The sequence below is a fragment of the Delphinus delphis genome, chromosome 3 (genome assembly GCF_949987515.2).
Source record: "Delphinus delphis chromosome 3, mDelDel1.2, whole genome shotgun sequence".
Taxonomy (NCBI): domain Eukaryota; kingdom Metazoa; phylum Chordata; class Mammalia; order Artiodactyla; family Delphinidae; genus Delphinus; species Delphinus delphis.
This window is the reverse complement of record NC_082685.1, coordinates 90,429,774-90,718,131: the sequence shown is the minus strand read 5'-3', so window position 1 is coordinate 90,718,131 and position 288,358 is coordinate 90,429,774. Positions and strand designations below refer to the sequence as shown.

Here is a 288,358-nt window from a genome sequence, read left to right as displayed (position 1 = left end):
GAAGATGTGGCATATATATACAATGGCATATTACTCAGCCATAAAAAGAAATGAAATTGAGTTATTTGTAGTGAGGGGGATGGACCTGGAGTCTGTCATACAGAGTGAAGTAAGTCAGAAAGAGAAAAACAAATACTGTATGCTAACACATATATATGGAGTCTAAAAAAAAAAAAAAAACAATGGTCATGAGGAGCTTAGGGGCAAGATGGGAAAAAAGACACAGACCTACTAGAGAATGGACTTGAGGATACGGGGAGGGGGAAGGGTAAGCTGGGACAAAGCGAGAGAGTGGCATGGACATAGATATACTACCAAACGTTAAATAGATAGCTAGTGGGAAGCAGCCACATAGCACAGGGAGATCAGCTTGGTGCTTTGTGACAGCCTGGAGGGGTGGGAGGGAGGGAGACGCAAGAGGGAAGAGATATGGTGACATATGTATAACTGGTTCACTTTGTTGTAAAGCAGAAACTAACACACCATTTTAAATCGATTATACTCCAATAAAGATGTTTAAAAAAAAAAACAAAACACATAGACAAGACTATCAGACTCACTTATTGTGCTTTCTCTTGGCCTAGTTGCTAAGCTGCTGCTTCTCGGTCTATATTAACGTGGCAGTATTGTTGGAAAGTTTTCATTTTGATCATCACTGGTAGTGTCAGTGACTTTTTTCCATGGCAGCTAAGCAGTGTTCTGGAGTGCCTTTTACTCAGTTATAATCAAAGAGGTCAAGTGACTTGGGGATTTTGTATAGTCCAATTTACCAAGATGTTTTTAGTTTGGCAGATCCTTAATGATACAACCACTTACAGTGTTGAAAGACATTCGTTATACAATTTTAAACTGTGTCTCAGTATTGGATCACAATGCCTATAACGGCTTTAATTAATAATACTCATAATTATGTTGCAACTAATATAACTCTACTAGATTGTATTATATGCAAGATAATTTTAAGATAATGTGTGTATTAAAGAATATTGGTCTATTGAAGGCATTTAGATCAATGTAAATAAAACTATCACAATTTTGTAATAGTGATTAGCATTTCTTCATTTTTAAAAAATAAATTTATTTAGGGCTGTGTTGGGTCTTCGTCACTGCACGCGGGCTTTCTCTAGTTGCAGTGAGTGGGGGCTACTCTTCGTTGTGGTGCGCAGGCTTCTCATTGCAGTGGCTTCTCTTGCTGTGGAGCACGGGCTCTAGGTGCGGGGGCTTCAGTAATTGTGGCTCCCGGGCTCTAGAGCACAGGCTCAGTAGTTGTGGTGCACGGGCTTTGTTACTCCACAGCATGTGGGATCTTCCTGGACCAGGGATCAAACCCATGTCCCCTGCATTGGGAGGCAGATTCTTAACCACTGCACCACCAGGGAAGTCCTCTTCAATTTTAATAACCTTTATTTTTTAATAATTTAAGATTTCAGAAAGTTGCAGAGTAGGGAGAGTTCACATATGTACTCAGGCAGTTTCGTGACTTTCTCCTGTAGGCTAGGGCTCAGAGCTGGAGAGTTTGATACAGACCTACATGATGGGGATGAAAGGACCCTGAAATAATAGAGACCAGATGGTGCCTCTCAATCCTCAGAAGCCAGGTGCATTCAATTTTACAATGAGTGGCAAGGTCAGAAGTAGTGAAAGGACCTGGAAAGAAGTAATGGAATCTGATGTCCACAAATATATGGGGAATCAACAAGGGTACAAATCTATATGCATCAAGAAATCAAAGATGATGGTCAGGAGGCTGAAGGTAGTTACTCCAATAAAAGACCTTGTCCAGTTTCCACACCAGAGTCAGTTTTCAGACTTAGACCCATTGACTAAAGAGGTGGCCAGTTCCTTGGGAGGAGGAGACTAACAAAACTATGGTAAAAGTGTACTATAATAATTTCCCCTGTCCTTCCTCAAAGAGACCTATGGTCATTTACATAAGGAAGTGTGCACTTAGGGAAGATAAATACCCTAACATTTTGAGGATTGTTGGATACAGGTTTCAAACCAGTATTTACATATGGATGCACACTGTGCTCACATCTGAAGCCAGGCAGCCTTGCTCCAGAAGGCCTCTGCTCTTAACCATTACCCTATAGGGTCCCCTGCCAAATGAGAAAAGAAACCTCCCTTTTTTTCTGCCCTTTTTTCTCCCTCTTGTTTTCTCTGCTTCCCAAGAAATACCTTCTTTTTCAGCATCTTGCTGTCATTCTGTTGGATCCTTGATATTCAGAGAGGTAGGAAAACTAGCAGTCTTGAGGGGTGATCTTAGTTTAAGCACTGTGCTGGGTCTTTTGCATACATTTTATTATTTAAACTTCCTGTCAACTTACTGAGGTATAGATTTTTCTCCACTGCATGAAGAGACTGTATATAATGGTGGTTAAGGGTCGAGACGTTCTACAGCTAGGCTGCCTGGGCTCAAATCTCAGCACCATACCTTCTTGTCCTCATGTGAAATAGCCCCAAGGATTGGATGCCTGTGGATTCATTACCCACATTTTGTAAGCATTCTTCCTTAAAATAAGTTTTAAAATCAGAAACATCAAGGTTAGTTTTTAAACTAACTTAAACAGCTGCTTACCAATTATATAAAGTTATTTGAAATACACTAATGATACCAGCCAGAACTTGGTATGCATGAAGACATTTATTAGCCATTTACCGTTATTCTAGTTTGCACTAAACTCTAATCCTTCAGGTTTAATAGCCTTCTGATGTCCTGATAGGCACGTATCCGACTGTACATACACAGACTACGTCTCAGGTCATTAAAGGGAGAAGCATTATTCTAGCAAATTTTAGTGTGCTCTGCACTCCATTTCAAATAAAGCTAAAGAATATGCATAAACACAATTTTGTCCTTTATGGGAGTTTTTTATTATCATTATTAAGGTCTCTAGTTATAACCTCCTTAGGCTCTGTAGTCTCTTAAAAATTTCTCTTCTGAAATTTGTGCGTGTTATTGTTATAACAACTTGAAAATAAATCGTGACACTTAATGTATAATCTCTCTTCTGTTAATTAAAAACCAAACCAGTTTCATGAAAACAGCTATTCTCTGAAAAAAACAAACCAAAAAAACCTCGTCCAATATTTATACTAATTATCCCTTCTTTTAAAACTAGAGAAAAATCACATAAAAGACAAAAAAGTTTATATTTTCCATTTTTCCTTTTTATGTTTATGTTTGTAAATTATTTCAAAATGTTAGAACAAATTTTGATTTACAGCAGGGAAATCTTGGAGGAAGAAGTAATTTTAAAATTTAGGTCTTGAAGATGAAGTAGGATTTCAATAGATGGAGATGAGAAAATTGCAGAAAACCACTTAAAAATACATCTATTCTGAAACAACTTGCTTCAGAACAACTTGTTCTGAAACAAGTTGCTGTTTACTGATTACCTACTTTGTTCCAGTATTGCTATTTGCTTTTGTCCTATAATTTCATTATACTTATTTTTTTAGAACACTAAAATTAGGTAAAATTATATCATTTTACAAATTAGGAAACTGAAGTTATAAGAGACTACCCAAGATCACCAATCAGGTATTTGAAATAGACATGTAAGATGCAAAGATTTAATCCAGACCTACCTGATAGCAAAGACAATGCTCTTTTCTCTGTGAAACATGAGATCATCTGTTACCAGTTTATATTACGGTTGTTTTCTATTTGGGGGCAAGAGACGGACATTGTGCAATAGTGATACAAAGTCTCCCTTTTAAATAAATATTTTTTAAAGTCTATTTAAAAAAAAATATATATATATATGGAGTAAACATGAGATGATATGTAGATATCAGGTGATACGCAGATATGGTGAAAATTTGGTGGCGCTGCAAGAGGTTTGGGTTATACTTCAATACATCATGCCATTCAGAGCATCCCAGACCACTTGACACTCTGCATTTACAGTAACCATAGTTATGTTAAAGCTTAAGATCCTGCCTGGCCTCTGAGAATGAGGCACTTCAGCATCATAGTCAACTTACCTACAAAATTAACTCCTGACTCTCCCTGACAGAAGTCTATGAAAAAGTGAATGTGTCCGAAGTTTATAAACCACTGTTCAGGCTACTACCACAGATATTCAAAGAGATCAAACTCTGTCCTACCATTTGGTATTTCTATGGACTCCAAAATTTTAAGGAGTTTTTGGAGACCCAGAATTCAGGGAAAAACACACTACATTACTCTGGTTTCCAATCGTGTTCTGAATCATGGAATCAACAGAGATCAATGGACTTCAGATCATGGGACTTCATCATGAGAAACCTAAAGAAAAATAGATGATTTTTTTCTTGATGAGTAGGAGGGTATGAGCTGTTTTGCTAAGTATGATACTGAAATATTAACTGACCTCAACATACTACTTAGGATAAAGTGTTACAATGTATATCATCTACTCAAAAAGTCATGTAAGTCTTCCTAGGGTTACTCAGTTTCTAGAAAAGCTTTTTCACAAAATCCAAAAACTGCTGGGCCTTTCATTGCCCACTGGGGACTATACTCTATGACTCTGAATGCCACCAATGTGAGGCACTTTCTAAACTGTAAAATAAAAGTGGCTCTGAGTGTAAAGTTGCTCATGTCAAGCACAAAGACTCAGCTACTACCTATGCGGCATGATTGTTGAGTACCTAAGGAATCACCTGTGCAAATCAGGTCTCTAAGCCTGGATATTTGCAACTGAATGTCACCTCAAAGTGTTCCTTGGTCACAAATTGGTCTGAGATATTGATAATTCAATCTTATATTACACACTTAAATTCTGAGTCCAGGAATCTTAGATTGTTTAAAAAGAACTCTTACCAACTCCCAATGGACACTATAAACAGAAACAACTTACTATCCAACTCACTCTCTCCCCTCCTCCATCTCTTTCTCTCATGCACGCACACGCATATAGACATGGTCCTGGAAGAAACAGCTTCTAATGAACCCTGGGCAACCAGGGAGCAAATGGCTTATTTTCTAGAGGTTAAGCACTTGACACCACTTAGTAGACTGTTATGTCCACGTTTTAAATGGTGCCTTCAAAGAGAAATTGACAAAATATGGTATTTCTCCCACAGATTCACTGAGTACCCTTACCTAATGGCGAAGGAGTACAAATGTGTCATCCCTGAGGCTACTTGTAACACACGAGTTTCTGAAACCTCTGAAAAGATCATAGGGAAACAGGAGAGGTAATCGAGGAAAACAAAATAATTTGTCTCTACGCGACGATTTTTTAATAACTTGGAAAGAGTACTATTAAGTACTATTGAGATCTTAAATGGATTAGATAACCTTTCTATCTTGTTTGCCTTATTTCACCCCAAATCTTCTGTGATTAAATTTTACTAACAGTTGGAGATGTGTATACCATTGGTATTTAGTAAACCCTAAAAAATAAAGATATTCCTCAATCAAAAACTAAACTTGTCATTTATAGTAATAATCTTAAAATGAAAAAAAAAATTCATATCAAATTTTTAATCAATTTCCCATAGTCCCACTGTTGTCATAAAATATTTTAATTACTCTAGAATGTAATATGAATGTAATGTAGTGTGTTATGAATTCTGGGAACTTACTACCTTGAATCTCAGTTTGGTGTGTAAAATCTATTTTTTTCTCCTTAACTGATCTCTGAAAAGTCTTTAACCAAAATTAAGAATTTAATTGGCCTAACAGGACACACCAATCTCTTTACTACAGCAAGAATAACAAGATATGAAATGCAAATTGCAATTAAGACTCTCAAAACCATTTCGTTTCTAAAAAAAAATCTCAAATTCAACAGAAAATTTGTAAGAAAACCTCAAAAAACTGATTATGGGTGTGAGTTGTTGACATGATGCTACTCTTCCCCAAATACTTTAGTGTGTTCCTTACAAATGAAGACAGCCTTCTACATAATCCAATATGAAAACTGAAAATAAGGAAATTAGTATTTATATATTACTGATGCTGTTCCTTTACTATGCATCCTATCAGGAGTCTCAGGATTTAAACTTGTCCCATTACTGATAATGTTCACTCTTTGCTCTCTTGATTAAAGTAGTGTTTGCCAGGACTCATCACTAAAAAGTCACCCTTTTCCCCTTTGTAACGAATACATGTTTTGTTGGACGTTATTCTGAGACTCTATAAAAATACCATTCCTCATCAAAATTGAATTTATTGGTTTGCTTATATCAATAAGAACATAAGGATAACTATTTTATTCAATGAGTCATGATCCATTACTAATATTATTCAAGTTTCAAATGTTTCCAGATTTGACCCTTGGAAACCCCATCATAGCTGGCTCCTATGTACTTTCAACATATCCCCATTGTTTTGGAACACTTCCTTACTTTATGTTCCAAAAAGAAGTTCCAGGCTCATCTGGTACATTCCCTATCCCAGCCCTGGCATTTCTTCATGGAACCCTGGTTCCTTTTATTGAAGAAATGTCCAGAGATCAAGGGCACTATGTTGCTACTGTGGTGAAGCTGCATCCAGTTATTCTCAGGGGAGAGAGCTAGGGAACATATGTAAGTGAAAACACATATATATTCATATATGTTAACAAATATATGTTTATATCTACTTATTTCCATATCCCATCTTTTGTGCTATTGCTGTCATTACTTTTACATATACTATAAAACCAAAGTGCATTGATACTTTTTTGGTTTTTAGGTTTTTACTTACCTTTTAGAGCAATTAAAAACAAAATTACTTATTCTTGTTTTTCTGCATCATTGCCAGCAGTCATTATTGGCAGATTTGGGAGTTTTGCCATACAAGTAAGTGCATAATGGTGTTTTATGCACTTATTTATGTACTCACTGCTGTTTTAATTTGAACTTCTGTAATGATACATAATGTTGAGTATCTTTTAATGTACATACTTGCCATACATATTTCTTCTTTGAAGTGTGTGCTCAAATCTTTTACCCATTTTTTAAATTGTGTTATTTTCTTATTTTTGAGTTTTAAGAGTTCTTTATATATTCTGGTTATGAATCCTTTAACAGATAAGTGGATTGCAAATATTTTCTTATAGTCTGTTGTTAGTCTTTTTCAGAACAAATGTGTTTAATTTTGATAAAATCCAATTACCTTTTCTTTCTTTCTCAGGGATAACACATTTTGGTTTTGTGTCTAAAATGGATCTTCACTTGTGCCCTGGGGGCCAAAGGATTTAGCTGCCTTTCTCTCAGAGACTAGGGCTTTCATTTCCTAAGGGAGTGGTGCCCCTAAAGCCATCCACCAGTGTGGCTACCCCTCCCCTCAGAACTCCATCATGCAGTGGGGCCTTCCCTGGTCTCCCACCCTCCCCACGACCTTTCTTGTGAGGACCCCTTGGAGGTCCAAGGAGAAGAGCCTGGGAATGGATGCCTTCTGTTTGTGGCAGGAGATGGGGGTTATCTTCTCACTGTAATCCATGCTCAGACTCTGGGAGCTTGTTACAAACTTTAACTGGATTCTTACATGCTTGTGAGGTGCCAGTGTCTCATCCTCCCATACCCTGCATAGTTGAGACTCTTCTTGTGCCCTATACCCTTAGAGGGACTTGTTTTTCTTTAGAAATCAAGTAACTTTATTTGTCCTGTGACTTCAGCTCTCTGGTGGGTACAAAAAATGTTATAATTTTTTTAGTGTACTTAGCTTGGGAGCGACACACTTTTTCCAACTTTCTATATACCAGGCAGAAGCAGAACTCTGGATAATCTTTTAAACTGTTTTGTATTAAAAACTCAGTAATAGTAAATTCCTCAAATAATGAACCAAACGTACTATGTATGCATTTGTGTACATATATGTTTGAAAGTGAAGAGAGGAAAGTTTCCATTTTATTCTAATTAGTAAAGTTACAAAGAGGTTAATGAATATTTTCTAAAACACTAAAGTATGACACAATTTATTACACAATTTAGGCCAATTTCACAGTTGATTTATATACTGGCATTTTATATTAGATGGCAGTGAGCATGAGATATAAAATTATGGGACCACATGAAGCTTGTAAAGAGGACAGGAATATATATCAAATGTAAATTACTGTTGGAAGAAATTGCTGATTACCTGTCCTTTACCCTGTGTTATTAAAGATTAACGTTTTGCAAGCATAATCTGAGAAAAGTATAGTCTGGGAATCCCATCTCTGCTCTCTTCATACTCTAAATGAGCAAATACCAATACCCTATGAATTTTTCTCTTCAAATAGCTCAGAGTGCTTTGGGTATTTTGCATACCAAAAAGCATACGTTTTATGGCTTTGCCCAAGCCAACTACTGAAATATTAAATAATGTCTCCCTCCAAAAACAAATTTTTTAAAAAAACGTCAAAATCCCCATAGGAAACCAAAAGGAACCATCAAAATTATGGCATCATCACACCGAAAATGCAGCCAATGATACCATCAACATAACATGGTCTGTGGACAGCAGGCCAGGAACAGGATAACTGTAAACTACTAAGCTGCCAATTGGAAAACCTGCTGAGAAAGACTGAACCATCAGAATAGGGGGAACAGAAAAGATCAAGAGTAGTGTGAGGTTTCCTGTGTGGAGGATGCAATGGGGAAAGGCACACTAACGGTGCCTGGAATCATTCATCACTGTGGTGACTGGGATTCAAGCCCTGCTTACAGTGATAGCCTGGTGTAATACATTCCTCTGGCTTAAAATAAGGTTTTCATCAGATCTATTCTAGGAGCTTACAACTCTTTACTATGAACACCTCCGTATTTTGGAGGAAGTCCTCAGTTTGAATCATTGAGACCAAGCTCCCTAAAACCGAATCTCCTTACCGAGTTTATGATTAATCTCTCTATTCAAAACTTTATTCCCTTGCTTGACCCCTGCAAACAAACCCTTACTTTGCTGCAAACACCTGCTGGCAGAGTTTGGCTTTCTGTGCTGTGGGCACAGGAACCCTTGTTTGGTAACATCATGAGAGAAAAATAAGCATCCTGCCTAATCACCAAGAACTTGAAACTTAAAATGACATAAACAGCACAGAAAGTATTTTGACTGATTCGGATCATGCAGCAATTTATCCAGGATGATGTAGACCCATGCACAAAATTCAAACTCACAAAAAAAAAATGGAACTTCATTTTTTACCCTCTTAAGTTACATATACAGAATTTATGAGATTTGTCCTTTCTTGTTTGTTTTTCCACTTTGGTTCCTATTGATCCTGTTTCTCTCTCTCTCCCCCTCAGTCCACCCACCCATCTCTCTCTCTCTCTCTCTCTCTCTCTCTCTCTCTCTCTCTATTAAAAACTTCCCCATGATGAAAAACTCCTCTTTTTGTCTAACTCTATTATCTTTTCTAAACTCTCCCACATTTCAAACCCTCTTTACAGTCTATCAGTAAATTCATCATTAACCACTGAGTTAACCTTTCTTTGTCAGATGCACCCACACTCCTTTCCACTGCTGGCTTCTTCAGTTGTCCTTCCTTTTTCAGTATGAAGCTTTCCTTTTGTTTTTTTTCCTCCCAACTCCATAGATTCTCAACGGTCTGCCTCTTTCGCATGTCTAATTCAATAGATGCTGATGTTTAAAACTGGAATGAAGTGTTGCCTGTATTATTGCTGAGTCAGTCTTAGTGAAAACTTCCCTAGAAGTTAAAGAGCTAAGCACCAGAAAGCAAAAGTAGCAGTTGTGGAGACCAAGACTCAGTGACTCAGTTTACTCTGGTTGAACAACGAATACGATATATATTTTGCTCAATCCAAATGATTTCAACCTTTCCACCATATCGTTAGAGAAATAAAATTATTCAGAAAGTGTAGCATTGACTACGCTACTGGGGCTTCAAATTCAACACACAGAAGGTCCTATGATACTATTATAACTGGTTTACAGAGACCAGGGAGTAGCTTTATTTTTCTACAAACACTGTCTTTAAACACACTCTGCTCAATCTCTGCTCCCATTTTATGCATATCACATGACTTTGGAGTCATTTTAAGGGATCAAAATCCACGTTCAGCAAGTAAGATTCACCTTCAGGTACTGAAAAACTTCATTCTAAGTCAAAACTGTCATTTCCATTTCAATCCAGAGCTTTCCCTCCTTCAATACAAGCCTGAACCATGGACCTACAGAGGGAAGGGAACATCTGTTCTTTCACTTTCCACTTGACTTCTTCAGCCCTGCTATTTTCTGGCTTTTCTAGAGCCCATGAGAAGTTCAGAGAAAGTGGGTAAAATTTTACATTTGCATTTCTCTCTTCCTGACTCACACTCGATGACCTCCGACAACCCTCTGTATGGCAGGTATGTGGGCTTTCTGTGCAGCACAGGTGGAGTTCCTAGGAGGTCCTGTGAGAACTCTGGCCTTTCACATTGTCCAGAATGGACTATTACACGTGGGCTGCAGTCTTGAAATCCACCCCTGCTCAATTCACACTCCCTGAAGCACACAATACAATCTTTTATTTTTGGATTCTCCTTGCCAGAGCAAGGTGAGACCAAGTTGAAAGAAACATCACAGACAGTCTCGAAAAGGTAAACACATGCACACACAGGTAGAGGAAAGCATGGGAGTTTCCTGGCATTCTCTATAACTTTTGTTTGCTCGTCCCACTTAATTCTCCAAAATTCTGTACTGCCTTTTTGCTCCATGAGAAGGACCCAAATAGAAAACATCATAGACCCCCATGCCTTTTGCCCTTCTTTTTGGTTGGGCCAGCTGAAAGCCCAGCAGGATACTGGAGGGAAGGATAGAGCAGGATGATAAAAGGATAGGCAGGATATCTGTTCTCCAGCTCCCTCTTTGAAAGTCACCTTGGATTGGCAGTACCTTCCACCCCAACTGAAGATCACAGCTTCTCCCAAGGTGGGTCCTCTCCACAAGGCTGTCGTATTCCAGATTATGAAAAGCCACTCCCTTCCCTTGTTTCTTCGGGTCAAGGGTTCTAACAGCTGTTACTGGCCCCAGGCTACCACCTTCTACCTCTTTAAAAAATATTCCCTTTAATAACCCATTCTTGAATTATGCAATTTGGAGTATGTCACCATTTCCTGCTAGAACCCTTGCTGGCAGAAATAAGGGTAGACAATATACCTGCTACATTCCCCACCATAACTATGTAGCTTGAATAATGCATTACAAGAGCACATAAACATTTAACTCCTGAATGAATGAAAGGAAGGAGGGAGGAAAGAAATCTGCTTATGGGACTTATATTTAAAATTAACAATGGAAAGCCCTTCTGCTTTTGTGGTTACATGGAAGGGGCATTTAGACTAACCGTACTGAGTCTCTGTCTTAGGTCTCCCCTCCAGTATCTCATCTAGACTCTTTAAATAGCTTTAACTGCTCTCTCTCTCTTTTGATTTTAGATCTCATACAATTCATTCTCTGTACAGCAGTCAGGTTGATTCTCTAAAAATGCCTACCTTAACTCTGTAGCTCCCAAGCTCCTCACAGTCTGTAGATGAAGGCCAAGCTCGAACGTGGCACACAAAGTTTTCCATCTCTAGCTCCTACCATCCTTTTTCGACTCATCAAATCCTTAATGTCAACCCTCAAACCCTGCTCACAGGGAACCACTTCCTTTTTCCAAATGCACCATGCTTTCCTTCTTGGATCTTGCCCACAGGCTATTGGTTCTTTTTCCCTTCCCTCATTCTTTGCCAGAATACTTCCTCCACATTATTCCAGACCCAAAACAAGCATCACATAGTTTGAGAATTCGATGGCCCTTTCAGGATCCTCCTGAGCTCCACAGCACCCCATGCTTTCACTGCTCAGGGCACTGCAATTGACTGTTTATTTCATTATCTCCATTATTTGTCTGGCATAAAGTACACAATACCTGTCTAATGGAGGAATGAATGAATCAATCAATATGATCAATATGGACCTAATTGTTGCTTGATTCAAATCCTCTTCCCCAATCCTGATAACTCAAATATCCTAAAGACTCTTCACTCTGACAATACTCTGCCATATCCTCTCCAAAATAAAGAACTTTCAACAAGTGGAAACATGTTCTTGGGTCAAATACATTATGAAAGCATATGAAGAGACAATATTCTAAAAGATTAGTGATCATGGAGGAAAATGAGTAAGATAGGTATTCAATAATAAAGTTGAAAACTCCTTGTCTTTACAACACTTTAGATGCATTAGTTCCCTATTTTATATTCCCTATACAAAACTGAAACTTGACATTTTTTAGGTACTTTGAAAGTTCTGAACTAGAGATTTTGTTTTTATTGCTTCAACAAAAGTGGTTGGCTAACATGATTGAAAAAGAGATTTATTAGAAAATTATCAGGTTCCTCAGACCATCAGCGAGAATAACCAAAGACCCCAACTGGGTAAAAGGGTGAAGGCAGGGATGCACCTAAGGTCAAGGGTGCTGTTGCTGCTGACCCGTCTCATGCTGGCCATCACCACTGGAGTCAAGAACTCCAACTGTTTTCTCTTCTCTGTCCATTAACTGTGTGCGGAGCATCTGGATATACACTAAGATTCTGACAATGGGGGAGGCATACTTCTCTAAAAGGCAATTAAAAGCCATTACCAACAGCATAAAAACTAGAGATGCTGAGGTAAAAACACAAAGCCACTATGTGAAACAGCAAATATCTACTGAAGTTCGATTTAGTCATTTTTTTAAACTTAAGAAATGTTTTACAGTACATGCATTAGTGAATAAGAGAGGTTAATGATGGATGTAGGGACTTTAAAATGTAGGCCATAGAAATAAGTATGATGAAGGAGTCAAAGAGAGTAACTTTAAAATGTGTCTTGGATCACAAAATTCCATTAATCCAGATCTAAGTTATTATACAAAAACTAAAAGTAAAAACTCCATTGGATATTTAAATTTATTATTTAATGGTTTGTTTGAATATAAAATAGTTTAACTTTTAAAGGAATTTTCTTCTACTGAAATATCTTCTACTGACTATTTTCTTTTCCCTTTTTCCCTATTTCAGGGGAGGAACACGGCTAATCCAATGGGAAGTTCAATGGCATAAAGAGATTTGACACGACAAAGAAATATTGTGTTACAGGAACTGTTCAGAAAAGCAATCAATCAATAGAGTAGGATGTATTTATTGTGTTGTTCCATTCATGATGTGCAAACTGGACACGGCACTTTTTGTTGTTGCTGCCATTTCCCATAGCTTGCAGAACATAATTACAGAATTATAGGCTGTCTACCCAGGATGGATGTCTAATCTCAAAATAAGCCCATCACACGCAGCCTGTCCCATTTGTTTTGGTCCCCTTTAATATCAATTACAATGACTGTCAGTTTGACACAATTTTAGCACAAAGATTATGAGATTATACCTAGTTATAATCACCCATGGAAGGAAAATTCAATGTTTCTCAGCTCTATTATACTATCCTTTTTCCATCTGCCTTCAACATTTACCGTCTTCTAGATGCATCAAAGGAGGCATCAAAGGAGGCATCAAAGTGATGAGGCCCTGACAGTGAGCTACAATAAAACAGCGACAGCCTTTCATGCACCTGTTCCTCTTCTACTGGTTACCTTTAGGACTCTCATGATTGTAAACCAACTCCCATCAACAGAGTCAAAAGGCAATTGTTTAGGCAACAGAATGTTGAGTGTGACTCTGTATTTTGCCAAGAAAGGTGATTAGGACCCCAAATGAAAACCAGAAGCTTTAAACAGTCCCCATTTTAATAAGATTACCCCAATTGTTAGTGAAAGCTACAGGTTCTGTTTTCCTGAAAGCAGACTCTGAGACAGAGTTCACAGAAAGAGATGCTGATAAGGGAGCAGCGTTAAAATCAACAGTGGTGGAAAGGCAGGGGAGGAGTGAAAACTGAGCAGAAGAAGAGGCCATCTTGCTGTGAAGTCAGGCAGCCTCTCCAGACCTCAGGAGTCATCTGGAGCTAAAGTGGCCCTTCAGAGCTGTCCTGCTTTGGAACAGAACAGATGAGCCTTCATACCTCTGCCTCCATTTGTCACTGGATGTGAAATCAGCCTGGAAGGATGTGCCTCGAGGTGAGGCAGTCATTCAACAGGCAAGGACTATTTGCTGCAGCAAATAGTCCTGAAGAGAGATCTCTTCTTCAGGGTAACAAGCCCTTCCCTGAAGAGAGATCTCGTGGCATGTATTCCTGCCCATACAGACCCTCTTCATACCACTGACAGTCATATCTGCATATATGCTCAGGGAACAGGCATCTTCAGGAACCTAGTAAGCCTCACTTCTTGAGAGGAATGAGGAAGAAAGGTAGCAAAGACAAACAGCTATCCAATCCACAACTGACACTGACTTTCACCTTCCTCCACTGCCCATGCTAGATTCCCCCAACTCTCAGCTACCATCCCTGCTGGTCTCAGCAGCTTATTGGTTGACAGGACCCAAACTCTCAACCCAGAGGGGACTAGGTCCCCAGTATGCTGTTTTCAGGCTGGAGTTGCTATAACTGTCCATTTACAGTAAAAAGTGGGCAACAGGAAGGTATTAGTCTGTTTGGGCTGCCATAATAGAAGACCACAGACTAAGTGGTCTAAACCACAGAAACTTATCTTCTCACACTTCTGGAAGCTAGAAGTCCAAGATCATGTCCAACAGGGTTGATTTATGATGAGGCCTCTTTTCCTGGCTTTGCAGGTGGTCACCTTCCACCTTCACCTACCATGCCCTCGCATGGCCTTTCCTCTTTACACATGCAGAGAGAGCTCTGCTATCTCTTCCTCTTCTTATAAATATACCAGTCTTATTGAAGTAGGGCTCTTCATTTTATCTTAATTACTTCTTTAAGTGCCCTATCTCCAAATGTAGTCACATTGGGGGTTAGGGCTTCCACCTACAAATTTGGAGGGGGGGAGGACACAATTCAATCCATAAGAAAGAGCATCAATGGGTACCTAAATAGTCCACCTTGGTTCCTTAAGTATCGTCCCACCCCAACTGTGTATCAGAAGTCTTAGTCCTCCTGATGATCAGGATCAATGACTCCTGCCAAGACGGTATCTCTACTCCTTGCCTGTTAGTCTCTGGACGCAAGGAATTCAAAGTGCCCAGTTGGCTGATGTAGACTGTGGATCCTGGCAAAAGTGTGCTCACTTTGCGGACCAAGACATCTAACTGTCAGAGTCTAGAGTTGCAGAGGCAAGAAGCATCCAGCCCCACTCAGGTCATTATGAGTGACAGTAACTGAGATCACCACTGCTTCCACTCTACAGTTCTGTCAGAGATAAACACCGCTGGGCAGTGGTCCAAGTGGAAACATTTTATTCAGTAACTACTGAGAGTAGGGCAAACAGCTGAGCTTCATTCCCATTTATGAGGACGTGATCTGAGCATGTAAAAGGGAGAATGAAGGAGGAGGGAGAAATTATGCATATAAAGCATACATTTCAAAGTTTTAGTCAACATGAATTACCTACTAATATTATCCTCTTTGCATTTCCAAAACAGATAATTGGGTAAAAAAATTTATCTGTGGCTTTGTGACAGAGTTAAGCTAACAGGTTCCCATGAATAATCGCCCATGTAACATCAACTATGAACACTACAACAAGAAGTAATAATCATATCACAATAACTAACATTCGTTGTATATCTATGTGCCAAAGACTATACTATTTTACATGTATTATTTCTTTAACATCCACAAACTTTCTATTAGGTAGTTACTATATATTTTAAAATTCTAAGTCCTAAAGAAAGAAACATGGCCTAGACTTATTTTAAAAATAAACATGGGGGCTTCCCTGGTGGCACAGTGGTTGAGAGTCCGCCTGCCAATGCAGGGGATGCAGGTTCGTGCCCCGGTCCAGGAGGATCCCACATGCCGCTGAGCGGCTGGGCCCGTGAGCCATGGCCGCTGGGCATGCGCGTCCGGAGCCTGTGCTCCTCAACGGGAAAGGCCACAACAGTGAGAGGCCCGCGTACCGCAAAAAATAAATAAATAAATAAACAAACATGTTACCTGCATACTTCAAACCACATAGTCCCAAAATACATGAAACAGTTCTCTATAATGAATCAAGTACCTAAATAATAAATTTTTCGTAAAGTAAAAGCTCACCATATACTCTCTCACTGAGAAAAACAATGAGATTTGGAGGAATTGTTAAATGACTTGGCTATAAAAGAATAGGATTTATTGTCCTACAAAAGCTAACTTTTTGACGGAATTTACTCTGTTCATCTCACAAGAAGAAAAATAAAATCAAAGCAAAGTGTCTGCTCTTGTCCTCCAGTGCCAGTCAATGTCATCTGAAACCTTCTCATTACTCTGTAAAGGCCGAATCCATGGACTTGCACCAACCACTATACTTGAGTACATTAGAGGAGAAAAGGAGAAGGCAAGACGTGTGGTTATGGACGTGTGGTTATATATTGTCCCAGCTGACATCACTGTGACTGGGGTTCACCCATCTCCTGAACCACAGCACAAACATTAATACATTGTGGGATATAATTCCTGGTCCAACTTAAGTAGCTGCTTAAAGTGGATTCTACAGTCTTTAAAATTCTCTGACCTAAATAAAACAAAGCTCAATAACTTTTGATTTTATTTAAATTGTCACATTGCCATCTTGTGGCTGCAGTTGGTAGAAGAGGCAACTGATGATCACTGATGCCTCTCCCTCTGCATTAACCTTGGGTTTGAACTTTGAACTTGAGTTATAAGGGCATGATCTCATCTCAACTGCCTGAGTGAACCACTGAAGGCTAAAAATGCTCTGTTGCTCTGACTGGGAGCTCTTGGATCTGATAGAGGACAGCAGACCTTCTACATAATATGGGGATGTGACTGCTGAGAAGGAAAGTCTTCTCCTAAATTAAGTATAAAATAAATAGAAACGAAGTTAAAATCTGAAAAGGACTTGGTATGAAGCATCGTGAGGTCAGATGTGCCCAGGAGCATCTACTACTTTCTCTAACTCAGACAGTTACAGAATGAGTGCTTTTCAACAGCACTAACAGATTGACATCCAACTCATGGAGCTGCAGATAAGTTTAAAGTAGAAGCCACTCTAAGCAAAGTCTCCCTGATTAGCTGATTTGAGAGCTCCACTAAAACAAATATAATTCCCATGCCCGCTTTATTGCCTTAAATTCCCAACCCTATTTTGAGGGGGTTTTAAAAAATCTTTATCTGAAACAAAAATGGTATGCCCTAGTATGGCTGCATATTAACGTCTAATTATACTTTCCTGTGGATTCATTAATTCACCAAAATTTGTCAACTTTCGTATCGGCTCTAATTGGAAAAGTGTGAATTTTATAAAGTAGAGGTTGTCTTTCTAGTATACTCCTGAGCAGAGAAATTTTCAAGAGAAAGAAAATGCATCTGCACGACCAAATAGGCAGTTTCTGCTAAGTTAGCTGGAGAAGAGCAGCGTAAATAACGGTCTAGGGAGCCTGGGAGGAGGGAAAGAAGAACAAAAGTCAGGGCACGGCATTTCCAGAAAAGTTACAGGATCTGGAATACTTCATTTTAGACTGCCTTACTTGGGGTCTGCTTTATAATCTAGGACTCATAACTATCTCTATGATACTCCAAGAAAACCTGGTAGAGAACAAGAGGCAGTTCCCAAGAATCTGGCATCATGGCCAAAGTGAGTAATCACAAGGCTGAAGAGATTCAAAGACCTTCACCTTACCTGGTAGAGCTCTTCTGCAAGGGAATGCTCCAGAAACACAGCTTAGCTGCTCTACAGATATGTTATTATTTCCAAAACCTTATTCAACATGGAAGAATTCTGCTGATTAATAACTTCAAGGCAAGAAAGAGTTCTTGCTATTTTTCAACTTGCCTTGGCTAGTCATCAAACTGTGGGGAAGATGTAAACTGTTTATTAGGTTTAAAGTGCCATTCTCCATTTCCTTTAAATCCCTAAATTTCCACTAATCTTAAAAATATTTTATGTTCTTACTACAGTCCTCTATTCACTCAAAAGATGATGATTTTTCTTTTTTTTTTTTTGCGGTACGTGGGCCTCTCACTGTTGTGGCCTCTCCCATTGCGGACCACAGGCTCCGGACGCGCAGGCTCAGGGGCCATGGCTCACGGGCCTAGCCGCTCCGCGGCACGTGAGATCTTCCCGGACCGGGGCACGAACCCGTGTCCCCTGCATCGACAGGCAGACTCTCAACCACTGCGCCACCAGGGAAGCCCAGAGATGATAATTTTTATCATCAGTAGAAATATATCTTTCTATCTCCACTTCAGTAAGTGATTTCTACCCCTATATTTATTGCCTACTGTTAAAAGATACGTAGTCAAGATTATAATGTGGAGAACATTTGCTGTCCTTAAATGCATGGATGCTCACTTTAGAAGTCAGCAGAGCTATCACTCCGTCTCAGATAATGGCCTACACTTTGATCATTATGGTAATTGCTTGACAATGGTCAGCAGATCACTAGAGGCATTTGGAAATAAAATTACAAAATTGACTTGCTCTTGAAATAGAAGGAAACAATGAAGAGAAATCATTTTAATAGAAATAGGAATTCTACTTATCTCAAATATGAATCCTCTGAGGATATTCATATTAGGGATTTAGACAAATATCATCACAAGGCATTTTTGACTTAAGGAAACTGAATATAACCTATAAAGAGGAGACAGTCTGAGAAACTGGAGCACTGGCTTCAGTCTTAATAGACATCTTTATTTGCATCTAGTAGTTGCTCAAAGGAATGAACTCCAGAAAGTGAGACCACTGAGTCAATTATAATTTATAATTTTTACATTGCAAAATTTATAAAATACCAACTTAGGTGAAACTTAAAATGTACTTGTGCATATTTCTGTTACTGTGTTGCAGAGGCCTCAGCTTAAGCCTACCTTGTGTCTTTTGCTAGGAGTCAGAGTTGGCCAGGCATGACAGATATCTGAGGAACGAGGTGGGCAGTCAGGTAAGTTTTGTGACCTGAGCTGCTCCTCATGAGAGAGATGGATGTACCAAGTCTTAGCCCACCCCCACAATGGAATCTGAGCCACGTGGTAAGGGGGGCTGGAGGCATATATAACTGAGCTATATTCATGACATTCTAGGTTTGGCTCTAGTCTTTCAGTAAGAAAATATAAGCTTGAATCAGAAAATCAACATTCTCCCCAGTTCTGATAAATACTCAGCATAGTTCCAGGGACTGTAGGACCCACCACTTTGGGTCCCAACTGTGTGAGTATCAAAATCTAGGTTCTGGGGGCTTCCCTGGTGGCGCAGTGGTTGAGAGTCTGCTCGCCGATGCAGGGGACACGGGCTCGTGCCCCGGTCCGGGAAGATCCCGCGTGCCGCGGAGCAGCTGGGTCCGTGAGCCATGGCCGCTGAGTCTGCGCATCCGGAGCCTGTGCTCCGCAATGGGAGAGGCCACAGCAGTGAGAGGCCCGCGTGCCGCAAAAAAAAAAAAAAAAAAAAAAAAAAAAAAATCTAGGTTCTGGCACTGAAACTGGCATTATCAAGGTGGCCATCAGCTAAAGTGACAGACACATACCTATGCTTTTCACAGCCAACAGCCATCATGGAGACAGCCGGAGCTGCAGAGGAAGGATTATGGCCAGTGTTCACCAGGTAACTGAAGAGAGACAAGCTGATCACCTCTTCTGCCCTCTCCTCCTCTTCTGGGGGCTTGGCATGAGTGGCATTATTAAGAGCAAGGCTTGGGCTTCCCTGGTAGCGCAGTGGCTAAGAATCCGCCTGCCAATGCAGTGGACATGGGTTTGAGCCCTGGTCCGGGAAGATCCCACATGCCACGGAGCAACTAAGCCCGTGTGCCATAACTACTGAGCCTGTGCTCTAGAGTCTGTGAGCCACAACTACTGAGCCCACGTGCCACAACTAATGAAGCCCGGGCACCTAGAGCCCATGCTCTACAACAAGAGAAGCCACCACAATGAGCAGCCCGCACATCGCAATGAAGAGTAGCCCCTGCTCGCAGCAACCAGAGGAAGCCCACGCACAGCAATGAAGACCCAACGCAGCCAAAAATAAATAAATAAATTTATGAAAAAAAAGAACAAGGCTTCTAATGTATAGCAGCAGCCTTTAATTAAGCTGACATCTGATAAAGTAATTTCTCTAGCCTGGAATTTTACCTTGTCACAAAGCTATAGCCTAGCTCCTCCTAACTGCTTCATCAATATGTAGAGCAGTATAGGTGCAGTGACTCCCCCAAGCCTTTATCAAGAGAAAAATGAGTATTGCAAAGCAAGACTAGCCCTTTGTGTGCTAATCTTCCTTATGTATCTGCATAATTGCCAACTTATTCAGACCCCAGTTTTTATTATTGGTGGTGTATTAATTTGAAAAGCATGCAATCTAATTTTGTGATTATCAGTTGAGTTCACTATGTAAGCTCTGAAAAAATTACACATTTGGTCTGACAGTACAACTGATATGAATATCATAATTGGTTAATGAATATAGAACAATTGGATAACATTCATTTTTCTGATTACTTTCACACGTTTTCTTCAATTGGTTTTACTATTATCACATATTCCTTTTTAACTTCCATTTACCAAAACAGGAAAGATATGGACACTAACTTGAATAAGGCTCAGAATAACATGAGTATATACATCTACAGTTGCCCTGAACAACAACGAGCAGGAAGCTGCTGGTGTTCTGGCTCCATCTGGGGCCTTGTTACTGATGACTAACACTCTTCAAGTCACAAGATACACAGATCTGAAAAAACAGTTTGTAAACTCTCAGCTACCCAAGAAAATTCTCAAAGTACATGAAAGTCTAGTTTTAATCCGGGTGTCTTGCTTGTCTTCTCATGTTGCCTTTCCCTCAGCAGAAGCCTGAATTGGGTGGGTGAGAAAAGCACTAAGTATAGGATGAAGAATAGAGTTAAAACTGTAAGACACTGATGAAAGAAACTGATGACACAAACAGAAAGATACACTGTGCTCATAGATTGGAAGAATTAATATCGTTAAAATGACCATACTACCCAAAGTAACCTACAGCTTCAACGCAATCCCTACTTAAATACCAACGGCATTGTTCACAGAACTAAAACAAATAATTTTAAAATTTGTATGGAAACACAAAAGACCCCAAATAGCCAAACCAATCTTAAGAAGAACAAAGCTGGAGGTATCACGCTCCCTGATTTCAAACTGTGCTACAGAGCTACAGTCATCAAAAAGTATGGTACTGGCACAGAAACAGACACATGAATCAATAGAACAGAATAGAGAACCCAGAGGTGAATCCACCTTTACTTGGGCAATTAATCTATGACAAAGAAGGCAAGAATATTCAATAGAGAAAAGGCAATCTCTTCAATAAACGGTGACAGGAAAGCTGGACAGCTACATGCAAAACAATCAAAATGGACTACTTTCTCACACCATATACAAAAATACATTCAAAATGAATTAAAGACTTAAATATAAGACTTGAAATTATAAAACTTCTAGAAGAAAACATAGGCAGTATGCTCTTTGACATCTTAATAATTTTTTTTTTTTTGGATATGTCTCCTCAGGCAAGGGAAACAAAGCAAAAATAAAAAAACGGAACTACATCAAACTAAAAAGCTTTTGTAGTGTGAAGGAAACTATCAACAAAACAAGAAGGCCACCCACTGAATGAGAGAAGACATTTGCCAATGATATATCCAATAACGGTTAATATCCAAAATATACAAAGGACTCATAAAACTCAACATCAAACAACCCAATTAAAAAACAGACAGAGGAACTGAAGAGACATTTTTCCAAAGAAGACAGATGGCCAGCAGGCACATGAAAAGATGTTCAACATCACTAATCATCAGGGAAATGGAAATCAAAACCACAAGGTATCTCCTTACACCAGTCAGAATGGCTATTATCAGAAAGACAAGAAATAACAAGTGTTGGAGAAGGATGTGGAGAAAAGGGAACCCTCATGTACCACTGGTGGGAATGTCAATTGGTGCAGCCAGTATGGAAAACAATACAGAAGTTCCTCAAATAACTGAAGGTAAAACTACCATACAATCCAGTAATTTCACTCCTGGGTATTTATCCAAAGAAAATGAAAACACTAATTAGAAAAGATATGTGCACCCTGATGTCCATTGCAGCATTATTTACAATAGCCAAAATATGGAAGCAACATAAGTGCCCGTTAATAGATGAATAAAGATGTTGTGTATATATACAATGAAATAATTCTCAGCCATAAAAAAGAATGAAATATTGTATTTGTGACAACATGGATGGATCTAGAGGATATTATGCTTAGTGAAATCAGTCAGACAAAGACAAATACTGTATGATTTCATTTACATGTGGAATCTAAAAAACAAAAATAATGAACAAACATAACAAAACAGAAACGAAGTCACAAATACAGAGGACAAACAGATGGCTGCCAGAGGGGAGGGAAGTAGGGGGAGGAGAGAAATAGGTGAGGGAGATTAAGAGGTACAAACTTCTAGTTGAAATAAAAAAGTGTCACAGGTACAAAATGTATAGTGTGGAGAATATAGTCAATAATTATGTAATATCTTTGCATGGAGACATCGCTAAATAGACTTATTGCTCTTTTTGAAATGTATAGAAATATCAAATCACTATATTGTGTAACAGGAACTAACGTATGTTGCAGGTCAATTATACCTCAAAAACAAGCAAACGAATGCCTAGAAAAAGACATCAGCTTTATGGTTACCAAAGACAGTGAGTGGGGGAGGAGGAATTGGATGAAGGCAGTAAAAAGGTACAAACTTCTGGTTATAGGATAAGTATACTAGGGATGTAAAGTACAACATGATAAATATAATTAACACTCCTGTATGTTACATATGAGAGTTGTTAAGAATAAATCTTGAGTTCTCATCACAAGGAAAAAAATTTTTTCTTCTACATCTTTAATTTTTATATATATGAGATGATGGATGTTCACTACATGTACTGTGGTAATCATTTCATGATATATTTAAGTCTAATAATTATGCTGTACACCTTAAACTTATACAGTGATGTATGTCAATTACATCTCAATAAAACTGAAAGAAAAAAAAAGAATAAAGCCAAGACTGGGCAGGATGACAACCTAAGCAAGTTGGAGAAATTTGACTTTGACCACAGATAACCACTAAAATGACATGCAAAGGCAGGTATGATTGAAGGTTAAGAGTGAATTTACCTACCCCAGTAGGAAACTACAGAAACCTATCTTGCTATGATTCTCAACTCCTGACTGAAACAACAGTCTGCTTCTCACCTCTCCCCTCTCCCCCACCCAAGCTCAAAAGGCCATCCCAGTTTTGCAAATTCCACATAGACTAGGCAACCACTTTTTCAAATTTTACTCAAGACATATTATATTTAAATATGAACCATTCAACCAAATAATTCAGGGAAGTCAGAAAAAAAATATAAGCTCTAAATTGTCTTATGCTATGTCTAAATGCATAGACTAAAATAAGTCAAAATTGTATTCCACGATTATGAAAAAAACAGAAAAATTCTCATCCCCACCTAATATTAGAAACTATTCCTTTTCCAATTAGACTTTTCTGATCTTTTTAATAATACATTTCCCCTTGTTATTGATAATCGACCTCACAATCATAGTCATTTGTAGTTTAGGAGACATAGAGTCACTGAAATTGATTAAAACTACATGTTTCTTTTCATTCTATGGCAGTATCCCTCCTCATCGCTGCTTTGTCTAAGATTTTCTTTGTAAAAATCACAATTTCACTTCCCACCTGCAAAAGTGTACTTAACTGAGCTCTAAAGACACAAATTTGTTTTTGCTTTTTATTGTGTTTCATTAAAAAATTAGAGATTTTATATAAATTTCCATCAAAAAATCTTCATTGCAGTTTAGTTTCTTTAATTATTAGTGATGGAAAGTGGTGCCTTCACACTATTATCAAAAATATATTTTGATTAATGCTGGCCATCTGGAATGATCTTGGAAAATATTAAAGTAAGGAATAGGATTCCTTTAATCAGCTCCATCATCTTTCCCCATGTGTTTACGAGAGTTTCTTAATTTTTCTGGTTCATATTTTACTTCAATATTTCCTAATCATTTATTGAACTTTTCTTTGAGGCCTAGTATGTAACATTTGGCATTTAGGGAAAATATTCCATGAATACATGAAATTTGTATTGATTACACCACATAAAATACAACATACAACTAGTGGTTCTGCTTATTTACTGAATTATTTATATCAAATTAATTACATAAAGATTATTTTGGTGCTTATTATATGGCAGTTTCTCATTTAAATTTTATCTACATGACCAGTCACAGATTCAATTTTTTTAGTCTCCAAATACAATTATATACCTGTATAAATTCTTTGTTTCCTTATAGAAATTTTCATCTTCTATATTTTTATTTTATATTATTCCACATTAGTACTTCTATTTGTTATTACATAATGATTATTGTTATTGTACTTTATTATTTCTTTAATTTTAGTCCAATTGAATTCAGTTCACTATATCTTTCATTGGTATTTAATGTTTTTGTCAAGATCCCTGGCTTGCAAATGCCATGCTGTTGAAATACACTGGTTTTAAACAGTCAAATCTGAGATTCTCTACCATCAAGGAAAAAAGTCTGGACCACTTATACTCTCATTACTATAATAATTACATTAAAATTGATTCCAGTTTTCCCATTTGATGCTTTTCCCTTCCATGCTGACACTTTAAAAATTTTGTTCTCATTGTATGCACTAGAATATATATTTGTTTTTACTTTTCACAAATATTCTAGATTTCTTTACTAGTGATAATTTCAAAACACATAATTCACAAATATTTTAATAAGTTGTATATTTGTGAAAATCTAATAAGAAAAATGACTTTAAATTTACTTTTATAAGGGGCCACTATAAAGAAATGTCTTGACTAAACGTGAAGATGGTGGAGTAGAAGGATGTGCTCTCACTCCCTCTTGCGAGAGCACTGGAATCACAACTAACTGCTGAACAATCATCGACAGGAAGACATTGGAACTGACCAAAAAAGAAACCCCACATCCAAAGACAAAGGAGAAGCCACAGTGAGACGGTAAGAGGGGCACAATCACAATAAAATCAAATCCCATAACTGCTGGGTGGGTGACTCACAAACTGGAGAACACTTATACCACAGAAGTCCACCCACTGGAGTGAAGGTTCTGAGCCCCACGTCAGGCTTCCCAACCTGGGGGTCTGGCAACGGGAGGGGGAATTCCCAGAGAATCAGACTTTGAAGGCTAGCGGGATATGATTGCAGGACTTCGACAGGACTGGGGGAAACAGAGACTCCGCTCTTGCAGGGCACACACAAAGTAGTGTGCATATTGGGACACAGGGAAAGGAGCAGTGACCCTGTAGGAGACTAAACCAGACCTACCTGCTAGTGTTGGAGGGTCTCCTGCAGAGGTGGGGGGTAGCTGTGTCTCACCATGAGGACAAGGACACTGGCAGCAGAAGTTCTGGGAAGTACTCCTTGGCGTGACGCCTCCCAGAGTCTGCCATTAGCCCCAACAAAGAGCCCGGACAGGATCCAGTGTTGGGTTGCCTCAGGCTAAACAACCAATAGGGAGGAAACCCAGCCCCAACCAACAGAAGACAAGTGGATTAAAGTCTTACTGAGCTCTGCCCACCAGAGCAACATCCAGCTCTACCCACCACCAGTCCCCTCCCATCAGGAAACAAGCCTCTTAGATAGCCACATCCACCAGAGGGCAGACAGCAGAAGCGAGAAGAACTACAATACTGCAGCCTGTGGAACAAAAACCACAATCACAGAAAGACAGACAAGATGAAAACGCACAGAGGTATGTACCAGATGTAGGAACAAGATAAAACACCAGGAAAAAAACTAAATGAAGTACAGATAGGCAATCTTCCAGAAAAAGAATTCAGAATAAAGATAGTGAAGATGATCCAGGACCGCAGAAAAAGAATGGAGAGAAAGATCAAGAACATGCAAGAAATGTTTAACAAAGACCTAGAAGAATTAAAGAACAAACAAACAGAGATGAATAATACAAAAACTGAAACGAAAAATACACTACAAGGAATCAATAGCAGAATAACTGAGGCAGAAGAATGGATAAGTGACCTGGAGGACAGAATGGTGCAATTCACTTCTGCGGAACAGAATAAAGAAAAAAGAATGAAAAGAAATGAAGACAGCCTAAGAGACATCTGGGACAACATTAAACGCAACAACATTCGCATTTTAGGGGTCCAAGAAGGAGGAGAGAGAGAGAGAAAGGACCCGAGAAAATAGTTGAATAGATTATAGTCAAAAATTTCCCTAACATGGGAAAGGAAACAGTCACCCAAGTCCAGGAAGCACAGAGAGTCCCATACAGGATAAATCCAAGGAGAAACATGCCAAGACACATAGTAATCAAATGGGCAAAAATTAAAGACAAAGAAAAATTATTGAAAGCAGCAAGGGAAAAATGACAAATAACATAGAAGGGAACTCCCATAAGGTTAACAGCTGATTTCTCAGCAGGAACTCTACAAGCCAGAAGGGAGTGGCATGACATATTTAAAGGGATGAAAGGGAAGAACCTACAACCAAGATTACTCTACCCAAGGATCTCATTCAGATTCGATGGAGAAATCAAAAGCTTTACAGACAAGCAAAAGCTAAGAGAATTCAGCACCACCAAGCCAGCTCTACAACAAATGCTAAAGGAACTGCTCTAAGTGGGAAACACAAGAGAAGAAAAGGACCTATAAAAACAAACCCAAAACAATTAAGAAAATGGTAATAGGAACATACATATCAAAAATTACCTTAAACATGAATGGATTAAATGCTCCAACTAAAAGACACAGGCTCGGTGAATGGATACAAAAACAAGACCCATCTATATGCTGTCTACAAGAGACCCACTTCAGACCTAGGGACACATATAGACTGAAAGTGAGGGGATAGAAAAAGATATTCTATGCAAATGGAAATCAAAAGAAAGCTGGAGTAGCTATACTCATACCAGATAAAATAGATGTGAAAATAAAGAATGCTACAAGAGACAAGGAAGGACACTACATAATGATCAAGGGATCAATCCAAGAAGAAGATATAACAATTATAAATATTTATGCACCCAACATAGGAACACCTCAATACATAAGGCAACTACTAATAGCTATAAAAGAGGAAATCGACAGTAACACAATAATAATGGGGGACTTTAAAACCTCACTTACACCAATGGACAGATCATCCAAACAGAAAATTAATAGGGAAACACAAGCTTTAAATGACACAATAGACCAGATAGATTTGATATTTATAGGAAATTCCATCCAAAAACAGCAGATTATACTTTCTTCTCAAGTGCGCATGGAATATTCTCCAGGATAGATCACATCTTGGGTCACAAATCAAGCCTCAGTAAATTTAAGAAAGTTGAAATCATATGAAGCATCTTTTCTGACCACAATGCTATGAGATTAGAAATCAATGACAGGGAAAAAAACGTAAAAACAGAAACACATGGAGGCTAAACAATACATTAAATAACCAAGAGATCACTGAAGAAATCAAACAGGAAATCAAAAAATACCTAGACACAAATGACAGTGAAAACATGATGATCCAAAACCTATGAGATGCAGCAAAAGCAGTTCTAGTAGGAAGTTTATAGCAATACAATCCTACCTCAAGAAACAACAAAAATCTCAAATAAACAATCTAAACTTACACCTAAAGGAACTAGAGAAAGATAAACAAACACAACCCAAAGTTAGCAGAAGGAAAGAAATAAAGATCAGAGCAAAATAAATGAAATAGAAACAAAGAAAACAAGAGCAAAGATCAATAAAACTAAAAGCTGGTTCTTTGAGAAGATAAACAAAATTAATAAACCATTAGCCAGACTCATCAAGAAAAAGAGGGAGAAGACTCAAATCAATAAAAGTAGAAATTAAAAAGGAGAGGTTACAACAGACACCACAGAAATACAAAGCATCCTAAGAGACTACTACAAGCAACTCTATGCCAATAAAATGGACAACCTGGAAGAAGTGGACAAATTCTTAGAAAGGTATAACCTTCCATGACTGAACCAGGAAGAAACAGAAAATATGAACAGACCAATCACAAGTAATGAAATTGAAACTGTGATTAAAAATCTTCCAATAAACAAAAGTCCAGGACCAGATGGCTTCACAGGTGAATTCTATCAAACATTTAGAGAAGAGCTAACACCCATCTTTCTCAAACTCTTCCAAAAACTTGCAGAGGAAGGAAAACTCACAAACTCATGCTATGAGGCCACCATCACCCTGATACCAAAACCAGACAAAGATACTACAAAGAAAATTACAGGCCAATATCACTGATAAATATAGATGCACAAATCCTCAACAAAATATTAACAAACTAAATCCAACAACACATTAAAAGGATCATACACCATGATCAAGTGGGATTTATTCCAGGAATGCAAGGATTCTTCAATATATGCAAATCAATCAACATGACACACCATGTTAATAAACTGAAGAATAAAAAGCAAATGATCATCTCAATAGATGCAGAAAAACCTTTTGACAAAATTCAACACCCATTTACGACCAAAACTCTCCAGAAAGTGAGCACAGAGGGAAACTACCTCAACATAATAAAGGCCATATACGACAAACCCACAGCCAACATCATTCACAATGGTGAAAAACTGAAAGCATTTCCTCCAAGATTAGGAACAAGACAAGGATGCCCACTCTCATGACTATTATTCAACATAGTATTGGAAGTCCTAGCTGCGGCAATCAGAGAAGAAAAAGAAATAAAAGGAATACAAATTTGAAAAGAAGAAGTAAAACTGTCACTGTTTGCAGATGACATGACACTATAGATAGAGAATCCTAAAGATGCCACCAGAAAACTACTAGAGCTAATCAATGAATCTGGTAAAGTTGCAGGATACAACATTAATGCACAGAAATCTCTTGCATTCCTATACACTAATGATGAAAAATCTGCAAGAGAAATTAAGAAAACACTTCCATTTACCGTTGCAACAAAAAGAATAAAATACCTAGGAATAAACCTACCTAAGGAGACAAAAGACCTGTATGCAGAAAACTATAAGACACTGATGAAAGAAATTAAAGATGATATCAACAGATGGAGAGATATACCATGTTCTTGGATTGGAAGAATCAACATTGTGAAAATGACTCTATTACCCAAAGCAATCGACAGATTCAATGCAATCCCTATCAAACTACCACTGGCATTTTTCACAGAACTAGAACAAAAAATTTCACAATTTGTATGGAAACACAAAAGACCCTGAATAGCCAAAGCAGTCTTGAGAGAAAAAAGCGGAGTGGAGGAATCAGACTCCCTGACTTCAGACTATAGTACAAAGGTACAGTAATTAAGACAATATGGTACTGGCACAAAACAGAAACGTAGATCAATGGAACAGGATAGGAAGCCCAGAGATAAACCCACACACCTACGGTCAACTGCTCTATGACAAAGGAGGCAAGGATATACAATGGAGAAATGACAGTCTCTTCAATAAGTGGTGCTGGGAAAACTGGACAGCTACATGTAAAGGAGTGAAATTAGAACACTCCCTAACACCATACACAAAAATAAACTCAAAATGGATTAGAGACCTAAATGTAAGACTGGACGCTATAAAGCTGTTAGAGGAAAACATAGGAAGAACACTCTTTGACATAAATCACAGCAACATCTTTTTTGATCCACCACCTAGAATAATGGAAATTTAAAAAAAAAAAACAATGAAACTTAAAAGCTTTTGCAAAGCAAAGGAAACTACAAACAAGACAAAAAGCAAGCCTCAGAATGGGAGAAAATATTTGCAAACTAATCAAGGGACAAAGGATTAATCTCCAAAATATATAAACAGCTCATGCAGCTCAATATTAAAAAAGCAAACAACCCAATCCAAGAATGGGCAGAAGACCTAAATAGACATTTCTCCAAAGAAGACATACAGATGGCCAAGAAGCACATGAAAAGCTGCTCAACATCACTAATTATTAGAGAAATGCAAATCAAAACTACAGTGAGGTGTCACCTCACACCAGTTAGAATGGGCATCATCAGAAAATCTACAAACAACAAATGCTGGAGAGGGTGTGGAGAAAAGGGAACCCTCTTGCACTGTTGGTGGGAATGTAAATTGATACAGCCACTATGGAGAACAGTATGGAGGTTCCTTAAAAAACTAAAAATAGAATTACCATATGACCCAGCAATCCCACTACTGGGCATATACCCAGAGAAAACCATAATTCAAAAAGACACATGCACCCCAATGTTCATTGCAGCACTATTTACAATAGCCAGGACCTGGAAGCAACCTAAATGCCCATTGACAGGTGAATGGATAAAGAAGATGTGGTATATATATACAATGGAATATTACTCAGCCATAAAAAGGAACGAAATTGGGTCATTTGTAGAGACATGGATGGATCTAGAGACTGTCATACAGAGTGAACTAAGTCAGAAAGAGAAAAACAAATATTATATATTAACGCATATATGTGGATCCTAGAAAAATGGTACAGATGAACCGGTTTGCGGGGCAGAAATTGAGACACAGAACAAACATATGGACACCAAGAGGGGAAGCGGCGAGGGGCAGTGGTAGTGGTGGGATGAACTGGGAGATTGGGATTGACATATATACACTAATATGTATAAAATGGATATCTAATAAGAACCTGCTATATAAAAAAATAAAATAAAATTCAAAAATTCAAAAAAACAACTGTTTTGTCACATATAACAAAAATGTCATCAGAAATATAGTGTTGAATTCAGGCTGACTAAATTTAAGACTGTGTGATATGCATTGTCATTGATCTTTACCCTTAGAAAACAATTCCATTTCAATAGCAAAAAACATGTGCATTAGCATTACAAAGAACTCTACCTCCCCCTTGTGTTTATCATGTTTTTTGATGGGTAAGTTTATTTACTTAGTCATGATGCTGGACACAGATCTATGGCTTCATCGTGATTCCCCATGTATACTTATTTCTCTTTCACAACAATGGTTGCCACATCCTTGTTACTTCTATTTCTATCTTGATTAGGCAGCTGTTGCTAAATTATCTTAATTCTCACTGTCATCTTACACAAAGGAAATCAACAGTGCTCTGAACTTCACTTCAAGCAGTTTATATCATTTACAGTCTTATGATGTAGATGGCTACCTTTTCCACAAGTGCAAATAATCTTTCCACTGTTAAAATCAAAAACAAATGAGACCAGCCTCGAAAATTCCCTGAGCAGACAAAACGAGTTTAGTCATATAAACAGCTTAATTTAGCTTATTTTGCAAGACTACCTTGAACTGAGTCATTACTTGTTTGTCCCTCTGGAAATCATAAGCAAAACTTTAAACAGTTTCCCAAGATTGATATGAGGTAACCACTAACCAATTCCCTGTCATTTAAGATTCTATTATCATAACCAATCACTGTGAATAATCAAAGTCACGGCCTTCTCACTGTGCTGCTTTATAACAATATACCCTTCAGCCTCATTCCAGTTTTTAGTTTACTCCTGATTCACAAACTGCCTTTCGGTGTGTGCAAAATAAGCTTTGATTAATTACTACTTCGTTGATTCGCTGGTTTTACTGTTGTTTTTTCTGAACTTTTGACACCACCTCCTCCAAAATTCATGCTTTAAAAATATCGTTGTAGGACTTCCACCTCTAACTACAGAGGATTAAGTTGTATCAGGTCAACCTTCCTATGAGTAAAACATTTCTGACAACATCAAGGACCTACAATTGCGGGCAAGACGGCGTTCTAAGATATTTGTGGCAGACCGATGTCAAAAATGCCCCCAGTTTTCCACTCTTCCCGTGTGCACCCACTCCCTTTGCATTTGGACTTTGCAGACCCTCCCATTAAAGGTGGAATCGTGTCCCACACCCTTGGGTACAGAGGTGGATTTGGGACTTGCTTTTGGCCAAGAGAATGCAACTGAAGACGTGCTGTGCCAGTTCCAAGGCTGATCCTCCAGAAGCTTTTGAAATTTTCTCATGGGTGCCCACCACTGCCACGTTAACGTCTTTAATGAATGACACACACGTAAGATGAGACACGCGGAGAACAGCCAAAGCGCCCAGGCTCTCAGCCAACCAACCTTCAGAAGCACAACTGTCTAGTTACTTGTAACTGTTTAAGATAAACGAGGAAACCCAGCTCAAAGAAAAGAAGTCCTCGGCAGAGTCCAGCCTAAACTGCAAGCCTACAGAATCATCGTTAAATAAATGTTTGGTATTTTAAGCTGCTAATTTGTGGTGTGGCTTGTTTCACAGCAGTTGCTACTAGTGTGATCCTGGAAGAAAGGAAATTACAAAAAAGGAGGTCTAGTGAAACTATCCTTCAACCAGAAAGGAGAAATAAAGATATTCTCAGACAAAGGAAAATTAAAAGAATTTATCACTAGAAGACCGACCACTGAAGAACGGCGAGGCCTCCCAGGCGCCCAGGAGCGACCCTGAGCCCCGCGCCCCGCGCCCCGCGCTCCCGCCCCAGCGCCGCCACCCGCCTCGCCCATCTCCCACCTGTCCTTGCGCCTCTCCGGGGCCAACGGCGTGGTCGCAGTCGCTGTGCCGCTGCAACGTGGCCTCGTCTTTCGGCCTGGCCCGGCCTGCCGCCGGCGTCCATCAGGCTGGATCTGAGCTCTCCATGCCGTGCGCCGACGGGAACAAGACCATCCACCGCAACAAGGAACAGCTGCGGGGCCTCCGCCTCCCTTCGCCCGGAGAAGCTGCACCACCTGGAGATGCTGAACGTTAAAAGTTGCCTCTGAGAAAACCTCCCAGAAAAGCGGAAAGTTTTGAAGACGTATGTACTTAGTACATCTTAGTGTGTACTAAGAAAACCGAGAAATCAAATATAGAAGAAAGCACCATTTCAAGTCAAAAAAAAAAAAAAATAGAATTCTCTTGCTTAAAACAAGTTAATGCTTGAGATGGAATGATAGGCATTTGACTTGTTAAACAGCCTGTTCCTGAACGAAAACACCTGTCACCACTATGTCTTAAAAGTTTCAAAGTTAGCATTGAATACTTACTTTCTCTAGTAAGAAAACCACACCTTAGATTGGAGCAAACTGCAGTTCTCGGGCAATCAGAGAAGTTACCTAAGGATTCAGCTCTCTCCTCTAAAGCTCAGCTTCCTATCAATAGATGATTCAGGTACAGGGGAAGTGCGAACTAAGGTGCTTAATCTGTGCTGATCATCATTTGCTGTGAATTAAAATTAAAATCTATATTCATGCACTAGACCCAACCCTTACTCAGCTGTATAATCTCACAACCGAGGATAAACCAATCATCCACGACTGAAGCTGTTACTGACCAGGGTTCTTGGCCTCCTTAATCAATAGAAATTGACCGAGGCTGGGCAAGAAATTCAGGCAAAGCTTTATTGGGGCCCCTGCTGCAGCAGGGGGGAGCAGAATAAGAAAAAGTTTCCCTTGCTGCCTGGCTCCCCTGGGGAGTGGGGGAGCTTATTCCTTATATGGGGTGAGGGTTGGGGTGTGTCTAGGGGGTCAGCCGGAAGGGTGGCTTAGGTGGTCTGCCCACCCCTTAAGTGGTGTTGTGTGCAGGGGGCATGCGCAGTACCCACAGGGGGCATGTCACTTTCAGTCAGTCAACATCACCAGAAAATATAAAAAAGAAATCTTTCTTTTTAATATCCTGTAATAAACCATAATGGAAAAGAATATAAAAAAGAATATATATGTGTATATGTATAACTGAATCACTTTTCTGTACACCAGAAACTAACACAACGTTGTAAATCAACTATACTTCAATACAAAATAAGAAATCTTTCTCTTTTCTAAGAGTCTAGCCCAACAGTTTTCTCATTGCTACAAAGTTGGTGGAGTGTCTCTTTTCTGCTGGAGAGGAAGAGATACACATGCTCCTACTTGCATGCTAGGAAGTAGATTCTGGACAGCTGACTTTTCCTCTGCCCAGCTGTGTAGCAGCTGCAGTGCCCAGTGTTCCAAGTATGCCAAGTTGACGCAGGATTAATTCTGTCAGAGTCACTTCTACCTGAACTAAAGAGTTGCCATGTCTCTGTTGCACATCTCTATTAAAAGCTCTGTGGTGATAAGGTCGTGATGCTTTCATTGAACTTTCTTACCCTAGCACATGCTTCAATAGTTCAAGGAACTTGAAAGATACTTTTCACTTCTTCCTTTCCCTTACTCCATTCCCATCTTTACTCCCCACACTTATGTAAAACATTAGTATAATAAGAATTAAAAGTCACAAGAATCCCACACACACACAAAAGAATGGCTATAACAGTTCTTCAAAGACAAAGCAAATGATAAAAGAAAGAATCTTGGAGCATCAGGAAAGAAAGAAGAGTGGAAAGTGCAGAAAAATGGGTAAATGCAATAGACTATCTTTCTTCTCATGAGTTTTCTAAATCATATGTGATGACTAAGATACAAATTTTAACACCAACTGATACTCAGGACAGTGATGCTTAAAAATGGAAAGAGTAAACATCCTCAGTGGAAGTAAGTTTTCCACCCTTCACTTGAAATGGTAGAGCGTTGATACTGGTAAACTCTGATAAGTCAGACATGCATACTGTAACACTCAGCATAACCCCTAAGAAAACTATACAAACTATACACTCAAAAACACTATAAATTAATCAAGATGGAATCCTAAAAAATGTTCAGTTAACTCACAAGAAGGAATGAAAAGAGTAATAGAAGAATGGGAAAAGGAAAACAAATAAATAAATGGCAAACTTAAACCCTAACATATCAATAATTATCTTAAGTGTAAATGACTTAAATACACCATTTAAAAGATAGAGATTAGCAGAGTGCATTAAAAATAAAACAAAGAGAAATGTGACAAATAACATTAAGGTAACATCAACTGTAATGTTATCTTGAGAAGATGTGAAGTAAATGTCACATTACTTCAGTGGTATTTCTCCCCCAAACCCATAACCCCAGTCTTATCTTGATTTAAAAAAAATAAACATACCCCAACTGAGAGACATTCTACAAAATATTTGGTCACTAATTCTCAAACCTGTCAAAGTCATCAAAGGAAGGAAATTCTGAAAAATTCTGAGAAAATATCACAATCAAGAGGATCCTGCCAACAAACACATGAAAGAATGCTCAACGTCATTAATCATTAGAGAAATGCAAATCAAAACTACAATGAGATATCATCTCACACCAGTCAGAATGGCCATCATCAAAAAATCTACAAACAATAAATGCTGGAGAGGGTGTGGAGAAAAGGGAACCCTCTTGCACTGTTGGTGGGAATGTAAATTGATACAGCCACTGTGGAGAACAGTATGAAGTTTCTTTAAAAAACTAAAAATAGAACTACCATAAAAGCCAGCAATCCCACTACTGGGCATATGCCCTGAGAAAACCATAATTCAAAAAGAGTCATGTACTGCAATATTCATTGCAACTCTATTTACAATAGCCAGGACATGGAAGCAACCTAAGTGTCCATCGACAGATGAATGGATAAAGAAGATGTGGCACATATATACAATGGAATATTACTCAGCCATAAAAAGAAATGAAATTGAGTTATTTGTAGTGAGGTGGAAGGACCTAGAGTCTGTCATAAACAGTGAAGTAAGTCAGACAGAAAAACAAATACTGTATGCTAACACATATATATGGAATCTAAAAAAAAAAAATGGTCATGAAGAACCTAGGGGCAAGACAGGAATAAAGAGGCAGACCTACTAGAGAATGGACTTGAGGACACGGGGAGGGGGAGGGGTAAGCTGGGACAAAGTGAGAGAGTGGTAGTGTATATATGGACATATATACACTACCAAATGTAAAATAGATAGCTAGTGGGAAGTAGTCGTATAGCACAGGGAGATCAGCTAGGTGCTTTGTGACCAGCTAAAAGGGTGGGATAGGTAGGGTGGGAGGGAGATGAAAGGGGGAGGAGATATGGGGATATATGTGTATGTATAACTGGTTCACTTTGTTATAAAGCAGAAACTAACACACCATTGTAAAGCAATTATACTCCAATAAAAATGTTAAAAAAAAAAAAAAGAGGATCCTCAGGAAACATGACTACTGGACCTGGTAAAGAAAACAACATTAGGAGAAAACTGAGGAATTCTGAGTAAAATATAGATTTTAGTAAATAATAATGTCACAATATTAGTTCATTAATTTTGACAAATGTACCTTAATAGTTTCAAATACTAATAGGAAAGAGTGAATGGAGGATCCATGGGAGCCCTCTGGTTTACTTGTAAATTTTTTGTACAAAATACTGTAAATCTAAAACTGTCCTGAAATTTAAAAATTTTAATAATTGAATGATCAAATGATAATCTATTGAAATGACTGTATTATATGCTTTCTCCTTCACATCCTAGATGTGACTGTTTTATAGCCGTCCTAAACTAAGCAGTGCTCATGTGTCACAGCAGAATGTTGTAATGCAAACTTCATTGTAAGCTTCAGCCTGATATTTAGAAAGGAACACTCTGCCAAAAATCTTACTGCAATATGTTTCACAGTACATTTGTACATCATATGTCATTGTCAATATGTCAATAAAGCCAAATACCACACAACTCCCAGACTCCCTTCTATGAGGCAACACATGTACAGTTATCGAAACTGAGTTCATATTAACCACCAGATAAGTATGTGTCTACTAGCTTCTCAAAGAACCCACTTATAGGTGGAATGAAGTCAATTAAGTGATGCCTGGCCTCAACCCCTTTGAATGGTTTTGTTGATTTTACAGTTGGGTTAAATTTGAGCGGGATAATTGATTTATATGTTGTCATGTCATATGTATCAGATCTGCAGACCATTTCTTCCTCTTTCTTTGTGGTTTTAAAACCAACAGCACAAAGTGCACTTGGGGCTTTGCTTTTCATAGCTAAGAGAGGTATAAGACTGAGCTGAAGGGGTGGAGTTCATGGCTCATTTCACTACACATTATGAAACACTCATAGGATAATAACCATTTTCAATTACACCCAGTCAAGCAGCAATATTCAAAAATGATTTTAGTAAAATCTCATTCCTATTCTTCCAAATAAACAATGCTTTTAATCTAAAGTCATATTTTTCAAAATAGAATCAAAACTTCCAGGGACATCTAAGTTTTTGCCAAGGTACAGAGCTCTGAGGCAGGCCTATATCTTTTTTAATTTATTTATTCACTTATTTATTTTATTTTTGGCTGCATTGGGTCTTCGTTGCTGCATGCAGTCTTTCTCTAGTTGCGGCGAGCGGGGGCTACTCTTCGTTGCAGTGGGCAGGCTTCTCATTGAGGGAGCTTCTCTTGTTGTGGAGCACAGGCTCTAGGCACATGGGCTTCAGTAGTTGTAGCACGCAGGCTCAGTAGTTGTGGCGCACGGGCTTAGTTGCTCCATGGCATGTGGGATCTTCCTGGACCAAGGCTCGAACTCATGTTTCCTGCATTGGCAGGCGGATTCTTAACCACTGTACCACCAGGGAAGCCCGGGGCCTATATCTTGAATCTGTCAACAATTCCTATTTTTTCTCTCTCCATCATTTCTTTCTTTGCTGCCATAGCGATCCTTATTGTTTTATCGGTTCATTGGTGTTGCCATACTGTCTTTTCTCTCTTTCTTCCTCCTTGCTCTTCTCTCTTCCTCCCCCTACCCCTCAAACACACCCACAGGCATCCTTTACTTCCTCTCCCTCTAAACTATAGCACATAAAGAAACCAAAGCTGAACTTCAAGAAGTTTGTTCTGCTTACATAGGGTGACCTTAGGGGCAAAGGAAGCTACTCATAAACACGTAATGACACTTGTGCAGCAGCAGGAGTTCTTATCGTGCAGATGGTCCGTGGAGGACAGATATGAGCAAGGCACCTTACCCTGTAGTTCACACACAGCCAGGAGTTGGGCAAGGAACATAAACCAGGTTAAATGGAATCACTCCCTGGTGAATTTTCTGTTGCTGTTGATGGAAAAAAGCTTCTTCCTCTCAGGACCTGTACTAAAAGGACACAACCCCAGGCATGCTTGAGGCCAGGCCTCTCATCCAAGGAAGAAGCCTGAGGGCGTGAAGGTGGCACTCTGAGAAAAGAAGTGATGAGATGCAAAGAGAGAACCTTTGTTACATACATTTCGTAATTTGAGTCTATGAAGACAAAAGAGCTTTGACCTTGCCTTGCACAGTTCTGGGCAGGAATAACCTGAGACCATGAAAACCTGCAAAAGACAACATGAGAGGCTCTATGGGAGCTAAAGGATTAAAAATACAGATCATGAGGACCCAAAATAAAACAACTAAAGAAAAAGATCACTAAAGGAAAATGAACATTACTGTTCCATTTTAGGGATGATTTAATGATTGAAAACCTTTCATGGTCTTTACCACTATGTTAAACTCTAAATAATAAAATCTGAATTCACCAAATAGGGTTATTTATATTTTTCTAAAGACTTCTGCACTTTCATTATAAATTATGATTGAATTACTTTAACAGTGAAATTTTCTTGTGTGTTGAATGATATAAAACAAAATATTAAAGTGAAATAAAATAATGTATAAGTAAGTACTTACTGGACAAATGAAGAGTACAGTACTTTACTACACAGAGGATGATTATAAGCAGCTTCTTAATTGGAAATAATATTAAGATATGAGGTTAAAGTAGTTACTTTTTATAGTACATATGGTAATAGCCACAGGGATGAGCTATTACAATAATGAAATTTCCTCCTCTTTAGTTTTTAGAGCAAAATATGTACTCATTTTTCACAATGTTGGAGATACCGTTTTGTTACCTGCAATCCAGTTCTCAACAGATACTTTGTTTTTCAGTTTTATTTCTTTCATGCTGCTTGCCTCCCACTTTCTAGTCTAAGGAAGTCAAGGAGAAATATATGAGAAGTGAAATAGTTTTAAATGAGTCACATCATTTAAGATTATAGGAGGAAATAAAGTCAAGAAAGAAAGTCAGAGTTGTTAGCTCATTGCTCTCAGAGTAGACCATACACCTGGAAGGGATTAAGAGTCTTCAGGACATTCTCAGAAGTTCTCCTTCATTGATTTCCCCACCTCTGCCTGGGGCCAGACATCAGGATGATTCACCTCAACAACCCAAAACCTCATCAGAGATCTAACAAAGAGGGCTTTGGGTTTCTCCTTATCTTGACTCATTTCCAGCAGAGAGACGGATCATCCAGAATAAACTGACATGTGTAAAATTATGAGAATGTAAGTAGATTGGATCAGAACCATTACTGTCATCAGAGTGAGGGGGTAGCCTGGTATATCAGAGCTTTTCATAAAATGCAGGTGTTACACACTGGGTGTAATTGTGTGAAGCTATTCTTTATAGTGGGAAAGTTATCCTAAAAAAGTAGAAATTTATTCATTAAATGCATAGATTGATGGCCCACAATTCATACAAACTTTAAAGTGATAGCCCACTGTTGCATCTTACTTGTTATATTTAGGTCTAGAGGTCTTATCTTCCCCAATGTAATATAGATGAAGTAGTATTTCTTCCCCTCAACTCTACAACTTAAATCACTTAGAACACAGAAAATTATTATTGCATGGAATTGTGGTCTGAAATCCTACTAGGGTTTGTGGTAATACCCAAAAGTTTTCAATCTATAGTCACCAAGTCATAAAAACAATCTTGTTTGGTGAGTTCTCATATGTATAACATCAGAAGTTAATAAATGTCATCACAGAGCTTCCCTGGTGGCGCAGTGGTTGAGAGTCCACCTGCCGATGCAGGGGACATGGGTTCATGCCCCGGTCCGGGAAGATCCCACATGCCGCGGAGCGCCTGGGCCCGTGAGCCATGGCCGCTGAGTCTGCACGTCCGGAGCCTGTGCTCCGCAACGGGAGAGGCCACAACAGTGAGAGGCCCGCGTACCACAAAAAAAAAATCATCACAAATGACTGTCCCTTCCAAGTTTATTTTCCTGCTTTCACCTCACTCTTTACTCCTCAGCTAGCAGATTTACTTGAAGTTTTTGTAGTGAATTAACCAAATTGAGCTGAAATACTGCTCCAGGTGAGAAGCTCTGTTGTGTGGGCCAGGGTGGCAGTAGTGGAGGACTTGAGAGTTAATCAACTTCAAGGTATATTTTTGAAGATTAAGAGGACAGTATTGCTCGTGGTTTGGACATGGTTTGTTTGTGATGTGGAAGGTGTCATTTACTGAGACTGAGTGACTATCAAGTTTGTGGGAAAAAAGGGGTTTAGGATAATGAAGTTTGATACAGAGGTCTATTAAACATTCAAGTACAGAAGTCAAGAAGGCATTTATAGTTATTGAAGCTTGAGTTCAGCAACACAATGAGTGCCTGAGATATAAAGTGGGGAATTACAGGTATAGAGATGGTATTTGAATGTATGAGATGAGATCAGGTCATCCAGGACCTGAGTGTAAATTTAAAAAATAAAAAAGTGCAAGAATGAGTACCAGGTGCTCCAATATTTAATGATTCAGGAGAGGAAGAAATCAGAAAAGGAGTCTGAAAAGGAGCTACTAGTCGGTAAGAAGAAAAGTGTGCAGGGTTCTGAAGAATGTTGCAGCCCAGAAGTCAAGGAAAGAAAATATTTCAAAAAGGTGACATAGATCAACAGTGTTGTTATTAAGAGGTCTAGTAAGAGAATGCTGTGGGTGGTGCACTGGGCTTCAAAGATGGAGATCACAGAGCACTTACATAAGAGCAATTTTAGTGGAAAAATGGAAGTGAAGCTCTGATTGGAGGGGACTGAGGAGGGAATAGGAAGTGAGTAAAGGGAGAGAATGAGAATATATAATGTCTTAGGGGGGACTTTTGTTATAAATGGATGAAGCAAAAGCAGCTAGAGGGCCATGTGGATTTAGGAGGATTACTTTTAATGGGAAATAATATATTACATATATATATACATATATATATATGCATACATATAATTACTGTATAATATATAGCTAATATTTACCCACTAGAGAAGAAGAAATCAAAAATGCTGAGGAGTTATGGGACAATTACAGAAGGTTCTTGATGTTAGAGGGCATAGTAGCCACTGGTCACATCACGGGCAGACTTAGTTAGGAGCTCGGACTAGTCAACCAAAGTAACAAGAGAGAAAGCAGAGTAAATACATAGTGACACAAATAGGTGTGCAGATTTGCAGGTGGAAGATAAGACAGTTTTCTTTGGATTGCTCAGATTTTTTTCAGGGAAATAAGAGATTAAATTAGCTGAGATTAGGAATGGGGAGAGTGAGTAGAGGTTTGGAGTGAGACGAGAATAGGGGAAACAGTTTTCTTGGAAGTAAGAGACAGCATGGATACCCTACCTATGAATATGGTTGAGGAATCCATGCTCCTGCCCACACCTTGCCCATCACATGACCAGTGGATACCATCTACTCTAATATCAAGAACCTCTACCAATTATACCACAGTTCCTCAACATCTTCAACTTCTCTTTCCCTACTAGGTAATAGTTTTGTTTGTTTTGTCTTGTTTTGTTTTTTTGTAGTACGCGGGCCTCTCACTGTTGTGGCCTCTCCCATTGCGGAGCACAGGCTCCAGACGCGCAGGATCAGCGGCCACGGCTCACGGGCCCAGCCGGTCCGCGGCATGTGGGATCTTCCTGGACCGGGGCACGAACCCGTGTCCCCTGCATCGGCAGGCGGACTCTCAACCACTGTGCCACCAGGGAAGCCCCACAGTATTATTCTTAACATGTCTTTCTGATTTATTTTTCGCTTATCTAGATCATTCATAATCATAATGTTTTACTTAATTTGAGAAAAAGAGAAATAATTCATGTCAATATTAGCATTACTAGGAAAAACAATGTAACGCTCGACTCTTCAAATGCCTATGTACTGTCATTTATTTATACAAATAGGAAAAGTGAGCCGCGTGAAACAAGTACAATATTTGTTGAATACCTCCTGATTTACACTCTCCTGTTTGTAAGCCTATTTCTCCCTCCCAAGGCCAACCTGCCAGTAGGATTTCAAGAAAGGAAACAGAATTAAATACGATTACAGAAAGAAGAGACTGATTTAAGAGAATACCTAGAAGACAAGATGAGAATGGGAAGTGCCCCCAAGTCCCCTGAGTCCCTTGAGATAAAAACAGGAGACATGAAGGTGGTAAGAAAGGTCAACCTATGCCCTCATTTTTCCTTTCTGGAAAATTCCTGCTGGGAATGGTAGATCCTGAGAGTAGGAGAGGGGGAGAGGATGGTGACATGTTTACCCAGGATACTCAGAGAAAGGCTGCAAGGCTGTAGGGCATGAGTCAACAAATCTTTTCTGTAAAGGTCCAGATATTAAATAGTTTAAGCTTTGTGGCCTATATCATCTCTGCTGCAATTACTCAACTCTGCCCTTGTAACATGCAGGTAGCCATGGACAGCACATAAATGAATAAGTGTCGTGGACCAATATAAGTTTCTTTACAGTATCAGGTGGCAGGTGGATTAGACCTAAGGCTGTAGTCTGGATATATTTGCTCGAGGGAAGCTTTGCATGTGGCCAAGTTCAACCTGGCATGTCTGGAATCCTATGTCAGTATTGGCAGAGAGAAGCAATTAGAGAGATAGCCTAAGGTAGCCCCCTTCTGGATCGCCTCCAGCTGGGGTGCTGTGGAGGGACGTCAGTTTTGTTACACCCTGGTAAAGAGATAGACACAGGGTACCATCAGAAGCATGTGGGACTGGGATCAAAAGAATGCTATGTGTAGGGACTTCATGGGACCGTGCACTCCAATAGGAAGTTTCAGCACAATGCCGTGTTAAATTAATTAAACAAGGAGGCCATTAGACTGAGGTGGCTCTAATGCCCTGGCCGCCTATGTAAGCAAACCAAAATTTAAGCCTATAAATGCCTCAAGGTTACAAAATTGAAACTTAAGGACAACCAATCACAAAGAGACAATGGGCTTTAAGCTACAGATAATCAATAATTTCCTTTCTCTGTGTCCACCTTTACTCCATAAGAATCTTTCCCCAAGCTCCTGTCAGTAGAGCACTCCTAACCACTTCTGGTTTGGATCTGCCCAGTTGGAATCAATTTTTGCTCAAATAAACTCTGAAAAATTGTATTATGCCTCAGTTTATCTTTTAACAGTCCAAACATTCATGGATCCACCACAGCGATCACTAACTCAAGGAATATATAGGACTAGTCACTCCACAGCAGAGACTAGAGAAAATCAAGAGAAGAATCACTTGTTTCCACAGACCTTGTCTCCTGACATCACCATAAGGTCACATAAGCCCCACGTCGCATGTACCAGAAGGCATCTTGGCAAACAGCTGGGGATGACAAAAATATTTTTTTTAATGTCGAATCATCTCTAAGAGAATGTTACCAAATTATGTAGAGAAACTGTTAAATTGCTGAATTTGAATGCGTTTACTGTATTGTAAATTAATAATAGTAAGGGAGGAGAGGGAGGACGTGAGACTTGTGTTCTACCCTACAGTCAAGGCATTGCAAGGAAAGCCAGACAAATTATAGGAAGAAAAGAGACACTTTAAGTTGAGCAGATCATTATCAAAAATAAATATTCCACCCTATTATACAATTTCACACAGGGTATTTCTTATTCCTTGAAAATTTATTTTGTGGAAAAAGGATGTTAGTCCAATGCCTAATCCTCACAATTCTGCATCCTGCCTACGTATCAACATAGAAAAATAATCCCTACGCAACTTTTCATCTTTAGATCAAAGACTGATACAAGGCTTACATAGATACAGGGCTTTTTTCCCTCTAATAGGAGTAGAAAAATTCAACAAACAATGTGAGCCACAGAAGAAGAAAAAATATTCAAATAGCTCGATTTATTTGCACGCTTGGGAATTTACTTTCTCTTAATACTAGCTTCTCCATTCTAAATTTCAAATGATAAAATGCAAACTTAGGAATACTAGGGAAGATCAAAAGGATTTTTAAAGTACATGACTCTAATCAAAGCTAGATGATACATTAAACTGAAAGCCAAAGTTTGATTTGGTGAAAGTAGCTTTTCCATTTCTCAGCAAGCTTGGCCTTGCTTTTATGACACTGACGTACTACCTGCTGCACTAAGAAGGCACTTGGCCTTTGCTTTAGATTAAGCGAGTCTGGTCCTCACTCCTGATGGCTCTCCCATGTCATCTTTGTACCATCGTGATGTTATGGAAGAAAATACAAAGTTGGTTCATATCATTCTAAAGGCAATCTTTCTTTAATTATTCATCGATGGGCCAGTTTCTAAAATATTATAACTGAAGATAGAAATTAAGATCCATTTTCCCAGATGACTTGTAAAATATCAATGACAGAGATAAGCAACAAGAAACTGGAAGTATGGCAATGCTTTAGAGCTAGAATTTTGTTTTATTTTTTCATTATTTCTAAAGTTTCTCTATTAAGATGTACCTTTAAAGGCTTAGTCAATGATGTCAAGAACTTCCCAGAAAACCCATGTCCTGTAATTTTATGACTATAATAAACTTTTTGCAAAGACCCCTGCTATTTATTTACTTATTGATTTTTTTTTTTTTTTTTTTTTTTGCCACAGAAGAGACGGCTCATTCCTGAAAGCAGAGATTCTGACTTGATTTTTCTAAGCCATCAGAATATTATGAAAAATAAAAGTAACAGATCCCTGGATCCCTAAACTTACAGGTAACTAACAGTATATGAAAGAACAGGACTAAATATTCAAAACAAAAAATAAATACCGTATTATTATGGTAATTATTATTACAAACAAAAATTTATACTATATTGTTATGATAATACCACATTTAGTTATATAAATCCATATCTCTTCTCATAATTTCAGCCTAATTGAAAGGTGAGTGGCATGCAAGCATCTAGGTTCTGATCTATGGCTACTCTTAACAAATCCTTTAAATCTCACCATTAAATCAAGAATGATGACTGCATTTAAGAATTCCTTTTAGGGACTTCCCTGGTGGCACAAGTGGTTAAGAACCCACCTGCCAATGCAGAGGACACAGGTTTGATCCCTGGTCCGGGAAGATCCGACATGCAGCAGAGCAACTAAGCCCATGCACCACAACTACTGAGCCTGTGCTCTACAGCCTGCGAGCCACAACTACTGAACCTGTGTGCTGCAACTACTGAAGCCTGCACGCCTAGACCCCGTGCTTCACAACAAGAGAAGGCACCGCAATGAGAAGCCTGTGCACTGCAACAAAGAGCAGCCCCTGCTCGCCGCAACTAGAGAAAGTCTGCATGCAGCAACGAAGACCCAATGCAGCCAAAAATAAAAAATTAAAATAAAAAAAAAAGAATTCCTTTTATTTAAGGGCATAGCTAATTAAAAATAAAAGAGTACCCTTAATCAAGATCTCCATTTCCTCATATTTATTCCTCTTAACTACATAATTCCACAGAGTATAATGTGTCTAATCATGAGAAAAGAAAGACAAATCATCAGACCTTTCTTTTCAAGTTTTAAATTTGGAATTTTCAAGCAATTTTGTTTTCAGGGATAAGGAAAAACAGATGCTTCTCCAATTTCAAGGCTGTAGCCAGATCTTTAGTATTTTCTTGCTAAGAGAGTTTTGCAGGGTAGGAAGACAAAATCTTGTTGAAGCCAAGCCTTTCCTCTTTCCTTTGAAAAATGTTAGTCTCATAAAGAGACTATTTTAGTGTGATGAGGTAGGGAGAGAAAGAGCCAGATCTTCCAGAGGGTTACGACCCTCAATATTGGGAAGTAGTATAATGAGAAGTAAACCTAAGTAGTATAATGAGAAGGAAAAAGAAGTCAAAGTAATGGAATTTTCTTCTCTCTGAGAAGACAACAGTCCTGCAGAGTACCTCTAAGAATGTTCAACACTTTCCAGCCCTTCACATTTGTCATATGAAGCAATAAAAGCCAACAGAATGGATTGAGAGGGTAGGGAAAAGGTCACTTGGAGATTAGGGGAAGATGAAAAGGCTTCTAGCAGAGAAAGCAGCATTCCTATTTCCATTCTAAATTCCCTGTGTGTGGCAATGGCTGGGTTAGTTATCTTTGATGTAATACAACTTCATTTTGGATTAATTTTGTGAAGAGAAGTGAAAGTTACAAAAGGTAAATAGTGATTACAATCGATGTACCTCATATTGCTGTTTCTTTCAGTTTATCAGGAAAACATGTCCAATGTTGTGAAATAACCTAAATGATTTCCTATGGTCTTCTACTTACCCAGGGTCTCTGTTAGTATGCAGTAAATTTTATGATGGATGCTACTAGTTCTAAGTATTGAAACTCATTTCCTGAACTATGCTTAGTTACAGAGCTGTTCAGAACAATTATTTACTGGATTTAAGGCTGCCCCATAAAAGATACCTTTCATGTGTGTTGTGTGCAGGGAAGAGAAAGTGAGGTCTTCATGTTACTGTGCCGACACAGCTCTAAAGTGTATTCATTCATTCATTTTATAGTGGTTAGTTTGAATAGTAGTCATTTAACCTTCTCAAATCTCTGTTTCTTCATTTATTAAACCCATCTCAGGGGCTTCCCTGGTGGCGCAGTGGTTGAGAGTCCGCCTGCCGATGCAGGGGACACGGGTTCGTGCCCCGGTCCGGGAAGATCCCACATGCCGCGGAGCGGCTGGGCCCGTGAGCCATGGCCGCTGAGCCTGCGCGTCCGGAGCCTGTGCTCCGCAACGGGAGAGGCCACAACAGTGAGAGGCCCGCGTACCGCAAAAAAAACCAAACATCTCAAAAGGTTCTGTGGACTAAAGGAGTTAATATATGTGAAGACACTTGGATTGGTTTCAGGAACGTACAGGTTTTGAATTTTTCTAAACTTTACTGATTCATTAAGTAGCAACTATGAGACAAGTGATTTGAATGCACACAAAGAAATATATGACGCGTTCTCTGCCCTAAATTTCTGAGGCACATTCATGACTGGGTCAGTTGCAGAACTTAAAACATGACCAATAAACTTGGCACATACTAGCATTCTGTCCCTGACAATGATTTATGAGGGGTCCCTTACATACTTCCTGCCTGGGCCATGGGGAGACTTTCCACCAGGAGCCCAGAACTGTTTCAGCACTGACTGGCCAGCAACAGTAGTGTTCTTTCAGTACAGGAAGACTCAAAGTCACCTGGGCTAGAAGACTGTGTGAGGCACCTGCATCAAGTTCCACCATGCTTCCCTTCTCTCAGCGCATGGTGTTCCATCATCATTCTAGTCATGACCTTGCTTTATTGCTTAGGGAAAGATTACTAACAGGTCATGGATAAGCTGTATAGAAAATAGCAAGCTCATAATAAATATGCCGTGGAACAAAATCACTGGCAGACAATGCCCTGGTATAGGAAGTAGGTGGAGAAGGGACCCATTCACTAGATCTCTGTGACAAGAAATGTAATTTTTATGATTTAAGGCAGGGATTTTCACACCTTGTTTAAAAGAATGAACAGTATGATCAAAGAAATGCATGTTTTATGCTAGCACTATGAGCACACTTCGACATTTCTTTTCATTTCCTGACAAATGTTTTGCAAATTTCTCTCTAATATTTCCATAAATCAGTAGCTGAGTATATAAAATTGTGATTACATAGTCTCTGCAAAATCGGAGAAAAACTTCTTTAGGTGACTAACTTCAGGATTTTCAAAAGTCTGTATATTTTACACATTTTAGTTTAAATTATAAGCAATCAACTTCCTGGCACTTCCATCCTGCTCCATACCTGTGTCAAACCTGCTTCCATGACCAGAGAATTCCCTCAGGATGCCAGCAAGTAAGACAACGGACTGTGTGTAAGCTCCTCGGGGTAGGCTGAGGGAGGTGGCTGGGCACTGACAGTATCCTGGTACAGTAAGGATGGTAAAGAGTCCAAAGTATTTAGGATGGTTTGAATTTGTGTGACTTGAGGCAAGTAATAGAATAAGTATAGTCAGAAAAAGAGCAGTGTGTAGACTCTAAACCCAGTTTTGGTAGCACTGGGTTTGTGATGCTAATGAAACAATTGAAAACGTGTGTCTGGGACTTGAGAACTGATTTGGGTCAGTATTATACAGCATAAACAAGAAGACAGGCTGCGGGGGAACTCCCTGGCGGTCCAGTGGTTAGAACTCCACATTTTCACTGCCGAGGGCCCAGGTTCAATCCCTGCTCGGGGAACTAAAATCCCATAAGCTGCGTGGTGCAGCCAGAAAAAAAAAAAAGGCTAGGAACAGGAGAAAAATTGGCATCTAGGAGACAAAAAGAGCTGCCCCTTAAAAAAGAACAAGCTTAAAGGTTGAGGAGGAACCAGATATTAATGAATTGGGTTTTATTGGCATAAAACTATTGGCATAAAACATAATAGTATTATGCCAGTTTTGCTATATTAGAATTTTTTATCCAAGATAATTTGTTTCTAATATTAATTTGGAGATGTAACAAAAGTTTATGGAATATTTGGTTTTGCAATATTAAGTTTCATCCATCACTGATGCGTAGGATTGGCTATAAGAGGAAACGTGCAGACTAATTTTTACGAAAGTAGACATTGTTTCCTGAGACTTGAGTTTTCAAAGATTGCTGAAGAAATATTTCTTCAACTTTCAGAAAAAATAACCTCTGGAAAGCCTGAGAACAAATGTGAAAAAGTTATGTCAAAACTAGGTTTTGTTTTAGTTAATTCCAAGTGATTGAAAATAATTATTTTGTTGAAAGCTAGTTTGTAAACTTAGTTATTGTATTCATTATCACATACCCCATAGTAACAGTCATTTGGTCCAAATGACTTTCCCTTGCCTTTGTTTAATAAAAATGCTGTTCCAATTGTTCCTTCTTCAAAAATAACCTGTAATAACATTGCCACTGCAAAGTTGGCCACTGTTGGGATTGCAAGGGTTGCTCTCCTGATCAGGATCAAACTTCAAGTCCAGATGCCTCGCATTTCTGTGACTAGAGAAAATATGATGCAATCAAAGCATGTCAGAAATGTACCAGCAGGAGGAAAGAGAAAAAAGACTATGAGGTCCTTTTGGAGAGATTCTTTAGGCTTATTATCTCACATGATAGTATCTTAGAAGCATAATGAACAGTTTTCTTTTTATTAGTTTAATGATAAATCTTCTGATGTCTAGATATTACGTGAATTCAGTGATGATTTTAGTAGATTCTCATTTTCTCACCTTACAGCTTAAGGCTGCTTATCAGTAACGAAGAAAAATGATTACTTTGATTTTCAATTTTAATGTTACTTACACACTTTTTTAATTAACAAAGTTGTGGAGCACATAACTTTAATGCACACATTGAGCTAAAATTTATCGCATGTGAAAAAAATCACAAAACTTGCCTTTCTCACCAACTCCTGATTATTTTCCTGCCATAAGCTGTGAGTATTCAATCAAATAAATTTCAGGTTGTGCTTCTGAGCATAAAAATGAAGTATTCTATTTCCATGTATTTCTATTACTGTGGTCAAGAAATTTTTTAAAACTCAAGATTTGAATTCTATGAGGGAAAGAAAAAAAGTGTGTGTGTGTACGTGTGTGTGTGTGTGCAAAAGTTTGGAGGTCTATTTAACCATTCCATAGCAAATGCATTTAAAACTCAGTAGCATAAATGCTAGAAAGCACTGAATTTGTATCTATACAAGATGGAAAAAACCTGGCAAAGAGTCAAAAGCCTTTTTGCATTCCCTTGACTGACTAAATTCTTCCCTTTTGAGCTGATTATTCTGGCATCCTATGCAGACATAATGTATCTATTCCAAATTTTTAGACAAATAACAAATTTCAGAAAATCTTCAAACTGTGTGTTTTACCTTGAGATCCATCAGTCTCTGTGCATCCTTTTCATAAACACATAGGAGAAGCAGAATGAGAGGACAGAATATGAAAGTTCTATCAAAGTTCAGGCAATTGTACTGAAGGAAAATTTTAGACATTCCACTGAAAAACCCACAAAACTCTTTGTAGGTCAACTTTTTTGCAAAAACAATCTGTTTTCCTGTATGAATCAAGAGGTTTTTAACTTTAATCTTTGTATACATAATATATACACAGAGTTTGAAAGGTCAAATAGTGCTGAAAGCTAAATGAAAACAAGAGTTTTTGTGAAATGTCAGAGAAAGACAGAAACTGTATGATTTCAGTTATATGTGGAATCTAAAAAACAAAACAAATGAACAACAAAACAGAAACAGAGTCATAGATACAGAGAACAAACAGGAGGCTGCCAGAGGGGGGGAAGCTGAGAGGAGGAGAGAAATAGATGAGGGAGATTAAGAGGTACAAACTTCCAGTGACAAAATAAATGAGTCATGGGTAGGAAATGTACAGTTGGGGAATACAGTCAGTAGCTATGTAATATCTTTATATGGTGACAGATGATAACTAGACTTATCATGGTGATCATTTTGAAATGTACAGAAATACCAAACCACTGTGTGTGACAGGAACGAACACAGTGTTGTAGGGCAATTATACTTCAAAAACAAACAGGCAAACAAACTCAGAAAAAGAGATCAGATTTGTGGTTACCAAAGGCATGGGGTTAGGGGAGAGGGAATTGGAGGAAGGTGGTCAAAAGGTACAAACTTCCAGTTGTAAGATACATAAGTACTGGGGATGTAATATACAACACGATAAATATAATTAACACAACTGTTACATTTGAATGTTGTTAAGAGAGTGAATTCTAAGAGTTCTTAACACGCAAACTTTTTTCCTATTTCTTTATTTCTGTTTCTATATGAGATGATGGATGTTCGCTAAACTTTTTGTGATAATCACTTCATGATGTATGTAAGCAAAATCATTATGGGGCTCCACCTGTGTTATGTTTTTTAAAATGCTCTGTGGTCAGTTTTTGGCAAACACTGTCCTGCAAGGGAGAGTTATCTTTCATGCTTTTTAAAAATTAGTATGTTCTTCCGTGATTACTACTGGATGATTTTTAATGCCACTATTTAGTCTTTGTTCCAATATAATCTTGTCCCCTTAAGGTTCTGCTCAAAATTTGCTATTCCTTAGGAATTTTTCTAAGATTTCAATCTCAGCTCTATGAAGTTGGATGACAGGGTTTCAAAAATATTGGCAAAGAAAGCTTTTAATTTTCTTTTGATTTCTTTCATTTTTATGTTCTAAAATCACTTTATGTCCTACATGAAGTACCACATCTACCAGACGTGGTACTTTAAGTACCACATAAGTACCACATCTACCAGAAAGGCTGTGTTGCATACCACAATTGTTTATCTCTTGGTAACTGACAAACTCATCAAATTTATCTCCTATGTCTGATGCAACTTCTACTGCATTCAAACCCATTTAAAGATATTGGCCTGTCATATTATTTTTCATAATATGGAAAGAAAGAGTAAATTAATCATGATAGTCATACATTAGAAATCTATGAGGTTGTTTAAAAACTAGGTTAGATCTATCTAGAGAGGCACTGATGTTGCCCATGATATAGTAAATGAAAGGGGGGAAAAATAGTGCAAGATTCGTTTTACAGTTTTATAAAATTAAATAGACAAATAAATAAGAAAACACTTGTGAATGTGTGTGTGTGTGTGTGTGTGTGTGTGTGTGTGTGTGCCTACATGTAGGAAAAAGTTAGAAAGCCTATGCCCTATTACACTAATTAATTAGGGGAGTTAGAATGTGAGGGGTGGGAAAATCGAGAAAAGAATGGTGAAGGGATGGAAAGATTATTTGATTTGTGTCCATAGCCATATAAAAATGTTATAATTTAAACCAGAACAGAAAATATCAATAAAATATAGTCTCCTGAAAGAAAAGTTCCAGGACCTTACTTGAATGTGATTTCTAATGTCTTACAAATTTTAACATACAGGAAGATTTTTTTTCTCATAATTTAAGCATATTTCTTCTTTGTTAGTCTTTTTTTTTTTCTCCTGGCTGGGTTAGAGCTTTATTTATTTATTTATTTAACATCTTTATTGGAGTATAATTGCTTTACAATGGTGTGTTAGTTTCTGCTGTATAACAAAGTGAATCAGTTATACATATACATATATTCCTGTATCTCCTCCCTCTTGTGTCTCCCTCCCACCCTCCCTATCCCATCCCTCTAGGTGGTCACAAAGCACAGAGCTGATCTCCCTGTGCCATGTGGCTGCTTCCCACTAGCTATCTATTTTACATTTGGTAGTGTCTATATGTCCATGCCACTCTCTCACTTTGTCTCAGCTTACCCTTCCTCCTCACCGTGTCCTCAAGTCCATTCTCTACATCTGTGTCTTTATTCCTGTCCTGCCCCTAGGTTCTTCAGAACCATTTTTTTTTTAAGATTCCATATATATGTGTTAGCATATGGTATTTGTTTTTCTCTTTCTGACTTACTTCACTCTGTATGACAGACTGTAGGTCCATCCACCTCACTACAAATAACTCAATTTCGTTTCTTTTTATGGCTGACTAATATTCCATTGTATATATGTGCCACATCTTTATCCATTCTTCTGTTGATGGACACTGAGGTTGTTTCCATGTCTTGGCTATTGTAAATAGAGCTGCAATGAACATTGCGGTACATGTGTTAGTCATTTTTTAAAAAAAAAAACCCTTCTTTCATGAAGTTGTGGAAAGTGTGATGAGATAGTGAAATTTGGGTGCTGAATTAGACTCTCAGGCAAACCATATACAATGAGTTTTTTAAAATAATGTAAAAGAATAGCTGTCATACCCATTCTAGATACTAACCTTGTCCTTTTCCTGGCAACTCACATAATCCTTGTTAGATTCTTCTTTGTCTCTAAAATCAGTTTTTAAAAAGGAGTGTGATATCTGCCTTCTAACTTGTAGAAGGTTGTGCTAATGTTATGGGATACAAATGATCTCTTCAACATATAAAAAAGTGAAAATGTCTATAAGTATAAATCTATGATAATCATAACTTGTTTGTAATATTTGAACCAGGTAAAAACATGGAAGACTACAAACTTTGCATCTAGGATCATATTCTGAAACTAAGCCCAAGATCTTAGAGAAATATAATTAAAAATCTCCTCCCTACAGGAGAAGACAGAAGGAAGCTACAAGTACAAGTTTTCTAAAGATTAAATGCTCTTAGAAAAGGGAGGGAAAAGAAGTCTCTTTCCTTATTCCCACAGGGAGAATTAAGCATCTAATTTTTAATTTTTATTTGCTCTTTACATCTCAGTATGCCACAGCAAACTCACAAAGGCCCAGTGGGATATTTAAAGTTTTTAAGAAAACAGCACTATTCAGTATCTGTTGTACTCTGTACAAGCTGCCAGCTTGAGAAATTCAAAGTCTTAATATTTGATTGTACTATATTCCTTTAGATGATGTTATTTGCAAAGATGGGTTTTCAGCAATCACTATGATAATAAAAGCAAGTACCTGTGAATATCAGTGTAGGAAAGGAAACAAGGATAACAGTGTCCAATCCAATTCCAAGCTTTGAGAAGGTATGCAGTGTCCAACAGGTGCACACATTAGTAATTGTGATTACTGAAGAATGAAATAAAAATATAATTGTTCTTTAAATTTATGTGTGTTGTGTTTTTCAAATAAATATTAAACTTTTAGGAAATAAATAGTTATTAAATTTTGGACCTATCTTCCTATCTAGTTAATAAACACAGTTGTTAGCTGTTTCTTTGGGTCTAGATGTGCCATGAAAAAAATTACTGAGATGCCAAGTTTGTTGTGAACTAAGAAAGTTTGGGAACCTCTGGATCAGTACCTAATCTCTGCAAAATTACTGTGTAATACAGGAGTACAGTAAACTCACCTCAGTCTATGCCTCTTTTCCTCATAACTTAAATGATAGAAAGGAAGATATTTGCTCCCTCCCACTCTCTGAGAGTTAAGTCCATATTCATTAAAATGGGAATAATTCTAAGACAATCTTAATTTTTTTATCTAGGACAGATCAGAGATGGCACCAAATTTAAGTTTTATTTCCCCTCACTAATGACAGGATCCACTGCTATCTTTTTTTCTTTTCCTTTTTTTTAATGAATTCTTTATATATATATATATATATATATATATATATATATATATCCTTTTTTTTTTTTTTTTTTTTGGCCACACTGTGCATGTAGCATAGGCATACAGGATCTTAGTTCCCTGACCAGGGATGGAACCTGTGCCCCCTGCAGTGGAAGCACAGAGTCCTAACCACTGGACCATCAGGGAAGTCCCATTGCTATCTTGTCATAGGAATAATAAAGCATATTATTCACATTTATATAAACATGAGAATGAATTAATGAAAAAATTACTTTCCACCAAAATGGAGACATCCACCCGACAGAGGGCCAGACTTCTTGGGCCTAACAATTCACTGAAAATTGAGAAAAAGCCCTGACAATGCATTATTTCATCAATTAAACAGTTATTAATGTGTAAATCCATCAGTGTTTTGATTGGTGAAGAGGATATAACATTGGAAAAGTCTGTCTTCACCTGGATAAGCATAGCCTAATGCTTTAAGGTTTCATGTGTACAGATTGTAAACCTGCAATGTAATTAATTATCTAAGCATTAAAGAAAAAAAAGGAAAGAAACAGAGAAAGACCAAAAAAAAAAAAAAAGACTAACCTGTATATCACTGATGTGTCTGTGTTCTCTTATAATACTGGATTCATGAACTATTGCCAACCAAGGTCATTCACTTCAACTGGAATGAAACACGATAGCAATGTAATTTTCTTAAGCTCCTATGTGACTTTCCTTCCATGTGTTACATTTTCATCCCTCATTGCTTTTGTCTCATTTCATGTCTTCTATTATAAGGGGCTTTAATATGCTTACTCCCCAGTCTCTTACTGGCCCACATTCAAACCACTTACTGTAAGTAATTAGCTTAGTTTGTCTGAGCCTGTGTTATCTATGCCTGCTCTGTTCACAGCAGTCTTTTATGTGTATTCTTCTTATATCAGAATTTTAAAGAGTCAAAATAAGCCACAGTGTCCTCAGCAGACATTGGTCCTATTTTTTTCAGTTCCTAGCAACTAACTGCTCTGTTACACTCTTTGAGTAAAAACACAAATCCATCGACAGATGTATTGTTTAATTAAAAACTAAAAGGTTAAGTCAGACTAAAATGTATGAAGGGCTACTATATTACAGAGTCCCTAAGTCCAAAATGAAATACCAAGCAACTATAAAAATATGCTATATAAAATGTGCTCAGAGAGGATTTAAGGAAGATTGAAATGAAGTCAAAGAATCTGTATCCTTTTGACAAATACATCCTCAGCATTTCCCTCAGCTTGACTGATCTTAAAAAAGCTTCTTCCTGACTCTAGGCCCTGACTTCCCTTTTCTTAGAATATTTACTTTTAGAAAACTGGTGAGCGTAAATTTTCTCTGCCCCTTTGAGATGTAAACTTTTTAAAAAGGTTCTTGCCTATTTTACAACCTAGGGATGTCTTTTTCGAGGATTTAGGAGCCTTTCCTTTGAAATGCATTATCAAGGAAGATAACATCCCTATTCATCCCTCCCTCACCCATTTCTGTGTAAGGATAGGAGATTAACTTCAGTGGGCTCCTTGCTCTGAGCTGTAAAACTATCTCACTCATGAAGAGAAAGTTTACTTTTCCTTGGGTTAAATAAAGCCCATTGGCAAACACAGGTGTCCTATATCTTCCCCTCACCCCCACCTCTTACAAACCACACCACCTTTTCTTTCTGCAGAGCTGAGTTCAGACTGAATTTGGTGTTTGTCTGTCTCTCCCCTATTGCAACAATCTTGAATAAAGTCTTCCTTTCCTGTTTAACTTTGCTAGAGCAATTTTTGCTTTGATACCCTAATGCCTGATAAAATTATTAAAAAAATATTCAAAATCATTGATTTTATTTCATAGTTTTTTCCCACCTCTGGCCAATCAGCTGAGTACTGTGGAGCTGGGAAATAAGAATTTAAGAGAATAAGCATTTCCACTGACAGTTTATATCATCAAGTAATTCATATTTCAGATTATTAAATTATCATACATTCATAAAATAATGTTTGAAAATAAAAATTAAGCCAGAAATTAAATTTAGTGTATTATCGTTCTTGATTGTTTAAAATTCAATTGTCTCTTGACAATACATATAGATAATGAATAAAAATTTACTCTAGATGTAGACATGGCATTTTGTTTATTCTACTTTCACATAGTATGACCCAATACATATTTATTGAAGAAATTTAAAACTGTGTTTGTATGTTATTTTTTTTCCCTTGAAATTATAGTCATATGCACTATTTGTTGCTAGTTTATAATCAGTTGTAGAGATAGGGATTGTTTATGGATTTAGAAAAGGATGCTGACAGGTTTACAATGCAAAGGCAGGTGTCTGGGATTCAGCTGGATCCAGTCATCAATCAAAACAGAGAAAAGGAGAGAGGTAAGAAAAGAGGGAGGGGCAGGGCAGATGGTGAGTTCAGCTGCTGACAAATTGAGTTTATGATGCCTGTGATTTAGCCCGAGAGGTGTCCACTAAAACCCTAAATATTTAATGGCTGATCAGGGCTGGACTTGGGCATTTGGAAAGCAGGAGGGAGAAAGATAATGTCCTACAGAAGGGGAAACTCTGAGCTCTTTAGATGTGAAAGAAATAGAACAGAGAGAGATTAATACATTCCACAGAACAGAGGAAAATTGAGCAATGTCCTAAGAAGATCAGGGGGCCTTCAGAATAGAATGAAGGGACTAGGTTGGTAGATAACTGTTAAAAACGACCTCTTTTCCACTGAAATGGAATGAAAGATAAACGTTAATTTGTAAACAGGGTGTAACGAGACCCTGAGAACAGTCCTATTTAATAGTCTCTGTCTTCTCTGAAAAGCAAAAAGCACTATCACCTGTGGAAAATGAGGTTAGGATGCATAATCAGGGCTTTGAAATGTATGTTCCTTTATGGAGACAGCTCTAACTGAACCAGTTGGGGCACAGAGCAGTGCAAATCATTTGTGATCAGGCATTGCTTTGTAACGTTACATCAATCCATCACCTTCTGAATCACTAACACAGCTGTCACTGCCCTGCATGACTTGTTGTGTCGCTCCCATTGTGTGTTCTGGTAACAATTTGTAACACCATATTACACTCCCATATATTTATTAACTGTAAGCACTGGCTTGCGAATGGGGGGTGAGAGGGGAGGGGATCTATTTCCATTGTTATCTGTGTTATGCTTGACATCAATCTCCTCTACAAAAAATGCCTGGTAATAACATTGAACTGTATTTTAATATAATTGATTAAATACAGTTCTATTTACTAAAGTCTACAAGCCCCTAAGGAATACAGACAGATGGCCTCTCTCTCAATCTCTTTCTCTTTCTCATTCCACCCCAACCCCCAATTTTTAGGGTTCCTGGCATTAAGTAAACTGTCAATAAATGTTTCTGGAAGCTGAATGTTCTGATTTCGTTTAAACCTTTAATTGCTTTACTTTTTTTTTTTTTTTTTTTTGTACTTGGGCCTCTCACTGTTGTGGCCTCTCCCGTTGCGGAGCACAGGCTCCGGACGCGCAGGCTCAGCGGCCATGGCTCACGGGCCCAGCCGCTCCGCGGCATGTAGGATCTTCGCGGACCGACGCACGAACCCGTGTCCCTTGCATCGGCAGGCGGACTCCCCAACCACTGCGCCACCAGGGAAGCCCTAATTGCTTTACTTTTGAGGAGAGTAACTTTAGTCACAAAACTGCATACTAAAGCCCCTATTGGCGTAAAAAGAAAACCTTAAGAGGCAGTTTTGTAAGAAAACTACATATAACATAATGCATTTCTTGGCTAGCCAAAAAGCGTTTGAGCATTATAAACACAACTGGTATCTCCTTTTAATAGCAAGTATAAAGTATGAGAGCATATTATTTATGTTCTCATCTCAGACTTGTTCTTTTTAATTCGATTTTGAGAAGGTCTTACAGATACTGATGGGATGAAATGCCAGCCTAACAGTAAAAGAATGTTAATAATTTCAGGATGTACAGAATTCATGCTTACCCATGGAAAGACAATCTTAACAAAATTTTGAAATTTATTATTTTGGGGTTTTTTTTCTATGCTTTTTAAGGATCAAATTCTTTTTATGAAAGATAATTTAAATAGCTTTTTGGTATTTTAAAATAAAATATAGAATAATATGAAAAATTCACTCTTGGTCAATATCTGGAGACAAAACCCATGAAATCAGAAATATGTGCCGTCGTATTTCTAACCGGGTAAAGTCAGCATAGTGAAAACCGTTCTGCTGCATTTGCCAAATAATTCTCGTTAGTTACTGAATAGTGTCACTTCTAACTGGAAATATTTCCAATGATCTGCATGAGAAAAGAATTCTGGCAAAATTACTAAAAGGATAGGAAAATGAATAAATGAAAATGTAATTTTTACCAAAGAGCCAGAAAGAATCCTCCATCAAGAAAACGTTCACCTCTTGCACTGCTGGTGGGAATGTGAACTGATACAGCCACTATGGAGAACAGTATGGAGGTTCCTTAAAAAACTACAAATAAAACTACCATATGACCCAGCAATCCCACTACTGGGCATATACCCTGAGAAAACCATAATTCAAAAAGAGTCATGTACTGCAATGTTCATTGCAGCTCTATTTACAATAGCCAGGACATGGAAGCAACCTAAGTGTTCATCGACAGATGAATGGATAAAGAAGATGTGGCACACATGTACAATGGAATATTACTCAGCCATAAAAAGAAACAAAATTGAGTTATTTGTAGTGAGGTGGATGGACCTAGAGTCTGTCATACAGAGTAAGTCAGAAAGAGAAAAACAAATACCATATGCTAACACGTGTATATGGAATCTAAAAAAAAAAAAAAAGGTTATGAAGAACCTAGGGGCAGGATGGGAATCAAGACACAGACCTACTAGAGAATGGACTTGAGAATACGGGGAGGGGGAAGGGTAAGCTGCGACAAAGTGAGAGCGTGGCATGGACATATATACACTACCAAATGTAAAATAGCTAGCTAGTGGGAAACAGCTGCACAGCACAGGGAGATGAGGTAGGTGCTTTGTGACCACCTAGAGGGGTGGGATAGGGAGGGTGAGAGGAGGGAGATGCAAGAGGGAAGAGATATGGGGATATATGTATATGTATAGCTGATTCACTTTATTATAAAGCAGAAACTAACACACCATTGTAAAGCAATTATATTCCAATAAAGATGTTAAAAAAAGAAAATTAAGAAAAGGTTCAAAAAGCAAACCACCTTTACTGTGGTAGCCAAGCCAACACTACCACCTGCTGGTAAAAATATAAATTGCAAGCCTGGAAAGGCTATGAAAGGATTTTAACACTTTTTCTGGAGACCAGCTTATTTTCATGTCTAAGTGCCTTAAATTTGCTTACCGACTATAACTTCATAAAATATAATTTTAGAATTATTATTCTATTATTATATTGGGTAATCACCTAACTAAAATATGTGTTTGAGGTTTTTTGTTTGTTTGTTTAAATCTAAGTTAACCTCAGCATGTTCCAATGAAAAAGAAAAAGCCTGAGCTTTGGAGCCAAAGATACCTGGATTCAAGTTCTAGCTCTGACACTTATTAGCTTTGTGGCCCTGAAAACTTAATTTCCCTGGGCTTTAGTTGTCTCACATGTGAAACAATTTATAGGACTGTAGTGAGTATAAAATGTGTAACATGTCCAGCTCATTTCCTCATACCCAAGAGATAAACAAAACTGATATTTTCAATAAGCAAGAGCAGCCTCATTTTCACTAGAATTTACCTGACCTTTGCTATATTTTTTAAAAGTGTTTTCATGAGTAGTGTTACCCAACAGGTTTGCTGCTTATAATTTTCAGAACGTCAAATTCCTTGTCAAAGACCTATGGTAATTATCATTACACCACTTACTTATAGAAAGAAGAAGCCAACAATAACCTGATTTAGTCTAACCAAGGCAAAAGCAGGATGTATATAAAGCAAGGGAAAGAGAGAGGAGAAGGAAAAAAATTCAGATACATTTGAATCAGTGATGTATTTTTCCTTTCTGTGGGCAAGCTTCTGCTTTGCTGAGAAGTAGCAAAGACCAGCCAGTGTCCTGTCATTGGGAAACCAGATGGATCAGTTTTTTCCATATTCTTTAAAGGATCTCAGGAATATTGCTGAGGAGCATGTGCCAGGATGTCTTTGTTTTATGTCTGTCAGTGTCTTGCGCCTCTCCACTTAGTTATGTCAAATCTGCTCTGTTTTACTTTATTTATCAGAATTTCTCATGTCCCATCACCACATGATGCCATGCACTCAACCCCACTATTCTTGGATCCCTCCATGAAACAGGCTGTAGTAAATGTTCGGTCCACATTATTACTGAAGTACCTCGCTAATACAAGAAAAGGAATTCATCAAGTGCTGTCTCTAATTTTTTATTTCTGAAAGGAATAGCCCTGGGAAAATTTTAGAACAGGTAATTTCTCTCCATTGCTTTCCAACTTACTAGCACCCTTTCTTCCTCAACTCACTTTACTGCATCCCAGAGAACACATGCTTCTGTGTTTTTTTGGTTTTTGTTTTTTGCGGTACGTGGGCCTCTCACTGTTGTGGCCTCTCCCGTTGTGGAGCACAGGCTCGGGACGCGCAGGCTCAGCGGCCATGGCTCACGGGCCCAGCCGCTTGGCGTCATGTGGGATCCTCCCGGACCGGGGCACGAACCCACGTCCCCTACATCGGCAGGCGGACCCTTAACCACTGCGCCACCAGGGAAGTCCCTGCTTCTGTGTTTTGAGAAGAAAGCCCCAGCAGCAAAATTACCCAATTATTTCTTCTCTCTCCTTTAATTTCAAACCAAACTTGTATTTTCTTAGAGACCAAAATTAGAAATAAGAAAACATAATTAAATCACTGACCACAAAATGCGATTCATGCCCTTCCCCCATCTTCCTCAATGTGTTAGTTCATATTCAGAAGTTTCCAGCCCTGATTTCACTTTAACAATCACCTAGGAAATTTTTAACGAATTTAATTGGTCCTGGATGGGGCTTGAACATTGTGTTAATGTTCCACAGGTGACTTCAATTATAGTCATCTTAGCCAACAACTCAATCCAAACACTAGTTAATGAATTTCAAAAAGTTAAGAAATAAATATTTTCACAGGTTAGAGAGGAAGAAATATACTAAACCCATAATATTTATTTCCTTTGAATAAGTAAAAGGATACAAAAATAGTACAGTAATTCAAAAAGGTGAAACTCATGAAAAACATTTTAATCCCATTGTTACCTTCAAGTACATTCTGCAGGATCTGCTAGCTCTACCCCTTGAAAACATTCTTGGATAGATTCCATAGCTATGTGGCCATTTTTAGGTATCAGAAAGGTTCCATTTCTCTCTGGCCCCCGAATTAGAACTGACTTGTGGAAAAGAGTCCTAATAAGGACTCTTTTAAGAGCAGTAGGTTAAATTCCTCACTACCGACGGGCCCCAACTTATGATGGTTCCACTTACCGTTTTTTCAACTTTAGGACTGAGGTAGGAGATAGATGGGCCCCTGGGCTGGACAGCTGGTGTCTGTCAGGTGGAGTAAAACTGAAGCTTTGTTCTCACCCAGACACTCCAAGACAAAGCTAGTGGCAGAAGCTGAGCTCTGCTCAAGTAAAGAGATAAGATGACCACTCCTGAGGTCAAGGAAACTTCCCTGTCTGCACATGCGCAGGAAGGCTCCCTGGGGGTCAAAAAGGGAGGGGCCGCCACCCCATAATAAGTGTGGATATGCACCCACAGGCCTCTGTGGTGGGATCCATCTTAGCAAAAATTTGCGCATGCATGTTGGGGAGGATCCTAGAACAGGTCACACGTGGAAAAAAAGAAACAAACAATTGGCCAAAGTAAACAAAGACCCGGAAGGACCGTCCTATGTAAGTGATTTAAATCACCTCTTTCCTGCGCTCCTCATTTAGGACGCCCACGCTCCTCTCCGCGTGTGTATCTCTGCCCAGTTTCTGACTTACTGAGCTCCTCCTCAGTGGAGAGGACGCCCACACGCTTTCTCTCCGGGTGTGTATCTCTGCCTAGCTTCAGTCCTAAACCGTTTCTCTGTGTGCTCTCCCATACATTGTGCTGTATCTTTAATAATAAACTTTGTACCTGTTTTTACAGTTTTTGCCTCCTTGAAACATTCTTGCTTTCAAATAGGGGAAAGAGCCAGGGCCACTTTGCTTCTAGCCTCCAGGCCCTGGTGGTCTAGTGACTAGGATTCCTGGTTTTCATCCAGGCTACCCAGGTTCAATTCCTGGGCAGGGAACTAAGATCTCTTTTCAGGACCACTCACTGCCGTCTCTCTGAGATCAGGATGGTGGGAAAGTGATACTAATTCAGTAGAAATTGTACTTCGACTTTTGAATTTTGATCTTTTCCCAGGCCAGCGATATGTTGTAGATACTCTGCTGCCACGTGGGCAGAAGCCGCCACAGCTCCCAGTCACGTGGTCACTGAGGTAAACGATACAACCATTTTGTACTCATACAACCATTCTGTTTTCACTTTGTGGAATTCAGAATTCAATAAAATCAACACTTTATTATAAAATAGGCTTCGTGTACAGGATGTTGCCCAACTGTAGGCTAAGATGTGTTCTGAGTGCCTTTAAGATAGGCTAAGTCATGATGTTTGATAGATAGGTGTATTAAACATATTTTTGACTTACAATACTTTCAACTTACAGTGGGTTTATCAGGACATAACCCTGTTGTAAGTCAAGGGAGATCTTGACTTTTCATCTTCTGTATTCTTGTGCACTGAGGAAGGGGTGGAAGGAATAGAGGAAGAGAGGCGAAAACCTGACACCACCAGGACCTACATAATTTTCTCTTGACTAGCCCTGGCTGACCTCCATGCCCTCCATTATGGCAAGTCTATAAAAGCTGGTTTAACAATGGGGTGCAATTGTGGGTCAATACTGACATCTGAAAGTATCAATTCCCAGGCAGGCTGACGCTCCCTTGAGTTGATTTCTTACAGACCTACCCACCTTACTTTCTTCCTACAGTAGGCCCTCATAGCAGGCAGCTCTTTTGGGCAGAGTCCCATCAGGGCTGCTCGAGAATGTCACATTTCATGGCATCTCATGATCTCATGGCACATGGGAAATTCTCATTTTCAGATGTTATGAGTGCATCTAACCCTCTGAGGCTTCCTCTCTTTGCATTGTGATCCCTCAGCTTAAGCCAGGAACCCAGTTCTGTGTTCCTGTCCTGCCTTAACATGTTGGGGTACATACTCCATTCTGACGGGAGGGACTGAACTCAGCAAACATCCAAGTAAGGAGGAGATACCAGCCTCCTTTCTTAGAAATACCCTCATCACTAGCGTGATTCTCTTAGGCTTTCTCATTTGACTTCGAAACACCCAGCAATAGTTGTTTTTTTAACATTGTTTCTAATATCATTTCTTCTTTGCAAATCAACTCTTTGGGGGCATAATTTACATATAGCAAAATGTACCATTTTAATGTGCATAGTTCAACAATTCAAAAATAAAACTACCATCATAGTAAATAGTTCTGCCACGCCCTTTTGCAGATGTGGTATTAACTGATTTCCTGGTTTAGGTCATTGTTCTATGGATATGTAAAATGTCAATATTAGGGGAAGCTGAGTAAAGCTTATAGGGGAATTGTATTATTTTTACAACTTTTTAAGAGTCTAAAATACTACAAAATAAAATTTTAAAAATAGACAAGTTAAATCTAAAAAGAAAAAACTAGAATGTCAATTCTTGATAATCTTTATAAGCTATATTCATTTTAGTTAAAATTCTAAATGTTTTGATCCAATTTACCAGATCTGTTTTTGATTTCTTAGTTATTTTTCATCACTCACATGTAACATATGTTAATGTTTATTGTTTGGGGTACATACAAAAAAGGCTAAAGGAACCTGAATGTGCTATAGTGAGGGGAAAAGAATATTACATCTCAAATTAATGTCCAATTTGATTTCTTTAAAGATATTGTACTGAGAATTTTGATAACCCAAGATGAATTAAATATAACCTTTCCAAGACACATTACTTTTGGTGTCAGATACTTCACAATAAACCATCTGTAACACATATCCTACTCATATAAATCCTATATATTCATCTGTCTTACATGGAAAATGTTAGATGAAAGAATTTTAGACTATATTTCATAATGAATGGCTTATATTGAATTAAATACATCGATTGAGATGGCAGAAATCACTGGATTAATTAAATTACATTCACCGACTTCAAAAGTACACTGATTTTCCCTCTCCCAACCATCAAATGTATGTGTATACATAAACAGAGACAAATCATATTTCAAAATCTGTGACATTTAATAAGGTTAAACACTTAAAACAAACTAATACAAACATTTTGATATTTTAAAAATATATATATACATTTTACTAATTATTTATAATAAAGAAAATCTTGAAAAAAATAAAAGCCAAAATTTTACTTGTATTTTCTGTCACTTTACATAGCTAAACAATTATATACTGTTATTTCCATGTATAAGAGCTTTACATTTGTATTTCCTACAATTAAGAAAATCCAAATGTTAAATTTTAAGACATATATCCAATTATGTACAAAAATCACCATAGTCAACTTACAGATTCAAACTTACTTAAAAATCATTATAAACTGTGAAAAATACATATTATGAAAAATTATGTTCTAAAAGTAGCATAATACCAACTCATATAATCTAGGTAAATCCAAAAGTATAAACAATGTTTATAAATTACAGTAGTGTCTATACTGCCCTATCATAAGAGGAGGTATTCTTTGTAAATATGTATGTTATAAATAAAAGTCTGACTTCTTTCAAGTGCCAAAATTATTTTCACTTTAATCATTTTCATTTAAAGCTTTGTAAAAATGTTTATCATCTTTAAAATTGAGTATGCTGAATACAGTGAAACCCTTGGTAACTGAAAATCATTATGAATGCCAATTATTTAGTGACTTATTCATGGAACTATATCTATGAGTGGGGTGATTTTTTTTCTTTTCTCTAAATTAAGTGGCTTTAGACTACTATGTTTTATAATTATTGTTTCCTCTCTTTCGTTGTTTCACATCTCTAATAATGAGTTCCTGAGGATTTGCCATTATTTTACAGCTAGAAAATGTTTCAATTCCCTGCTTTCACGTATAGGATATAGAAAGCCTAAAATCTCCTTTTAGCCTTGGCTCGAAGAGGAATTTAAAATGTGTCCGTCTGGGTGGGAGGGAGACTGCTTCTGAATTGAGGTATCACGTGTTTGCTCCCCTGCCTACCTTGAACTGTCTCTTTGGTTGTTATGAATTTCCTGCTTCTCAAATACCTGGGTTTTTGACCACCCCTCTGGCTTCAACCTCTGGTGTTTATATGTTCCTGGTTTAAGTAGGTCTGTCCCTCTGATTCCTGACCCACTGCTCCTGTAATTCTCTAATATTCAAGTGTGCTTGCTTGCCTAACTCTAATGCATTCCTTCTTGCATTTCAATTTATAAATGCTACTCATTTCTTGAATCATCACTGGCCACTAATTACCACCAAACATAATCTCCTAAACTCTGTGAAGTACTAATGCTTCTGATCCTGGTCTCCTATCAGGCCTTTACTCTGTTTGTTATTCTGATCACAGTGTATATAAAACACTACTTGTAAAAAGCTAACCTAGGAAAAAGCTGATAATGAATCTTATTAAATTAGTAGCCGTATTTTATGAAATTTCAAATGGGTATGAACTTCAGCACTTCTTTTAATCAGTAAAATTCTTGACCAGGTAGCAGTTATTTTTACTGATGTTCACTGATCTATCTCCTCCACATTCTGAGTAGACAAAGTTGGCCTAAGTCTGATCTGAAAAAATGGAATTATAATGTTATCATATATGTGAAATACTTAATCTTTAAATAAGTGGATCAGTTAAAGAGTAGAGTTCAATGTTTTAATCAAACAACAATAATACATGCCTACTATGAGCAAAGCACTACTGAAGTGCTATAAGGAATGTACTAGGTGATCAGTTTTTAAAATGAGAAAAGTTAAAGGTGATCAGTTTTGAAAATGAGAAAAGTTAAAGTACTGAGTATACAAACATTGATCAGTAGTTCATTAAGAAATCTTTTCAAAGAATATCAATAAAATGCATGTAAGCCATTTAAAAAAAAGCGATCTTTTCCTGTCTAATTGGCACTTTTCTTTACTGAAGCTGGCACATTCCTCTGGAAGACATGTAATTGAATAAAACTATCATAGAGTAATAAGAGGTAAGTGTTAAAAATCAGCAATATCAACAAATCACTTTCTGGAATTCTTGAGTTAAAGTGAAGATATGTGCATACAATGCTAATATTTCTGAATTCACTATGTACTGGGACACAAAGAAGGTAATTAACCAATATTCTAATAGTTCAGTAACTTTCTGTAATAAATCCAGGACAGATTAGTATATGTATATTTAAAATCAAATAATATTATTTAGATGGTTTTAAATTCATGGTCTTTCAATAACAGTTCTTGAAACTTCGAACATAAACTTGATGAATTTAAATTTTTACACCATAAATTTTCTAAAAAAGCCCAAACTATTGGCAATGATAATTAAGATAAGACAAGTTGTAAGAGGGATAGAAACATCACTTTGTTTTTAAAATGTAAACTTTTAACTAATCATTGGTTTTATGTTTCTAGTATAGTTTATTAGTTGGGGATTTCGTACCTAGATGTATCTCTGTGTGTATATGTGTGTGTGTGTGTGTGTGTGTGTGTGTGTGTGTGTGTGTGTGTTTTGAGGCTTCTGATGGGCCTTGAAGGCACAGGTCTGTTTCTTATATTAAAACAAAACCAAATTAAGAGTCCATACATATACAGAAAACACATTTAATTATAAAATATCAATTTTTAAAATATGATTATCCATATTGTATAGTTAATGCTGCAGTGACAATGTGTATTCTTACAGATGGAGGCCAATTTTCAATCTTCTTTTTTGCTGTTTTACCCATCATTCCCTGCTTCGCTGAGATCACATTCTAATGAAACCGTAGTCACAACTGAATTCTGATTTTGATATGGCACATCCGTGCCTAATGGTGGCGGTTTATACAAAAAGACTGCAAGCCCATTGAAGAAAATGGTGATAATTTTACAAGTAACACCTAAATATAGAAACAAATATTAATCATGCATTTGGGCCTTTAATTATTACAAAAATTAATTCTCATTGAAAAATTCTTCATGAGTAGAAACTCACTACTGAAAGAGAAGTATATAAGCAATTAGTTTTATGTTTTAAATTTTTAAAACTTTAGTGAGAAGGTTGATATTCTTCAATAGAACATCTGTCCATAATTCAATGAACTAGTCCTTATTTTCTTTCTAAACAATGAAAATGTACAATAATTCTTCTATTTTTGGTTACAATAATACATTCTTAACCAAGGAAAAATAGCTTACGACATCCTTGAACCTGAATAATAAGTTGCAACATTTTCATGTCCATGATGAAAAGTAATTCTAAAAATAAAAAAGGCTTTGGAGTTCTTAAAAGAAAGCCTCTATGGGAATATATAACATTCAATACTCTTCACAGGCTTCAATTTGTCTTCAAAGAACTCTGATTTTAAGCTCAGTTATTTGAAGAAAAACTAGTTCTGGTCACAGTACAAGCATCAAAGTGCCAGCCAAATAAATTAAATGACCTCACAATATGGTTTTTGCAGTAGCTAATTTGTGTTAATCATTAATATTTTACTCAAACTGTGTATTTGAAAACAGGCATACTCACTGCGCTAAGCATTTCTAGATTTATAAGAAGAACAATTACATAGGTACTACAGTTACAATGTTCTTGGAATATTTAAAGGTATATATGTTTTGGGGAAAAAAATTCTCATATTCACTACAGAGTAGGTAAAGGAACAATTCATTATCTATATTTTTTGGTCAAAAAGTACAAACATAACCAATTAAATAAATTTTTAAGCATAAAAATACACTGAATAAAAAATGTTTTTTAACTGGTAAAAGTGATGGGAAGATTAATTTTGCCTATTCTAGTCAATATTTATCTTCTCATTATTTTGCTAGATTTATATATTTATTTCTTCAGTGGATAATTTATTATTCTGTCATTATAAATTCAGACAGCATACTATGGATTTAAACACATGTAGGAGAAACAAGCTATCTTGATACATGTGTGAAAATAATCACACCACAATCACACATTATTTTAAATACACACATACACACACACACACAGTTGACTCTTGAATAACTCAGGGGTTAGGGGCACCGGCAACCCATACAGTCAAAAATCCTCATATAACTTTACAGACTGCCCTCTATTTGCGGTTCCACATGGCGGATTCAACCAACCTGAAGACTGTGCAGAACTGTAGTACATATTTATTGAAAAAAATCTGCTTATAAATTGACCTGAGCAGTTCAAACCCATGTTGTTCAAGGGTCAACTCTGTATGTGTGTGTATTTATACCTAGAATTTCTCTATTTTTAAATACTCTAATTTCTTAGGTTGTTTTTTTAAATTTTAAATTTTATCATACTCTTTCAAACTAGATGCATTGATCTATTTCCTTATTCTTAATTTTCATTGATTGCTTAACCAAGACTATGGAAGACAGACTACCAAAGGCAAAAAGGGTTAAACGTCATGGCTAACCTTGTAAACCATAAAAAGGTTTCTTACAACGTGCCTTAGAGCCAGAAAATACTTCCCTACCGCAGCTCTGTGTGCTTTCCAAAGCCCAGGTGCCTAAATGACAATCGTTTCAGTTTCTTAGAATTCTCTTTTAGCTTTTTGTTATACTTTCCAAAAAAAGTTTGAAAGAAGTTGTTAAAAGAAAATTATATGATATGTGATATGATGAAAGCTAAATGTTACTCTCTTCTATTTTAGACTGAGCCTTGCAGACTCCAGTTAAGACCTTTTATAATATGCTATGATAAATGATCTTGGCTTCAGGACCATAGGATAATCCAAAAGCATGGACTGAATATTTCAAAACCTAAGTAAGTAACAATAAGATTTTTTTTCTCTTGACATAATCCATTTACTCTAAAGATATCAATAAGTCACCACTTACTTATGGCCACTAGCATATAGGCCATCTTGATGTTATTATAAATCCAGCAAGCTCCTTTAATTCCACATTCGTTGATATCCCAGAGAATACATGTGCTGTCTATTGTGATGCCAAATATAATAGGCCCAGGTATTGTGCCTAGAAGAATTACATGTGAAGATTATATATAAGTGATTTTATATATATATATATACACATAAGTGAATATTATAGTTTATAATTACAATTTTATATATGATTATGTATATATTTTATATAAATATAGGTATTAATCTGCCCATATGCAAATCAATCCGTTCATGTACAAGTAATAGGAATATAAAGAAACGCAGATAAAACATTCTAAAATAATTATACATGTTATATATTTCTAATCAATTCAAGAAATTATTTTAATAAACGTCTCTGTCATGTATTGGGTTAATATTTAGTTAAGTAAATATTCTAATTCACTGCTTTTCTAATTTAATAAATGTCTTTGAAATTAGCTATTATACTTTAAAAAAATAAAAATAAATTATTGATGCACAGAATAAGTCTCCTAAACTACAGCATATATATTATGCGTGTGTGTGCGGGTGTGTGTGCATGTGCATGTAAACTAATGTGGGTGTGTATATATATTTATATATATATATATACATACATTCGGTGACATAGATGTGCATGGGAATGTACATATGTACATGCACACAAACGTTCACACTAACATGCCTAGTTCACCATTAATTGTGCAACTATGGGCAAATCCCTGAATCTCTCAGGTCCTTAATTTACTCATCTAAAAAATTGAAAACTTGGTCTAGGGGATCTCTTAATATTTCCTGCTTTTGATTTTTATTTTTATAAATAATCTTAATATTATTCATAATATTATTCATTAATATTATTCATAATATTATTCATAAAATTATACACACATATAATTACGCGTAAGACATGTTTCTGCCTTATTATTCTTCCTACATCTGGAACCTTAAAAATTTTCTGGCATAAATTATTTCTTCCATCAATTCTTAACTAGATACAATATTCACAGCACAGTTTTTATTGAAACATATAAATTCATCATTTTTCAATGCTAATGTAACATAATTATGTCCTAAATGGAGTTAAATACAGAGAGGAAAGGGAATTACAATAGTTATAAATAAGATTTTATCATAATTTATGTTGGTGATGGGTTTTATATGACTAGAAAAAAAATTATGTCTTTTACTTGCTCTATTAGAAATGTGCTGATGATAATATGTTATATTTTAAATAAATATAATATACTCTTTAGGGTTATATTTGCTACAGAATTGGAAACAACAGTTAACCAATCAGGTAGGTGAAAAGTAAAGTCATTATTTTCCTATGTGATATATAAATAATACTACATCTTGAATAGTGAAAAACAGCTCTCTTCAATGACAATTGCAGAAACTAATTGCAGTTCCACTGCAGTTAAACTAATTGTTTTCTTGGCACATACTGTAAGTGAATAAATCAATAACAGTAATGAATAAAAGTAACCAACAGTTACCAATGCATTAAGAAAAATGGCATACCTAATAATCGAAGCAACACACACTGTATTCCCAATGCTAGAGACCGCTGCTTTTGATCAACACACCTGGATATATTAAATGCATATAAGACAAAAAATGGTTGTATAGTGTATTTACTCTTTGAGCAAATTCATTTTTGTAACAGCTTAGCATTTCTAGATTAAAGCAAATACTACACACATGAAATAAACAAATTATTTATAACAGCTTATATACAGTTCAACCTTTCTGGAATTATAAGAGAAGAAAAATGTTATCTCAACTAAAATACTGCAAATAATACCAAAAAGGAGTCAAATGAGTTTTAACAAATGTATTGAATATGTATGAATTTTAGCAAATGTAAAGAAGAAAGGACATTCATTAACAAGACTTCTATTTGACTATCCCATAAGTTACAAGTCATATGGCTTAAGTTGCAAGCAAATAATTCTTATTCTCTTATTAACTTTGAGATAGAAATCATACCTGTGAGTTACGGTTACAAATTTGAGGTAGTGTAAAACAATTTCTGATGCTCAATTTGATTCAACAATATTTCTTTAAGTAATAACTGTCAGAGATGAATGAGACATGATGTTGGCACACAAGAGAGTTAGATGGGAGATAGAAGAGATCAAGTAGTCTTTAAAAAAATATATATGTAGGTAAAAAGTGACATAGATGTAATAGGTGTTATGTTAACAGACTACTTAATGTTTTTAGACAAAATCTCTGAAGCTTCTGTTTGTCAAAAAGTATGTGAAAAAGTAGTGAGTATCAAGGAACAAAAATTGAAGACGGAAAAACCTAGTTTGTTAGGAAAGATATCGAAAGGCTGATGAGCTTACGGAAGGGCAAATAGGAAATATTTTTACAAAGTGGTGTGGAAGGAAGAAGAGCCAATGAAAGCACAAAACACTGAAGAGCCAGGGGAGAGCCAGCATATTTTACTGTTTACAGGAAGGTTTAATATCACAGCACCTACTGTATAAGACAGAATGCACATCATTCTGATTCTGACACATGTGGAATGCACTGCCATTTCCATCATACTCAAATGCAAATGATTATAACTCCAGCTTACAACCGAAGCCTCATGAAAGAAGCAGAGAAACTAGCATCGAGTACATGCCCAGTAGGCAATGTTAAGACACTTTCACAACCATGATCTTGTTAAAGCCTCAAACATCTTGGGTTCAATGAGGTAGCATTCCCAATGCCACAGAACTAATGATCTTGTAAGGGCTGAATTAGTATTGGAACCAACAGTCAATATAAACCCCAAATAAATCCCTAAGTCCATTTTTTTTCATTCAACATGTTGGCTTAGGGATGGCAAATTTCACAATATAACACATACCTTAGGATAGACACAGTTATAGGAGTACCAGCCATGAAGGTAAAAACAATTGCAGCAAAGAAAATGCCAAGGAATACAGGCAAGTTTTTACATTGACTCGAACACTTCCCAGCTTGAGCTTCAAAACTAAAACTTGATGGAGTAGGTGTTACTTCTGTTTTTCTTTCAATACATGAACAGTTATAATATACCTGGAAATATTAGACATAAACATACTAAAAGTGCTTATCTTCAAAACATATTTTATCATTGCAAATTATGTGAGTTTTAGACATGGCAAACACTTACACAGTCTTAATTCATACACATCAAATAGTGATAAGAAACAGTAATAACCCTTAAGAAATCAAGCAAGTGAAAACAAGGGGCCATAGTCACAAAGAATAATCTGTATTTGACTTTTGTGTCCATTATTTTAACTTGTAACCTGTTATTGATTCATGTCTTATAAAACAAATTGACAAGAATATAACAATTAGATGATCTCACACATTCTAGGCTGCTTTCAATAGATCACAATTGTTCAAATAGTTTTCCTAATTTTCTTCTTTTCCATTATTAGGACACAAAGAAAAGCATGCATAGTGACAATCTCACTATTTATGCTAGTTTGAAAGAACTAACACTCTAATTTTAACAATTGCCACAGTAAATTAACTAATACATTACAAGAGTTTGAGGGAAAAAAAACTACTTTCAACTAAACCTTTTTACTATAATTTTCTGAACTTTTTGAATTGTTTTACCAAAAGCAAACTGGATCCTTCTTAAGATGGCATATTTATGATAATCAAAAACTAGAAGTTATTATGTTATCCTGAAGGCTATTTTTATTAACATATTAACTATTTAATATATATATACACATATATATGCACATATATGTATACATATAAATTAATAATATGAAATGTTGGAAAGTAACATGTTTAAAAATCACAAGTATTACTTTTGCAGGAAAAGAGTTCAGGTATTTGAAAAGTTAGGCATAATCATTTTTAAAGGCTTTTTACATCTCAAGCCCACCCTTACTACAAATCTTTTTATATGTTTAAGGCCTCAATAAAGTCAGAGCAGAGCTAGAGAAGTCAAAGTGAAGTGGTGCTTTTACTGTCCCAAAGGCCAGAGACCACTGGTACTGATTCAGGAAAATCAAATATGCAGGTGACATTCCTAAAATGAAATATTACATACTCAGCAATCCGATATGTCAAATAATGAAATAAAGTAGCCTTTAAAATTTTTAAGGAAAACTGAAAACAGTATTTTGTATCTTAATGAAGCTTTACAACTCTCTTACATAAAAAAGTATATATTTGCCTATAATATAGCTAGCTGCTAGAACATCTGTTTTTGTAGTTCAGATCACTGGTAGGAAATATATTCTATTTCTGTGACAAAATGTGCATAGATATTTATTACATTATTATCAATGCATTTTGCCTATCTGATATATTTCATAAAAAGATCCTGTGAAAAAATGAGTTGTTACATGGACTAGTTGGACATAAAAAAGCCAGGTCAAAAAGAAAATTTGGAAGTCAAAATAACTTGCTTTTCTGAAACAATCCCTAGAAGACAATTTATTGTTTAAAATGGTGATGATAATATTTGGTGACAAATATAAATATCGAATTAACCATGTCAAAATAACCAATACCATTTCAAGTGTGCTCTGGGTATTAGATTTTTTATTTATTTACTTATTTATTCATTTATTTTGGTTTCCTTGCGCAGGATGGTATTTGTGTCTATACATTTTGCTGTGTGAGTAAAACCCTTCCATTAATTTAATTCCTTGTCATAATCTTCTCATTAGAGTTTGTCAATAGCACTTATTGATTGATGATATTTTATATACAGGAAAATGCTACCTACTTATCTGCCTCTCAAAGGAATAGTTTACCTTCACCTATGATATGTATTATGCTCACTTGTGGAATCTGATTCCTTATAACTGACACAAACACCTAATTTTCTCAACCTGTTTTGAAACTAAAGCAACCCCAGATGTCCACTGGTTTGAAGGCATGGTAATCTTTCATTAAATTTTCACAGGAACTTTATGGTAGTTATTTAGTTAGTTTTACTCCAAGGATTAAAACTGCACGTCAACCAAGTCTATTAAGTCTGCTATGATTCACCACATTTTTTCTGGCATATTTTTCAATGTTCTTAGACAACTATTTTTAAGTCTATAAGCTAGGTAATATGAAAAAAAATGTATACTGTTTCTCACATTCTGGTTTACCCCTAGCAGAAAGATGAAATCCTACATCTCTGTTGAGATAAATGTTCGACGTATTTATTACACACAAAATCATTAAAGATATGTATACATATGTACAGACATATATTTATGTGCGTATATATGAACATATAAATGTGTATAACCACACACACACATACAGACATCTGTGTTAGTTCTAAAATAAATCTGAAGTACTGTTACAGATTATTTCAATTAATGATTTCTATTTATTTATGTAAAAATCTTTTCTTGCAATCTTAAAGTTATCTTTATATAGGAAAAGGAATGCCATTTCACTAATACATATTTCAAATATCCAAGATTGTGCTGTTTTGTCATATAATTCTTACATACCTTATTCATTGTAGTCTCTTATATCATATTATATATTTCCCTCAGGTCTTTTTAAAGTTATCACATTATCTATTAATGCATAACATTACCTATTATGTACTACTAGTAATGTGAATATTATTTCTTCCCAGGCTATTAAATTTAACGAAGATAAAATCTTTAGAGTGTAGATGTAATACAACAAAATTCTATTGGATTTTCTTAAACCATTTAATTGTATTAAAAAGAAATCATATTTACGTAAACTGATATGCATTCTTTTTTTTAATTTTATTTATTTTTTGGCTGTGTTGGGTCTTCATTGCTGCACGCAGGCTTTCTCTAGTTGCAGCGAGCGGGGGTTACTCTTCATTGCGGTGCACATGCTTCTCATTGCGGTGGCTTCTCATATGTGGAGCACGGGCCCTAGAGTGCGCAGGCTTCAGTATTTGCAGTGCGTGGGCTCAGTAGTTGTGGCATGCGGGCTCTAGAGCACATGGGCTTCAGTAGTTGTGACACACAGGCTTAGTTGCTCCGCGGCATGTGGGATCTTCCCGGACCACGGATAGAACCCGTGTCCCCTGCATTGGCAGGTGGATTCTTAACCACTGCACCACTAGGGAAGTCCTGATATGCATTCTAATCCACAGCTAAAAGTAAACTTGCATTTGAGAACAGATTAGTGATCTGTATATATTTTTAATGTGTCCATGGTGTATCAATTAAAAGCAACAAATATTTATGTGTTTTTATTATATACACTGTACTCAGTAAGAATAAGAGAAGTTCCCTGACTTCCAGCGACATAAAGTATAGTTGAGAAAAAATAAAACAATGTAAAAAGGTAAATAATATTTCACTTCTATAACAGAAGTGATGTTATAAAGATGTAATGTGAAGAACTGCTAAATTGATTTTTCAACAGTAATTGAATGTGAGGTATAAAGGAAGAAGAATCTTTTTCATATGGAGTGGTCAGGGGCCTTTTTTTTTTTTTAATTAAGGTAAGAACACAACAAATTTTAAGTGTACGATGCATCATTGTTCACACAGGTACAATGTTGTATAGCAGATCTCTCGAACTTACTCATTTTACTTGACTGAAACTTTATGCCTGGCTTCTGAATGGAGGAGGTGGGCCAGGAAGGAAAGACTAGGCACAGCATAACACCACTAGAGGGATAAGGAAGGGCATCAGAAATACACAAACATACTGCCTCATTGAGGTAAAGGAAGTAAGGTAAAGTAAGGTAAAGACACAAGTTACCTTTGGATGTCTTTTGGAAACAGAATTTGTACAACCTGCATAGCAGGGAGAAAAATATTGGATTCCATTTCCTCCACAGATAGGATAATAATATGATCGCAGGCAGTTACAATTGGCATTACAAGGAGCGATCAAGTTTCCCAGTTTTCCTGTCCTGTCAACAAGAAATAAAAGATGGGTAAATTATCTATGTTATAACTTTTAATGAACAGTTCAGAAGCATTGTTATATCTTGCCATTCAATCATTTATTCACTTACTCAACACTTCATTTAATTACTGAACAAATAAAACAAACAGAATGTCTGCCTTTTCACATACAGCTTAATTAACTTCTTGTGGAAGAGACAGGCAGTAGAAACAATAGCTATATAATATAATGTCTGTCAATGATTTAAAAAACATAGGCAGAGTAAGCAAATAAAGCAGTTTCTCATTTGGTACCAGATAATTCTTTTTTTTTCTTTCTTTCTTTTTTTGGTGCGGGGTGAGGGAGGGCTGGTTCTGTGGGTTGTAGTACATTTAGCAGCATCCCTGGCCTCTACCCACTGGATGCCAGTAGCATCCCCTTAGTTGTGACAACCAAAATGTATCCACACACTGCCTAATTTCCCTGGGATGTGAGTGAAATTTTAAACCTGGAAGGATGAATACAATTGTAATCTTCAGCATACTCACTTTATCAATGGGAAAACTAAGTCCCAGAGAAATTAATTTACTTTTCTTTCTTTTCCAAATATAATACTCCTGGTTCCCAGGCTTGGTGTTGTTCCATGCTGCCTCTTAATAGGAGGAACATCTTTTAAAATATAAAGGGTTACCCTAGGCAAAGAAACTTCTCCAATCCCTTATTTATTTGTTCATTAAACCAATATATATTGAGCAAGTGCTAGGCCCTATGCTAGGTATTGGGACTACAAAGCTGATAAGACAGTCACCATTCTCAAAGATTTCACAGTCTAGGAGTAGAGTGGACACAAATTTATACACTAATATGGTTATAGACTGTGGTTATAGATATCAACAGAGTGTATTTTATACATCTGCACTGAGGAATGACACTTAAAACAAGCCAAAGTTTAGATAAGTGGGTCTGAAGGAGCATCTGTCTGAGATCAGTCTTAGAGAATGAGTAAGAGTTAGCTGAGTAAATGGGGAAGGCGAAGGGTACTTCAGAGAAGCTGATAAAAGTCAAAAGGTGAGAAATAACATTCTATATGGAGAAATATGAATGATGTCTGAGGCAGAGAGTGATAGGAAATGTAGTTGGAAAAGAGTCATGGACCAGATTGTTGAAAGCCTCATGGGCCTTGTTGAAAAACAATGGGCTTTAACTTATTTTGAAAAAGTAATCAAGTATTTTAGACTGAAAAGTGGCAATGTGAAAAGTACATTTTAAAGAAATAACCCTATGTGGAGTTTGAATTTGGAGGAAGGGGACCAGTTACAATACCCTAGGCAATAAATTATGATAATGTGTAGGAGAACTAAAATAGAATTTTGATTAAAAAAAAAAACAGATTTGAGAAATATTTTGGATGTAGAATCAGTAAGATTTGGTGTTTGGTTGACTGAAGATAGGAACAGGATGGAAAAGTCAAGAGTGACTCCTAGTGTCTAACTTGGCATTTTGGTGGAGAAGAACTAGTTCTGGGGAAGAGGTGATGGGTATGGTTTTATACATATTGAGATTAAGAGTCTCAAATTTGGTGAAGAAATCTGGCCTGGAGCCAGGTATCTTAATATCCATTTGCATATAGATGTAGCTGAAACTCTGAGAATGATAAGATCAACCATATAAAGAGTCGAAGAGTACAGAGAGGTCTTGGGAGTTCATTTATTTCATGAATAAGTAGTGAGCTCCAATCATGTGCTAGACTCAAAGTGGTGGAAATATATCTAAAATAAATAAAGAAGTAGAGATAAAGATAGAGGAAGGAAGGGAGGGAGGAAGGAGGGCAGGGAGGGAGGGAGGGAGAGACGGAGGCGGGGAGAGGGAAAGAAAGGAAGGGAGGAAGGGAAGAGGGAGGGAGGGAGGAATAAAATTCCCTGCAGCCATGAAGCCAAGTTTCTTGCACTGGGGATCAAAAACAGTAAATGAGTGATTTATCTAAGTATCAGAAGATAACTGCTATGTTGCAAAATGATGATACCTAAGGAGTAAGTGGAGAACAAGAAGCTCATGAAGGAAACAGATTAAAGAGAAGAATATAAAACAAATGGGGAACAAATCAGTAGGGAGTTTGAAGGAAAGGGTGATCAAAGAGTAAATTTTAAGTAATTCATCTCTCTGCTTAGAGTCTCTCTGTCTTCAAATCTATTCCACAGGCTGCTGCTAGATGTCTTTATCAAGCATGATTCCATTCATGAAAGCAATCAGGATAGTCTCTGCCCACATCTAGTTTACAATATAGATGTAGAAATAAGGTGACAGAAAAACTATCCCTACAACTCTAGAAATAGCCTCTACACAATAATTTTTAAATTAAATTTTTCCAATATATAATCCCCATATTATTGATAAATGATTACTAAGAACATGAAAATTTAAGACAGTCTGAGGCAAACTACAGTAGAAACAAAGAAATATAGAATATATTCTTTATTATCAAGGGTTTAATCACCTTAGCCTACACATTTTCTAAAGGTTTATTTCATAAAGTAAAGGGGAAACTATTACCAGGAAAATAGCCAGTGCCTGTGAAGTTTATTAAATTTTCTTAATATATACATATTTTTAATATATAAAAATCTTAAATTTTTAAAAATTGAATATTAAAAATATTTAAAATATATCATTTTGATTATACACAAAAAATATATAATTTTAAAAATACACATAAATGTGTGTTTATGCATATATATATGTATATATGAGAAACATGTTTATCACGAATAGCTGAATTTAAACATTAATGTCTTATTTGAATCCAAATTATTATTCTATAATTATGTTTCTACAATAAGCAAAGATTTCCCTAAATCTACTGCAACTCCTTGATAGACATGCCTCTTTAAGGTGCTGTTTCAGATAAGCAATGAAATTCTAGCTATAGGCCAGATAGGGAAAAAATACTGAAAAAAAATACTGAAAAAATTAATAGAATCTACACACACACGCACACACATCCCGTGTGTGTGAATGTGCGTGTGTATGTGTGTATACTCACTTTCAGTTTTTTTCACCACTGAGAATGTGTATGTAATTAAGCTCTGTCTCTATGTCCCAGACCTTGATACCTCTCGATGACCAGCCCCCACATGCACCTCAAACTGACACCACCTCACTTGCTTTCCCTTCTGATTAGGCTAAGGCCACTCATCTGGTAGTGACTCTTGCTTAAGGTAGAAAATATCAGATGGATTCACATCCACATCATCTCTGCATCAAGGTGATAGAGTAGTATTAAACTATCCAGAAGTTTCTGTACTTCTAAAAGGAACATACAAAAAAAGTGGTTTCTTGGGGTACATTTGGGTAAAGTTTATAGGTGTCAGTCAGTTTCTGTACAACTTACCTCTATCTATCTTTCGACCTTTCCAGGTATCTTTCTACTATTTCCAGACACATGACCTAAGCGCCTGGTACCTTCACTTTCTAGCATTTATGCTTTGGCTTAACATATTCCTTTGCCATTCCCTCTCTCCCAAATCTTTCTCTCTCAAGCTTTTTGTATACTTAGAGGATATTTTAGCCCTATTTCTCTATTATGCCATGAAGCCATTCCTAAATCTAATTAAAGAAACTGAAAAGCTCTTTTTAATTCCATAGCCTTTTATATCTCTCACCACCTAATTCATTGTTCATTCACTGTTTTGTTTCCCAATCTATCCTGCTACCCTGGAAACTCCTTTAGAGTAGGAATTTTGCCATAAAAGTCTGCCAGAGGAAGCAGTCGATGAATTGTTGAACAAATGTAATGGAGCTGGACTAAACATTGCTTTCGAACATTTTTCATTAATATAAAAGAATGACAGACATGAACAGTAGCTACAAATCACGATAATTGTTACTGGCAAACTTTTCAAACCAAACTTTTTCCTTTATTTAGGTTATCTGAATGCCATATTAATACAAAATTAGAGAGTCCTTGACCTGGAGCACCACCCCCTTCAACAGTCTCAAACACATATATTCAAACAATTAAAGCAGCACCGTGGGCCATAAAACACACTGCTGGGCAATGTCCTACAGCCTGATCCTCTGTTGTGGCTTAGGATTTCACAGCAAAACAAACAAGGCAAGGAAAGATAAAATGGTCAAACCAGGTATAGGTAGAAATATGTTTACAGGTCATAACAACAAGAAGTTATTTATTTCTCTATAATAAACATGAACTTCTAAAGTAAACACAACAGTGATTAGTATCACCTAGTTTTAGCTTCATTTTAATTTCTCTACTAGCCTATTTTCAATCCATCTAATAGGAGAATTTCACCATAGGGAGTTTTAAAATTTAAATCAATAGGAACATATAATATGAAATTCTCCCTAGGATGTTGAATCCGTTACGGACAAAGATTCTGTAATATTAATCTTTGTATCCCCGAGAATAGTACTCAGTACAGAATAGTTGTTTCTTAAATTCTTTCTGAAAAAATATCCAACTGTTAATATGATATCAGTTATTGAAACTAAAAGTAAAAACTACATAGTCTTACATAGGAAAAGCAGCCTTCCAATTTTTTTTAAAAAGCCAATTTCTTATCATTTTATTTAAGAAAGCATATACTTGGAAATACACACATAGTTTATTACTCTGATTTTAATATCAAAAAGCAGTGAAATATATTTACCCATTATATGATTCAGATACACCTGCAAATGGCTCATTTTCACAGTTGGCATAAACAAATACGAAAGTCAGTGTAAGTGCAGTTATAGACATGAGCAAAGCAAACTTCATTATGTTTTTACACGTCATTTTGAATTTCGAAACAAGGATACCACCTAAAATCTGACCAAGAGCAGCTCCCGGAATTAAAACAGTCCCTAATGAGAAAGAAGACACAGTGAGAAAACATACACGTATACTCAGTAATTTATACCAACAATTGGAAAACATCAAAAACAAGTAGTACTATGGTTTTAACATATGAAAGCACTCATGTGATTTAGAAACAACATGAGTAAATGAGTTAACAGTTATATTAAGAGATTAATAAAATTAATGTTTTGAATATTAAGATTAATATATATTCGCTTTACCTCGGTATATAGCATTTGTATCTCTCAAATTCATACAATAGATTGTCTAATGTCAGAAAATTGGAAACGTTTATCAAAATCAGTGTAAAGTTTAAACTTCAAGGAGTGGGCTATCCAAAATTTTATGCTATTTTAATAAATATCTAATGTGGTAAAGTAAGATTATTAGATTAAGCTAGAACAAAGAAAATGTTTTACCTGCAAGGGTAGCTGCAGAGCTGGAAGACAATCCAAACTGATTTTCTATAAATTTAGGTAAAAATGTAGCAAATCCAGTAGTAACTAAGGCTTCTGAGCAAGTTGATAGAACTAAACACATAAAGACAGTATTCCTCATCAAATTCTAAAGAAAAAATACAGTTCACCAAATGAATAACTATGATTATACTGCAAAATGCAGCATTAGAATGGTAGGTACCATGATGAAATAGCACATTTTAAATACACACAATATAATTATTTGTAAAATTTCAGCATTTTCTTTAGCACAAAAGTATAAATACTGATCACTAATAGTTTTATACATACAATGTTGAGAAAATTTATACATGGAGCACCTAGAAAATTGACAGATGATTAATCAGCAGGGTGAATGTGCCTTGATCATATGCAAGGGACCAGGAAAGGAGGTAGAAGCTGGCTTGGAAAGTTCTCTTCCCCAGTCTTACTATATATCTCCATACAATAAATCTACCCCATATTCGATTTTTTTAAATTGTGTTCTGAATCCCTATGTCCAGTAAATGAAGAATTGACTGTGAGCAAAGATGAGAGTGGTCTCTAAGTATCAAACTTTTGGTATTGCTCCACAAGTATTGCTCTCGGTAGTTAAGAACCTTAGGTATAGAGTTAAGCAATTTTCAATAAGGGTCTATATTGCTGGAGTTCTCAGAACCTTATTAATCTACCAGAGGGGAGTGTAGAGATTCAGTTATTTCACAATATTTAACCATAAAGTGAAAAACCACCAAGTATAGTTCTAGAATATTCAATGCAAAAAAGTTTAATAAAACTGAGCAACACACACACACAAAGGAGTCACAAAAAGGCAAGATAAGAGACTTAGAAGTCAGAGCCAGATGATCGAACATAAGAATAACAATAGTGACAAAAGGAAAAAAAGTACCTGAATGAAGAAATGCAATAATTTTTAAAAATAATGAGCAGAAAATATTTAAGTTTTCAGATTGAAAAAGATAATGGACTCCAAGCAAGGATTAATGAAAAATGATACATATTTAGGAATAAACTAGTGAATTTCCTGAAATCAAAGAGAAATGAAAAAATTTACAAATTTGCAGATAGAAATAACTAAGAATCACATTAACTTGAAACTTCTCAACTGCAACATATTTAACTAGAAAAGAGCCAAACAACATCTACAGACTACTAGAATTAAAGGAGTATGATCTGAAAGTATCCATCCAGTCAGAAATATCATTCTGACATTCAAGGATACTTAGATGGCATCCTATCTGAGAAAAACCAGCAATAAAATGCTGTATCTATAGAGATCTGAATCAGAATCAAGATCTCAAAGCATGAGAACATAAGGATAAAAAAAGCATTGGTGAGTAATGACTCTTGATACATATAAGAATTTATAGAATAAATAGAAATATATGAAATAGAAGAGAACTACTATAAAAGAAAATAACAGTAATTAGAATTAAAAATTATAAACAATCTCAGCAAAACACAAGAATGTGCCTGTATGGAAGAGGAGGAAGGAGAGTTAAAAAGTAGGATGAATGGAGTAAAAACATGTTAAGGCGTTCATTTGAGGAGGGAAAAAAATAATAAAAAGTAAATAAGTTCAAATCTTGAAAAGGTAAAATTATAAATTCCCTTATGTACAAAACTTTTATGATGCTAAATAGAAAGAATACTTCTCTGCCGAGTTCAATAAAACAGACCATAACACTTTTGTTTCTTTAACCTCAAATTCAAAACAAGTAACCACTAACCGCCACTTCTTTCACAAGGGAAAAATATTGGTTTGGCATTCTCAAAAACATTTACAATTCAATGATAATTGATCCATCCATTACACAAGGGAAACGGCATGGGATAATGGACTACATGCTAACGCGGAACCACTGAATATTGATATTGCCAATAAGATAACTCATGTTCTTCCAACCGATCTACTCTGGAATAGTTTTCATTTACTCAAAGCACAATACAATTAAATCTGAAGAGGTTTTTATAAGAGCTAGAACTATAGTAAATAAGCCAGCAAGAGTGCATTATGATAATATTTGTGTGTATGGATATACTGTTTACACATATATGTAATATATACATATATCTACATATGTATGTGTGTATAGTTGTATGTGTGTGTGTGTGTGTGTGTGTGTGTTTGTGTACAGTGTTATTTTACCTTTAGAGCAGCTGGAAAATCTTTAAAACTTTGTCCAAAATTCCCATCTGTATGTTGTAAAGAATTACTCTGATGAATCTGGGAAGTTTTTCCATCTTGAATTTCTGCTGTACCTAAAAATATAGTAAATTTACCCACTCTATCTTCTTGCTTTCTAATGATTCTTTCTCATCCTTTATGCATTAAACAAAGAATGTTTAAAGCGCTTCTCTTCTACTCTAATTCTAACATGTTTTTTAGATGAAATAATATTTATTACCTATTATCATGTCTAATTTTTAATAATAGTACCGTGAATAAATCTGAGAAAACAGTCAATACATAGACTCATAAGTTGGATGGCCCAAGGTAGAAAGAAATCAATGAGTCCATCTACTTCTACTCTGCCTACTTTTCTTCTACCCATTTCCAGAAGTTAATCATCTATCCTGTTACATCTATTCTGTTACATATAACAGAAACAACTAAATGCCTTCAGCCTGGAGAAAAATACTTCTATAGATATGTATATGAACCACATGATTATAAAGAAACAAAATCTCACAGACAAAGGAATAGATATTCTTTTCTATTAATCTTTTCTTTTAGGACAGATTTTTAGTATTGAAATTTGGTGAAAATAAGTATACAAGGGCTTCCCTGGTGGCGCAGTGGTTAAGAGTCTGCCTGCCGATGCAGAGGACACGGGTTCGTGCCCCAGTCCGGGAAGATCCCACATGCCGCGGAGCGGCTGGGCCCGTGAGCCATGGCCACTGAGCCTGCACGTCTGGAGCCTGTGCTCCGCGACGGGAGAGGCCACAACAGTGAGAGGCCCACATACCGAAAAAAAAAAAAAAAAGTATACAAAAGCATGACTTTGGTGACAGTTGAAAAAAAAGTACTTGTACTATCATTAATAAATAATTAACATCAATAATTTAAAGCCGATTGGCTCTTGAAGTTACTAACTAAATACAAACTAATAGTTTAAAAGATATTATATCTCACATAAACATAAAGCAAGATTCCAGATAACACATAGATATAAATTTAATAAAGAGGTGAATATGTACAGTTTTATTGGGTATTAAATGAAAATAAAGAAAAACCATGAATATTAAGATTGTTACCCAATATTTCCTAAAATAAAGACAGATATTCAAAAGTTTGCATAGGCAGACAACTGAGATTCTATTAAAAAAAATAGTGAATTTTCTAGGGTTCTTAGTAATAATGTAGAAAGCAACAATTGGCCTAGAATTGGAATAAAACTCCCTGGTTTTAAAGAAAATATTTTTACCTGGTAAGTGCTTTGGAAAGCAAGAAAAAGGTATTATCAAAGACCAGGCAAAAAGCCAAGACATGAGAAATCCAATCCACCATGCCCCCAGCCATCGTGGATCATCCTCAGTGATAGCAATGCTATATGACAGAAAAACAGGAGGTAAAAGTCAACTCTACCTTGTTAATTAAAACTCAGTCACGATAATTATATAATTTATCATTCAAATGCATATATAGAGAAATATTATTATATTATCCAAAATTTCTAGTGGAGCCATTTTGAAGAATCACAATGGATAGCAGGCATAAGTGAGAGCTCTAAGAATAATGATTTACAAAGTATTCCACATGGCAAATACAACACAGAAGTTTTAAATATTTAATAGTAAATATATGTATGTTGACTATTTGAAAGCATGCATGGAATTTCTGAACATTCTTTATCTAACTTTGGCTACATTTTTCTTCTCTGAATATTATAATATATAGTATATATATAGAATACTAAATACATCTCACAGCGAATCACTGATTTTTGTTAAACGCCCATACACTATGCCCCAATTGTGGCATTCATTTGAATGTGAAATTCTTCTTAAAGTGATAATATATTAACAGTTTGTTATAATGGTTGTCATATTTTTATATCAACAGGCTCTTCCTCAAAATACATCATTTCTACAACTCATTTCACTCCACTGAAATTAAAACCCAGCTTTCTGCTCAAGGGCTTCCTCTGTACACCTTTTTATACAGTCTGGAAAAGATTAACCTAGGGCTACAAACATCAGTATCTTTGTGTTGTACCACCTTCTGAAATTTTTTATTAACCTATAGTCTCTAAAAGATTAACCTAGGGCTTCCCCGGTGGCGCAGTGGTTGAGAGTCCGCCTGCCGATGCAGGGGTCACGGGTTCATGCCCCGGTCCAGGAAGATCCCACATGCCGCAGAGCGGCTGGGCCCCTGAGCCATGGCCGCTGGGCCTGCGCGGCCGGAGCCTGTGCTCCGCAGCGGGAGAGGCCACAACAGTGAGAGGCCCACGTACCGAAAAAAAAAAAAACAAAACAAAACAGATTAACCTAGTCTCTAAAAGATTAACCTGGGACTAACAAATCACATACTGTGACCACATTTTCTTATTCATTGCTCACAGTCATGCAAAGGACTGTGAAGTTACAGTAAAATGAGAAAATATGGCCTCAGCAAAGGCCACTAACTTCTCTATTCAGGAAAAGGAGATGGTAACTCAGTGGGTAAGAAGGGGATTTTGGAGTCAAAAAGATCTACTTCAAGATGATCTGATTTTGGATTTTGGAGTCAAAAAGATCTACTTCAAGATGATCTGATTTTGGATTTTGGAGTCAAAAAGATCTACTTCAAGATGATCTGAAAACATTTCATGCCTTGGCCACTTACCAAGTTCTGTGTATCAACTACCTTATAAGATTATTAAGAGGATTAAATAAAATGGCATGTAAAATTACATTATACACAAAACCTATGTTGTCTAGAACACAGTATGGGATAAACAAACATTACCTATTATTATCCTCCAGTGTTACAGTTGTTAAAGCTGAACAATTGTGATCTCTATATTATCAGAGCTACTATAGCACTTAGCCTGAGAATCATAAACTCTCGAGACTCCTCAGGCTATCTACCTACAGCTAAATCTACTGAAAGCACAACTAACTTTAATTAAACTATTATTTTTGAACAATGCACAGGGAACTGGTTATGTATTTTGAAAATTTTCACCATCTAACTATTAAGCATCCTTATTTGTAAATAAATACTCTATACCAAGAGATGGTGTGGCATTAATTCGTGAAGCAATGCAGCCAAAATAGTACATAAAAATTGTGTGTATTCAGTTTTGTTTCCTGAAAAATCCCTCATGATATTCTGAAGAAATATTATAAAAATATTCCGCCTATGGTACTAACGTGATTCAAATAATATAAATCTAAATAAAAGAAAAATAGATATTGCCTTGCCTTTGTCCCAAATCAGCATCAATGTACACGGTTAGCAACTGTCCTCCCAACACATAGCCAACAGCAGGGCCTAAAATTGACATGGAATAGCCAATTCCTAGAAAAAGAACAAAGACAATGAAAATGGTCATCTGTGGGACTTTGCTTTGAATGTCTGACAAGTGAAGAAAGAGAAATATTTTACTATAGAAAAACAAAATGATTAGAATTATATGAAAATTACACATATTTGTCAAGGAGCTTAAAATACATAATTCAATGTCAAATTTTTTAGACTACAATAGTGATGGCAACAAATCCAATAATTATAAATTTATGAAAGTTATATCACGTTAACTCACAGCAGGGGTAGTTCATCTACTATTACCCTTTGTGAACAGTGATAGTAATTACTGGCTACAATTCTTACGGAAGAAAACAAAGTGAAATGAGAAGGCTTTTATATTCTATACACATTCCAAAAGCATTCTATGGCAGCTGATTTAAAACCTGGATCTGGTTCATTAGTCTGTTTCTTAAAAGTAAACCATTAAACTCCTTCTCTTAGTGAATCTCCCATTTTAACTTGCAACAGAATTAAACTGACTTTATTTCTCTGATATTTAAAACTTTGCCATATATAACTTTTTACTTTTTGTTAAAAAATTATGCATACATCAGTATCTTCATATACTACCACCTTCTGAATTTTTTCATTAATTACTGAGATTCTCGTTCTCATACACAAAAGAAAAGGAATATACTATACACAAAGTGAAGCATACATCAATGGTAAAAATGACTTATGTACTAGATCAAGGCTCCAAAGTAGAGGTCATTCAAGATGATCTGAAAACATATAAGAACTTTTATTTATCTATCAACTACCCTAATTTATATTATAACTATATATATATATATATATATTTTTTTTTTTTTTTTTTTTTTTTGTGGTACACGGGCCTCTCACTGTTGTGGCCTCTCCCGTTGCGGAGCACAGGCTCCGGATCCGCAGGCTCAGCAGCCATGGCTCACAGGCCCAGCCGCTCCGCGGCATGTGGATCCTCCCGGACTGGGGCACGAACCCGTGTCCCCTGCATTGGCAGGCGGACTCTCAACCACTGCGCCACCAGGGAAGCCCATAACTGTATTTTTGAATGTAAAAAATGTATTGGTAGAAAATTTTAAGTATATAATTTATAAATAAGTATATATATATATATATATGACTCATGCTCAAAAAATTTTATAGCTAAAAGTACATGATTAAAAATGCTGGAAATCTGGAAATCAATGATTCCCAAATTATCTTTGGTGATAGATCCTTTTATAAATTATTTCCAAAAGGGTTTAGACTGATACATTTGTAAGAATACCTTATAAGTTTTGTGGAAGTATAAAATTGCTATAGGGCTTCCCTGGTGGCACAGTGGTTAAGAATCTGCCTGCCAGTGCAGGGGACACGTGTTCAGGCCCTGGGCTGGGAAGATCCCACATGCTGTGGAGCAACTGGGCCCGTGCGCCACAACTGCTGAGCTTGCGCTCTAGAGCCTGCGGGCCACAACTACTGAAGCCCGTGTGCCTAGAGCCCATGCTCTGCAACAAGGGAGGCCACCACAATGAGAAGCCTGTGCACCACAATGAGGAGTGGCCCCCACTTGCCGCAACTAGAGAAAGCCCACGAGCAGCAACGAAGACCCAACACAGCCTAAATAAATAAATAGATCTATTTTAAAAAATTGCTATAAAAGTTTCTAAAAGTTTATTTTCATTTTTTGACTTTCTTCATGTTGGCATGGATCTATGTAATTCACACTGAATAGCACTATCTATATCACCTGCTTTCTCAGTCCTCAGCAATTACTCCTTGGTTAACAATAAAGAATGCTTTGCATATGTTCACAAATATGTTCATAAAAGAAATATATCAAGAAAGCAAAGAATTTAAAGTTTTCAATTGATGAAAGGTGAATTTGCTATGACCCCAAAATTAAAAATTCTGGTAATGGTGGATAACCTATGGTAGACTAGCATTTCCAACCAAATTGCCCACTAAGAAAAACTTTTAAAAACTGTAAAAATTATTTTTAAATATAAGGCAGATAAAAATAGTGAAGGACCACTGTGTTAAGATTCTTAAGAAGAGAGAGATTTAACAAAAATTGGGACTGATTTTTTTTCCTGGGTATGTTGGCTAATTCTATAAGAGGCACTGGGAGGGTAAACTGTCTTTTGCTAGTCTCTAGGAAGTAGGGGAACAAAAGTTGCAGTTTAGGGAGTAGAGCTTATAAACTTTCCCTGTCCTACATTTTAAGTTGGCACCTACGAGGCTATACTCTAAAAGCAAGGATGAGTTAGAAGTAGACTGGCTCACAGAGTAAGTGCAGTTTAGCACTTACTCAGTCCCTGAAATTAGATAAAGGGCATCCCAGACTGTAGTGTTCCCATGTACGACAGAGGTGGGAAAGTTATTAAAAGACACACAGAGTGATTCTGAAAAAAAATTCTAGAACTATAAAATGCATTTGTCACAATAAAAATGAAATGGATCCACAGCAGATTACTTAGAACTGAACTGAGTATTACTAAACTGGAAAATATATTATTAAATCAGTAAATATTTATCAACAAGCACAGAAAAAATACAGGATAGAAAATACAGAAAAGACAGTAAAGGAGAAAGAATACATTAAAAAAAAACAAAACCCACAAAGGCCTACCATACATGTAATTGGAGTAACTAGAGTCCCAGGAGAGGAGACAATAGGGCAGAAGTTATATTAATAATCATAGGAAATATTCCAAAACCAATGAAAAGTATCAAGCAATATATTCATTAAGTCATATAAGTTCAAAACAGATGAAATAAATGTAATCTTTCACCTATACACTCATAGTAAATAAAACAAATGAAAATCAAATACCAGAAAAGAATCTTAAAAATGGTAAACATATATAAGAAACAGTGGAAGTGAATACAGTAGAATAGCACTTTTAAAGTACTGAAAGAAAATTAATGGCTAACTAATTATCTATTCCCAGTGAAAACTAGATGAAAAACTAAGAGAATTCATCACATGCAGACTGTTGCAATAAATTAACTCAAGACTGTTCTTCATGTTAAAGGAAAATGATCCCAGACTGAAACTCAGAGTAGCAAAGTAAAGAAGAGCAATAAAAAAAGGTAAACATGTTTATAAAAGTGGATCAATATTTTTAAATAAAACAATAACACTTATTTCAGGAATTTAAATATAGAAGGGATTAGAGTACACAGAAATAATTGAATAAATGTTGGGAAAGGAATAAATTTAAAGGGTTTTAAGACCTATGTGATGATTAGGAATGTGGTAAAAGTATCAATTAACATTAGAATTTCATAAAATCAAGTTTGCATATAAGGTAATTAGCAGATGAACAGTAAAAGAGCATATACCTAGGAAGTTAATGGAGGGGAGAAATGAAATAATAAATATTAAATTATCAAAAAGAAAGAAAAAAAGGGCAAGAAATAAGAGTGTAGAGCAGATAGGAAGCACATATTAAGATGAAAAATTTAAACACAGAATAACATTAAATGAATTTAAAAGTTCAATTAAAGGACAAAAATTGTAAACCCCAAAAAAGCATTTAAAGAGGAAAAGGTTGTGAGGCTAGAGATGCTGTGTAACCACTTTTTTCCTTCATTCTAATAGGTAGCAAATTTTGACTGTTTTCATTTTGCCCATTTTTGCCTTGTCACATAAAATTGTTTCACATAGAGGAAGGCATGCTACCAGTAATATATACTATTTTAAAAGAAATAAAGAAGGGAGGAAGATTTTGGAAATGGGGAAATGTATACAAATATAAAAAGCATATGAAAGGATTTCAATCAACAAAACCTAATTACCCAATGAAAAGTATCAGTTAACTGAAATTGAAAAAGACTAAAATGAGTTTCCCAGTTTTGTTACTTTTTGTTTTTTTCCTTTACTCTCAAAAATTACCATTCAATGAATTCCTACAGTAGAAGAAAAAGATAAGGTAGCAGGCCTTGTGGCTGCTATCTTTAGAAAGACCTGCTTGCAACTTTGGCTTTTGTCTGGCACCTGGGATCTTAAATGTCCAGAGGGATGCCACAGTTCCCTAACTAATAAAGGTGGCTCATTGTGCTCAAACTGTTCGTATAAACAATGCGGTTTTGTTGAACACTTGTATTCCTTCTGAGAGTCTAGAAATTTTCTGTGTGCAAGGCAGAGGGTTCCTACATGATCAACTACCAATAAAATCCTTGGGCGTTGAATCTCTAATGAACTTAGCTGGTAGAAAACATTTCATACATGTTGTCACAACTCCTGGCTGGAGGAATTAATTTCAATCTGTAGGGGGCTCCATGAGGAGGGAGTGGACTCTTATAAGCTTGCAGCTGGTTGTCTCTACTTCACCTCATGTACCTTTTCCCTCTGCTGATTTTGCTTTGTATCTTTCTGCTGTGATAAATCATAGCCCTGAGAACTGTCAAGTCCTAGAGAACTTCAAATCTGGGATGGTCTCGTGGGCCTTCACTCCACCTTCGCATGCTTAAATAATCTTTGAATAACTTCGTATTTTGTGTGTTACTAAAATATAAAGATTGAAGTTGTTTTATGAGAAGTACTGATTAGAAGAGGACCTCAGAAAGAAAATCTGTGAACTGGAAGAGTGAAAAGCATCACTAGTAGCTAATTGAAATAAAAGCACTGTTAAATTAGTAAATGGAGAAGTTGTACAGATCAGCCAGAATGTGTAATGAGAGCATCAGATCTTGTGGAGAGACCAAAGCAAAGCAAGTAGAGAAAACAGTAGAAGTGTAGTGCTTTCCATATTAAAGATGAGCCTAAGAGATTAGTACCCTCTATCAGGGCTGCATTGAACACACTTGGCTTCCAGTGACTACGGCAATAGGTCTTTGTTATAGACTAAGAGTTTGTGTCACCCCAAAATTCATATGTTGAAAACTAATTCCCAATGCAATTGTATTTGGAGGTGGGGCCTTTGGGAAGTGATTAGGTCGTAAGAGTGGAGCCCTCAAAAAGGGACTAGTGTGCCCTTAAAAGAAGGCCCCAGAGAGCTCCCTTGTCCCTTCTGCCATGGCTAAAAGTCAGCTGTCTATGAACGAAGAAATGGGCCCTTACCAGATACTAAATCTATGGGCACCCTGATCTTGTATTTCTCAGCCTCCAGGATTGTGACAAATAAATTTCTCTTGCTTGGAAGCCAAATAGTCTATGGTATTCTGTTATAGTAGTCCAAATGGACTAAGTCCCCTACATTAGAATAATAGACTGATAAAGTGAAAATTCATGTGCAAATAAATTACACATTAATTTGGATGTAGGGCCATGCATGGTCTAGTTAACTCTACCTTCCAGGAACTTCAGGGATGGAATTTAAGAGAAACTTGTACTGCTAAGTATTAGTTCACAAAGGAAAAAATTGAGTCATACATAAAAGGCATTAATCTGAAATAGAGAACTCCACAGGAGTTTCTGAGTACCATTGTGTGGTTTCTTTTGTTGACTCTAGTCAAGTCCACGTAGGATGAAGTAAGTCAGTAGAACAGCAGAGCTCTATCCCCACACCTGTGTAAATTAGCCTGGGGTACATTCCAGCAATCTAGACAGCCTACTGCTTGGATGGCACTTCCAGGAAGGCTGGCATGCCCCCCACAGGAAACAGAGCAGGATGTCAATAAAAATCATAACCGCATTCAACTAAAGGACATGATACATCAGCATATAAACAAAAAAAGTAATATTGCATTTACCAAATGTAAATACCTATGAAATCATAACTTCTTAATAAGTGTATGTTATGTTTTACTTATAAATTAAACAAGCAATAAGATAAAATGACACCGAGACATTAACATTACAGAGCAAACTTACCTATATAGAGAGAAGATTTGTGGGTGGGCACAGAATCATCAATAAAGGCTGTTCCTAGGGTATAAAGAGGAGTTCCTCCTGTTCCCAGCAATAGTTGTCCCAAAATAAAGACATACAAGTAGTAGAAAAGTGAAGAACTTGAAGCAGTACAGGTGGTTTTATTCTTTGCTGTTAAGCATGTATCTTTAGGGGAAAAAAAATTGTGAATTTATCAAAATTTTAGCTAATAATTTAAACATCTTACAAATTATACTTGCCTAACATAACCTTCCTTATTTCTTCCAATCACTTCACTTTGATTATACTTAAAATATTTAAAAATACATACATTATTAAAAACAATTTATGAAACATTACATCAAAATTTAGAAAATACAGAACAAAACTGAGAAACATTACTTAAGAACCAAAATTAACAAATTGTGTAAACACAAGTGAATTAAGTGGTGCCAGGGAAGGACAGTTTCCAAATTGAAGGGAAAAAAAACACTACACTTGATATTTTTACAAGTCATAAATACAGTATGACCACCGTATTGATTTTTTCTTTAAAAAGATTTTTTTTTTTGTTACCACTATATTGATTTTATCAATCAGCATCTTAAACACATTTGAAAAGTGTACTTAGACTATAGGATATTTTGGCCAAAACAGTAATTCTCAATATTCACTACATGAGACTCCCATGGTGGCACAGTGGTTAAGAATCTGCCTGCCAATGCAGGGGACACAGGTTCGAGCCCTGATCTGGGAAGATCCCACATGCCGCTGAGCAACAAAGCCCGTGCACCACAACTACTGAGCCTGCACTCTAGAGCCCGTGAGCCACAATTACTGAGCCCACGTGCCATAACTACTGAAGCCCGTGAGCCTAGAGCCCATGATCTGCGACAAGAGAAGCCACTGCAATGAGAAGCCTGTGCACCGCAACCAAGAATAGCCAACGCTCGCTGCAACTAGAGAAAGCCTGCGCACAGCAACAAAGACCCAACGCAGACAAAAATTAATTAATTTTTTAAAATATTCACTACAAAGCAGTAATATTTAGAAGTTATGTCCTTCTTTTTTACAGGTCAAATATTTTATTACATTTATATTTTGAAGCAATCTTTGGGTCCATAGGATGTTTTTTTGAATATTTTAAAAGGAAAAATTGTTATCTATTTTTTTCTTTTTTTCCTTTTATTGAAGTAGATTTACACTGTTGTGTTAGTTTCTGGTGTTTAGCAAAGTGACTCAGTTATACACATATATATATATATATATTCTTTTTCATATTCTTTTCCATTATGGTTTATTACAGGATATTGAATGTATTTAGCTCCCTGTGCTATACAGTAGGACCTTTTTGTTTATCTATTTTTATATAGATTGTATCTGCTAATCCCAAACTCTTAATTTATCTCTCCCCCACCCGCTTTCCCTAAGGGGGGTAACCCTAGGTTTGTTTTCTATGTCTGTGAGTCTGTTTCTGTTTTATAAATAAGTTCATTTGTATTGTATTTTAGATTCCACATATAAATGATATCATACGGTACTCATCTTTCTCTCTCTGGCTTACTGCACTTACTATGGTAATCTCTAGGTCCATCCATGTTACTGCAAATGGCAGTATTTCATTATTTTTTATGGCTGAGTAGTATTCCATTTTATGTATTCAGTCTTCTTTATCCATTCATCCATCAATGTACATTTATGTTGCTTCCACGTCTTGGCTATTGTAAATGGTGCTGCTATTAACACTGGGGTACATGTATCTTTTCAAATTAGAGTTTTCTCTGAATATATGCCCATGAATGGGACTGCTAGATCATGTGGCAACTCTGTTTTTAGTTTTTTAAGGAAACTTCTTACTGTTTCCACAGTGGCTGCACCAATTTACATTCCCACCAACAGTGTAAGAGAGTTCCCTTTTCACCACACCCTCTCCAGCACTTGATATTTGTAGATTTTTTAATGATGGCCATTTTAACCAGTGTGAGGTGATACCTCATTGTAGTTTTGATTTGCATTTCTCTAATAATTAGTGATATTGAGCATCTTTTCATAAACCTATTGGCCATGTGTATGTCTTCTTTGGAGAAATGTGTATTTAGGTCTTCTGCCCATTTTCTGATTGGGTTGTTTTTTTTGTTATTGAGTTGTATGAGCTGTTCATATATTTTGGAAATTAAGCCCTTGTTGGTCACATCATTTGCAAATATTTTCTCCCAGTCTGTAGGTTGTCTTTTCGTCTTGTTTACGGTTTCCTTTGCTGTGCAAAAGCTTATAGGTTTGATTAGGTCCCATTTGTTTATTTCTGCTTTTATTTCTGTTGCCTTGGGAGACTGACCTAAGAAAACATTGTAACAATTTATGTTAGGGAATGTTTTGTCTATGTTCTCTTCTAGGAGTTTTATGGTGTCATGTTTCGTATTTAAGTCTTTAAGCCATTCTGAGTTTATTTTTGTGTATGGTGTGAGGGAGTGTTCTAACGTCATTTATTTATATGTGGCTGTCCAGCTTTCCCAACACCACTTGCCAAAGAGACTGTCTTTTTCCCATTGTATATTCTTGCCTCCTTTGTCAAAGATTAATTGACTTTAGGTGTGTGGGTTTTTTCCTGGGGTCTCCTTTCTGTTCCACTGATCCATGTCTGTTTTTGTGCCAATACAACACTGTTTTCATTACTGTAGCTTTGTAGTATTGTCTGAAGTCTGCGAGGGTTATGCCTCCAGCTTTGTTCTTTTTCCTCAGAATTGCTTTGACAATTCTGGGTCTTTCATGGTTCTGTATAAATTTTAGTATTATTTGTTCTAGTTCTGTGAAAAATGTCATGGGTAATTTGATAGGGATTGCATTAAATCTATAGACTGCTTTGTGTAATATGGCCACTTTAACAATATTAATTCTTCCAGTCCAAGAGCATGGGATATCTTTCCATTTCTTTAAATTATCTTCAGTTTTCTTTATCAATGTTTCATAGTTCTCAGCATATAAGTCTTTCACCTCCTTTGTTAGGTTTATTCCTAAGTATTATATATTTTTAATGCAATTTTAAAAGGGATTGTCTTTTTACTTTCCCTTTCTGATATTTTATTGTTAGTGTAAAGAAATGCAACAGATTTCTGTATGTTAAACTTGTATCCTGCTACCTTGCTGAATTCTTTTACCAGTTCTAGTGGTTTTTGTGTGGAGTCTTTAGGGTTTTCTATATATCATATCATGTCATCTGCATATAATGATAATTTTACCTCTTCCTTTCCAATTTAGATACCTGAGAAATAGTTATCTTTAGGATTTGATTAAAATCTTTTAAAAAAATCACATTCAGTGGCTTCCCTGGTGGCGCAGTGGTTGAGAGTCCACCTGCCAATGCAGGGGACACAGGTTTGTGCCCCGGTCCGCGAAGATCCCACATGCCGCGGAGCGGCTAGGCCTGTGAGCCATGGCTGCTAAGCCTGCGCGTCCGGAGCCTGTGCTCCACAACAGGAGAGGGCACAACAGTGAGAGGCCCGTGTACCGCAAAAAAAAAAAAAAAAATCACATTCAAAGCCTGGGTATTAAAGTAAATCCATATTTCCTAAACTCATCATATAATATTAATGAACTAAGAGATTTGTTAAAAATATATTTCCAACCCTTTCCCTTTGAATCTGGTGTAGTATCCAGGAATTTTCATTTTAACAATGGCCTCAGCTAATTCTATTTTCATTTCCTTGATATCAGATCAAGATTTATTATTTCCTGATTGATGAGACATAGGCCCCTAAAGCACCAATCCTGAATATTCTTTAACTGGTTCACTGTCATCAAATTTTCAGATGCAAATTCTATGCATAAAAATATATATTTTAAATTTTGTATTTAAAATATACTCTATAATACTGTATATATTCATGTTATAAGAGGTTGATGGATATTTTGGCAGATAATTTATTTATATTTACAATTGGGCTAGGTCTGCATTATCTGTGATATTTCCCTGGTCATGTCAAACATTTGAATTATAATTCTTGGTTTCAATATTCACTTTCCTGGAGGTAGTAGATTAGACTAACAATCTCTTATTATTTGCTTTGTTATTTGCAAATTGTTCATTTTGCAAAACTGAACATACGTACATGCATTATTGGTTTACTATTTTCTCCTATTTCCTTTTTATAATAGGTAAATTGCCTTTAGGAAAATATCTTTCTGTAGTAATCTGGTAGACTTTTTGATTATAAGAGTATTCTGTGGGGTTTTGGTGTTTTTTTGTTTCTCCAAGAGGAAGTAATCAATGGGTTTCAACCTACTTGTTTAAATAAATTTTAAATAAAACAGAAGAATACCAAGAAAAAATCCAAGCTCTCCCTTACCTCTGCCTGCCTCTATTTATGCTCTCCCATGTCACTTAGATGAAGGCAATAACCCCTGTTAACAGTTCCTTCGATCATTTTTCAGACATTTTCTCACACATTCACATGTTTTATATCCATTTACATTTTTACATATGTATGATCATACGAAACATACTATCCTTATTTTCAACAACTTCCAGTTTTCACTTCTTATGTCCTAGAAATCCTTGATGTTGGAACTTAAAGCTGTATTTAAATTTCTTTGTTGGCACTGTTATAATATTCCACAGCATAAATGTGATTTATTTACCAAGTCCACAACTTCTATTTTTTTTTTAAGTTTGCTTGTATGCTTTCTTTTTAACATCTTTATTGGAGTATAATTGTTTTACAGTGTTGTGTTAGTTTCTGCTGTATAACAAAGTGAATCAGCTATATGCATACATATATCCCCATATCCCCTCCCTCTTGCATCTCCCTCCCAACTTCTATTTAATAATAATATAACATATATTATTAATATTATATTATACATACATTCAGGTCAAAACAATGTTGTGATGAATATTTTTAAAATTTATCTTGGCATATTTGTGCAAGCCTATCGTACGACAGGTTCCAAAAAGTGGAACTGCCGGGTCAACGTGTATAAATATTTATATTTGATTTGCCAAGTTGCCATAACAAAGAGTTATAAATATATGCATTCCCATTAGCAATGCAGCAACACTTTTGAAAAAATCTTCAGTGAACTTAAGCATTTTTCTGTATATTTATTGGCCACCTGCATGTTTTTCTGTGAACTAACTTCTCAAATTTACTTCAGAGCTTCTGAGTTTGATATCTGACTTATAAAAGTCTTCCCTTTCTCCATGATTACATATAAAGCTATTTATGTTGGGTTTTATCCTAGCATTTTTACTACTTTATTTTTTAATTCATATGTAATATATTTTAGTGGGAAAAGACAGGGATTATAGCATTGTGTTGGATTAACCAAAGAGTACATATTTTGTTACATTTCCTATGTATGGGTTTATTTCTGGATAATCAGTTTCATGTCACTGATCTTTGCAGTCCCTCTCCACAGATCTGTTTTAAGTACTTCAGCTGTCTAAGGTTTGTGGGTATCAATATTTTAGCCCGGCTATATCCCATTTTACAGTACTACATGAAAGGCTGTAACAGTTAACAGATCTAATTTTATCATTTTTCCCAAATAAACAAGGCCTAAGATCTACTTATTAAAACTACTGTATCCAATATATTACTCTCTCTGCATTACTTCTGAATAATTTCCTTCTTTTACTTTTCCTAGAATTGATAAAAATTGATAATGAGATGTCAAGCCACAGAAAGGCATGGATGTATCTTAAATGTTTATTGCTAAGTGAAAGAATCCAGTCCACAAAGGATACATACTTTATAATTCCAAATATATGACAATCTGGAAAAGTAAAACCATAGAAATAGTTGCCAAGGGAAGAGGGGAGGGAGGGTTGAACAGATGAACCACCACAGGATTTTTTTTAGGGTAGTGAAACTCTTCTAATATGATGGTTTGATTGTGGATATACGACACTAGTCATATATTTGACTAGTATTTGCCAAAATACATTGAACTTTATAGTACAAAGAGTGAACTCTACACAAACTTTTAAAAATCATTTGAGGCCAAAAGTTTCCAGGAGGAAAGGCAGAATGTGACAAAAGGATCTAACTGTAATACAAATATGTGAAACAACCTCACTAAGGAGAGTGGGGGTAAGGGTGCTGACCTAAGTAACTTTGGAATGAGTGGAGTCTGCAAGACTAAAGGCAAAAGTAACTATATATAATCACTGTATTCTAGATGATAAAGTTATCTCCCATTCCGTAATTAAAGAAACCAGGGCCCACTGGAGAAATAGCTGATTTTAGGACTGGAGCAGGAAATATATAGGATGAGCCTGCAGCACCTCAGAGTGCAAGAAAATAAGGAAAACAAACAAAAATATCTGCAATGATGGAGGTATGTCAAAGGTACACAGGAGCCAACCGAAAAAACTCCAGGTAGACAAAGCTGGAAGAATTTGAGCAACGAAATAAAGTTGCATTGGATTATAATCTAATGTAAAATATAAATCCATGCAGCCACACTGAAAAAAAATAATTGAATAAATAAATAAATGTGGGAGAAGAGACAAATGTCTAATGCAGAATAACTCCGAGTAATTTATGTAGATACTGCATCCTCAAAGAGATGGCACATAACACTCCATTTCTGAAATGTTGGGTGCACATAGTGACTTTCTTCCAAATCATATAGTATAGAAAGGAGGAAAAGAGTTACTTCACAATGGATTAACCTGAAAAATACTACCTGAGTCAGGTGATCAAGGTTTTCATCAAGAGTGATAAGTGATGTTGATAGCATGTACCCTTCATATGATGTGATGAAAATGGCATTTTGCCTGTGTGGTCCTCCCCCTGAAAATCCTATAAAGCCAGTCTAATCACAGGAAAAACATCAGACAAATCCCAGCTGAGGGACATTTTACAAAATATCTGACCAGCACTCCTCAAAACTTCTATGGTCATCAAAAAAAAAGAGAAAACTCTGAGAAATTATCACAGCCACAAAGAGCCAAAGGGAGATGACAACTAAATGTAATAAGGTATACTGGATCAGATCCTAAAATAGAAAAAGGAAACTAGGTAAAACTAAGTAGATCTACATAAAGTTTGGACTTCAGTTAACAAGTAGAAAATTTAATAAATGACGTACCAATATTAATTCATTAATCATAAGAAATGTAGCATACAAAGTAAGATGTTAATAATAGGGGAAAATGGTTGTGGTATATATGGAAACTATACTATCTTCACAATTTTTCTGTAAATCTAAAACTGTTCTAAAAAGGCAAGTTTATTAATATTTTTTAAAGTATAGAATAAAACAGCCAAGTACAGATAAAGGCTTAAACTTTCATAAAAATTAAAAATAAATAAATAAATAATATAAATACACAGCAGCAATTTTTATTAAGCAGATACTACCAGAAATGCAAAAATAGACATAAAAAGTTAAAACAGCAGACTAATTTTCATCTTTCCCAGTCCAAAACAGCAAATTGTTAAAAATAAGCAACAATAGAGCAGGCCTAAACAGTATAATTAGTACCACTGAATTTAGGGAAACATGTCAAATTCTACTCTCTTATAAAATTGTGTCTTCCATTTTTAGGTACCATGGACAATTCTAAAAAAACCTGACCAAATATTATGCAACAAAAATATCGGTATACAATCCAAAGAGTAAATAACAATAATACTCTATGACCAAAATGGAAAAAAAAAAAAGCTAGATACTTTTAAGACAACAGAAAATGAAAAGGCCCTTCTATATGGAATTCAAAAAAATTAAAAAACTCTATTAAACTATTCTTTGATCAAAAAATTATAATTACAAAATTTCTCAGAAATGATACTAGAAACAAACCACATCGAAATTTATATGCTATAACTAAAGTGGTTCTTATAAGAAAACCATCTCATTGAAACAAAAAAAGACCCCCAAAATAAGAAGTCAAAATAAAAAACATATAAAAATAAATTGCACATTAATGAGTTGCCCCCAGCACTAACACCACTGGCACTAGATGAGTTTATCATAGAATAGCGATGGAGAAGATAACACGCAAAAGAATATCTAGGAAAAAGAAATACTGAAAAAAGCAAGCAATTAAGAGGCATCTCTAATAAAAAGCAATAAAGAAGTAACAAAGGGGGGACTTCCCTGGTGGTGCAGTGGTTTAGAATCCGCCTGCCAATGCAGGAGACCCGGGTTTGAGCCCTGGTCCAGGAAGATCCCACATGCCACAGAGCAACTAAGCCCATGTGCCACAACTACTGAGCCTGCGCTCTAGAGCCCATGAGCCACAACTACTGAAGCCCACACGCCTAGAGCCCGTGCTCCACAACAAGAGAAGCCACCACAATGAGAATCCTGCGCATCGCAAGGGAAGAGTAGCCCCCGCTCGCCACAACTAGAGAAAGCCCGTGTGCAGCAACGAAGACCCAATGAAGCCAAAAATAAATAACAAGATTAATTTATTTAAAAAAAAGAAAGAATTAACAAAGGAATAGAAATCTGATTAATAAAATGTAATAATAAAATTCACACAAAAATAAATCCTTTGAAATAATCAGTAAAATAAACCACTAGCTAACATAATGAGGAGGAATTACATATATACAAATAATACATGAAAAAAGGAAATAAACTAAGAAGAGAAGAAATTTTTTAAAAATCACAAGAGACTACTTAGAACAAATTACTAGCATATTAATTTGAAAATCTAAAATGGTTAATTACCAAGCCCAGATAGTTTCAGAGATGAATTTTACCAAAACTTTATATATTAAATAATAATCATGACAATAATAATAAATGATAAACTTAACACTACTTAATCTATTCCAGAACATAGAAACAAGATAAAAATTACCAAAATATTTTTACTGATTACAAATTGATAATAACATGTGAAAAAGATTAACAACACCGAAGAAAACCATAGACCAATCTCATACCTGAATATCAACGCAAAAAAATCATAAACAAAATATTAGCAACAAAATCCAACAACATATATGAAAAATACAGCATGTCTTTTTAAAGAAGCACATTAGGAAGTCTATTAAAATTTAACATATTAGATCTAATTAGAAAAATCAAATGATCAGTTTCATAGATTTCAAGTAGAAAACTGACAAACTGACAAATGTCAACATAAAATAGGAATAGACATTTCTTTAACATGATCAAACATATAAGTGTGTATACATACACATGTATGTATATGCACACATACAGACTGCTAAAATCAGGAGTAAGACAAGGATGTGCCCTAACTCTGCAACTTTTCATGTTGTATTGGAAGGAAAGAGAAAGGAACTAGAGGCCTATGAATTGGAAATCAAGAGGTAAAACAATTTCTATTTGCAGAAATTATAATTGTCTTTTTGGAACACTTAATTGGTTCCAGAACCAATGGAAAAACTACTAAAAACAATAAAGGAATTTAGTAAAGTAGTAAAACATAAAATTAATTTTGAAAGAGATAAAAAAAGAATATACAAAAAAATAAGTTAGCTTCACATGCATAAGTTAGATGACATGATGGTAGAAATACCAATGTATAGTAAGAAAGACCAACTAAATACACTTAGAAATAAATGTGAACATCCTATATGATGAATACTTGTCTACCTAGCATCATTGAGAAGCAAGCAAGGTGGGACAGAACAAGGAACAGTATGTCATAGACGCATGGTGCCAGAGAAAAATTCTAAATCTGAACAGCAATCTTTCTATGTGGGGAAGAAATAAAAGCTAAATAATTTATTCAGAAGGAACATCTGTCTCAACCAGAGAAAATCTCCACTTGTCCAGACAGAGTTCCAGTCCTTCTCCTGCATGCATACTATGTTATGCAGGACTCTAAAATGGTCCCCAAGATTCCCCATCCTAATTCCTGGGACTGTGAATATGACAACATCACACCTAATTCTGTTACAGTGGCAAAAGGGATTCTGCAGAGTAAGTTCACCTTACTAATTAACTAACTTAAGTTACTAATCGGTTGATTTTGAATTAGTCAGAAAGGAGATTATCTGGCTGTGCTCAACAATCTAATCACATGAGCACTTTAAAAGCAGAAAGCTTTCTGTGGCTAGCAGAAGCAATGAGAGAAATTTAAAGCAAAGGGGCTCTGTGAACCTTTGCTGCCTTTGAAGATGGAATGTGGGGAGCTTCTAGGAGCTGACAGCAACCCCCACTGACAATCGTCAAGGAAATGGGGATCTCGGTTCAACAATTACAAGAAACTGATATTTCACAACAGTTTAATAAGCTTGGAAAAGAATTCTCTAGAGCCTCAAATGAGAATGCAGCCAGCTGACACCCTGAGTTTGAGACTCTAAGCAGAGAACCCAGAGCTGTGCCAGACTCTTGAACTATGGAGTGTGTAAGATAACATATTTGTGCTTTTTCAAGTTGGTAAGTTTGCATAATATGCTATGCAGCAAAAGAAAGTTAATACAAACATCTTACAAAAAGCTGGCCAAGGAATAATTCACTTCATTCAAAGGTAAATAATAACCGAAGAAGAAAAGCAAATGCATAGCAGAACAATTACCATATTGCCATCCTTTAAAGTGATAGGAACAATTGCTTCCTAAAATCAAAAGGTGAAAACAGGGATTTAATAAACTCATGAATGTGGTGAGATAAGGGATTTTTAAAAAAGGAAAAAAAATGGGCTGAAAGAACTCTGGAAAAACATTCCCAAACAGAAATAAAAGTCACATTGCAATGGACAAGAGAGACTAGAGACTGTGAGAATTACAAGGACAGACAGAAAAGGTTTGAGAAATACAAACAAAATTAAATGAACAAAACCTAAGACTTAAAAGATTAGAGAGAAAATTATAGAAATGATATTCAGACAAAGAAAATAAACATGCATAATCAATCAGAATAGAATATATATATATATATTCAAAGGTAAAACTTAATAAATGAAGACTGATCTATAATTTTAAAAGGCATAGAAAAACCCTGGAAATTTTGATGCAGAACTTTCAACACTAAAAGTCACTGAATTTTAAAGATGAAGAAAGACTTCTTTGAACAGTCAGGAAAAAAGATAGTCACTTAGGCAGAGGAAAAAAAAACAAAACCCTTAGCTGGCATCAGACTTTTTAAAAGCAACATTAATCCCATAAAGGCAGTAAAGGAATGGCAAAAAAAATCAGTGAAAGATAATATGACTCAGAAATTTTACACTCAGCCACACTCTTATCCAAATATAAAGGCAAAAGACAAATATTTAACATATTTAAAATCTCATGGAATTAACTTTCCTTTAAAATCAAAAAACAAACCAAAAAAAACACTTACTAGAGGGTACATTTCAGCTTACCACGAAATAGTCATTCAGAGATGCATCATGGGGACCTAAAGAAGACTATTCATCCTAAGTAATATTAAGTAATTTATTAAATTGTGTCTGCTACAATACAGCTTTACAAGATAGATAGATTTACCCCCTATGTGAATTCTGAGGTATTATTGCTTAAGGAAACTATCTGAACCTCGAATTTCAACTTCTAACGTGAAATCAAAAAATTTCTGACAAAATACTTAACGCTAAATTAAAGGCATGTGATTTGACAATACACCACAAGAGGGAGCGTCTATGTTGTTTATGAACACAGAGGAGTGTTGCCAATAAAATTAAGGCTTAGAATTTTACTTAATGAACAAACCAGTGTCTAGTCCTGCCCAGTAACATGTGCAGGAACTAAAGGCAAAAAGGCAAAACGGCAAAAGAAAATCCATATACCAGAATAGTTAGAAGTTAAATATCAAGCTCAGTGCAGCCCTCACCCTCACCTAGAGGTCCACAGCCTGCTCCCCGCCAAGCATTTACCTTCAACACCTATAAGTTTAAAGAGACCACCTTTTCCTCTGGCCCATCTTGCTGCCAGGGGCAGGGAAGGATGTTGCAGTCTTGAGATGGTATTCCACTCCCCTAGCCACACTTTTCTGACAGTATTTCCAGGAGGTGCCCGTGCCTCCTGAGAAGCACTGTTTTCTGGGGAACCCGGTCTGCCTAATTACCTGCATCAGGTACTTTGAGGTGGCTAACTTTAATGAAAAGCAACCTCTCTTTCTCTCTTCCCAGGAAGTGACTGTAATTTTCTCCCCCTGGCTCCACTTCCCATATTCAACCCCCAGCCCTGAAAAGGGAGAAGGAGCTGCTGCTTTTCTTTAAACTTGACCATCCCCAAGTCTACGTAGCAGCTTCTGGACTGGAGATGGTAGCTCATCCCTACCTCCCTCTCCTATAACCTCTGTTCACTTATCCTATGTACCAATCTTGCAAAAATCTTTCTCACAAAACTTTAAAAGAAGAACAAATTATCTTTGAGTTTCAGTGTCTGTGATATGGGTCCCTCTAAGCACAGGGCTCAGGGCAAGACCCTTCTTGTCCGGACCTAAGGGCAGGCAGCTGGTGGCAGCTTTGAGAAAGAGGGGGAAAAAATACTCTTCTTGAAGGTGGGGAGCAACACTCAGAAGTCCAGACTTCCCTTGCCTGAGACAACTGATACAGGAACAGGAGATAGGCCAGGTGGCAGCAGGGAACTCTTGGGCTGCTTTGGTTCATAAAAATAGACAGAGTGGGTGGGAAGAGGCAACACAAGGAATCTCACAGACAATTTAGGACTCTATATTTATGGGTACTAAAAAGTTGAGAGAGCCTTTGCCTGTGCAGCTAACCCACCTGGGATGCTGACCTGATCACTCACCTCCCATGGGAACCTAACTCAACCAATAAAGTGATTTTTCAAAAAAAAACCTATCATGGCATCCATACAAAGATGTTGTAAGAAAAAAGACCAACATACTTTCATTAAAATTAAGATTAGGACACGGACCACAGAAATATTTTCATGGAGCAGGTGAAAAATGTGAACACATCATAATGGCAAAGCAGAAATGAAATAACTTAGAAAAGAAGTGGTGAGAGGAAGAGGATATGAAGCTTGCACTGGTAGAACTCAGAGAAAAAAGTAAAAGGGAAAAACTAAAATCTCATAGAAAGGAAGATAAAATTGAAAGGGGTACAAGGGTGAACAAATTGAGAAAACACAGTAACAGGCACGTAATACAGAAATTAGAAAAGTGAGTAAAATGAATGATAAAGAAAAAAAGCAGAGAAAATGCTAAGGATATAAGGTGGCCAAAGATCATACATACACATAACTGAAGTATCTGAGGAAAAAAAAAAAACTAACATCATGGAACAAAATACTCAGATATGTAGTTTAAGAAAATGTCCCTAAAATGTTAATATGCATGTAAATCTATATACTTCAATCTGCATAACTGGGTGCCAGGGAAACATGACATCAACAGTCATCACCAAGATAGACCTTAAACTGGACTTTGAGGAGACTCCAAATTTCATAGACATATGGACTCTTGAGAATATTCTTGGTAGAAAATATGAGCAGTATATTATATATCCAGTGTGACAAGCACTTCTAAATGATTTCAGAATACACAGGTGAAAAAGGCTGCTGAGAACTTAAATGATATAAGAATGGATAAGAAATTCCCTAAAAGGCAATGATCAAATTACGAATGTAAAAAAGAGAAACAGTGAAGTCACAAAAATGAATAACACCTTGTGCCAAATAACATATTAATCTTTAACTACAATTAAATCTATCCTATTTTACTCACATTGTATTGTTCCAGAGGAAAAAAACTATAAGCTTTCACATACACTTCCTAGCCTAATCTTTACAACTTTCTGCAATCATTTTACCAGTGAAGAAACTGAAGCCCCAAATCACATGCTATGCATAGTCAGATTTTGCAACACAGCCTAATAATCTGATTCCTATTCTTCTGATCCTCCAATATATACTCCATGATCTTTGAGCTATAATTTAATGAGCTGAACCATTATCTAAAGAGGTACAAAGGAAGATTTCCCCAAGTATAATTTATAGAACCCTAGGCTTCTGAGAATTTCCATAAACAAAAGGATGCTTTGGTCAAATTAGTTTGGGAAACACTCTATTATAGCACTTCTCCTCTTAGATTAATAAGCATGCATTTATATGTAATATGATAAAGTTTTATACATTATTTATTGTATATTCAAGTTGCTTTTTTTCTCCATTGATGTCTAACAGCTCACAGAACTAGTGTTCCATAAAACACACTTTGAAAAATACTGGTTTGAAGTATGACAAAGGTGTCAAGTAAAACAAAACATTCCTAGATTATTAAAAAATTTAAATGTAACCCCTGTATAGACAGACATAAATCTTAACGGGTTAGTGTTATCAATGATTGCTTAATGATTCATAGTGCCAAGATTCTGCTTCCCACCTTTTCTATTACTACCCATCTCCTTTGGAGTGAACATATACTGTCACAGATGTAGAAACTGTGAGGATGGCTCCAAATCTCAATTTTGAACGTCCAATGTCTTATGTTCTAGTGTTATATTTCTAATGCCGAATTTCTACCTCAAAATCTAAAACAAAATTCACAATCTTCACCATAAAACCAATTTCTCTACCTGATTTTCCCATATGTGTTCATAACATCCATTTTCTAGTCATCAAGTTTAAAACACAAAAAGAATTCAATAATATATTCCTTGTCTATAATGACCATATCATATGCTTTTCCTACTGATATCATACCCATTGTTCAAGTCTAGCTAAAACTCCACTTCCTATTAAAAGCTCTCACCTGAGTTGTCCAAAGGAAACCCTTTCTTCATTTACTAGTATCTTTTTTCATTCAGTGACAATAAGCCTGTATGACTCACTAGGTTCTTGATTACCATACCTTATTTTTACCTTATCCTCATTTATGTTAATAGCAATCATAATAGTAGTAATACTTATGGGGTGCTTATCTTATACAAGGTCCTTCACTGGCATACATTATCTTCTCTAATCCCCAGAAAAACTCCTATGAAAGAGATACTATTATTTTCCTCATTAACGATGAGTAAAGTCAGGATTGGATTAACTTCAAAATCTCTAAGATTTAAGAGCCTGTGTATTTTAAGAGATTCATCTCATGGTTAACGGTGACAAAGTAAAATTAATCAGTTACTTAAATAATTTGGGATGTAAATTCAAAATATTTCTGTAAGAGCTTCTGACTATCAAGATAGACAAAAACTTTTGATATAAGATCTAACAGTCAACCTCCTTATGGTCTCTAAAATACAAACTCCTGACCTACCAGGCTATTAACCCATTAAAAGATATTAAAACCAGAATCCAACATCATGAATATAATAGGAATGACCACAAATGCATAAAAAAATTTTAACATTAGAAAATTCTATGTATAATCATATACCAAGAAATTTGAAAATCTCTTAAAATAAAAATATTGACTATAAATGATATAAAATTTGAATGAAGATATGATTCTGGAATAAATTGAAATGGGAATCAAAAGTGTACCTCAAAATCAACATATCCAAAATGGTTTTTCTGGAGAACTTATATCAAAGCTCCATCAAAAAAATCAATCCTTGTGTGTTATTTAAATTGTTCCAATATAGAGAAGAAAATAAAAAGTTTCCCAATTTGTTATGAAGTATTAGCACAATTTCACTTCAAAACAGCAGTCATGGGCTTCCCTGGTGGCGCAGTGGTTGAGACTCCGCCTGCCGATGCAGAGGACACAGATTCGTGCCCCAGTCCGGGAAGATCCCACATGCCGCGGAGCGGCTGGGCCCGCGAGCCATGGCCGCTGAGCCTGCGCGTCCGGAGCCTGTGCTCCGCAACGGAAGAGACAGCAACAGTGAGAGGCCCGCGTACCGCAAAAAAAATAAAAATGGTAAAAATAAAAACAAACAAAAACAGCAGTCATTTGTAAGGAAGAACTTACTTAAATCAAAATATTTGTTAAAATACTCAAGTTAGAATATGTGTATGGATATTTTTACGTATTAGTTAAGGTTGCAGTAGGACACAGACAAAAGAGAGAACTGAAGCAAATTTAAAAGTTTTGTATGGATGTGGATTGTTTTATGGGTGGATTTTTTACAAAGGGAGAGTTAAGGGAACAAACAGTGGGTGCTACTAGGCAGTTACCGAAACCCTGCAGCAACGTGGCCTTAGGTTGAGACACACAGCAACTCCCACACTAGGTCTTGTGGGGAGCACACCAGGGAAATAAGCACAAGAACCTCCTTCTTCCCCACATGCAAACTCCCACTGGCTGAACCCAGCTAGAAGCCGGAAGGCAAAAGTGCACAGCAATATAGTCCGTGAGGCTTATTCTAATAAAGCAGTAAGACAACTGACAAGCTTGATAATGCTCCTGTCTGTAATCACTTCTTTTTCTATCATCCAGATCATGTTTCCTTTACCTCCTGCCTATCCCTTAGCTGGTGAGGGATTTTACAAAGTTCTTACAAGTCTTCAGCTGTTCTGTCTCTATTGGATTGCCACAGTTTTCCTTTCAACAAGTACTATTGGGTTGGGGATATTAAGAGGCACAGGAGTGAATTCCCTCAGTCCAAAATACGCTCCTCCTTGCCTCTGTTAGAAACAACCCAATTTCCCCTTCGTAACGAGGATCCATCACTTCTGTCAGTTCAGTGACCATCTTCTCTTCCTGTTGATTATTGTATGAAGACCAAGGCAGGAAACAAAAATTCTGTAGGTGGATTTTTAGGTACAGTAGCAAGAGGCTCCAATCCATTGCCACGCCCTAGTTCACTACCCTGTGTATGCTGGCTATGGAGGACCCAGCAACACAGAATGGTTTCTGCCTTATTTAATGCATATACCATATTCTGTAGAGAAGGAAATCTTATTCTGCAAGTTATAACACAACAGACACTATTCTACCGAGTCAGCGGCTTCTGGGTGTTGAGGTACATAGTAATAAGACACACAAGTGAATTTCATGAGCAGAAGTTTCTTACCATAATTCTGCTGCAAATGAATTTCTTCATCAGAAGTGATGCTGTATAGGTTATAATAATGAATAAGGCATTTTGTAAGTCAAACAACATTGAGTGTTGGTAGAAGTATTGCAGGCAGTGAAAATAAATTCATATTTAGAATATTTACTTGTCTTGGGAGGACAAATTGCAACCAGGATATATATTTTTTCATTGCCCTGGGGTATAGTGGTTGCCCTAGGGAATGTTACCAAATCACTGCTCTCAGGACTAACCCCTGCAATTGGTAAACTGAGCAACCAATCTGCAGTACAGGTAGTTAGACCAGCCATTATGAGGGAAAGGGCATTTTTGGAACCCATGTTTAGCTTCCTTTTATGCTATATGGCCATTTTTTTATATGGGACAATTCCACAAGCACCACAGTGGCTGGGGAAAAACACCGATTGACACTCACTGTACAGACCATCTTTTCTTCCTGATTGAGAGCCTCTTCTACAAAGGATGCCCTCAAGTGAGTATTAACATGTGGGAAAAATAGCTTTACATTCTAGGCCCATGCCCAGAAGCATACTACAGATCTCTTGGCTGGAACTCCTCGTACCTTGTAAACAACTTTCATTTTTGTTTTCTTCCAAGCTTCTGACTGGCCAGCTTATCTATTAGTGTTGTGCATGAATCAATATAAATCTGTACCTCAGGCCTTCCCTTCTGTCAAGAGAATTTCCACTGACCATTGCCTTTTAGGGACATGCCTGACTGGGGTTTTTCTTCAAAATGTTCATCTTTGGTGGGTGCCAGCAAAAACCCACTGTGAGCCAGGCTACACCTCTTCCTCCTCTAACTCTGTGAGATCCTAAATTTAATAAGGACATCTCGGTTTTTGTAGTAAGACCATGCTAACTTCTGCCTATAATAACCTTTCTCTATTGAAAAAGAAGGAAGTGAAAGTCAATAAAAACAAGCAGGATAGTAGTATGAGATACCTGCCTATATAGTTATTTGTGCCTTCCAAATCTGCCTGCATCTACCAACCATGAGATGTCTAATTTTCACATGTCTAATTTTATGATTTGTTACAGTAGATAACATGCACTTCATGATGGGGAGTCCAGGTTGAACGGTGTTCATAATCCTGTTTACCAGCATTAAGGAGCAAACCAATAGCTGCTTTTCAAAAGGAGAACAGTTAGGCAGAAAAGCTTGGTCTTACTACAGAAACCCAGGGGTCCTCACTGGGATTTCCCTATTGGAGACTTGCCCGAGGCCTCCTACATCTTCCCTGTCTGCCATAAACACTGTCATAAACACTGTCCATACCTGCTGTAAGAACTTTATCTTGTTCCAGAACTCAGAAAGCCTTTGAGCAGCAAAGGTTAATTAAAACAGCCTGTGGAGTAGATAAAACCAAGGCTATGGCCCCACTCCCTGTTAATGCCATTGAATGGATTAAGGTGGTCCCAAGCAAATACTTTTAATTGGAAAATATGGCTCAAGGAAAAGTACCTAAGGGTATGACTCTCCCATTAGTCTGATAAGCTTAATTAAGTTCAGAGAGACAGGAGGTTAAGACAAGATATAATGCAAAACTAAGTGTGTGGTTATTGGCACATATATCTGAATCAATTAGTTTTTGAAACATCTGCACTATCAGATGAACCATTAGCCTCTTCTAGGAGAGATTATGACAGAATGAGTGTTAAAATGTCCCTTAGTTCCCAAATTTCTACAGGCAAGAAACAGGCTGATACAGTTTCTAAGCATCTAAGTAATATATTCTCCATTTGCCCTCTTTAAATATAGCCAAGGATAATTTAAAAAAAAGACCAACAGAGAACAATGAACTATGAAGCCCCTCCCAAGAAGCAGAAGGAGAGTTTACTCAAGGAACAAGCATGACAGCTTCCCAGTGGGATTTCAGGATTTCTCTGAATCAGTGACTCCTGTGTATTTTCCCCTTTCCAACCGGTAATGATTATTGTGACAAATACATTAGTTATACATTTCTGTTTTTAAAAGGAGTAAACAGAGAATGTTATTTGGAAATATAAAGAGAGTCAAATCAACTCAAAATGTATCACAGGTTTAAATGGAAAATGATAAGCTTCTTGAAGAAAAGAAATAGAAACTCTTTGGGATCTAGGACTAGGTAAAGAATTCTTAGACTCGACAACAAAAGGAAAAAAGTGATAAACTGAACCTCACTCAAATTAAAATCATTTGCTCTGTAAAAAACCCTGTTACGAGGTTGAAAAGGACCAGCTACAGACGAGATGAAAATATCTTCAAACCATCTATCTGACAAAGATCTAGTACTTAGAATACATAAGTAACTTTCAAAACTCAACAGTAAAAGGTAAACAATATAGTTAGAACATAGGCAAAAAACATGAAAAGATATTACATGAAGGACAAACAGATGGCAAATGAGCACAAGCAAAGATTCTCAACACCATTAGCCATTAGGGAAATGCAGATTAAAAGCATAATAAGATTTTACTACAACCTATCAAAATGGCTAAAACAAAAAATAATGACAGCACCAAATGCTGGCAAGGGTGCAGATAAACTGGATCATTCATACATTGCTGACGGGAATATAAATTGGCACACTCTGGAAAACAGTAGTTTCTCAATAAACTAAGTAGAGAACTATCATATGACCCATTGGTTCTACTCCTAGGCATCCATCCCAGAGAATTAAAAAGTATGTTCGCACAAAAATCTGTACACAAATGTTCATAACTTTATTTGTAATAACCAAAAAACTGGGATCAACCCAAATGTCCTTTAGCAGGTGAATGGTTGAACAAACTATGGTAAACCCATACCATGGAATACTTACTAGTTAGCAATAAAAAGGAATGAGCAACTGATAAATTCAACCCTGATGAGTCTTCACAGAATTATTCTGAATGAAAAAGCCAACTCCAGAATGTTAAATACTGTATAACTCCCAAAATATAGTAAAATCTTGAAACAGAAAAATGTTATCATGAGATGACTTATAATGGAAAACTTTTAAAATGTAAATATTTATGAGAATCATTAAAATATAAAATGGAATGCTATGCAAGAATAAGAATGCTCACATGCTGCAAACTATGAAAAATATTATACTAACTCTACAAGAAATAGGCACAATAAAAATATTAAGACAATCTCAAAGTTGTTCTCCTTGAGAAAAGAATAATAATGAATTGGGTTTTTTTCTCTTTGTACTTCTTAGTATTACCCAAATTGTCTGCAATGACCAGTAGAACTTTTCTAATCAGAAAAATAAAATGTATTAATAAAAATCACAACAAAGGAGGGTTGATTAAACATATTATCTATAAAATGAAATAAAATAAAAACAAATATTCTGCAGTTTTGTCTTTTTTAATATTTACAATATCCAATATATACTCTAAGTTAAAAAAAAGTAGATATCCATAAGTTCAAAATCTTGTTTCTTTAAAAATGTGCATTTGAACGTATATGTGAAAATGTGATGTATGAATATGTATAAAGGTTAGTAAGAGGGTGTGAGAATGTGTGTGCATGAGTGTGTGTTAATGACTATGTAATGTAAAAGTGTAATTATGCATAACTATTTGTGAATACATGTGTGAATGTGTGTATATATTAAAAAGGCTGAACAATACTGACAGTGTTATCTAGGCTCTGTTATTTTTTTTTTTTTTTTTTTTTTTTTTTAAAAATTGTTCATCTGAAATCCAAATTTAACTAGGCATCCTGTGTCTTTTTTTTTTTTTTTTTTTTTTTTTGCGGTACGCGGGCCTCTCACTGTTGTAGCCTCTCCTGTCGCGGAGCACAGGCTCCGGACGCGCAGGCTCAGCGGCCATGGCTCACGGGCCCAGCCGCTCCACGGCATGTGGGATCCTCCCGGACCGGGGCACGAACCCGCGTCCCCTGCATCGGCAGGCGGACTCTCAACCACTGCGCCACCAGGGAAGCCCCTAGGCTCTGTTATAAACAAATTTTATTTCCTTACTTTTTTATTCCATATATTCCATTTTTTTTCCCTTCTATTCCATTTTTGTTTGTATTTTTCTATCTTCTGATTGGCTTGCAAAGGGACGTATCATGTTTAAAATTAGGAAAAAAAAATTAAAAATATTTAGAAAGAGTCAACTTGGCTATCTAAAAGGCAATATTTAATATGTCATATTAAATGACATATTAGCTCCATATTAATCTGAGCTACAGCAAATAAATTTATTTTCTTATCTCATAAAAAGAATACAATCTTGGAAACATAGCTAATTAAAACCTTTTCTAATATATTACTTTGAAAGTGTTTAGCCAGACTTTTGGGATATGTCAATATCAAGTGGCACCTAAAAAAAAGTATGTATCATATTGAAAGATTTTTAGTTGTTCATATTATCTTGTAACTATCATTGACAATAAGTAAACAAACCAAGAAAGGCAGTTTTTTTACATTAATATAGCTGTTACTTAATTATCATGAACATCATTTTTATTCATTGCTACTATTTAATGAGCACTTACTCACACCAGGCACCGCCTTATCACTATTTGTGTATAATTTCCTATGAAGTAGCAGTTACTATCCCCATCATGATTTACAGTTGAAGAAACTTGTCCAGGGTCACAAAGCCCTATCATACAGTGCTTGAGCAAAAATTTTAACTGTTTTGTCTGATCTTAATATCCCTGCTATATTGCTGCATACTTTCACTCAATGTGATGTGCTAACAGCATTAAAATAAAAGAGAAAAAATACATTAAAACACACGTTGGTTATTTGTGCATTTTTAAGAACAGTGACTAAGAAAAAAGAATTTCCTCATTTCTTTCTTACCACAAACCACATTTTTACCAACCTTTCTGATGTAAGCAAAAAGCATTACTTAATCATTACCTCCCATACATTATACCTGGTTAGACACAACTTTGCCTATGGTCCGCTTGAATGTCCTACCAGAGCATTTCTTTTTATTTCATACATGAAGACAAATAAGGGTAATCACTACTAACAGTCTATGAAAAAATAACTCTGACATTTTATCACCACTTTAGAAGTACAGTAGATACATAGTGAAATCAATATTTTATCAATTAAGATGAAAACCAAAAATAGAATATCACTGCATTTTGCTTCTATTTCTGAATATGCTTCTCATTTTAGCTTCCTTTTTCATACTGCAAATTTTTCAGATCCAAAATCTTACCCGTAAAGATCATCTATGGCAAATAATTTTTGCCTCTGATAACTTACAATTCTTCCCAAGTCAGTGGCCAAAAGAAAATTCTTTATGGAATATGTTTATTCCATAAAGCCAAGTTTATGGAAAATGTGAACAGAGAATCCCAGATCGCCTTTATCTGCCATTACCTACTCTTACTGCCTTCTACAGAAGGACAATTCATCAGACTCCTAATATGCCTCCGTTGAAGGGATCCAATCGTTCATTTATATATTTGACAACTCAACAAACATTTCTCAGGTACCTACTATCTATCACACACTGTTCTAGGTGCTGGCCATAAGGAAGTTTCTAAATTCAACAAGGGCTTCCAAATCACATACTTAGACATAAGACAGCATAGAGCAGATTTTTCCAAAGCCTGTTCACTGAAACACTAATCTGGAGGAGAAAATGTAAAGTGAGTAGTTGAAGCAGGGTAGAAGGGACAAGCATATCAATGGAGTTCCTGGTCAATAAGTTCAGAACTATACATTTCATATTCCCTAACTAAAGAGGCACACAATGCATTCACTTTTACAGTGATGCAATGGAGACGCCTCTTTAACTTTCACCTTTTCCCAAACTCATTGAACTACGGAACCCCTGTTTAACATACTCTTTTTTTTTTTATTAGTAATTTATATTGGAGTATAGTTGCTTTACAATGTGTTGGCCTCCACTGCACAACAAAATGAATCAGCCGTACACATACAGATATCCCCTCCCTTTTGTACTTCCCTTCCATTTAGGTCACCACAGTGCATTAGGTAGAGTTCCCTGTACTATACAGTATGTTCCCATCATTTGTCTACTTTATACATAGCATCAATAATGTATATGTGTCAATCCCAGTCTCCCAATTCCTCCCTCCCCACTCCTTTCCCCCTTGGTATCCATACATTTGTTCTGTATGTCTATGTCTCTATTTCTGCTTTGCAAATAAGATGATCTATACCATTTTTTCTAGATTCCACACATATGCATTATCATACGATATTTGCTTTTCTCTTTCTGACTTACTTCACTCTGTATGACACTCTCTAGGTCCACCCATGTCTCTACCAATGACCCAAGTTCATTCCTTTCTATGGCTGAGTAATATTCCATTCTATATCTTAATACCTTCAGAAACTCTGCTCGGCAAATCATATTTTGAGAAATGTTGGGATGTTACTTTCTCTTGTTCAAGGCCACTCATTTTAAAATTTATACCTATCTGCAAATTATAACTGCGGGCAGAACAGAGTTTGTGCTAACATCTCATTGACACATGCTTTCGTACTTATTTTTCTCAGTGAGTTTCCTCTATTTCAAAAGTTAGGTCATTTGAATTTCAACAAAACTGGCTACATTAAGGTATGTAGTATTTCATGATGGTTGTGAAACTCCTATTTTAAAGGAAAATATAAAGCAATAATCCTGAAATGAAAAGAAACCTTTTTCTCTATGCCCACAATTGACTTTACAAAATAAGTAAACACTAAACTGGACACATATTTCCCAGATGCCAAGCAAAATTAAAGCATCCTGTGTTGAACTGGTGGTTGAAAAACTCTAAGATTCTTGGCCCTATGTATTCTCCAATCTAGGCAAGCATTCCATATTAAAAAAAAAACAAACAAGAAAACCTTAAGAATACAAGACAAAGACAAAACAGTAACTAAAAATTAAGTCTGACTTTGAGTCCCACTCTAATCATTTTCCTAGTTCAACATTTTTAGGTAGTCAGCCTGTGTAACCATAGTCTTTTAATGCAGAATTCTCCTTGAAATACCATTTCTAAAATATTAGAAATTTAGTGATGAAGCAAAAGGGAAGTGTTGAGAGTTACATTCTTTTGAGAGAAAGGGATGGAAAAGAGAAACAAGAAAATAATATAACTTAGGAAAATTTATCCAATATTGGTCAATAAAAAAAAAGAGCTTTACTGGATTTAGTAATTACTTCTCTACAATTCCTAAGTATTGCTATTTACTAATGGCCCCTGTCACAAAGTTTCAAAGAGAAAAAAATATTATTTTGTTTACCAACATTAAATTAACTCATCCAAAGGAAATTAAAAAGTGCTTGAATGAAAACAAAATGTTATGTGGTAAAGATTTATTTATTACATTTTTAAAAATATTTAAAAGTTATATTAAAATATGATGTGTTATGTTAATGGTCTATTAAAATATATCAAAAGTGAGTGGCAAATATGATTTACTTGAAAATGTTTTATGACATTATTCTATCTTGAGGTTAACACATACCAAAATTAGCCCTTAGAAGCATTTTTCTCCGTTAAATTTAATTCTTCCTTTTTCGTGTTTGTCCGATAACAAGCAAAACTTCTCTTTGATAAATGTTATCTCCATTCAAAGATAGATAATCACCTCTAAACCTTATGTGTCCATTAAAACTTCCCTTAAGAAAATACTTTCCCAAACCTACTTAAATTTATTTTTTATAGAACAATAGAAAATTCAAGTTGATTCCAAACACATTTTTCTACCTTTTTGCTAACTCTTAACCTCCTTCTGTGTAATTCTCACACCTGTGGAAATTATACAAGCTTATCATATTTCATATTTTGTTTTCTTCTACTTACAAACTATATTACATTACTTTAATATCCTCTTACAGAGATTATTTCATCCAAACTGAGCCTGAGTTTGGTTTACCTCAAGTTCAAAAAAACAACAGCAACAAAAAAAGCACACAAGGGAATATGTTAATTCTCTCAATGTCAGTTTCAAATTAAATTACATGTATGATTTCAATTAATAATATTATTTCTTAATGTTATACTCTTTAGGTTATTTATGTAATGTTACCTAAGAAGATTATACATTTCCTTGCTTCTAATTTATTTACACAAAGCTTTCAACTAATTTGTTTTCCTTTTCTCACTTAAATCTCCAGTTTTCCTCTATATTCTCCTTAGAGTTGGATAAATAACTCAGATTTTTGGTTACAGAATCCCATATTTGCAAAAGTAGGTTAATTCACGTGAGCAGACAAGTATATAAAATAATGTAAAAATTTCAAAATAGCAACCAGGCATTTTCATATATTGACTGTGGGAGAGTAACTGGTATATCCCTTCCTAAAAGTCAGTGTGACATTATCTATCAAAAATTAGAATGAGGAAGCCCTTCAAACCAGTATTTTCATTTCAAGGAATGAAGACTAAAGAAAAACTTGCACATTTACATAAACATACATGTCCAAAAATACACATCGCAACATTGGATATATAGTATGCAGTTCATACTTAAGTCCAAACCTGAATTCTTGATTTCCACTCCCAATTCTGTTCTAACCCAGTCTTCCACATTAGAGTAAATGGCTCCAGTTGGTCAAACCAAATATGAAGGAGTCACCCCTTCTTCACAATCAATCCACTAGAAAGACCCATCTCTTTTTCCTTTAAAATACATTGAAACCCAAAGTGGACAGAAGGAAAGAAATCATAAAGATCAGAGCAGAAATAAATGAAATAGAAACAAAGAAAACAATAGCAAAGATCAGTAAAACGAAAAGCTGGTTCATTGAGAAGATAAACAAAATTGATAAACCATTAGCCAGACTCATGAAGAAAAAGAGGGCGAGAACTCAAATCAATACAATTAGAAATGAAAAAGGAGAAGTTACAACAGACACCGCAGAAATACAAAGCATCCTAAGAGACTACTACAAGCAACTCTATGCCAAGAAAATGGACAACCTGGAAGAAATGGACAAATTCTTAGAAAGGTATAACCTTCCAAGACTGAACCAGGAAGAAATAGAAAATATGAACACACCCATCAAAAGTAATGAAATTGAAACTGTGATTAAAAATCTTCCAACAAACAAAAGTCCAGGACCAGATGGTTTCACAGGCGAATTCTATCGAACATTTAGAGAAGAGCTAACACCCATCTTTCTCAAACTCTTCCAAAAACTTGCAGAGGAAGGAAAACTCACAAACTCATGCTATGAGGCCACCATCACCCTGATACCAAAACCAGAAAAAGATACTACAAAAAAAGAAAATTACAGACCAATATCACTGATGAATATAGACGCAAAAATCCTCAACAAAATACTAGCAAACAGAATACAACAACACATTAAAAGGATTATACACCATAATCAAGTGGGATTTATCCCAGGGACGAAAGGATTCTTCAATATACGCAAATCAATCAATGTGATACACCATATTAACAAATTGAAGAATAAAAACCATATGATCATCTCAATAGATGCAGAAAAAGCTTCTGAAAAAATTCAACACCCATTTATGATAAAAACTCTCCAGAAAGTGGGCATAGAGGGAACCCACTTCAACATAATAATGGCCATATACGACAAACCCACAGCCAACATCATTCTCAATGGTGAAAAAGAGAAAGCATTTCCTCTAAGATCAGGAACAAGACAAGGATGTCCACTCTCACCACTATTATTCAACATAGATTAAGAAAACACTCCCATTTACCACTGCAACAAAAAGAATAAATACCTAGGAATAAACCTACCTTGGGAGACAAAAGACCTGTATGCAGAAAACTATAAGACACTGATGAAAGAAATTAAAGATGATACCAACAGATGGAGAGATATACCATGTTCTTGGATTGGAAGAATCAATATTGTGAAAAAGACTATAATACCCAAAGCAATCTACAGATTCAGTGCAATCCCTATCAAATTACCAATGGCATTTTTTACAGAACTAGAACAAACAATCTTAAAATTTGTATGGAGACACAAAAGATGCCAAATAGCCAAAGCAGTCTTGAGGGAAAAAAATGGAGCTGGAGGAATCAGACTCCCTGACTTCAGACTATACTACAAAGCTACAGTAATGAAGACAATATGGTACTGGCACAAAAACAGAAATATAGATCAATGGAACAGGATAGAAAGTCCAGAGATAAAGCCACACACCTATGGTCAACTAATCTATGACAAAGGAGGCAAGGATATATAATGGAGAAAAGACAGCCTCTTCAATAAGTGGTGCTGGGAAAACTGGACAGCTACATGTAAAAGTATGAGATTAGAACACTCCCTAACACCATACACAAAAATAAGCTTAAAATGGATTAGAGACCTAAATGTAAGACCAGACACTATAAAACTCTTACAGGAAAACATAGGAAGAACACTCTTTGACATAAATCACAGCAAGGTATTTTTTGATCCACCTCCTAGAGTAATGGAAATAAAAACAAAAATAAACAAATGGGACCTAATGAAACTTCAAAGCTTTTGCACAGTAAAGGAAACCATTAACAAGACGAAAAGACAACCCTCAGAATGGGAGAAAATATTTGCAAACGAATCATCGGACAAAGGATTAATCTCCAAAATATATAAACAGCTCATGCAGTTCAATATTAAAAAAGCAAACAACCCAATCCAAGAATGGACAGAAGACCTAAATAGACATTTCTCCAAAGAAGACATACAGATGACCAAGAAGCACATGAAAAGCTGCTCAACAACACTAATTATTAGCAAAATGAAAATCAAAACTACAATGAGGTGTCACCTCACACCAGTTAGAATGGGCATGATCAGAAAATCTACAAACAACAAATGCTGGAGAGGGTGTGGAGAAAAGGGAACCCTCTTGCACTGTTGGTGGGAATGTAAACTGAGACAGCCCCTATGGAGAACAGTATGGAGGTTCCTTAAAGAACTACAGATAGAACTACCATACAACCCAGCAATCCCACTCCTGGGCATATACCTAGAGAAAACCATAATTCAAGAAGACACAGGCACTCCAATGTTCATTGCAGTACTATTTACAATAGCCAGGTCATGGAAGCAACCTAAATGCCCATCGATAGATGAATGGATAAAGAAGATGTGGTACATATATACAATGGAATATTACTCAGCCATAAAAAGGAACGAAATTGGGTCATTTGTAGAGACGTAGATGGATCTAGAGACTGTTGTACAGAGTGAAGTAGTCAGAAGGAGAAAATCAAATATCGTATATTAACGCATATATGTGGAAGCTAGAAAATGGTACAGATGAACCGGTTTGCAGGGCAGAAATTGAGACACAGATATAGAGAACAAACGTATGGCCACCGAGGGGGGTGGTGGTGTGGTGGTGTGCTGAATTGGGAGATTGGGATTGATATGTATACACTGATGTGTATTGTATAAAATGGACGACTAATAAGAAAAACAATAAATAAATAAACATTAAAAAATAAAAAATAAAATACACTGAAAATCAATCACTCCTCTAGATCTCTACTGCTACCAACCCCATCCCAACCACCCTTATTGCTCACCTGAACTAAAATAAAAACCTCCTGGGTGATTTCCTCCCATCTACTCTTGTCCCTCAGAACAATAGAAGCCAAATGATCAATTAAAAACATAAATAAGATCATGTACCTCCCTGTGTAAAACTCTCTCATGAATTCCCATTGCACTTGAAGGAAAATCCAAATGCCTCACACTGGGGTCTACCTGACTCTCAAATTCATCTCATGCCACATTCTCCCTCGCTTTGATCATGCTGGCCAAAACTGACAATTCCTAAAACCAGCCAAGCTGTTTCCTGCTCCAAAGTCCGTGATCATTTTTTCTCCTGCCTGGATATCATCTTCCTTGGCTGGGTCCTCATTAACCAGTTTCAATCACAATAGACTTTCCTTGCCCACAAATTTTCTCTTTTGTACACTATTACTTCACACTATTTGTTCTGTTATACACTCACCTCAATCTTCAGTTATCTTGTTTGTTTATTTTGTATTTCCTCCCACTAGTATATAAAATCCTGAGGGCATGAAACAGTTTCACTGCTATTATTTCAGCATCATGTATAGTCCATATCAATAAATATTCCTCATAGGAATGGCAGAATAATATAAGGGCAACCTGAGTTTTTGCTTTTATTTGCCACAGATAAACTATTATTTAAATTATGAGTCTTAGAGTAAAACTTTTACAGATCAGCCAATTCCTCTACCTAATCTACCTCAACTAAAATAATGAAAAATATCAATATGAATTTGGTGAAAACTTGCACAATATACAATAATGTACTAAAAGTTTATAACCTGGCTTCAGCAACCTTCTTGGCTTCATCTCTGGCCACAAACACACCTTAATTTGTGGCCATTTCTCTTTAGTAAATATAAATTATTCAGACTGGCTGCAACTCAACACATGTATGGCAAGAGAAGAAGCTAAGAAGACGGCTGAGGACAAATCAGGCTTTTGCACTGGACTAGGTGTTTATGTTTTAGTTTAGAGAGTCAAAGAGTTTTTTAACAAAGTCTGTATACTTTAAGAACAAGCAGGGCATCTGATCAACTGGAAAAATGAGGGATTAGGGCTTCCCTGGTGGCGCAGTGGTTGAGAGTCCGCCTGCCGATGCAGGGGACACGGGTTCGTGCCCCGGTCCGGGAAGATCCCACATGCCGCGGAGCGGCTGCGCCCATGAGCCATGGCCACAGAGCCTGCAGGCTCCGCAACGGGAGAGGCCACAACAGTGAGAGGCCCGCGTACCGCAAAAAAAAAAAAAAAAAAAAATGAGGGATTAGATTCAGTACAAAGAAAGATCAACACCTAAATACTATAGACACAATAATATTTTTGCTATCATAGAATCAGTTTCATATTTCTTATGTGACAGACTAAAATTAGCTTTTTCCTTTCCTCTTTGAAATTAGGATTTCAAAGGTATTATACTAAAGTCTACATGTGTTTTTCCCAAATCTACCCCCAGAGAAAGTATGTGAAGTTGGCCTGATAAAATCCTGTGGAATCTTAGTTAGTATACTAGAATCTAGTAACTGTTCTTTCTACTAATAACACATTCACCTTACCCAATTCATTCCAAACTCTATCACATTTTAAAAACATCCTCTCTTGGTCCATATGCTTGCATATTCTATTTTTATTTCCAAAATGAAGTCTGCTTTCTAAATAAGTGCACCCCTAAAATGCTGCAAGATATATACTTTGTTATTGAAAATATTTTCCCATTTGTTGTCATTCTATAATTGGGAAATAGATTTTGGGAAATGTTAACACTTAATATGAATTTTCAAAGTTAATACAAATATAACAATCTTAACTTTTTAAAAATAATGCCTATTGTGCAGGAGGCCCCAGTTCTCCCTTCTTCTTACTATAAGCCTTTTCTTTATTTACCTAACCTATCAAAACTTCAGATTTTGTAGCCCTCTGATTTTATTTCAATACTTGCTATTAAAAGTCTCAGGAAGGACAAAAAACGTTAAGGTCTACTTTCATTAGCACATTTCTTGGGCTCTACCATAATTGTTTTTCCATTAAAAAGGATTATTTGGAGAAAAAAAAGGGAAGAAATATAAATAATCAAACTTCCTTTCTGAGCCTTTAAATAATGTACTGACCAGAGCAACACTTTAGGTAACTCACGAAGTTCTGTGTCTCTAAACTAGAGTCAAAAGTAAAGCTAGTTTCAGTTCTCAGGAAAAGCCCCACTCCTACAAGTTTTACCTCTCTTTCTCAAATCAGGAGTCAACATGTCCAGGGTGCAGAGCTATAGGCACAGCAAATAAAACCATAAAGGGAAAAACTAGATCTTAGAACCCCAGTGAAGTCACACCACCTGCAAACCAAAACAAGTCATGTCTTTTCTGAGGAAGATTGTGTATAATATGGGGAATGAGTATTAGAGGATTAAAAACTTGGAGAACCACTGAAGGGATGAATAATGCGCAATCTGTCTCAGGAATCTCCTAACACAATTCACATCATAACAAAGCAGTAAGCAGTGGAAGAGACTAGCCCTTACCCTATTTACCCATACAAGTGAGCTGCAATATAGAGTTGCAGTATAACATAGTTTCATACTACTTCTTAAAATAAGCAAAACACAACAGAAACTTACCTTCAAAAAGGGACCCAAATTGGTATTTTCCACTAAAAAATTTTGGCAATGAATATACAAGTGCTCCCAATCCTATCATAAAGGATGCAAATGCAAGCCATCTTGGTTTGTGTCCTCTTTCACCAATGAATGATACAAATAAAGACAACAAACAGAATGCGATATCATAGCTTGATGATATCAAGCCTGTCAGGGAACTCTTCAATTCATAGCGCTTCTCAATAGTGGAAATGCTAATATTTACTAGGCCATTTACCACCATACCTAAAAGAGAGAAGAGGAAATTTAAGTGCATTATTACAACTTTACCATATAGATTATGATTATTAATGACATACTAAAATTTGATTGTTTGTTTCTTTTGATATTTTTAAATGTACCAATTTTAAAAATCTCAAAGTTTCAAAGCTAAGCAAGCCAAACATATTTCCTTTACAAATCAGCTCGCTTTTAAATTATACACTTGTGAATTTTCAGATGTTAAATAAAATTGATGCTTATCACATACTGAATTATAACTAACTTCATTTTTCTTTAAATGACATAAAGACCGGTAAAGTCTCATGAGGCTGGTTTGCTAGAGAGTTCCAGGTGTAGCATAGTCCCATGGACCTCGCTTGGAAGAGTACAAAATGTAGAGGTGATTGAGAGTTCAAATACTAAAACTGCTCAAATTACTCAATCTTTAAACATATTTATAACATGAGATCCTTGACTTAGTCTTAAGAAAGGTGAAATTGAGTTCTCAAACCTCTATTTTCTTCTAGCACTCTTTAAAGTTATCATTTAAAAGTTCCTGGAGCAAAAATAACAAACTGAAAGTCTTATTTTCACCACTGGCATTCTAAATAAAAGGCAAAGTAACAGAAAAAAGCAAAATAAAAAAACATTATACTTCATCTGCTCATTATAACCATGATGAAGGAGTACAAGATAAACAAGGAAAAGCTGAAAATCCAATTTGACTGACAACGAAAATGTCCTGTTTGGATATAGATTAAATATACAGAAGTTTAAATATTACTATAAAGTGAAAATAAAAAGCATCTGATCAAATTACAAAGTTTTTAACTGATTATTCCTTTTGCTTAAGAGGCTGCCATGAATTGTTTTCATTAATTAATTAACAGAAAGAGTATATCCAAGTCATGACCTCTATAATCTCTTCAAATTTTGCTTTATCAAGACTGTAACTAGGAATGTATTTCAAGAAAATTTATATAAGCTTTAAAAGTCCTAACATGATTTTTACTTTTATGCCAGTTTAATAAATCTATAAGCCAATTTATAATTCTTAATGTTTTAAGAAAAAATTTCTAAGGTACCTAGGAATGACACATTTATAAGGAGATAAGGTTGTCTGAGAATTTGAAAATTTCCCATCTAAAATCAACTTTCCGACACCCTTGCCATACTGATTAAAAGTCAGTCATTAGAACTCACTGTTTTTATGGTAAAAAATTTTCTAAGAAAGCAAATTTGCAAACTCTTGTGGAAATATAGCACTTTAAGCCTATGATCCCAATGTGAATTCTATGCTACACAAGTTCCAAGAATTTTGCTTTTAAAAAAAAGAAATTTCATGAAACATTGCATACTATGTCTATCGTAAATGCATGAAGCAATGAGGTTCATTAGGAAATTAAGTGCTAAGAGAAATCCTGTTTATCTTTGAGAAGTGCTGGGTTAAGTAAACTCACTTGACAAGTTTTGGGTCTTTTTACCAATTAATCACCTATTACTATATCATGGAAATGGTCTTCCCAAGGATCTTGTTTGAAAAACAGAATAATAATCTTTTCACTCATTCAGACTTAAACCCAAATAAGAACTTACTGGGTCACTTTCATCACAGATTATGCTTCTGAAATTGGAGATTTCTAGGTAGAGTAGCTCCAGGCTAAACTTGACACATTTCTCTAAGAATTTCAATTATATTCAATAATAATTTTAAACAATATTTTATATTAAATGTAAAATGATATATTCTGGAATAATATTGAAATTTCAAAATACGTTTAAGGTAATACACAAGACAAGGAATTTTTTACTTGTGCCCAATTTCTTTGAACTTTGCATTCCCTTGACACTAAGATGCTTCACAATCACTGATTTTGGACAACTGAGATCAAGATGTTCAGAGGCGGCCAACTTTGGTGGGGACAAGAAAGGTGGAAAAGGAAGTAACTCTTTAGCACAAAACTGTCCCTAGTAGAAGAGCTTCAGACTCACAATCAACAAATATTTACTCAGCACCTAACCTGTGCAAGGGTCACTGAGTTGCTTTAAGACAGTGGAGCAGGAATAAGAACAGGAAGAATATATTTAGATATAGTCTTCTGTTAATCTTAAAAAAGAGCAATTTCAACCCACCTTCTCCCCCCATTTTTTTTTTGGATTAGATTTCTTTCAGTCAGTCCTTGATTGCCTCTTTACAAAATATTTTTAAACTATGACTCAAGTGACCAAAAAATATCTACATACTATCAAATTCTAGCTAACCATCAGCATGTCCTTGAAGATGCTGCACTTTAATGCCCCCCTCCTTAACTTGTCGCCTTAGTGTAACTTCCCATTTCTTTCATTCCCTGTATGCTTTCTTTCAGGAGAGTCATAGTCCCTCTGCCCTTCTACTCACTCCTCCAAATCAGGCTTAGATTGCAGACTCCTGAGGGTATAAACCTGGACTTTATCAGTAACTCCCAAGAGAATATAAAAGAGATTCTTGAACAAACAACCTTACCAGTTAACAACGCCTGAAGCCTTTGCGGATTTACTCACTGGGCTCCACGTGTGCATCCAATACACTCAAACTATACTCACAAAACACGAATGCCTAGATCTAACCGATACCATATATTTTCAGCAAGTTTCTCCTTCGAGAACCACCCTACCTCAACTGCAAAGTTATTAATTCTTCTCTTCCAGAAACAACGTAAAAAAAATCCTTTTAATAAGGGGATTTAGCAAAATGTATGTTTTTGGAACGTACAGTGGATCTCCCCCGCCCCACCCCCCAGCAAAAGGTTCCCGAAGAAAGGCTCCACTCATCTTCTTTGTAGGAATCGAATCTTCTAGACTGAGGTAGAACACTAAAGAGAAAAAGCTTGCATGGCCAGTTTTAAATGTTTCCATAAAAGAGAAGCTAAAATGTAGATGCCTGAACCTCATTGGTTGACGTCGGCGCGAGCGCTTCCAAGTCCCAAGCCTGGGGCCACCTAGCTCGGCGCGTCGACCCCTCGGGCTCGCGGCGCATCTGCCGTCTCCTCCCCGCCGGCCCTCCGCGCCACCCTCGCCCCGCGCAGGCCCACCGCCCTCTCGAGCCGGCTCTGGACCTTACCTTGCGTGAGGGCCAAAAGGCAGTAGTGAAACAGAAAGCCCTGGGGCGTGTTGCAGCACTGGAGACACTGGGGTTGGAAGTTGCCCCACCCGCAGGGCCCCTCCTCATACTCTGACAGTGACTCTGGCCCGGACCGCTCCTGGGAGCCAGGAGGAGTTACTGAAGAAAGAGGTGGCTCCGGGGACTTCTGGGGCTCCTGAGGCTCCTGCGGCTGCGAACCCTCTCTCAGCGGATTGGTGGACAAGACAGAGACCTCGACGGAACAGGGCAATGGACACAAACGGCGCGGGCTGTCTGGACTGGAGGCGACGAAAGCCGGGTTCCTGATGCCTTTGCAGCCCTTCATGATCAGGGTGGGCTCTCCCGACTCCCGTGCGTCGGGAGCCGCAAAAAGCTAGGTCCCGCTCTGGCTCCTCCTCCGGGCAGGTGGCAGCGCCCCCGTGCGGGAAGAGTTCCCGCCTACCGGGCGTCCGTCGGCAAGGGCTCTCGCCGCCGCCGGGACACTCCTCCGCCAACTCGCGGCCGCCTGCGGCGCAGAACGCGGGCCTCTGGCCCCGCGGTTGTGCAGTTGGCGCTCCGCCGCGCCTCACCTGTCGCGTGGGCGTGCGGCCCCGCGGCCGCCACGGGAAGGGAAGAGGGCCCTCAGCCCACCTCGCTGCTTCCCAGAGCCCAGGGACTGAGAGCCAAATAAAGGCTGTGAGAGTCTCCTAGCCCTAAAGTTCCCCCTGGGTGCTGCCGGGAAGGCTGTAAACACAGTTGCATCAGGAGATCGTTCAAGAAAGTATCTGGCGGTTTTCTTCCCTTGCTGCTTACCAAACCAGGCTAGGTCTGGACTCCAAGAATCAAGCAGCCGCAGGTACAATACTTTGGATTCCATGAGCCACGTGGTAAGACTTTCACCTGTAACCCTCCCTAGAAACGAAATCCCCACCCGCCCTTCAACACTGCAGCCATTAGCATCACGACAGAACCCCTTGTTTTAGCTTTCACTTCCCCCAAACTGAAGGAATAGGAACTCAGAAACTTTAAAGCCGTATATATAATATTCTTTCTGCTGTACATTGCCTATCTTAAGATTAACAATAGTGATAGTCATGTAAATAATTTCTACCTGTGGAATAAATAAGAAAAACACTTTGAAGAACTGAAACCATTATGCTAATTGTAGTTACAATTCATTCATTCATCCTTTCATTCATTCATCAAAGCATATTTATTTCCTGAGTGCCGAACACTGTTCTAAGTTCTGGGGGTACAATAGTGCACAAAAACTGACAAACACTCCTACCCTTATGGTACTTTCATTCTAATGGGAGACAGAAAATAAGTAATAAATATGTAGTACATCTCTACAAATGCTATGGAGAAAAGCAAAGCAAGGACAGGCTGGAAAGTGTGCGTGTGTGTTAGGGGAAGGGGGAGAATTTGATGCAATATCTTAAAGAGGGTGGTCAGGGAAGGCCTCGCTGAGAAGGTGATATTTGAGCAAAGAACTGAAGAAAGTTAAGGGAGGGAGCCTGGTATATTGGGGAAGTAGTGTGACTGCGGTGGAATGAGATGGTTGGAGAGCAGTGGGAGTTGAAGGCAGGTAAAGGGGTGCAGGTGGGGTGAGGGAGAAGTGATTGGGGCCAGACCCTGTAGGCTATTATAAGGACTTTAGCTTTTATTGTGATTAAAATAGGAAGGTTTGGAGCTAAGGAGTGACATGATCATGGTATGATTAGATTTTCAAAGGACTCATTCTCTGTCCCCTTCTAAAGATACACTAATACATCCCAAAGTAATATATTTTAAACAGAGACATTTTTAAAACTATATATTACAGTCTTGGAATGTTTATCTTTCCCTAAATGAACTATTGATTCCAATAAGGAACATAATAAAAACCACAAATATTTTCTTTTTGCTATGTAATCAGGACTACATACACAAAGCTGTTATGCTTCATAAGACTGCAGATTGTTAAGGAACCTACTTCCTCAAATCTAATTGTTGGCTGTAAAACTTCTCAAAGAATATGTCTGAACTACCTTTAGCAAAGTTAATAGAGGTCTCAGATATTACTGGATACTATGATATTTTCAGCACGTTAGTACTATTATTCATTTATAAGGGTCCTTTCATCGAAAGTTAGAGTACTTCACTAAATATTAATTAATCATGCTATCAAGTTCTAGAGATAGTTTTCTAGTCTTCCTATCTGCATTTAACACCTGGCTGGTTGCCTGGCCAAGAAGCTACTTCTAGATTCAGTGCTGATACCTCTCAAATAGCAATGATTTGGCAGCATATGATGGTCATATCCAAGTGTAGCCTTAAACCCAGAGAAGAGAGTATGGTGATGGAAAGTTTACCTCTCATCCTGAAACAAGATGTTTTTATTTATAACTGTAGACAGTAGGCTCACTTAAAGTGGCCTAGAGGAATGTTTTCCAAACACTATTACCTTTTAATGAAATAAAGTAGAATTCAGAAGAAAAAAAATACACAGTGCATGACATAGTACATTTTCACAAGTACTATTTTGTGAAAATTTTGTTTCACTTATATACACCTATTTTACTGAGTTGAGGATTAAGATATAAAACATTTATCTTATTTTGAACAGACATACATTCTGTTTTTTATTCCCTCACAGTCAAAAAAGGTCTAGACTGGCCTAGAACCTAAGGAAAGAGCAGAAGTAGGAGCTAACATTTTTTAAATGTCTGCTATATATCCCATTATTAATCCTTACAAGAGCAGTATCTATTAACATCTTCATTTTACATATTAAAGAAACTACATTCCAGAGAGGATTAGCAACTCTTCCAATGTCATATAGCTAATAAGTAGCCAACCTTATTAAGGATTTGAACTTAGTTCTCTCAGTTAGGTATCTTCCCTGGACTTTGCATTTTCTCTCTTATAATTGTTACAGCCTGTCTTTGTGGTTAGGATTATTGCATAGCAATTCTGAGAGATCAAAACTCCTATTTATCTCGTATTGATGAGATTTAGAAGACTAATGCTGCTCTGAATTCCCCAGATTTGGCAGATATTCAAATTAGGCTTGGTATGTAATCCTCCTAGGCCTTCTACCGAAAAAAGTTTCGACAAAAATAAACTTACAGTGGTGTTTAAATGTGTAAATAGATATGATCACCATTTTATCTATGAAACATGAATTAATTTAACCAATCAGCAAAGTTTGCTTTGTTGAGATGTAAATAGATTCATGATTTAAGACTATTTTGCAGCTTTGAATGAACAAATTCAAACTATCAAAATCAAAGTAGCATAATCTTTATGCACTTAAATCCATAGTGTCTAAGGAGAAATCTCCACTGTTGCAGTGAGGAAGAGTAGAATTTTGTTGAAAGATTAGCAAAAGCGCTATTGCTTCGTGCTGAGTACTTCTTGGTCTTCATGAAATAGTTATCAGCACTACTTTCCTGTTCCCTTAAGTTCAGGTTTACAACAAAGAAAACAAAACAAATTCATGGATTTTGTCTGTGATAATTCTGTGGAAAATTGTCATTTAAAAATTCTTTGTTCAACCTAGCGTAAATCTAATGAGCATAGTCAAAATACCATCTTAAGTTTCAGGAAGTAATTAATAAATTGCTATTCTTTTAGCAAATTTCATTTGCTATATTTTTAAACTGTGGAGAATGGGAGAAAGAATAGTATCCAGATTTTAAAGTAGAATTCCACCAATGTACACAGAAGCAGATGTCCCTGCCTATGGGTTTCATTTTCTGGGATGTGCAGCAGGTCTTCCCTATCAGGAACTGGATGAACCTAGGTAAAGTGGCTTAATGACAGAAGCTTCCAAGACTATCCCACCAACTCCCCTTGCTCTGATTCCATGCTGAAAAACATTCTAAGGATTATATTTTTGCCTTCCAAGTAGGTATGCCTATAGGGTGAAAATGTACTTATATGCCTATTTGAGTATTTTATCATATTCTTTTCTGTTTGCTCTTAATTCCTTATTAGTTCCCTTCCAGTTTCAGACTGCTGTGAAATCTTTAGCAGTATAACACTATGAGGCTCATAGAATATTAAAATTGGAGGGATCTTGAGGAAGGCTGAATGGAAAGATGGTCAAACGCAGATATTTTCGAGATAATTTAAAATTTCAGCATTCATATACACAATATTATATATAAAATGAATAACTAATAAGGACCTACTGTATAGTCCAGGAACCCTTCTCAATACTCTGTAATGACCTATATGGGAAAAGAGTAGATAGATAGATAGATAGATAGATAGATATATGTATAACTGTACAGCAGAACCTAACACAACATTATAAATCAACTATACTCCAATAAAAATTTTTTAAAAAAAAAAAAACAAAGCAAGGCAAAACAGAAGGAAGCAACACCAGAAAAAAAAATTTTTTAAATCCCAACATTAGGAGAGGACTGGGGTTGGCGGCGTGAACACAGCCTGCAGGGGGTTAGTGCACTACGGCTGGCCGGGAGGGAGTCCGGGGAAAAGTCTGGACCTGCCGAAGAGGCAAGAGACTTTTTCTTCCCTCTTTGTTTCCTGGTGCGCGAGGACCAAGAAGGGACTAAGACATTTAGAGAGGAGCTAACACCCATCCTTCTCAAACTCTTCCAAAATATAGCACAGGGAGGAACACTCCCAAACTCATTCTATGAGGCCATCATCACCCTGATACCAAAACCAGACAAAGATGTCACAAAGAAAGAAAACTACAGGCCAATATCACTGATGAACATAGATGCAAAAATCCTCAACAAAATACTAGCAAACAGAATCCAACAACACATTAAAAGGATCATACACCATGATCAAGTGGGGTTTATCCCAGGAATGCAAGGATTCTTCAATATATGCAAATCAATCAACATGATACACCATATTAAGAAACTGAAGGAGAAAAACCATATGATCACCTCAGTAGATGCAGAGAAAGCTTTCAACAAAATTCAACACCCATTTATGATAAAAACCCTGCAGAAGGTAGGCATAGAGGGAACTTTCCTCAACATAATAAAGGCCATATATGACAGACCCACAGCCAACATCATCCTCAATGGTGAAAAACTGAAAGCATTTCCTCTAAGATCAGGAACAAGACAAGGTTGCCCACTCTCACCACTCTTATTCAACATAGTTTTGGAAGTTTTAGCCACAGCAATCAGAGAAGAAAAGGAAATAAAAGGAATCCAAATCGGAAAAGAAGAAGTAAACCTGTCACTGTTTGCAGATGACATGATACTATACATAGAGAATCCTAAAGATGCTACCAGAAAACTACTAGAGCTAATCAATGAATTTGTTAAGTAGCAGGATACAAAATTAATGCACAGAAATCTCTGGCATTCCTATACACTAATGATGAAAAATCTGAAAGTGAAATCAAGAAAACTCTCCTATTTACCATTGCAACAAAAAGAACAAAATATCTAGAATAAACCTACCTAAGGAGACAAAAGAACTGTATGCATAAAATTATAAGACACTGATGAAAGAAATTAAAGATGATACAAATAGATGGAGAGATATACCATGTTCTTGGATTGGAAGAATCAACATTGTGAAAATGACTATACTACCCAAGGCAATCTACAGATTCAATGCAATCCCTATCAGACTACCACTGGCATTTTTCACAGAACTAGAACAAAAAATTTCACAATTTGTATGGAAACACAAAAGACCCCGAATAGGCAAAGCAATCTTGAGAACGAAAAACGGAGCTGGAGGAGTCAGGCTCCCTGACTTCAGACTATACTACAAAGATACAATAATCAAGACAGTATGGTACTGGCATAAAAACAGAAATACAGATCAATGGAACAGGTCAGAAAGCCCAGAGATAAATCCACGCACATATGGTCACCTTATCTTTGATAAAGGGGGCAGGTATGTACAGTGGAGAAAGGACAGCCTCTTCAGTAAGTGGTGCTGGGAAAACTGGACAGGTACATGTAAAAGTATGAGATTAGAACACTCCCTAACACCATACACACAAATAATCTCAAGATAGATTAAGGACCTAAATGTAAGGCCAGAAACTATCAAACTCTTAGAGGAAAACATAGGCAGAACACTCTATGACATAAATCACAGCAAGATCGTTTTTGACCCACCTCCTAGAGAAATGGAAATAAAAACAAAAATAAACAAATGGGACCTAATGAAACTTCAAAGCTTTTGCACAGCAAAGGAAACCATAAAGAAGACCAAAAGAGAACCCTCAGAATGGGAGAAAATATTTGCAAATGAAGCAAGTGACAAGGGATTAATCTCCAATATTTACAAGCAGCTCATGCAGCTCTATAACAAAAAAATAAACAACCCAATCCAAAAATGGGCAGAAGACCTGAATAGGCATTTCTCCAAAGAAGATATACAGATTGCCAACAAACACATGAAAGAATGCTCAACATCATTAATCATTAGAGAAATGCAAATCAAAACTACAATGAGATGTCATCTCACACCGGTCAGAATGGCCATCATCAAAAAGTCTAGAAACAATAAATGCTGGAGAGGGTGTCCAGAAAAGGGAACACTCTTGCACTGCTGGTGGGAATGTGAATTGGTACAGCCACTATGGAGAACAGTATGGAGGTTCGTTAAAAAACTACAAATAGAACTACCATATGACCAACCAATCCCACTACTGGACATATACCCTGAGAAAACCATAATTCTAAAAGAGTTATGTACCAAAATGTTCATTTCAGCTCTATTTACAATAGCCTGGAGATGGAAACAACCTAAGTGTCCATCATCAGATGAATGGATAAAGAAGATGTGGCACATATATACAATGGAATATTACTCAGCCATAAAAAGAAACGAAATTGAGTTATTTGTAGTGAGGTGGATGGACCTAGAGTCTGTCATACAGAGTGCAGTAAGTCAGAAAGAGAAAGACAAATACCATATGCTAACACAAATATATGGAATCTATAAAAAAGAAAATGTCATGAAGAACCTAGGGGTAAGACAGGAATAAAGACACAGACCTACTAGAGAATGGACTTGAGGATATGGGGAGGGGGAAGGGTAAGCTGTGACAAAGCAAGAGAGAGGAATGGACATATATACACTAACAAACGTAAAATAGATAGCTAGTGGGAAGCAGTCACGTAGCACAAGGAGATGAGCTCAGTGCTTTGTGATAACCTAGATGGGTGGGATAGAGAGGGTGGGAGGGAGGGAGATGCAAGAGGGAAGAGATATGGGAACATATGTATATGTATAACTATTCACTTTGTTATGAAGCAGAAACTAACACACCATTGTAAAGCAATTATACTCCAATAAAGATGTAAAAAAAAAAAAAGGCACGGATGGTAGGTGCTACTAATGAGAACAAAGCAAGAACCGAGGCATTGAAAAACAAAAAATCCCAACATTAAACATTTATTAACACCACTAGATCTTATATTAACTAAATAAATGCAGAAAAGCAATGAAGCAATCTAAGTGATCTTCCTAGTATTCTTCACTTTAAATGCTCTAGAAATTGTATAATTAAAAATCACAAATTATAGGGACTTCCCCGGTGGCACAGTGGATAAGATTCTGCTCCCAGTGCAGGGGACCCGGGTTTGATCCCTGGTCAGGGAACTAGATCCCACATGCATGCATCAACTAAGAGTTCGCATGCCACAGCTACGGAGTCCGCCTGCTGCAACTAAGCAGCCCACGTGATGCAACTAAGGAGCTGGCAAGCCACAACTAAGGAGCTTCCCTGCAGCAACCAAGACCTGGCACAACCAAACAAAAATAAATAAATAAATACTTTAAAAAAACACAAATTATATCTTAAGAAAAAATTTAATGCTGACTAGATTTTTTTTTTTTTTTCGCGGTACGCAGGCCTCTCACTGTTGTGGCCTCTCCCGTTGCAGACCACAGGCTCTGGATGCACAGGCTCACCAGCCATGGCTCATGGGCCCAGCTGCTCCACGGCATGTGGGATCTTCCCGGATCGGGGCACGAACCCATGTCCCCTGCATCGGCAGGCGGACTCTCAACCACTGCGCCACCAGGGAAGCCCCTAGATTTTTTTAATACTGCTTTGAATTGCAGTTTCACAGAAAAAATATATTTATATTTAGGAGAAATGCACCTACATTTTTCTTTTAGTAATACTAAGCATAAATCATTAAGAGATACATCCATAAACATGACTGATCATAATTTTTAAAAAGAAAATATGTAAACATTTAATACAATAATCCCATAAGAAAGCAAACTCAGTAGGAAGTGAAAAATGAATGACTAGTATAATATTTACTATATAGTACCAAGTTAAGCTTTTCACTAAGTGATTGTTATTATAATTCACTCAAAACACTATGAACTTTATAAAAGCATACTTATGATCAAATATCACAACAGTAGATATAGTGAAGAAAGCATAATTGGATTTATATATCAAGAAATGCTTTAAACTAGAAGAAATTAACCTACTGTAAATTAGTAATTAGGATATTATTTCTAAAACATATTTCTTTTCTACTTGAGGTCTGATTTTGATGCCTGGAAACAGTCTTCAACATGCTATGATTCTATAGGATATACACAATCACAATGTCATAATCATAACAAAATGCCACCTTACTGAATAGAGAAATAGCCATCCTGCCACTCTTGATAGTCCCATCACATCCACAATTTAACCACTATCCATTTCTTAACAAAGGAAAGGAGATAATGAAGGTTACTAAAATTTAGATTTATAAAACTATACAAGACCGATTTCATTTGTTCCAGCAGTCTGCTTCTAGCAAGATTAATGTCAAATACACCCAAAAACTCAATGCAGTCAGAAGCAGAAAATAGGCCAATAACAGATAAAGCGATGAGTGAGGAATTTTCATAAATTCTTTCACAATAATCTTTTCACAATTTCCTGGGAGTTGGGAGAAGTCTGGTGTGAGGCTGAGGGAGCTATCAGGCTGCTATTAATTAGCAAAATAATTTACTTGTAAATAAGAGCTTTAATGAACAAAGCTCAAGTCTACTGACATAGGTAAAACAAAACAAAACGTTTACATTTCTACTTTACAACTTGTGAAAGCTCTCAGCGTATGCTCCTATAGGACAAAGACAAATGTTTTATACTCTACAAGAGAGATATGAAAATAGAGAATTGCTTAAGTGAGTATCAGAGAAAATTCACAGAATCAACTGTCTATTCTTTGATGAAGAGGTACAAGGATCTCCATACTCCAGCTTATCAGGGGAGATGAAAATTTGCTAGACTAGAAAAAGAAAATAATACTGAAGAACTATAAGAAGTAAAAACTTCTGAGGCAATGGTGAAATAAAGACAATTTTTTTTTAATATGAAAAATGGAATACAAAAAACTGGCATTAAAAGAACAGTCAGTGAAGGGACTTTCACTTCCAGGCAGGATGGAGTAACAGAGACTGGATTTAACCTCAACTTGAAACACCCAAGAGAAAAAGAAAAAAATATATGAAGGAAAAAAAAAAAGGTTTTTAAGACACTGGATACCAGGTAATGAAGGACAATCATCTCAGAGAGATGGGAAACAAACTAGGTGAGCAGTTTATTGCCTTGAGAGAGTTTTCAACTGATGGTGTGGGTAGGGTGGGGCAGGATGTGAGATCCATAGAAAACCCATCAGACTCTCTTGGGTTGAGGAGACAAAGCTGAAGGTACAAGACAACTAGAATGTGCAGGACAGAGTACTGGAGAGGAGAAAGCTGGACAGAGTTGATATGCAGAGGGTTCCCTCTAGTATTCAGCAGAATACTGAGAGCACATGTATGGGAAGAAACTATCCTAGTCCAGGGAAAGAACCATCTGAAGGGATTAGAGGGACAGTGGCCAGTAAGACAACATGAAGGTGAAATAAAGAAGTTTTCAGACATTAAAAAAAAAAAAGAAAGAAAGAATTCATCACCCAGAGCAGCTGCACACATGTTATAGAAGTCCTTCAGGCTAAAGGAAAATGATAACAAGTGAAAATAATGATTTATGCAAAACAATAAAGAACACCAGAAATGAGGAGATGGAGTTCAAGACCCACGGAGAAATATGTGTGATTTTTAAAAAATTATTTCAATCTCTTTAAAAGATAATTCACTGTTTAAACAAAAATAAAGAAGTATTGTGGAATTCATAAGTTGTGTAGAGGCAAAATGTATGCCAGCAATAATGCAAAGACCAGGTAAAGAGAAATGGAAGTATGCTATTGTAAATGTCTTATATGTGAAGTGATATCATGTCAAAGGTAGAATATGATAATGACTTACACCATGAGCCCTAGAGCAGCCTCCAAAATAGAAACAACAATAAAAAAGCCAAGAAAAAAAATAAAGTGGAATCACAGAAAATATTCAATTAATCTAAAAGAAGGCAGGAAAAGAGATCAAAGGGAACAAAAATAGATAAGAGAAAAAGAAAACAAGTAACAAGGTGATGATTTACAGCTAACTGTATTAATAATCTCACTAAATATAAATAGGATAAACATTGCAATTAAAAGGAAAAGATGATCAGATCTGATACAAAAAGCAAAAACCAATTAAATACTGCCTACAAGAAACACACTTTAAATATAAACGCTAATAGGCTAAAAGAAGAAGATTGAAAATGATATATTATGCCTATACTAATCAAAGGATAGCTGGAATGGATACATGAATAACAGTGCAAATAGATTTCACAGTGGAGAATATTATCTGAGATAAAGAAGGTTATTTCTTAGTGATAATGGGGTAAATTCATCAACAGCACTTAAGAATCTCAAATAATTAATCACAAAAATAGAGTATCAAAATGCCTGAAATAAAAACTGATAGAACTGCAAGGAAAAATACACAAATCCACAATTATGCTCAGAATAATTAATATGCTCTCAATTACGCTCTCAATAATTAATAGAACAAATAGAAAATCAAGAGTATTGCAGATTCAAACAACACTATCAACAAACTTGACCTAATTGAAATTTATAGAACCTCTTGCCAATAACAGTAGGCTACACATTCTTTCAAAGTTCACATGGAACATTTATCACGATAGACCAGATCCTGAGCCATGAAAAAAGTTTCAATAATTTTTAAAAGATTCAAGTCATACAAAATATGTTGTCTGACCACAATGGAATTAAATCAGAAATCAGTAACAAAGATATCTGGAAAATTTCCAAATGTGTGAAAAACAAATAACACAGCTCAAATAACCCATAGGTCAAAAACAAAATCAAAAGGAAAATAAGAAAGTATTTTGAACTGAATGAAAAACAAAACATCAGAATTTGTAGGATGCTACGAAAGCAGTGCTTATAACATGCCTGTATTAAAAAGAAGAAAGGTCTCGAATCAGTGACTTCAAGTTTTTTTTACTTTTATATAAAAAAACTTTATTTTTCAGTTTCTTTCTTTCTACCATAAGAAACTGAAAAATAAAGAACAAGTTAGCTCGTGGCACTGGGAGATGGCAGAGTTGGACATTGGGCGGCACTGCCGGGTGGAACAGTGCCGGCAGCAAGATTTTCTTCCATTTGTATGTGATGGTTGTTCAGGAATATTTTGCCTTGAACACAGGAGCAGGGAGTCACATAGCTGTCCTGAGGTTACTGTAATTGAGAGACTGAAGTCAGATACACATACATCTTACCCATGCGCATTCAAGGACTGTGCTGAAAGAGAGCTTGTGCCAGTTATGTGTCCTTATCGTGAGAAGAATTTTTGCCTGAGACATCGTCATCAGTCAGATCATGAATGTGAAGAACTGGAAATCCCTAAGTCTCATATGGCTGCCACTCAGAAACTTGTTAAATACATTATTGATTCCAAGAGAGGAGAGACAGCAAGTAAACGACGGAAAGGTGCAAAAAATAGTGAAACAGCTGCAAAGGTAGCATTGATGAAATTAAAGATGCATGCTAATGGAGATAAATCATTGCCACAGACGGAAAGAATTTACTTTCAGGTTTTCTTACCTAAGGGGAGAAAAGAGAAGAGTAAGCCAATGTTCTTTCGCCAGCAGTGGAGCATTGGAAGGGTCATAGACTTTGCAGCTTCTTTAGCCAGTCTTAAAAATGACAATAACAAATTAACACCTAAGAAATTGAGATTATGTCATAGTACCTCAGGAGAAGCCTTACCCTTGGATCATATTTTGGAAACCTGGATTGCTAAGGAGGATTGTCCTTTATACAATGGTGGAAGTATTATCTTGGAATATCTGAATGATGAAGAACAGTTTTTAAACAATGTTGATTCTTACTTGGAATAGTCATTCAGGGAGCCAAGCTAGAAATCACGAGGAAAATTCATTGTTAATCAAATTCTTTTACTACAAATACTATGTATTTTTTATTTTTAAAACTTGCTTTTTATTTCATATTATGTCATAATTTACATTATCAGTCTTCTATTAAATTGGATTTGAATTTTTGTGTTTTCAGGTTTAACTATGAACTGACATTTAGCAAATTCTCTTATCTAATTAACTTTTATTAGGTTATGCTATATTAACAACAACAAAGATATATTTCTCATTTGGTTAATGTTGGCTTTGATTGGCTGTGACTCTGCTCCATGTTGTCTTTACTCCAGAATCTAATATGAAGGAATGACCCCTTTTGGGGACATTGCCATTCTTATGGCAGAAGAAAGAGATGGCTCTTAGAAGATAACATGTATCACTTTTGCTTTACGCAAGACACATGACCAAGCCTACCATCATGGAGCCTTAGTATCCACCTACATCATGATGTATAAATTGATGTGTATACATGAATCATAGAAACTTAGAGGTCATCTCACTCACTCTTCAAAGTTTGTGGATGAGGAGTCTCAGGCCTAGGAAGGGAAAATTATTTTCTTGTTGTCACCTAAGTGCTTTGTGGCATATCTCTGATTAAAAAACTCCCTCCAGTAGGATTCACCATTTTATCTGTATCATATAGTACAGATAAGAAGAAAGATGGGATAGCTAAACTACATTACAAGTCCTTTATATATATACCAAAGCAAAACACATGCCAAAAGTAACTACATTTTACCAACACATTAAAATTAATGCTCCTGACTGATGTATTCTATCTATACTCAGCAAAGTACTACTATAGAGAAGAAATAGAAGTTATTTCTGTTTGTTATTTGTCCCTTTCCTACTTTGCGATAGACAGGGATAGTGGCTTTAGGTTTAATTAAAGGAATAAACTCACAGTGTTTATTTCATCTCAATTCTTTCTTCATATTATTTTCATGCAGTGAATGGAGATAACTTCTGACTTCTATCAGCTGCTTATACATTCATTTATTAACCTAGTTATTCAAGTACCTACTAAATGTAAGGATTTGATTCTAACTGCCGTGGTGGATACAATGAAGAGATGTATACGTACTTAAAACTATAATACAAAGCAGCGTGGCAAGTGCCAAAGAATATATAGTAAGTATAGCTATGTTCTAATAGCTCTTTTATCAGAAACCATAAGACCAGAAGTAGAAATAATATTTAAATATATTCCCAGATACCAGAAAGTTTTAATACAAATACCTTAGCATCTGCATAATTACTTGCACAGGGTAGATGACCAACACATGTCTCATGAATTGAACTGAAGCTAAACATACTGGAAAAAATACCAATGTGGGTTGAAAAGAAGGGAAGTAAGGCGAACAGAGATTGAGCTACACTTGAGACTAAAGAAGAGGTCCTGTCAATGATTAGAAAAGAGACAAAGCAGCATGGAGGGAAGGACTTATGTCATCTGGTCCCAAATAGTGGAGCAAACTAGTCTGTAAGAGACACAGGTGCCAGCATTCTTGGAGGCTCTATGGACGGGAGATCCGGCCTGAGAAGTCTCCTAAAGAGAACAAGATTGTGGGCACGAGAGGAAGTCCCCCCAGTGTCTCGTTTCCAAATTACTCTGAAATCAGACATCTTTCTCAGGCTTTCTTTTAGGGCTTTCAGTTGAGTCCGCTTAATATAATTCTAGGGTTGGCTGTCCCCACCCCTCCTTAGAATCTTTCTACCTGCTCACAGGCGACTAGAATTACAAGCAGAAAACCCACAAGTAGAAAAATGTTTTAAATTCAGATAAATATCTAACTACGGTATGATACAAATGAGCTTAAGCTTCATATAATCAGCCAGTAAATACACATGAATAATAAATTACTAGATTTTTCCCAGATTTGTCAGATTTGATTCCAGGCAGTTTTCAGATAAGAAGCCTTGGAGAACCTGAAGAAGGGTAAAGGCTACAGATGGAAGGATCTGAGGAAAGTAAAATTTACATTCCTCACCTCTTTGACCTGGGCGACAAAAATTGTGAATTAAGATATTTGGTCACATAACTGTAAAGATAGCTTTGGTTTCATAAAGTTCTTGTCTTATGTTTATTTTTTGTCTTTTTAAACCAGGGAAGTTCTCTGGGAACTTAACTGAAATATCACAGAAGCATTAGTTCCAGTCCCTTTTTCAACATTGGTATAGTGTATTTTGTTTTTCTCAGTGTGGTACATGGAAATAAAATTGATGGACTATAAAGTCTATTGTATTTGAAAGATTAACCTACATAAGTCAAAATTTCAAAAACCTGTAAAAATATCCAATAAAAATTGCTTTGACAATTTTTGAGGAGCAAACATTTTATGATCTAAAATACTTAATGTGTAACTGTCATTGTTGCATCTGACACAGATTGTGTCATGATTACAGGAAGGATCTGCTGAAATGATTATATGATCAGAGACTACTAGATCTGTAGGCTCAGTAGTAGATAACTGTAGTGGGGTTTCTTTGTTGTTCTTTTTTTTTTTTTTTTTTTTCTTTTTCTGCTTAGCATCAGAAGCCCCTCCTCTTGTTTGGGAAACAGAAAGCATTTGTGAATCTGTGGGTTGAAGTTCAAAAAGCCTGACTCTTTTCCTTATTCCTTCCTTATTCCAAGACAGGCATATGACCTAAGTTGGGTCAATTGAATATCCTTGCCATAGCTGTGAGTAAGGAGTCGTGTTACTAGGAAGGAATAAAAGATTAGAATTAGTCAGTGGGCTTCGATTGCCTCATTGTGTCAGGGTCCAAGTGTCCAGCAGCAGTGGTCCCTTAACTAGGCTGTACCTTTGGCCATGGATCTGGCTATGTGCTCTCCCTAGGTTGCCAAGCTATCTGGTAACCATCCAGGAATTTTTTTTTCTACCTAAGGACACCACAAACCGTTTCAGTTTTTGCCTAACTGATACCATCACTGTTTAGAGTCATGGGAAAACCCTAACTAGCCTAAGGATGCTGCAAGGCCAATGTATGGGCTCTGCAGTTTCCTAAGTAATGATGAAGAGCCACCAAGGCTAAGCTCCAGGAGGGACGAGTCACCTAGCTTGATTACTGTGGTATACTCAGCTCCTAGCTCAGGGCCCTAGAACACATATTCAGTAAATTTTTACTTGATTCTGACCTGAATGAATAAAATAGTAACACCCACCTCTAGGCCTCCTCAACATCTATTTAAAATTTTTGGATCCTGTCTGCTTTTAGTGTAGATTTTCCTTAGGAAGGAACAGAACTCAAAAAAAGATGACACTAAGGTTTTAAAATCAAATAAGTAGGAGGCTGTTTTTCCAGTGGCAGAAATGAAGTCAGGAGTAAAGATTAAGTTTCTGCTGTGATAAACTGAACCTGTTAAATGCTATGACTTTGACATTTCGTAACTGTAGGTTAAACCGTTATGTCACTCATTAGATAGCTCTGTATTTGTTTGAAAAGTACAAGAGTCCCTCCTACTGGACTTTGATCTAGCAGAAACAACTGTTACCTAACAACCTCAGACCATCACTGGAACACCTGTATGAAGAACGTTCTTTAGTTTATTTAAATGGTTTTGCATATGTAATTTATTTAAGGCTTCAAAATGATTAGAAAACTTTTTATGGTCCTGCTTTTGTCGTCTGTGACTGTTGGGGAGGCAAGGAAATCGTTTCTCAGTTTTCTGAACATAGAAAAGACTGAAATACTATTTTTCACAAAGACTGAAGAAACTGTCGTTGTAAGGTCAAGTTACAGAGGTCAACAGCCAAACTCCAGCTACCTCTTTGTACAACTAGAAGATCCTAAAATGCTCCAAGTGGTGAATGTGACTAAGACTTTATCAGATGTTACCAACTTTACCATAAACCTGGTGACAGATGAAGACGGGGAGACAAATCTGACCATTCAATTGTGGGATTCTGAAGGTAGGCAAGAAAGACTCATTGAAGAAATAAAGAATGTCAAAGTCAGAGTGCTCAAACAAAGACAAGACAGTATTTTCCAGACATCAAACCTTATTGATAGAAACATCCTTATGCTTTTTCCGCCAATGATACTGTTAAATAAATGTGCCTTTGGTTGTAAAAAAAAAAAAAAAAAAAGAACAAGTTAAATGCAAAGTCAATACAGGAACTAATAAAGACCAGAAAGGAAATCAATGAAATAGATAACAGGAAAACAATAGAGAAATTAATAAGACCAAAACTTATTTTTTTTTAGAAGATAAAGAAAATTGATAAATCTCTAGCCAAACTGACCAGAAGGTACAAAGCACCAATATCTGGAACAAGAGAGGTGATATTACAGATTCTACAGATATTAAAAGGATACAGTTATAAAAAACCTTACGCCTAAAACTTTGACATTTGGATGAAATGAACAAAATACCTATAAGACAAATTACAAAAGAACTCTTAAGAGGTAATAAATAGATACTCTAAACAAGCCTAGGTCTATTAAAGAAATTGAATTTGTAGTTAAAAATCTTCCCACAAAGCAAACCTCAGGCCCATTGACTTCCATAGTGAATTCTCCTGAGCATTTAAGGGAGAACTAATACCAATTCTACATAAACCCTTTCAGAAAATCAAAGATAAGGGAATACATCCCAACTTATTCTATGATGTAAGCATCACTCATCATTTATCTAAATTTCACCATACCATCTACCAAAAATTATCTTATATTCATGTGGATATGATAAATATGGGGTAAATGACAGTACAGTTAGTACTCTTAGTATTGTTGAGGTAGTACAGTCCTTTTTTTTTTTTTTTTTTTTTTTTTTTTGTGGTACACGGGCCTCTCACTGCTGTGGCCTCTTCCGTTAAGGAGCACAGGCTCCAGACGCTCAGGCCCAGCGGGCATGGCTCACGGGCCCAGCTGTTCCGCGGCACGTGGGATCTTCCTGGTCCAGGGCATGAACCCATGCCCCCTGCATCGGCAGGTGGATTCTCAACCACTGCGCCACCAGGGAAGCCCTTAGTACAGTCCTTTTTGATTGACTGACTATGGCAAAACAGTGATTGAATAACAGACTAATGTCAACCATAGAGAATTTTAATAGAAGCTGAGAACATGTAGGCTATCAAACAATTCAATGAGCGTAGAGCAATAAATAACAGTTTCTTTCTGGCTCATGGAAGGTTCAGTGTGAATTTTCCTCTTCAGAAGGCTCTCCTGGAATGTCTCCTTCAAATGATGGACTCAGGGATCCACTTTTTGTTCTCTCTGAGGTCTTTTTTTGCAACAAGTCAATTGGAGAGAGAGTACACCTTTGCACTGCATGTTTCTAGCCAGCACTGAAACAGATCATAGGGCACTTCTGCCTATATCCCACTGATCAAAACTCAGTCCTATGCCTAGATGCAACAGGAGTTCAGTATGTAGTTCTGCTGTATGCCCAGGAGGAAAATAAAGCAATTTGGTGCATGTTGCATTATATCTGCCATAAATATTATGAATACTTTGTATAACAGCATCAGGATCCACAAACTAAAACCATGATCCATATCTAACAAGATGACATAGGTTTAAAAAATTCTATAAATCCACTTAAATCAAAATTGCAAAATAGGGTTTCCCTGGTGGCGCAGTGGTTGAGAGTCCGCCTGCCCATACGGGGGACGCGGGTTCGTGCCCCGGTCCGGGAGGATCCCGCATGCCGCGGAGCGGCTGGGCCCGTGAGCCACGGCCGCTGAGCCTGCAGGTCCGGAGCCTGTGCTCCGCAACGGGAGGGGCCACAGCAGTGAGAGGCCCTCATACAGCAAAAAAAAAAATTGCAAAATAAAGATTTGACTAAACATCAGCTAGTTAAAATATGGATCAAATATGTATTAATTTGAGACATTAATTGAAGTATGAAATCCAGGTTAAGATTTTCTCTCTGCACCATTCAGACTATCCTGAAATATTGTATTCAACCCTAATTGATGCACGAAGAGAACAACTGACTAATGGGAGTAGGCCCAAGGATAATATTGGGTTGGCCAAAAAGTTCATTTGGGGTTTTCCGGAAGATGTTTCAGAAAACCTAAATGAACTTTTTGGCCAACCCAATATAACTAAGGTGGAAAATTGAAAATTTTCACATGATAATTAGTTGAAAGAACTATGAAAGTTTATCCTGAAGGAAAGATACAGGGAGAACAAATAGCTGTCATAAAATATTTGAGTGAGGGGATCATTTGAAACAGAGATCACACTTATTCTTTATGGTTCTTGAGATTAGTACAAGGACCTTTCAAGTAGAAGGATAATATGAACTCAAAATAAAGAAAATCCTGTGTAAATAATTGGAGCAATGGTTCTCAAAATGTGATCCGGAGTCCCAGCACAATCTGAGACCTTTTCAGAGGGTCTGCTAGTTCACAACTATATTTAAATAATACTAGGATGTTATTTGCCGTTTAGATCCCCATTTTCATGCAAGTGAACACTGAAGTTTTCCAGAGGCTACTTGACGTGTCATATCACAAAAAAGAAGACATAAGAACCCCTTATTAAGCTAGACATTAAAGAGATTAAACCATTTCATTCTTCTCACTATAATTTTTTTTAATATAATTATTTTTTTCAATTTTATTGAGGTATGATTGACAAATAAAAATGGTATAGGGGCTTCCCTGGTGGCACAGTGGTTGAGAGTCCGCCTGCCGATGCAGGGGACACGGGTTCGTGCCCCGGTCTGGGAAGATCCTACATGCCGCAGAGTGGCTGGGCCCATGAGCCATGGCCACTGAGCCTGCGCGTCCGGAGCCTGTGCTCTGCAACGGGAGAGGCCACAACAGTGAGAGGTCCGCGTACCGCAAAAAAAAAAAGAAAAAAAGTATGTATTTAAGGTGTACAACATACTTTATATATATATATATGTATATATATATATATATATATATATATGCATTTTGAAATGATTACCACAATCAAGCTAACAAACCCATCATCTTATACAGTTAGTGTGTGTGTGTGTGTGTGTGTGTTGTGAGAACACTGTAGATCTATTCTCTTAGCAAATTTCAAGTATACAATGCATTATTATTAGCTGTAGTCACTATGGCTGTACATTAGGTCTCCAGAATTTATTCATCTTATAACTGAAAGTTTGTACTCTTTGGCCAGCATCTCCTCTTTTCCCCCACCTCTTCCAGTCCCTGGTCCCATACTACTCTCTGTCTCCATGAATTAAACTTTTTAAAAAATTCCAGGGGTTTCCCTGGTGACACAGTGGTTGGGAGTCCGCCTGCCAATGCAGGGGACACGGGTTTGTGCCCCGGTCTGGGAAGATCCCACATGCTGCGGAGCGGCTGGGCCCGTGAGCCATGGCCGCTGAGCCTGCGCGTGCTCCGTAACAGGAGAGGCCACAACAGTGAGAGGCCCACGTACCGCAAAAAAAAAAAAAAAATTCCACATATAAGTGAGATTATGTAGTAGAAGTTTTTCTGTGCCTAGCTCAAAATTATTAAAATTTTAAAACATTTATGCTAATATCTAATGGGCTTATTGTTGCTATTTTAAATGAACTAATTATTTAAATGCCTCATTTTAATTCCTAATATCACTATCAATAGATATACCCCATATAAACAAAAAGCTCTTTGTGATGTTTAGTTAGTTCTAACAGTATAAATGGGTCCTGAGACAAAAAAGTTTAAGACCCATTGACTTAGAGCTATATAAAATGGGATAGATTGCCTCAGTAGGTACTGAATTCTCTTTCACTGAAGGAGCCAGCTGGTCAGTTATTAGGGGTATTGTGGGGGGCATTTATACTACAGATTTGGATTAGCCAACCACTGAACCCCTTTCCAAATCTGAAATTGAATGATGCTAAAACTCAGTAATCCAGTAATTTCATAAAATACTGATCAGAATATAAACTTAAGTAAAATTTGTTTCATCTAACATCTATTTAGTGTCAGAGCCATACTTAGAATTCTGTCGTCTTTCTACTAAACCACTTTTATTTCTTCCCCTTATCCTGTTCCCATACCTAGCAACCTTATGTTTACTTCCAGGCCTTGGCCAGGCAAATAAATGGACTGTGTTCTATTCTAACTAGAACCATTCATGAGCTCACCAGATAAGATGTTTGTTGGTTGTGACCACCTTCCTTTCTTAGCACTCCTTGACTGAATAGACAATAGATTTCTTGGACTTCTGGTGTGCTGTTTACCATGACTCTTGTTTTCTATTTGTGTCAAAGGCATTCAAAGTACATGTTAGCAAAGAAAGAAAGATTCAGTTGTGAGATGTGGGTGGGAAGAAAACAAGAAAGAAGCCAGATGAAATACTACATAGTTTTGAGGTCATCCATGGAGTGGGATGAGTCATAAAACAGTAAAGCACATATAATTGTACACCAACAAATACTTTACCAAATAATGAACCTGAATAGAAAAGGTATATTGAATGAATGCCATGCAACACTTTCTAAAGCAAGTGTAAAAAATCAGTAAGAATGGCATGCTATGAGCATGGAGACACTGTAGGCACAAGTGTTAATTAGGTACTACCATGTATGTGCCATAATATTCAAGCATCGTTGTTGGTGTCAAAGTTTTGGATCAGTTACACATTCCTTTAAAATGTCCATGGTTCAGAAACTTGTACCTATATTTCCTTGCCAAAACAAAACAAAAAAAATGTCAAGAGTAAAGGCAAAAATCCTAAGGTGAAATTCAAACAGTAAAATAAAATTGCCCACAGGATACTTGCAATAACACCAAACTGATCTGAAAAATAGTTTCCTACCAGTCAGTAGATGCCATTTTATGACTGTCCCAAACTTAAACACTAGAGATAATTTCAATAGTCTCCAAACATTTTGTACTTATTATCTGAATATTTAAAGAGAAAATAACCTAATTATAATGATTCCTTGTCCTTATATAGTAGGTACAGAAATGTTGTCTTCTTTGAATACTAGAAAAGTAAAGGCCAGTATACCATTTTAGATGTTTTGAAGACAATAGATTCAATCAGAGAGAGCTGGCATTGTTATAATTTTCACCACACATATACAGAACTTCCTTACACTATTCTTGCAAGTTTTCTATAATTTGTAGAAATATAAATTTAGAATAAATTTAGAATAAAAGCTTAAAAATAAGATTTTATCATTACCTTTCATAAAACACTACAATCCTTTCCATCATACTTAGAATAAAATAACATCCTTCCCACAGCCTACAAGGTCCTATATAATTTAGCCCCTGTTTACCTCACCGACATTATAACACTTTACCCCTTGCTCAGTATACTTTAGTCATAAGGTTCTCCTATTTCCTTCACATGACAAACTCTTCTCTGCCTCACTGTCCTTGAACTTGCTAATCTCTCTGCCTACAATATTACTTTTCAGGATCTTGTAAAGCTGATATTTTCTGAACATTCAATCTCAGCATAAGTATCATATCAAGTAGGCTTTCTCTGTCTTGATTGAAACAATCATCACACACACACACACACACACACACACAATCACCTTGTCCTGATAGCTTTCCTTATATCATTCATCAAAATTCACAAGTATTGGGCTTCCCTGGTGGCGCAGTGGTTAAGAATCTGCCTGCCAATGCAGGGGACACAGGGTTGAGCCCTGGTCCGGGAAGATCCCACATGCCGTGGAGCAACTAAGCCCGTGCTCCACAAGTACTGAGGCTGCGCTGTAGAGCCTGCAAGCCACAACTACTGAGCCCTCGTGCCACAACTACTGAAGCCTGTGTGCCTAGAGCCCGTGCTCCGCATCAAGAGAAGCCACCGCAATGAGAAGCCTGCGCACCGCAATGAAGAGTAGCCCCCGCTCGCAGCACGCGTGCAGAAAGCCTGCATGCAGCAACAAAGACCCAACTCAGCCATAAATAAATAAATAAATAAATTTATTTATTTTTCAAAAATTCACAAATATTTTCTTTACTGTTTATTATTATTTCTCCCTTAAACCAAATAGTTTTGTATTTCCATTTCTAACATTATAAGCATTCAATAAACATTTGTCAAATGAATCAATTTGAAAGAGAGCCACAAAATAATTATCATAATTATCATTATGATAGCTACCATTTATACAGTAACATGCTAAGTCCTTTATGTGCATTATTGTATCCTTACCTTACCTACCATATCCTTACTTTACTTACAACTGTATCCTTACCTTTTTTATTATTATTACTTTTTTAAAGTTTTATTTTATATTGGAGTATACTTGATAAACAATGATGTGTTAGTTACAGGTATACAGCAAAGTGATTCAGTTATACCCCTACAAGTATACATTCTTTTTCAAATTCTTTTCCCATTTAAGTTATTACAGAATATTGAGCCAAGTTCCTTGTGCTATACAGTAGGTCCTTGTTGATTATCTATTTTGAATATAGTAGTGTGTACTTGTCAATTCCAAACTTCCAATTTATCCCTCCCCTCCCCATGCCCTTTCCCCCTGGTAACCATAAGTTTGTTCTTTAAGTCTGTGAGTGTTTCTGTTTTGTAAATAAGTTCATTTGTATCATTTTTTTTTAGATTTCACATATAAGCAATATCATATATTTGTCTTTCTCTGTCTGATTTACTTCACTTAATATGATAATCTCCAGGTCCATCCATGTTGCTGCAAATGGCATTATTTCATTCTTAATGGCTGAGTAATATTCCATTGTGTATATATATACACCACATCTTCTTTATACATTCATCTGTTGATGGACATTTACTTACCTTACCTTTCATAGTATGATGAGCAACTTCTGAAATGACTCCCAATGAACTTTGCCTCCTGATACTTATTCCATTATATCATCTCCTTCCTTGTGTGTACTGGCTGGACTTAGCGACTTGTCTCTAACAAATAGAATATGTCAAAAGTGGTGGTGGTTCCAGATTGATAAAAAAAAATAGTAACTTCATTGAAGTGAAGCCTGATGCATACAACCTTGACCAATTTATCAAAGTTAATAACACTGCCAATATATACTGACATCATGTACCCATGATATGATACAATGGAAAGGGAAAATCACTTTTGTGTTATCCTTCTAATAATGTAAAACCTCAACAAAATCATGAGAAAATACCAACAAATCCAAATTGAGGGGCAGTCCTACAAAATAACAAAATAATTAGAAGTTCTTCCAAAAAAATGTCAAGATCATGAAACACAAGGAAATACTGAGGAATGATTACAGATCAAAGAGACTAAGGAGACATGACAACCCTGAATAGGATCCTGAGTGGAAAAATTGTTGAAATCTGAATAAAGTTGTAGATTAGGTTTTTTTTTTTTAAGTGATGAGCTGTCAATTCCGAGACTACGCTATAGACCACTGCAACTTCCATCTGGCTTGCACTTACTCTTGGGCTCTTCCTGCTTGCGGCTCTGATGAAGTGAGTTTCATGATATGAGCCACATGGAGAGGCCCACATGCCAAAAAACTTCTGTTCAAAAAGCTGGTGGAGTCACTGAGGCCCTTGGTCCAACATACCTTGAGAAGCTGAATCCTACCAACAACAGTATGATTATCATATGACTGAACTTGGAAGAAGGTTCTTCTCTATGTAAGACTTGAGATGACTGCAGCCACAGCTGACACATTGACCCAGCCCTGTGAAACCCTGAGCCACAGATCCCAGGTGAACTGCCCCCAGATTCCTGACCCACAGAAACTGGATGATAAATGTTTTAAGCCATTAAATTTTAGATTAACTTATTACACAGTAATAGATAACTAAAACCCATGGTTCTATACAATTATTATTCCTGTTTTTGCAAAAAGAAAAGTTGCTTAAAGAAGTTAGGTAACGCCCAAATTTACACAATTAAGCGACAAAACTGGAATTCAAACCCTGCTCTATCAGAGACGAAGACTATGATCTTAATCACTACATTATAATGTGCTCACAAGGTCCCTTACAGTAGCAGTTATATTTCTGTTAATGAAATTGGTCCAAAACAAAATAAAGTTTTAAAAATCATCTGAGCCTATTGCCAAATAAATTTAAGAAAAAAATAGGCTTTAACATCTAACAACGTCAAAGTAAAACAATGAGTTTTTGAGAGTGATTACTCACCATAATACAAATGGATAATATTAAGTAATCCGGGGCTTCCCTGGTGGCACAGTGGTTGAGAGTCCGCCTGCCGATGCAGGGGACACGGGTTCGTGCCCCGGTCCGGGAGGATCCCACATGCCACAGAGCGGCTGGGTCCGTGGGCCACGGCCGCTGAGTCTGCGTCGTCCGGAGCTTGTGCTCCGCAATGGGAGAGGCCACAACGGTGAGAGGCCTGCGTAGTGCAAAAAAAAAAAAAAAAAAATTAAGTAATCCCATTTAATTAGTGAATTCTCACAGCTACTTGGAGGTACTTTTGGCAATTAACATTTAGTGAGCCCAGCAATGATAGACAAAATCAGACATTCTGTAAGATTCTGCAGTGAGTTTGAGGGATTTCAGGGCTGAACAAGGGAAAAGATATGACCATGAAGTGGCTGTTGTACATATGAGCATTATTTCAGCAACACTTTGACAGGTTTGCATGTGGGGGAAGTCCCTCATGGCATGATAGTATTTGGAGCCTAAAGCACTATCTAGAAGGGGATGGAGGGACAAGTGAACTCCCAGGGGAGAGGGGGCTTACATGTTTAGGGGATGTCATTCAGGAGACCAGTAGGGAATCTGGTTCAGAGAGTTCCAAAGGGCAGCAGCAGCTCTGCTTTTGTAGCTATAGGGTTTATTTTATCCATGGCCAGCAGATGTTGGGCATAGCTTCACAAGATACACAAAGCAATCAGACTCAAAATGACTAAATTCTGTTTATTTGGGCTATGTTGAAAACAAAGTGTAAAAATTTTACTTTGGCACCAGTGACCTTTTGAGCTAACAGGACACAGTCTGCTGTGACGAAATAAACAGCCTAGGGGACATCTTTGGTTCATTTATAAAACAGATTTACACTAAAGTTCTTCTGTAATTAACTAGGTCAAATAGGAACAACTTGCCTTTAAAAATCTCTCAGCTAAAGTAAAACCATAACTTTTAGTTCTCAGGTAACTCTGCACTGCCACAGAAGTATTATTCAGGCATATGAGAGGCTCAAAATTCTTTGAGAAAAATCCTGGCTCCTCTCCAGGCATTACTGTAGACTCTTGTCCCAGGCACCTCCATGAGGAGGTGGGATTACGGATTACCTCTGAGCAAAAATAAAACAACTTCTTTAATTTGTATAACTGCATCTTATTCTGCTATTGACCATAATCCGTAAGGAACATATGACTCTTTTCAATAAGGTACACAGTCTTCATTCCAGTCACTGGCCAGAGAGCACAACTTAGAATTGGAAATCTTGTGTGCTAAAAGTATAGATGAGATGTTACAGTCTAAGGGCAATGTTAGCCATGAAGTCTTCTAAATTCTGCAAGTTCTGTCTTTAAGACAGAACTCTAGAAATTAGAGAAACTTAGTTCCTGACAGAAATATTTTTACTAAGTTATATTTAGTATCTGTATTTTTTTTTTAGAATAAACCATGTCACACAGCAGTAACAAATTACCATTCCAACTGTGGTGGCTTAAAGTAATAAAAAAAAAATTTATTTCTAGCTCCACTACATGTTCAAAGAGGATTTGAGAGTGTTTCCTGCGCTTTACATAGGCTTTCAGGGGCCCAGCTTGACTGAGGAGGTGCCATCTTGTAGTTGTACCATCTAAACCATATGGACATGGCAGTAGAAAAGAATCTGATCTGAAAGTGACCCATTTCACTTCTGCTTACATTTCACTGGCCAGAACAACTAACATCTAACTTTAAGGGGACTGGAAAATGTAAGTGAGGGTAGGGAATAGAATATTTGATGAATATTATCTCTGTGACAGTATCATTCCTATACATTTGTGAGGACAAGTATGATAGATACACTTGTTTGCTATAGGTGTTTTAACAAATTACCACAAACTAGTGACTTAAAACAATGAAAATGTATTACCTTAGTCTTTGAAGGTCAGAAATCCAAATGGGTCTCACTGGACTACAATCAAAGTGCTGGCATTCCTTGGCTCATGGTCCCCTTCTTTCTTCTATCTTCAAAGCAAGAAATGGACAGTTGTATTTTTCTCACATCACACCATTCTGACACTGACTCTTTTGCTTCCCTCTTCCACATTTCAGGGTTCTCATGATCACATTTAACCTGGATAATCCAGGATAATCTCTCTATTTTAAGGTCAGCTGATTAGAACTTTAATTCCATCTGCAACCTTCTCCTTTGCCACATACTCTAACATACTGACAGGCCCCAGAGACAAGACATGGACATTTTTGAGGGGCTGTCATTCTGCCTATCAAAGTAGGATATGAAAAACATATGTGCAGCTTTGGCATGCTGCTTATTATGTTAAGCAATGACTTTTATATAAAATTTACATTTAAGGCACTACCCTGGCAGTCCAGTGGTTAAGACTCCGAGCTTTCACTGCATGGGGCATGAGTTCCATCCCTGGTCGGGGAACTAGAATACTGCATGCCAGGTGGCGCGGCCAAAAAAAAAACAATTTACATTTAAAAAACTGTAAAAACTCCCTTTCATCAATTCATAGGAACAAAGTAAAACAACATGTTTTCCTTTTAGTCTTAGAGACAAGAAGAAAAATGAATTCAGTAATATATTGCTATATGCATTTCAGTATCACTTTCTGAAGCAAGTGAATCCTGTTTTCCTAGGTAGTCTTATAATTTATTTCTCCTTAAAATAAGTGCTCCCTGTTGCTTCCAATGATTTTAGAACAAAAAGTTTTATGTACATTAATCAAAAATAGAATAATAATGTCAGTATTGCTGAATGAAAGAAAAATTATAGAATATTGGATGCAAAGTGAAAGGAAAAATACATTTTGAACATTTTCTACAGAATGAACTTGTTCTTATATTTTATTTTCAGCCATATAGAGAGCAAGGTATGCATGTACTCAGAAGAGAGAATATTCCAAAGAATGAAGAAAAATCCCTTCCCTCAAGGGGCATAACATTTATTTGGAGTGATAAAATCATACACCTAAAGGGATAACTAGTTACACCTAGCATGAAATAAGCAGAAAAGTGTCTTTAGTTAAATGCTATGAGAGTTATATTAGAAGGAAAAGAAGGAAAAATGGGTAATTATCTGGAAAAAAAGTCTGATGGGACAAGAGTAAGTTTTCTTTATCTTATAATAGACTTTATTTTTTAGAGCTGTGTTTTAGGTTTATAGCAAAATAAATAAATAAATAAATAACAGGATGTACAGAGATTTCCCATATAAACTCTGTCCTCTGTCCTCCACATGCAGAGGCTCCTCTGTTATCAACATTCCCCATCAGAGTTGTAGATTTGGGGTTTTGGGTTTGTTTTTGTAGGTCCTTTTCTTCTCTTGTGTTTCCCACTTAGAGAAGTTCCTTTAGCATTCGTTGTAGAGCTGGTTTAGTGGTGCTGAATTCTCTTAGCTTAGTCTATCCTAAGATAGATTACTTGCTAGGCTACAAAACAAGTCTCAACAAATTTAAGAGAACGGAAATATATCAAGCATTTTTTTCCAACCACAATGGTATGAAACTAGAAATAAGTTATTGGAAGAAAAATGGAAACACAAACATGTGGAGGCTAAAGAGCATGCTACTATAAAGGAATAGGTCGATGAAGAAATCAAAGAGGAAATTAGAAAATACTTTGAGAAAAATAAAAATGGAAACACAGCTTTCCAAAATCTATGGTATACAGCAAAAGCAGTTCTAAGAGGGAAGTTTATAGCGATACAGTCCTACCTCAAGAAACAAGAAAAATTTCAAATAAATAACCTAACCTATCATCTAAAGGAATTATAAAAAGAAGAGCAAACAAAGCCCAAAGTCAGCAGAAAGAAGGACTTAATAAAGATCAGAAAGAAAATAAGTAAAATTGAGAATAAACAATAGAAAAGATCGGTGAAACCAAGAGCCAGTTTTTGAAAAGATAAACAAAATGGATAGCCTTTCAGCTAGGTTCATTAAGAAAAAAAGAAACTGGGTCCAAATAAACAAAATAAGAAATGAAGGAAGAGAATTAACAACCAATATCACAGAGATTCAAAAAATCACAAGAGAATACTACTAGAAGTTACATGCAAATACATTGGACAACCTAGAAGACTTGGAAACATTTCTAGAAATATACAAACTTCCAAGACCAAATCATGAAGAAATAGACAACCTGAACTGACCAAACATAAGTAGTGAAATTGAATTTTTAATTAAAAAAACTCCCAGTAAGCAATAGTCCAGGACTGGATGGCTTTACAGGGACATTCTACCAGACATATAAAGAAGAGCTAATATCCATCCTTCTCAAACTATTCCAAAAAATTGAAGAGGAGGGAATACTCCCAAATTCATTCTACAAGGCCATCATTACCCTGATACCAAAACCAGACAAAGACACTGGAAAAAAAAAAGAAGAAGAAGAAAATTAAAGGTCAATATCTCTGATGAATACAGATGCAAAAATCCTCAACAAAATATTAGCAAATTGGATTCAACAATATATAAACAGGATAATACACCATGATCAAGTGTGATTCATTCCAGGGATGCTAGGATAGTTCAATATCTGCAAATCAAAATTAAATAAAGGATGAAATCACATGATCATATCAATAGACACAAGATAAGCATTTGACAAAATTCAACATCCATTCATGATATAAACTCTCATAAAAGTTGGTATAGAGGGAACATATCTCAACATTATAAAGGCCATTTATGACAAACCCACTACTAACATCAGACTTACTGGAGAAAAGCAGAAAAGCAGGAAGTTTTCCTCTAAAATCAGGAATAAGACAAGGAAGCTCATTCTCACCACCTCTATTTAACATCATACTGGAAATCCCAGTCACAGCAATCAGACAAGAAAAAGAAATAAAAGGCATCCAAATTGGAAGGGAAAAAGTAAAACTGTCACTATTTGCATATGACATGATGTTATATATAGAAAACCCTAAAGTCTGCACGAGGAAACTATTAGAACTAATAAATGCATTCAGTAAAGTTGCAGGATACAAGATTAATATACAGAAATCTGTTGCTTTACTATACACTAATTATGAACTATCAGAAAGAGAAAGCAAGAAAACAATCCCACTTAAAATGGCATCAAAAAGACTAAAATGCCTAGGAATAAACTTAACCAAAGAGGTGGAAGACCCATACTCTGAAAACTATAAAACACTGATAAGGTAAATTGAAGATAATACAAAGAAATAGAAAAATATCCTGTGTTTCTGGATTGGGAGAATTAATACTGTTAAAATGCCCATACTACCCAAAGCAATCTACAAATTTAATTCAATCCCTAACAAAATATTCATCACATCTTTCACAGAACTAGAACAAATTATCCTAAAATTTATGTGGAACCACGATAGATACAGAATAGCCAAAACAATTTTGAAAAAAAAATAACAAAGCTGGAGGTATCATGCTCCCTGACTTCAGGTTAAACCACAGAGATACAGTAGCCAAAACCCCATGGTACTGGTACAAAACAGACACACAGAACAATGGAACAGAATACAGAGCCCAGAAATAAACCCAAACACTTATGATCAATTAATCTATTACAAAGGAGGCATGTATATACAATGGATAAAAGATAGTCTCTTCAATAGATGGTGCTGGGAAAACTTGACAGCTACACATAAAACAATGAAATTAGAACATTTTCTCACACCATATACAAAAGTAAATTCAAATGGGTTAAAGACCTAAAAGTAAGCCTTAAAATCTTAAAACTCCTAGAAGAAAACAGGCAGAACACTCTTTGACATAAATTGTAGCAATATTTTTTTGGATCTGTCTCCTGCGACAAAATAAACAAAAGTAAACAATAAGCTATTCGGACTTCCCTGGTGGCGCTGTGGTTAAGAATCCACCTGCCAGTGCAGGGGACACGGGTTCTAACCCTGGTCCAGGAAGATCCCACATGCCGTGGAGCAACTAAGCCCGTGAGCCACAACTACTGAAGCCCACACGCTCTAGGGCCTTTGTGCAGCAACTACAGAAGCCTGAGTGCCTAGAGCCTATGTTCCGCAACAAGAGAAGCCACCACAATGAAAAGCCTGTGCACCACAACGAAGAGCAGCCCCCGCTCGCCACAACTAGAGAAAGCCCACGCAGCAAAGAAGACCCAATGTAGCCAAAATAAAAAATAAAAGAGATAAGCTATTCAGACCTAATTAAACATAAAAGGTTTTACACAGCAAAGAAAACCACTGACAACTTACTGAATGGGAGGAAATATTTGCAAATGATATGGCTAATAAGGGGTTAATATCCAAAATATATAATCAGTTCATACAACGCAATATCAAAAAACCAAACAACCTGATTAAAAATTGGGCAGAAGACCTGAATATACATTTTTTCTACAGAAGACATACAGATGGCCAACAGGCACATGAAAAGATGCTCAATATCACTAATCACCAGAGAAATGCAAATCAAAACCACAATGAACTATCACCTCACACCTGTCAGAATGGCTATCATCAAAAAGTCTACAAATAACAAGTATTGGTGAGGATGTGAATAAATGGGAAAACAGTATGGAGGTTTCTCAAAAAAAACTAAAAATAGAACTACCATATAATCCAGTAATTCCACTTCTTGGTATATATCCAAAGAAAACAAAAACATCTTAATAAATCTTAGCACAACTAAATCTCCATAGCATTTTCACCCAGCATCACAGTCACTCAGTCCTTTGTAGGTTTAAATGCTGGGGGGCTCACCTCCCTCCTTTGAGATGTAGTTCCTTGAGGGCATGAATTCTCAATAGAGAACAGTTTCATCAAAAATTTAAAATCTGATACTTAAAAGTGTCTTTGCAGATTCTTCATCTGCACTTGCAGCTTCACTAGATACATTAACGTAGAAAGTGTAATGATCCTTGTTAGCATTAAAACATTCAAAACTGACTCCAAAGGAAGGTATTTCAATAGGATTTTTAGCTGTTGTTTTTTTTTTTTAAGACTTCTTCTTAAGGTCTTCTCATTAGTAGTGAGAAAGCTTCCTCTGATTGTTTCAAAAGCTGCTAAATTGGTGTTAACCAGTGACTTTGGGTTGTATTTTCTCTATTTATCAATCCTCTATGAACTATAATAGTTTGTGACATAGAAACACATGGTCTATTGTAGCAGAAAGTTATACGCAAATTTAAGTCTTAACACTACTCTCCAAATTATTATAATCTTTATTATACCTTTGCTGGTTTGTTTTCAAAAAAAACCAAAAAGAAGTATGTAGATATTTACACATACACAGAAATATATTATAAGCACCTTCAAATTGGATCTGAATATTATTGTTTTATCTTATTTCCTAGTTGCATAAATTTTCAAATATTTTTAGACAATAGAATATTAAGGAAGAATATAAATAACCTAAAATTATTAATCTTTAATTCTAGATAAACCTATATTGTACATTGATGTTTAAAATCCTACATACATTAAAAACATATGAGAAATACTTTATAAGAATGTATTTTATTATGAAAATACAAATCACCACAGATACATTTCTACTACTTTGGTAAACGTCACATGTGATTCCCCTTTTCTGAAAGTAGGACACAGCAACAGATCTTGTAGAATCTTTAAAGATTCTGTTTTCACACTCTGATCCTCAGATATTCTGCCATCCTGCTGGTTCAAACAGAGAAGAGTCAAACTGTCAAGTAGAGTTTCACATAAAGACTGGTTTATAGATTTTCATAAATGCATGTTAAAGTTAGGTAAGAAAAACATATAGTAAGATATGAATATTCCCTGCTTCTCACTTCCCTCTGCCAGCCAAGATGAATAGGGCAATGTCTGCCCTTACACATAGGGTCATTGACTAATGTGAATAACAAAGAAGAAATTTTGTCAGTTATGCATTCTCCCAAGAAAACAAAAGAAACACTGCAGAGAAGTTTTTGTTTCAGAACAATTTGATTTTTATTTCAATATTTGGAAGATTGCTATATAATTTGGATAGATGTAGAATCATGTATGAAATAATTATATCAAAATTGTTCTATAGAAACACATTTAAGCTTAAGAAAAATTCCACAAATGGTTGACACATTTTCTGCATTCGAATTTGAACATTTCTTTAAGTGAAATAATTACGATTAATCATGAAATTAAATACAAAAACACAAAAATGGATATCAACTTAGGTACCAGTAGTCTTTATCAATAAAATTCAAGTCAAGGTAAAAATAGAGAGGTATATGATCAAATTGAATTTTATGTCTACAAAAATTAAAGAAGCATGAAAATATGTATTGCAAACTGGCCAATTGACCAGAGAAATTTTCTGAGGAAACCTCTCCATTAACAGAGATAAATGTTAATTTTAAAATGTCTCCTTTTGGAGAATAAATATGACCTTCATATAAATTTTTATTATATGAACTAGACTGGCACATCTAATATTACTTTGAAAAATTATTGAGAAATAAATACCCAGAGCCCAAATGAAACGTAATAAGAATAAACTATATGAAACCTAAGTAAGCCTACATAACCAAAGACCAATAACTAATATATACGATATCATTGCAGTCAGAATTAACTTATGTGTATTTTCCCATTTCCACTTCATGCTTTTCTTTCAAAGTATTACCTTTCTATTGAAAGTATTAAATATGTATCTTACAATATCCTTTAAAAGTGCAAAACACAGAGACTATATTATTATATTTATACTCAAAATATAATAAAGCTTGTAAGATCACATGAATCACATTCACTTATTAAACATATAGTTATATTAAATCATTTTAAATTTTATTAATAATATCCCATTGATAGATTGACAATGTGTAATTCTTACATAATGATGATCCAGTTCTTTCCTTTTTTTTAACTTTTAGATTCTTCACAACTGTAGGCAGGATGTCACTGTTTTCCTGTGGTAAATATTTATATAGGCCAAATGCAATAGCAGTGAAGAAGATAGTAACTACTTTGCAAATAAAACCTGAATTCGAAAAAAATACAGCCATCAGATGTGTCAATTTATTTAGAGCAAAAATGTTTGCGGAAAGAGCCATCTACCAAAGAAAAGGTAAGTATATTTCATCTATAAATGTACCAATTTTCAAATTGTAGAATGCAATTAATGTCATAAACTTATGTCAAGTTACTTAAAGGAAATTTTAAAAATATGTTTACAAAATCTTTTAGACGTCTTAAACAAATAGCCCAAGACAAATGCAAAGTGTGTTACTATTTCACAGAATGTATTAATTCTAAAACATAAAAATATATTTCTACTTTCAGAACTTAATTATCAGCAGAAACTGGAACCTTTTTAAACAACTTCATGCAGCTTTACTCCTTGAAATATTCGTTTTCCAAAGGCCAACAGAAATATTTCAGAAAAATTAATTGACTATGTAAGTTTTTAAATTCATTTTCATTTTTCAAGTTTTGGAAAGTTAATATATTACAGGAATTATATAAAAGTACTTGAACTTTGGGTGCAAATAACCCTGGTCATTAAAGTAAAAAATATTTTACAGCAACAATATCAGTTATCTGACACTATCAATTACAGTGGTTTCAAAGATAAAATAGGAAACATTAATGAGCTATTTGTAATGATACAATACTTCAAACATTTATTTATAACAGCTGAACACTGCAAACAACCCAAATGTCCATTAATAAGAGCATGAATAAGCTATAGCATATTCATAAAGTGAAATAATACTCAGAAATTTTTTAAAAGCACAAACTACTGCTATAGAATAGCATGGATGAATCTCCCAAAAGCATACATTAAGCAAGACAGGTGAAAAACCCCACCAGCATGTATTATATTCCATTTGCATAATTTGTAGAACAGGCAAAACCAACATATTTTAATAGAAATATGAAAGGGGTTTATCTGTGGGGGAGGGAAATTGACTAGCCAGGGGCATAGGAGAAATTTCTATAGCTTCTTTTGAGTGCTGGTTCCACAGGTGATTGATAGACTGATAAATTTTTTATTAACTTTTTTAAGTTGATAAAACTTTTGAGAATCTGATGAATGTCACAGCCTTCCTTTATAGAAGACATACAATTGTACAAACAGAATTTTAGGATTCCAAAAATATACTAAAATTTAATGTGGGCTCCTAGGGCTCATGCATCCCTCTTGAATAAGCCTTGCTCTAGAGTAGTGGTATGCATAGAACTTTCTGTGACAATGGCAGTGTTCTACATCTGCACTGTCCCATAGAATAGTCAAATGTGACCATTAAGCAAGTGAAATTTGGCTGTTGATACTGAAGAACTGAATGTTTAATTGCATTAAATTAAATTTAAATAGATATGTGCAGGTAATGTCTACCATATTGGACACTGCAGCTCCAGGATCTCTCACATAGCTGTCTTCAAAGTTTACTGTGATAAAAATCACCTGAGGTGCTTTATTAAAAATATACATTCCTGGGCCTCCCTGGTGGCGCAGTGGTTGAGAGTCCGCCTGCCGATGCAGGGGACACGGGTTCGTGCCCCGGTCCGGGAGGATCCCACATGCCGCGGAGCGGCTGGGCCCGTGAGCCATGGACGCTGAGCCTGTGGGTCCGGAGCCTGTGCTCCGCAACGGGAGAGGCCACAACGGTGAGAGGCCCGCGTACCGCAAAAAAAAAAAAAAAAAAATATATATATATATATATATATATATACATTCCTACCACTAATTCTTGGTATTCTAAATAAAGACCTCAGAACTTACATTTTAGCAAACACTCCAAGTGATTCTGATTCAAGTGACTCATGGAATAAAATTTAAATACTGGTTTACACTAAATTGCTGCAAATGTATATTCCTATTTCAGTTTCCTGTATTTGCCCTTTCTGACTGTAATTCCCTATGTTCTGTATTATCATTATCCCTTTTAGTAGCTCCCTAGTAGGATTTCTAATAGTTCATCTATTTTCTCAATTATATGCCACGTTTGAAAATAGCTAAGCACATTACAGTTATATCTAAAATGAAAACTAAAAGGTTCAGCAGACTTTCTTAAGAATAATGCCTAGTTTTGTTCAATTATCTCTGAGAAATTAATTTTGACTTCTTAAATGCCATTTTTGACTTTTTAAAATTTTTAAAAATTTATTTAGTGTTCAGTATTGACTAATAAGCTCACTGGACAATTGACTTCTGATTTAGAAGGCATTGCTGAATACTGTTTATCAAACAGATATTTGTTACTGTTAAATATTAGAGCCTATCATTATGTGGTTCTTTGAATTACTGAACCCACTCAGTAAAATCACAAAACATATAAACACTTTTAAATGTTTAGCACACCAGAAGTATCTATACAATAAAACCACTGAAAGTTAATGCTGATTAAGGCTTCAGAAATTATGTAGTTCAACATCTTCATTTCACAAGAAGATCTAGTGAATTTCCCGAAGTAATACAAGCATATCGAGGCTTTCCCCAACAATTTGACCATATCACTATAGCATCCCAATTTTCTATATCTCTTATTTATTCAACAATACTGAATGTTTGCTATATGTCGGCCCTGTTTTATCACTGAGCAAAAGAGACGATGTGAAATTTACATTTAAGTGGGATAAGAGTATTTTGATACTTTTCAGTGGTGTAAAATTTCTTTTTTAAATTATCCAATCTCTTTTACTGCAGAAATGGAAAGGGCCATAAGGTCAAGCAACTTAGTTGTATATGTATACAGGCAAAATTTTTTCCCAAATTGAAATTCTTCTAATCATCACCCTTTATTCAGGAATAACATAAAACAATTGTGTAGTTAATGCAATGTCTCAAATATTTACATCAGTTCTATAGTAATTAGTTTCTAAAATATTTTGTATATAATAATATATGCTTCTTTAATAATCAAAGTATCCATTTGTTCTTAGTTTATTATGACTATAACTTACTCTAAACCATACGTTTTTAAAAACAATTTGTACCTAGAGTCTGTCATACAGAGTGAAGTAAGTCAGAAAGAGAAAAACAAACACCATATGCTAACACATATATATGGAATCTAAAAAAAAAGGGTCATGAAGAACCTAGGGGCAGGACTGGAATAAAGATGCAGACCTACCAGAGAATGGACTTGAGGACGGGGGAGGGGGAAGGGTAAGCTGGGACAAAGTGAGAGGGTGGCATGGACATAGATAGATACACTACCAAATGTAAAACTGATAGCTAGTGGGAAGCAGCCACACAGCACAGGGAGATCAGCTCCGTGCTTTGTGACCATCTAGAGGTGTGGGATAGGGAGGGTGGGAGGGAGGGAGATGCAAGAGGGAAGAGATATCGGGATATATGTATATGTATAGCTGATTCACTTTGTTATAAAGCAGAAACTAACACACCATTGTAAAGCAATTATACTCCAATAAAGATGTTAAAAAAATTTTAAATAAAAACAATTTTACTTCTCAATATTCTTCAATAGATATCACTTACATACTCCTGTCAACAGGTAGGCCATTTTTGTCTTGTTATAGATCCAACAACTTCCAATGCTTCCACAGCGCTCAGTATCCCGAAGGATGCAAGAAGTTTCTCCTACTATTTTAAAAATTACTGGTCCAGGTATAGTCCCTATGAAAAAAGCAATGATTGTAAATTCACCATGAAAACACTGTAGGTTGGGATCAGAATGATTTTAATCCTAAATGTAAACTTATATATTTAGTCATCATCACTGTAAACATATCATTTAAAGTTATCTAAGAAGTTGCTTATCAATAGGATTGTTAAAAACTGAAAACGTAATTGAGTGTTTTCAAAAATCCCTATCCCTGTAGATATAAAAAAAGCTAGCAGATTTTCATCTTCTTAGAATGATATGCATGTTGTTATTTAGTTGACATCTCAACATTTTGTTAATTTCTAAATGAAAAACTTAGGAGAAAGTATTTAAAACAGAGATACTAAATATTGATTTTGTGAACTCCATATATCTCCTAAGATTTCAAATTGTGAAATTTTCAATGACTGAAAATTTAGTTTTGAAATGCAGTGTATGCCTGTTATGTATCAAGATATTGCGAAAATAACTGAAAATGTAAATGCTTTGGCATGTTTGTAGCAGCCCTAGCTTCAGAAGACCTCATATGCAGAGGAATAGTTGTGTGCTGCCTGAGGGAAATCTCTATATACTCACAGAGACACTTCCTCAGCAACAGTATTGCTTTCAGGTAAAAGTGAATGCAGTCTTAAAAATAAAAATAAATAAATAAATAAATAAATGCCACTCCAAAGGCATTAGAACTAGGTTTTCAGAACTAACATATCTAACAATTGACCATCTTCCTTAAGAAATGATCAGAGTGCTCATGCCTCATGACTTTTTGATTCCTGTCAAAGACCACTGCCCATCACCAGATTTCCCAGTCTCAGTGAGTGCTGGTACTCTGTTTATAATTGTTCAAAGTGAAAAACCTAGGCCTACTACTCATCTTTTTCTATTTCCCACCATATTTTTTCTAATCCATGATAAACCACTGTAACACTAACTCCAAATACACCTTGGATAAGTTGATTTCTCTTTTTCATTACAACCCCTAGAATCCAATTTAATATAACTCAGACTTCAGCAAAAGCCTCCTTTTTCTTTTCCTCCACATTTATCTTTGATAAATATTTCTCACTGCAGCAGCAGAGTTATCTTTTAAATGTAAATCAGATAATATCTACCCTCTGCTTAAATTCTCTGATGGCAAAACCCTGAAAGATGTAGAGACAGTTGTATCTAAAATATCATCACCTTATTCCACCCTCTCCCATTCAAAACTGCCTCAGCCTCACTGGCTTCCTTTCTGAGGTAAGAAACTGTGCACTTGCTGTTTCTTATGCTCCCTCCTCCACTAAGAATCCATCCTTATCCACTGGATCACTTTTGACCGTAAAAATATGCTCTAATTTTTCTCAATTAAAAAAGCTAATTTAAACCCTGCATATTGATCTAGCTATAGAACAATTTCTCTGATCCCAATTAGAGCCACACTTAAATTTTTCTACTTTCTTGACTCCATTTATCATATGGCTTTCAGTCTTCAATCCAGTCTAATCTTGTTTCCTTACCCCACCAATAATTTTAATCAACTTCTTGAATCAGAGCTCCTAATATAGTCATAATGTGGATTTGAAAGCTATTTTTTGCATAAGAAAGCCTGAAGTACACAGTGCATCACCCTCAGCAAAACCAATTTGTTCTTTGGATATAAATCTTTTAAAACATCAGATTCAGTGTCTTTGGTAATGAGAAATTTTTAAAGCACTAGTCTAGGTTAATGACTTCTCAAACATGCAAGCAATGGAAAATATAGTTTCTATGCTTATATGTGCTTTGTTTCAGCTTACCAAACCACTTGTGTAAGCTTGAAGAATATACTTCTGATCAAAAAAATTCTCTTCTAACTGAATATAATATTAATGCATATTTTATATGACAGGATAGGCTTTACAGTATTATCTTTTTTTTTTTTTTTTTTTTTTTTTTGCGGTACGCGGGCCTCTCACTGTTGTGGCCTCGCCCGTTGCGGAGCACAGGCTCCGGACGCGCAGGCTCAGCGGCCATGGCTTACGGGCTTAGCCGCTCCGCGGCATGTGGGATCTTCCCAGACCGGGGCACAAACCCGTGTCCCCTGCATCGGCAGGCGGACTCTCAACCACTGCGCCACCAGGGAAGCCCCAAGTATTATCTTTTTTACACTAAGTATTGTCTCCTAAATTCTGTAAAGCAGCTCCCCCATTCACTTGTTTTGTGTCAGTTTATCATAATTATTCATTTGAAATTCTAAATATACATGTTGACACATGTATAAATCAAAAAAGAAACCATTCAATTCAATGTAATAATAGATTGCCAAAAGTCCATACCAAATATTCTCAAAATCACAAAGGTCACACCCATGGCCAGAGAACGTTGTTTGTCAGATACAATCCTGCAAGCAAATAGCAATGATATCATGAAAAATCATTATTATTAGCTGTAAAGAATGTTTGCTAGGTTCAGGGGTAATTTTTTTCCCTGTGCATCCATTAGACTAAGGATCTTTGGCCAGTTGACAGAGTTCAATCTGGGTGAATTAACTGCAACTCTTCCCATGTTTCCATATTCTGCCCACTGCCAACCAATTCTAAAGCTACTTGTGCTTCACTAGGAGGAAGCATTTATGGCCCAAACTCTCTGCCCCAGCCTTGGCTGAAAAAAATTTAGCACTACCTTTCATACTTCTCATTCTTCATTCTGTGGTGCACATCCATTGTTTCAGATTTCTTCCTTTTGTCCCTGCGAAACTTACTCTCTACCTTTCTCTACCTTGCTCTCCATTTAGGTAATGCACTACATCAATGGGGTTCTCTTGCCTCTGGCTACTGATTGGGTTATGCCAATAGGGTGCTCCAGAGTGAGAAAGGAAGGTGAAGTTCAGGTCTTCATTCCCAGGCTCCCTCTCTGCAGTTACCCAAGTTGACTGGGTCACTAGGCAAAGCAGTATCCTCTACAGGTCTCTCTTCTTCCTACCCTTGTTTCCCTTTGGGTGTTGGGTGGTAACAGACCTGAAGTACTGCACTATACTTTGGGATTCCTTATACCCTGCCCGCATTTTAAATAGCCACATCATTCAACCTTACTTGAATTGTCCTAATTTGAGGGTGCCATCTCTTTTCGGTTGGACCTCTGACTTTTACCCTCACTATTCAAAAGTTAAAATAAATAAGAAATAACTTTCTCAAATATGAAGAATGAAGATCTCTGTATTTTGTATTCGTCAAGTATTTGTTTTAAAAAGAAAAATAATGTATAAAAATCACATATTAGTATTTTGGAAAATAAACTAAAATACAACAAAAAATAATCAACCCTTGAACATTTTAAAAAGTAAAGAAAAGCTACATTTTAAATGGATATTTTAAATAAATCCTGTGCTTACCCTTTATTTCCTTGTTCTGGAACTTGAATAATAAACAAGTATGACCAATATTGTCATCCAAAATGACTCAATTTATTAAAATGTAGCATATTCAGTACTTTATGACTATTTTGTAAAAAGTGAGATAATTCCACCTGTATCAACCTGGTAAAAATATATGTTCTTTCCTCAAATATTTACTACATATTTACCAATTCTTAAAAGATAGTGATGTTTCTAAATGAAACATAATTTAACTTTTATTATGAGCAGATTCATTAAAGACATATAAAGGAAGTAAAGTGTCACATTTTAGAACCACACTTTAGGATAAAGTTTTTGGTATAAAATAGAAATGTGGGTCATATGCCTAACTAAAATTTAGTATTCTGCTTCATTTAGCATAAGCAGTTTTTTTATATGTAGTATAATAATGGTGTTCTCTGAAGTATATAAAGAGCTAACAATAACTCATAATTATTAACAAATATTTATGTATCTTCAGTTTGATTATAACTTTATTTCTGATATACAAAAAAAGATGAAAAGATGAATGATTTCCCTAATTTTCCAAAATCAGTTAAATGAACAGCAAAACAAGAAATAATATTCATAAAACACAATTTTTTAGTGAAAAACATTACTATGTTTTAAGAATAAAGTGATTTTTTTTGGTATTTTGTCTAAGGAGTAAGGCTATGATGGTATGGTTTAAGAATTTCATGGAATAAACAAACTATTGGTTAGTACTCTTCCAAGATGTAAAAGACAGCTTCCAATTATCTCTTATGACTTCTAAATATATATTTTCAGTCCATATCTTTCTTGAGTTCTAGACTTAAGTTCCTATCACACACAAAAGTTGCTCTTCCCCTGGTGCTTCCTGTCACAAGAAATGGAATCATCACCCATGCAGTTTTCAAGCCCAAAACCTGGAAAGAGGCATGCTTGAAGGAGTATTCTTTTCCTCATTCACCACAGACAATCAATAATAAAATACTGTGATTTTTATAAATAACTTTTTTTATATCTCTCTCTGATTTTCTTCATCTCTAATTCTACTGGCCTATTCCAAGCGTGTATTTTTTGCCTGAAGAAAATAAAAGAATTTCCTAACTTATCTTCCAACAACCATTTTTATCCCTGCAGTCCACTCTCCACATAGAGCCACAAGTGATTTTTTTAAGGTAAAATTCTGATTACTTCACTAACCCACTAGGAACCTTCAATGGCTCATCAGTCTCATTGCATGCCACCTCACAACTTTTGCCTTTACCACCTTCTTTGTTTACGACATTCTGTCATACAACACTCTTATATAGCTATTTCTTGCACTCAGAGTCAGAGTCTTTGCATACATTGTTCCCACTGTGTGAAATTCTCATCCCCCATCTTTTAGGGCTTAGCTTAAATGTGATTTCCTTAAGGACACCCTCTCTGAATCCCCAGAGAGGAGATTTAGTTTAGATTGTCCCATAATTCTCTCTTGGCATTCTTCTACATTTTTTTTGCAGTACGTTTTAATATTACAATTGAAAACTTATTAGTGAAACTACTTTTTTTTTTTTTTCTATTGTGCCACCCTCCAAAGTCCATCAGAGAAGCAGGAATCTGGTCACTTCTGTTCCTCTTTTATTTCACCTTTTTCCCTTAAAGTGCTCATCCACCTTCTTGTTTAAATCCATGGTAACTATCACAGGTGAGAATACATACACATATTAAAATAATGATGGATGGGGACTTCCCTGGTGGCGCAGTGGTTAAGAATCTGCCTGCCAATGCAGGGGGCACTGTTTGATCCCTGGTCCAGGAGGATCCCACATGCTGCAGAGCGGCTGGGCCTGTGCGCCACAACTACTGAGCCTGCACTCTAGAGCCCATGTGCCACAAGAAATAAAATAATAATAATAATAATTAATTAATTAGATAATGAGGGATGGAAGGGAAAGAAATGAAGAACTAATTTTTCTTCATGATCACCTTGATGGAGTGAGAACTGACAAATCATGATATTGATACTTTTCTGTTTAGACTTAAGCCTCACACAGCTTCGGATTTCATCAGAATTCTCCAGAGGAAAAAGAATGGTGTCATTCCTGGCCCCATTTGGTCACCAGAAACTATGTCAGTTTGCTTGCCCCCTAGTGCGACACTCTACCTAGACCTAGTCCATGTTGTCAGCATCTACCCCTCATCAAGAATTGACAAGAATGTCAGGGACAGCTTTAGATCCCTATTTCATCTCTAAAAGCTTCTGCTCTCTCTGGAATTTTAATCCCTCTAGTCCTCTGCCACTTTGTGCCTTTAAATATATGATTGTTAATTTAACCCAGCTTTTCTAGTTATCCTTTGTAGGAGCATTGACCTGCAATGCTATTCCATCCCACACCACTTCCATGACATTAGCACTTGATAATGATTTCACAATTGATGTATTTGGTTTTGACTTTTATTGTACTTTTTAAAAAATTAAACTCTGTTGAATTTGAAGTTTGATTATATTTTGGAAAGCTATACAAAGAGCACATGCTGGAGAGACATGCTTACTTATACCCCTGCTCTCATCTACTCTCATTTCTATCCCATCCCTTTAGGTTATCATTTTCATCACTTTCTTGTTTATACCTTCACAGTGTTTCTTTATGAAAATACAAATGATTATAAATGCATACCTCTATACTCTCATTTCTTCAGAGGAAGTAGCAAACTATTGGGTTGGCCAGAAAGTTTGTTCAGGTTTTCTGTAACATCTCATGGAAAAACCTGAATGAACTTTTTGGTGAACCCCATATATTGACTGTTCTGTCCCTGATTTTTTCATGTTACAATATATTCTTAAGATCCCCTCCTATATGAACATAGAGCCCCTCCCTATTTGTTTTCACTTTCATTATATTACATTGTGCAAAAATGAAATCATCTACTCAACCTGTCTGTTGCTCTTTCACACTTATTTTTTTTCCAGTGTTTGTTGTTTCATGTATATAGTACATACACAATATGTGGTTCTATGTAATATAGATAGCCTTATGGATGTAAATATATTTTTTTGCAGGATATCTGCAAAAAGGATTTCAAGTACAAGTGCTAGCATAAAGGGTAAACATATCTGCAATTTTTGAAGTATTAAAGATACTCTTTTCATCAGAGTTGCACCATTTTGTGCTCTTTCAAGCAATATATGAAAGTGCTTTTTTCTATACAGCCACATAAACAGATCTATTATCAATGTTTTATTCCTGTCAACTAGGTACATAAGAAATACTATCACATAAAATTTTTAAATTCTATGACCTTTACTGTAGATATGGCTGAACATCCTTTCATATTTGCATTTGTATTTTGTTTTCTTTGATGCTTTTCCACTTTTCTATTGGGATGTTAATCTTAGGAGAGCTTTACTTATTAGAGGAATTAATCTTTTATAGAATATGAGTTGCATAAATTCATTGTTCCTTGGCTTTTGACTTTGCTTATTATTTTTAATTTTATGGACTAAAATTTATCAGTCTTTCCCTTATGACTTCTAGATTTTTAGTCATAGTAACAAATACCTTCACCTTTTAAAAATAATAATGAGGGCTTCCCTGGTGGTGCAGTGGTTGAGAATCTGCCTGCTAATGCAGGGGACACGGGTTCGAGCCCTGGTCTGGGAGGATCCCACATGCCACGGAGCAACTAGGCCCATGACCCACAACTACTGAGCCTGCACATCTGGAGCCTGTGTTCCGCAACAAGAGAGGCTGCAATAGTCAGAGGCCCGTGCACCGCGATGAAGAGTGGCCCCTGCTTGCCACAACTAGAGAAAACCCTCGCACAGAAACGAAGACCCAACACAGCAAAAATAAATAAATAAATTACTAAACTCCTACCCCCAACATCTAAAATAATAATAATAATGAAATTAGCTGATTTTTTTACCACTTGTATTATTTAATTTTTTTTACATTTAAATCTTTGTCCCATTTGAGTTTTTCTTGTTGTATCATATGGGCTCTGGATATAATTTTTTCCCCAAAGTCTATCCCCATTATACCCAAACCACTTTCTTAAAAGTACATTTTTGATGCACTTATTTAGAATTTTACTTTCATTATATTAAATTCCTATATGAGTTGAGATCTATTTCTAGACTTAATGTCAGTCTATTCATAAGTCAATATTATATTGCTTCAGTGTTGAGACTTTATGGTGCATTTTAGTTTATGAGGCTAAGCCTCTGTTACTGTGCTTCTTTGTTTCAGATTCCCAAGCTACTCTTGCTTATTTTTCCATAAAAACTTTAGAATCAGGTTTTATAGTTCAATAATTCCACTAGTATTTTCATTATCACATTAAAATTATGAATTAACTTAAGGAGAACTGATCCATTGGTGGTGTTAGGTCTTCCTATTCAATAATATGAGATATATCTTTTCAAATTGTTCAAGTCAGTTTTTGTGACATTCAAGTGTGTTTCATTTTATTTTGAAACTATTTTTATTTTGAAATTATTATTTATTTTGAAACTCACAGGTAGTTGTAAAAATAGTACAATGCATCATGGGTACACTCACCCAGCATCCCTAAATGGTGAAATCTTATAGAACTGTAATATAATATTAAAACCAGGAAACTGACATTGGCTTGCTGCTGTTAACCAGACTACAGACCTTATTTTGTTTTCATTTTTCAGTTAATATACGTTAAATTTTTTTAACTGAATTTGTTTGTGTGTGGGTGTGTGTGTGTATAGCTCAATATATCTGCTATTTTTTATATGCTGTTACCTTACCAAATAGTTAGCTAAATGTACTGGCTATTATTTCTTTTTTTATAAATTTATTTATTTTTTGGCTGCATTTGGTCTTCGTTGCTGTGTGTGGGCTTTCTCTAGCTGCAGAGAGTGGGGGCTACTCTTTGTTGCAGTGCACGGGCTTCTCATTGTGGTGGCTTCTCTTGTTGCGAAACACGGGTTCTAGGCATATGGGCTTCAGTAGTTGTGGCACGGGGCCTCAGTAGTTGTGGCTCATGGGCTTAGTTGCTCTGCGGCATGCGGGATCTTCCCACATCAGGGCTCAAACCCATGTCCCCTGCATTGGCAGGCGGATTCTTAACCACTCCACCACCAGGGAAGTCCTATTATTTCTAATGCAATGTAAAAAGAACTGATAATATTGCTCTAGGAAGTTTTACTGTGACTGGGTAGACAAATACTGGAGTTCAAATGTCACCAAAAGTGAAGGATCCTATGTTCAACATACCTTTCAATCAGGACCTCTTGAAAGATGATACTCTAGGATAAAGGACAATCTGAAAATTGATAAGGTCTTTAAAAAACTTAAACCTATCCTTAAATCAGCTAAATTCCTGCTTGGTTTACAGAGAACTGTTCCTATTCTACTTTCCTTAATAAAGCTATTGTAAAATATTTTTGGAGTTATTAATGTTCAGAGTCTCTATTATTTTTGGTACACAAAATCTCACATGATTAAAAATAATTATAGGAGTTATAAGAGACAGAGTCAAGAGAAAAAAATGAAATTTAAATAGTACTACAGAATATTCAGATACTAGATATCTGACAGACATTTTAAATTTAGAGGATTAATATGTCCAAGAAAACAGATGACAAGAAAGAGAATATTATCAGAGAACTAGAATCTATTAAAAAGAAATAAAATTCTATAACAGAAAAGTACACTAATTATAATGAACTCATAGGTGACTTTAACAACTAATTAGACACAGGGGATGGTAGAATTAGTAAACTAGAGTACAGGTAACTGGAAAAGCAGGTGGAAATATTATTAATACATTAGAGATCAGTGAAAAAACTTTAGTCTGAAGCACAGAGCATAAAAACAAATGAAAACAGAAAGTAAAAAAGAATAAAAGATACATGGATATAGTGAAAGGTTTACAATATGTGTAACTGATATCCAAAAGGTGAGTAGATAAGGAATAGAGCAGAAGCAATATTTGAAGAAAGAATAGTTAAATATTTTCCAAAACCAATGAAAGATACTGTGGTAGATAATCACTCAACATGGCTATCATTGATTCCTCTTTTCCCCCAATACATGCTTGTTGCTCCTGACATCAAGAGATGGAATCTAATCACCCTCTTTTGAAACATGACTTTTTTGACAAATAGAATGCAGAAGAGTGACATTCTTGGACTTTCAGCCTAGGTCTAATGAAGCCTTGCAGTTTATGCCTTGTACCTTATGCCTGGGTCTCTTAGAACACTAAAACCTGGGATGTTCCCTTTTGGAATTCTTGCACTTTGTTAGCAGACGTTTAAGTTACACAAAGAAGCCTCTATGACCAATCAACAGCTCCACCTAAGCTCCTAGGAAAATTTAGCCTAAATTGTCAGCCATCTAGGAAATCTAACCCAGTCATGCTATCAGGTAACTCAAATGTTATGTGCCATCTGACCACAAGCTCAAGAGAAACCTTAAGCAAGAACTACCCTGTTGAGCCCAGTCAACTCGCAGAACCATGAAAGATAAGGATAAATTGTTGTTGTTAAGTGATTAAACCTGGGATGGTTTGTTACTGTTATGGACTGATTTCTGTTCCCTCCAAAATTTATATGCCAAAAATCCTAACTCCCAGTACTTTGGAATGCCATCATATTGGATACAGGGTTTTACAGAGGTAATTAAGTTAAAATGAGGTCAGTTGGGTAGGCCCTAATCCAATATAACTGGTGTCATTATAAGAAGAGAAAATATGGACATAGACATTCACAGAGTGAAGATAATGTGAAGACTCAGGAAAAGATAGCCATCTACAAGCCATGGATATCTGGAACAGACCCTGCCTTCATAGCCATCAGAAGGAACCAACCTTGCACCAACTGTACACTTCTAAATAACACATGGTTTAAATGAAAAATACATTGAAAGGCATATTTGAATTGAAAGTATGAGTAAAAATATATATCAAGACTTCTGGGATGCAGCTAAATTTATACTTGGATAGAAAAGGCATATATACCAATAGACAGAAGATATAGGTGAATAAAATAAAAATACTAAAAACATAGAAGTAAAATGATAGAAATTATAAAGATAAAAGCAGAAAGATTTGTTAGTCACACACACACACACACACACACACACACACACACACAGACATTCAATTTTTAATTTAAAACATTCTCACAAAGAAATTCTAGGCCAGGTACATGACAACTGAGTTCTTCCAAAGATTTAATTAAAAAATAATACCAGGGCTTCCCTGGTGGCACAGTGGTTGAGGGTCTGCCTGCCGATGCAGGGGACGTGGGTTCGTGCCCTGGTCCGGGAAGATCCCACATGCCGCGGAGCGGCTGGGCCCGTGAGCCATGGCCACTGAGCCTGTGCGTCCGGAGCCTGTGCTCCGCAACGGGAGAGGCCACAACAGTGAGAGGCCCGCGTACTGCAAAAAAAAAAAAAAAAAGAGAACATATTGCTAAGAGAGCTCTTTAAAATGGAGCTGGAAGGCCATTAAGGAAGCAGGGCTTACGCACATCCTCACCAGCTGGAACCATGAACTTTTGAATTGGGCCAAACCACAAATATTCCAAGGACTCTACAAGAAAACCTGCAACCTGTCACAGTAATGAACTTTTCCCTCCCTCTAGTGGTAGCCTTTTGCTACCAATCACATAAAGATAAGAATAGCTTTGGCTTGCCAGTACCAATTATAATTCTTTTGAAACAACTTTTGCAACCTTGTTGGGTTTTTTGCCTTTATAAACCCCTGTCTTTTATCTCCTCCTTGGAACACATTTTCAACTCTTGCTCAGATCAGTGTCTCCTGAATTGGAATTCTCAGACGCCAAATAAAGCCTTTATTTCTTTGCAGCTTTGATGTGGTGAATTTTGTTCATTATTACATAGAAAATCTGACGTAATCTACCAACTAACTATTAGAAATTAATATGAACACAGTCACAAAATACAAGGTCAAAGCAATAAGAATGAATTGCATTTCCTTCATACCAGTAATAAACAACTATTTTATACTATGCTATACTAAATATCAAAAACATCAGTTACCTAGGAATGAATCTAATGAAGGAGGTTTAAGACCTCAACTCTGAAAAAGAAAATTATGAAACGTTATTGGAGAAATAAATGAAGATTTAAATAACTGAAGGAATCATACTTCATTGAATGATCAAGAGACTCAGTGTGGTAAGTATAGCAATGCTCCCAAATTGATTCAAAGACATTCCAATCCAAATCTCAGCATGTTTTTTATGGACATTAACTAGGTGATTTTAATCACCTAGAAATACAAAGCGACGAGAATTGCCAAGATAATCTCAAAGATGGACTTACAACAAAGACTGATGTAAATATTCACAAAAAATACACAGCAATTAAGACAGTGTAATGTTGGTACCGGGATGCTCAAATACACCAATGGAACAGAACAGAGTGCAGAAATAGAACCACATATATAGAGTCTGCTGGTGCATGTCTGTGGGGAAAAGACAGCCTTTGAATAAACGGTGGTGAGTCAATTAGTATCCATCCAAAAATGATGAACCTGGGTCCCAACTTTATACAAAAAATATCATTCCCAGTTGAATTATTGATTTTATAATCTCTTATTAAAATAACATAAGAAATGTCCACATGACTTTGATCAGGCAAAGATTTCTTAAACAGGACATTAAAATTAAAAGTTTATTTCACTCAAAAGATGCCATTATCAGAGTGAAAAGGCAAGTCATAGAGTTGAAGATATTTGTCATGAATATATATGTCAAATGACTCCCACATTTGGAGTATATAAAGAAATTCTGCAAATCAATAATAAAAAAGACAGACAACCCAATGTAAAAATAGACAAAAGAACAGAAAAGACATTTGACAAAATTGCACATTCATTGCTAATGAATAAAGGAAAACATGCTCAATAATATTAATCCTCTGAATAGGGAAATTAAAATTACAATGAAATATCAACACTTATACACCTATCAAAATTGCTTGAGTTTAAGAACAATTAACAATAGACTGCTAGAAGAATGAACTAGTGCAAATACTTTAAAAATTTATTAAAAAGCTTAACATACATATGACTCAGCAATTCTGCTGTTTATATGTGTACTCAATAGAAATATATTCATATGTTTTCCAAAAAGCAAGTAAAAGAATGTTCATAGAAACAGCATATTAGCCCTAAAGTGGAAACAACATTAACTACAGAATGAATATATTTTAGTATATTCACACAATGGACTACTATAAAACTATGTTGTACAATATGGTTAACTATTACCCATGTGTGCTTACTTAAATTTATGTCAATTAAAACTAAATAAAATTAAGAGTTCAGTGCCTCATTCACACTGACCACATTTCAAATGCACAATAGGCACATGTGGCTAGAGGCTATATTGGATATCAGAGATACAGAACATTTCCATCATTTTACAAAATCTGATTGGATAGTACTGCTATAGAGCAATGAAAATGAATTTCTGTTATATACAACCATATGAATGACTCTTAAAAGCACGTTGTTGAGTAACGAAATGCAGACACAAATGACTATGTGCTGTATTCTCCTGTGTATGCATAAAGTTCAAACACAGAACAAATTAGCCTATTCACTGCAGAAGTCAGGAGAGTGGTAATCTTTAGGCATTAAGGGTTTAGACAAGAAGGGAGGTGGAGGAGGGGCTTTTGGAATACTTGTATTATCCGTTTCTTGGGCTGGACTCTGGTTACATAGGTGTCTTTGCTGTGTTAAAATCCATCAATTTACATTTGCAATTTGTGCACTCTTCTGAAAACATATTATGCTTCAATAAAATGTCTATAAAAATAATATCCCTTGACTCTCCGTTTATTATCTATTAGGCAGCCATCAAGCTTATCCTTCTTTTGATCTCTACCCTGTTTACTTCTCCCATTTTTCTTAGTTGTACAATTTCTACTTTATCAAAGCATATTACATTTCATTCTATTTTGCCACCCTTACGCTTAGCTTAGTATTTGCCTCAGTTCTAGCATAAATTAATTGCACTTAGTTAAATATATTAGCTAAATATAGGTAGTTAAATCTAAGTAGTTTAACATACTTGATGCTTGCCACCAGACCTTCTTTTTTGAAAATATTTAGTTATTTATTTATTTGGCTGCGTTGGGTCTTCGTTGCAGCACGCGGGGTCTTAGTTGCAGCACACGGGATCTTCGTTGAGGCACACAGGATCTTTTGTTGTGGCGTGTGGGCTCTTCGTTGCGGTGTGCAGGCTTCTCTCTATGTGGCGCACAGGCTCGGTAGTTGCGGCACGTGGGATTAGTTGCTCCATGGCATGTGGGATCTTAGTTCCCCAACCAGGGATCAAACCCACGTCCCCTGCATTGCAAGGCAGATTCTTAACCACTGTACCACCAGGGAAGTCCCTCGCCAGACCTTTTATCAAAATTTCCCCAATCATATCTTGGTTGGTTACAACTTGCCTTGTTGTCAGTTCTTAAGGAGTATCTGATATCAACATATCCCGGGTACTTCCATATCCAAACTGTTTATAACTGTAGGGCAGTTTGTTGATGATGAAATAATGAGCTCATGTTTTCCTTCCTTGAGGATCTTTTAAGTGTTTCTCCAGTCTTCTGGAGGTGAATGCTGCTGTTTAGAAACCTGATGCCAAACTTTTGTTTTTCCTTTTTTCTTTTAGATGACAAAAGGATTATTTCTGCATCTTTACATCCAATAATTTTACCACAGTACATCTCAGTGTTGATTGCTCTGGATCAATTTCCCTAGACACTTGATGTCTCATTACAATATGTAGATTCAAATATTATTTTATTTAATTATTCATTATTTATCATTATTTATTATTTCAGTAAACTTTAGCTACAGATTTAAATATTTATTTTTTTGGTTTTCTTCTTTGGGGACTGCAATTATGTGCATTTTGGATCTCCTTTTCCTATCTTCTATATTTGCCTATTTTCTCTAATACTTTTTCTTACTTTTATTTTATATTCTCCATTCTCCCTCTTCTATGCCACATACATGCTTTCTATGTTGTCTTTTCTTCCTTGTGTGCTTTATAATTTAGTCTTCATCTATAAATTTTTTCCCATTTCTTTCTTTCCTGAGTTCTGTCAGTTTTCATTCCATAGCCTCCTTCATCTAGCTATTTTTCTCTTGTTTTGTGGCCAAGATTGTTTAATTTTTTTAACTTAAACTTACATATAGTTACATTTATATTTTTATCTGATTCATGGTAACATTGTTCTAGTGAGTTTTCACTGTCCTTTGTAAAGTAATGCTTAATAATTTTCATTTCTCTCACTATAATTATTTGGTATGTAGGCAGATGCTTTTCCTTTTCTACTTAATCATTTTGAATGAGATGGGTTTTCTTAAACTAGAGGCAGAAAGTTATGGGAATGGAACATGCACCCAGCTTTCCAAGCTTCAAAACTGAAGAGTTATCTTCTCTGTTTATATAGAGGAGTTAAATATAGTCCCTATGTGTGGTTATACCTTCTCTGCTTCTGCAAACCTGGCCTGCTTCAAAAGAACTTGTACTGCCAGATCTGGGCTTTCGAGATCTCTTCATATTTATTGTTTTCCAAAGTTATGTATTCACTTGTAGATGGTATTTTGCTGGCACTTTTTTAGATCTGCTATGTCTGGACCCCCTTGGCATTTTGCAAAACTTTTTTCCCATTCTTTCCAAAAATACTCTGCTTTGACTTATCTACCTCGGTCCTACTCCCAGAACTTCCATCTTAAGGTACCATCCTCTCTTCCTGAGCAGAAATATATGCTGGAGATATTTGAGATCTGTCAATCCTGAGACCCTCTCCACATTCCCTGTTATTCTTTGTAACATCTTTATGAATCTACAAGCTGGTTCCTTGTTCTACTTCAATTTTGGCAATATTTATATGCAATTACAACTCTGTCATTTTTTGTTGATCTCATAATTGTACTGAAACAGTATATGTGTGCATGTGTGTTTATGTGTGTGTGCATGCATGTTATATTTTATTCTACTTATTGCTCTCTACAGTTACCAGGAGACATGAGAAGATTCAGAACTAGACTTCTGGAGTATTACTATCATCTTTCTCATCTCACTGCTGAGAATATTTGCTCAGAAGTTTCATACAATGTTAAGGCATGCTCAACATTGTACTGATTATGTTCAATCTGAGCTTTCTCTTCTCTTTGAATTTATCTCAGTTAATACATTATAATTCATTTAGTTCCTCAGACTGGACAACTGGACATAATTCTAGATTTTTCCACATTTTATACCAGGAACATCAAATTAATAACCTTGCCCTTTTATCCAAACTAAATATTTCTCTATTATGTTCTATTCTCTCTATCTCTAAATAGAGATAAATTCTAAACTGGTCTCCTAAGTACCTTCCTTTGTTTCTTGTTTTCTTCTATCAGCTTCATCATCCACACTATCTTCAAACTAATCTATCTAAAACACATATTTGATAACTTTTACTTCTGAGGTTTACTCTTTTCAATGGCTTCTAGATGCATATAGGATAACATCATTCACGTTAACATGGCAAAGAAAGCCTCCCATGACCAGGCCCTTACCAAGCTCAAATCTCCCTGTCCAATTTACAATCATGCTACTCTTGTCATAACAAACTCCTTGCCAAGATATTTCACACATTTTTGCCTCTACTTTTCCTACTAATTTTTCCTGTTAAGAACTTGCCCCCAGTTTGCTTGCATTGTGAGAAATCACTTATCTTCACAACTCAAGTTCAAGTGCCACACTGTCTATAAGCATTTCCAAATCATCCTAGATAAAAATGACCATTTTCTCCACTTTGTTCCCAGGTCAATCTGTACAAGTCTTAATCATGGCATTTCTAAGAACTCCCTGCACTCTTTTTTTTTTTTTTTTTACGCTGGCCTCTCACTGTTGTGGCCTCTCCCGTTGCGGAGCACAGGCTCCGGACGCGCAGCCTCAGTGGCCATGGCTCACGGGCCTAGCCGCTCCACGGCATGTGGGATTTTCCCGGACCGGGGCATGAACCCGTGTCCCCTGCATCGGCAGGCGGACTCCGCAACCACTGCGCCACAAGGGAAGCCCTCCCTGCACTCCTTTTTATGTGTTTTTCTCCCCCTAGTAAACTCTAAGCAGCTTAGGCAAGGTCCATATTTTATTAGTTTTTGTAGTTTCAGTGCCAGATCTAGGTGAATAAGTAAAAACCTGCTTCACTGTATTGATATGTTAAAGTTTTGTCTCCCATCTAAACTGTAAGTTCATTGAAGTCAGAGACCATGTGTGCCCAACTCAGATTTCTTTTGCATATATTTATTCATGTTTTTTAGTCTGTTTTCCTAGGGTACAACAAATTGCTCCTCATGACCTAAAGGTTTATGTTAGTCTTTTGAAAAAAATAATCTGAAAATAATGACCAATTATTCTGCTACTATGGTAAAAACAAATATTAAATATATTTCATATATTCAGGAAGAACAAATGAATAACAAATGTTGGTTTAATTTAGAATAATAATAAACTTATGTATTGAAATTCCAAAATTCTAGAAGTTATTATGTTCCTTTGTTGATGACACATGTCTTCTCATAGTCAAACTGGCTAATATAGAAGTAAATAGTCAATAAATATCTATAACCAATGAATCAACATTGTAATCACATGTGTTATAATTAAGATTTTTCCTATATTTATGAATTTTCCAGGTATGTTAAATTAAGTAAATAAATTTAGTTTTAAGTTAAACTAAATGTGTTATCTATATACACACTTTATGCAAATAAATTAGTTAAAATAGAGAATTAAGCATATACATGAATTTTGAAAATATAACAATTTTCCCCTCTAGCAGTTGCTACCTTGAAACAAAAGCATAAATCATTTACTACAATATTCTAAAACCTTCCTAAACTTGTCTTTCATATGTATTAAATGAATAATGATTATGAATAACATATACACACCGAAGGATGGTCAGGATGTTTGGTACAACAGCAAAAGCAGAAAATACAATTGTAGAAAAGATAAAAGCAATGAACAAAGGTAATTTATAGCACTTTGGATCACATGTCCCATGTCTAGCGTCAATAAAGTCACCTTGATTATCTGAGGTTGTTAATCCTTCTTTAATGCAAGAACAATTGTAATATGTCTATGAAAATGAAGACAGGAAACAATCTTTTAGAAATATAGTCACAAGACAAAAACTCTTACAATTGTAAAATAAAAATTAAATCAATAACTACAGGGAGACTAGGCAGTTTTATTAGTAAATATCCTTATATTAAATCTGCCATTCATAACTTACAAATGAACCACTAATGATAAATAAGATCAAGGTATTTTACCTAACAAAGAATTGTGTACATGTATATATAATTATAGTTACTTAGGAAAAATTCTATTAATTTAAGAAATTTCACTAAAAATATTTACATTTAATTGTACAAATAATTGTTGGAGAGAGATATAGATTAAGGACAAATAAGGAAAATGTAATGAATAAAGTGGAATTTTAGCTGGAATTTGAAATATGGAGAGTTACCCAATCGTAGACAGTTTTAGAACTATGCTGCAAAGGCAAGACTTTATTTTGTATGTGATGATGACAGGGCTGTTATCTATTAGGCAGAGTAGGCACAGTGTACCTAGGACCCACAATACTTTCAGAACCAAAAAAAAAAGGTTTTAATTTTAGTGTCTTTTAAAATCAGAGAAAAAATAAATATCATAATAATGAATATATTATAATGCATCCAGCCTGGATCATATTTGTCTTTATGCCAAAGTAGTTGTACATTAAATCTCTCTCTCTCTCTCTCTCTCTTTCTTTCTTTTTTTAAGTGAAGGAAGGGGTTTAAAAAGGCAAAAGTGCCTAAAGCCAACATAAGTCATAATGTAGTCCCTAATGGGAACGAAGGAAAACTTGGGGCTGTTATATTATTATTGATAACTCAAGGAAGATGAATAGGTGGTATTTTCTAAGAAGAGATAAACAGAGTTGGAGATACAGAGACCAGTTAGCAATTTGTTAATCTGTTGAAAAGATTCTAAATTAAATAATAATAATAATTTTTAAAATTCAGTAGAAATATTAAACTAAGTTACCAGTGAAGGAATAAGAGGAAATAAAGATGGCTTGAACCTGTGTGATTCAGAAAATGATGGTACAAAAACCATGTCCGTTGTTTAGGGAAGCTGCTAAGTGGTTACTGGATATATTAAAGAAAAATAGAAATATCTAAATAGCAAATCATTCATTCTACCATATTTTTTTTATAATGCCTATGTGCCAAACATCATTCTAGGTATTGTGAAAACATAGTAAACAATACAATAGAAATCCCTGCCCTCATGTAGGAAATTTTTTACTAGCATGAGATAGGCAATTTTTTAAAAAAAAGAACCTTTAATGGAGCACATGGTGACGAATACTATGGAGGAAAAAATAAAGTAAGGAAAAAAAACAGGGATTATAGGGGTGAGTTTAACATGAACAGGTAATGCTACAATGATACAGTGATATTTGAGCAGAGATTTGAAGAAGGTAAGGGAGTGAGCCATGTGGTTACCTGAAAGAAGTATATTCCAGGTGGGAAAAACAAAACAGAAATTGAAAAGCCTTGGGACTGGAGCTTGCTTGAAAAATTCAAAGAAAAGCAAGGAGAAAAATTTGTTTGAATCAGAGTGAACATGAGGGAAACTAAGAGAAAATGAAATTGGAGTAATGAGGGAAGGATTTATATAGAAACTGGTAGGTAATTGCAAGAGCAATTTAAGAACTTCAGTCTTTATTCTTAGTAATGTGAAACCATTAGAGGGATAGATGTATAAATGACATTTTTTAAAAGATCACTCTAGCTGATATATTGAGGCTACTGAACTGTGAAAGCAAGGGTAAAAGCAGAGAAAACAGTTAAAAAGCTCTTAAAGTAAGATGCAAGTCATTGGTGACTGGGGCCCGGGTATCAGAGAAAATGATGAAGATAGTCAGATCTAGCATGTATTTTGAAAGTAGATTTGAAGGGTCCTAGGGTAAGAATGGTTACCAGAAAGAGAAGGTCATATGGAGAAGGCCTCCCTGAAAGAAGTTAAGACTTGCAGGCAAGGGAGGCAGTCAGTCCATGGCTCAGAGAGGGAACCAAGAAAATAAACACAACGACTTCACTTTTTCCCCCCATCTTTCTGACTTTCTATCAAGACTCCTTATTATCATAGTCTATATGATAATAGATTATATATGATAATAGAACTCTCATCCTATAGTTTGGTCTCTTGGAACAGTGAGAGAGTAGAGAAGGTGAAAAGTGGATCTGGAGGTCAGAAAAAAGGTATCTAGTACAACAAATAATTGCAGACCATAGAACCTAAGATGACTAAGGGGAAAAGTGAAAATGTGAAGAAACTTTAGTGAACAGATGGTAGAATCAAAAGATATTAGGCTCTGGAAGGGCTGAAGAGCTGTAGAGTTATATCCAAAGAGATACAACCAAAATAGGAAAAATTATATTAAAATGAAATAGTAAAATATATTCAATTCAAATAATAAAAGAAGAAGATAGATCTAAGTCTACCATATCAATAATTATAATAAATGTCAGTTGTCTAAAAACTCCAATTGAAAGACAGACATTAACAGAATTGAGGAAAAAGCAAAAGCATATTATACCTTGGCTACAGGAGACATTTTAAACATAAAGACATGAACAGCTGGAAAATAAAATGATAGAAGTAAGATAAACCATGAAAACAGCAAGAAAGCTTACAGTGACTGTTTAATATATAAAACAAACTTCAAGACAAAGAGTATTACCCGAGATAGAAAGGGACATTTTGTAAAGATAAAAGGATCAAGAAGCTGTGACAATTATTAATGTGTATGCACACAATTAGAGGGTCTAAAATACATGAAGTCAAAATAAAGAGAGAAATAGACAACTGTATAATTATATTAAGATACATTTTTCATATATAATGTTCAGAATTTCATATATTATTACAAGGTATGCAAAATGACAAGAATAATTGGCTTAAAATTAGGACAAATATAAGTAGACTACTACAGATAGTAGACTAAATAGCAAGAACTTTAAATAGTTATGATTAATATTTTCCAGAAAATAGAGGGTAAATGGATAAAATATCTTAAATGATGTGGAATTTCACCAGGGACTTGGATTCTACAGAAACATAAATGTTAGAATGGAACAGATAAAAGGAGATGGAAAATAGAGAAAAGAGCAAAAGAGTATGGGATACAGTAGAAAGGTCTATTTGTAGTCTGCTGTTAGGCAGAATACTAAGATGGCACCTAAGATTCCCATCCTGCTATTTTATAAACTTGCATAATCCCTAGATTGATGTGAATTGGTGGATTTTAATCCCTTTACTAAGTTATGTTACATGGCATAGCTGACTTTAAGAGACAGAGGTAAACTTCACCTAATTAGATAATATATAAAAGGAACTGAGCTTTTCCTGAAGTCAGAGATTCAAAACATGTGTCACAAGGGAGATTCTGTTGCTGGCTTTGAAAATGGAAGGAGTCATGTGGCAAAGAATGGGGGTGGCCTCTAAGAGCTAAAATTGGCCCTCAGCAGACAGCTACCAAGGAAATAGGGACTTCATTTTTTACAGCCCAATGGAACTGAATTTGGCCCAAAATCTGAATGACCTTGGAAGTAGATTTTTTTCCCAGAGCCTCCAGAAAGGAATGTATTTCAGCCAACACCCTGATTTCAGTTTGTGAGACTCTGAGCAGAGGAACCAGCAATGCCATATCTGGACTTATGACCTGTGAGATAATAAATGGGTATTATTTAAAGACACTAAGGCTGTAGTAATTTGTTATGCAGCAATATTAAATTAATATATGGTGCCTCCTCCACAACCAATAAAAGAGGAGAAAGTGAGGGAGAAATAATAGCTGAGAATTTTCCAACTGATAGACATAAATCCACGGACTAAAGATATTCTGTGAAACCCTAGCAAAATAAATATAATGAAAACCACATCCAGGCATATCAAAGTAAAATTGCTAAAAGTCAAAAACAAAGAGAAAATCTTAAAAGCAGCTAAGCAGCCAGAGACATAAAAACAATATAATGACATCTTTCAAACGCCGGGCCACAGTCAGGGGGTGGGGTGGCAGGTGGGCATCACTGCCAATACAGAATTCCATACCAAGTGAAGACAGTTTTTCTTTTCAGAAATGGGAGTGAAATATGGTTCTTAAGGAAAAAAAAAAAAATCTCATATGAAAACATGGAAATGCAAGGAAGTGGGTAAATATAAGTGCATACTGACTGTACAAAAAAATAACAGTATGTGTCCTTTAAAATATATGGAGAAATAAAATATATGACAAAAATAGCACAAAGGTGGGAAATCAGTAAATGAAGTTAAAATATTCTAGGGATGTTTCAACTGGAAGAGATTCTGAAGACTGGCTTCTTGTAATCCTTAATGCTTTGGACGAGACTGACTTCCCTTCTCTATAGATATGTAGAATGAGGCTCCTGTTGGACTACAGCAGTCTCTGGAAGAAGATCCCTGATACTGCTATTTTATACTGAAAGCCGTAACAGCTGCTGAAAAAAGCTAGTCCCAGTGAGAAGATCAGGAAGGAAATCCCAAGATTTCTTTGGTATCTATATAAGGAAATTTGAAGATCTTGATAGCATGGATAAGAATATGTGGGTCTCAATGAGGCAAAACACTTGGAATATTATCAACATGAAGAGCAGATATCTATTTTCAGTTTTGGTAAAGCTGTGATTTTCTATAGAAACTTAGAAATCTTCAAAGGTGTAGTATTTCCTACCACTCCTCTTGTAAACTTTTGCATAAGTGTAATTGAAGAGCACTCAATTCTAATACATTTGACCCTTATATTTTGAATACGAACATTTAATCAGAATTATTTCAAAGTTGACATAGTTTCACTGAAAAAAATTTTCCAGAGGGAATTCCATTAACACAATTTAGACACAATAATTTTTTGTATATGGTATTTCTCTAATTTTCATTTTGTTAAAATTAATTTTACTGGCATCAGTTCTTTCCCATTTGAAATTAATGTATATTTTATCCGTTAATTGGTTTCATCTGTATCAAATTGTACTAATCATAACTTCTGCTATTGTGAGTTTTCCTTCAGAGCCATTATTTCTTTCAAGGCTAATTGTCCTGGGTAATTCGTAACAGATCTAATTTTTCTCAAATATATTTTATTCTTTCAATTTTTATTCAGCATCAAATGTTATCACACAGTTTGAGTCACTATTTTGTGAATTATTTCATTATTCATTATTAATTATTCCTTAGAGAAATGAAAGGAAATTATAAAGATTTTTATGAAATAGAAACAAATCCCTAAAAGGGATTCCCCAGTAAAAGAAAGATGGGTGGAAGCTATATAGTGGCTGGCATTTTTAGTTCTTGAATATCCCACGGATCAAAACACCAAGGTCAAGCAGTTCTTCTTTATTCTGTGGTGACAACATGAGATTTAAAAAATCATTTACTTGTCAAAATAAAATGGAGGAGAGGAAGTAAACAGGAGTGTAAATTAAGATTTTCCATAAGTTAATAAATTGTTGAGGATGGGTAACTAACATATGGGAGTTCATTTTGGTTTTCTATTACATTTAAAGCTTCCCACAGTAATATATTTTAAAGATTTTAAATACCATTTTAAATATATTTTAAAATATATAAATCATTTAAAACATGTAATAGTTTTTAAAATACATAATACATATAAATAACCATTTTAAATTTAAAAATTTTAAAGACTCATTTTAAACATTTAAGAAGAAAGAATTTTTAAAGGGTATATAATCTTTTTAATATTCAATTAAAAACTGAAGATATACTGTTAAATAGTAGGCCAGTGAAAATATGACAACGAGGAACTAAAGTTGGTCAGGCATGCTAATATACTGTGATAAAATGATCTGTGTAACAGGAAAAAGAATATTGTTATGTACATACTAACAAATAAAGTACTAATAAAGTACTTTATTGCCTGCTAAGGAAGATGATATAATGCCCATGGGTCAGGAAATATCCTCTTTGTTGCTCTCTTCCCGTCACACAGACTAGACAAAGAGAGGGGAGAGAGAAACGCAGAATTTTTAAAACCTGGGTCCCTACTTCACTCCCAATTCTCACAAGTCCTATGTATTGTTATCACATGAAGCCATAATTTAAGAAATATTTAAGAAACGGAAAATAAGAGGGGGAAAGGATTTTATAGACAGCAGGAGTAAAATATAAACATCATCTATAAGTTGCACTTCTTAATGGAGAGGACGAAACAGAGAAAAAGATAATTACCTTGTGATTCTTTAATGTTTTAGAATATGTACAACCTGCAAAGCAAGGAGAAAAATATCGAATATCATTTCTTCCACATGTAGCAGAATAAAATGAAGATGAGCATTTACAATGAGAATTGCAAGGAGCTGTCAGGTTTCCCAACTGCCCTGTTCTGTAAAAGAAGAGATTGAATGTAATTATAATACAACTGTATTATCCTTATTAATGTATACACAAAGATATCAATGAGATCAATGAAATATGATTATTTAAATAATTTTAACAGATTTAGGTACAACAGATATACAATAAACTGTACATTTTTAAAGCATACAATCTGCATACACTTGTGAAACCATCACTGCAATCATGTTAACAAACATAATCATCACCCCCAATAGTTCCCTCATGCTCCTTTGTAATTCCTCCACCTCCTGGCATCTGCTGATCTACTTTCTGAAACTGTTCATTAGTTGGAATTTCATAGTGCACTAGGTGCACTTTCTTTGTCTGGCTTCTTTCATGCAGCTGGTCTTTACATGGTCTTTGTATGGTCATATGCTTCCATGTCTCTTGGATAAATATTAAGGAGTAGAATGTTTGGATCATATGGTAGGTGTTCATTTAACTTTTTAAGAAACTGTCAAACAGTTTTCCAAAGTGATTGTGCTATTTTGCATTCTCACAAGCAGTGTGTAAGATTTCAATTGCTTCCTATATTCCTTGTCAACACTGGGAATAGTCAGTCTTTTTAATTTTAGACATTCTAACAAGGATACAGTAACTTCATATTGTGGTTTTTAATACGTATTTCCCTAATGACTGATGCTGGACATCTTTCCATGTGCTTATTTTCCATCTGTTTCTATTATTTGGTTAAATATCTGTTTAAATCTTTTGCCCATTTTTGTGGATATTACTAAGCATTCAAAGTTCTTTATATGTTCTAGAAACCAAGTTCTTTGTTAGATATATGATTTTCAAATATCTTCTCAGTCTATGGCTTGTTTCTGCATTACCTTAATTGGATCTTTCAAAGAGCAGATGCTTTTTATTTTAATGAAGACCAATTTATCAATATATTTCTTTATGTATCACATATTTGGTGTCATAACCAAGAAATCTTTGCTGAACCCAAGTTCACATAAATTTTCCTCATATTCCTGGAATTTTATATTTCACAATTACATCTACAATCCATTTTGAATTAATTATTTACATGGTATAAGATATGGATCAAAGTTTGTTTAAATACAGATATCTAATTGTTCCAGCATCATTTGTTAAAATGACTGTATGTTCTCTGCTAAATTGCATATGCACCCTATCAAAAATTAATTATCTATATATGTGTGTGCTTACTTTTGGACTCTCCATTCTGTTCCACTGACTTATTGGTCTATATTTACACCAGTACTACTTTCTTGATTATTGTAGCTTTATAATAAGTCTTGAAATCAAATAGCATTAGTCCTCCACCTTTGTTCTTTAGAATTGTTTGTGGTTTTTCTACATCCTTTGCATAACTATATGAATTTAAAAGTCATTTTTCCAATATCTAAAAAAGAAAGCTTGCTGGGATTTTGATTGTGATTACATCAAATACATACATCAATTTGGGGAGGATTAACATTCTAAAGATCCTGAGTTTTGTAACCCACAAATATGGGATATCTCTTCATTTAAAAATGTAGGTTTTAATTACTGTCAGCAATGTTTTACAGTAATCAGTGCAAAGGGATTTTACATCTTTATCATATTTATCCTTAAGAATTTTTTTTCTTGATACTATTGTTAATGGTATTGCTGTTTAATATCAATTTCAACTTGTTTGTAGGTAGTATATAAAATGCCATAGAATCTTATATATTAATCTTTTCTTCTACAGTATTTCTTTTTGTTTGATAGTATTGTTAACATTATTTTTTAAAGTTCTTTCCAGAATTTATTGAGATATAATTGACACAGCACTGTATAAGTTTAAGATGTACAGTATAATTATTAGACTTACATACATCATGAAATGATTATCACAATAAGTTTAGTGAACATCCATCATCTCACATCAATGCAAAACTAAAGAGAAAAAAATTTTCCCTTGTAATGAAACTCTTAGAGTTTACCCTCTTAACAACTTTCATATATGACATACAGCAGTATTAATTATATTTGTCATGTTGTACATCACTTCCCTAGTACTTATTTACTTTATAACTGGTAGTTTGTGCATTTCAACTGCCTTCATTTAATTCCCGATCCCTTAACCCTTTGCCTTTGTTAACCATAAATCTGATCTCTTTCTCTATGAGTTAGTTAGTTGGTTGGTTGGTTGGTTTTAACATCTTTACTGGTGTATAATTGCTTTACAATGGTGTGTTAGTTTCTGCTTTAAAACAAAGTCAACCAGCTATACATATACATATAACCCCATATCTCCTCACTTTTGTGTCTCCCTCCCAACCTCCCTATCCCACCCCTCTTGGTGGTCACAAAGCACTGAGATAATCTCCCTGTGCTATGTGCCTGCTTCCCATTAGCTATCTATTTTACATTTGGTAGTGTATATATGTCCATGCCACTCTCTCACTTCATCCCAGTTTACCCTTCTCCCTCCCCATGTCCTCAAGTCCACTCTCTACGTCTGTGTCTTTATTCCTGTCCTTCCCCTAGGTTTGTCAGAACCATTTTTATTTTTTAGACTCCATATATATGTGTTAGCATACAGTATTTGTTTTTCTCTTTCTGACTTACTTCACTGTGTATGACAGATTCTAGGTCCATCCACGTCACGACAAATAACTCAGTTTCATTTCTTTTAATGGCTGAGTAATAATCCATTGCTTATATGTGCCACATCTTCTTTATCCATTCATCTGTCGATGGACACTTAGGTTGCTTCCATGTCCTGGCTATTGTAAATAGTGCTGCAGTGAACATTGCGGTGCATAACTTTTTGAATTATGGATTTCTCAGGGTATATGTCCGAAGTGGGATTGCTGGGTCGTATGGTAGTTCTGTATTTAGTTTTTTAAGGAACCTCCATACTGTTCTCCATAGTGGCTTTATCAATTTACATTCCCACCAACAGTGCAAGAGGGTCCCTTTTCTCCACACCCTCTCCACCATTTATTGTTTGTAGATTTTTTGATGATGCCCATTCTAACTGGTGTGAGGTGATACCTCATTGTAGTTTTGATTTGCATTTCTCTAATGATTAGTGATGTTGAGCATCCTTTCATGTGTTTGTTGGCGATCTGTATGTCTTCTTTGGAGAAATGTCTATTTAGGTCTTTTGCCCATTTTTGGATTGGGTTGTTTGCTTTTCTGATATTGAGCTTCATGAGCTGCTTGTAAATTTTGGAGATTAATCCTTTGTCAGTTGCTTCATTTGCATATATTTACTCCCATTCTGAGGGTTGTCTTTTTGTCTTGTTTATGATTTCCTTTGCTGTGCAAAAGCTTTTAAGTTTCATTATGTCCCATTTGTTTTTGTTTTTATTTCCATTTCTCTAGGAGCTGGGTCAAAAAGGATCTTCCTGTGATTTATGTCATAGAGTGTTCTGCCTATGTTTTCCTCTAAGAGTTTGATAGTGTCTGGCCTTACATTTAGGTCTTTAATCCATTTTGAGTTTATCTTTGTGTATGGTGTTCTAATTTCATACTTTTACATGTACCTGTCCAGTTTTCCCAGCACCACTTATTGAAGAGACTGTCTTTTCTCCAATGTATATTCTTGCCCCCTTTATCAAAAACAAGGTGACCATATGTGTGTGGGTTTACCTCTGGGCTTTCTATCCTGTTCCATTGATCTATATTTCTGTTTTCATGCCAGTACCATACTATCTTGATTACTGTAGCTTTGTAGTGTATTATGAGGTCTGGGAGCCTGATTCTTCCATCTCCGTTTTTCTTTCTCAAGGTTGCTTTGGCTAGTCAGGGTCTTTTGTGTTTCCTTACAAATTGTGAAATTTTTTGTTCTAGTTCTGTGAAAAATGCCACTGGTAGTTTGATAGGGATTGCATTGAATCTGTAGATTGGGTAGTATAGATATTTTCACAGTGTTGATTCTTCCAGTCAAGAACTTGGTATATCTCTCCATCTGTTTGTATCAACTTTAATTGGTTTGTTTGTTTTTGAAGTATAATTGACCTACAAGACTGTTAGTTCCTGTTACATAGCATAGTGATTTGGTGTTTCTGTACATTTCAAACTTATCACCACAGTAAGTCTAGTTACAATATATCACCACACAAAGATATTACATAGTTATTTTTATACTCCCCACACTGCACATTTCATATCCATGACTCACTTATTTTGCAACTGAAAGTCTGTATCTCTTAAACTCCCTCACCTATTTAATTCCTCCCCGCAACTCCCTCCTTTCCAGCAAGCCCTTGTTTGTTCTCTGTATCTACAGCTCTGTTTCTGTTTTTTATATTTATTCACTTGTTTTTTAGATTCCACATATAAGTGAAATTATACAGTATTTGTCTTTCTCTGTCTGACATATTTAACTTAGTAGTTAATACTCTGTAGTTCTCTGTAGTACTCTGATACTCTGTAGTTCCAACCTTGTTGCAAATTGCAAGATTTCATTATTATTTGTGACTAATATTCCATTGTATGTATATTACATCTTTTTTATCCATTCATCTATTGATGGGCACTTGGGTTATATCTTGGCTATTGTAAATAATGCTGCAATAATTACAGGGGTGCATATATCTTTTCTAATTAGTGCTTTTCTTCTCTTCGGGTAAATACCCAGGAGTGGAATTTGTATGTATTCTTTGTATGTTTTGGATATTAACCCCTTATCAGACATATCCTTTGCAAATATCTTCTCCCATTCAGTAGGCCTTTTTGTTTTGTTGACGCTTTCCTTTACTGAACAAAACCTGTTTAGTCTGATGTAGTCCCATTTATTTTTGTTTTTGTTTCCTTTGCCTGAGGAGACATCTAAAAATATTACTAAAACTGATGTCAAAGAGTGGACTGCCTATGTTTTCTTCCAGTAGTTTTATGGTTTCAGGTCTTACATTTGTCTTTAATACATTTTGAATTTATTTTTTCTGCACGGTGTGAGAAAGTAGTCCAGCTTGATTCTTTTGCATGTAGCAGCCCAGTTTTCCCAACACCATTTGTTGAAGAAGCTGTTTTTTGCCCCATTGTATATGTCTCTTTTATTGTAGCTTAATTGCCCATATAAGAGTGGTTTCATTTCCATTGATCTATGTGTCTGTTTTTGTGCCTGTACTATACTGTTTTGATGACTGTAGCTTGGTAGTTTAGTTTGAAATCAGGGGAGCATGATTTCTTCTTTCATAAGATTGTTTGGCTGTTAGGGGTCTTTTCTGTTTCCATACAAATTTTAGCATTAGTTATTCTAGTTCTGTGAAAAATGCCATTGGTATTTTTAGGGATTGCATTGGCTCTGAAGCTTGCCTTGGGTAGTATGATCATTTTAACAATATTAATTCTTCCATCCATGAACATGGTTTATCTTTCCATCTGCATGTGTTGTCTTCTATTTCTTTCATCAGTGTCTTATAGTCTTCTGAGTACAAGTCCTTTACCTTCTTACATTTATTTCTAGGTATTTTGTTTTTTGTAATGCATTTGTAAATAGGACTGTTTTCTTAATTACTCTTTCTGATACTATGGTGTTATTGTACTGAAATACAACAGAGTTCTGTGTATTAATTTTGCATCCTGGAACATTACTGAATTCATTGATAAACTCTAGTAGTTTTTGTATTCTTTCAGTCACTCTATATCTTTTGATTGGAGTATTTAGTGTATTTACATTTAAAGTAATTATTGATAGGTACGTAATTTTTGCCGTTTTGTTACATGTTTGTTTTTTTTTTTTTTTAAACATTTTTATTGGAGTATAATTGCTTTACAATGGTGTTTCAGTTTCTGGTTTATAACAAAGTGAATCAGTTATACATATACATATATCCCCATACCTCCTCCCACTTTCACCTCCCTCCCAACCTACCTATCCCAAATTTCTACCTGGTCACAAAGCCTCGAGTTAATCACCCTGTGCTATGCTACTGCTTCCCACTAGCTACGTATTTTACACTTCGTAGTGTATATATATCCATATATACACTACCACTCACTCACTTTGTCCCAGCTCACCCCTACCTCTACCCATGACCTCAAGTCAATTCTCTAGTTCTGTGTCTTTATTCCCGGCTTGCCTCTAGGTTCATAATGACTTTTTTTTCTTTTTTAGAATCCATATATATGTGTTAGCATATGGCATTTGTTTTTCTCTTTCTGACTTACTTCACTCTGTTATGATAGACTCTAGGTCCATCCACCTCACTACAAATAACTCAATTTCGTTTCTTTTTATGGCTGAGTAATATGCCATTGTATATATGTGCAACATCTCCTTTATCCATTCACCTGTTGATGGACACTTAGGTTGTTTGCATGTCCTGGCTACTGTAAATAGAGCTGCACTGAACATTGTGGTACATGACTTTTTGAATTATGGTTTTCTCAGGGTATATGCCCAGTAGTGGGATTGCTGGGTCGTATGGTAGTTCTATTTTTAGTTTTTTAAGGAACCTCCATACTGTTCTCCATAGTGGCAGCATCAATTTACATTCCCACCAACAGTGCAAGAGGGTTCCCTTTTCTCCACACCATCTCCACAATTTATTGTTTGTAGATTTTTTGATGATGCCCATTCTGACTGGTGTGAGATGATACTGCATTGTAGTTTTGTTCTGCATTTCTCTAATGAATAATGATGTTGAGCATTCTTTCATGTGTTTGTTGGCAGTCTGTATATCTTCTTTGGAGACATGTCTATTTAGGTCTTCTGCCCATTTTTGTATTGGGTTATTTGTTTTTTTGTTATTGAGCTGCTTATAAATTTTGGAGATTTATCCTTTGTCAGTTGCTTCATTTGCAAATATTTTCTCCCATTCTGAGGGTTGTCTTTTGGTCTTGTTTTTGGTTTCCTTTGCTGTGCAAAAGTTTGAAATTTCATTAGGTCCCATTTGTTTTCTTTTCATTTCCATTTCTCTAGGAGGTGGATCAAAAAGGATCTTGCTGTGATTTATGTCATAGAGTGTTCTGCCTATGTTTTCCTCTAAGAGTTTGATAGTTTCTGGACTTACCTTTAGGTCTTTAATCTATTTTGATTTTATTTTTGTGTATGGTGTTAGGGAGTGTTCTAATTTCATTCTTTTACATGTAGTATCCAGTTTTCCCAGAATCACTTACTGAAGAGGCTGTCTTTCCTCCATTGTATATTCCCGCCTCCTTCATCAAAGATAAGGTGACCATACGTGTGTGGGTTTAACTCTGGGCTTTCTATCCTATTCCATTGATCTATATTTCTGTTTTTGTGCCAGTACCATACTGTCTTGATTACTGTAGCTTTGTAGTATAGTCTGAAGTCAGGGAGCCTGATTCCTCCACCTCTGTTTTTCTTTCTCAAGATTGCTTTGGCTATTCGGGGTCTTTTGTGTTTCTATACAAATTGTGAAATGTTTTGTTCTCGTTCTGTGAAAAATGCCAGTGGTAGCTTGATAGGTATTGCATTGAATCTGTAGATTGCTTTGGGTAGTAGAGTCATTTTCACAATGTTGATTCTTCCAATCCAAGAACATGGTATATCTCTCCATCTATTTGTATCACCTTTAATTTCTTTCATCAGAGTCTTATAATTTTCTGCATACAGGTCTATTGTCTCCTTAGGTAGGTTAACCCCTAGATATTTTATTCTTTTAATTGCAATGGTAAATGCGAGAGTTTTTTTGATTTCACTTTCAAATTTTTCATCATTAGTGTATAGGAATGCCAGAGATTTCTGTGCATTAATTTTGTACCCTGCAACTTTACCAAATTCATTTGATTAGCTCGAGTAGTTTTCTGGTAGCATCTTTAGGATTCTCTATGTATAGGATCATGTCATCTGCAAACAGTGACAGCTTTACTTCTTCTTTTCCCATTTGGATTCCTTTTATTTCCTTTTTTTCTCCAATTGCTGTGGCTAAAACTTCCAAAACTATGTTGAATAAGAGTGGTGAGAGTGGGCAACCTTGTCTTGTTCCAGATCTTAGTGGAAATGCTTTCAGTTTTTCAGCATTGAGGACGATGTTGGCTGTGGGTTTGTCATATATGGCCTTTATTATGTTGAGGAAAGTTCCCTCTATGCCTACTTTCTGGAGGGTTTTTTATCATAAACTGCTGTTGAATTTTGTCGAAAGATTTCTCTGCACCTATTGAGATGATCATATGGGTTTTCTCCTTTAATTTGTTAATATGGTGTATCACGTTGATAGATTTCCGTATATTGAAGAATCCTTGCATTCCTGGAATAAACCCCACTTGATCATGGTGTATGATCCTTTTAATGTGCTGTTGGATTCTGTTTGCTAGTATTTTGTTGAGGATTTTTGCATGTATGTTCATCAGTGATATTGGCCTGTAGTTTTCTTTCTTTGTGACATCCTTGTCTGGTTTTGGTATCAGGGTGATGGTGGCCTCATAGAATGAGTTTGGGAGTGTTCCTCCCTGTGCTGTATTTTGGAAGAGTTTGAGAAGGATAGGTGTTAGCTCTTCTCGAAATGTTTGATAGAATTCGCCTGTGAAGCCATTTGGTGCTGAGCTTTTGTTTGTTGGAAGATTTTAAATCACAGTTTCAATATCAGTGCTTGTGATTGGTCTGTTCATATTTTCTATTTCTTCCTGATTCAGTCTTGCCAGGTTTTGCATTTCTAAGAATTTGTCCATTTCTTCTAGGTTGTCCAATTATTGGCATAGAGTTCCTTGTAGTAATCTCTCATGATCTTTTTTATGTCTGCAGTGTCAGTTGTTACTTCTCCTTTTTCTTTTCTAATTCTATTGAGTCTTCTCCCTTTTTTTCTTGATGAGTCTGTCTAATGGTTTATCAATTTTGTTTATCTTTTCAAAGAACCAGCTTTTAGTTTTATTGATCTTTGCCATCGTTTCCTTCATTTCTTTTTCATTTATTTCTGATCTGATTTTTATGATTTCTTTCCTTCTGCTAACTTTGGGGTTTCTTTGTTCTTCTTTCTCTAATTGCTTTAGGTGCAAGGTTAGGTTGTTTATTCGAGATGTTTCCTGTTTCTTAAGGTAGGATTGTATTGCTATAAACTTCCCTCTTAGAACTGCTTTTGCTGCATCACATGGGTTTTCAGTCATCGTCTTTTCATTGTCATTTGTTTCAAGGTATTTTTTGATTTCCTCTTTGATTTCTTCAGTGGTCTCTTGGTTATTAATAGTGTATTGTTTAGCCTCCAGGTGTTCGTATTTTTTTACAGATTTTTTTCCTGTAATTTATATCTAGTCTCACAGCGCTGTGGTCAGAAAAGACACTTGATACAATTTCAATTTTCTTAAATTTACCAAGGCTTGATTTGTGACCCAAGTATTGATCTCTCCTGGAGAATGTTCCATGAGCACTTGAGAAGAAAGTGTATTCTGTTGTTTTTGGATAGAATGTCCTATAAATATCACTTCAGTCCATTTTGTTTAATGCATCATTTAAAGCTTGTGTTTCCTTATTCATTTTCATTTTGGATGATCTGTCCATTGGTGAAAGTGGGGTGTTAAAGTCCCCTATGATTGTGTTACTGTCGATTTCTCCTTTCATGGCTGTTAGAATCTGCCTTATGTATTGAGGTGCTCCTATGTTGGGTGCATAAATGTTTACACTTGCTCTATCTTCTTCTTGGATTGATCCCTTGATCATTATGTAGTGTCCTTCTTTGTCTCTTGTAATAGTCTTTGTTTTAAACTCCATTTTGTGTGACATGAGAATTGCTACTCCAGCTTTCTTTTGATTTCCATTTGTATGGAATATCTTTTTTCATCCCCTCACTTTCAGTCTGTATGTGTCCCTAGGTCTGAAGTGAGTCTCTTGTAGACAGCATATATACGGGTCTTGTTTTTGTATCCATTCAGCCAGTCTATGTCTTTTGCTTGGAGCATTTCATCCATTTACATTTAAGGTAATTATCGATATGTATGTTCCTATTACCATTTTCTTAATTGTTTTGGGTTTGTTATTGTAGGTCTTTTCCTTCTCTTGTGTTTCCTACCTAGAGTAGTTCCTTTACATGTGTTGTAAAGCTGGTGTGGTTGTGCTGAATTCCCTTAGTCTTGTTTGTCTGTAAAAGTTTTAACTTCTCCATTGAATCTCAATGAGATCCCTGCTGGGTAATGTTGGTTGTAGATTTTTCTCCTTCACCACTTTAAATATGTCCTGCCACTCCCTTCTGGCTTGCAGAGTTTCTGCTGAAAGATCAGCTGTTAACCTTATGGGGATTCCCTTGTATGTTATTCGTTGTTGTTCCCTTGCTGCTTTTAATATTTTCTCTTTGTATTTAACTTCTGATAGCTTGATTAGTATGTGTCTTGGTGTGTTTCTCCTTGGATTTATCCTGTATGGGACTCTCTGTGATTCCTGAACTTAACTATTTCCTTTCCCATATTAGGGAAGTTTTCAACTATAATCTCTTCAAATATTTTCACAGTCCCTTTCTTTTTCTCTTCCTCTGGGACCCCTATAATTCGAATGTTGGTGCATTTAATATTGTCCCCGAGGTTTCTGAGACTGTCCTCAATTCTTTTCATTCTTTTTTCTTTATTCTGCTCTGCAGTATTTATTTCCACTATTTTATCTTCCATGTCACTTATGCATTCTTTTGCCTCAGTTATTCTGCTGTTGATTCCTTCTAGAGAATTTTTAATATAATTTATTGTGTTGTTCATGATTGTTTGCTCTTTAGTTCTTCTAAGTCCTTGTTAAACGTTTCTTGTGTTTTCTCTATTCTATTTCCAGAATTGTGAATCATCTTTACTATCATTATTCTGAATCCATTGTTTTTTGTGGCTTTCCCCAGTGGCTAAGGTTGGTTCAGTGGGTTGTGTAGGTTTCCTCGTTGACAGGACTAGTGTCTGTGTTCTGGTGGATGAGGCTAGATCTTGTCTTTCTTGTGGGTAGGTCCACGTTTGGTGGTGTGTTTTGGGGTATCTGTGACCTTATTATGATTTCAGGCAGCCTCTGTGCTAATGGATGGGGTTGTGTTCCTCTCTTGCTAGTTGTTTGACACAGGGTGTCCAGCAGTGAAGCTTGCTGGTCATTGATTAGAGCTGGGCCTTGGCGTTGAGATGGAGATATCTTGGAGATTTTCGCCGTTTGATATTATGTGGAGCTGGGAGGTCTCAGGTCAACCAATGTTTGAACTTGGGTCTCCCACCTCAGAGGCAAAGCCCTGACACCTGGCTGGAGCACCAAGAGTGTGTCATCCACACAGTTCAGAATAAAAAGAAGAAAAAGAAAGGAAGAAGATTAAAAAAACTTAAAAGTTATTAAAATAGAAAACAAAAAATAATTATTAAAAAATTTTTTAAGTAAAGTTAAAAAAAGGAAAGAAAGAACATCCAAACCAAAACACAAATCCACCAATGATAACAAGCACTGAAAGCTATACTAAAAAAAATAAAATAAAAGGACAGACAGAACCCTAGGACAAATGGTAAAAGCAAAGCTATACAGGCAAAATCTCACACAGAAGCATATGCATACACCCTCACGAAAAGAGAACAAGGGAAAAAAATATATCTATCTATCTATCTATCTATCTATATATCGTTGCTCCCAAAGTCCGCCTCCTCAATTTGGTATGATTCATTGTCTATTCAGGTATTCCACAGATGCAGGGTAAATCAAGTTGACTGTGGAGATTTAATCCGCTGCTCCCGAGGCTGCTGGGAGAGATTTCCCTTTCTCTTCTTTGTTCGCATAGCTCCTGGGATTCAGCTTTGGGTTTGGCCCTGCCTCTGCGTGTAGGTCGCCTGAAGGCATCTGTTCTTTGCTGAGACAGGACAGGGTTAAAGGAGAAGCTGATTAGGGGACTCTGGCTCACTCAGGCTGGGGTGAGGGATGTGTAGGGAATGCAGGGCGAGCCTGCGGTGGCAGAGGCCAGCATGACCTTGCACCAGCCTGAGGCGCGCCGTCTGTTCACCCGGGGAAGTTGTCCCTGGAGCACAGGACCCTGACAGTGGCAGGCTGCACAGACTCCCAGGATGGGAGGTGTGGATAGTGACCTGTGCTTGCACACAGGCTTCTTGGTGGCTGCAGCAGCAGCCTTAGTGTCTCATGCCCGTCTCTGGGGTCCGTGCTGATACCCACAGCTCACGCCCGTCTCTGGAGCTCCTTTTATCAGCACTCTTAATGTCCTCTCCTCACACACCAGGAAACAAAGAGGCAAGAAAAAGTCTCTTGCCTCTTCGCCAGTTCCAGACCTTTTCCTGGACTCCCTCCCGGGTAGCTGGGGTGCACTAGCCCCCTTCAGGCCGTGTTCACGCAGCCAACCCCAATCCTCTCCCTGCGATCCGACTGAAGCCCGAGCCTCAGCTCCCAGTCCCAGCCCGCAGCAGCGGGTGAGCAGACAAACCTCTCAGGCTGGTGAATGCTGGTTGGCACTGATCCTCTGTGCTGGAATCTCTCTGCTTTGCCCTCCGCACCCCTGCTGCTGCTCTCTCCTCTGCGGCTCTGAAGCTTCCCCCCTCCACCAACCGCAGTCTCCGCCCGTGAAGGGGCTTCCTAGTGTGTGGAAACCTTTCCTCCTTCACAGCTCCCTTCCACTGGTGCAGGTCCCATCCGTATTCTTTTGTCTCTGTTTTTTCTTTTTTCTTTTGTCCTACCCAGGTACATGGGGAGTTTCTTGCCTTTTGGGAGGTCTGAGATCTTCTCCCAGCATTCAGTAGGTGTTCTGTAGGAGTTGTTCCACATGTAGATGTATTTCTGATGTTTTTGTGGGGAGGAAGGTGATCTCCACGTCTTCTTCTTCTGCCATCTTGAAGCTCCTCCCTGGGGGTTGTTTTTATAGGTGTTTTCTTTTTCCTTTCTCTTCCTTTGTTCTCTTCCCTTATGATTTGATGACTATCTTTAATGTTATGTCTCGATTCCTTTTTTTACTCAGTGTGTAATAGATTTTTTATTTGTAGTTACCGTGATGTAGGTATACACACACACACACACACACACACACACACACATCATTTTAAGTTAGTTATCTAAGTTCAAACACATTTTAACAATCCTGCATTTTTGCTCCACCCACGTCTCCTGTTTTTGACCTAGTTTACATCTTTTTGTGTGTCCTTTAACTACTTATTGTAGATAGATATAATTTTACTACTTCTGTCTTTTAGTCTTCATACTAACTTTATATGTGGTTGATTTACTGTCTTTCCTTCATATTGCTGTTACCAATGAGCTTTCTCCTTCTATAATTTTCATGTTTGTAGTAATGGCCTTTTCTTTTTCAGTCAGAGAAGTCCTTTTAATATTTCTTGTAAAGCTGGTTTGGTTGTGCTGAAGAATTTTAGCTTTTGCTTCTCTTTTTTTGCGGTATGCGGGCCTCTCACTGTTGTGGCCTCTCCCGTTGCAGAGCACAGGCTCCGGACGTGCAGGTTCAGCAGCCATGGCTCACGGGCCCAGCCACTCCGCGGCATGTGGGATCTTTCCCGGACTGGGGCACGAACCCGTGTCCCCTGCATTGGCAGGCGGACTCTCAACCACTGCGCCACCAGGGAAGCCCTTATCTAACTTTTTATCTCTCCATCAAATCTGAATAAAAGGCTTGCTTGGTAGAGTATTCTTGTTTATAAGTTTTTTCCCTTTCATCACTTTAAATACATTATGACACTCCCTTCTGGACTACAGAGTTTCTGCTGAAAAGTCAGTTGATAGCCTTATGGGAATTAACAATATTATTTTTAATATTGATTTCTGCATTTGTAGTTAGCATATAGAAATACCATAGATTATTGTAGGTTGATTTGATCTTACAAACTTGCTAAACTCATTTTATTAGTTAGAGTGTTTTTTGGATTTTCTATATAGACAATGGTGTTTACTTCAAATAAACACAGTTTTGCTTCTACTTTTGCTATTGCAATGTCTTTTGTTTATTTTTCTTACATTATTGTATGGCTAGAACCTTTAGAACAATGTTAATATAGAAATATTAAAAACAGATATCCTTGTATTCCTGGTTAGTCAATGTTTCATCGTCTTAGTCTGCTCAAGCCACTATAATAAAATATCATAGATTGTGTGGCTTAAACAACAGACATTTATCTCTCACTGTTCTGGAAGCTATGTCCAGGTCAAGGTGCAGGCAGCTTTGGTGTCTGGTGTGGGCTGTCTTCCTGGATTGCAGAACATCACCTTCCTCATTGTTATCCTCACACAGTCAATAGAGGGAAAGCTTTGGCCTCTTCCTCCTCTTAGAAGGACATTAATCCCATCATGGGGTGTCCACCCTCATGATCTTACCTAACCCTAATTATCTCTTAAAGGTTCCATCTCATAATACTATCATATTGGGGATTAGGGCTTCAACATATGAATCTGGAAGGAGGGGGAAACACAAACATTCAGTCTATAATCATCACTAAGTATGATGTTAGCTGTACATTTTCATAGAATCCCTTCCATTATTAGTTTTGTACTTGATCAGGAATAGATGTTGCACTTTATCAAGCATTTTTGACATCTATTGAGATTATAAATTTTTTTCATTTTTAGTTTATTTATATGGTAGATTATGTATCAATCAATTTTTAAACTATTAAACTATCCTTGCATCTCTATATGAATCTTGTTTGATCATAATTTAGTTTCCTTTTAATATACTATTTGATTCCATTTATTAAAGTTCTGTTAAGAATTTTTGCATCTATACTCATGAGTGATATAGGTCTATAGTTTTCCTTTCTTACAATGTCTTGGTCTGGTTTTGAGATCAGGATAATGCAGGTCTCATAGAATGAGTTAGGGAGTAACCATTCCTTTTCAATTTTCTAGAAGAATTTGTATAAGAACAGATTTTTTAAAATGTTTGGTAGAATTCCCCAATGAAAACATTTGGGCCTGGAGTTTTCTTTGTGGGAAAGTGTTTAACTACAAATTTGATTTATTTGCTAGATACAAAAATTAGCTATTTCTTCTTAAGTGAGTTTTTGTCTTTCAAAGGTTTTACCCATTTCATGGTAGTTGTTAAATTTATGGGCATAAAGTTGTTCATAATATTAACCTATTACCTTTTTATATGAGTAGAACCTATACTAAAAACAGATCTCTAACTTCTGATTTTCGTAATTTTCCCTCTGTAGTGGTTTAGCAATTTCATCAATTTTCTCAAAATAACACCTGCGATTTTACTGATTTTCTCCATTGTTTTTCTCATTTCTACTCCACTGATTTCTGTTCTGATCTCAACTGCATGCTTTGTTCTACTTAATTTACAATCAGTCTGCTTTGATGTTTATAGTTTTTTAAGGTAGAAACAAATGTCACTGGTTTGAGACGTTTTTCTTTTCTAATACAGACTTTTAATGCTATACATTTTGCCCTACATACTGCTTTAACAGCCTCCCACAAATTTTTTAATGTGTGTTTACATTTTCATTCACTTCAAAATATTTTACAATTTCCCTTTAGGAGAAATTATTTGACCCAAAGTTTATATAGAAGGTTTTTTCAGTTTCCAGATATCTGGGGCTTTTTCAGAAATCTTTTTTTATTATTTCTAATTTAATCCCATCATGGTCAGAAATTTTACTTCCATTTTATTATTTGATCCTTTAAATTTACTGAGTTTTGTTTCATAGAATATGGTCTATTTTGGTAAGTATTTTATGCATTCTTTTTTTTGTTTGTCTCTTTGCCGTACACGGGCCTCCCACTGTTGTGGCCTCTCCTGTTGCGGAGCACAGGCTCTGGACACGCAGGCTCAGTGGCCATGACTCACGGGCCCAGCCGCTCCACGGCATGTGGGATCTTCCCGGACTGGGGCACGAACCCGTGTCCCCTGCATTGGCAGGCGGACTCTCAACCACTGCGCCACCAGGGAAGCCCCTATTTTAGGCACTCTTGAAAAGAAAGCATATTTTGCTTTGTTACATGACATGTTCTACAAATGTCAATTAGGTCAAGTTGGTTGACAGTGTTATTCAAATCTTTTTTATCATCACTGTTTTTTTTTTTTCCCTACTTCTACTAAGAGAGGAATACTGAAATAGCTGACTACACTTGTGAATTTCTACATTTCTCCTTGCAGTGTATAAGTTTTTGCTCCACATATTTTAAAGCTCTTTCATTAGGTTCAGAATCATTTAGGATTGTTATTAATTTTTGATGAATTGGCCAATTTATAGTACATAATGACATTATTTTTTCCTGCTAATATTGTTTGCTCTCAAATCTGCTTGGTCACTGATATGAGCTTTCTTTTGACTACTGTTAACATGTTATATCTTTTCCCATCCTTTTACACATAATCTACTTGTGTCTGTATTTGAAGTGCATTTCTTTCATGCAGCATATAGTCTTGCTTTTTTGAAATTAAACTGAAGATTATCTGCCTTTTAACTGAGATACTACAACCATTTGCATTTAATGTGATTACTAATGTGGTCAGGTTTGAATATATCCTCTTTCTATTTGTTTTCTATTTATTCTCTCTCTTCTTTGTTCTCTTTTTCTACTTTTCTGCCTACTTTGAGATCAAACAGTTTTGGAAAATTCTATTTTAACTCCTGTGTTGGCTTATTAGCTATATTCATTGTTTTTTAGTGGTTGCTTCAGGGTTTACACTACACATTTTGACTTAATACAGGCTACCAACATATGACAGCACTTCATGTAAACCCATATTGCATGTTAATCTGTTTTAAACAATTGTTTTTAAAGAGATTTAAATAAGAAAAAATGATTTACCTAGTTACAATTTCCTTTGTTCTTCTTTGTGTAGTTTATATTTTCATCTGGTATTCTTTTTAATGTCCTAATTTTTGTCTCTTTAGGCTCAAAGGTCAGTCAAAAATCTGTGCCAGTTTTTTGTCATCTTATTAGATGCGTTTTGCCCACTTTGCTGGAATTGCCAGCTTCTTGCCAATGTCCAGAAATAGTAAATATACTCAGGGTAAAATGCAACTGCAGAAGATTGCTTCTCCTCACAAGGTTTGCCTTTCTCCAGGATTTTGGTCTTTAAATTCCTAGTTGCCTAAACAACTGTCTGATGCCTTTAAACACATTTTTAAAATGTTATTCAGCTTTTCTAGGTGTTCTCAGTGGGAGCATTTGTCTGCCATAAGCCACTTCATTGTAGCTCAAGTGTAAGTCTTGTTTTCTATACTTATTTTACTTGCTTAGTCCTTTGGTTTCCAATTCCAGTTCTGTTTCTCTTCTTTAACATCAATCTCTGCCCAGTTCTTTGAATTTTTGCATGTTTAACCTAAAGGAGACATTACTCATGCATACTTTCAGATGTCTTCAGTTCCATTCTTTGATAAGAAGGCAGACACACCAATTCAAAAACAAAGGTAAGACTGGCTTTGTACAGACAGTATGGTCTCCTAGTTGCTACTCACTTTAATACAGATTTCTACTTCTGGGTGCTGATTAATTTCAATATGTTTTTTTTTTCTTTAGAATGAATGCATAAGCAGTCATACTACAAGCTATCATTATGATATTTCTGCCTTTAAAGTGAAAGGTGAAACTATGCCTTATGTTTCTTTTACATGTTCAATAATGCCAAGAACGATATGAGCATATTAGGCTTACTGGATAAATAATTATTAATCGACAAACAAATATATTGTTGGGATTAGATGTAAAAATCTCATATATATAAAATTATATTTACCCGCCATAATCTTCAGTGATCCCAGCAAATGGTATTGAATCACAGCGTACAAAAATTACAAATGCAAGGAGTACAAGTGTTACAGCAGATGTAACCATTACAAATCTCATAAGGCCTTTACAAGACATTTGTAACTTGGAAATAATGATACCTCCCAGAATCTGGCCAAGAGCACCTCCTGGAATTAAAATAAGTCCTAAAAGAAAGGAGGAAGAGAAAACACAGTTAAAAATAGCTAAAGATAGTACAGAAATTCATACTTTGAGGTAATCCCCTCTGCTCTAAACATAGAGCAAACATAGATTTAACTAAGAGACCGAGACAAAACTTAAAGGCATGATATTAATAAATACCTGAACAAACCCTGATCCCTAAGAGAAATACAAATTTGTGAGTGGGGCTGAAGCTATAGGCCTAAAGGACCTAGAATAAGAGGCTCCACAAAATGTTTTACAGCAGTTGTGAGAAGAAATACAATAAAAGGCATACCAGAGGAACAACATTTGAAAATTTGTAGCTAAGAATGAGAAATTTCAATAATTAAAGAAATATGGGCTTCCCTGGTGGCGCAGTGGTTGAGAGTCTGCCTGCCGATGCAGGGGACACGGGTTCGTGCCCCGGTCTGGGAAGATCCCACATGCCACGGAGCGGCTGGGCCCGTGAGCCATGGCTGCTGGGCCTGTGCATCCGGAGCCTGTGCTCCACAATGGGAGAGGCCACAACAGTGAGAGGCAAGCGTACCGCAAAAAAAAAAAAAAAAAAAAAAAGAAAGAAATATTAGTCCTGGGAATAAAAGTACACTCCAATTACTGAGAAAGAGTAAAAATAAATAAATATTAAATCACATAAGGTAAGGAAACTTCATAACATCAAGATTAAAGTGTAAATTGTAAAAGCTGCCAGAGAGCCTGTAACTTGCAAAAGAATTATAATTATAGCTAATTTTTTAAAAAGATAAAATTAATAACCTAGACCAAACACACATACACAATCCTGAGGAGTGGGGTTAGTAAACTGAAAGTGAGTAGTGAAAATTTCCTAAACCAACCGAGGGGGATAAAATGAATAAAAAATGAGTCCATTGAGAGAGGACAGAATAGTGGGGGGGAAAAAGAAGCAAAAGAGAAGTGTAATAAACAAAATGTACAATTAAAAAGTTAAAAATTACTTAAATATGTCAGAATTTACAATAATGATAAATGGACAAAACAACTATTAAAAAGATAGAGTATCAAATTTGATATTTTTAAAAAAGGAAAGCTTGAAAATAAAGCAGTGAAAATATATGTACCATGAAAATGTAGATCATGAACATGTATATACCTAATGACAATGCATAAAACAAATTATGTAAACACTGCCTAGATTTCAAGAAAATTAAAAATCTATAAACAAAGTGTTCTAACTCAGCTTTCTCAGAGACAGAGACTTAGCTTACAACACTATTAAAGATATGGAAAGTATTAATTGATTTGAACAAGCAGTTATTTTAAAAGAGAAGAGCCTATTTCTACAAACTAAAAATCTCTTTTCAATAATTCATGGCTTAAGTAAAAATACGCTGATGAGAATTAAAAATGCTTAGAACTGAACAATAATACAAATTAAATACATCTAAATGTATGAGATGCTACTAAAAATCTATAACTAACGATACCTCCATTATAACTTGTTAGGAGAACTAAATGAGTTAATATTTAAGTGCTTAGAACAGTGTATAATCACATAGTAAACATTATATGAGTATTTGTTAAAAGGTAGAATTTACAGACAAATTCATTTATTAGAAAGCAAAAAAGTACAAATAGTGTAGTGGTAATGTTTATTAAGAAAATTATGGGAATTGGAAGAGAATCAGAGGGTGAGCAACAAGGCTGCAGTTAAGAAGTCAAGAAGTAAACCACATTTTACCTCATAATCGCAGAAATTAAGGGCAGTAGGTATGACTGAAAGCAAGAGTGAGGTAGACTTAAAAAACAAGAGGATTGGATGGCCGTCTATATAAAATGTTTGATCCCCAATTCCTATCCCTACCCACAATGCCAGAGAACCCTAGGTTTATTCAGTTTGAACCCAACAACTATAGAGTTAAGAAAACCAATTACATCTGTGAGCAGAAAACTGAGAACACAACTCAGCTGAGAAAGTATTGGCTGTCAGGCTTATTGCCTTAGGCAATAAGAAAATACTGGACACTGGGAGTTCAAAAATTAAATAGCTGGGTCCATGAAAGACTACCCTAAAAGGACATAAAACAGTTGAAAATTCAACTGCAAAGCACAGAACTTCCAATAAACTTCTTATGTAAATACTTTATTGGTGTACAGAAAAATATACAAATCAATATTACACATTTGATGAATTTTCAAAGTGAACATAACTACGTAACCACACCCAGGTAAAAATATCAAACATTACCAGAAGGCCAGAGGCTCTTTCGTGCACCTATAGGATTTTATAAAATATGAATCATAAAGTATGCATACATTATGGCTTCTTTTATTGGACATGATGTTTGAAAAATCCACCCATGTTTTTGTATATAACAATAGTTCATGCCTTCTCATTGCTGAATAGCATTCTAGTATATGCATACAATACAACTTATTTATTCACTGTGATGTTGCAAATTGTGCTGCTACTTTAAAAATTCATGTATATGTCATTTTGTAAATGTTTGCATTCTGTTGGGTATATTCTTAAGAGAAGAACTTATGTTGGGTATATAACTAGGAGTTGAATTCCTGGGTGAGGGAATATGTATAGGTTCAGATTTTTATGATACTGCCAAACAGATTTATAAAATGATAAACCAATTTACATTCTCACCAGTAGTGGATAAAATGTCAATTGCTCCACATCCATGCCAACATATATCTTTCTTTTTCATTTTAGCAATTCTGGTGAATGGGTAATAGTATTGCATTGTGATTTTAATATGCATTTCCCTGAAAAACCACTGAAGGTGAGCACATTTTCACATGAATATTGGTCAATTGATATCATCTTTTATATAATGTCTGTTCAAGTCTTTTGTCCATCTTTATTGGATTATCTGCCTTTTTATTATTGTCAGATTTTTTACATATTCTGGACACAAACACTTTGTAGAATATTTCTATTGAAAAGGTTGTTTTGCATGCATTTTCACTCTTCATGCTGACATTTGATGAACAGAAGTTCTTAATTTTAATGTAACAGCACATTTTTTTTCTTTATGACTATGTAATTTGTGTCCTGTTTAATAAATCTTTGTCCTCTCCAAGCCATGAAGATATTTTCCTATGCCTTATTCTAAAAAGTTTTATTGTTTTACCATACACATTGAGATCTGCAATCCATCTAGAATTGGTATCTATGTATGTAGTGAGGTAGAGGTCAAGATTTGTCTTTATTTAAATGTACTATAACTACTACTCTATTTATTGGGCAACAATTCTCCACTACCCTCTGATGCTGTATATCCTACAAGTAGAAGTACTGACTGCTTTTTGTTTCATATTTTCTAGGGTATTTCTATAGTGAACATGCTTGGATAAACCAGATAGATCCCCTTTTAGAGCACTTTTGTTGTGGCTTCACTATACTAATGCTGTGGCTCCAATTTCAAAATATAAAATAGGTAATTATTTTTTACCTATTTTAGGCTTGTACTGTATATGCTCTAAACTCCAAAAGTGATACTGGAACACATAAATTATTACCCTTGCTGGTCCAACAGGAACAACATAGAATCTCAGGAGGAAAAAGTAAAGACCCAACTCTCATTATGGACTCACATGAAGCAGAAGTAGTAAGAATTGCAGTATCTCAATTCAACAGACCTTATGTTCAGTGAAAAAAATTACCAGGGGCTTGAGGTTTACAGTGGATTAACCACCAATTGAATTCCATTGTTCCTATAGCCCTGGACGTTCCATACACTGTGATGTAACTAAATTTTTGGCACAGACCGATGGCACTGGATACACTGTCCGGGACATTGCCAAAGTCTTCTTTTGCATCCCTCTAGCACCCAAAGAAAAAGACTAATTCTCATTCATGCTACCAGGCCACAAATATACATTTGCAGTATTCCCTCAGGAGTACCTAAATTCCTCTTCCATTTACTACAAGGGGGCAGGTCAGAATTTATTGTGACTACCACTACACTATGATGCCCAAAGCTTTCAGTGACAGACGTTATTCAGTTGGCTGTAGGGTTAGAAGCCTGACTCAATGGCTCTGACTCTGGTATTAGCACACCATCACCAGCAAGGGTGACTGATCAAGCCTAACAAAATCCAGAAGTCTGCTCGTCGAGTTTTGGGGGGATTCTGCAGACAAAATCACAATGCTCTATCACTCTGGAGGTTAAGGAAAAATTGTCTCCCTTCCCCCAACCAAAAGCCAGCCTAGCATCACTTTGGATTCTTGAGTATTAGAGACAGTAGCCAATTCACTTGGGCATTCTCTTTGGTCTTGTATAACAGCTAACCCACAGGCCTACACTGGATGCTAATCCGCAAGCTGTGGTATGCTCCCTACTTTGAGGTACCACAAACCTAATAACCTATTTGAGCTACAAGGCTCCATGACTGATGATTTTGTTTGCTGGAGCCTATAGAGAAGGGAGGAAGTCCCCACTCAGAAGCATCGTTGGTTGTATAGGACTCACCGACTCCCTGAAACAGGTACATTTAAAAGCAACTCAGCTTACTACTGACCCCTTGTCACAACCAAAGCTCTGACCCACAGAGACTTTGTGATTCTGTGGACTGATATTCTCATTTTGAGATGAACCAAAACAGACTCACCACTAACCATTTGACAAGCCTTACTTGTCAACTGGAATTGGTGTGTTCAAGCCATGGGGGTGGGTCACAAGAGATCTTCACATGATTAAAGAAACACCACCAGTATCACAGAGCCCTCAGAAGACAGTGGAAATCTCTTAAATGTACTTACTTTTGGTTACTCAGGGAAGATTTCCAGAGGGACTACTGATACATTATTTATATGTACCCTGAGGGCAGTTATCTTTATTACTCTAAGAGTAATCCAACTAGAAAAGGTGATACAAAATTTGTCCCTAATTTTAGTTGAAATAATCAATGACACCTCATCCCCAGAAAGCACTCTGGTCAGCTTCAGTCACTGATCATCATTGTTATGGATGACAGAATTGACCAAAACTTCATCCTTGCAGGCCAGGGTAGAATATATGCAATTGCTAATGCATTCTTCTATGCCTGGATTAATACCTCAGGCTAAGTGGAAAGGTCAATATGGAAACTTTAGGAGAAAGCCATCTTGCTTTCTAAGGTAGACCCTGAGGGTCAAGAAATTTGTTCAGCTGGCTTGGTCCAGGAATTTGCCAGCATGATTGAGGCCAATACTGCAAGTGGCCTTATCCTGTTCTTTGGAGTCCTGTTGATATGAGCCTTAATTAAATACTCTATGAAACAAATTGAATGGGTTTAGTCCCTATCTCTATTAATTAATCAGAGTGTCAAACAATGTGGTATACCTGTGGAAAAATCTGTCATGGCCCCTGAAACTGTGTCATGTTTGGCTTTTGGACTATGTGCAGTCTGACAGTGGCATGCCCTTTATCACAAAATCTACTCAATAATAGGCTGATAGTCAATGTTTTTGCACACCTTAACATTTGTTTTTTATTTGGCCCACATGTTTTATGTTCCTTCTTTTTTTCCTTTCTTATTTTTTTAAATTATTAGTAAAAATTTTCAAATAAATATACTCATTTACTATTCTTCTTACTATCCTTTCACTGGTTACCTGCAAGTTACAGTATGCATCTCTGACTTTTTATAGCATAAAATAAATGATCACATTTACCATCTTTCCATTAATGCTGGAACTGTAAAACATTTAATTCCATCTGCAACCTCTTTTGGACAGCCAATTCTCAATATCTAGTAAAACTGATGTACACAATAGCAATGCCTCTTGAACGTCTAAATATAGATCAACTTTTACAAATGTGCACAAGGAGACATGTACAAGTCTATTTGTTACTGCACTGTTTGGAAAAGTGAAAAAGTTGGGGGCAACTTCATATCCTTTTATATGATATGGATAAATAAACAGTATTCATAAAATAGAATCCCACAGCACTGTTAAAATGCACTAAATAGAGATCAACATGAATCGAGGAACATAATTTCAGATGAAAGTAACAGAAGAGTACATACAAAATGACATATGAATTTTAGAAACAGATTGTATGCACATAGGTACATCAGAGGTAAAAATATTTAAATGTGAGAGAAGGATGAATTCTAACTTTAGAAGAGTTGTTACCTATGGCGGGGGGGAGGGAGAGAAATGAGATAAAGAAGAGGTACAGAAGTCTTACAAAGTTTTATGTGTGGGGGGACCTTGAAGATGGCGGAAGAGTAAGACGCGGAGATCACCTTCCTCCCCACAGATACACCAGAAATACATCTACACGTGGAACAACTCCTACAGAACACCTACTGAACGCTTGCAGAAGACCTCAGACCTCCCAAAAGGCAAGAAACTCCCCACGTACCTGGGTAGGGAAAAGAAAAAAGAAAAAACAGAGACAAAAGAATAGGGACGGCACCTGCACCAGTGGGAGGGAGCTGTGAAAGAGGAAAAGTCCACACACTAGGAAGCCCCTTCGCGGGCGGAGACTGCAGGGGGCGGAGGGGGGAGCTTCGCAGCCGCGGAGAAGTGCACAGCAACGGGTGCGGAGGGCAAAGCGGGGAGATTCCCACACAGAGGATCGGTGCCGACCGGCACTCACCAGCCCGAGAGGCTTGTCAGCTCACCCGCCGGGGCGGGCGGGGTTGTGAGCTGAGGCCGGAGCGCAGGGAGAGGACGGGGGTTGGCGGCTTGAACATAGCCTGAAGGGGTTAGTGCACCACGGCTAGCTGGGAGGGAGTCCGGGGAAAAGTCTGGACCTGCCGAAGAGGCAAGAGACTTTTTCTTCCCTCTTTGTTTCCTGGTGCGTGAGGAGAGGGGTTTAAGAGCACTGCTTAAAGGAGCTCCAGAGACGGGCGCGAGCCGCGGCTAAAAGCGCGAACCCCAGAGACGGGCGCGAGCCGCGGCTGAAAGCGCGGACCCCAGAGACGGGCGGGAGACGATAAGGCTGCTGCTGCCGCCACCGAGGGGCCTGTGTGCGAGCACAGGTCACTCTCCACACCCCTCTTCCGCGGAGCCTGTGCAGCCCGCCACTGCCAGGTTCCCGGGATCCAGGGACAACTTCCCCGGGAGAACGCACAGCGGGCCTCAGGCTTGTGCAAAGTCACACCGGCCTTTGCCGCCGCAGGCCCGCCCCACACGCCGTGCCCCTCCCGCCCCGCCGGCCTGAGTGCGCCAGAGACCCCGAATCAGCGGCTCCTTTAACCCCGCCCTGTCTGAGCAAAAAACAGACGCCCTCCAGCGACCTACACTCAGAGGCAGGGCCAAATCCAAAGCTGAGCCCCTGGGAGCTGTGAGAACATAGAAGAGAAAGGGAAATCTCTCCCAGCAGCCTCAGAAGCAGCGGATTAAAGCTCCACAATCAACTTGATATACCCTGCATCTGTGGAATACCTGAATAGACAACCAATCATCCCAAATTAAGGAAGTGGACTTTAGGAGCAAGATCTATGATTTTTTTCCCTTTTCCTCTTTTTGTGAATGTATATGTGTATACTTCTGTGTGAGAGAGATCTTGTCTGTTTAGTCTTGCTTCCACCATTTGTCCTAGGGTTCTATCCGTCCATGGTTTTTTTTTAAAAATTTTTTTCTTAATAATCAATTTTAATTTTAATAACGTTATTATACTTTACCTTCGTTCTTTCTTTCTTTCTTTCTTTCTTTCCTTCCTTCCTTCCCTCCTTTAGACAACGAATCATCCCAAATTGAGGAGGTGGTCTCTGACAGCAAGATTTATGATTTTTCCCCCTTTACCTCTTTTAGTGAGGGTGTATGTGTATGCTTCTGTGTAAGATTTTGTCTGTATAGCTTTGCTTCCAACATTTGTCCGAAGGTTCTATCCGTCCCTTTTTTTTTTTCTAAATAAGAATTTTTTAATTCAATAACTTTATTATACTTTATTTTATTTTTACTGTATCTTCTTTCTTTGTCTTTTTTCCTTCTTTCCCTCCTTCCTTCCTTCCTCCCTCCCTCCCTCCTTCCTTTCCTTCTTTGCTTTCTTTCTTTCTTCCTTCCTTCCTTCCCTCCTTTCCTTCTTTCTTTCCTCATACTTCTACTAATTCCCTCTACTTTTTCTCCCTTTTATTCTGAGCCGTGTGGATGAAAAGCTCTTGGTGCTCCAGCCAGGAGTCAGGGCTCTGCCTCTGAGGTAGGAGAGCCAACTTCAGGACACTGGTCAACAAGAGACCTCCCAGCTCCACATAATATCAAACGGTGAAAATCTCCCAGAGACCTCCATCTTAACACCAGCACCCAGCTTCACTCAACGACCAGCAAGCCACAGTGCTGGACAACCTATGCCAAACAACTAGCAAGAGAGGAACACAACCCCACCCATTAGCAGAGAGGCTGCCTAAAATAATAATAAGGCCACAGACACCCCAAACACACCACCAGACGTGAACCTGCCCACTAGAGACACAAGACCCAGCCTCATCCACCACAACACAGGCACTAGTCCCCTCCACCAGGAAACCTACACAACCCACTGAACCAACCTTAGCCACTGGGGACAGACATCAAAAACAGCGGGAACTACGAACCTGCAGCCTGCAAAAAGGAGACCCCAAACACAGTAAGATAAGCAAAATGATAAGACAGAAAAACACACAGCAGATAAAGGAGCAAGATAAAAATGCACCAGACCTAACAAATGGCTAAACAATACACTACTTAATAATGAAGTGATCACTGAAGAAATCAAAGAGGACATCAAAAAATACCTAGAAACAAATGACAATGGAGACACAACGACCCAAAACTTGTGGGATGCAGCAAAAGCAGTTCTAAGGGGGAAGTTTATAGCAATACAAGCCCACCTTAAGAAGCAGGAAACATCTCGAATAAACAACCTAACCTTGCACCTCAAGCAATTAGAGAAAGAAGAACAAAAAAACCCCAAAGCTAGCAGAAGGAAAGAAATCATAAAAATCAGATCAGAAATAAATGAAAAAGAAATGAAGGAAACAATAGCAAAGATCAATAAAACTAAAAGCTGGTTCTTTGAGAAGATAAACAAAATAGATAAACCACTAGCCAGACTCATCAAGAAAAAAAGGGAGAACACTCAAATCAATAGAATTAGAAATGAAAAAGGAGAGGTAACAACTGACACTGCAGAAATAAAAGAGATCATGAGAGATTATACAAGCAACTCTATGCCAATAAAATGGACAATCTGGAAGAAATGGACAAATTCTTAGAAATGCACAACCTGGCAAGACTGAATCAGGAAGAAATAGAAAATATGAACAGACCAATCACAAGCACTGAAATTGAAACTGTGATTAAAAATCTTCCAACAAACAAAAGCCCAGGACCAGATGGCTTCACAGGCGAATTCTATCAAACATTTAGAGAAGAGCTAACACCTATCCTTCTCAAACTCTTCCAAAATATAGCAGAGGGAGGAACACTCCCAAACTCCTTCTATGAGGCCACCATCACCTTGATACCAAAACCAGACAAGGATGTCACAAAGAAAGAAAACTACAGGCCAATATCACTGATGAACATACATGCAAAAATCCTCAACAAAATACTAGCAAACAGAATCCAACAGCACATTAAAAGGATCATACACCATGATCAAGTGGGGTTTATTCCAGGAATGCAAGGATTCTTCAATATACGCAAATCTATCAATGTGATAAACCATATTAACAAATTGAAGAAGAAAAACCACATGATCATCTCAATAGATGCAGAGAAAGCTTTTGACAAAATTCAACACCCATTTATGATAAAAACCCTGCAGAAAGTAGGCATAGAGGGAACTTTCCTCAACATAATAAAGGCCATATATGACAAGCCCATAGCAAACATCATCCTCAATGGTGAAAAACTGAAAGCATTTCCACTAAGATCAGGAAAAAGACAAGGTTGCCCACTCTCACCACTCTTATTCAACATAGTTTTGGAAGTTTTAGCCACAGCAATCAGAGAAGAAAAGGAAATAAAAGGAATCCAAATCGGAAAAGAAGAAGTAAAGCTGTCACTGTTTGCAGATGACATGATCCTATACATAGAGAATCCTAAAGATGCTACCAGAAAACTACTAGAGCTAATCAATGAATTTGGTAAAGTTGCAGGGTACAAAATTAATGCACAGAAATCTCTGGCATTCCTATATACTAATGATGAAAAATCTGAAAGCGAAATCAAGAAAACACTCCCATTTACCATTGCAACAAAAAGAATAAAATATCTAGGAATAAACCTACCTAAGGAGACAAAAGACCTGTATGCAGAAAATGATAAGACACTGATGAAAGAAATTAAAGATGATACAAATAGATGGAGAGATATACCATGTTCTTGGATTGGAAGAATCAACATTGTGAAAATGACTCTACTACCCAAAGCAATCTACAGATTCAATGCAATCCCTATCAAGCTACCACTGGCATTTTTCACAGAACTAGAACAAAAAATTTTGCAATTTGTATGGAAACACAAAAGACCCCGAATAGCCAAAGCAATCTTGAGAACGAAAAAAGGAACTGGAGGAATCAGGCTCCCTGACTTCAGACTATACTACAAAGCTACAGTTATCAAGACGGTATGGTACTGGCACAAAAACACGAAAGATAGATCAATGGAACAGGATAGAAAGCCCAGAGATAAACCCATGCACATATGGACACCTTATCTTTGATAAAGGTGGCAGGAATGTACAGTGGAGAAAGGACAGCCTCTTCAATAAGTGGTGCTGGGAAAACTGGACAGGTACATGTAAAAGTATGAGATTAGATCACTCCCTAACACCATACACAAAAATAAGCTCAAAATGGATTAAAGACCTAAATGTAAGGCCAGAAACTATCAAACTCTTAGAGGAAAACATAGGCAGAACACTCTATGACATAAATCACAGCAAGATCCTTTCTGACCCACCTCCTAGAGTAATGGAAATAAAAACAAAAATAAACAAATGGGACCTAATGAAACTTCAAAGCTTTTGCACAGCAAAGGAAACCATAAACAAGACCAAAAGACAACCGTCAGAATGGGAGAAAATATTTGCAAATGAAGTAACCGACAAAGGATTAATCTCCAAAATTTACAAGCAGCTCATGCAGCTCAATAACAAAAAAACAAACAACCCAATCCAAAAATGGGCAGAAGACCTAAATAGACATTTCTCCAAAGAAGATATACAGACTGCCAACAAACACATGAAAGAATGCTCAACATCATTAATCATTAGAGAAATGCAAATCAAAACTACAATGAGATATCATCTCACACCAGTCAGAATGGCCATCATCAAAAAATCTAGAAACAATAAATGCTGGACAGGGTGTGGAGAAAAGGGAACACTCTTGCACTGCTGGTGGGAATGTGAATTGGTTCAGCCACTATGGAGAACAGTATGGAGGTTCCTTAAAAAGCTACAAATAGAACTACCATATGACCCAGCAATCCCACTACTGGGCATATACCCTGAGAAAACCGAAATTCAAAAAGAGTCATGTACCAAAATGTTCATTGCAGCTCTATTTACAATAGCCCAGAGATGGAAACAACCTAAGTGCCCATCATCGGATGAATGGATAAAGAAGATGTGGCACATATATACAATGGAATATTACTCAGCCATAAAAAGAAACGAAATTGAGCCCTTTGTAATGAGGTGGATAGACCTAGAGTCTGTCATACAGAGTGAAGTAAGTCAGAAAGAAAAAGACAAATACCGTATGCTAACACATATATATGGAATTTAAGAAAAAAAAAATGTCATGAAGAACCTAGGGGTAAGGCAGGAATAAAGACGCAGACCTCCTAGAGAACGGACTTGAGGTTATGGGGAGGGGGAAGGGTGAGCTGTGACAGGGCGAGAGAAAGTCATGGACATATACACACTAACAAACGTAGTAAGGTAGATAGCTAGTTGGAAGCAGCTGCATGGCACAGGGATATTGGCTTGGTGCTTTGTGACAGCCTGGAGGGGTGGGATAGGGAGGGTGGGAGGGAGGGAGACGCAAGAGGGAAGAGATATGGGAACATATGTATATGTATAACTGATTCACTTTGTTATAAAGCAGAAACTAACATACCATTGTAAAGCAATTATACCCCAATAAAGATGTTAAAAAAAAAAAAAAGTTCTATGTGTTAAAAACTAATGATGCAATGATGGCAAAGTGCTCATATTTTAAAAATTTCAGCAAGCAGACCTTAGATATTTAAAGTTTAAGCAAATGCTACTACTCCTTCTACTTTCTGCTTATTTGAAATAGTTCATAAATGCATATAAGAAAACTTTACATAAAAATTTCATAATGAGTACAAATGGAAATGTCTACCTGCAAGTGCAGTTGCTTCACTGGGTGTTAATATAAACTGATTTTCTATGTATAGAGGCAAAAATTCAGATGCTCCAATGATAATTAAATATTCTGAAGCTCTGGACAGGGATAGGTACACAAACACTGGATTCTTGATCAGAATCTGAAATAGAAATAAGTTACATGTGAATTATTTTATTTTGTTAGGTAAAGAGGAATAGATATACCCACTCGTATGTTAATGACCAATCCACAAAAAGTTTAGCTTTCTCAACCTTAACTGAAAATACATATATATGTATATAAAACTTGAAATATAAATTTAAAATTCACCAATATACACATACCATAAAAGACATGTAGTGTTTTAACCATTTTTATTTGTTATTTGATCTCCATACCACCTATAATTTTTATTTGGGGATCTGGCAGTTTGCTAGAACTGCTAGAACTAAAACATTAACCTTCAAACTAATTTCTGTATTTCCTAGATATGTATATATCTTTGAAACTATTTAGTGGTGTTTTGTATTTGTATATATTTTTTAACAAACTTAAAATTTCTTTTTCTAGCCCTAAACACAATTTCTAAAATCTAATCATTTTCTGCATATTCATTGAATTCATCTTCTGAGTGCTATTTAACATTACATAGTGTAATTCCACAATATTTATCCACTCCCATAGGGTTAAATGCTTAGGCTGACTTCAACTTCCTACTGGCACAAACAAGGCTACATTAAACATCCCTGTGCAACCCTTAAGGAAATAGGATAGAGTGTCTTTGGAAGTATATATCCTAGAAGGGGATTGCTAGGGCATTGGAATTTGGTATACTTCATTCCATTATTTCTCCAAATCTTTTCTCCAGAATTATCAGTTTATAGTCCCACCGTAATACAAGATAGTTCCATTTTCTTCATGTAGCAACTCATACTTTCTAAAATTCATCAGATCAATATTTCTGACTTCACATCCCCTTCCAGAACTTTGCTATTCTCCAAGAAAGAGGCACTGAACTTCGAAAGGGCTTTACGACTGCCTCAGCAAAGCAAGTAATGCTGCAAGACTTCTGAGGTTGGGTCATAAAAGGATAATATGACTTCTGCTGGGAACTCTCACTCTCTCAGGACTCTGGCCTTGGAACTTGGTTACCATGTTATGAGAAAGCCCAGGCCAGATGGAGAGGCGATGTGTGGGCATTTCAGCAAACAGCCAGGATCAAAAGCTAATATCTGAGTGAACAAGTCTTCAGATGACTCCATCCCCCAGACTTAGTTCACTACAACTGACCACAAGTAGAGCTGAGAAGAGTAAGCTCTGCACAAATCACAGAATCATGGGCAATACCGATGCTCTAGTATTTTAAGCCACTAAGTTTTGGGGAGGTTTGTCATGTAGCAATAGATAACTGGCACACCCCCACATAATCACAAACACTTTAATATTGGCTGGCTTTCAAAATTTTTCCATGCTGATGAATGTACATTATTACAATGCTATATTTTGTATTTCTCTAATTTCAAATATAACTGAGCATTTCTTGATATAATTCTTAGCTATTTAGGACTGTTTTGTGTGTATGAACTGGCTATTTGTATGTTTACTAGGCTTCCTGAAATTCTTGTGTAGATTTTCCAAGAATTCCTTGTTTATTCTAAATATTAATCTCTTGTTGGATTTAGATATCTGTCGCCCACCTTTTAGCACTGTCTATAGCTTCCTTCATTGAACAGAAATCTTTGACTTAATGCAATCTAATTCATAAATTATAAGCCAATATTTGACGCTATTGGGAATCTTGTCTAACCTTTTCCTACCTCTGTGTCACAAGGTATTTCTTTCATTTTAAACATTAACTTTTTTCTAGTCACATTCCATTAACCTAGAAATCACCTTTTTGCATAATGTGAAGTAGAGAGCCAACTTCATTTTACCAAATAGAGAACGAAGTTAGTCATCACACCTATTGAACAATTATCCTTGAAGTGCCTCTTCCATCATATGACAAGTTCTTAGATACATTAATCTGTAGCTGTGTTCTTTATTCTGTTCCACTGGCCTATTTATCTGTACTGAGAAAATGCTACCTTTTTTTTTTTTCCACTACTAAGGCTTTATAGCCTGTCTTAATGTGTACTAGGATCAACACTCTTTGTTTTACCTATTCATGCCCTTATTCTGCCATAATAATTTTAGAATCAATTTGTCATTTACTAAAAAAATAAAATTCTTGCCATAGTACTGATTACATCACATTGAATTCATAGATTGAGAAAGAAATCACATATATGAAAGTTGTCATTTTATTCATTAAATTGTATATCTCTCAACTTATCCTAGTCTCCTCTAATACTGTCACATAGAGTTTTAAATTTTTTCATGAAGTTCTTGAGTAGTTCTGAATTATTTATAGTTTTGTGATTACTTTTTACTTTATTATCTAATTTTAAAAATAGATACTTATGAAGTCTAATTTGAATATTTTATTTTTTTAATTTTACATTTCTTATGTTGCACATTCAGATACTGCTCAGTTAGTGGATTACACCTCTTTTAGAGGTCCTTCTAGTTCACAAATGTTGATTTATTCATAATAATTATTGAGAATTGAATATTAAGCACAGTCCTTATTCTAATGAAAGTTATAGCAATATTCCATGATGTTGTATGAAATGGAAGTCTGTATTAGATATAACAAGCAAAACAAGAAACAGAAAATCTGGTTTTTTGTCTTGGCTCTGCAACTGATTTTTGGAGCAACAATAAGCAAATCACAATCTCTACATATCTCATTTTCAGCAAGTATTATGTAATAGAAAGAGCAATGGCCTGAGAGTAAAATACATGAGGTATTCTTATATTCTTAACCTCAATTCGGCCAGCTGTATATGTGTATGTGTGTGTGTGTGTGTGTGTGTGTGTGTGTGTGTGTGTGTGTGTATGTAAGTGTGTGTCCAAAGATATACATGTCTTTGGAAAAGTTACTCATCCTCTTTAAATTACTGGTTCATCATCTGTAAAGTAGAATGATAATATCTATATTTATGGTGATTATGAGAATTGCATATATGCAATAATTTATATAATTTCTGGCACACAGTAGGTGCCCAGTAAAGAATATGCATCAGTTTGATAATTTATAAGAGTAATCACATGAGATTACTAAATTTGTTGTTTGTAAACTTTAGTTAGCCTTAAATCATTTGGAGGGCGGTTATAAAACATGTATTGCAAGGTCCTACTTCCAGAGTTTCTGATTCAGTAGGTCTGGAATGGGGCCTAAGAATTTACATTTTTAACAAATTCCCAAATGATGATGATGATGTTAATCTGAGAACCAATGCATGAGATAATTTTTGTGTTTATGCTGTTTAGGATTAAAATGAACAGACTCAGTGGCTAATTCAGTTGATGCAACTTATCATAATGTTACACAGAAAGTAAGAAAGCCCAAACACTCTCTCAGTAGCTAAACAATTCAGATCTCATAAAGAAATAGAACCATCATTCAGAATAAGATGGCAGCCTATCTTGTCTGCTCAGTAGTGGGAGTTCCATTGCTTTATCTTGATTGCTTCAAAGGCCCAAATATTGTTTCTTTCTATCAGCTTATTGTATCTATGTCTGCTTCTATTTTGGCTACTATTCTCTCTCCATTTTCTTCTTTATCTCAATGGCCTTTGCTCATTCATTTTCTCTATGTAAATTTACCAAAGCTATGTTGCTTGAGTTCCTTCTCCTATGTATATCCTCCCCAAGAGAGAGGAACTGACTAGATTAGTTAGTTTACAGCAAGGTGTCTCTGTTGGTCATTGTTCTCAAGATATGATATTTAATAGGTTTTGGGGAAATCTAAAGATTACTGTCTTGGACTCAAGTGCTGATCCCACATCTACTTTTGACTAGGACATTTGGAATATATCATACAGAGCAAGGCAACTAATGCACAAGGAAACACTTCTGGGCACTTTATTCAGAAAGGGACTGTGAGCATAGCAAATACTCAGAATACCATGGATTCTTTTCCAGGTGTTCCTGCTTAAAAAAAATCAACCCATTTCTTTTCTTAGATATAAAATACAGGAGGCAAAGAAGAAGGCCAGATATACAAATCGGTATCCAAGTGGTTTCATGTAGCAAAATTAGGCTTAATTCTGGTAGTTGTTGATACACAAAGGGAGAAACTGAATTAGTTCCGCACAGTAGGAGACAGTTGTGTGATCTTGCAGTACTGTGGATCTTAGCCCTAGTCCATCACGGAGTTTGTCAACAACTAGGGTCTTTACTACACCAGAGGAGGTTCATGCTGGTCTGGAACTTCAAACTAGGTTAGGTACTCCGATATGTGCTTACTTAGTTGGAGTCTGAAACAAGAGCAGGACCAACAAAATATAAAGTATTAGGTATAGAGGCCTCAGAAAAGTAGGCTGAGGTTCAGGAGAGGGATCAAGTAGCAGTGGGATACAAATGTTAATGAAGAAATCACTGTAGAGGAATGTTGCAAAGAGGAAACAGTTCCTGAAGATGGGTCATATGATGTTGCAATTAATTCTGGAAGTTTTTTCTTTCATGTGGTAGAAGCATTAATCTACTTCCTACCCTAATCCAGGTTGCATGATGGGAGACACTGATCCTGCCAGTAAAAAGGCCTTGGTGTCTATGGACAAATAGAAGGAAAACGTAAGTTGAGGAGGACACTAATAAATTTTTAACTTCTCAAGTGTCTTACCTGATTATTTAACTTCTCACCTGCTCTGGTCTTGATTCTTTATGGTACACAGCTATAATTTGCCATAGAAAATAAGTAATGGTTATCTTTTTGCTTATAGCATGTTTAAAAATGTTTCAGCTTCCCATGCTGGAATCTTACCTACTCTGCTTCTATGAACACCAATTTATTTTAAGTAAAACCTAGCAGACAACTCAGAGATTAAAACCAGTATATAATGTCATGACATAAATACAAGTGATATATTTGATTACGTCTTCTACAATAGTAATTAATTTGCCTTCAAAGGAAAGTCAATATTTTGACTACCAATATTTGACTACCAAAATATCTAAATAATTTGGACATTATCTTCTTTGATATATTCTGTCATCTATCAGCAGTCACACAAGCAATGAAGAATAGCTCATATTCATTTGGTCCTTTATAGTCACAAAGTTCTTCCATATTATAATACTCATTGACACTTCTCTGTTCATTGGAGTCCTAGTATGTAAATGTCTTCCTGGGTAATAAGGGATGAGACAAGCATGAGATGAAGAAAAGGACGGTGAAAGTGTTGATCTCTCTGCTCCACACATTTAAAAGGAGCTTTTCCCTTATGAAATCTTATTCCTTACATGCTTGCAGCCAGTGTTAATTTCATTATTTTTTTCTTTTCCATGATTTATTTCCCTCACTTCCAAGTATTATGTTTTTGTTGTTTTAAAATATGTTTCTAGTCCATTATATTTTTATAGCTATAGCTAAATAGATATTAAATTTATTCACTGTTCTACTTTCTTTTCTTCAAGCTTAATCCCATTTACTTTTACAGTTACAACTTTTCACCTCATGTACATTATAACTTTATAAAAATGTTAAATATTTTGTCTCTTTTCTAGCTTTTTATCTTTTATTTTACTTATGTCTATTTTATGTATTTTAAAAGTATAAAAATTGGGGAAGAGATCAAGATAGCAGAGCAGGAGGACACTGGGTTCACATCCCCCCCACAAACACATCAAAAAATACATCTACATGTGGAACACTTCTCACTGAAAACAACTGGAGACTGGCAGAAAGACTCTTCTACAACCAAGGCTGTAAAGAACTATCCACACACAATCAAGTAGGAAGGGAGGAGAATGATCAGGTCGGGACTTACACTCCTAGGAGGGGACAGAGAAGAGGAGAGAGATTATTACAGGCTCAGACAGCCTCCCTGGAGAGTGAGGAATTTGAACCAAATATTGAGTATCCCAGCCCTGGTATTTGATAGTGGGAAGACAAGTCCCCATAGCTGGTTAGAAAACCAGTGGAACTTACATGAGAGCTGTAAGAAACTGAGACTCTACTCGTAAAGAGTGTGCACATGCTTGTTCACTCCCCAGAAAAGATGGTGGAAGCAGATTGAAACTACCTGGGGCTCTGGCTGGTTTCCTGTCACCACCCCAGTGAGTACCCCAGCCCATTTAGCTCCAGCGCAGTTCCCCACTAGGGTGAAGGTTGCCACTGTCTTGGACAGTGCACACTTGGTGAGGACATAGCCGACTTGGACCTGGCACTGCATCTGAACGGGGTGAGGGTAGCCATGACTGATACTCATGAAAGTTGGTAGATCGGGAGCTGTCTGGAACACTGACTGATGTGCAGAGACCACCTTAGCACATGCCCTGTCCCACAATGGGCACCTTCTCTGGCCCCTCTTGCTTCAGTACTGCCCTCTAGGGTGAAGGTGCCATTGCAGGGAAGGGGGAGAGCACACACCTGCAGGGAACAGAACCAGCTCAGACCCAATTCTCAGGGCTTCTCCTCCAGCACCTCAGGACCCAACCTCACCCCAGATAGGGTGAGGATGGCCACTGAGCATAGGAGAAGCCCTGGCTCACCCCTGACTGGCTCTAGCCATGCTATCTCCAGCCCCACCTCCCACCAAGGTGATGCACCCTGGCGGAATACATGACCCATGCACACTTTAGATCCAGCTCTCCCACCAAAGGCACTGGGAACACACAGACTGAACAGGGATGCTCCCACACAAGGACACCCTTTCAAGACTGGGAGAGTTAAGTGTTTTACCTAATTTCATAGACATTTAAGAGAAAGTTAAACAAAATGAGAAGACAAAAGAATTTGTTTCAAATGAAATAACAAGAAAAAACTCTGAAAAAATAATTAATGAAACAGAAAGAAATAATTTACCAGATAAAGATTTCAAAGCATTAGTAATAAGAATGCTAACTGAATTTGAGAAAAGAACAGATGAACACAGTGAGAATTTTGACAAGGAAATTGAAAGTATAAAAAGAATCAGTCAGAGCTGAATATGAGAACTGAAATGAAAAACACACTACAAGGAGTTAACAGCAGACTAGGGGATACAAAAGAATGCATAAATGATCTACAAGATAGAATGATGGAAATCACCCATTCAGAACAGTAAAAAGAAAAACAAATTTTAAACATGAGGACAGTTTAAGGGACCTCTGAGATTTCATCAAGCATACTATCATTTGCATTATAGGAGTCCTAGAAGGAAAAGAGAGAGAGAAAGGGGTTGAAAATGTATTTGATGAAATTATGGCTGGAAACATCCTGAACCTGAAGAAGGAAACAGATATCCAGGTACAGGAAACACAGAGAGCCTCAAAAGAGATGAACCCAAAGATATCTACACCAAGACACACAATAATTAAAATGGCAAAAGTTAAAGATAAAGAGAGAATTCTAAAGACCAGCAAGAGAAAACTAAAGAGTCACGTACAAGGAAACCCCCATAGATCTATCAGTGATTTTTCTGCAGAAACTTTGCAGGCCATAAGGGAGTGGCATGATATATTTAAACTTCTAAAAGGGAAAATCCTACAACCTAGGATACTCTACCCAGCAGGGTTATCATTCAGATTTGGGGAGAGTTAAAGAACTTTTTAGACAGAAAAAAACAAAAAGAAATCATGAATACTAAACTGACCCTAAACAAAGTGTTAAAGGGTATTCTCTAAGTGGAAAAGAAAAGATTATAACAATAAGTGAGAATTTATGAAAAAGGAAAAATCCCACTAGGAAAGGCAAATATATAGTAAAGGCTATGGATCAACCATTTAAATAAGCTAGTATAAAGATTAAAAGGCAAAAATTGTAAAATCAACTATAATATAATAAAGAGTTATGGGATAAATATGGAAATGTAAATATGGCATCAACAACACAAAACATGTATGGGGGAGTAAAAATGTAGATCTTTTAGAATGTGTTTGAATGTAAATGGAGAACAGCTTAATACAAGTAGATAGTGTTATAGGTCAACACATATGAAGCCTGTGGTAACCACAAATCAAAAACCTACAACAGATGCACAAAAACTAGAGAGGAAGAAATACAAGTATACTGCTAAAGAAAATCATAAAACCACAAGGGAGAAAACTAAGATAAGAAGAACAGAGAAGAATTATAAAAACAACCAGAACAAGTAATGAAATGGCAATGAGTATATACCTATCAATAATCACTTTAAATGTCATTGGGAAAATGCTCCAATCAAAAGATAAAGGTTACCTGATTGGATAGAAAAAAACAAGATCCATCTATATACTGCTTAGAAGAAACTCACTTCAGACCTAAATACACACATGGACTGAAAGTGAGGGGATGGAAAAAGATAGTTCATGCAAATGGAAATGAAAAGAAAGCTGGGGTTACAATACTCATATCAGACAAAATAGATGTTAAAACAAAGTCCAGGGCTTCCCTGGTGGCGCAGTGGTTGAGAGTCCGCCTGCCGATGCAGGGGACACGGGTTCGTGCCCCGGTCCGGGAAGATCCCACATGCCGTGGAGTGGCTGGGCCCGTGAGCCATGGCCGCTGAGCCTGCGCATCCGGAGCCTGTGCTCCACAATGGGAGAGGCCACAACAGTGAGAGGCCCACATACCGCAAAAAAAAAAAGTCCATAATAAAAGACAAAGAAGGTCATTGTATAATGACAAAGGGATCAATATAAGAAGAGGATGTAACATTCATTAACATATATGCACGTAACAGATGAGCACCTAAAAATACAAAGCAAACACTAACAGATGTAAAGGGAGAAATTAAAAATAATACAATAATAGTAGGGGATGTTAATACTCCACTTACATCAATGGACACATCATCCACACACAAAATCAATATGGAAATGGTGGTCTTACATGACACATTAGTCCAGTTGGCTTAATAGACATCCATAGGACATTCCATCCCAAAACAGCAGATACACATTCTTTTCAAGTGCAAATGGAGTGTTCTCCAGGTCAGATCAGATGTACACTACAAAGCAAGTCTCAACAAGTTTAAGAGGACAGAAATTATATTGAGTATTTTTTCTAACCACAGTGGTATGAAACTAGAAAACAATTACAGGAAAAAACATAAACTTGTGCAGACAACAAAATACTACTACAAAACCAATGGGCCAATGAAGAAATCCAAGAGGAAATCAGAAAATACCTTGAGAAAAATGAAAATAAAAAGACAAATTTCCAAAATCTGTGGGATGTGACAAAAGCAGTTCTAAGAGGGAAGTTTATAGCAATACAGTCCTACCTGAAGAAACAAGAAAAATCTCAATAACAAACAACCTAAACTACCACCTAAAGGAATTAGAAGAGCAAACAAAGCCTAAAGTCAGCAGAAGGAAGGAAATAATAATGACCAGAGAGGAAATAAATAAAATAGAAACCAAAAAATAATAGAAAAGATCAACAAAATCAAGAGCTGTTTTGTTTTTTTGAAAAGATAAACAAAATTGATAAGCCTTAAGCCAGGCTCATTAAGGAAAAAAGAGAGAGGATCTAAATAAACAAAATAAGATATGAAAGAGGAAAAATTATAACCAATATCACAGAGATACAAAAAATCATAAGGGAATACAACAAATTTGACAGCCTAGAAGAAATGGATAAATTTATAGAAACATACAATTTTCAAAACTGAATCAAAAAGAAACAGACAATCTGAACAGACTGATTACTAGTAGTGACATTGAATTTGTAAGAAAAAAAACTCCCAGCAAACAAGTCTAGGACCAGACGGCTTCACAGGGGAATTCTACCGAACATATAAAGAAGATATAATACTTATCCTTCTCAGACTATTTCAAAAAATTTAAGAGGAGGGAACACTCCCAAATTCATTCTACAAGGCCACCACTACCCTCATACAAAAACCAGATAAAGACACACAAAAAAAGAAAATTACAGGCCAAAATATCTGATGAATACAGATGCAAAAATCCTCAACAAAATATTAGCAAATTGAATTCAACACTATATAAAAAGGATCATACACCATGATCAAGTGAGATTTATTCTAGGGATGCAAGAATGGTTCAATGTCCACTAATCAATCAATGTGATATATCACATTAGCAAAACAGCATAAAAATTGTGTGATCATTTCAATAGATGCAGAAAAATCATTTAACAAAATTCAACACCCATTCATGAGAAAGTTTCATCAAGGTGGGTATAGAGGGAACATATCTCAACATAATAAAGGCCACTTAGGACAAACCCACAGCTAACATCATACTCAATAATGAAAAGCTGAAAGCTTTTCTTCCAAAGTCAGCAAAAAGACAAGGATACTCACTCTCTCCACTTCCATTTATCACAGAATTGGAAATCCTAGCCACAGCAGTCAGACAAGAAAAAGAAATAAAAGGCATCCAAATCAGAAGGGAAGAAATAAAACTGTCCCTATTTTCAGATGACATGATGCTACATATATAAAACCCTAAAGTCTTCATCACAAAACTGTTAGTTCTAATAAATGCATTCAGTAAAGTTACAGGATATAAGATTAATTGATGAAGAAAATTGAAAATGATGCAAAAAAATGGAAAGATATCCTATGTTCATGGATTGGAAGAATTGATATTGTTAAAATGTCCATACTACCCAAAGCAATCTACAGAATTTAATGCAATCCCTACAAAAATACCCAGGACATTTTTCATAGAACTAGAACAAATAATCCTAAAATTTATATAAAACCACAAAAGACCCTGAATAGCTAAAGCAATCATGAGAAAAAACACTCTGACATAAATTACAGTAATATTTTTTTGATCTGCCTCCTAAGGCAAAGGAAACAAAAGCAAAAATAAACAAATGGTATCTAATTAAATTTAAAAGTTTTTGCACAGAAAAGAAAACCATGGACAAAATGAAGAGACAACCTACTGAATGGGAGAAAATATCTGCAAATGATCTGGATGATAAGGGGTTAATATCCAAGCTATATAAATACCTCAGAAAACTCAATATTAAAAAAACCCCAAATAACCCAATTAAAAATTGGGCAGAAGACCTGAATAAACATTTCTCCAAAGAAGACACACAGATGGCCAATTGGCAAATGAAAAGATGCTCAACATTGCTAATCATCAGTGAAATGCAAATCAAAACCACACCACAGAAAGGCTATTAACAAAAAGACCACAAATAATAAATGTTGGCGAGGATGGGTAGAAAAGGGAACCTTAGTACACTGTTATTAGGAATGTAAATTGGTGCAGGCACTATGGAAAACAGTATGGAGGTTCCTCAAAAAACTGAAAATAGAACTACCATATGATCCAGCAATTCCACTCCTGGGTATATATCCAAAAAAATCCAAAAACACTAATTCAGAATGATAATGCACCTCAATGTTCATCACAGCATTATTTACAGTAGCCAAGACATGGAGGCAACCTAAGTGTCCATCAACAGGTGAATGGATAAAGAAGATGTGGTATATATATATATATATATATATATATATATATATATATATATATACACTTAGAATGGAATATTACTCAGCCATAAATTGAACAAAGTTTTGCCTTCTGCAACAACATGGATGGGCCTGGGGGATATTATGCTTAGTAAAATAAGTCAGACAGAAAAGGACAAACACTGTATGGTATCACTTACATATGCAATATAAAAACTAAAACAAACAAATGAATATAACATAACAGAAACAGGCTTACAGATAGAACAAATTAGTGATTACCAGTGGGGAGGAGAAAGGGGGACGTGCAAGAGGGGGTAGCAAATAAAGAGGTACAAATTACTATGTATATAATAAGTTACAAGAATATATTATATAGCACAGGAAATATAGCCAATATTTTATGATAACTTCAAATAGCATATAATCTATAAAAGTATTAGATCACTATGTTGTACACTTGAAACCATACAATATTGTAAATCAACTACATTTCAATAAAAATAATAAGCTATAAAAATTATCTTTACTGACATTTTAATAAAACTCTTTTCTTTCCTTACTTGAATTTTCTAAAATATATCACGCCAAGCAAGAAATACAGTAATAGTAGGGAGCCATTTAAAAATACCCATTTCTCTGGCTCCCTTTATTAAAAACTCATGACAAGAAGACCTTAAAAAAAAAAAACTGTAGAAAATCAGGAAGTGTGTATTTCAACCAACTTTAGTAAGTCTTATAATGACGGTGATACATTTTACTGGCTGGAATGATCTGTTTGCTGGAATGATTTTCCATTAGTCCTTATATCAGGAGCCTCTAGTCACTGAACTTCAGGCAAACAATACCAACTAAGTGTCATGAACCAGGAGGTACTGAACTACAGGATTAATAGAGGAGAAAGACAATAGGCCTTTAGTAAATGAAGTTCCTCACAGCAGTCTTTTTAATCTTCTTATTTTATAGTTGATAACCCACACTTATCAAGATAAAGGAAAATCTTGTCCTGACATTTTCCCCTAATTTTTTTGTGCATTTTCCTTCCTTAATCTAAAATCAGAAATATCTCAATATCTCAATTCATATTATTTATGCATTTATTGAGTTTTTACTATGGGCTATGCACTGATCTGTACACTTTACATTCCTATGAGGAAGGTACCATTATTGTACCAATTTCTTGGCTGAAGAAAGTGAGGCTCAGAAAGGTTGAAATACCATATTTCATTGAATCTAAAATGCCAACACCATCTACTGTAAGAGACACCATTATTTTATGTACTTCTAAGTAAAAAAAATCACTACCACTCACATTATGGTACAATTCCTTACGGAAAGTCCTACGTTACTCAGATTTCAGTCTCACCAGCTTTTGAAATACATTATATCTATTAAGAAGATACAATGTCAACTTTTCTGAGTTTTCTGAGGTATTTATATATTTTAGATATTAACCCATTATCATCCAGGTCATTTGCAGATAATGCCAAGTTTTCCTGGCTCAGCTACACAACTTGGCATGTGGGAGGCAATCCTTTTGCAGATTATCTCAATAAAAGAACAATAAAGCTATCTCTACTTGTGGGAATTCTTTACTTTAGTCCCATAAAACACTTGACTATTTCTTTGCAAGAAAATGTGAACTAGTGATCATTCCTACAACAGCAAGTATTTGCTTTACTAATATCAAAAATTATATCCTGTTGCTGTTTCTGTCTTTCTACATATATATTAACTTTACAATTCAATGCTTAAATATTGCATTAGCTTTTTGAAGAGTTAAAGAGCAGTTTCTTTCAATATGGACAGCACCACTAATGTATATAACTCAAAGTAATAATAATATGAATAGTCATGACCAAGTTTGCTATATCAGGCAATATCTACTATGTCACAATTACATTCTGACTTACAGCTATTTCAAGATTCCATCAGTTTAAGATCTTACCCAATTTCAAAGATGTTAAAATGTCAAGGGGAAAAAGTGTATCTCAGAATCAAAGAAGTACTTGTATCAATATAAGGTCTCAACAGCAGTAAATGCTATATACTGTCTCCACTGAGTGGTCGCACTAGTAGGTAGGCCTGCTAACAGATCAGAACCTATGGATAAGGGGAGACCTGATTCACCATTAGCCTTGTTAACTCTTGAATATATATGTGGGACACAAAGAGAAGGCTATAGCTGGCTCTCTCTTAAGGCTTTTCACCAAAGAAAATAGGATGCTACTCTCTGGTGGTCAGTCTCTAGTGTGCAACCTGACTTTTGGGCTTAGGTGAAAATAACAGACCCTAACAAGGAAAATCTCTCCGCCTATTAGATCTACCACAGAGAAGCATAAACTCACAGTTAGTTGTACCTTTTACTCGTTACCAGAAAGTCATAGAATCTCTAGCCCTTACCTGAGGAGAGATTATAACCATTACCCACTGCACAAATCTGCTCTTGCTTACTTGAATTCCTTTATAATCTTCATTGCTTGACTGACTCACAAGTAAACACCAACCCACCAGAGAACACTGGCTAACCCTTTATCATCAGGGAAGACATGCTTTACTTTAATTTTACCAACATGGCTTAAAAGATATGCCCTACTAAGAAACTCATCTTTGGCAGGTGCTAAACTATGAAAGAAAGCAAACACTGCAAATTTTTAAAATCTTGTAGGCCCGTTATCTCTCTGTTTTCTTTCTGAAACTCAAGCCTGCTATATAAAGTTAAAGGCAAGAGCCTAGATGTATGGGCTTTTCTATTGAATCTTAACATTACATGTCTATAAGGTACCTGGATTTTAGAACATTTGCTTCCCCATATTTTAGGCTTTTTATTTTTCTTTCTTTGTAATGGCTCCAGAAGCTCAGATCATGTTGCTTCCTAGAACGTCTACTTTTTTCTTCGTACATAAATTATTATCAGTAGCCCTGAACTTTATGAAGGCCAAGTGATTCTTTAATTGGCTCCTGAAATTGAGTCCTCATATGCTACAACTGAATAAAAAATTCAACTTTTTATGGCACATACGGAAAACTTCCTGAAACAACACTCAAATTGTTCTGATTTTTCAATTCTTAATCCACTCTATTCCATTTTTTACACAAAGTTTAAAAGTTCCTAAAACAAAATTTATATTATGTTCATATTATTCCCCTACTTAAAATAAACTAGTGACTTCCTACTGCATTAAAAATAAAATCTAAATTTTTTACCCTGTCCCACAAAGACATGAGTCTGAATGTCTCCCCAACCTATCATTCTATCACTCTCCCCACCAAGTAACTATGCTCCAACACAGAGGTCTTCTCTAAACTGAACATACCCAAATCTTTGCTTCCTCAAGGTCTTTCCACATGTGTACCTGGTGCTTGGAATTTTCTTAACGACCATTCTTCACATGGTTAACTCCTTCTCATGCTTTAGGTTCCTCCATTTAAATGCTCCCTGTTCAGTGAAGCCTTCTTTACCCCTCATCTAAAACAGGTTTCACACAATTTTCTCTACTCAGTTGTTAATCAGTTGTTTTTAATCTGTGGGGTTTTTTTTGTTTGTTTGTTTTTTTAATCTGAGACCCGGGCTTCCCTGGTGGCGCAGTGGTTGAGAGTCCCCCTGCCGATGCAGGGGACACGGGTTCGTGCCCCGGTCCGGGAGGATCCCACATGCCACAGAGCGGCTGGGCCCATGAGCCTGCGCGTCCAGGAGAGCCCACAGCAGTGAGAGGCCCGCGTACCACAAAAAAAAAAAAAAAAAATCTGAGACCCGTAAGTTCCATAAAGACATGGGTATTAGTTACTAGTTTACCTTTAATACTGTTGGGCTGCACCCCACAAGCCTATAAGGCCAGTGCCTGCCCAGCTTTAAGACTGAAGAAAGAGCCTGGAGTCAGTGACAGAGACATCAATGGTTTAATGGATGGGGGAGCTTACATGTCTGAGGCAAGGTCCTGGAGCGACATCTCATCGTGTGCAGCAGTCCAGCAGACAAGACATGGCAGCAGGCTTTGCTGGGGGTGCGGGGGTGGGGAGGAGGGGCAGGGACTGCCAGTTATAGGGGGAGTCAGGTTGGCTCACCAGGTTACCATGGAAACTAGCAGAGCGGCACACCTCTCACCGCCCCTTTGATAAGAATAATCACTAGCTGGGCCTGGGGCAAGTGTGTAGAAAGGTCAGTCAGGTGAGTAGGGTTTAGGTGAAGCAGGCACTGGTGGAGCAGAGGAATGTACAGAGAGCCAGAGAACAGCCACCTTAAGTGGCCTGACCATACAAATACCAAACACAGTGACACTACACAATTAAAAAGAGATGAATAAGAAAAACTAAAATAACAATCCGTTATATTGTACTACTATGCGCCAGGCACTGTTCTAAGCACCTTACATCTATTAATACGTTTAATTCTAAGTATGTATATAAGATATGCACTACTATTACCATTATTTTATAGAAGAGAAACTAAGGCACATAAACATCCCCAAAACTATTTAAGAATCATTTTAAATGGTGGGCTTCAACAACAGTTAACTTGTAATCATTTAAAAATTAAATGGGTATGGTTCTATCAGGTTGTAACAAAAAAAATAGTTTAACTTTTTAAAAGAGTAGCAAGTTATTCCATTTAAATTACACACCAATTTGTACTTGATAAATGAAAATGAGAATTTCTCAAATTATTATTTATATAAAGTCCAGGTGGGCTCAAAGCAAGGAAACTTCATTTTGATTACTGTTTTTCTCTTGGCCACTTTGTGGCAGTGTGTTAGGAATATCACAAGGTGCTTTTCGGTTTTTGTAACCTTCCTTCTTCCTAGAACAGGCACCTATCAGAAACTAAGTTTACAAGCCAACGACATGTGCAGAACCTGCTCTGTAACTGTGCTTTCAGAATTAGGGTAAGTAGAAAAATCTTTGATAAATCAGTGATTTTCAAAGTGTAATCCTAATTTCCAGAGTTTTGAAATGGTTGTTGACAATTTTGCCAGTTTCAATTACTGCTTTTTGGAGCTTAAGAATTTCTAAGCTCCTCACTCTGACATTCTGGAAGTCCTTTCTAATAAACTTTTAAAAAGATTAAGATATCTTCTAGTTACCCACCCAGACAGGTGTTAGAAGTCTAAGACTGTTAACTGGACATTATATTATTTTGTATCCTAACACTAGCAATCAAAGCACTCTATTTCCAAGAAAGAAATATTGGAATTGGCTTGTTTTTGTTTCTTGCCTGGCAATAATTTAAAAAAAAAAATCATGTTTAAATTTTCTGAAAAGTATATTTTAACAACCGTATTTTAATTTTTAACAATGTGAAAAAGTTATACCCAACTTATTTCAGTACTGTTAAAATATACACATGAAATATTTTGTAAAAATTAAAATTAAATAAAAATCTGAATGAAATATAATCCATTACTGGGAAGAGTTCATGATTTGATAAAAAATAAACACTTTTGTGTTTGAATGAAAACAAGTAAACAAAATTTCTGATTTTATACAACAAATCTATTCATTTTAAGAAGAATTAAACTATTATAATAAAAAGTACTATCTGTACACATCCAATATATACATTTATATATGATATTTTGAACAAACATCTATGAAAGCATTAAGGAGAGAGAAACTCATTTTGCCTAGGAATGTAAGGTAAGATTTGACAAAGAGCTTTTCTCGAATGGAGAAGAGAGAGAAGAACATTTGAAGTAGAGAGATTTACATCTACAAAGGTAGAGAATTATAAAAGTACCCAATATATCCAGGAAAGAGCAAGTGGGGGAGATAGGGATAAATTTCTGAGATGAGGTAGGAAAATTCAGTTGATGGTATTGTGAAGGGTCTTCAAAGTCCCAGTGAAAGAGTGTGAAATTCACCTGCCAAGTACTGTGGAAAATGACTTGATAAAACCTACATGTGAGAAACACAGTTCTTCAGACAACATAAAGGATGAAGTTATGAATAGGAAAAGAAAAACCAAATTGAATAAAGAATCACTAGAAGTTGCTTTTTTTTAACCCCACTATGTCTGTACTGTAGGCTGTGTTTCTCACCCAGAAAATGAAGAGTTCTTCTCCATTTGATACTCAGATGAGATTATTTTCTATAAAATAAGATGTTCATTAGTTTTGCTGCTTTGACTGGTGGGTCCATAGAAGCAAAACTCAGTCATAACCTGTGAGAAGGGCTGACAGGACCTTTATCTGGGTAAGGTCCTTCCTATAGGTCATTCTGAAATAAAGATAAACATTTCTAAATGAAAAGAAAAAGATGTTTGTGAGAAGATTTGTTAACTTCTAAAGTTCTTTTCTAAGTTATTTAAATATAGTAAAAAGATAACGTTAATACCTCTGTCGTTTTTTAAAAATTTATTTATTTAATTTACTTATTTTTGGCTGTGTTGGGTCTTCATTGCGGTGCGCAGGCTTCTCATTGCAGTGGCTTCTCTTGTTGCAGAGCACAGGCTCTAAGCCCAAGGGCTTCAGTAGTTGTGGCTCGCGGGATCTAAAGTGCAGGCTCAGTAGTTGTGGTGCATGGGCTTAGTTGCCCCACGGCATGTAGGATCTTCCCAGACCAGGGATCGAACCCATGTCCTCTGCATTGGCAGGGGGATTCTTAACCACTGCACCACCAGGGAAGCCCCCTTTGTCATCTTATTAAATGGCTTATTTATTTATGCAGGGAGAAAATAAACTCAATATAATATAAAAGTCAAATTAAAAGCAATAGAAGAAAGAAAAATACTTGGTACCAGTCTTTGACACTAATCAAGTTCTTGGTGATGCCACTTAGGTGAAATGGGTTCTATTTTCCATTACCTATAAAATGAGTAGGTTAAGACTTCAAAAGTTCCACTCAGATTTAAGCTGAATACTTTATAGTTATTTTCTTAAATCCACTACAAAAGAATTGTACATGTCAATTTAATTTGCTTGTTTATGTAAAATTTTACTTTACCCCAAAAGTAGCAAATAAATCCTTGATACTAGCTCCAAACTCCTGATCTTTTGTTTGCTCTCTGTCCAACAAATGAGGCTGTTTACGTTCTCCGGCTTTTATCCTCACTGTGCCTATATGTTAACAAGTAAAAGAATCTTATGACATGTTCAAATAACTAAAACACATATTATAAACATACATACACATCCCAATACACCCAGTTTGTCTTGAAATGGCAAGTGAGCTGTTTTTGAACATGCTAAAGTCAATCTAACTAAAAGGCACATTCTTCTAAAACAGTGCTGTACTAAAGAAAATTCTATGATAAGGAAAATTTCCCATATCTGTACTCTTCTGTACTCTCCAGTACTGTAGCCATTAGCTGTACTGTGGTTGTTAAATACTTGAAATGTAGCTCCTACTACTGAGTAAATGGATTTTTAATTTAATTTAAAACTTAAATAGCCACATATGGTGACTACAGTATTTGACAGCATAGACCTAAAATATAAAAGCACAAACTTTGATATTACTAAAAATATTTTGTGCCAATGAAATGTACTACCATTAGGAGAGTATTCGATTTCTCTAACGTTACATGTATATTTTAGTGTTTCCAGAAGAATTTTAATAGTTATTACTCTATCTTACAACAATTCTATGGGGTAATACATGCCTTAAATCATGATAGGTAAATAGGTTTAAATATGCTTCTTTCTTTAAGAAAACTTCTGAATTTTAGATATAAAGCATTTTTAAAGAGGAATGACAAGAAGCAAGAACATGTACTAATGAAAGCCTGGTACATAAATAATACTTGGCTACATGCGGCTTTATTTGTTCAAATAATACTAGCACATGTCACTGTATGTCCATGACAGAACGAAATGTACACAGAAAGAAATGCAGTTCAGCCATATTCTGAGAATTGGTAGGGATGAAGAATATACTGTCCTTTAATTTAATGAATTATATTTTTATAGTCACCTCGAATACCGTGTGGAAAGCATGAAAATGGTATTAATGTAGACCATGCAATAACTGCAATAATAACAAAATGAATCCACCAACTCTGCTGCCAGCGTTCATTATCATCACTGTCTTCAACACTTTAATAGAGAAAATGAAAATTTTCAACTTTGTCTATTTTAATACAAACAAAGCCATGATTAAACAGAGCAAGAAAGGGCATTTTCTGTTAATTTGTTATTGTTTTGCTGAAATTGAGTGGTTGTGAGTTCTCCAATTATGTGATTCTCTTTTGTCCTGCAGGATACTAAATTTTTTCCTTTCCCCACTTTTCCCCTGTCCATACAGGTGGCGAAGAGTAATTCTCTGTTTTTTTAAACTTGTTTCTCCAACAGAAGCTATGCATTTAGAAGACATCACTCTAAATCTCATCTCTCTTTTGAAATCATTCCTGCCCCTTTAAATCATGTGCCCAATTCTTTAGGATAAGCCTGGCCCTTTAAGTTGCACAACTAACACTGTATCTGGGTACGTGACCCTTTAAATCACATATACTTGGTAATCTTTTTCTTATAGTCCCTTCTCTGAACTCTCAGATTGAGTGTGTATTAACACTTCTAGTGATCATACCTAATCATGCTTTGATAGAACTTTGTCTTCTTTCTTCCTTGTGGTTTTTCTTGGTCGGCCTTCGCAAACTACAAAGCCTTGCAGTGGGCAGGGTGAGATGGAAATGTGAAGGATCCTCTGCTGGGATTTGTTGATTTTTCCCTTTTTACTCACAGTTCTTTTGCAGTTTCAACATCCTTTGTCTCCAGTAATGCTCAGGCCATAATTTTGTGGGGGATTTTCTCAGCTGTGACATTATTTTGTATCAATGTAATGGTATTAGGAAGTGGGGCCTTTAGGAGGTGATTAGGTCATGAGGGTAGAGTCTGCATGAATGTGATTAATGACCCCAGATAGACTTCTTGCCCCTTCATCCATGTAAGGACACAGGGAGAAGCAAGGACACCAGGAAGCAAGATCTCACCAGACACTGAACTTGCCAGCACCTTGATCTTGGACTTCCCAGCATACAGAACTGCAAGAAGTAAATTTCTGTTTTTGTAAGCCCAGTGTATAATATTTCTGTTACAGCTGCCCAAATGGACTAAGACAGTACAGAAGAAAAATTCCTGCCTAGAATAAGTATCTTTCCCTATAAAGACAAATCTGTATGTTAAAAGAGGGCCAACCTAATAACAAAGTAATCAACCTGATGACAGCTTGTCTCCCAATGAATGTGTCGTATCGGGAACTCAGGGTTGACCTCTACTACTGATGAATTGGATACTCAGCGGTAGGAATACTCATATCCTAGTAAATATTCTTGTTGAGAGGATTGTCCTTAGTGTGAAGAAGTCCATGTTACTGCACTCATGCAAACTCACCATTACTGTCACCATGGCCACTTTTCACATGAGCTTATTGAGGAAGAATTAGGGTGGTTAGAAAAAAAGAGAGAGAGGCTGGCTAACATTAACAGGATGGGACATCTTGTCCAGCTGATTAAAGAGCCTCTTCCAAAGTACATACCCTTTTCATGTGCCAGTTCTAAGAGTTTCATCCACATATCCTCCTGGTTACCTTTTTTTTTAAATCTTTTTCTAAGTCCTTGGCTACCCAACCATAAATTAGTATAAATTTATACCTCAGGCCATCCCTCCTTCTATGCTAAGTGGACAACCAGCCTGAAGTTCTACTCACTAGAATGATCTCCTGATTTCAAGGCCACTGTTGAGTGGAGTTGTAATATAGTGGCCATCCCCTTTCTCATCTCAATGAGAGAACTTAATATTCACACAATTAAATGTTTCCTTTTCCCTGGGAATATTTTCTAGTATTGTTAAAAGAAGCCGTATGACCCAGAACTCTTAAAATAACTTCTGTCCCTCCAGTGATTAAATGCTACAACTATTTAATTTCCTAGTCTTGCCCTCCCTGAACTTAATCCCATCCTACAACCTATGATCATTTTAGTAACTATCTTCAATTTACTCCCAGCAAGGAGGTTATCTGTGCATACAAATATGCAACCTAGTTCTGGAATCCTAAAGCTACTTCTGATACTATTTTTAGTATCAGTCAGGATACTGATAGGAAACCGATGGTGTACTCATCTGAGATAATTTGAAGAGAGAGGGACAAGAAGACTATTTCCAGTGATGTGGGCAGAGTTTAGGGAAATGAACAGGGTACAGCACAAAATTATGGGGTCAGCAGTACAGTAGCAAACTGTTATGACAAGCCTTAATGTCAAGTGGAACACTGCTTAATAAATGGAAAAGGAAGCCTCAAAGAGGCGTCATCTTTAGAATAGGAATACAGCCAATCTGGATACAACCCCTGCAGAAACTGGAAGGATAATACCCTAGCCTTAATTTGCTCCTGCCCTCTCATTTGCCAGTGCCTCTCATTGGCCAAATCCAACTGAAATCCAGAGTTCAAGGGATTATGTTGAGGCTCTCAATATAGCCTCCTGGGGAAGAAAAGAGACTAGAGAAGGTTTTAGAAAGGTGGAAGTGAATTTAGAGAGTCAAAAAAAATACATCCAACACATATTCTCTGATACTTTATCTGCCCACCTACCCTGCCCCTTCCAGCTACCAAAACTTCACTATGGCTAGGTAAGAACCCAGATGAGCTGGCAGGGGAGCTAGGAGGAGAGCTTCCACATACTATCTGTAGCAATAAATAACTATGGAAATAGTTGGCAAGTTGGCAATAAATAAGAGGAGCTAGTTGGCTTCTGTACCTCAGTTTTAATTAGTTCTACGTTTATATAAAACCAGAGTTTCAGAAATGGAGGGTGGACCTTTCTGTTTTCTTGTAGTGGTAGATTTTTATCTCCTTCATTAACTCCGTCATCTTAATGAGAGAAATAAAAAAGGCAATAAGTCACTTATAGTACCACTTCCCAATACATAATTAAATATAACTTTAAAAATACATATTTAGGGACTTCTCTGTTAGCACAGTGATTAAGAATCCACCTGCCAACGCAGGGGATACAGGTTCAAGCCCTGGTCCGGGAACGTCCCACATGCCTTGGTGCAACTAAGCCCGTGCGCCACAACTACTGACCCTGCGCTCTAGAGCTCGTGAGCCACAACTACCTAGAGCCTGTGCTCTGCAACAAGAGAAGCCAGCGCAATGAGAAGCTTGCGCACCACAACAAAGAGTAGCCCCCGCTCGCTGCAACTAGAGAAAGCCTGCGTGCAGCAACGAAGACCCAATGCAGCCAAAAATAAATTATTAATTAATTAATTTTAAAAAATACATATTTATATAGCAAAAAGAAGGAAATAGTAAAGACTAGAGAAGAAATAAATGAAACATAGAATGGAAAAACAATAGGGAAAATCAATTAAATTAAGAGTTGATTTTTTTTAAAAAATCAAAAAATTGACAAACCTTTAGACCAAGAAAAAGACTCAAATAACAAAAATCAGAAATGAAAGAGAAGATATTACAACTGATGTCACAGAAATAAGAAAGGATCATAAGAAACTACTATGAACAATTTTATTCCAACAAGTTGGATAACCTAGAATAAATGGAAAAATTTCTAGAGACATATAACCTATGAAGACTGAATCATGAAAAAATAAAATATCTAAACAGACACAGAACCAATAAGGAGAGCAAATCAGTAATCAAAAACTTCCCAACAGGGCTTCCCTGGTGGCGCAGTGGTTGAGAGTCCGCCTGCCGATGCAGGGGACACGGGTTCGTGCCCTGGTCCGGGAAGATCCCATATGCCGCAGAGCAGCTGGGCCCGTGAGCCACGGCTGCTGAGCCTGCGCGTACGGAGCCTGTGCTCCACAATGGGAGAGGCCACAACAGTGAGAGGCCCGCTTACCACACACACACACAGAAAAAAACCTCCCAACAAAGAAAATCCCAGGACCAAATGGCTTCACTGGAGAGTACCACCAAACACTTAAAGAAGAATTAATACCAATCCTTCTCAAACTTTCCCAAAAAAAATTAAGAGGTAAGAATACTTCCAAACTCATTCCATGAGGTCAGCATTACCCTGAAAACAAAATCAGACAAAGATACTACAAGGAAACTACACACTAATATCCCTGATGAATAATGATGCAAAATTCATCAACAAAATACTAGCAAACCAAATTCAACAACATATTAAGAGAATCACACATCATAACCAAGTGAGATTTATTCTGGAATACAAGAATGGTTCAACATATGAAAATCAGTTAATGTGATTTACCCCATTAACAGAATGAAGGACAAAAGCACATGATCATCTCGATGCAGAAAAAGCATTCAACAAAATTTAGCACCCTTTCATTGTAAAAACACTCAACAAACTGATAATAGAAGGAAATTACCCAACATAATAACAGCCATATATGAAAAGCCCACTGCTAACACTGCACTCAATGGTGAAAAACTGAAAGCTCTCCCTCTAATATCTGGAACAAGGCAAAGACACCTACCTATTTTTAACACTTCTATTCAACATAGTACTGGATATTCTAGCCAGAACAATCAGGCAAGAGAAAGAAATAAAAGGCATCCATATTGGAAAGGAAGAGGTAAAATCACCTCTGTTTGCAGATGACATGATCTTCTATTTAGAAAATGCTAAAGACTCCAAAGAAAAAAACTGTTAGAACTAATAAATGAATTCAGCAAAGTTGCAGGATACAAAGTCAACACAAAAATCAAGTGTGTTTCTATACACTAACAATAAGCAGCATGCAAGGCAAAGACTTGTACACTGAAAACTTCAAAACATTGCTGAAGGAATTAAAGAAGATACAAATAAATGGAAAGACATACATGCTCATGGATCTGAAGACTCAATATTGTTAAAATGCCCTTAATACCCAAAGTGGTATACAGATTCAATGCAATCCCTATCAAAACCTCAACAGAATTTTTTGCAGAAATAGAAAAAAAATCCTAAAATTTCATACGGAATTTCAAAAGATCCCAAATAGTCAAAACAATCCCAAGAAAGAAAAATAAAGACAAAGGCTCCACACTTCCTGGTTTCAAAATATATTGCAAAGCTATAGTGATCAGAAGAGTATGGTACTGATATAAAGACAGATATATAGAACAACGGAAGAGAATAAAGATCCCAGAAATATATTCTCATAAATATGGACAAATAATCTTTTACAAGGATGAAAAGAATACACAACAGGGAAAGGATAATCTTTTCAATAAATGGTGCTGGAAAAACTGGATATTCACGTGCAAAAGAATGAAGTTGGACCCTTTCCTTATAATATATACAAAAATAACTCAAAATGGATTAAAGATCTAAACATAAAACCTGCAACAATAAAGCTCCCAGAAAACAACATACAAAGAAAGCCCCATGACATTGGATTTGGCAATTATTTTTTGATATGACACCAAAAGCACAGGCAACAAAAAAAATTAGAGAAATGGGACTACGTCAAACTTAAAAACTGCACAGCAAAGGAAACAATCAACAGAGTGAACAGAAAAACTATAGAATGGGAGAAAATATTGGCAAACCATGTATCTGGAGTAGGGCTAATATCCAGAATATAGAAAGAACTGCCTCAACTCAACAAAAACAAAAATCTGATTTTAAAAATATGCAATGGACTTGAATAGACATTTCTTCAAAGAAGATATATGAATGGCCCACAAGTATGTGATAGGATGCTCAACATCACTTATCATCAGGGAAATGAAAATCAAAACCACAATGAAATATCACCTCATATTAGGATGGCTGTTAAAAAAAAAAACCAACATGGGGCTTCCCTGGTGGCGCAGTGGTTGAGAGTCCGCCTGCCGATGCAGGGAACACGGGTTCGTGCCCCGGTTCAGGAAGATCCCACATGCCGCGGAGCAGCTGGGCCCGTGAGCCATGGCCGCTGAGCCTGCGCGTCCGGAGCCTGTGCTCCACAACGGGAGAGGCCACAGCAGTGAGAGGCCCCCGTACCACAAAAAAAAACAAACACAAACAAACAAAAAAAAAACCAATATGGAAGTTCCTCAAAAAAATTAAAAACAGAAATACCATACCATCTAACAATTCTGGGTATATATCCCAAAAATATTGAAAATAGAGTCTCAAAGAGATATTTGCACACCTATGTTAATTGTAGCATTATTCACAATAGCCAAGAGGAGGTTGAAGTAACCTAAAGGTCAACTGACAGATGAATAGATAAAGAAAATGTGGTTTATACATACAATGAAATATTACTTAGCCTTAAAACAGAAGGAAATACTATTATATGTTACAACATGGATGAGGGTTGAAGACATTATGCTAAGTGAAATAAGCCAGTCATAAAAAGACAATTACTTCATGATTCCACTTATATGAGGTGTCTAAAATAGTCAAACTCTTAGAAACAAAAAGTAGAAGAATCACTGCCAGGGATTGGGGGTAAGGGGGAATTGGCAAGTTGTTGTATAATGGATATAGAGTTTCAGTTTTGCAAGACGAAAAAATTCTAGAGATACGTTACACAACAATATGCATATAGTTAACATTACTATATTATACACTTAAAAATGGTTAGGATGGTAAATTTTACACTATGTGTTTTATACCTCAATTAAAAAAAAAACTATATGTGGAAATAGTAGTATGGTTGTCATTATAAGTTGTTTTTTGAATTATATTTCAAACAGCAAAGATAAAATGTGTATTTAGATATATTTATATGTATACATATGTGCATATCAGTCACATTTACATATTTTTAAAATAGTAATTACAAATTATATATTTATAAGCTACAGTATCTATCCAATAAATATTTTATACAATGTAAAACAGAAAAAAAAGAGAAAAAAAAAAAAACCCAGCCTACCTTGTCTCAAAAGTACTGTTCACAGAGGCCTTAATTAAGGGTGCTCCTATTGCATACCCCAAAGCATATCCGAGTATTCCTGCAGCTTCCACAAGGCCTATAAAATGGATACTGAACATCAAACAACTACATAACCCAAATTTGTTGTAAAAAGATAAAAATTATCTCACTGCAATGAATTATTTCTGAAAGCTTCATGGAATATTCTATTAGTCTCCAAAGAAACAGAACCAATAGGATATTGAGAGAGAAACAGAGAGACAGAAACAGAGAGAGACAGAGAGTCAGAGAGCGAGGCAGAGACTTTAAGGAAGTGGTTCATGAAATTGTAGGGCTGGCAAATCCAAATTTGTAGGGCAGGCTGGCAGGCTGGAAATCCAGGTAAGAGTTAATGTTATAGTCTTGAGTCCATAATTAAGTCTTAAATCTACAGGGCACGCCAGCAGCATGGGAAAACTCAGGCAGAGTTTCTACACTGTAGTCTGGAGACAGAATTGCTTCTTCTTTGGGAAATCTCAGTCTGTTCTGAAAGGCTTTAACTGATTAGAAGAGGCTCATGCATATTATGAGGGGTAATCTGCTTGACTCAAAGTCTACTGATTGTAAATATTAGTCACATCTAAAAATTATCACAGAAACATCTAGACTGGTGTTTGACCAAACAACTGGTTGCCATAACCTAGCCAAGGTGACACATAAAATTTATCATCATACATATTATTCAATGCACATATTAGAAAAACTCAGATAATTTTGTAATTCACTGTACCTTATTTAATCTATATATTAATGTAATATAAATAAATACACATATATTTAATACAAATTCAACGGGTCTTATTTCAATTTAATTTGTGGTACTAAAGCAAGATAATACTTTAACATAAACATCACCTTTGCATCCTTCACTTTAGCTGCCAGGGTGGCAGGAGGTAGCAATAAAGTAAGCTACTCTCTGTAGTGTATACATGTGTTTTAACTGCTATTCAATAGAATCAAAAGTAAAACAAACAGATTTGTTGCCACCAGCAGCCAACGGTAATGAATGGCTACAATTTTTTTTCTAAAAACAAACATAAATATGAATATTATCTATTTTAGTTCATTGATATGACTTTCCTTACCTCTGGTGGAAAAATTATTATTTTGGTGAAAAATGTTATTTTCTGTTAAGTCACCTTCACAATAAGTATGTAAAAACAACTTTAAATTTTTTTCCAAAAATGATAGTTAGATAACCCTGTATAAGTAGATGATCTACCAGGACCAGAAGCTATTACAATATAAAGAGGTACAGATTACTGTACCCCAGGGCTACTTATTGTGCAATACACTAGCATGAAATATTATAAATAGAGGATACTACATTGTAGCTAATTAAATAGCACATCACTCCTCTCCTTGATAGGATGAATGAGATTATGTTTTCATTAACTTCAAAATATCAAAGCTGGGCTTCCCTGGTGGCACAGTGGTTGAGAGTCCGCCTGCCGATGCAGCGGACACGGGTTCGTGTGCCGGTCCAGGAGGATCCCACATGCCGCTGAGCGGCTGGGCCCGTGAGCCATGGCCGCTGAGCCTGCGCATCCAGAGCCTGTGCTCCGCAACGGGAGAGGCCACAGCAGTGAGAGGCCCGCATACCGCAAAAAAAAAAAAAAAAAAAAAAAAAAAAAATCAAAGCTCCCCAAAACGATTGTGTTAATGTACGTAAAGAGCTTAGTAATGATTATTTCAGCGCCACACTGAATCTTGCTCTAAGCAAGCATAAACAATGTTTCTACTCCCTTATGGATATTATGGCAGCAACATCTCACTATATCCTTGATATTAGCCAAAAGGCCGAGAAGTGATACCCCACTGTATCCTTAAAGTTAAAACATACAACTACTCAAGCAATTTAATCTGGTAATTTGAGATTTTTTTCCCCAGCGAAATGAACTGCAGCCTAAATAGGTTGATAGGATGAAAATATATAAAAATCATATTAGAAGGGGAAATAACTTGCCTAGATAAATACCAGCTGAGTGTGTGGCAACGCTGTTATAAATAAAGGTTACTCCAAGGACATAAAGAGGTATAGCTGCTATTCCCTGCACACTCTGCCCAAGGATGAAGAACGTCATATATTTTGATTGGAGTGATAATGAAGCTTTCTTGCAAGCCTTGACCATCTTCATTTCTTGGCAAGTATCTTTTGAAAAGATAATTATATTTTTGTTAAATGAGTCAAAAGTTAAACATACAACAAATACGCAGTATCTTCTATGAAATGTTTTACCTTTTATAAGCTATTTCCACCATTATGCTTTTATTTTAGTTAACACTCATGTATATTGAATGTAGTAGTTCTATAATCAATCATCATGTTCTCAGAAAAAAAGCAACGATAAAAGAAAATTTGTGGGAATACTGGAAAATATGCACATATTATAAACCAAATATAAATGTGTATGCATAATTATATGTATATATATACTTATGTGTGTGTAAGTATATACATACATATATGTATATACACACACATACACACATATTCCTCTTAAATTTGGCATCTGGTACCCCTGAGTTTTGACCCCAGGGTAAAAGTATTTCTAACGTCCTAAATTATCTGAATTACTAAAGATTACCTTCTGAGTTTAGTTCTAGATCCACTTCTTCAGCAATCTTCAAATTAACTTCGTGTTACTAAATAGTTTCCCATTTTAGACCCACTAACTTCTAGAATACAGGTGCATAAAGACAAGGCATTATACAATAAAATTTTCTCTCTGTTGGTCATTATATGGTAATGTACTAGATTTTAAACTCCTTTAGGTGACAGTGTATTTCTTATGCTTTTTCAAATTCACATGGTTGTAAATCAATAGTAAATAAATGTTTGTTGGAATTACATTTGTCATTAGATTGGTAGATCCAGGTAATGCTAATTAGATCATTCTGACTGTGTCTATTTTGATTGGAATTTAACAAATGCTCTTAAAATATTAGTGGAAAACTGGTAATAGTATAGACTGCAAAATAGTACACAAATGGAAATTTTCAGGTGGTTCAGTATCCACAGAGAATGAAACTTGATCCCACGTCAAATGCGAGGAGGTCTCTAGAATTGTGATCCAAAATACTGATTCAATTTTATATAGACATGTTAACTTGTGGTGATATCAGTATCAATCTGATATTTCCAACATCCTAGCTTCTTAGTTCCTTGAACTCCTCTCCGTTCATGTACTTGTATTCCACTTACCCTAGCTACTCATTTTAAACTTTCAGAAACAATAACTACAAGCCTTCCTTAATTGTAAGCATCCTACACTCAAACTCTATTTTTCCAGATCACTCCTTCTAGCAACCCAGCTGCTACAATCCTTAAAACTCACCAAGACCTATAATCAATCCATTGATCCTGCTCCTTTTCACGATCTCAATGTCCCCTTCATCTCCTTACTTCTCTCATTATCATCTTAACACTTTTAAATCCTTTGTTCTCTTTCATATCATGCAATCCCTTAGTAAAACTTCAGCCCTGGTCAAATTAAACTCTTCTCCCTACTCTACACCTACGCTTTCAAAGTTGAATGAGGCTGGAGGGAAACACACAACGATGCAAATCTCACTTTGAATGCATGATTATTAAACTCAGGTAGGTCCTTCACCCTCCTGATAATCAAGTATGTCCCTAATCTACTACTCTTGTCTCCTTCTAGAAAAAAAAACATTCAACTTGTTTCCCTTCTCCTAAGGATCATGGTCCTGAGATTCCTGCTGCCCAACATTTGAAAACAAATGTCTTCTACCAGTAGGATAAAACTAATCTTTTAGTGCCCTTCTTGAAATTATAGTCCAAACAAGGGATTTTTTAAAGTGAAGAAGGGCACTTGGATCTTGGACTCTCAGCCTTCAGAGCGGTGAGAAATAAATTTCTGTTTTTTAAACCAACCAGTCTATGATATTTTTGTTATAGCAGCCCAAACTAACTAAGACACGAGGAAAATCAAAAATCTTTGTTGTGAATTATAGAAGGGAACTGAAAAAAAAATCAGGGGAATGGATCCATTTGAAAGTATAACTGAGGTTGAAAGTAACAAATTCATTGTGGGACTAAGCTGTCCTCTTGTGTGATTTTTCTCTAAAACACTCATCAGCAGCCCAGATATAGATATAAAAGAAAGGTATATGGTTGGATCAAAAGTTTTCCAGACGAGGAACAAGAAAGGACAATGGGACAGAGAGCTTAGTATAATGATTAGAGTATGTCTGAAATATTCTAACATGTCATATTAAGGAACATAAAATAAGCTACAAATGAAAGAAAGTAACAACAAGGAGAATCTGATAAAGGGAGAAAGTAGATGTCAATACACTAAAGGTTCTAATGAAAGGAAAGAACTGACGTTTCTGTTATATGAGTGAGTTAGAAGAATTAGTGGATATAATCAGACAGTGAGATAACAGATATTTAGTAAGTTCTTAGTAATGTGACAGTGCACTGCAACCATGGATATGTTGGGTGTTCAATTATATGCAGAGATCTAGAAACTAAAGATCAGAGTGTGATACAACTGTTTGCATGAACTAGAGGAGAAAATTAGTTTTAACTTCTCAAGGATTTGGTTTACTATGATTTCTACATGTTAGTTGACACATAGGGACTGAAGACCAATTTGTCATTAGTACAGAAAACTGAGATGGGGTAGAGGGGGCAGAGAAAGGGAGTGTAAGGTGGTGATAAATGGACTGCTCCAAGGTTCAGGCCAGTCATACAGGAAGATGGGTATGGCAGGTAACTGGGGAAAATAGAGAATAGAATAGGAGGGATATTCAGAAAAGAATAAGAGAAGGACCCCCCCCAAAAAAGGATGAAAGAAGAAAATACAGAAATTAAATATATATACGTACATAAACTGAAGTATGTACATAGAGTAGAAAATTAGTTAGGTAAGAACTAAACTTTTCAACAAAATGAGTGAAATATCTGCATAGATGTGTGTATGAAATAAGCACTTCTACCTGCAAAGACCATTTATTTACTCTATTTCTGCTTCTCTAACAACAAGCAGAGGGTTACCCAGTAAATACACTGAATGGTTGTTGTTAGATAAATTACACGTTCTTAATCACAAGCAGAAAATAAAATATCTAGAATCTAGATACTATAAAGAAAACACAAAGGAAGAAAGACTGTACTATTTCTACTGTCATTACTCCTGAGTACTCATCAAGCAGCATTTTTAATGTCTCAAGCAGTGCTTCCTAACTTTTCACCTTTTCTCACCAGAAAAGGGTTAAGGGAAGGATAGGAGTAAAGTGTTATCCATTCCCTTCTTCCCATAAGTCATCTTCTAATTCAATTAGCTGTCCATTATACAAATATAATAAATATATTACAAATATATTCTATAAATTAATAAATGTATTTATTCTACATATAGTCTACAAATATAATAAACATAAATATATGTGAATATTAGATTTCATAAATTATATGATATATATCATATACATATCAGTATATTATTTATAATATGAATTATATAGTATATATAGCTAAATATCTTATATAAATTATATTTAATATGAACTATTTTTATTTCCATTGTAAACACACAGCATAAACACACATCACAAACATACTTTTAAACATCATAAAAATGTATATACACACATACACACATATAGAGACATCCTCATGCCTTTTCCATCATTTCTTGCTAAAGCCCAGTTTAAAGTTTCCAAAACTGGTAAATGCATTCCAACACTTTTATAAGCCTATGCATAACAAGAAAGTCCCTGACACAAAAGTGTCAGAAATAGTGCTACGGACTTCAAATAGCCTTTTTATCTACTGGGAGTAGCAAAAAATTGTGGAATAAATCAAAAAAACAATGAAGAAAGCAAAGAAGCCTCCAATCTTTCCAGATTCGAAGTCCTGTGTCAAAGGGCAGCACCCATTTTGAAATGGCAGAAGTAGCTAGAAAAGTTCTGACTTTTTGTGTGTGTCTGTGTAAGTTTGGTTATCTTTGCCTTTGTACTTGTGTATATGTGTGCTGAGGTCAAAATAAAGGGATCAATTTAAGTATACTGTGGAAGATATAAATCAAAAGATTTATAATATATATGAAAATTGATAAAAGAAAACCAATTTCACAAAATAATTATCCCAAATATTATCCCAAATATCATCCAAAATATTCTTTCATGTTACTAGGCCCATCTCTTAGATGAAAGGGTATATGATCATGAGAAGATGGGAGAATGACATACATGTTACCAGGGAGCTACCATTAATTAGCTTAATAAACTTGATCATATAAGTAGATACAGATGAATGAATGTACAGACACATAAATATCACAGTCTATTTTAAGTTCCTATGATTTGATGTATGATAGTATCTTTTAAAATCTTACCTTCAGTTTCTACCGTCATTTTATAATTTCCACCACTAAAGTATGGAAAAGCAAATAAAAGTGATCCAGATCCTACTAAAAAGGAGGAAACTGTAATCCATCCTAGTATGTTTCCTTTCCCTCCATAATATGCTATGAACACTACTACCAGGCAAGATGAAATATCATAGGTCAATGACAGCACTAAATTCTCAGTGGTTTTCAGATGATTCTCCTTCTGAAAATTGCCAGTGCTCAGATCTACAAGACCAAACACAATACCTAAAATGTAAAAAGAAAAAAAGAAAGCAATAATATGCATTAAATTATCTTTATAAAGACAAAATAGATCATCATTATAATCACTGAAAAACAAAACAATTTGCAATGACTTAAGTTTATTTTACATTACTCTGAATGTTTAAGATCTATAAATACATAATAGTTCCTTTTCTAAAACACTAATATGTCTTAACCTCTATGAAATATTTGCTAATTGAATTTTTGTAACTATTTTTAAACTATATTTATGAGTAATATACTGAAGAATATGCTCTTTTTAATCATCTCAGTACTGATCTTTATTTTAATGTATTATGTTTCAATTATTAAAAAATGAATAAATAACAATCTAATGAATATTTGCTTATCTCCCATCTAGAATAGGAAATAAAACATTAACAAAATAGTTGAAACCCAGCATGCACTCCCTAAACACATTCTTCTCTCTCACTCTATAACCCATATCCAATATTTGGAGTTTACCATTTCTGAGCCGTTTTAACACTTTTTTGACAATGTATATATACATCCTTTAACAATATAGAGTATCATTTGTCATGTTCTTGAACAGTAAGTAAATGGTATCATATATGTGTATTTCTATAACTCAGCATCCAACTGGGAAAAATAAACATACTAAGTATTTGAAACAGAAAGAAATTGATATCGGTGTTGGTTACAAAAGTAATACATTTGTTGGAGTGAAAAGAAAAAATAGTTACTAATCAAAACTCATGATAGGGCTTCCCTGGTGGCGCAGTGGGTGAGGGTCCGCCTGCCGATGCAGGGGACGCGGGTTCGTGCCCCAGTCCGGGAGAATCCCACATGCCGCGGAGTGGCTGGGCCCGTGAGCCATGGCCGCTGAGCCTGCGCGTCCGGAGCCTGTGCTCCGCAGCGGGAGAGGCCACAGCGGTGAGAGGCCCGCGTACCGAAAAAAAAAAAAAACAAAAAAACCCAAAACTCATGATATAAATGCCACTAAAGTTGCTGGAGTAGTGACAGCTACTGCTGCTGCTACTGCTGTTGGAACTGCAATCACTACCTCTTTGTAGGAAGCCAGGACCCACACACCTATTAATGCTATGAAATTTAGCTACCTCATAGTCACCTGCTGTTTCTGCTGCTCTTGCAGTTGCTTGAGCCAGTGCCCATGAACACTGTACTGCTGCATCATCCACTGTTGTTGCTGATGGAGTTTTATTTATTCCTGACTATAAATCCAGGAGCCTTCGCTTACCCAGTATTGCTGCTGCTGCCAAAATCATCACCAGCGTAGAGATAGAAAAGAGAGGCTTCCCATTGCCCCTTTTTCAAAGGTACTGCCACAGCCTCTTACTGGCAACACCTAAGTGGAAGCCAGCTGGCAAGGAAGTCTGGTAACTGTAGTTTACAGGCTGCCAGTCCCCTTGGAAATAGGGGTGAGTCCAGAATGGCAACAATGGAGTGCATGGCCAACAAATAACTTGAAGAGTTCACCCTCTGGACTACTTAGGACACATTTTCACCCTTCTTCCCATATTTAAACTTCCATACCAAATTAATAGCAACATAATCATGCTTCTGCCAAACATGTTGCGATTATCATTCTTACAAACAAAGATGTTCTCACTTTTTCCCCCAAAATGGAGACACATAGTCCAATCAGTCACCATATCCATTTCAAGGTAATTTTAACCCTTCTTCTAGTTGAATCACAAACCTGAATGGGTTTTCTTTAACATAAAAATTAAATTGTAAGGTATAAATGGTATAAATAAATAAATAATTAAGCAAAGATGTAGGCCTAACTAAATCTGTGAGGGAACTGTATTGCAGAAGAAACCATAATCAGACCCAGAACCACAGCAGTTTAACAGACCAAAACCAGCAAGAAACAAGATACAGAAACTTTGCTGCACCTAAAAGCATTTTCTTCAACTCTCATTTTTTTTTTAACATCTTTGTTGGAGTATAATTGCTTTACAATGGTGTGTTAGTTTCCGCTTTATAACAAAGTGAATCACTTACACATATACATATGTTCCCATATCTCTTCCCTCTTGCGTCTCCCTCCCTCCCACCCTCCCTATCCCACCCCTCTAGGTGGTCACAAAGCAGCAAGCTGATCTCCCTGTGCTATGCGGTTGCTTCCCACTAGCTATCTATTTTACATTTGGTAGTATATATATATGTCCATGCCACTCTCTCACTTTGTCAACTCTCATTTTAAATGTGGCAAAGGAGGATACTGGCCAAGGCAAAGAATGTTCTGTCAGTAACTGTGTCCGTCTCTGGGTTGGGGTATTAATCCCTCTTCCAATTTAGGAATATTCTGTAGAGACAAATTTGTAAAGTTATCTTCCACAATACTCTTCTATAAAATAGTAAGGGAAAGAGGAAGAGAAAAAAATTAAAAATTGAAATACATACACACACAAATGTATATATGTTTGTGTGTGCGTACACTTAAAACAAGAGAAAAATGCATAGTTGCTACAGTGTTTATGTCTCTAAATGGTTATTAGACTACAGTTGATATTTATAACTTCCTCCTTCCAAATTTCACCCTCTCTTCTTCCTCTTGATTTCAGATAACATATATAGATTACTAACATAAAGCATATGCCTCACTCTACAGGACAGTACCCAAACTTTTGATTCCTGTCTCCTAGCTGATGCCTTATCTGAGTCTTCAATAGGACATTAAAATTATCTATAACGCCAAGAGTTTCTGGTTATTGAACTCTGTAGTAAGACCAGTGAATTCCATGAACATGAACTTCCTGATTTACTTCTTTTGCTGTAAAACGAGTTCCTTCCTTAAAAGTAATGTGATACTACATAAGATGATTATGATGGTGTATGAGGCATTCATTAAGTCCAATTATAGTTGTTCTGGCAGAACTGTGGTGATGAAAGAAGAACCCAGATCTAAAATAAATATCTATTTCAGTGATGAGAAGTTATTGCCCACTCTATAATAGAAGCAGATAACATAATCAACCTGTTTCCAGATAGCTGGTTGGTTTCACTAGGGAATGGAGTTATTTCCTGGATTGTGTTGAATTTTCCTGGTGGCAATTCAGGCACTCCGAAATGCAATAGCCAGATCAGCTCTGGTGAAGATAAAGCCTTGCATTCAGCTCTCATATAAACTCTTATCTTTGATGTGATTGTCACTATAAATATGAGCCCACTGAACAAGACATACAATGGCAGAGGAAAGAGGCTGATTAATATTCACAGGATAGCTGTCTATCTACTTCATTACTGAGAGCTTCCTCTGCAATGGATTTCTTTTGGTGAACATTCACATAGGATAACTTTGCCCATTCAGAGACATATCACTTACACAACCCTTTCCTAATCACCAAATGGTCAAACCATTAGTCAAAGGCAGCCTGGTATCTAGGCAATACAGACAATCAGATGTACTCTCCAATGTTTTGCCCACTGGAAGGACTTCCTTTTTTCTCTGTTTTTCAGGGCTATGATGCTTCCTATAGCATTATACTACAGCAGACTTTCGTCTTCAGAAAACCACAGGTTCACCAAAGGTTATGTTTTTTCTTAGTAGTGGGTGGTAGAAATGAAAAACTTGTCCTTCGTTTGAGAAGAGGTAGCCCTGCACACTCCATACCAATTGGTCCCTAGAGACATCACTGAAGTGGCAGGCAAATTTTGGGTATATAAGATATTATCTCCCAGGACAGATTTTATGTTAGTCATTCTGGGAAGGCTGGAATCTGATTCTAGCTATGAGTCTAGTAGCAATAAGGGATGGTAGGGTGGGTCATGAGGGCAATCAGCATTCCCTTAACTCAGGTGAAGTAAATTCAGGGTCTCCAAGCAAGGAATTGTTTCTTTTTGAGACATAGCAGGAATAGTTGGTCCTACTGGGAAAGGAGGTTCGGGATTTCAGAGTTTACAGTTGTCGGATTCACAGAATTCCACCCAAATGCCTTTGTCCCAATTCTCAGGGTTCCACTCTTGTCCAATCAATGCCCCAATTCTCACATAAGTGATCTCATAAATTTATGAATTCAACTTATGTTGTAATTCTGAAAGTGTGAATACGGGTTGGTACTGTTCCAAATATGCAGTATGTGCCTAAAAGTGATAAGATTCTCACAGAAAATTCACCATCAGAAAAGCTCACGCATTTCTAATCATGCCCTAAACTTCTCATTTTCTTTCTGTGAATTTTTCAGTGCAGTGAGAAGCAATCAACCCCAAAATCTCTGTAGTCAAAACTTCCACCATAGGACTCAATTGCAGAAGCTCTTAGTCTCCCAAAGTCTTGCCTCTAGTAAGAACTTTATCCCAGGCAACATTTTAAATAACTCTTTTAAGTCACTACATGCCACTGACTTCCAGTGTACCATTTTCCACAGGCACAAATATTGCTTTTTTCATTGTTTTCAAGCCCAATCAGGTGAGATAACCAATTCCAGATTCCCATCTTTAAGGGTTGTTTTGTTTGTATTTTTCCTGGTTCAATGCCTGGTATGGAGTACTACATAAAAAATCACATAATTTTTGTAATTTATAAACCAACTAGTTTTATTACATTAGTGAAGGTAAAAATTTGGTCAAAAACTTTTTAAATATCTTTATACTATGTATCATGATATTTACAAAATAAAGGAATATTATTCTCGTTACACACTCAGATACTTTAACCAATTTCTTAGCCATACCTACCTCTAATAAAATGTTAATTCATATTTTTTCTGAAGAATATATTTTAATATGATCTTATCTCTAATTGTTCTTATAAAATTAATTGTAGGGGCTTCCTTGGTGGCGCAGTGGTTGGGAGTCCGCCTGCCGATGGAGGGGACACGGGTTCATGCCCCAGTCTGGGAGGATCCCACATGCCACGGAGTGGCTGGGCCCGTGAGCCATGGCCGCTGAGCCTGCGCGTCCAGAGCCTGTGCTCCGCAATGGGAGAGGCCACAACAGTGAGAGGCCCGTGTACCGCAAAAAAAAAAAAAAATTAATTGTAATTCAGAATTGCTTTTTATAGTTTTGCAGTAAAGAGTTAACTCAAGCCTGGGTTGCTCAAAAAGAGGCCTGTCTTCAAGACTGGTCTTTGGTTGGCTCCTGGGAGATGACTCTGAGCCCTTGGAATATTCTACCATATAAGCGTGCTTTTATATGCTGGAGGCCTTGAGCCACACAGTTCCATTTTGGTCAGACAGTTTATGTTAACAACATGCTTTATGGTGAATACCTTTTTTGTTGGGTGTGAGCGATGGAGTAATAGAATCTGAGTAGCTGAGGTCAGTCACACAGATGCTGCATGCCTAGAGGACTGACACCCCCTCAAAAACAAAAACAAAAGCAAAAACCCTGGACACCAAGGCTCACATGCTCTTCCTTGGCTGGCAACTCTTTGCATATGTGTTATCACACGTTGTTGCTGAGAGTATAAAGCATATCCCTACTATTAATTCCACTGGAAAAGGACACATGGAAGCCTAGCCTGGTTTTTTCTGGACTTTGTCTCATGTGCCTTTTCCCTTTGTTAATTTCAATCTGTATCCTTTCACTATAATAAATCATAACCATGAGTATAACATCTTTCTCTGAGTCCTTCTAGTGAATCATTTAGCCTGACTGAGGTCTTAGACATCTCCAATATAATAGTTAATAAATTTGAAGTTGATAAAGCCTCCAAATGACTCTTTACTACAGATCATAATATTTTCATTGAAAAAGCACTCTTTATAAGTGTGCAAGTATCCCATAAGCTCAAAGAAAACACTACTAAATAATGTCTTCAGTTATATTTTTGTACTGAAATATTTCAGACAAAATACTCAATTCAGAGAATCTTTCTTTGACAAATACTTTACAAGACAAACCTCTTTAAATAGGTTGTCTCTATGATTATTTTGAATGTTTCACCAAATTTAAGTGCCCAAAGCCACAGGCCTCCTTAATTTCAATTCAATATATGAAAATGAATCATTGTAATTCACTAAATTAATATAATAAAAAATAAAAGCTACATGAACATCAAAATGCAGAAAAAGCATTTGACAAAATCTAACCCCCTTTCATAATAAAAACACTCAATGAACTAGGAATAAAAGGCAACTTCTTCAAATCGTTGAAGTACATACATGGAAAACATAGAGCACACTTAAAAATTAAACTGTAGAGGCATCGTATGACTGAGCAATTTCACTCCTAGGTATAAATCCAGAGAAATGAAAATATATGTCCACACAAATACTTACACACAGTTCAGTTCCACATGTAAAGAGCTTAGAAGTTACCACTATGTCCTAGTAAGTAACAAACTGAACAGACTGAAAAATTAACACTCTTCTTGAATACATAAGAGAGGGGAAGACACAGGGCAAATTTGACAAGATTTTGAATTCAACTGTCATTATAATTCATCAATCCATACATTTACATTTTGCGTTTGATTTCCAGAAACATCTGTTCTGTGGTTAAAAGAAATGAGAGCTTACTTCAGGGCTTTGATGGGAGCCCTTGAATTCTCAGACTATAACATGAGCTGAGAGTTAACAAACCTAAGTTTGTCATTTTCTCTTCATAAGTGCTTAAGGGCATTCAAAAGATTCCATCCATCACCAGAGTCCTTATAGTCATCATTACTACCATAAGGTAAATTAAGCATCCACTCAGCTTTCAAGGTACATGCTTCATTTGGCATTTCATCCCAATCAAGCCTAGGTGATAGCTTGATTAGTTATGATACCACTACATGCCAAGAACTACTACCCGTCTTCCACTGGCAAAGAGCTCAGCACTTCACTCAAGATTAAAGGCATAACAAAACCAATCCTAAAATTACAACTTTATGAGTATATCTTCTGGGACTACTCCTGATACCAATTCCATAACAGTCTGAATCCAATCAGAAGAGAGAAACCACACAGTAATTTGAACAAGAAAAGTTTAGTATAAAGAATTATTAACTATAACAGGAGATTCGTGTAACAAGGCATTAGCTAGTGAGATGTAAAGAGAATGCTAAAGAATATAGAAATAGCCCATATAAGGAACAACCACTCCCCCAGGGCTGAAAGGGAGCACTGAAGGGCTAAAATTCAGACCTTGCTGAAGAGAGCATAGCCATGGCTTATTGAACGACCAAGAAGTCACTGTGGTGCCATGCTAACAAAACTGGCAGGAAATCTATACTCTAAAACTTTGTGGTAGTTCTCCTTCTATGTGCTGGGGAAAGCTCGGGAATGCCAAAGGAAGCTGCCAGCCACTGAGTGCTTCTGGACACCATGCACTACAGCAGAGTGATACTGGAGAAGATGCAAGCACTGCAACAGCCTGATGATAGAGAAATCTGTATACACTGCAGGAGCTTGTCAAGCAAACACACTGGAACCAAGAAGTAAAATTTCCTGTGTAATGGCTCTCCAGTACCTTCTACTGATAAAATTTAACATTGTGACAGCTCACAAAGAAAAATATTTAAAGGGCTCAGGTCTATTTTCACAGAGCAGGCAAAAAGGATGAGTTTGGAGCTGAGAGGCAAAAAGCTGATACTAATATTGATATAGAGAGGCAATAAATCGACAAACTAATTCTGAAAGAGTTTGTGTAGGCACCCAATCATACATAAACTCTTTCAGAAAAAAGAAGAGAAAGGAATGCATCCAAATTAATTTAATAAGGCCAGTATAACCTGATACTAAAGACAGACCAAAACATTCCAAGAAAACTACAAACCAATACTCTCATTAAAAAAAATTCTTAGCAAAATTTTGGCAAATTGAATCCAGCAATCTATAAAAAAAGATAATAGGCCAGCAATAAGGGTTTATCCCAGGAATGCAAGGTTGGTTAAAAATCCAAAAATCAAAAAACACAATATATAATGTTAATAGAATAAATAAGAAAAACCATATCATGGTCTCAGTAGATACAGGAAAAGAAACACTTGATAAAATTCAACACCATTGATGACAAAAATTCCCAACCAACTAAGAATAAAAGGGAACATCTACAAACTGGTGAAGAGTATCCACAAAAACCCTGCAGTTAACATACTTAATTGTGAAAGGCTAAATGATTTCTACCTAAAATCAGGAAAAATAAATGAATATCTCTTTGCAGAACTTCTATTCAACATTGTACTGGAGGTCCTAGTCAGTACAAGAAAGCAAAAAAAAGAAATAAAAAGCATACAGACTGGGAAGAAAGAAGTAAAACCATCCTGATTCACAGCTGACATGATCACGTAGTTAAAAATCCTAAGGAATCTGCCAAAAGCCTCCTAAAACTAATAAATTAATACAGCAAACTTGCAGGAGAGAAGACCTAAATAGATACACCATGGTCAGGCATCAGAACACTCAGTATTGTTAAGATGTCAATTTTCTGTAGAGGATCGACTTGAGGACACAGGGAGGGGGAAGGGTAAGCTGGGACAAAGTTAGAGAGTGGCATGGACATATACACACTCCCAAATGTAAAACAGATAGTTAGGGGGAAGCAGCCGCACAGCACAGGGAGATCAGCTCGGTGCTTTGTGACCACCTAGAGGGGTGGGATAGGGAGGGTGGGAGGGAGATGCAAGAGGGAGGAGATATGGGGTTATATGTATACATACAGCTGATTCACTTTGTTATACAGCAGAAACTAACACAACATTGTAAAGCAATTATACTCCAATAAAGATGTTAAAAAATATATATATAGGCTTAAGCTGATTGCAAAATGAATCTTTCATTGGGGTCTGGAAAATCTACTCTCCTAGCAACTATCTTTCAAAAAAAGAAAATTTTATATATATATATATATATATATATATATATATATATATAATTCTAATTTGCTATTTGAGGTTTCCCATAGAATGACTGTTTTGAGCAATAGTAATTTCTGTATTCTTTCTTATAATAAATCAAAAGAAAAAAAGATGTGAATTTTCTCCAAACCTATACAATCAAAGCATACCCAACTAAAATCCCAGTAAGTTTTTTTACAGAATTAAACAAATTGATTCTACAATTAATGTGGAGAGGCAAAGTAACTAGGATAGCCAAAACAACTTTTAAAAAGAACAAAGTCATAAAAATACCTGATTTCAAAACATATAAGAAAACCAGAGTAAACAATGCAATACAGCATTTGCATAAGTTAGACATATTAGTTCAATAAAACAGAATAGAGAGGCTAGAAAAAGATTCTAGAGATTAGAATTTCAACAACAGTGTCAAGGTAATGCAATGGGTCAAAAGACGGTCTGTTTAATAAATCATGCTGGAATAAAGTATCCATATGGAGAAAAATTATTTTTGACTCTTTCCATACACACACAAAAAAATCATTCAAAATGGATCAGAGATCTAAACATAAGGGCTAAACCATAAAAATTCTAGAAAACAACAAAGCAGAAAATCTTCATGACATTGAGTTAGGCAATACATTCTTAGATAGAAACCAAAAAGAATGAACCATAAAAAATTAAGAAACTGGACTTCAACAAAAGTGAACACCTTTTTCATCAAAAAGGCACAAGAAAATGAAAAGGCAAATCACAGATTTGCGGGGAGAGAGGGAGAGGGTGGCAGGCAGGCAGGTATGGCCTGAGTCTGGTCATAAGGAATGATCAAAAAAAACCATGTCAAAGTTCAACATAGAGAATGAAAGACCCATATACTTTAAGACTGGCATGGACATAAGAAACAGGGAAAGAATGAGGAACTGTTGAAGACTAAAGAGGAAGTCTAAAGTATGACAACTAAATGCAACATGTGTTCCTGGATAGAATTTTGGACCAAAAAGGGAAAGGAGAAAATATTGAGACAGTTGGCAATATGTAAGTGGGGGTACGAATTCATAACATGATGGTGGTGTCACACTGATATTCCTGACTGGGAGGGGTGTAAGGTGGTTATGCAGCAGCATGTCCTCACTTTGGGAAGATGCACACTGGAGTATTTAGCAGTGATGGGGCACCATGTCTGAAAAAGTCTATAAGTATAGGAAAGAAAAGGTGAAGGAACAAATGTGGTAAAATGTAAACAACTGGAGAATCTAGGTGAAGGGGAGGTAGGAATGCTTTGTATTGCCTTTGCACCCTTTCTGTATGTTTGAAATTGTTTAAAATGTAACAGTAAATAAATGAATTGATAAATGGAAAATGGAGAATTCATTTAAATAAATTCATAAATTCATTTATGAATGAAAGACTCAGTATTTATACCCAAACTGTGCTAATGATCCGTATGAAGTCAGTTAATAAGCAGTAGAGCTAAAAACCATTCACTGCAACCACTTGTTAAAAACGTTCACTGGCTCCACATTACCCACCGAATAGGGAGATTATATTGAGATGATGCTTGTAAAGCACCTGACTTATTAACCCAGTACATTAATGGGAAGTAATCAACTTTTAGTATCCTTTCAGAATTCTCAGTCTGATATTTAAAGACCTTCATAATGTGGCCACAATTTGTCTTTTTCTTCTTTTTTAATTTACTTATGTATTCAATACATATTTATTGTCTTTTCTGCCTCAGTCACTATATTAGGTCCTGGGGAGACACGATGAATAAAATAAATATAATTACCGGTTTGGGTGGTTAGGTGAAACCATCATCCAGCCAAACTTGTCACTCACCATTCTAAAACAAGGCTTTCCTGTAACTAAGTGTTTACTTACCAAAACACTCTTTCATTCATTTCCTTATTCAATAAATATTCTACATCCCCAGCTATCACTATACCTATTTGTCAAGGCATAATTCAAATGCTTCTTTCTCAAAGAAACTTCTTTAATGATTTCTCAAGACAAACTGATGACTATTTATTTGTTCCTCTCATATGGTACTTATCACATATAGCCTTTTTATTGGAGTTATTTAGTCACAGCATTTTAGAGCAAAAACAGATCATGTTTGGCAAACTCCAATATCATCAGTGTAAACAGGATAGTAAAGAATCTAGGTGTAATGGGAGCGGTGAGGGCTGTGGCCAAGTAGAAAATATATGCCTTCTCTAAAGGCATTCAAATTCACACTCTTCTTCAAACTGTGTGGGCAAAGATAAACACCTTTGAGTTTGGTTTCTCTGATATAGTTTGAGGTCCCACTCCACCTCTTCAATCCACACATAAGGAAACAAGATCCAGGAGACAAGTGGCTTGGCCAATGTGTCTCAAAATTGTGGGTAGAAGCAGAAACAACCTGGTGATCACAGATACTGTTTTCGACTTTATTTTAATCTCCCAAGTGATTCAGCCCTGAATGACAGAGCTTCTCAGGGCTGGTGACCAAACAACGGTTCAACGACTCAACGCCACCCTCCCTCCATCAGGCTCTCTGGAGGCCAGGCCCCCTTCACACACGGAGAGGGGATTATGTCCATCAGGTGCCTGATGAGGTGAAGTAAACCAGGCAGTGGCCCGTTTAACCAGCTTTGATTCCAGACGTACCTTGAGGACGCTGGAGAGTCCCGCCACACGAAGCGGGGCCACCACACCACACGTAGCTCTCCCCACGCACCTCGTCCCTCTTCTGCCTCCCCAACGTAGGCAACCCTCTGACGCCCCGCATTGGCCCGCACCAGAACCACCTCTCCTCTACCCAGCCCCCCGTCAGGCTTACATTGAGAGATGACCAGGATGCAGAAGAAAATCAGGAAGCAACGGATGTTGTTAAAACGCTGACAGCAGGGAAAAGTCATACAGCCCAAGCCGCAGGGCCCCTCCAAACTCTCTTTCTGTTTTTCCCGTACCTTCTTGATACTGGAAGGCGTGGACCCAGCCTGGTCTCTTTCTCTGAACCTTCCGAACTTGATTAGGTTAGCTGGAAAGATCCTGAAGAGCGGGTTATTTCCCCTAGCTTTCCCGGCCTCGGCCTCCGAGGGCACAGTGTTCTCGGCAGGTTGGGCCAGCGCAGCCCGGGGCTCCACTTCCACTAGGGCTTCTTGCATGGCTCCGCCGCGGCCCGCTGAGGCAGGGGTCGTGGCTGACGCTGGGCGGCGCAGGCGGGGCGGGCCGTGGGCTGCGGTTCCCACAGGCTCGGTGCGGCCTGCTCTCCTTGCTTCAGCGGAAAAGCCTGCTGGGCCCGGACGTCGGGGAACTGGTGGCCACCCAAACCTCCAGAGGGAACGTTTCTCCTTGGGCAGGAGGCAAACGTCCCGCGGGGAGGCTGACAGTTACCCTGGGAGAGCTTACAGGGCTGTTTCCTTCTTTGCTTCCACGTGGGGAGGGGGAGGGGGGTGGAGCGAAAGCTAGTACGACTAGATTTTGATAACTGCTCACACAGACAGGGACCGCCAGAGGAACTCTAATGCAAAGGATCCATTAGATATTTTGATCCACTAGCATCAAAGGATGCTACTACTTATTTAATACTTTCTCATTAGGAAGCAAGGAAAGAGAAATGTTCAATAATGGGACAGTAGAACTGTCTCCCAGTTTACCCAGACTTATTTTATCGTGGTGTTTTTTGAACTGGATGATCTCGCTAGAAACAACCTGAAAATTGTTAAATGACCAGGAGAAATCAGAAGACATGAAAAAGAAACTTCCTTTCCATTAGAGTAGGGTTGTTTTTGTACCTGGGAAAGTAAATCATTTTCCCATTCCCCTATTTAGGGAGGAAAATAGTAATCCTTTCTGTTTTTAACTAGGGATAGAGTTTCCAGGACAATAATTTCTATGTGTAAAACACTTCACTTAGCAGCAAATGGATGAAAACCAGCAAGATGAAAAAACAATGTACTTTCCCAGGCACAAAAATCCTTCTGAAAAGAATGTAAGAGAATATTACCAGGATATGAAACGTGTGTTTTTATGTAAAAATGCAATTTATTATCGGTTTTCTTTTCTTAGGCAGAAATACAAGTTATTCAGGACATATGTATGGGGAGGATGACTTTCCAGGAGAAATGAAACTATCTTTCCTCCCCTGGATTAGACGTTGTGTTATCAAAAACAATCCAGCTCTTCAACAAGTTTTTGTGCTGCTAAAATGGTACTGGGGCTGGTAGACCAGGGGAAAAAAAATCACCGAGAAGAACTGGGGAGGAAGGTACCAGAGACACCACCATTGACCTGAGGCTGGGCTTTCTTCAGCAGAGCTATATGCCCATTGGTGAATGGAAATGTTATTTTGCCTATACTAAGAAACTTAATTTGTCAAATATACGTAAATACATATACAATGATCACCCTCTCAGTCTGAAGTCTTGGTAGTCATCTGTAATTTATTTTTCTTCCTAACTCTTGGGAACTCTTCAGACCCAGTGTTAGAAGAGGATTTCCAGTACTGCAATCTATTTACCTGTCTTACCCTCTGAGACTCTATGTAATATTTTATTTGAATAAAGGATTCCATAGTTCAAAAACTATTTGGAAACCTGTGATTTTTCAGGATGAAATTTGCAAGGCTCTTCATGCTTTGACTACTGCCTTCTGACTGACTTTATTATGACTTTGGTCTTCATGTTCCGGTTCTACTCAGTTCATTGTGACTTCCCAAAGACTTCATGCTACAATTTCACTGACCATATAAATCTCCATTAAAACAAGCATCTCATGTTATTTGTATATATATTTCTCCACCAAACTGAACACATCTTGAGGGAACAGTGCTTAGCACTTTAAAGAATTTTATTAAGATTTGATTAGTAATGAATTAACTAATTAAAAATTGGCTGCTACAGGAAGACAATGACTACAACCAATGGAAACTATTAGTAATACTTAGGGAAATCTTTAAAGGAGCATGGAGCATATAACTAGGGTAAAGATAAAACCAGAGAAATATTGTCCTTGGATTGATTTACCCTGGGAAACCTATGCAGAAAACAAAGAACATTCATTCCATGAACAGAAGATTTTATAAGAAGCATTTTTAGCTAGAAGTATTAAACTTCCAGCTATGATTCTATAAATAACATTTTACCCTTTAATATCTGCATATTTCTAGATTCTCAACTGCATTATTTACTTGGGTAGCACTAGTACCTTATCAAGGAAACTGACAGAGATGATCTCCCCTCCCGATTCTGATTTATTGATCTTTGACTTGCTTCCAAGGTCATCTGAGTAATCCTTTATGCAAGGATACAACTGTATGATCGTGTAGCCATATTTTAAATACCCAGTGATGTTTAAAGTATCCATGGAGAAAAAAAAAGATTTAGCCCCTTACGAATGTTAAGTCTGGAAATCACTACTGAAAGCAGTAGGTGACAGTCATAAAGTGATATGTCCTTTCACTGTACGAGACAGCATATGTTAGAAGGTCATTGCAATGACACCTTATTAGCACAACTGCATCCTGAGGGATAGATGAAGTCCTCGGGGAAGTTCTGCCCGTGGCTTTTTTGTGGTTGTTATTCTGATCACAATTTTTTTTTTAAGTCCAAAGGAGCATCAAAAAGAAGTAATAAATGATTCCTTACTAACTTCTTTTTACTTTTGGCCAGAACTGAGACCTTTGAAGTTTCCAAGTCTCTAAGAAATAAAAGTTTTAGAGCAGTGCTGTCCAATAGATATAAAATGTCAGCACATGTGTAATTAAAATTTTTCTAGTGCCCACCATAAAAAATAAAAACAGGTCAAATTAATTTGAATTATATATTTTCTTTAACCAAATATGTTCAAAATATTGTCATTTCAGCATGTAATCAATATTTTAAAACCATTAACTATAATAAGATATTTTATATTCTTTCATTCCTACTAAATCTTCAGTATTTAGTGTGTATTTTACACTGAGAGCATATCTCAGTTTGTACTGGCCACATTTCAAGTGCTCAATAAGCTACATGCGGCTGATAACTACTGTAATGGAGAGTGCAATGACAGAGGTTCCTTTTAGTTTTAAAAAGTTAAGTCTGTAAGTAATTTTAGGACTAGAATTTATTTAAATCACAGAATTAACAATAATTCTTTTAGTTATTAATTATTTAACTGATGCTTTGGCATTCTATATGTTATATTTTACTATAAAATGAGGCTTTTTCCATTTGTATAAATAAATTTGTTTTTTAAAGCCAAGCTAAATTATTTAGTTGTGTCTTTTTTAATCGTAGTGCTTATTCAAGTGGAGAAGTGTCTAATCACAAGGTTTTTATTACCTAATGGGGCACTGCCATTCAGTTACAAGAATTGTAGCCTAAGTTTTTAAGAAGAAATAGTAGCTCTTTCTTGCCTTGCACATTTAACCTCAGTAAACATCACACTCAACAATCCACGTTGATTCTCTTTATATGGTGGTACAATGTCTACATAGAATTCCATCGTATGAATTTAATATAATTTATTTAAGTACTCCCATATTGATGAAATTGGCTTGTTTCCAATTTTTGCTCTGACAATTCTGAAATGAACATCTTCATATGTAGACTATTTTCCTAAAAGACAGATCACTGATTTAAAACAGCTTTTTATAGAAAATGTAAATAAGACTTATAAAACATATCCCAATTTTGGAAATACTAAATGTGAGAAAACTGTCTTTGAATCTATAAAAGTATGGATATTAAAATCCTTTTGCATATTTTCTAGAAGTTAACAAGTGACTATTGCATAAAATTTCAATATAGGCGTTGAAATATAGATGTCAAGTAAAGTAGTCCCTGATAAATTCAGTAATCCAACAGCTTAAGATATTTCGAGACCAGCTTGAATTAAACAATGAATGTTTATGAGGTGCTGCTAAATATACACCATATAATATTTATTTCAGCTAAAACCTCTAAACTTGTATATAGGAAGAACTACTCACTAAAGTAACCTGTTAAGAGTAATTCATAAAACTCTTTTTGCCAAATGAGTCAATAAAGCAGATATACATGATGGTACAAATTACTGTAAAGTGGTTTAATACAGAAATGACCTTAGTTATTAAGGGATATAGAACTGTTTGCTCCTTCAGTAAATTGCCGTCATTTGCTTAGGTTAGCCTTGGTAAATGATTCTTGCTTCCTCTCTGCTTAAGAGTAGTGACTTTTTGCTACAGTTTCTAATATGTTGCCTCCCATAATTATGTAATCAAACTTATTACATATTCTACACAAAATTTAAGATCTGCAGTTTCTGCACTGAAAATAAATGCAACGTACCACTAAAAATATTAAAAATGTAGGTGCTGGGCTTCCCTGGTGGCGCAGTGGTTGAGAGTCCGCCTGCCGATGCAGGGGACACGGGTTCGTGCCCCGGTCCTGGAAGATCCCACATGCCGCGAAGCAGCTGGTCCCGTGAGCCACGGCCGCTGGGCCTGTGCGTCCAGAGCTTGTGCTCCGCAGCGGGAGAGGCCACAACAGTCAGAGGCCCACATACCACAAAAAAACAAAACAAACAAACAAAAAAATGTAGGTGCTATAAGTACTGCTTTTCTCAATGATTACAGGTTTTTAAATTTTACTGTTTTTTTTGGCTTCCCATGAATCTCTTTAGTTTTCTGAGATTAGAAGTCTGACTGTGACTGCTGGATAAATGAAGCACTAAATAATTTTTTAAACCCAAAGGAAAACAATGGTAGGTGGCATGAAAGAAGCATTATGTATAGTGAATGAAACATAGACTTTGGATCTAGCTCTTCTGCTTAGTTATTACGTATGGGGTAAGTCTTTTAAACATTCTGACCCTTAGTTCCTCAATTGTAAAGGAAGGATAGTATACTATTTAATATATTATTGTGAATATTAAAAGCAACATACTAAAAGTGTTTAGCACAGTTCTTGGCATATTGTAGATATTCAAACAAATATAATTACTTATCAAGTTACTAGAATCATGAACATTTATATTAAAAAGTACCTACTATGTGCAGCCCTCTGTAAGTTAGACCTCAATCAATGGATAGAAGTTGACTTAATTGAGGGGGGAATCTATGAGCAGATGTTCTCACAAAAGGCTACAGTGAGAGGGCAACACTTGAGCTTATCCTTAAAGAAGTGGCAGAATAAGTAATAATGTTCTCAAGAAGCAGAATAGCCTAAACTGACGTTTTCTGTGAGAGACATTACAGATGAGGTTTAAGACATTTAGAAAGAAAGTTAAAAGTTGTAACAGTGAGGGCTTCCCTGGTGGCGCAGTGGTTGAGAGTCCGCCTGTCGATGCAGGGGACACGGGTTTGTGCCCCGGTCCAGGAAGATCCCACATGCCGCGGAGCGGCTGTGCCCATGAGCCATGGCCGCTGAGCCTGCACGTCTGGAGCCTGTGCTCCGTAACGGGAGAGGCCACGGCAGTGAGAGGCCCGTGTACCGAAAAAAAAAAAAGTTGTAACAATGAGTTTTAAGGTTTCCTGAAGCAGATTTTTTTTTTTAAACACAGACTGGATGACTTTTATTTATTATTTTTACTTTTAAAAATTTTATTTATTTATTTTTGGCTGTGTTGGGTCTTTGTTGCTATGCACCGGCTTTCCCTAGTTGCGGCGAGTGGGGGTCTACTCTCTTCGTTGCGGTGCGCAGGCTACTCATTGTGGTGGCTTCTACTGTTGAGGAGCATGGGCTCTAGACGTGTGGGCTTCAGTAGTTGTGGCATGTGGGCTCAGTAGCTGTGGCTCATGGGCTCTAGAGCGCAGGTTCAGTAGTTGTGGTGCATGGGCTTAGTTGCTCTGCAGCATGTGGGATCTTCCCGGACCAGGGATCGAACCCACATCCCCTGCATTGGCAGGCAGATTCTTAACCACTGTGCCACCAGGGAAGTCCCCTGAAGCAGCTTTAAGAACAGCAAACTACTCTGACAGGGAAGGACCTGGAAAAAAAGAATATGTAGATACCTGGGAATGACTCCCTGACTGACATTTTTGTGGAAATAGAGGTGCTCAGAAGTATCTGGGAGAGCGGAGACCCTTCGATTAAGAATGTGTTATGTTAAAGTGAATATAATTTTTTATTAATTAGCTAGTGAAGCCTAGGAATTCAAGATGATTGAGTGGATTGGAGTTGAAGATACTAGAAGATCATTTAAGAGGTCAATGAGTGAAGTAATATACAGCTGAATGAGAAGAGAGATGGTGAAGAAAAAGAAATGTATGCCTGTTAGAAATAAAGCACTTTAAAAATAACTTAGGTTTAAAGCCATTCAGAATAATTGCTAGATTGCAATTTTTGAAAACAAGTAAAACATTAAAAAATTAAAATGTACTATTAAATTATTGTCACAATTGTTAAAATAGTAAGGAAGACTATTCAAGACTACTGTAATAGGGGTAAGAAATTGAGCTCAACTCCAAATACGACAAAGACAAATGGGAATTTATATCCAAAGAGTAGATTAAGGGTGTCAGTGGTTGGAAAATTACCAAGGAGGCATCAAGGGTATCTTGTTAACAAGATTCTTGCTAAAGGAAGGCCAAGGATTTATACATCAAAGGTGCAGATGAGGAACTTGATGAGATACCAAAAGTGATCAAATATCAAGGGTGGAGGATGATGACTTAGCAGATTCTTTACTAAGAGTGGCTTAGACTAGTTGAAAAGAGTGCTACAAAGGAACTTGTGTAAAGTTTGGTCAAGGAGAGAGTCTTCGTCAGAATGTATATTTAATGGTTTGCTTCTTCCCTATTGACAACATTTGACTTACATTACTGAAATAAATCTATTTCAATATTATAGCAACTTTGAAAATAATTCCTTAGTAAGTTTGATAATAGCATGTCTCATTGATACATGAGCTTTAAGCTCATCAGCCAGTATGACCAGGAACACCTCTATAAGTCTAACTGAAGCAAGAGGGAATGAATACCAAAAGGAGGGAGGTAGGGAAGTATACAGAAAGGGTTTGGGGTGCAAGAGTTAGTCATGGGTGATCTTGGCAAACATTATGTAGAATCTGTAAATTGGGCCAGTCTCTGTCACAGTCAATGACTGTATTTTCAGAACTCAGAAGACTGTGGGGAGTTGGATCAGTTTGTTCTGTGCTATTTTCTTAGAACATATGTGTTCAAAGGAATTGGGGTTAAAAAGATTTAACCTTAGGAGACCAATATAGATAGTCTGTAATCACAATTTGGTTGATAGAATTTATCTGACTTGCCAGTGCATTTTACAAGTCATGGTTTCTGTCTAAATTCCTACTTCTTCCCTAACAACTTGACTGCCAGCAGGGACTTCCTTTCCCCTCTACTTTAACAGAAGTGCCGTTTTAAAAGATTTAATTTGCCGCCATCTAGTGGGCAGATACTTTCATTTTTATATTAAGTTTAAAAGAAAGTATTTAGACATTTAAAATAGACTTCAACATGCTGTTACATTTTTTACTTACCTTTCTTTCAGGAAAATATTTTCAACCACAAAATGATTTAATGTTCCTAATTATGTCTCCAGTACTCTGTGAGAGCTGAATTGGACTTACTGATTATACTCAGGGTACAACAGTATATTTTTGTTTATACCATGCTAACTTTTATAACAGTGCATAATATATTCGTAAAACTTGAGTTTTAAAGCAAAACATTTTTAAAGAAAAAATTTTAATCGGTATTTTAAAATTCTTTTAATCAGGAATACCTGATGTGCACAATTTTAAGGCAGGGATTGATTACATACAAATTGGTAACCAATGGGGCTAAACTGGCCCACAATTAGCTTTTAACTGATTGACTGACATTTTATGTAGGTGGTAATTTGACTGGGGGAAACATCTATTACTGTTCTTCTTTCATTTCTACAAAAAGAGAAGTCTCCTATATTCCTCAGAAAGAAACATTGAAGATTACTTCTGGTCACTCCCATCACCACATTATTTGATTATCCCCCAAGAAGGAGGATTAATTTATCAAACTGGTGAAAATAGGGGAAGGACACTGAACCTGCAGGACACTGGGCTGCAGTTATCTGTTCTCTCTACCTATGATGACATGGTAAGCTCAATTCAGTGGAAAGAACAAGTATATTTCACTTTCAAGTTCCAATTATGCTCTTCAATATAGCTTTTCCAGTAGTACAGCTGGTATTTTACTTTGTGTTGCACTTCTGTATCTTTTTTAATGTATTCAGAACTCAAAGGCAAAGGGGGGTGGAATTAGTACCACCACAAAGCCCAGTGTTTTCTGTATGTATGTGTGAACAGGACAACAATTGAATTAGAGGAAGAGGAATCAATGGTAAAAGTTCTCTTTTTCTTGGGGATGAGTCATAAATAGAGAAAGAAGATCTTTGGGAGGCCAAGCAAGAGAGAGAGTTACTGAAAAAGTATTGAAGTAAATGCAGGATCTGAGAGAGTGACCATTTATTTAGCTTAACCAAGCTGACTGTCCTCAAATACAGATATTTTCAAGAAATTCAGCGCAGGACAGACCTTTGTACTCTTAGAAAGTTTTTGACCTGATTCAAGATCCTGGAATATGTTATAAAAGCACTTTTCTTTACAGCTTCTAGTAGTGAGATAAAGAACCTAAAGGCCAATGAAACAAAATTGGAAGGAACAGAAATATAACATTTGTTGGCCTATTATGTGTCCGACCACACAATGCACTGGTATTGGCCCATTTCCTCTCTCCTTCTTCCTCTGCCTGCTATTCTCTTCTCGCAAGGGCGCTGGCCCTGCAGGCTACAAGTCTCAGGCTTTGTAATCCACTGCTCCCCGTTAGGTTTGGCCAGTGGGAAGGTGGGAGGAAGGAAGAAACCACGATATTTCTCTCCTTCTCTCTCTGCCTTGGCAGTTCTCTGGCAACAGCTGCATCTTCCCCATCGATCCAGTTTCTGCCATTTAACTCCAGCCCCTGGGCTTCAGGAACACTGCCTTCTCCTTGTCTCCCTCCAGGGGTGGAGCAGCTTCCTTCTGTTGCTAATTTCTGAAGTGCCTCACTGTCCCCTGTTTGGTTTCCATAACCTGTTTGACCAATTCCTGGTATTAACTTCTTTAAAAAAAACTGTAGAGTGGTCTCTGGGTTATGTTTTCCTCTTATGACCCTGACAACATATACAATATACGCATACACATATAGGTGAGTGTATATAGTTTGCTTCTGATTCTGATTCCATCGCCAACTTCCTGCTAGGAAAGCATCTTTGGTGAGACTGAGGAAAGTAACAGACTCTTTGGGGATCATAATGTGGTATAAATAAGCATTAAGAAGAGGTCCATCTTGGTAAGAGAAAGGTTTGACTGGAAGATATTTTGATTTGAATGTTCTGAAGAATCTGCACCATCCCTCACCCCACCATATTAAATAGAATCCACTGACTAAGAGGAGGGACTCTGCAGATAGGGGAGATGGAAGAAGGCTGGGGGGACTGACAGTGAAGATGGAGGGACAGAAAGGCTTCTTCACTGTAGGAACACCCCATCTCTTCATCATATTCATTGTCTCCCCAACCCTGGGAGGCAGAAAGGATGTAGTAAACCCAGACTTTTACAGGTTCACTCCCTCCAAGAATTTCTAGGATTTTTTTTTTTTTTTTTTTAGCGGTACGTGGGCCTGTCACTGTTGGGGCCTCTCCCATTCCCATTGCGGAGCACAGGCTCCGGACGCGCAGGCTCAGCGGCCATGGCTCACGGGCCCAGTCACTCCGCAGCACGTGGGATCTTCCCGGACCGGGGCATGAACCCGTGTCCCCTGCATCGGCAGGAGGACTCTCAACCATTGTGCCACAAGGGAAGCCCCATCTAGGATATTTTTTTTAAAAAAGATTTTTTTTTTGATGTGGACCATTTTTAAAGCCTTTATTGAATTTGTTACAATATTGCTTTTGTTTTATGTTTTTCGGTTTTTTGCCTGCAAGGCATGTGGGATCTTAGCTCTCCAAGCAGGGATCGAATCCACACCCCCTGCATTGAAAGGTGAAGTCTTAACCACTGGACAGCCAAGGAAGTCCCTTCTAGGATATTTTTAAGGAATATTAACACATTCTACAAATCTCTAATATCCAAATATGATTTTCAAAAAAATAAAAGCATCACTCACCCAAATAAAGTCAAGTATTTTTTACCTCATTAATGAGGGAACCGGCAAGATGGTGAGGCTGGTTGAAAAAGAATTGGAAAAAATCAGAGTATTTATAGTGGTTTATAGAAAAGATAGTAAAATAAGAACGCTAATTTAAATACAAAACTAGTTAATATCCTACAGGGCAATAAAAGTACAACTTCTGAGGTTCATCTTTTTTACAAGCCAGAAATCATTTCATCCCTTAAACAAAATTCATTTGTATTGCTATCAGAAAATAATCATGTGCGTCAGCTTCTACAAGTTAATAATTTCTACAGAGATATAAAATATCCTAATCAATATTAAAATAGCAAGAAAGACAAAGTTATTCACTCCTAGAGACTCAGATAATACCTCTGTGGAACAGCTAGACAATAATTAGCATGACACTGAAAAGATACCTAGTAATCTCTTTTACCTAGTTCTAAGATTTGGATACTTTTTCTTAACATTTACTAGATACCTAAATTGCTGCCTGATTCAAGCAAAGAAGATATGGCATACCTCTTTGAAGGTTACCACTAACTGACCTGTAACCAGCTTTCTCTAAGCTATTACCCTTCACTCCCAACAAGTAATTTCAGGTGCAGACTCCAGCTAGAGGGACCAACCATCCTTATTTGCCTGGATCTGAGGAGTTTCCTGGGACATGGGACTTCAGTATTAAGCCAGAAAATCCTGGGGAAATCAGGACAAGCTGTTTATCCTAACACAAACCCATCCCCTTAATTCTACAAAGAAAAAAAAAAACAATATAATGTAACATAAACCAAAATTTTACTGAAGTTTTGGGATATCAGAAGACAGAATTATCAAAGAACACAAAACCAGACATTACATATAACTACTACTTAGAATCCCCTGGTCAAACCATTCCAATGCAAGTGCTTATGGACATCTCTCTTTTAGTCCCCAGCCCCCTGCCACATTAGATTTAGCTCTTGACCTATGTGTCCTTCAGCATGACCCTCCTGCCCAGAATTTAAGACTAGGACTCCCCAAGGACTACAGAAAAGGAGAAAACAGGGAGTTTTTCATTCTGAAAGGACTTCAGAGATGTGACTCCATTTTTAAGTAAAAAAAAAAGAAACTTTTATTTATAATGCAGAGCAATTTCACTGCTCACTGTATTATATCTCTTCGCTTCAAAATGGGATATTGGATTCCCATAGGAAAAGCCCTATTAAACTGTTTAGATTTCTTGTCTAAAATAAAGGTTGCTGACTTCAAAGGTAAATTCAAACTTCTCCATTTACAGAAAAAAAAAAAAACTGCTTGCAACTTTAAAATTGTAGAATTTCCCCCTTCATAATATGAGGTATTTTTCAATGATGATTGCAAAAATACATCCAACCCAACAAGCTCCATCACAATGTGATATTCACAGCTCTCCACCAAGAGTTGGAATCTATGTATCTTCCCCTTGAATATGGGTGGGCTATGACTACAATAGAGGGACGCCGTCTGCCTTCTGAGGCTAGGTCATAAAGCAATTTGATACCTACCATACCCAATTCAACAGATACATATTCGTGTGTGTGTACACAAATAATATGTTTATTTATTTAAAATAATTTTTTAAATTGTGACCAACGACACATAAGCTAAGAAACTTGTTCACAGACAGAGGTAGATAGGAATGGAAGAATCCTCTGTTCTTATTATCCTTAATTATTTCTAACGATCTATCGGCTGAAAACTCTATTAGGTCTTCCTTCAGTTTTGTTGAAGACAGAGAACTGGAAATCACCAGACTTTCAAAAAAACATAATTTTACTCATTGGTGCCACTCACTATCTGAACTAACACTATTTCATGTAGTCACTTTATTTAGCACTGGAGGATTTATACTTTAAGTGAAAGCAGCACAGTAAGACTCTGGAAGGGTAAGAAATGTACTTATTTCGGAATGTGGTAAAGAAGAGTTGTGAAAAAAGAGAAGAAAACAGGCATGATGCTCTAACATGACCACTTTTCCAGCCACAAGTTCTCAGGCACAACCCTGTTGAGTTCAGGATCTGGAAAGTGATTCCTGTAAAACTGCCCACACTCTTTGAAGTGTTCATGCACCTGGTTTAGGCCACCATATTAACTTATTTTTTCCTTAGAACAACACCATGAAGTAGCTGCTGTTATGAATCCAGTTTACTCATGAGACCATTTGGACAAAAAAATGTAGCATCACTTGTCCAAGGTCACAAACTTACCAAATGGCACAGCCAGGATTCACATCCAAGTTGTCTCTAAAGCCCACATTCTTAGGCACTATCTTGAATACCTCTTACACATATCACAAATACAAATAAATACATATATACAACATCTTGTTTTAAAGCCACATAGAAAAAATTAGTAAGGAAAAATTAATGTTAAGTCAGAGTAAAGGAAATTTTTAATGATCTCAAAGATTATTTGTTCTAAATATCTAATACTATGTATTTAATATTTATTTAATTCATAGAAACTTGTAACCAGGAGTATTATGTCATTTGGTTTACTTTTCTCTGTTTTTCTAGTACTACCCTTTGGTAATAATTTTTAGAGCCTACAGTTTTTCTATTTGCTAAAATACATCTTTTACACTTCCTCCCTGTTGGCACCAGGAAAAGCTGTCAGGAAGGAAAACACAAACACAAATCAGCATCTCTCTTTTCCAGTTCTTGTTTCACATTTGTTCCACTGTCTCAAGAGCAAAAATAAAGAAAAGGTGCAATTAGTGTCTTTGGGAGATATGAATCCCTGAATCGATATTATTGCAATTCTTGGAAGATTTTTTTTTCTTTTACTCACAAGAAAAGAAGTAGATCAGCTCCTTGCTATTTTTCCTTCTCAAATAAGAAATGACCATTTTACTTACATTTGTATCATATCTAATTTATTGATTTTTCTTAATAATCTCCCAACAAATTTTTTATGAACTACTTTAGAAAGAATCCATTTAAAGAGTCATTAATCCTTAGAATTGAATACTTGAGCAGTAAATTAAACTAAATTCCCACTGAGAGTAATTTATTTTTTTCTGAATGACAAGAAAAGACAAGCTGGCTTTTGGAATTGTGATCTTTAGGTTCATGTTTCCATTAATTTCTGAATTTGTGTTTTGATTCATAAAGTTATAAGAGGGTGTCTGTAGAAAGAATTCAAAACCTAGATTGGAACTGTGCCATAAATCTAGTGTATTCCATAGAAAAACACCATCTCTGGGAAAATCATCTTACTGCAAGTAATATTAACCTTATGAGCTTTAGGAAACTCCATTTCCCACAGTCTCAAAGACAGCAGATTTAGCCACAGTCTGTTGCATTTCAATAGTAATTCAACAGGCTACTGTACATTTTTTGGTAGAAATCAGCTCTCATTTAGAGTTCCAGTAAAGACTCACTTGTCAGAGATAATGAAAAAAAGAAAAAGGACAGTAACGGTATGAGCCACATACTGGTAAGTACTGCTTATACATTCTGTCTGCCCTTGTCATGGCATTTCAGGCCATGACCATGCCCATGCTTCGGGATAGAGAGAGGGAATAAACACAACATTTTGAGCCTGAAGTGGAGAAACTGTGTCATTAAAAGTTTAGCATGTTATATACAGAGAGAATCAAGCTCATTCTTCTATTACTTTCAGATTTGAGATAGTATTGATCACTAGTGTGTCCAATAGGGCAATAAATCCCTTTGACTATAAACAATGTAAGTAGAGACTTCTATGGCCCATTAAATTTCCTTTTTGAGGGGGAGGGGGTAGTCTTTTCATGTTTATAACTTTGTCCTAGATTGTCAGAGCATTAATCTTGTCAGTCAAAATTCCCACTTTGCCACTGTAAATATTTTACATCTCTGAACTTGTTTCCTTATCTGTAAAATGTGGAGAATAATGCCTGGCTGACTTTGTACTGGGTATGAATTAAAACTAAGTGTAATAAAACCTACTACAGGGCTTCCCTGGTGGCGCAGTGGTTGAGAGTCCACCTGCCAATGCAGGGGACACGGGTTCGTGCCCTGGTCCGGGAAGATTCCACATGCCGCGGAGCGGCTAGGCCCGTGAGCCATGGCCGCTGAGCCTGTGCGTCCGGAGCCTGTGCTCCGCAACGGTGAGGTGTGACACACAGCTGTCTGTGTGTCACACTGCGGTACGTGAGAGGTCCACGTACCGCAAAAAAAAAACCTACTACAGTGTAAACACACTGTAGGTACTCAGTAAATGACGACAATGGTGGACATTACTAGGATCAACTAGAAATCCATAGGCAAAGTACCTGGTGCAGTACATGACACAAAAAGTTGGAACTCAATGTACATAAGGTGCTGTTATTATTCTAGAGACAGGGAACTTCTTGTTCAAGTTATTTAAGTTGGACACACAGGGTCTGTCACACATGAACCCATGTATTAGTAATCCTTGTTCTTTTGTGAAGGGAAAAATGGTAGCCCAACTCTTCCACCTTGTCATTTTTCTACTGTGCACATCCTTGTTCATGTGCAGATCACTAGAACCAGGGCTACCTATCTTACTATATAATGATGACAGTATGACTAAGGCAAGGTTTAGGAACAGTCCAGTAGATAAAATGCAGGAAAGGAAGGCAGTGGGAAGAATTGTGACAGAGTTTTACAAGAGCTGAGAGCAAAGGAAACTTAGTCAGCAGTTCAGGAGAGGCACATAAATAATATTAATAGTTCAGGTCTGAGGAGTTGCTTCAGCATTAAAATCCTAACATTAAAAATGCCATTTGAGATTAGTGATATACTTTCTTGCTGTTAGGTTGCAGGTACAGGCTCTGCTGAGTTTGGGAGATTCACCGAATGGTAACACTGTGAGTCCAGGGGGCAAGGGGCAGCAATGGGGAGGTAATATGAGCTCAGGTTGGAGAACGGCTTTAAGATTCCCATCAAGTGTCAGTGCTCTTAAGATCAGGTCTTCTAAAAGTCTGTGTGGGTCTGTCTGTATTAGTTTTCTAGGGCTTCTGCAATGAAGCACCATAAACTAGGTGACTTAAGCAACAGAAATGTACTTTCTCACAGTTCTGGAGACTAGAAATCTGAGATCAAGGTGTCAGCAGAGTAGGTTTCTTCTGAGGCTGTGAGAAGATCTATTCCATGGCTCTCCATTAGCATCTAATTGTTCATAATCTTTGGCATTTGCTGGCTTGTAAAAGCCTCACCCCAATCTCTGCCTTCATTTTCACATGATGTTCTCTCTTTGTGCATGTCTGTGTCCAAATTACCCATGTTTATAAGGGCTCCAATCACACTGGATTAGGGGTTTACCCTATTGCAGTATGACCTCATCTTAATTAATTACATCTGCAATGACTCTATTTCCAAATAAGGTAATATTCTGAGGTACTGCGGGTTAGGACTTCAACATATGAATTTGGTGACGGGTGAGATAAAATTCAGCCCTTAACAGGATCCTTGGAATTGTCACAAACCCATGATGCTATAGGGAAAGGAGTGTGAGTGCACTGAAACAGGAATATATGTGTGAGTATAGTGCAGACAACCAGTACTAGTATATCTTTGCAGTGGGGTGAATTAGCCAAATAATGAGGGATTCATTGGAGAATTTAGTGGAAAAAGAGCCCTGAGTGTTGGGCGACAATTTTCCATGGGTCTCTCTCATATCTGCTTATCTTATGTGAAGTGAACAGATCGAGGAGACCTTAAATGTTGAGTTTCAACAAGTTAAGCGTTTAGAACCATGATTCTAAGGACTTGATATTAAGTATTTGATGAAGATGATGAAAAAAGCACCTAAGTAAAATTATTCTTCTTTAATTACTTATTTGCAATTTATCTCAAAAAATATAATATGAAGAGTCAAAACTAGACAGTGATTTATTTAAAGAATAAAGAAAAAGCAATGAAGTTCTTGGTAGTGAATAATACATTTGAAATGACAGTGAAAGATTCATAAGGTAATTGGCAAAGTTCAGATAAAAATAGGAATATCCAGCATTAACTATGGAAGAGCCAACAAATCAAGATGAATAATGATCTTTTAAATGAGATTACATTTGGAATTTCATAAAGATAATTGTTAAATGAACACAGGAAAAAGTTATCCTGGATATGGTATATGCTGACAATTCTGCTATTTGGAGTCTAAACCTTAGTGACTTTTGGACAAAAATCCTGCTCCTACAGAGGCTTGCTTTTAAGGGTGATATGGGTTTGGTTTTGTTTTTTGCATGAACCCATCATCTCTTTTTTACTTCCATTCTTTACAATCTTTTTTTTTTAACATCTTTATTGGAGTATAATTGCTTTACAATGGTGTGTTAGGTTCTGCTTTAGACTCCTTATCATCTTAATTATTATCCAATCCATTTCAAGTGTTTGCTTTGAAAGTTAGTGTTATTTGGCAAAAGTAACCACATGCCAGTTTTCAGACAGCTGTGTGTCACACCTCACTACACACAGTTGAATTTCCAGCCAAAGCAGACACAGATTCAGCAGCACTGTCAGAAGATCTTATTCCTAAAATGTCAGAGAACAAACATTAAGTGACACTTTGTGCAAGAAAAAATAAATGCATGTAGGTTACCATGAATTTGTTGCCTCAAGGAAAAAATTAAATATTAAATGTATATATTGAATTCATAGGACATACTGGAAAGGTGATTGTGTGTATATGTGTGTGTGTGTGTGTGTGTGTGTGTGTTTAAATCAAATGCTATGACTCTAATAGATGGAAATTTTTTTCCAGAAACATATATCTTGCTCTACAAAACTATCCTCATGTTACTCTGAAGGCTTTGACCAAAGACATTACATCAATGAAATGTGAAAGTGTTGCCTACTCCGTCTTCTTTTTGAGTGAAACCATTTTGATTTCTTTGTTTTTAAATTGGAGTATAGCTGCTTTACAATATTGTGTTAGTTTATACTGTACAGCAAAGTGAATCAGCTATACGTATACATATATCCCCACTTTTTTGGATTTCCTTCCTCATTTAGGTCACCATAGAGCACTGAGTAGAGTTCCCTGTGCTATACAGTAGGTTCTCATTAGTTATCTACTTTATACATAGTATCAATAGTGTATATACATCATTCCCAATCTCCCGATTCATCCCACTCCCCCTTTCCCCCTTGGTATCTGTAGGTTTGTTTTCTAAGTCTGTGTCTCTATTTCTGCTTTGTAAATAAGATCATCTATACAAATGTTTTCAGATTCCACACATATGTGTTAATATACAATATTTGTTTTTCTCTGACTTACTTCACTCTGTATGACAGTCTCTAGGTCCATCCATGTCTGTAAAAATGACACAATTTCGTTCCTTTTATGGCTGAGTAATATTCCATTGTATATATGTACCACATCTTTATCCATTCCTCTGTTAATGGACATTTAGGTTGTTTCCAAGTCCTGGCTATTGTAAATAGTGCTACAGTGAACACTGGGGTGCATGTGTCTTTTTGAATTATGGTTTTCTCTGTTGATTTCTTTTTAATTTTAACTCTTTTTTTCCAGTCAGTCATGGCATAGTATTCAGGCTGGTTCTCAATAATCATTTATCCATTCATTCAATAAGCATCATTAAATAAGAGTTAATATAATATAATGATTAAAAACATAGTTTGGACATTAATCAGCCTGAATCTTGACTACGTCATATACCAGCTCCATGTAATGTTTCAGTGCCTTGGTTTCCTCAAATGTAATTTAAGGATAACATTCATGGCTCTCTCACAGAGAGGTTGCCATATTAATTGAGACACACATCCTTCCTAGTCTAAAAAGCTATTTTGGAGCGGTGGGGGAGGGAATAGGAATAGGAGTTAGGTCAGTGCAAGGCTCTAAGGGCTGTGGACTGGGTAGATTTCCTTAGATCAAGAGTGTGTGTGGCAGACAAAGATTGATATGGCAGGAAGAGAGAGCAACACACAAAAGCATGCTAATGTATAAAAGGTGGAACACATTTGGGGAATTTCCAATACTTTTCTATGACTAGAATAAAGTGAGTCTAAAGCAACAGTAAAAAATGGGACTAGAGAAGAAGAGGTGAGTTCACACATATCATTAGGCATGTTTTATATACAGGATTATATGTGCTGCAAAGAGTTATTATAGTATTTTAATTTTAAATTAAATGGCGTACTTTCATAGATCACCACAAGCAATTTAGGATCCACCATAAATAATAAAAAACATGTTATTCTGACCCTTTAATGGAGATGGTAAATAAGGAACAGTGTCTCTATGATTCATCCTAAGTATCTTGCTCTCTGGGGAAATAAGAACACAGGGCCAGCCATGTCTATTATAATTGCCATTGTCATGAAGTATCGGAAGGGACCTGAAGATTTTGTAATCTCAAGCAGCCATGACTTACCAGTGACACAGATTGCTTTTCCTTTTCTGGTAACTGAATCCTCTTTTTCTTTTGGGAATTGCTTTTCACCTATTTGATGTGGTTCTAACAATGTATCAGTCCCAACCAGCCCAGGTTGGCCACATGCCTCTGGAATTAATGACTAGTCCAGTAGCAGACACTTGACCCAAGCAGGGCTAATCAGTTCTTTTCTGACAATAAATATAAACTCTAGATGAAAGGAGCTCTCCTTCTGATATCGGGAGCTCTAAAGATTATTAACTCTGGTGTTTCCAGGGTCAATATTGATGCCACATACAGAAAGCCTGACTGAAGCCAATATAGAGGAAAGCAGAGCCAAAAGATGGAAAGAGAAAAAGAAAAAATGTCCTGGATAGAGTCAGTCTTAAACCAGCACTATCCATTAAGATTGTCAGTTATATTTGCCAGTAAATTTCATTCTCTTGTTAAACCAATTTAGTTGAACTTCTGCCTCTAGCAACCAAAATATAATACAGATGATCTAGAACACGAAAATTATGATCAAGACAACTGAATAGACAAAATAACACAAGCATCTCTGAACATTTTATCTGTAGTAGTCATTTCATATATCTTGTTAAACATTTCAATAGAAAGTTCTATATATACTTACTTAATAGGGTCTTGGGAGAAGCAAAAATTCCTGTCCCTAATTAGCATTACCTGTGCTTGGTAAACTCATTATAAATTCTTTTTTTCTTTTAGGAATCATGTGAGGAAATACGCAAGGTGATTAGGTGATAGATTTCAGAGCCATATCACAAGGATTTGAACAAGGTTTTGCCACTTACCAGCTATGTGACCTTGAGCAAGTCACCTAACCTCTTTATGCCTCAGTTTCCTCTTCTATAAAATGGGTATAGTAACTGCTCTTATCTTGTAAGGGTATTATGAAGGTTAAATGTGTTAGTATATGTAAGAAGCTTAGAGCAGTGCTGGGAGTATAATAAACACTATACAAATGTTTAAGAGAGAATATGATGCTATTTTTAAGCTGTGGTATAGAGCAACAGTATACTTTTCATTAAATAAACAAATGCAAAGAATAATCTTTATAAAGTTATTGTGGTCACTAACAACATTTCTGTTAAATGGTAAATTTTGGATTAATGAAGTTTATATAACTGTCGCTGATTCTTTGAATTATAAGCTATTTTTATATACTTTTTTCAGTTACTTAGGTATTTTTATTTATTTATTTATTTTTGCGTTACACAGGCCTTTCACTGTTGTGGCCTCTTCCGTTGCAGAGCACAGGCTCCGGACACACAGGCTCAGCGGCCGTGGCTCACGGGCCCAGCCGCTTTGCGGCATGTGGGATCCTCCCGGACCGGGGCACAAACCCACGTCCCCTGCATCAGCAGGCGGACTCTCAACCACTGCGCCACGAGGGAAGCCCCTACTTAGGTATTTTTTAAAATAACATCTAAATGTGAACACTTACGGACTTCCCTGGTGGCGCAGTGGTTAAGAATCCGCCTGCCAATGCCGGGGACATGAGTTTCGAGCCCTGGTCCAGGAAGATCCCACATGCCTCGGAGCAACTAAGCCCGTGTGCCGCAACTACTGAGCCTGCGCTCTAAAGCCCATGAGCCACAACTACTGAGCCCTCGTGCCACAACTACTGAAGCCCACGTGCCTAGAGCCTGTGCTCCACAACAAGAGAAGCCACTGCAATGAGAAGCCCATGCATCGCAACGAAGAGTAAGCTGGTGCGCAGCAACAAAGACCCAATGCAGCCAAAAATAAAAATATGAATAAATAAATAAATTTATATTAAAAAATATGAACACTTAATCTGAATCATTTGACAACTAAATTGCTTACTAAGAACTTTATTTAAGGACGACTACAGGAATCAGTAATTTACTTAAGAGCTAGAAGTCAGTGGAGAAAATTAAACTGGCCCTTTCACAGTGAACTCTGACATGGGAAAATGACATGGCAAAGCCTTGCCCAGTTTTCAACGGTAAAATCAATGATAGGAAATGAGCTACTTACCAAGTTCAGTAAGTAAACAGATATTAGTCCACTGCAATTAAGCCTTGACCCATAAATTGTATTTGTAAGTAAATTATAATTTGCAAACTGAAGACCAACTTAGCTGTTTCAATATTTGCTAAAAATTAATGAAAGAAATTAAACACTTAGAAGTAGAGGCAGAAAACTAGCATTGTCCCTTAGCAGGTAAGAGATGTTAGTTAAAACATATAATTTCTCTGTGTATCAAGGTCCTTACTCATGAAATAAATACAATGTTTGCCCTATTTAATGTAAAGATTGCTGTATGGTTTAACAGAAATAATTTTGATCTGTCTTTTTTAAAGTTATGTGATGTGATTGCAAAACACTTCTTCTATATGCCTTAGTATCTTCCAGGCAATTTGCACCAAACACTTTTCCTATAGTAGTGCTAATTATCAGAGCCTTGCTATGAAGCACGTACTTTTTTCATTTTGCAAGGAGTATATTGAAACATAGTAATGATAAATAACTGGTTCAGAATGACTCACAGAGCAAGTGATGGAGTCCAGATTCAAATCCAGGTTGGTCTGTCACAAAAATGTTTCAGTTTGCCTTAACTCAGATGCCCAACCTCACTTTCCTCAGGCCTTATCTCATTGATATATAGAAATGAGAACCTTACTTACTCCTGATTATCCCAATGTGCATAATATTATTAAAATTAAATAATAGCTATTACTTAGTGCTTACTATTTATCAGGCACCGTGCAAAGCACTTCTCATGTGCTTTGTCATTTAATCCTATAATCTATGAATAAGTCACGCATATTATCCTGATTTCACAGATATAAAGGAAAGGAGGTGTTGACCTAAAACAAATAAGCTGCCAGATATTTCTCCAGCAAAGATGGGTTTATTCAGTAGCAGCAGAGAATTACCACTTAGGGTCTACAACCATGGCAAGCCACATACAAGTCCCCACATGCACTAGGGAAAAAAGGAAGTTGGGAGGGCTATAGCAAACAAAAAATCTATGGCTTTTCGTTGGCTGAGTCCTTGCCAGGAAAGAAGAGGAGTCTTTCTTCTTTCTTTTGGGCTCTGCTATCAACAGAGGGCATGAGCGCTCCCCCTTCTGGTCTCCCAGCTCTATTTAATTGAGGTTTCTATTTGTTAATTTTTTTACATGGGCAAAAGAAGTACCTAAACAAGTCCAACACAAAAGCCCAAGCTTAACCAAATGGATACTTATAAATATCATTAAATTATTAATTGATTAAAGACAACACAAGTTCTAATGAAAAATTACCCAGTGATAATTACTAGAAGTGCATTCTAATATTACAAGCTGAAAATCCTGTCAAATTAATAAAAAACTCTGTTCTTTAACAATACTGATTATTCAATATGCTTAATCAATGTAGATGTTTCATGAGTCAGAAATATCACAAAACTTGAAGCTCAAAATTACCTATTTCTGGCAGAAAAACAAGGGCAAATGTAGAACTGGCAAGGCATTAAATGTAATATTGACTACTAAGATGGTTTCAAATGTGTTAGTGTAACCTTTACCACCACCACACAGAAACAGCCTCTTTAACAAAAAAGTCTAAGACATGATATTTACCTATTTCTTTGGTTGGGGGGTTGTTTGTTTTACACATTCTGGAATACTATATTGTTTTTCTAAGTGACATACTACTGCAGGCAACTCAGTTTATTCCTGAAGGAGTGGTTCTCAGTTATGACCAGTGTAATCATCTAGAGAGCTTTAAAAAAATACCGATGCATGGGTTGCATCTTCAGAGATTCTGATTTAATAGGTGTGGGGTGTAATCTGGGCATCAGGGATTTTAAAAGCTCCCCAGATATTTCTAATGTGCAGCCAGGGCTAAGAACCACTGTCCTAAAACCTGAACTATACATTTCACATAGCTTTGTATTGCTTCTCTATAAAAAATAACATTCTGTGTGACTCATCTAGACACACATGAAAAGATGCTCAACATCACAGTTATTAGAGAAATGCAAATCAAAACCACAATGAGGTATCACCTCACACAGGTCAGAATGGCCAGCATCAAAAAGTCTACAAATAATAAATGCTGGAGAGGGTGTGGTAGGACGCTGTTGGTAGGAATATAAATTGGTAAAGCCACTATGGAGAACAGTATGGAAGTTCCTTAAAAAACTAAAAATTGAGCTACCCTATGATTCAGCAATCCCATTCCTGTGGGTATATATCCACAGAAAACCATAGTTCAAAAAGATACATGCACCCCAGTGTTCGTTGCAGTGCTGTTTACAATAGCCAAGACATGGAAGCAACCTTAAGGTCCATCAGCAGATGAATGGATAAAGATGTGGTACATATATACAATGGAATATTGCTCAGCCCTTAAAAATAATTAAATAATGCTATTTGCAGCAACATGGATGGACCTGGAGACTATCATACTAAGTGAAGTCAGAGAAAGACAAATATCATGTGATATCGCTTATATGTGGAATCTAAAAAACAAAATACAAATGAACTTATTTACCAAACAGAAACAGACTTACAGACTTAGAAAACAAACTTATGGTTACCAAAGGGGAAAGGTACCAGGGCATGGTAAACTGGGAGTTTGGAATTGACATATACACACTACTATATTTAAAATAGATAACCAACGAGGACCTACTGTATAGCACAGGGAACTCTACTCAATATTCTGTAATAACCTAAACGGGAAAAGAATTTGAAAAAGAATAGATATATGTATACGTGTAACTGAATCACTTTGCTGTACACCTGAAACTAACACAACATTTGTAAACCAACTATACTCCAATATAAAATAAAATTTTTTTAAAAAGTAACCAGTTGCTATCTTACTGTTTGCTTTTGTTATACTGAAGCCTCTGCTACAATTTCTTCAACATTAAGTTTTGTCCACGTTTCTGTATCTGGGACAAATACTGGATTCTTAAAAACTTCCTTCTTCCACTTAGACCCTTTCAAGTATAATTTCCAGTACTTTATCTTGATCTTCTCATCTCCATGGAATCCTTAAACCAAGTTTGAAAGAACCATCACACTAAGGAAAAAAGGGGAACAGGGAATCAGTGACTCTTGGTCACTGGCAGGGGAGGATTTAAACTCCCTAAAGCCCAGTCTGAGGAAGGATCAAAAGAGGGTTCCTAGTTTGTTGCCCCTCATGTGTTCCCAAGTAGAAACAAATGTTTGCAGCCAGAATGACACACTGGAGCCTCCCAACCTGATTGTAGTTGGTATGCCTTACTGCATTGGTAAGTGCTGTGGAGAGATGTGAATTATCTCCCAGAAGAAAGGACAAAGGGCTGAACAAACCTCCTGATTAGCTGCCCTGAGTCTGCCAGGCTATACCTCCTGGGCAAGGAAAACAACAGGCCAACAGGGGCTGCGCAACTCTTATTTTCAAAACAAGCTCATTAAAAATGTTTACTGAGTGGCCACTCTGTGATATTTTAGATAGTCTATATATCATACCCTAAACCAAATAATATTGTGCCTTTTAACAAATTATTTGGGCAAACTGTGGAACTTAAAGATTAGCACATTTCCTCTTTAACCTGACGTAAGGATGCTGATAGAAGCAAAGTGAATTTATGGAACGGTTACTGTTCCTCACTAGGACTGAGAAGAGCATTATATGAGATTTTACCAAGTCTTCTTGCATTTCATAATTTTTATCATCTTGCAAATAGAGCTTCAAGGAAATAAATTTTGATATAGGTTATTTTTACTCATGTCTTACTGTTTTGTTTTGTTTTTTGCAAAGCAAAAGACTGTAGCACAGGAGCTAAGAAGACTTGTAAGAAATTACAATAAGATATACAGACTATATCTTATGAATTTAATGACATGTTCAATTTGGCCTGACTTATTGGGATAAATATAAGAGATAAAGCTAAAATAGGTATCATGGATCATGAACTAGAAAGAAAAAGAGAAAAACCTGCCCAGAATATCACACAAGAAACAAAAATAAAACCACAACAAATGTATACTTTTAATATTCCTTAAATTAAAATATACTTTGGAGAATTTTACCCAGATGTTTCTGAAATTATAGTATCACTTTAATATCTTCTGTTTGTCACTGTATTTAGTATGGCATTTACCACCTAGAACCTGAGTTCTCCACACAGGTACATGGTCTGTAAACTTAGATAACAGTTGCTAAGCCATTGAAAAACTAAAATCCACAGACCATGTAGGAAAGAAAAGCAACAGCTGATCGAGAGAACATAAAGGAAAAGAGAAAACTATCAATGCCTCTACGTGCCTGGTTCAACTGAGAATAAGAGTTCTGACAACTGAGGTTGTGCTTACACATAAGGCCCAATTTAGTTACTTACCTAAAAATAACCCGTCAATTCAGTCAGCCAAATAATTCATTTTTAAAAGAAAGAGAGAGACTTCCTGATTGTAAGGTTGAACTAATCGATTGTTTGCACTGATTGACTATTTTGGTTAAAAATAATCACATCAGAAGTACGTGTATCTGGAGAAATTTATTCAAATTGCTTAATAATCTTAGCACTTCACCCCTGCTCTCAGGACAATGGCTTAAATGAGTTGGTGCCCCATAAATGTTTGTTGAATTTTGGCACAAAGACTTCATGTTATAACAAACAGTACCTGGTCAGGACCAAGACCCATTCTGAATAAGAGCTAGGAAAAAAATCAAGTGTTTTAAGTTTTGGAATATAAAAGACCAAAAATAATCCCAGTGTCATATTTACAATATTTAAATAGTTTTAAAATAGTAATTACTCAGTTGTTCATTATAATCAAATCTTTAAAAATGAGAGAAAAATTAATGAAGGGAACTTTCAGTAACTAGGACAAGAGCCCCTATAAAATGACTCCTTAAGTGTTAATTCTAAAAGGAATTGCTCATGAAATGATTCCTTTCATGATGAGATAGATTACTGCAAGCTGGTGCTTGGGAAAATGCTGTACAGCCTTTATTGCCTAGTCTACCTGGTTTAGACTAAGTAAGTTATGTTTTCTAGTACTTTCATGCATGACTTTTGGAAACAACAACAAAGGACTGATATTTGTAACAAGAAAACAATATCATAAATTTGTTTATTAAAGCACCCCAATGCTTTAATAAACTTGAAGTAAATTACAGCAGTATAATTTATAGTTTGGTATTAATTTTCAAAGTTTCCTTCCTAGAAAAAAGCCTCAGTCAATAAAGGCCAGAAAATTGACCTATACCTTATCTATACCTTATCTTGGTATAGATTTAGATTCTTTTATCCTCTGATTCTATTCTTGGAAGTTGGTGCCCTTTTCTGGAGAACCATAACTGGATCATACTTGGCTGAGTCATTTTCTTCCTATCAACACAGAGAATTTCCAGTTTCTCTGTCAGCTACCAATCAGAATTTGGGTTACGTGCTTCAACCACAAAGAGTTTACCAACTGTTCATGAACTTCTTTATCTGTTCCTGTCACTATTGCACAAATCTGTGCAATTAAGAACTCTTCTTCAGATAAAATTATCCTACTCAACCCATTTAGGATGATGTCTTTCCTCTGTTACTAGCAGGAAAAAGCAGATGATAATTTTGATGACAAAGCAGACACAAATAAAAGGAAAAGTCATATTTAGCAAGACAAATTTAAACATACAGCTTTAGTAAAATGCTGATTATCTCCAAAACACTGC

At 36.4% G+C, this 288,358-nt stretch overlaps 2 protein-coding genes and 1 pseudogene across 3 annotated transcripts; 1 reads left to right on the top strand and 2 right to left on the bottom strand.

The window, feature by feature from the left end:
* Positions 1-64,173: 64,173 nt before the first annotated feature.
* SLCO4C1 (solute carrier organic anion transporter family member 4C1) lies at positions 64,174-127,187 on the bottom strand. 2 transcript variants are annotated; one of them, XM_060009103.1, is made up of 13 exons: positions 126,800-127,187; positions 123,460-123,723; positions 92,523-92,705; positions 86,635-86,731; positions 84,654-84,775; positions 83,375-83,487; positions 81,187-81,331; positions 80,577-80,772; positions 75,781-75,934; positions 71,930-72,120; positions 70,588-70,652; positions 69,035-69,172; positions 64,174-67,083 (listed from the first exon to the last, which is right to left on the bottom strand). In XM_060009103.1, the coding sequence occupies exons 1-13, from the start codon at positions 127,143-127,145 to the stop codon at positions 66,923-66,925; spliced, it is 2,175 nt and encodes a 724-aa protein (XP_059865086.1). In that variant the 5' UTR covers positions 127,146-127,187; the 3' UTR covers positions 64,174-66,922. The 2 variants fall into 2 exon arrangements, with proteins under 2 accessions (XP_059865086.1, XP_059865087.1); XM_060009104.1 differs by lacking the exon at positions 123,460-123,723.
* Positions 127,188-138,250: 11,063 nt separating this feature from the next.
* On the top strand, positions 138,251-139,081 carry LOC132422154 (AN1-type zinc finger protein 1 pseudogene; annotated as a pseudogene).
* A 20,821-nt stretch (positions 139,082-159,902) lies between these two features.
* On the bottom strand, positions 159,903-262,361 carry SLCO6A1 (solute carrier organic anion transporter family member 6A1). Its single transcript, XM_060007171.1, has 13 exons — positions 262,034-262,361; positions 250,182-250,442; positions 245,780-245,965; positions 243,775-243,871; positions 236,906-237,027; positions 235,937-236,049; positions 217,542-217,686; positions 205,063-205,258; positions 187,355-187,508; positions 180,979-181,166; positions 165,989-166,053; positions 163,568-163,705; positions 159,903-160,102 (listed from the first exon to the last, which is right to left on the bottom strand). Exons 1-13 carry the CDS (start codon positions 262,359-262,361, stop codon positions 159,903-159,905), a joined length of 2,193 nt encoding a protein of 730 aa, XP_059863154.1.
* Between the last annotated feature and the right edge of the window lie 25,997 nt (positions 262,362-288,358).

Coding starts and splice junctions, on each gene's coding strand:
- SLCO4C1 (XM_060009103.1), bottom strand. CDS start 127,145: ATGAAGGGCTGCAAAGGCATCAGGAACCCGGCTTTCGTCGCCTCCAGT. Junction 81,332..83,374: donor ATTTTCCAGCTGCTCTAAAG/GTAAAATAACAC, acceptor TTTTTTCTTTAG/AATTTGATGAGGAATACTGT. Junction 75,935..80,576: donor GTATCTGAATCATATAATGG/GTAAATATATTT, acceptor TCTTGTTGACAG/GACAGGAAAACTGGGAAACT.
- SLCO6A1 (XM_060007171.1), bottom strand. CDS start 262,361: ATGCAAGAAGCCCTAGTGGAAGTGGAGCCCCGGGCTGCGCTGGCCCAA. Junction 250,443..262,033: donor CATCCTGGTCATCTCTCAAT/GTAAGCCTGACG, acceptor TTTACATTTTAG/GTATTGTGTTTGGTCTTGTA. Junction 166,054..180,978: donor AACATCCTGACCATCCTTCG/GTGTGTATATGT, acceptor ATTTGCTTGCAG/GATTGTATCTGACAAACAAC.